Source organism: Ochotona princeps, chromosome 20 (assembly GCF_030435755.1).
Source record: "Ochotona princeps isolate mOchPri1 chromosome 20, mOchPri1.hap1, whole genome shotgun sequence".
In the NCBI taxonomy this organism is placed as follows: domain Eukaryota; kingdom Metazoa; phylum Chordata; class Mammalia; order Lagomorpha; family Ochotonidae; genus Ochotona; species Ochotona princeps.
This window is the reverse complement of record NC_080851.1, coordinates 17,289,814-17,578,171: the sequence shown is the minus strand read 5'-3', so window position 1 is coordinate 17,578,171 and position 288,358 is coordinate 17,289,814. Positions and strand designations below refer to the sequence as shown.

General features: G+C 40.7%; 2 protein-coding genes and 1 pseudogene across 2 annotated transcripts; 2 read left to right on the top strand and 1 right to left on the bottom strand.

Moving 5' to 3' along the window:
• Window positions 1–101,226: 101,226 nt before the first annotated feature.
• On the bottom strand, window positions 101,227–117,126 carry INHBA (inhibin subunit beta A). Its single transcript, XM_058678244.1, has 3 exons — window positions 116,948–117,126; window positions 111,698–112,246; window positions 101,227–102,621 (listed from the first exon to the last, which is right to left on the bottom strand). The coding sequence occupies exons 2-3, from the start codon at window positions 112,083–112,085 to the stop codon at window positions 101,735–101,737; spliced, it is 1,275 nt and encodes a 424-aa protein (XP_058534227.1). The 5' UTR covers window positions 112,086–112,246; window positions 116,948–117,126; the 3' UTR covers window positions 101,227–101,734.
• Window positions 117,127–141,245: 24,119 nt separating this feature from the next.
• LOC131482719 (large ribosomal subunit protein uL30m-like) lies at window positions 141,246–283,496 on the top strand (annotated as a pseudogene).
• Window positions 283,497–283,874: 378 nt separating this feature from the next.
• Window positions 283,875–284,540, top strand: LOC131482718 (uncharacterized). Its single transcript, XM_058677961.1, has one exon. The coding sequence runs from the start codon at window positions 283,875–283,877 to the stop codon at window positions 284,538–284,540; it is 666 nt and encodes a 221-aa protein (XP_058533944.1).
• Window positions 284,541–288,358: the final 3,818 nt, after the last annotated feature.

Sequence of the window (288,358 nt, the reverse complement as noted above, 5' to 3'; positions counted from 1 at the left end):
TCTCATGTGTTCTCATGCTCTGCCCTGTGAAGCAGAATACACCAGCTCAACTTCCCCAGCCTCTGACTTCCTAGTTGAAGGGGTGATCAGAAAGCAGCTGCAGGAGACAGAATGGTGGGAAGAGAGGGTGGTAGGGGGTACTTCTTCCTCCTGCTGCCTCTCTGCCTAGACATGATTTTGGCAGAGCTTGGATCCTTAGCAGCTGCAGTTGCCAGTGCAGTTCATCTGCAAGGGCTGCAGGCCCGAGGGAAGCAGCTTCCCACGGTAGCTAGGTCAAGCCCCATCCCTCAGTGAGTCCCTTGGCCCAGTCCAACCTGCAGAGGAGTAAGATGAGCTTTGGGCTAGTTCTGGACCCTTCTCAGGATCACACAGGTTCCAGGAGCTGAGACCAATCCACTCTTCTTATTCTGCAGTCTGTGTCCAAGCAACTTGACTTTGGAGGTTATTACATAATAGTAAATGTATGAAAAACTGTGAGACATTCATATTTCTATTTTTCTAACTCTAAGTAGAACTAGAAAAATAAAAATTGCAAGATCAAATAATTATAATTACCTTTCCACATGTGATCCTTTTGTTTTTTCTTGGTCAGAGCTGAATCTTTGCTTTCCACCAGGATTTTAATATGGAATTATCTATCAACATTTGGGATATAGCATTTAGAATATCATAGAGTATCGTAAATCCATGAGACATGCCAGAGAAGATCTGGAGGGCTAAGTAAGACCAGTTAAATGAAGCCTGCTCAACAGGTATCAGCAATTTTCTGCTTTCATTTTTATAAGCCAACTAGCACATTAATAAATCTTTTAAAAATAAGTACAAAGCATTGTGGCATAGTGCTTAAGCCCCCACTTTTTAATGCAGGCACCCAATAGGGCCGCTGGTTGGAGTCTTGGATGTTCTGCTTCCCACCTATCTCTCTGCTAATGTGTCCCAGAAGGCAACAGAAGTTATCCCAAGTGCTTGCATCCCTGCCAAAGATGTGAGAAACCCAGATGGGGTGTGAGGCACCTGACTTGTGTTTGAACTGACTCTGGCTATCACTACCATTTGTAGAGTGATCTAGCAGATGAAAGAGTCTCTGTGTTTTGTCTTTCTTTTTCTCTCTCCAGTTAACTGTCTTTCAAATAAAGAAATAATTTGAAAAACAAATAAATAAGGGTGTGGCACTATAACCAAACTAGCTAATCCTCCACCTCCAAGGACTAGAATCCCATTAGGGCACCAATTCATGTCCTGGCTGCTCCACTTCCATCCTGCTACCTGCTTGTGGCCTGGGAGAAAGTCAAGCATAACCAAAGCCTCAGGACCCTGCACCCACTTGGGAGACCTGGAGGAAGCTCCTGGCTCCTGACTTCAGATTGGTTCAGCTCTGGTCATTGCAGCCATTTGGGGATTGAATTAGCAGATGGAAGATCTTTCTCCCTGTCTCTCCTCTTAGTAAAACTTCTAAAATAATAAATGTAAATGTTACCAATACATACTAAGAATTGCAGTTTTTGTGTTTGGGGACATTTTTTTTTTTGATGGAGGATTTGGGTTTGATTGAGAGAAATAGCTTTGTTCTTTGACTAAAACCTTAGCTGGGTAGAAAATTGAAACTGATGGTAAACTGCCAGTACTCCTGGGCCTCACGTGTGTGTGTGTGTGTGTGTGTGTGTGTGTGTGTGTGTGGTTTCCTTCTGAAAGATGAACATAATTGATCTAGATTCTTCTCAGAGTTGAGGAAAATTGTCACTGTGACTCCAACTGCACTTACTGTACATGCATTAAAAATGGATGCCCACTACTCTTGGTTGGGGGACTGTGTCCTTTGATGTCATACATAGATATTGGGGTCTTGACAAAATCACATAAATCTTCCTCTGATTTTTAATACATGGGAAGTTGGACAGAAATAAATTACAATCTCTGTCCTTTTGATTAATTTAAAATAATCAACCAAACGCTGCTTTACAAGACAGACTTTGGATTCAGGAAGCCTGGTTGGGCTTTTGTTCTGTTAAAACCTTTAGACTATATTTTTTCATTATTATCATTATTTCAGTTTTTGGACCAAATAGTTGGCTAAGGCTAAAAGGCTAAACGTAACTCTAACTTCAAAGGATTGGAACTGTGCTTGAAACCCAGACACTTAGAAACATTTTCTCTCTTGTCTACATGGTACAGTCCACCCTTCATTATTATTATTATACTGTTACATCTTGGGCAGGGTGAGGCTGAAGTCTTTAATCAGCCCTTGCGGTGGGACTGGTTGCTGGGCTAAAACCCCTCCACTGAAGTTCATTCATGGTGTGGTTTGTGAGCTGAAGAACGAAGCTAAGAACCTCAGAAGTGAGAGCTAAGCCTGAGCATGTCATCAGGAGGCTTAGGCCTGGAACAATGATGTTTTTCTTTCTAAACATCATTGACAGAGGTGATTTCTTCTTTTATATCCTAAATCTCAATGAGCAGGGGTTAACCTTCAGTTTTTAAAATGCATCATTCTTTTCATCAAAGAAATGATTGGCAAAGCTCTCATCAACGGCTAGTGAGGGGCCTTCTTGGTAGTCCTTTTGCACCCCACAGCATTGAAAATCCTAGGCTCCCTCGAGCTTCGGCATGTACTCATCTTGCCGAGTGGCAGCCCATGCACTGCTTTGCACTTCCTCAGTTCAAATGGCACTTCTGCCCTCCAGCAGCCTTACAGTCTTCTTTCTGCTAGCTGTGCTCAATATACACCTCCTCCCCCATCACGGTTCACTATTCTCCCGCTTTTTCTTTCTTTCTCTCTCTCATCTGAAAGGTTGTATCTTTAAGATAAGGATTTAGTTTTTTCTTGTTTCCCTAATGTTTTTTAATATGTTCATCACTAAATATGAAAGCAATCTTTGAATGAGTCAATGATAAAAAAATAAAATCAAATTTACACCTTATACAGATAATTGCTTGTGTGTGTGAGAGAGAATCTCAGGTGTATACATAAAAATTTTGTAATATAACCCTCTCATTAAGATACAGCATGGGACCAATCACTTATCCATTGAATAGCATTTATTAAACATCTCCTCTCTCCCCCAACTCCATGTCAGACCTCAGCAAAGCTGTCCTTGCAAAGGCAGGTGTGACCCTTGACCCCCCAGGGACTGCAGTGTGGACCTCATTTTCCTGGGAAACATTACAGGGTTTGGAATTCCCAAGAAGAAACATTTCCTGCAGCTTCCTTTCGCCCATTCCATGACAGTTCAATTATAACTTTTATTGTTAGTCTTGATATAATGTTAACACTGTCTAGATTTTCCTGGCACCTGCATAGCATTGATATTTTCATGGCAAGAGAAGCATTCACCATCTGAGAGAAAGTGGAGGAGGATCTTAGCTGGCCATTAGCTAGACGATTGCTTCCAGAGCCTTTTTACTCTGTTGGCTCAGACTTGCATCTTCCCTCTTTCAAACCTCTGGGTCATCTTCTTCCAGTGTTGTTCTGAGCCATTTGGAGAAGGAAGCAAGTGCAAACACCAGTTCCCCAAATGTTACTTGGTTTCATTTCATGCAACTAATGAGACCAGGGAGTCACAAAATCGTAATGCAGAGATAGCCAAGTGAGAGGTGCCTGGTTTTTGGACACTGCAAGGTCCAACAGGTTATGAAATGGAACATTTCCTCTGTCTGAGAGTTTTAACTAAAGCCTCAAGCTTAGCCTAATGGCTTTTTAAGTACCACTGCATTCCAAAAGGAGGCACTAGATTAGATAGCCCTCCCAGGGCTTGCTAACTAGTATCTAAGGCCACTCTAAATCACCCCAGGTAGTCCATAAAAAGAAAACAGCAAGGTTTCACTGGAAAGGCAGAGAAGCCACTTCTTTGAAGTCAATCCAGAAGAATGCAGAGCACTCTCTCCTTCTGTTCCCCACCTCCCATCCAAGCAGTGGGTTCCTGGAAGCAAGAACATGGGCTGGTGTGCAAGAGGAAGGTTGTATCTCTTGCCAGCTGGTGCTTCAGACCAGTCCCAGCTAGAGTAAGAGAGATAGCTCATGGCCCCAGGGACTGCAGAAAGATGTGCAGATAAAAGCTGATGCTCTCTCCCTTTTCCAGGATCCCAAGAGTCGCTGGTGAGGTGAGGGATGCACACACCAAGTGGAAAACAGCAGGAGTAGCCTTGGAATGTCAGAACATGCTGGGGTGAAGGTACAGCAGACGCCCTCAGAGAGGCTGTAAGCTCCAGTTATCTTATACAATTCTCCAGAGGGTTTTCTCCTGTCACACAGGGAATAAAAATAGACATTTTGAAGAGACATGACTTCAGAACACTGGGTGTATGGGAAAAGTGGATGGGCAGTGCAGAGCGCCTAGCAAAGAACCCTTGCAGAAGAAGACATCACACAGACACGGTAATCAAAGGTGAAACAGGGAATCGGAGGGAAAACGAAGGTTTTCCGTCTTTTCCGTGGCACTCAGAAGCTTGAGAAGAGTGATACCCGGGTGTGAGCAAGGCTAAGAGAGCAAAAGGCAGATTTTGTCTCTCCTCCCTGTTGCTGATGAAGATGATCTTTGAGTAGGCCAGGATTATGAAGATGGATGGCATTTTAAAGTCAGCGGAAGTGACAGCATCTTCTGACTATGCTGTCAAGTCCATGTGGAGCAGGTATTGACAAAAGGGATTTGAAGGCAGGAACGGAAAAAAAAAATTAAAACCACTTTGAGATTTTACACTCCTCTATTCAGCGGTCTCCATAAATCAGTGACAGCCACATTAAGGGCTTGAAGTTAGAGCTCAAACTTGATCGTGGGTCGTTCTTCAGAAAACGGAGCAATAATGAGCACATGTCCTACAAGGCCAGTGGAATCTCAGCTGCTGAGAGTGACCTGCTCAAGTACTAAGCTTTAGCTACTTACTTCTATCCTTGAAGAGTATCTATTTTTCTGCAAAATACAAATCCTACCAGTGTCAGTAGGAGTTCAAAAGAGTTAATTTAAAAGACCAATGATGGAAAATGCGAGATGGGTCTCTGGTTAACCCCTCAGGGATTGCTCCAGTCAGATTTCTTCACTCTGTTCTGTAGAGAAGAAGAAATGTGTAGGGTTCTCACATTTGTTTTACCCCCCTGAATCTTCTTTTCCTAAAGTGAGCAAGCTATCACAGAGCAAATTTTGGAAAATCTGCACTAGGAGGGGTTTTAGTTTATAAAAGTTTAGTTTATAAAATAACTTAAATGAGGAGTTTCTAGAGAATATTAGATTTTCTGTTGTTTTGGAGGCCGAGAGAAAGTTTGGAATGAAGTTGCCAGGTGGCGGTGAGCGGTAAGGATACATAGCCTCATTCCTGGTGTTTCCCCACTGTGTCCTCGCATGACCAAAGGGGTGGGGCAGTTGTAGGATACTCTTTTATATAGATATTACTCTCAGGACAGTGTGCTGCAGGAGCTAGCCACACTCAGAAGCGTTCATCTTCTTTTTATTTTTTATTAAATATTTATTTATTTTATTGGAAAGGCAGATTTAGAGAGAAGGAGAAGATAGGCAGAAAGACCTTCCATCTACTGGTTCACTCCTCAAGTGGCTGCAACAGCTACAGTTGAGCTGATCTGAAGCCAGGAGCTTCTTCCAGGTCTCCATGTGGGTTCAGTGTTCCAAACTTAGGTTATCCTCAACTGCTTTCCCAGGCCACAAGCAGGGAGCTGGATGGGAAGTGGAGCAGCCAGGGCATGAACCAATGCGCATACGCAAAGCCCTCATCTTCTAACACCATCATCTTAGAGATTTGGGATTCAACACACAAATTTGGGCCAGAGGTGGCAGGCAAGAACCAAACCACTTATTCAGAAGGCCTTGGGGCTATTTCACTCAACTAAAAACCAGCTTGTACTTAGCGACATTGTAGTTACTTAAAAAGGAGCATGACATAAAATGATTGACGTAGTCCCTGAAGTGGGATAGTTGCATAATCATGAGTAGAACCCTGCCCCTGGATTCTTTCTCTTCATATATTGAGTGGCACTGACATTAGATGTTTTCAGATGTACATTCATGATCCTCATTTGTTTAAGTGAGTTAAATAAAAGAAAAAAAAAGTGCATGCAGGTGAAAGTGTGTGCTATGGTAGAAAGCCTAAAATCAAGCCCCCAAAGTAATGTTCTTTCTGATGAGCAACAGCTGCAGAGTTATATTTGACCTAATGGCAAATTTCCCTTCCCATTCTGTCCCTAAAGTATTATGGCCAAATGATGACCCTTGTTGGCCAACACCCAACAAGGGCACGACTCCTGTTTCACGCTGAGTCCCAATCAGTGGATTTCTGCTTCCTGCCAGGGCGTGGAATTCACCTAACAAGCCAATTACATCCTCCCATAGGAGCCACAGAGCACCTTGTCCTCTAGATACTCCAAAACTTGCTTCCCGCAAACCCTTGGTTGTTCTCTCAGTTCCCACGCACAACCCTGGGGCAGTCTTGCTTGCTGCGCAGGGTCTTCCTCTTCTGAGAGGTGAGTCTGCCCAGCACCAGTGTCAGGATTGTTACCATGCCTGTAACACTGGAGTGGGACTCCCTCCATTCCCAGCAAGGGGAAGACAGAAGTAGTTAAAGCATCTGGAAGCCACAGGCCTAGAACTTCATCCAGGTCCTCCTATGGATGCCAGAGTCCCCACCACTTAGGTCGTCGCCCACTGCTTTCACAGGAAAGGTAGCAGGGAGCTGGATTGGAAGTGAAGAAACTGAAATTTAAGCCAGTTCTTTAATATGCGTTGTGATGTCTTGATCACCTGTCACACAATACTCACTTCCAGATTTAGTATCTTCCCAGCATCTAAAATTGTGGAAATAAATGTGCTATTTAAGCCACATAGTTTATGACATTTTCATCATCACTGCCAAACTTAAGATACTACCCGCATCCCAGAGTTGTTATGAAAATAAATAAAGCCATATGAAGCACCCAGCAGGTAACTAGCACATAGTAAAGGCTCAATAAATGCTGGGATTTTTTTTTAAGATTTATATTTTTGTTATTGAAAATTCAGAATTACAGAGAGGAGAGACGGAGAGAAGGATCTTCCATCTCTTGGTTCACTCCCCAGGTAGCCACAATGGCTGGTGCTGAGCTGATCCAAAGCCAGGAGCTTTTTCTGGTCTCCCACGTGGGTACAGTAGTCCAAGGCTTTGGGCCATCCTTGACTGCTTTCCCAAACCATAATCATGGAGCTAGAGGGGAAGTGGAGCAGCTGGGACATGAAATGGCACCCATATAGGATCTCAGTGCATGCAAAGCAAAGACTTTAGCCAGTAGGCTACTGCGCCAGGTCCCTGTATTTTTTTTTTTAATAAAAATTTTCCTTTTAGAAAAGTAACTATCACTGTCAGAGGCAACCATGACCCTATTTGTTTTAAATCTGCATGTGAATTCGTTCCTAAAAGTCTCTCCATTAGGCAATAAACATGATGCTAAACATGAACTATTTTCAACTTACGAAAGAAGTGACGGATAAAGAGGAGGAATGCGTGCATGCACAGGAGCAGTCCACCTGGATAGTACGCACAGTACGTTCTGAGCAGAGTGGACGGTTTGGGTAAGATCTGATGAACCCCCACTATGGAAATTGCTAAATGATGACCTCACTGAAGTCTTCAGGGCAAAGGGGGACAGAGGAGTGGACATCAGTTCACTGTGCAAATGCCAACCGAGATGAAGATAAATGATAAGAAAGCACGCTTACGTACTTGCAGAAAGAGTTTGAGAAATTACATGCATAAAAAATGAGGGGCACTAATTAGAAATCTAGCTTCAACTAAAGCTTATGAAATTCCTGAACCTAGAGAATATGCTTAGGAAGCAGCGAGCTGTCAAGGGAAAGAGGAGCAAACATCACAAGAGCAGATGCAGGTGCTGTGAGATGGAGGTTGTGAGAAGACTTGAGCTTGTGAGAAGTTGAGCCAGCTTCAAAATGTGGAAAGAATCACCCAAAAAGAAGCCAGAGTAGTGAAAACTGCTTCTTTTTTTCAACCAGGGATTCCTATGCCGTGAAAATGGAAAGAATCTTTCTTCAGAAAGAAAACAACATTATTAGTTCTAAGAGAAGTAGAATATAAAATGTGAATGGTTGGGGAGAGTATTACTAACTCAAACTACTGTGAATTAATGAGAAAGTACGGATGGCATTATTTCCAGTGCTGGAATCCTACAAAGCTCAAGGTTGTTCGTTTCAAAGTCCTCTATTTGGGGCCCGGCACAATAACCTAGTGGCAAAAGTCCTTGCCTTGCACGCACCAGGATCCCATATGGGTGCCGGTTCTAACCCCAGCTTCTCCACTTCCCATCCAGCTCCCTGCTTGTTCCCTGGGAAAGCAGTGGAGGACAGCCTAAAACCTTAGGATGCTGCAACCACGTGGGAGACCTGGAAGAAGCTCCTGGCTCCTGACTTCGGAACAGCTCAGCTCCAGCTGTTGCAGACACTTGGGGAGTGGATCAATGAATGGAGGATCTTCATCTCTGTTTCTCCTCCTCTCTGTGTGTCTGGCTTTCCAATAAAAATAAGACAAATCTTTGAAGAAAAAAGAAAAAAAAGTTGCTTATCTGATATTCAGATATCTGGCTTGGTCAAGATGCTCTCCATTGAAGAGCTAACGATAGTATGAAATAAATAGAACTAACTAAATGTCAGTGGTCATCCTTAGTTTCTATCTTGCTCTAATATAAAAGAGGCATCTGGAAACAGCATGTCCATCACAATCACTCATGGGGGAAGCCAAACACTGTGCTTCTTAGCTGCTGATGCACTGCGCTGTCTGATGTTAACACTCTTCTGCACGGAGGCACGAGTTTGACTTCACCAGAAACGCCACTTGAACTCTGTGCGTTCTGTAACATCTTCGGAATAAGACAATGTGTACTACAGTGGTTTTGTTTAGGTCATTGACACACTACCATAATAAATGTTAAAGCTTCATAATTTCTCTTTCATCATTATATTAGCTCTTAAGTATTCTCTTGTGTGTTTCTGAAAATTGTGACTGTTGAAAATCAGCTATTTCTCTTTTTAAAACTTTTTATTTAAATAAAGGAAACATGTCATGTATTTCATATATGCGGTTTGAATAATATAATGATAATTCCCATTTTACACTCATGTCCAGTCCCCCTCCTCATCTTTTTCTTATCTTGATTTTAATTTTTACAATTATATACTTTAATTTACTTTAGAATCACAAGCTTAATCCTCCACTAAATAAAAAATTGAACAAATATAAGTAGAAAAACCACTGTTCTTCAAGATTATAGAAAAGGACTGTTAATAGTCAAATCTCAAAATGGCAATTTTTCTCATATACAGTATATTCTGTTGTATACTACTTATCAGTTAACACAAAAAATGGAAAACATATATATTTGTCTTTTTGGAGCCGGTGTATTTCTCTAAGCCTAATGGTCTTCACCTTCATTCATTTTGTAGCAAAAGACAGGATTTCATTCCTTTTGATGACTGAGGAATATTCCATTATTTCTGTGTAAAGATTTTCTTTATTTAGTCAATGGTTGAGTTGGTCTTCTGTAAACATGGGAGAAAAGATAACTGATTTCATTTCCCTTGGGTAAATTCCCAAGTGTGGAAAGGCTGGCTCCTATGATAATCTGTTTCAGAGGTCTGAGTAATCTTCATACTGCCTTTCGTAATGACTGCACTACCTTACATCCCAACTAACAATAGATTAAGGTACCTTCTTTCCTCCTTCTTCATCAGAATTTGTGGTTTTTGAACTTTGAGGTGGCAACCCTTCTAACTGGAGGAAGGTGAAAACTCCTGTAGTTATCATTTACATTTCCCTGAGTGTTTGTTGGCTGTTTGTATCCCATCCTTTGAGAAATGCTTGTTGATATTTTCTTATTGTTGATTTTCTTAAGCTCCTTATATATCCTGGATATGAATTCTTTATCAGTTGTAAAGTCTACAAATATTTTCTCCTATTTTGTCAGTTGTTCAAGCACATTACATACTTTTTTTTGCATTACATGCCTTTAAATTCCTTTGAATCTCAAACGTATCTCAAAATTCAGTGTGTTAAACACAATTTATTCATTCAATTTATACTACTTCTTGGAAATTATATGCTGTGAATTTAAAACTATGTCACAGGGCTTTCAACTTAAGCCCTGAGTTATGAGGTATTTTGTTAATAATTCACAGAGTGATGACTTGGGAGTGTTGGAGGAATTGATTTATCCTTCAAAACACAAAACTCTATCTGAACAGTAACTTGGCTATCACTTTACTTAATCTGAAAATCTATGATATGTGCTATGCCATGTATCCTCTCAGCTCCTTGGTTTCTCAGGGATTAGGTTGAGTAAGGAAATTAACCTAATTCCTCTTCCTACTTCATTTCTTCACTCAATAGACAGCTCTCAAATATCTACTCAGTGCTATGTGTTGGAATATGCATTAATGTCTCGGCATTTACGCCTGACAGATATATTCTTTGATCTGAGGAATTTACCATTTACTTGGGTATAAAAATACAGTGTGATGGAGTGTCCTGTTAGGAATCTGGAAGAAGGATTGAGTCCATCTATGTGGAAGAGCCTAGCGCGCCACTTTGACAGAATAGCAACTGATGGAAGGGGAAGAAATTCCCCCAGAGAAAAAAGGAAAAAGCACTTGCTTCTAGCAGAGAATTCCACAAGTGTAATGTCCCAGATAGGAAGATTCTTGCTTTTCAGAGTGGATGGGACACAAGGTGTTTGTGACAGAGAATAAGCTGGGAACTCTGGAAAAGAAAGTGGTGACTATATTGTAAAAGATTTGAATCCAATTTCCACCCAAGGACTTTAAGTAAGGAAGTAATGAGATTAGGCTTGTCTTTTGAAAAGATAATATTTGCAGGAAGTTGAAATACAGACTAACATAGTAGCAAGTAGAAACAGGAAGACAAAGGGGCTATTGCAATATTCTAGATAAAAGGTAGAAACATGTTGTTGAACTAATGCATAGGCAAGGGAATGGAGAGGAGGAAATGTATTTGATAGTTACAGGAAGCAAATTTATAGGTTCTAATGAGATATTAGATGTGGGGGTTGATGGAGGGATTATAACTTTGGCAGCTATGAGGATATGAATGCCCATAAGTACATAAATACCACAAGGATAGTAGATTTGGGGAGAGCCAAAAAAAGGCAAAGTGGGGAGAGTTTTATTGGACTTGTTGAGTTTCAAATGAGAAACATTCATGTACAGTAGATACATGTAATACATAGAAGATCCAGGGTTGGAGAGAAGTTGCACATATGTGCTGCTGTGATTGGAATGTTGTGTCCTCCGAAAACACCCATGGTTGAAATTCTCATCCTCAAGGTGATAGTGTCAGGAGGTAGGACACTGGGAAGATGAAGGAGATTTGTGCCATTTCCTAATGTGTCTCTTTAATAAAGACACTAAATTCATTCTTTCTCTGCTCTCAATCGGATTAATGTCATTGTGAAGTGACCCCAGAAATATTTTCTCCTTTTGCTCTGCTTAAGGCCCAGAGGAACGCACTTTCCATGAACCAGAAAGTAGATCCTCACCAGATTCCAAAACAGCTAGCATCTTCAAGCTCCAGCATTTTATTTAAAAAAAATTTCCATTGTTTCCAAGCTTACTATTGTGCAATATTTTGTTATAGCAGTCAAAATGGACTAAGACAAAGCCCTTGTAACTGATACAGGAGATGAGTCACCCCTCCAAAAATACACCTGTAAGATACTTGAAGAAGCAGCATATCAAGCATAAAGTCAAGACTAGAACTATAGTTAATCCAAATGATCTTTGCAAGTTTATTAAAGATTTAATTGTCTTCTTTTTATATAACAAAGTCTTGGTATCTTCTGACTAATTTGTTAATGGCAGAATTAGTGAAACCCAATCAGATGAATGTAGATGAAGCAGAAACAGGGAGCTAAGTTAACTAGACCTGTAAAATCCCTACATGAATATGACTCAGTACGTGTCTCCACAAGCAGTGTGTTTTCCAAGGACTGTCCTTACCTTTCAATCTTGAAACTTTTAATCCCATGAGAATACATTTAACACTTTCAGATAGCCTCTGGTTCATGCTTGCTTTGCTTTTTTAGCTTTGTTTACCCAGGGAGAGCAACTCATGATCTTGTCAGGATCTTTTCATTACAAATAGATGTAGGCTACATGGCAGCGCCATTCTGACGTGGTGAGCAGAGCACAGCTGTGGCAGAATTCCCAAGGGTATTGGAAGAATGAAACTTGGAAGACTTTCTCAACACCATTCTTCAGTTAGACAAAAATTGAGTTAATTCACGTCCCCTCAATCAGTTGTCCTGCAACTCCCATGAATTGGGCCATTTTGGATTATTTTATTGCTATGACCCTGAACTGAAAATGGACCAGATTCATTTTATACCTCTTCTGTCTTGGCCCTACAGAGTAGTACGAGTTCACGCAATAACATCTCCAAGCACAGAGCCTAGGCAGATGTATATATGAGCCGTCACATAAAATCCCTGCACATTTACACAGTGTATTTGGATAACATACACACATAATAAAGCTTTCCATAGATACTTTTTCATTCTACATTCTCACTTCTAAGTGAAATGAAAATCAACGCAAGAGATCATGAGAATGTTTCACCCAGATGACATTATTGTCATGTGTGCCATACCATAATTCATACATTAATATGTAAAAATGACGTTTTTTAATAAAATGTGTCACTTTAATTTAGAGCTGAAGGAGAAAACATAGGAAAATATTTTCCAATTCATTAGGCCAGAGGCCCAAAGAAATAAATCCTTCTGATGAATCCTGTCATCACATTGTAATTCCAACACTTCAATATTCTGAAATTAACCAGACCCATGCCACCCTCTACTTCATGATTTCAGCCTCAAATGCTTCCAGAAAGTTCCCAAGCACTAGCTGTGAAATTACATTGTATACTAATGGGAGTCACCAGGCAGGGGGTAAAGAGGGCTTTTTGCAGGATATGACCGATTTCAGATAGGCAGTGAGCTTATGTGTCAGGAAAATGACTTGTTTCCTTTTCATATTTTACAGGGTATAGCAACCAAGGTGATTTTTCAAACAAGAATTTTACTGCTGCTTTTCCTGCTAAAGCTGAGAATGTTATCTTAGGAGGGACTTTTCCATTGTGGTATCATCCACAAGGTTTTACAGAAGACTTTCATTCAGTCTCCATTGTAATAATAAAAACTAATAAGTAAATAATAAAATAATAATAAAAAAAATCAGTTGGTCATTTGACAGTCATTGTTCTATCTTCATTGCTCACCACTTCAGATTTCACCTGCAAGATGCCATAACACACTGTTGGGGTCATTGTCCTAGGCACTGATGTTTCAGAACCCACCTTTTAGCTAGCTCAAAAGACAGTCAGATCTTTAAAACCAAACCTCAACACTACCACATGTCCAAAACTGCTCACTACTATGGAAGGGACTTGTTGAGCAAATGAATACACTGATAAAACATTGCTTTCTAGAGAAAGTAAAAATCAGCAGAAAGATACTACCAGTCTCCAAATTCTCTCTCTCATGATCTCCCGATTGCATTCAGCAATGTTTATTGAACACCTACTCTGTTCTAGTACTTGAGAAACGTCTAGGAACAAAATGGAGGTCCTTGACCTGATAATTTTCCACGATCAAATGATGTGGAAAATCCTATGTCAGGACTCTTACAACTATTCTTCCGTATGGAGATTTATCAGAGCTGATCAGATGCTAAAAAGAATTGTGAAATTCTAATAAAGGGGGGGAAAAAACTAAAACTAAAACTCCTTAGCTTTTCCCATTTATTTTATTACAAAATCTCTTTCAGAACTGTGTTTTGAACTATACTGTTCCATGCTAATATTTCTCATTGCTCTGTATCTGTAGTAGATTCTGAGCATTTTAAACATGTTCATTTACTGACTATTCTAAATACGTTTTCATCAGCTCTGGGGCTAGGATGTTTTCTAATACTACTTTTTTCTTTAAGGATTTGATTCACTTATTTGAAGAGTTACAGAGAGAGAGAAAAAGAGAGGGAGAGAGATTATTCATCTGCTGGGTCACTCCCCAAATGGTCACCAGGGCTCAGGCTCAGCCAGTCTAAAGCCAGGAGTGAAGAGCTGCTTCTGGACCTCCCACGTGGGTGCAGGGACCATCTTCCACTATGTTCCCAAGCGTGTAAGAAGGGTGCTGGATTGGAAAGAGAGCAACCAGGCCTTGAACTGGCACTCACATAGGCCTGACAGGTGCTAGTTCAACCCACTCTGGCACAATGCCAGCCCCTACCATTTTATTTAAGAGATCTTACATGCGATGGACACTCCTTGAAAATTACATATCATAACACTGAAGTTGTCATAATTTTAATGATTCTAATATTATAAAAATAATAAGTAAGATGATATCAAGGACATATTACTATATGCATCAGTTCTGTGCTGAGCACTTCTTGTGGATTGCCAGATTCAAAATTTAAATCAACCAAGTGAGGCAGCATCTATTACTACCTTCGATTTTTTTTTTTTTTAGGTGAGGAAAGCAAGACACAAGTAAATCAATATGCCAAGACCACTTAGTTAATGCTCAGTGGAGCTGAGATTTTCCCACTGGCAGGTTGTCTCCATACCCAGGGTTCTGACTCCCAGTGTGGAAAAGTCACCTTTGGATTCATTGTATTTGCTTCTTATCTGAAACGATAGCAAAGTACCCTCCACTCTTACCCAATCTCCACAGTCGGTGACAGTAAATGCCACCCTTATACATTTCAAGCCCTGCAGTGGCCAGCTAAGCCACAGATACTATTCTTCCTATGTATGAAGTTGAACTTCTAAGTTGCATGCAGTAGGAGATTAACAACAGTAACTACAGATACAGTATGATAAACGTTACTTAAAACATATAAATTATTTAATTCTGAAAATTCCCACATATTTTCAGAGCATGATTAAGCATAGGTACCTGAAACCATAAAAAGTGAAGACAAGGGTAGAGGAAAAACTTTCACTTATTCTCATTTGTTCATTAAATAGTAGTTGTCATTTAGGAAACGCCTTACACTTGCTTAGATAATATAAATTTGTTGAATATGTAAACGGAAATTCTTTTTAAATTTCTATTAGTAGAAAGAGGACAGATTTAGTGTATTTCCCAGGAACAATTCTAAGAAGAGCGTTATGCTTCCTTCCCACTTTCCTCCAATCCTAAACTTTTCCTTCCTTTTTTTGTCTTTAATGCTTGCAATAATATCATTTCAATTTACTTTATACTCTCAGATTTAACACACATCTAAGCATAATGTTCAAGTAAAAACCACAAAGATAGTGAAGTGAAATTCTTCTGATTTGTTTCTAACCATTCATATCTATATTTATGTATATCTAATAAATGTCTTTCACTGAGGATGACAGTGGCAATTCACGATAGTCAAGAAAAGAAACTGCAAGAAATGAGGTTTGCCATGCAGCAGCAAGCAAAAAAAATAATAATGACAGGTTTCGAATGTAGATTGAATGTAAGAAAATAGGAGCTGTTGAAGTCTTTTGAACATAAATGTAGCTATATAAATGCAGTGATGCAAGAAACTAACCTAGCAATGCTGCACAGGACAGATCAGAATAACACTCTGAAGGTGTCTGTAGCCAGGGCCTGAGCTAGAACAATGAAAGGAAATAATACAGAAAAAGAATGAATTCAGGACATGTTCATTTCTCTTAATCTAAGAAAATAAACCAAAACCAGAAAAAAGCAAGAATGAAGCAAATTATTCCTGAACAATAAAGGGATCAAGGAAGGAAATTAAAAAATACTCCTGAATGAAAATGGAAACACAAAATACAAAAAATACATGGGGTACAGCAAAAGCAGTACTATGAGGGAAGTTCGTAGCAACCAACACCTGTATCAGAAGAGCAGAATGAACTCAAATAAACAACAAATAAACTAGGAACTAGGCAACAAGAGAAGTCAAGCCCCAAATCACTAGAAGGAAAGAAATAATAGCAGTTAGAGTAGAAATGAATGGCATTGGGATTTTGAAATGACAAAACAAAGAAGAGTTTCTTAGGAAAGATAAACAAATTTGGAAAATCCTTAGCGAGAATAACAAGGGAAAAAAACAGATGACTCAAGAACACAAGGAGCATCTGCAGAATAACTTGCTGAGCAGGAAAACAGGAGAATTAGTTAAAGGACAGTCCAAGATTTGAATCTAGATAAGTGGGGAGTGGTGTCCTCAGGAACTGAGATAGTTGGACAGTCCCTTCGAAGAGTCATGGGATTCTGTTTTTAATCATGTTAGTTTAAGCTGACAGAATGACGTTGAAATAAACAAGTACATCAGACAGTCACAGAAACAGGTATAGAACCCAAAGGAGGGGACACAATGAATTGCCTTAACCTCTCATCATCATCAAGGATGAGGGTTGGCTGCATAAAATGGTGGTGTAAAATTAAGGTGTGCTTTACTTCTTGAGTTTAAACAGCATGACCTTATTCCCACCTCCTCGCATCTGCAACTCCCCTTCACTTTGTTCATTCATATACACAGCTACCTTTATTTAAAATTTTTTTAATATTTATTTTCAATGATGTTTACATTGTTGATCAGGGTGGGGAAGACTTAGGGTTAAAAAAAAAGTGGTGTAATCGTTGCTTCCAAATTTTCTGTTTCTTCTTCCTGTATCTGGGGGAAGAAGAGAAGCCATACCCAGCCTCCCAACCATCTCAGCACCCAGGGGTGGGGAATGGCCTCCCGACATCAACCCCGGGACCCCATAGGGTGCATGCTCCGAGGGTTCTGGCCCATAGTTTTGAAATGCTGTCAATCTTGCCAATCAAAGGATGAAGGAACCCTTCCAAAGTCCATTGGCTAACACAATCAACCTTAGAGTCTCCATTCACCCAAATTTTTGCTGTCATTGTTTGGTTGAGGTAGTGGTACAATTTGCTCTGTTCTTCCTCTGCTATGGTACCAGATGTCCCCCACAGGCTCCAATGGACTGCCACACCTCCATGTGCAACAGAGTCTGCTGTCCACTATTCCACCTTTTTTACTTAGAAGGATGAGTTTTCACAGGAGGGCCCAAGGGCCCAGGCCAGGTGACCCGGGCCCTACCAGACCCCTGCCCCCAAGGCTTACCCACTGTACAGGCATACAAGGATACTTCTAGGCTTAGTATAAGTTTCTGTCATCTAATCTTTTCTTTACCCTCTTACTTTCCATTCAGCTGCCTTCCTGGCATAACATAGCTAGTGACCAGACCTTTCTATGACCCCAGGAAACTGGAACTATGAAACACTGAGCGTGACACAGACACAAATTTCCCAAGTGTTCTCCTATCCTTCCTGACCTCAATAAGTGGCTACATTAAGGACATGGGACGAACCCTGGTGAGTGGACTGGGAGAAACAGTAACAAGTGTCCCGGTCAATCAGGGCAGAATGTGTCTACTTTGTCCCTTTTGCCCCTTGCCACAAGCTTGGATGCCATGTGCTCCAAATAATATTGCTCCCATAAGGGGAGGCAAGCCTACCTAACCTATCTTGGCCTGCATATTAACAAGGAATAAACTATTAGTTGGGCCAAGACATTGAAGTATAGGGAGTAGTCTACTGTGGCAACTAGAATTATTTACACCAACTTACATTGCAACCTTAAGGGTCAATAATGAATGAGCCATTCAGTAGAAAACCAGGACAAAGCCTTCTTTGGGAAAGAGAATCTACTGCCTGTATCCCAAATTTGCCCCCTTAAAATCTGGATTGTCACCACCCTTATAACCATGAAGATTTGAAATAAACAAAGGCAATACCATCTGGAACATAATCTAAGGCCATCTATTTGGGAATGGAAGAATACTCATGCTCACGCAGTTAATCCTTTATTTAGTAAGAGTTCACAAGATATTTATTGTGGCACACAATATCCCTAAATACTCTACAATCAACATGTAACTCCATGGGATGAATTTTACCTGTGAACATGTTATACTTTAATTATACACCCCCACTTTATTATGGTCATTGAAGACTTCTCAGATAAAATTCAATTAATGATGTCATAGACAACTTCGTTGTAAGAACAACTTTCAGTTTCATGGGAAGTAATTTGTTTTAATTGTAACAGACATATAAAACTTGTACATTATTATGGGGTACTGTGTGACATTTCATCACTTGGGAAATTATTGATGGAGATGCTTCTACGCTTATGTGTGTTCCCCATAAAAACAGTTGTTTTTAGAGTGTAATTACTGAGAATAAGGAATCATTTTGAAGCTTTAAGCCGGATCTGCTTGGAGCTAATCAAATTTTCCTTCCCAACCCCTATAAATAGCTGAGATTGCATAAGTGATGTGTAGCATGATTAGGGTTACTGAGCACTAGGCATAAGATATTTACAAAAATTTGGCATGAAATATACTCTCAGCTAGCTATATATTTTCCCACACATATCTGGGGGAAATATCATCTGGTTCCTTGTTTTGTTTGTGCATGGGCACAAATCTATAGAATTCCTAGTACATTACAAGTCAAAATTTGAAACTGCAGCACAAAACAAGTTCAATTCCTTCCATATTTAAGTTTAATCATGACTCTATGTCCACAAAATCATACTGTTAGAATGGTTATGTTGGTTTTCCCATTCAGTTTGATCTAACAAAATCATCCTTGTGGTCTAGGTAGTTGAAAGAGCATCTGTGAGAGGAAAACAGAGGTTGATGAGAGCTGATGTACTCTCCAAAGATATTTAAGAAGAAACTTGGGATTTGGAATGCTGGTGAGTTCAACAAGATACAATAACTGGCTTGGTTTGGAGGAAAGCTACCAGAAATACCATGTTGCTCTAGAAAACAAGGGTTCTAAGACACAAGTCACATTTTAAAGTAAAAGGTTTAGTGGTTTAAAAGAATGTCCAGCAATTGTCAAAGTGGGGCATGGTTTGAATCTAACCCTTGATGACTATATAGTTTTTATTTAACTAGGCAAATATGTTGAAATATTTAGGTTCACACTTAACTGTTTCTTTGAGAGACAGAATATCAAAGGGAAGAAGAAACACAGGAAGAGAGAGACCTTGTATATGCTGCTTCATTCATCTAATAGCTACAGCAGCCGGCGATAGACCAGCATGAATCAAGGAGCCAAGATCTCTATCCTGGTCTCTATATACTTGCAGGGCCCAAGTACTTAGACCACCATGCAGGGTCTTCCCAGCTTCCTTAGCAGAAAGCAGAGCAGTGAAGACTTAAACCAGTACGTGGCAATGGTATGTCAAAATTGCAAGAAAGTAAAACACCAGAGCAACATTTTAGAACTCATTAAGAAATATTCATCGTAGGAACTGGGGGCCATGGTGCAGGAGGCTAAGCCTCTTCCTATGGCATTGTCATCCCATATGGTAGTGGTTGTAGTCCTGGCTGCTCCATTTCTGATCAATTCACTGCTAATGGCCTGGGAAAGCAGCAGATGATGGGTCAAGTCCTTGGGGTCCACTCATGATAGATAGATAGATAGATAGATAGATAGATAGATAGATAGATAGATTAGATAGATAATAGCAAATTTCTCTCTGTGTTTCTTCTCTGTATAATTCTTTCAAATAAAAATAAATAAATCTTTAACAAAAAAATTAACCCCAGCAGTAAAATGGATTTTGCTTTCTAAAATCCAATGGTAAAATACTGATCTGAAAAGCATGTCTCTGATAGACTCCAAGAGTTTACTGTTCAATAGAACATCATTTCAGCTATACTGTGTAACTTTTCAGAACCATATGAACCATATGTGTGTGTGTGTGTGTGTGTGTGTGTACACATACATACATACCAAGGTTAAGCTCCTTAGTTCTTGGGACAATATGCGTAGGGATATGAGTCGCATCATTGACTGAAGTCAAAATCACATAAGTAAATGTGTGTTGTTGGTAAGCATAGCAATGAAATGAAATTGATGCTAAGACACAGCATGTGCCAAGCAAAATGGGAAGTAGATCTTAGTTCCTTGCTTCACAAATTTTAATAATAATTGCCCCCTCCCTTTGAATCGATGATAATCTGCAAATTTCAGAGAATAACTTTTTTCTCAGTATCTTTCTTTTTTGTTAAGATTTAATTATTTTTATTGGTAAGGCAGATTTACAGAGAAAAGGAGAGACAGAGAGAAAATTCTTCCATCTGTTGGTTCACTCCTCAAATAGCCACAATAGCCTTAGATAAGCCGATCCAAAGCCAGGAGCTTCTTCTGGGTCTCAAATGGGGGTACAGGCTCCTAAGGCTTTTCACCATCTTCCACTACTTTCCTAGGCCACAAGCAGGGAGCTGGATGGGAAGTGAAGCAGCTGGGACATGAACCCGCACCCATAATGGGATACTGGCACTTGCTGGTGGAGGCTTAACTTGTTGAGCCATTATGGCAGCCCCTAACTTCCTCTTTAAGCTTAAAGTGGAGTGATGGGATGTGAGCCAAACCCACAAAGTTCCAAAACCTCCTAAGATGCTGGGCTTTCTGTCTTGTTCTGCTTCTGATTGCAGTTTCCTGCTAATACACATTCTGGGTGGCAGCAGGTGATGGTTGAAGTACTTGGGTTTCTTCCATCCTTGTAGAAGAACCAGATCCTACCCTGGACCATTTCAGCTGCATTTGTAAGTTTTGGTGGGGCAAACCTATGGAATGCTTTCTCCCTATCTCTCTTTGTGCTTGCCTATCTCTGCCTATCCAGTAAATAAGTAAATACTTTTTTAACCAAAGAAAACAAAGGAATAAAGAACAGCTTCATTTCTAAGTAGTTCCTCTATCAGTTGTAGTCATGAAAATCTGAGTGTCCTCAATAGGATTTCCTTCCTTCAATTTAGTTCCCGGACATTAACAATGCCCAAAATAATTCATGAGTTTAAAAATGAGCCCAGAGTACTTCAAGGCTGCCTTTATCAGAAACCATTCTAGCAGTGATTAAGTCAGCTGGCTCAGTTTCCAACCCAGTTTCCTGCTCGTGCCTACATTAGGAGAATGAAGATGTTGGATCTCTGCCACCCATGTGGGAGACCAGGATAGCTTCTGGCCCCTGGCTTCAGTTTGGTCCAACAGTGACTGTCAGGAGCATTGGGGGAATGAGCTTGCAAAAGGAAAACCACTCTCTGACTCCTTGCCTTCAATTAAAATAAAAAAGTGGAAGAAAGAAGCTGCCTTGGCAGCTGGGGTAATTCCTGTCAAGTGCACCCAGGGTCTGAAAGACAGGTTCCCATTTAATTTTGTCTCTCTTCTACTCATTGATTTTCTCAGAATGCCTCAATGTTGAGTTCACCACATTGTCTTCACTAACTTAGTACAGTAACAAATACTACCCAGGAGCAAGTCTGGAAACAGTCATGTGTTTTCAGTGATGAAAAATATACAAGGGTGCGGCTTATATTATGGGGAAGTCTGGCATCTTTACTATTTAGGCTGATGGAAAGAATAAAGAGGAGGGCTTTGATTTATTCAACCAAGATGTGCTACTTTGTAGATTGCCTCCAAAGAGCCACCAACAGTTTGTCCTATTTCCTCTCAGTAAGAAAGGACATCTATTTTCCCTCTACTTAAATGTAGATTGACTTTTTGTGTGTTTTGATTAGCAGACACTAGGCCAGTTTGGGAACCCAGTACATACCTCCTTATTATCTTGGAACCCTCAGCCATGATGCAAGAAGCTAACAAGTTTGTTGGAACTGTAAGAGTGGAAGAGTGACTAGTGGATGCAACCATCTTGAACCTTCTAGTCTCAGCTCAGCTCCTTGTTGTGTTCAATGTGACCATCAGCTCACATCAGATAGAGCAGAAAGATCACCTAACTGAACCTTGCCAAATCATGGAATGAGGGAAATGTTAAGTCCAAATTGCTTTGAACCACCAAGTCTTGAGGTGTTTTGAACATAGAAATGAATAACACAGACAAGTACATATCATGTCCCTTACATCCTACTAGCATTCTATATGTATTTATTTACATAAATAATGTCAAAAACATTGATGCCAATTGCTAAATCAAGGGCAAATACCCCTGAGAGAAGATCTACCAAATTCTTAATATTCTACTCCTGACTCCAGAGTAGTGGCTGAGAGGCAAACCAACTACTTCCATAACCAGTTATTTGCCTTCAAATATTCATAGAAATTCCCACAATAGCCTGGCAGGACTTGGATTTGTCAGTGACTGCAGCTGGTACTTAACATTCCTGCTTGTAAACATCATGGAGAAGTCCATAGATTTCAACAAAAAGGGCAAATATTTCCCTGAGAAGCTGTTATAAAAAGAAACCTTCAAGTAAGAGAACTGTACTTATTTTTGGAAAGACCAACCAGTATCTGTGTGTTTTAGTACATTTTTGTGCGTGGAAGGTCTTGGTTAAAAGGCACATTTCCCCTACTCTAGTTTGAGCTAACAAAAGTCTCGTGAGAGGAGCTTGAAGGGAGGCCTCAGTTTCAGGCCATAAGGAAGCTTTTGCATCAATTGCTAAGTCACTCCTCAGGATGTGATAATTTGATGGCCCAGGGAGTCCCTACAGATAGACAGCTGTTAACTGTCCCCAATCTCCTCCAGCTCCTGGAAGTCGAATGAAGATGAAGCTGTTTGCAGCTGCACTTGGCAGAGCTGCCATCTGCTTGGCTCCCTGGAAGCTGTGAGCCAAGGACTCTGTGTCTAACTGCCTCACAGCAGAGCAGGCAGTTTTCTGTAGGGAATTGGCTTGAAGGTCACCCTTTTCCATCTCCAGAAGGCATTTCCAGAAGGAAGCACATGGCAGCCCTGACCTTTTATAGTCTCTCTCAGCTCCTGAACTGAAACAGTTCCAAGGACAAAAGAGGAGATAGAAAATACAGGAGGGATCTTCCCCCACCCCCATCACAATTTTTATCTTTGGCTATTTGGCAGTGAAACCACTGACCCCCACCTGAAACCCTGTATCTCCTGAAGTGTGTCCATTCTCTGTTCTTCTCTTTGATGCCCTTTCCTTTAGGCAGCCAGACTTGCTTCACCAGCCCTGGAACTTCATAGCTCCACGGGCTGGAGACCTTCACACTCTGCTTTTCTTTGTCTAGCTTCTCCTTGCTTTGAGGTATACTCGCCACCACCTATTCACTGATGGTAGACCCCAAGCCAACATACCCATATTTCTGTCCCACATCTCCAACTTGCAACTGAATGCTGTCTACTAGAAATTTTGTATTTCCCAAACCAGCATTTCAAAAGCAAAATCCATTATCTTTCTATCCAAATAATTGTTAACTCCAAACTCCGCTATCTGCTGAGTCAAATTTTTGACACCCCAAAAGTTATTGAACTGTTTACCTCTCATATCCAATATTACTCTGTAAACTAAGGATTTGACTATCTAAAATTGAACACCTGAAATGGTTTCTAGTTCATTTTCCTGTTCCTATAATCTTGACCTCCAAAGCAACCTTACAAATTTCCAAAAGAATCACTCCAGCACAATTTTTATTTTGACCCTCTTTTTGGGAATCTATAACTGTTAAATATAAATTTGACATAAAAGGCCTTTTACAACACAGTCCCTACTTGCCTATCAGGTTTCATCAACAGCCCATGTCTCCTATTTATACACACATAACGGATATACAGAGCAGACTACAATGTTAAGCAATTCTGCAAGGCTTTGTATATGAGAACAACAGCTTGAACATTAGTTCACAATGTTGTGAACTGCAAGGAATCTCGTCTTAACATGCCCCATCCACTTTTTCCTCCACACCTTTGCCTCTTCCATCTCTTTGCCTACTCAGTATCCTCTTCCTTTCCACATTTCTCTTTGCTTCATTTTTCTCTCTGACTTCTCAGTTTCTGGCTTAGATCCTTTCCTCTGGCTCCAATATTTACCTTGATTCCTGGAGCAATTCATTGCCTAAATCAATCTTTTGAAACTTTCCCTCTACCAGGCAACTGTATTATTAATTTGATCGTGCGCAATACATTTCTTCATGTGCGCAATACATTTCTGGGTTGAGAATGAAATTTTCTAATTAGCAGGAGCTGCCTCTAAAATTAGGTGTAGCTTCAGACTTCATTGATAATGATGCTTACGGTGGCAGTTTAATTTTTTTTCACACATAGGCCACAATTTTAACTGAGAAAGTTGTTGTTGTATATTTGGACAGAAAGATCTGAAAAAAAAAAACAAAAAACAGAATGTATAGCTGTATTCCCCCAATACACAACCATTTCTTTTCTTTACACTTAATATCTCATTTTATATTTCAAAAAATGATTCATGTCCTTCATGATACAAATGTTAACATCAGCCAGTTACGATCTGGTATTTACCTTATGCAAAATACTGCCGATGGCATATGGTGTTGCTGGCCAGCTCTGTGTTGAAATTCTCTCCTCCTTTGGCACTGGCACTACGTCCTCCTGACTTCCTTTCCACCCGTACCCCCTAGCTCCTTGGTTGGGTAATTTTGTTGTTCTCACACTTTACCCTTAGACTTTTCCTCTTGGCCCTCTTCTCTCACTCCACTTGTCAAGCAGGATGATGCCCACACCTGCCTCCAGCAGTCACCCATTCCTGAGTGCCAAATATATTTTCTAGTGCCAGCTGGAAATATCCCTTTGAATGTTCTTCAGGCACTTGAAGCTCAACATCATCTACTTTCTCCCTCTTCATTCCTGTCTGTCTTGGTTAATAGCATTGTCATCCTCTCTGACTCAAAGCTCAGGGTCAACTTTGACTCCTTACTCCTTCCTGTCAACACTCACTGGCATCTCTTGTAATATTCATCCCTTAAATCTTTTTTTTTTAATTCCTTCCAAATCCTGCCATATGTCTTGGTTCATGTCCTTTCTTAGTCATCAGGATAATTCCCTTTAGCTGTAAAACTTGGAAATCTCAATGGTGGACTCTGATACCAGGTATTGATTGAAGGATCTCCAGAGTGGTGCCATGTGGTAACTCAGGATCTATTCTGCCTCCAACTTGCGACTTTCCTATCTCAGTACTTTCTCCTGTGAATTGCTGATGGCAGAACGAAAAGAGCACACAATAGGTGGCAGACCATCTCGTTACTTCTTCAGGTAGAAAATGACCTAGGAAGAAGTGGTAGCAGCAGCTGAAGTCTGGCTGCAACAAGTCACATGATCTAACCTCTCTGTGGGAAAGCTTGGGAAATACAGACACGTGGAATACATAATAGACACAAAGTATTTCCTAGGGTCTTTTTCAGTATCTCCTAGACTAATACCACTAATTCTAGTTTCCCTCATTTCAGCTCTCTGTTTTCATCATACTTATGTAACTGCATCAGGGAATTTCTATTTCTCATTAACTTTTTCTTGTGAGACATAAAGTTGATCATGTCATTCCTTAAGCAGAAGCCATCAATGAATTTCCGCTACTTGTGAAATATACAGTCTTGCAAAATCTATCTTCAATTTATTTGAGTCTTACATATCTGTAAACCCTCAGAAACATACAAGATGAAATATTCTAAACATTCAGTTCATTCTCTCTCTTGCATGACTTACTGCAATATGTATCTCTTCCTGCAGTATGTGGAAAATATAATTTAAGTGTTTTGACTATGCTCTGAATTGTTATGTTAATGTAAGCATTGAGTGTAGATCCATACAGAAACAGATAGGAGAAAATGAAGCCAATTTTTATTGTTTCCCTTATCGATGGAATGCAGTTCTTGAGCTTTGCTTACTTCTTTTCAATTTAAATTAAGAATGTGACCACAATTGGCTGTAATTCTTATTCTACGTGTATGCTAATCCCTCAAAAAGCCGTGGTGAATGATGCTGCTTTTTTGAAGACAGGTTCCAGATCTCTAATGAGACCATTAGAGGAAAATTTGGAGATACTTAACAGCTGATGAATTTCATATAAGAAGTGGAGTATTTCCTTTCTGGTCCAATCCATGACCACACTTGCAGGCTTTGTCTGCCAGGAATGACCCCTGGGATCAGGTTTGTATCTGGTTGTAAGGGAAGATGAGATCTTTGCTGCTGACAGCCTAAGCCACTTTGAGCTAAGATTATTCAAACACAAACTAAGGAAAGGTCCCTTGGGAAGCCAAGTTTCTTTAGCCACAGACCAAGGAATTAGTGGGAAGGCAGTGTAGCCTAGTGGAAGAAGTCAGGGGTCTGATGGCAGTTAAAACCAAGGTTGAGTTCTACCAAAAGGTTTTGTGAGCTCCGAGGGTTACTTAACTCCTCCTAAATCTAGGAACCCTCATGTACACCTTCTCCAAGAATGGCGTGGTGACGGCAATAAAGAAAACATGTAGGGCAGATTACTTTTGAGGTGTTGATTAGAATTTTCTCTCTCCATATCCTCCTATTCCCATACCCATATACTCAAAAGTAGTATAATCTTTGGATTTCCTTAAAGAAAAGTTTTCATGGCATGAAGAATTATTTGTCCTGGTGGAAACACACTCCCTATACTCATAGGAGCTATCACTGCAGGAAGAGAGAAAACACTGAGGTTTTTTCCAAGGTTCATCTTCAAGACAGGCAAGATTATGGAGATGGACACAAAGAACAGCGCACCTTTACTCTTGGCCCTGCCTCTTTCAGTTCTAGACCAGAAGTAGAAAAACCACAACTTACAGGTCAAATCTAGTCTAGTGACACGGTTGCAAATAAAGATCGTTAGAACCCAGCTGTGCTTATTTATTCGACTTTTGCCTATGGTCATTTTTGAACTACAATCAAAGAGTTTCATGATTGCCACAGAGACGTTATAGTCTTAAAAATGGGCCCAGTGTGATAGCCTAGTAGCTAAATCTTCTCCTTGTAGCTGCTGGAATCCCATATAGGTGCCAGTTCATGTCCCAGCTGTTCCATTTCCCATCCAGTTCCTTGCTTGTGGACTGGAAAAGCAGTGGAGGATGGCCCAAAGCCTTGGGACCGGGCACCCATATGGGAGACCTGGAAGAAGGTCCAGACTTCTGGCTTCAGATCTGCTCTGGCCATTGTGAATGCTTAGGGAGTGAACCAGCAGATGGAAGAACTTTCTCTCTGGCTCTCCTTCTCTCTATATCTGCCTTTCCAATAAAAATTAGTAAATCTTCTAAAAAAATCTTTAAAAATAAAAAAACAATTTGAAGGTATTTATCACCCGACCATTTCCTAAAAAAATATTTTTGACTCGTGTTCTAGATTACGAAGATGATGGGATTGGTCAAACAGATGGAACAAAGTGGCACCAGCAACTGTGGAAGAACATCATCATTGTGCCCGGCGGCATGGCCTAGCGGCTAAAGTCCTCTCCTTGAACATGCTGGGATCCCATATGGGCGCAGGTTCTAATCCCAGCAGCTCCACTTCCCATCCAGCTCCCTGCTTGTGGCCTGGGAAAGCAGTTGAGGACGGCCCAATGCATTGGGACACTGCACCCGCGTGGGAGACCCAGAAGAGGTTCCAGGTTCCCAGCTTCAGATCGGTGCAGCACCGGCCATTGCAGTCACTTGGGGAGTGCATCATCGGACGGAAGATCTTCCTCTCTGTCTCTCCTCCTCTCTGTATTTATGACTTTGTGATAAAAATGAATAAATCTTAAAAAAACAGAACATCATCATTTACCAGTTGTGAAGAATGAGAGGAATGTAGTAAGATCCTTCTGCATCCCTTTATATCATACTCGCCTCTAGATTCTACCTGACTAAGCTCATTTCTATGGAATCATCACACTTTCTTGCTCAATCCAACCAACGTTGCTGGAGTACACTCTGCAAACCAGATCCATTCAGATTCAGTTGATACTGAGATACACAAGGATCAGCGAGACCTGGCCTTCAAGGAGCTGGCAGAGCACAGATAAATATCGATGAGAAATGAAAGTGTGAGGCCCTAAGGACATGGACTCTATGCTTACAGGAACCTGGCATCCTGGAAGGTCTAGAATTAGTTACAGTTGGGAGCACCCTTAGAACACAGAGCTCCTCAACATGAGTTCAAAACTCTCTGTTGATAGAGATTATAGCAAGGAAGATAGTGCTCCAACCTCTTTTTTCATGTTCTTTCTCATATATGTCTTACTGTGAATAAATCTGCTGAAGCTCAATACTTGGAGTAAGTGGAGAATGCTTGAGGATTCACAATCATGGGCAAAAAGCCTTCTGTCTCTGACAGGCCCGTTGGACACTACACCTGTTATTCTAGCACAGTTATGTTTAAGAGTATCCTTTTTGGACTTCTCAAAGAGTTCCAGTTTGATATTAAATTAACAGTACTTTTACCTGTAACCCAAATCCTCAGGCTAGCCAAGAAGCTTTCAGTGTACTGTGTAGACACTGTGCATTAGAAACAGGGAGTCTTCTCCTTATCATTCCAGCATTTAGGTTATTCTTCAGCACCACCATTACTACCTGAAAATTCTTTCATTCCGAATGTTAAACTCTATTTCTTCCATTGATTATACTGCTTAATGGTGAAATGAATCCAAAAATTCCTAGATGGGTTTCTGGCATACTGTAATGATCCTATAAATTTCAAGACTATGAGGCTATTTAATGTTGTTTAATTGACAAAATAAAGACCTGCGGAAAACAGTCATTACATTAAGATACATAGTTAATAAATTTCCCCTGGGGAAACTACGCCTGGTCTTTTAAGTGCTATCTACTCCCTGGAACCTTTGCACATGAGTCATTTAGGATTTATCTTATTTTATTGGCTTACATATTTCTCATCTATCTCCACTGGGACAGCTTGCAGTTTTAGTTGACTGCAATATTCCCAGTACTTAACACAATGCCTCCCTCATGATAGGCTCTAGAGCAACTTTTTATAAAATATTTATTGTCTGTTGGTGAATTCTGATTATATAAAGCACAATAATATCTCAAAATGTGGCATTAAAAAGTATGATTATTGTTGTGACATTTTTATTCCTTTTTTTTTTCTCACCAACAACTCTGATTCTGTTGTAAGTAACCTCAACATTTGAAAAGAGCATTTGAATCATGACCTGAAAGAGCCAGCATCTGTATACTTTCTAGCCAGAAGAAGAATCACACTTGATTCCCTCCTGAAGGAAAAATAACATCAGCTCTCTGATCCTTAGTTACTAAGTGGACACGATGGTGCAGAACTCAATGTTAAAAGTACAATTACAAGTACTTGCTCCTAACACCTACCACCCGGGTCCCATTATCACATATTTTCCAAATAACGATCATGTAGGAGATAGGCTGTTGTCTGGGCATTTATCAAGGTCTTTTAGTAGCAGTATGAGACATGGACTGTCTCCTAAGAAGCAATTATTGGGAAAAACCTGGGACCCGGCTCATTTGCCTCAGAACATGTCATTTATTAAAGGGTCCTGCCACAAATTTGGCACATATCCTCCTGAAATCAGACAGCACAAAGAAAGGTTCAACATTCTTAATCAGAAAAATCTGTTGATGGAAGAGAATGTGGATGAAGAAGGAAGCAACACCTTTTGTGCAACAATCTTATAGAAAGTTGTAGAATAACCATGAATCTAGAGGACATACTAAAACCAAAAAGGCTTAAGTATGGTCATTTTCTATACTGACTGCCTCAGCAAAAACAACAAACAAACCATAAACAGGCGTGAAGTGAATGATTCCTTCCAGGCACATGAAATATTTACTGTATGTAAGACTATTACCCCTAGCTACAAAATTAGAGACATTTGTTGAATTAAAGAACAAAAAGTGGGAAAAAGGCCCACTTTTCAAAGGTCACAGATTTCAAACTAATTCTACTCATGAGGGCTGAGTGCAACAGAAATTAGGAAAAAAAAAAAAAAGGCAAGCTTCAACAAGTTAGAGAGATTTATCTTTCAATCGCATAGAACCGAGGCTGGTCCAAGAAGAATCCACAGCTGGATGGGCTCCTCTGCTCCACAATGTGTTCAGGGGTTAAAGATCCTTTCAGCTTATCCTGCTGCCATCTGTAATACATCCAGCTGGACACCAGAGCCACATTTCCAGCAGGGAGATGAGGAACAAGAAGTAGCAGATCAGCCATAGGTCACAATTCCATGTGTGACTTTCCAGTTCCAACTATAGCCAATTGCAAAGCTATACCTGTCAGGCCTCTCTCCTGAATGTCACCCTCCTCCTACCAGATTTGGTGCAAAATCAAATCACTTTAGTCCTCTGGAGACAAAGCTGCAGTGATGTCTCAGCCCCTCACCTCAGCTCCAGGCAGGTGAACCACACTTCACTTGCATGCTCATCCAGTATCTTCATTTCTTGCTTGGGGATCTCTCGTTTCATAGACGTCTCTCCCAAGGACTCAGTGGAGTCATTTCCCAGTCACCTCTGCCATGCCCTGCTCTTGGCTGCCTTGACTCTGGCCTTTTTCCCTGCAATAATTCAGTGCTTTTCAATCCCATAATCCCTTACCCTTTGCATTCATCTAGTCTCCCAGCTCCATAAATAGACAGAAATTATTTGCTAGTCGCACCATTTGTCCCATGTGCACTGCATGTCATCTGGCCCTTACCTGCCGCCATTCCTTTGTGAAAAATAGAACACTTGGGAAATTGTCCCCTTTGCTTTTTCCTCTTGCCTGGACTAATCTGTAAGTGAATAAAGCATTGATTGTCACCTTCAGCATAGCTTGTCATCCCAACTGAGCAACTCAACACGTCAACATCCATAGTCACATGCCAGATGTCTCTTCAACAAAAGTTCCCGAACAGCATGACATCAATTTTTCTTAATTCTAAAGACCAGAACTCAGTCATATGGCCATCATCAGCTACAAACGGGGTGAATAATGCATTCTAGTATTACTGCAATGAACAAAGAAAAGAAAAAATATAAAGTTAAGAGCCTTTGCCACATCTTATTGACTTACTGAGCAAATGGAATAAGGAAGTAGCATTTAAGGCTCTGCACTGGCTGATTAAGTCTCATCACTCTAGGAAGCTCTATGCTTCAGTTTCCAAAAACCAGACAGACTGGAGGACCTTAGCAACAACAGTAAATACTATACTTTTCTTTATTATTCTTACTTATAATATTTTAAAGACAAAAACTAAGATCCAACGATTTCCCATTCAAATCTCATTTACGAGGATAAGGGCTAGAAGTGTTTTCACCATGAAGGTATTTTACATCATCTTAGAAATATGTTTTTTTTATTTTTTACTTTCTGTCCAAGTTATTGGTCATTGAATTTACTCATTTGCCAACATAACGAAGAGTAACATTCATCTGCACTGAAGAGGAAGCAAAAGAGATTACCAGCACTTCTCTAATGGGTTGCAACTCCCATTGGGGAGCATAAGAACCAGAATTGGGGGCAGACCTGGCTAGACAGATAGTGGCATGGCACCCACCAATATGAGTGTGTGCTGGACGGTAGGGCCAGTTGAGCTGAGCTAGGCTCTAATGCACATTGATGTGTACAATGAGTGGGATATGGGACAGACTGGACCAGTCTGCTGCATATATAAGCAAGTGCAGGACCCAGGGCTATTTGCAGATCTGGTGGGAGTTGTTGATCACTTCAACTAGACTGCAGTTCCCACTGGTGTGTGTGAGGGCTGAGTATTTTGTAAGCAGGATTATGCTGGGCCACAGCTTTCATTGTTTTGCATATGAGATTGGGCTGGGGACAGAACTGATCAGTTGTCCACAGACATCAGTATTATTGTAGACTAATGTGGGTGATGGACTCACCCAGACCCCACACTGGCTGGCACATATAGGAGTCAGGTTGGAGTCACCTCTGGTTAGGTTTCTTTGGAGATCCCCCCAATTGAATCACTGGACTCAGAACTCCAGCCATCATGAAATTCACAGGATCATGGAGTACACGTATCAGAAAGGGGGCTCCATGGTTCCTAGGCCTGTGCCGTGAATGGCATGCCCAGGTGCCCATGGAGGACATGACAATCAGTTCATTGAGGCCTGCAGAGAACATCTAGTAGCATAGAGGGAAAAACAAATTGGACAGCTCTTCTAGTCAAGTTTTGACAGAGAGTATCTGGGCAAATGGAGACTCTAAGGTAGACAATGTCAGCAAATAGACCTAGAGGAAGGATTTCCTCAACCTTGGGGCAACAGAATCAACAGTATCTCAAAACTAGTGAAGCCACTTGAGCTGTACCCTCAGAACATGGTCCACACTTGGAACCCTGGGGTGACATCAGGTGGCCATACCCATTCCCAGGTACTGATGCTGTTAGGCTGCTGGGAGCAGTCCTCTCTCCTTCTCGCCTCACTTTCCCCAGATACAGGAAGAAAGGAGTTTGGAGACAGTTGTCTCACCCACTTTCCCCCATTCCTAGACCCTCCCCAACCTAATCAGTGGTTCACATGGGACACATCCTCCCAACTACATAAACATCATCAAAAACATTAGTTGTTTTTTAAAAAGGAGATTATCAAGCCTGAGTCTATCAGAGACAATATAATGTTAAAAACTAAGAAGATTGTAGTCTTCTTGTAGTTGCTTGTTGAGTATTTGTTATAAGGTAGAGTCCCTGTTTTACATTGTATTTAATGCTATTTTGGGTCTGGTGCAATAAAATAATGGCTAAATCCTTACCTTGCATCCACCGGGATCCAATTTGCATGCCAGTTCATATCCCAGTTGCTCCACTTCCCAGCCAGCTCCTTGCTTGTGGCCTAGGAAAGCATTAGAGGGTGCCCCAAAGCCTTGGGATCCTGCATCTGAATTGGAGACCTGGAAGAAGCTCCTGACTCCTGTCTTTGGATCGGCTCAGCTCCAGCTGTGGGGCCACTTGGGGAGTGAACCAGTAGATGGAAGATCTTTCTCTCTGTCTCTCTTTCTGTGTATTTGCCTTTCCAACAAAAATAAATAACATAAATCTTTTATAAAAATGTGTTTATAATGACAAATAAAAGGACTATTGTCCCTCCTTATTACTGAGACTACTTTTACTTTCTTGATATCCATTATCTTCCTTATTAACAGAATGTTAGTTTGTTTAGAAACAAGGAGGTAAAACTGGGATTTCCAGCCTTCCAAGTTCATTTGGGTCAAATGAACAAATTCCTGGTAAAAAAAACAATCTATTGAAACTTATTCAAGCAGAAATGAACTATCCGAATAGTGCAGAGTGAGTAAAGTTTTAAATCAAAACTGTCAGCAAAAAACAAAACCCACAAGCAAGGATGGCCTTTATATTTAATTAAATAAATCATTTAAGATATTAACATGAATTCTTTAAAAGCTACAAGAGGGGCCTAACATGATGTCTCAATTGGTTAATCCTCCCCTTGCAACCACTGGGATTCCATATGGACACTGCTTTGTGTCCCAGCTGCTCTAATTCCCAGCCAGCTCCCTGCTAGTGGCCTGGGAAAGTAGTCAAGGGGCCCTGCACCCATATGGAAGACCCACAAGAAGCTTCTGACTCCTGGCTTCAGATCAGCTCAAAGCTCTAGCTGTTGTGAACACTTGGGGAGTGAATAAGTGGATGGAAGAACATTTTGTCTGCCTCTCCTTCTCCCTGCCAATCCACCCTTTAAATAAAAATAAACAAAATGTTATATGCAAAAATAAAAACTGGAACAGGAGGAAATACTTCTCAATCAATTTTATGAAGGAAATATTATGACCATGATATCAAAGCCAAATAAAAAAGATAACAAGAAAACTGCAGGCCAACATATTTTATGAGTATGGATGCAAAAGTCTTCAAACACATTCTGCCAAACTGAATCTAACATCATATAAAAAGAATCATTTCTGATTACCAGGTGGAATTTATCCTTGGAATGCAAGATTCATTGAACACCTAGGTATCGTTTAAAGTAATGCATTAAACCCTTAGAAAAGGTGAAAAATCACACTGTTGTCTTGTTAAACACAGAGCATGTATTTGAAAAAGTCCAAACCATTTCTTGCTAGAAACACCAACAAAATAGGAAGAGAAGGGAGTATCCTCAAACCGACAAAAGGCACCTACAAAAACCCAAAAACTAACGTCATCCTGTATGACAAAATACTGGATGCTTTTCCTTAAAACCTGGAATGAAACAAGACACTTTCCCTTGACAATTCTGCTCAATAATATACTGACAGTCTAGCCACAACAATTAGGAAAGAAAAAGAAATCAAAGATATCCCAACTGGAATAAAAGAAACAAAGATACATTCATAGATGACATAATGTCACAAAGGAATCCAAAGGAACCCACCCAAAATTAACTGAATAAGCAAGTTCAACTAGTTCATACTATAAATGATCAATACATTGTATTTAAGTAAATTATGCAAGAAAGCATTAAGACTTATACTTCTTAGTATCAAATCTTACTACAAAGTAGTGGTTAGCTAGAAGATGTATATTGGCACGAGTAAGATCATAGGCCTGTGGAAATAATCATCATCCTAAATAAACTTAAACATCTATGGCTGATTGATTTCTAACAACCATATCAAGGCCATTCAATGAAGAATAGTGCTTTTTCAACAGCCAGTACTAGGGCAACTGGGTAGTTACGTGCCAAAGAGTGAGATGGACCTTACTTCTCTCATTCCAAACACGAAGATTAACTTAAAGTAGAAAACACCTAAGTATGGCAATTAAAATGGTCACATTTTTAGTAGAGAGTACATGGGGATAAATTTGTATGGATTAGATTTGGCTAAAACATTCTTAGCTACAACAGAAAGCCTGAGAAGCAAAGGGGAAAATAGCTATATCAAGAACCATGAAATAATAACCCAGATAGGACATGTTTTTCCCAAGGCACACAAGAAATACAGAACAAATCTCTGGGATTTCAACTCTGTGAAAGTGGCTATGCAATGGAATCTTCTAAATGCCAGATAGATGTCTTAAAGGAAAACTTGAAGAATCTGAGGGGTGTAGTTTCTGCGTGAGCATCAAACTGGAATGCATGGTTTTCCCTGATTATGAAATGGTTTAGGAGCAATTAAGAGAGTTACTGCAAGCTCCTGTGCTACATACCACTAAAAACCAAAACATTTAGTAATCTGAAATAAAAAATACAAATAAAAATTCTCCATTAACATCTTGCAACCCTCTGAAGCGCACATAGGAAATTTTTAAACTGTTTGGAGGATTTCCAAAAAACCAGAACTATTGATTTTAATGTCGAAATTCTTCTGAGTTTTGAGACATCCATTGTAAAAATGACATCTTTTATTCATTAGAAAACACAGCTAGCATGACACACACACAATCCACATCACATCTGTCACATACATACCTTGTCACTGCTTCTCAAGAGACTGATGCTCATTCCTGGATAATAGTGGCAATAACGGAAAGTGGGAATTACCAGAAAGCCCCAGAACTGCAGGAGCATGATTCAGCTTAGTACAGACCTATCCTATTTGTTGATATTAATTAAGTACTTAATATGGGCAATCCACTCAGTAGAATACAAAGGAAGTTTGAAGCAATGCACCCTATTCTGTATGAAAACACATTTGACTCTGAATTAAGGAGCCAGCATGCAGGAAAATCTCATAAACAGCTCTCCAGTATCCACTGCCTGCTCCAGACCACATGAGCAGGCCTTCCTGACATGTTGTTACCCATGAACATGAAACACACCTGATGCTCCATTCCGTCTATGTCACCTTACAGAAACCCCCTACAGTAGCTTTCAAAGACACAGGAAGAAACTTCTGGAAATTCCTGCAAAGTCCTCCAACCTTCATGACATAGAAGGGTTAAGGGTGTCTGGGAAAAATCTCTCCCTAACTCTGAGACATGAAGATGCACAAAGAAGGGCTGGTATTGTGGTGTGGTGAATTGAGCTGCTTGCCACAACAGTATTGCATTTCAGAATGCCAGCTGATCCAGCTCCTTGTTCATGTGCCTTGGAAGGCAGCAGAGGGTTGCCCAACTGCTGGGCCCTCCAACAGCCGTGTAGCAAATCTGGATGGAGTTGCTGCCTCGCTGCTTCTGCCTCAGCTCAAACTGATGAGACCAATTGGACGGTAGACCAGCAAATCAAAAATCTCTCTCCTCTATCTTCCCTCTCTCTCTCACCCTGTCTTCCAAAAAAAAAAAAAAAAAAAAAATACACAAAATAGTTTATACCACATGTGAAGCAAAAAGCCTGGGTGCTCAAAAGCAAAGTATTGGTTTATATCCTCTGAGGGAAATCACTAATTATTTATGCTCAAGTTAAATTTTGCATAGATTCAAAGTTGGCATTTATGCTGCCAGAACTGTAAGGATGCCAGGGCAGCCTTTTGGCTTTCATCACTTTTTAAAGAACCATCTTTACTTTTGTGGCGTTACAGTTCATTGAATTATTTTGTTGCTGAATGCAACATATATGTTCTTTCCTGGGACAATTTTGAAATGTTTGTTACACTTTTTTGGTCCTGATGTGTTTTACAATGATGTAAGCTTTGATATACTTTGTATTTTTTTTTTGAGGTTTTGTTTTTCTTGTAGTGGTATTTGCATCTGTGGTTTGATGTCTTTCATCAGTTTTGGAAAATTCTGGATCAGAATCTGTTTTAAAATGGCAGCATTCGGTTCTTCTGATTCTGAACTCTAAATTCACTTCAAAACAGACATTTGTACCAGGCTCCGTCTTAGTCTTGATTACATTGGTTGGGCTTGCTTCCCCTCCCCATATGATTATATGCTCTTTAATCTGTTTATCTGCTACTTCTTCACCTCCTGGTTTATTCACCCTCAGCTTATGTGAGACTGTTCTGCTCTTAATTTGTCTACAGGTTCTTAGTTGTTATCACTGCATTTTTTCTCATCAAGAATTCCCACCATAATCATTCTTTAAAGTGAATTGTCTACTTCTGTCATAATTTTCTTAAACGTAGAATAGCTATTAGATTAAATTACATATGTTTTCATCATAAAAGTTTTTTTGATTAATTATTTGTTTGTGAGGCAGAGACAGATACACAGGAAGACGGAAAGACACTTAGAGCATCCACCTGCTCGTCCACTCCCAAAAGCCCACAACACCTAAGGGGAGAAGACTGTGGCCAGTCAAAATCTAAGAACATAACCCAAACGTCTGCCTGTGTAAAAAAGACTCAGCCACTCAAGCCGTCACCATGGCCTCCGGTGATGCACATTGGCAGGAAGCTGGGTCAGAAGTCGAACCTGGTTATAGCTATTAATTCTAATACGTGAGTTAACCTTGGATTTTATGTTCTTATTTCTACTTTCCTTATACTTTTGGTCAATTTTTTGTCATGTGAAAGGCACATACTTTTTTGTGAGAAATTAAGCAATGTGATGAAGAATTAAAGAATTATAGTTTTCAAATATATATATATATATATATATATATATATATATATATATATATATACTTCAAATATGTTTTCAAGTGCTCTTAAAATGTAATTTCCTTTAACAAAAGTGATGTTTTCACTATTGCAGGATAATGAAGATTGTCTTTGTAGTCTGCTAAGAAGTTAACTTGAAAAGTGTCTTATTCAGGGCTTGGTGCAGTAGCCTAGTAGCTGAAGTCCTTGCCTTGCACTGGTGGGGATCTCATATGGGTGCCGATTCATGACCCAGCTGCTCCACTTCCCATCCAACTCCCTGCTTGTTGCCTGGGAAAGCAGTCGAGGACAGCCAAAAGCCTCCAGGCTCTGAACCTACTAGCGAGACCAGAAGAAGCTCCTGGCCTCAGATCAGCTCAGTTCCAGCTGTTATGGTTACGTGGGGGGTGAACCAGGGATGGAAGATCTTTCTTTCTCTCTCTCCTTTTCTCTGCAAACCTGACTTTTCAACAGAAATAAATAGTTTAAAAATAAATAAAGAAAAGTGCTTTATTCATTGTGAAGGCTAACCTTATCCCATCTGTTCATTCCTCCCAAATTATAGCTCTTTTCATATTCATTCCTCTGGCCATTGAGGAGTGAAACAGCTGATGCAAGATCTTTCCCTCTGTATCTTCGCCTTTCCAATAAAAAAAGATAAAATAAAAATAGAATACCTTTCTTCCACTGAAACACAATTCGTTTTCTATCTTCTTCAAAAATCCATTTTTCTTTCTCTAGTCATCATTAAATTATTTTACCTTACATTCTAACAGCACATCTGTTAGTATAAATTGAATGCAATTTCCCTAGATATGGCTACACAGATTTGTGTGAATATTCACTGGTGCATCCTACCATTCTATGAGTTTCTGCAATGTAAAAATCCCACAGCCTAATAGTCTCACAGAAGATGCTCAGTATGATAGGTGATGGATTCACTTAATGATTTGTATTGTGGACTCCTCATACTCTAGAACAATTCTTCAATGGGTCATGTAGCATGTATGTCAGTTTACAAATGAAGAAAGACACAATAAAAAATACATTGCATGGTTTTGTCTGACAGTATTTTATATTATTTCAAATTATTTTTACAACTTATCCAGCATGAGACAGTAATAGTGTTCTGTCAATTTCCTTTTTTCCTGTTATTGTTGATGGGAGGAGATCCATATCTGAGTTCCTTTTTAAATTTTTTTTGTTAGAATTCAGGTTTTAGTGAACTCAGGTCTACATAAAGAACAGTAATGGAGTGAGAAGAGAAGTCAAAGTGGCTTGATCGGGAAGATCAAGAACTGACCAATTATTTTCCCAAAGGAAGGTATATTTCAAGAACAGAACTAGAAGTAATAGAGAAGTGAACCGAGTAGGACAAGGGATGGAGTACATTCGTGACTTTATTAGGGTTCTCCAGAAATATGCAGCAAGCAGGATGCAAGTACAGAGATTGACTCAGTGAGGAAATTGTCTAGTGAGTACAGAATCTGCAGGATGGGCCAGCAGCCTGGAGACCCAGGAAAGCTGGTGCTGCATCCCTTAGTACAAAGGCAACTTGAGAAGCAGACATTTTTTCTTCCTCAGGGAGCCTCCTAATGCCTTCAACTGATTGGATTCACATTACAGGAAATGACATATTTTACTCAAAGTCTACTAATTTCAATGTTAATCATTTATGAAAATACCCTTGTAACAATATCTAAACAAATATTTGGTCAAACACTCCTGTGGCCTAGCCAAGTCAATGTGCAAAATGAGAATAGCCAAAGATTTATCCAACACTTCCATCTCTTACATTGTTTCACCCTTCTTCCACTTAATTGTGCTTATTCTCAAATCGCACTTTCCTAAAGAGAGTCCCACTAACTGGATTCCAAAAGTTCTCACCAACAATCTCAGGGATAGCTGAGAGCTCAACTGCTAACTCAGATTTTCTTAATACCTTGAACGAGGCTCAAAACATCCTATTTGCCCTTTTTAAAAATCTTTTCTTATTCTCTTCTTTTGATTTTGGAGAAAAAAGAATATGCTTTAATGTATCATTTTGGAATATAAGTTTTTTTTAAAAAATTGAGTGAAGAGCAATTGCATGAAGCAGCTAAGAAAGAATGAGAGACTAAAGTGGTGAGGTTGGATAGCTTGGACAGTGAAGAACAGACCAGAGATTCTGAAATGAGAATTTGAAATGCCCAAGAGAATCATATTCTATAATCATATGGGTAGACAACATTGACCATTAAATTAGCTTCTTTTCCTTTATGATTTAACAGTGAAATTTTAATGTCTCCTGGGATTTTGCTTCCCTGTGAATTTAACAACTCCAGTTTTACAATACCCAAAAAATAAAGAACCACAATAAGACAGTAATTTTTCAAAGTTTCCCAAAACATAAGATTCTTTATACTTTCATAGGATGGATTTTTATGGTTTATTGTCTAGTAGCTTGATATAATATGGTTGTTATAATCAAGACATAGACAGCCAAGGGTACTTTGAAAAGTTTATGGAAAGTATATATTGTGAAAAAAAAGTATGGATTTCAAAACTCTATTGAACCAAACTAAAAGTAGTTTATAATTCCATATTTCTATGAACTTATTGAAGTTCAAGCAAACTACACAACAAAATAATCTTGGTACTCCAAATAATGAATTAAAAACAAATCTGTTATAATTATTTCTTAACATAGTCCTTTAGCATAGCATCAAGAAGTACAAGGTAAAGAAACCTACATTTTCTTCCACTGTTTTAATAGATTTCTTAGTTATGATTTAATTACCCATTAATTAGGAGACACACTCTTAAACTAATTCATCTAAAATTTGGTCAGCTTCTACTGTACTGTCTCCTTTCTACTGAATTGTAATCTACCCCATCTACTCTCTGATCCTAGATCTACTCGTCAAAATCAACTGCAATAACTTAATAGTCTGACTCTTTAGTGCGCAAATAGTTGTAAAAAACCATCATTCCCCTCTTCAGTCTTAAACTGGTGCTGTGTCTTTTACAGAATAACCATCCTTAATATCTTTAATTGTGTTTTATTACTTGGTATCATACAAGTATCCTTTAATGGATTCTTCTCCTATAAAAAATTCAAAAGAAGTCAATTGTCTCCTGTGCTCTGACCAGCAGACAAGAGCAGAAAACACTTTGGAAAAGTTTAGTGCTTCTATTATTTCATTATCACATTCCTTTAAATTTTTGGTTTATTAAAAGTAATTTTATCCCACACAACTATGCCACATAACTTCCAACTGCATTTGGGCAGTTGGTTTTTGGACCCAAGTGTAGGATCTTATGTTAATCCCTGTTAACTTCTATCTTTTTAGAGCTTCATCCCATTGCTACAGACTGACAAGCTTTTTTTTGTTGTTGTTTCAATTCTGGTTCTGACATACAATGTGTTCATTCTCTTGCCAGGCTTCATGCCATCTACATATTTGATAAGCACGCCTTCTGTGGCTTCATACAATTCAATCTATAGGATTATACAGTCATAATTACATCTTTTGAGAACTTTCCAACCTTCTAAAGTTATATTTCCTCTCAAAACTTCATGTTATGGAGTAATGCAAACTTCACAGTAAACTTTTAGTTCTACTTTCTGAACTTCGTTGCATATTCTTCCTTTCTTTGAAGACCTTGCATTCTCACATGAGTCTTTCAGGTTCTCAAATCTTGTTCATTTAATTAATTTTTAAGCGTATTTCACAATCAGTGCCTATGCATAATTTTGTTTCTTTTGTAGTTAAGAATTTGTCTGAAACTCTACTTGTCGCCCATTGCTATTGTGACAAAGTACTGCATAGTTGGTGGTTTAAGGCAGCAGTAATTCACCACTATTCAGTTTGTGAGACCAAAAGTAACAATGGATCCTACTAGGCTAAATTCAAGGTGCTGATGGGCTATGTGCCTTCTGTTGGCTCATTTAGAAGATCTGTTCTTTTCCAGCTTGCAGAGCTGCCTAAGTGGCTTGATTTGTGGTCCTGTCCTCTATTTTTAAAGGCAGCAATGTACCATCTTCCCCTCATGACGGACTACATGATGTTTGTGATGACATGGGGGCTTATCTGTACAATCCAGGAGAATTCCCCTATTTTAAATTCAGTTCATTAACAACCTTAATTCCAACTGTTTTCTTAATCTCTATTGTTCTTGTCACGTAACATATTCACAGATTCTGAGCATTGGGACAGGGGCATTTTTAGGAATCATTATGCTGTCTACCACAAAAAATGCCAGTTATGACTTTTTGAATATTTGGAACACACACATAAAAACCACTAAACGTAATTGTAAATAGTAAGGAAAGGCATCGTGACTCAGCAATGAAGGTGCCACTTAGGACCCCGACATTCCATATCAGCATGCCAGGCTTCCTCCCAACTCTGCTTGCAATGCTAGCTTCCTGCTAATGTATACTCCGTGTGGCAGCAGGCAGTGATTGACGTATTCGGTTCTTTGCCACTTCTATGGGAGACCCAGATGGAGTTCTGGGATCCTGGCTTTGGATTGGTCCAGCACTTGTTATTTCAGACACTGAAGGACTGAACGAATTGGTTCATTGTTCTAGGATTACACAGCCCCTAATTAACTAATGACCTGAGGTGGACTTTTATAATACTATCATTTATTTCCCCTTTTTCCTGTCAGCCACGTAACTATGACTAAACACTTATGAACTTTCCTTAAGGATGCACATATTCTGAAGGGGTGTATTGTTCACCCTGGAGAACTGCTCTCTTAGCATTTGCCAGCCCTTGTTAGTCCTATCACACATTTATCCCATTTATAACAGATTGCTATAACTTATTATCTGAATAATATTAACACAATACTCAAATTGTAAAATCTATGAAAAGGACATCAGAGCAAAACAGAAGACACTGATCTAAAACAAGCTACTGGAGGCTTCTGAAGATAGGAGTTTACATTTAGAAAAGAAAAATAGAGCCTCCAGGTTATATTTACCACTGAAATGAAACTACTATCTTAGACCTTGTAAGATCATAAGAAAGATGGACTGATAAGTAAATCAGAGCTTATAAACCTAAGGAGGATAGTAGACAACTCATTTCATAGTATGAATATGTATGCATCCATGCATATTTCTGCCTCCAGTTGCTGATTTCAACATCCTATGGATGCAGTAACAGTTCACATATTTGAGTTCCTTCCACACACATGGAAGATCCAGACTGAGTCCTCTACCCTAGCTTCTGCCCCATCCCAACCTGGGCCATTGCAGGCATTTTAGAAATGAATCAGTAAGTGGAAAATCTCCCTCCTCTCTCTCTACAGGCGAATGTTTTCTTTCTGTCTTTCTGCCTTTCAAATAGATAAAAAAAATTTTAAAGAGTAATAGCTCAAAAGACTATATAAAACCATCCACTCATCCATTTAACAAATACTTATTAAGCACCTTCTTCATGCCAGAGTAGAATGCAGAAGTCAATGGACCCAAATACTCACTACCTGAAGCTTACACCCCAGTGGGTCGGGGCACAGGCAGTCAACCCATAAAAAGCTGCCATTTAAGAGCACAGTAGTACAGTACTGAAAGAGAGTGCTGTCCAAGGAAGTTGACAAGACCAAAGCGGGAAAAAGTTGCTTTGTATTAGGTGGTTGTGGAAGGTTCTGATGTCATATCATTTGAACAGAAACATGAATGAAGCAAAGGAGAAAGCTGGGAAGATATCTGAAAAGTCATTTCTCAATATCAGGAGAAGGAAGGGAAGATGAATCCAGGCCTTGATAGGGGCAAGTAGTCCAGGCACGCCACTTGGAGGATTCCAAAAAATAATGCATGGATAAGCAGATCTGGTCGGGAAAGAGAAGATTCATGAGGTAGGCCTTTGTAGGCCATTGCAAGGGCTTTAGTATCTATTTTGAATAAAGTGGGATGTCTTGGAACGGTTTTGAGTGGAAAATTTATTTGTATCTATTCAATAAATATTCATGGCATGATGACTTTGTGCTGTGTACTCTATTAGATGCTAGAACTGCAGTGGTAAATAAATTCCAGTCTCAAGCAGTTTATGTTCTAGCAAGATGTGTAGCAAACAAATAAATGAGCCAACTCTCCTGGCTATGGGTGCCAAAAGGTTCCATACAGAAAATAAAGCAGGCTGGAATAAAAACTATGTGGAAGGATTCACTAGAAGCCTAGTTTGACCTTGACAGTTGCGGATCACTGTTTCTGGTGAACAATCCACTGGGGCCTAAGGACAAGAGTAGAAGTGGGGCAACAAGAAAACTGTTTTAATATTTTGGAAGGACGGGCCCAGCATGATAGCCTAATACCGAAAATCCTCACCTTGAACATGTCAGGATCGCATGTAGGTGCCGTTTCTAATCCTGGCTGCTCCAGTTCCCATCCAGCTCCCTGCTTGTGGCCTGGGAAAGCAGTCGAGGATGTCCCAAAGCCTTGGGACCGTACACCCATGTGGGAGAACAGAAAAAACTCCTGGCACCTGGCTGCAGAGGCAAGGCCATTTCAGGTCAGATTTAGCCATAGTGTCCCACTTCTTTCTGGTCCTCTCCTATCCACTGGGGCATCGCTCTCCTTCGGCTACTGGCTCCCCTGTGGTTCAAAAATAGCAGCCAGCAGCCATAGTGACAGCAAGATTTTTTTGTTCACACAGCAACTAGGGAGAGGGCAAGCGGGTCGATTTCTTACAACCTGGGTTAAGTCTTTGCTTATATCCCCCTACTCCAAGCAGCCTGAAGCCTTATCATCCCTGTACCTGTGATCACAGGGCTTCCGCCAGCGATAGCAGCCCCAGGGGTTCACCCCAGAGGGAGGTGGGAAAGGACAGAAGAAGCATGTGGGGGAAACAGCACTACAGCAGAAGACCAGGGACCAAGGGTTCTACATAGCAAGACACCTCAGGGCAGCCAGGGAGAGTTTGTTATCCTTATTGTTTTCATTCCTTTTTATTTGAAAAGCAGAGTTATAGAGAAAAGGAAAGACAAAGGGAGATACGTTTCATCTGCTCATTTTCTCTCCCAAATAGCCATAGCGACCAGAGCCCAGCCGATCTGAAGCCAAGAACCAGGAGTTTCTTCCCGGTCACACACGTGGTCGCAGGGACCCGAGGCTTTGCGCCGTCCTCTACTGCCTTCCCAGGTCACAAACAGGGAACTGGATGGGAAGTGAAGCAGCGCCCATATGGGATGCTGACGCCAGAGTCCGGAAAGGGAGATGGCCCCAAGCTCTCAGAGCTCTTCCTTGAAAGCACCATTTCTACCCTAAGCGCAACCAGATCCGAGGCTTTGCTGCTCTGAACGTGTCTTTCTAATTCATTCCCACTTTCTACAACTGAAAGAAGCACCGGGAAAGCTTTGACCTACGTCATCCTGAGTCGGCTTCTTCAAGGTTTCATAGAAATCATTGTTCGGCTTTTCGATCTCCTCAGACTACAGATATATATCTATCTATAGATATATAGATATAGATATAGATATAGATATAGATATAGATATAGATATAGATATAGATATAGATATAGATCTCCCTGGTGCCACGGAGAAATGAAAGGAAGAGGAAGTGAGAGAAGAAGGGAAGTGGAAAGGAAATGAGGACTGGGTGTAGCCCTGAGAGAAATTCTCTGTGCTCGCTGAAAAGGATGAGCAGCCCAGGTCCAAGAGGGGAGTCAGCGGGATCTTCTTGCCTCCAGGCTTCCCTCAGCGGAGCTTCCAAGCAGTGTTTCTCCATCTGAGATGTCACTGCGATGGCAGCTGACGCGTCCTGACTAGGTTGAACCAAGGCATTTCTTACTCCTGTTTAAAGCCTAACTGCCTGAAACTCCCAGAGAGAATTCCTAGCCCCTCCTCAGGAAACCTCGTGGTGCTGAAACGTTGTCTGAAATGCCTCTGTGAACAGACAACTGAAGAGATGCTCAGACATTTGGGAAATTTCGCCAGGACAGAGAGCTACGTGAATGGGAACTTGTTGCAAATGCTTAACACAGGAAGCATTGTGGGCCCACCCTACTGGACAAAGAACACTTCCGTGTCTGTTACAAATTGATTTCAAATGGTTAAAATATATAATCATATTGAAGTGGGCAACGTTTTTCAGCGCTTTGAGGAATTTCAGACACACAACTTCTATTTATTTGTGGGTATGGGGTGATTCGCTTCCCTCCAACCCCTTTGAAAATGAGTCCCTGTGTGTTAGTATAAAGTTGAGATGGAGAGAATTCATAACAGACTTGATCATGTAACCAACCCACTTGGCACCACATAACATTGCCAGCAACAATGGAAAGTGCTCTCATCTTGCCCACCCTTCAGGATTTAGCTTATAGTTTGCTCTTCTAGAAAGTTCAAAAGCACTTCCCCACACCGTAATTTTCATTGCTGTAGTCTAAATCTCATCAAAATAAGACTTGCTTGTTTCCTCTTTCTCTTTTGAGGTTCTTTTCCTTTTTGTGGTCTTCTCCCTCTGTGGCCCTTGAATCTACTCCTTCCCTACCCTACTGGCTTGTGTCCCTTGTGGATGGCCACTCTCATTGAAGATTGGGCTGTCATTTCTTTTCTATGCCACTGAAGATTTTCTCCTTACCTCCTGACCCTGGGCACGTCTGTTGATTCTAGGACTGCGTGAAGCAGAATGTGTAAGCAGATTTCGCTCAAGAAGGGGGAAAAAAAGAAAGAAAAAGAAAAAGGAACAAAACAAAACCTGTTAACATCTGACTGACCAGGAGGCTGTGCCCAGAACACACGAAGAGGGATTTACTACAGTAGCAGTTTTAGGTGGTGATTTCAGATTTCCACTCTTCTCCACACTAACTGAATCAAGAAATAGAATTTATTTCTCCTTCAGTTAGCATTCTCCACATGTATGTTTAATTCTATTGTAGTACCTAAAGCTAATGACTAAACTTATTGCTCTATAGATTATTTTTCTTTTTCACAAATGGCAGAAACTGGCTATAGGCAGTCTCTTGTCAGGTATAATTTTTTACCATCCTAAAAAATAGGACGCAATGCCAGGCATACAGCAGATACCCAATAAATACCTTGAATTAGGGAAGATGTAACCAAGTACAACAAACACTGAGAAATTCTCTAATGACCTGCAGCTCAACAAGCTTCACTCTGACCTTAGGGCAGGCCTCCGAAACTCACTGACAACACTGGCTACAAGTCCTTCCTATAGGCCTCAGCTGTTTGGTTCACATGTAATATATATTGAGTTATACCTATAGGCAATATATCATGCACATAACTAAGCATAAAAAAGGTGAAATTATTAGATCCTTTCAGCAGGCAGCCCATGTACTTTGAAATTCCTAAAATGCTATTTTCTCCAGAGTCTCTGTTTCTTTTTAAGGAGACAAAACACTTTAATGTCCTCCATGAAAATACTTAACTTACCACTCAGTTGGATTCCCAGGGGCCTTTTGATCAGGGAAGAAGGAGTGGTAGCAGCACTTTTTCCAGCAGACCAAGCAAGAGGCGTCATGGAATTGCACCTACCAGGGAGGGGCCTTTTTGTTTCCAGATCTGCCCTTTCTCTTAGGGCAATCAAGGGAATTTCTTGGTTCACAGAAAAGTGAACAATCACATGCCTACTAACTGGTTTGTCTGTCTGTCTTGCTTCAGAGGCCTGAACACAGGGGCTTGGCTGGGAGTCCACTTCTCTGTCACCAGTGGCAAGCAGAAGAGGGAGAGGCCAGACACAGCCCAGGCTCAATCGCCAGCATAAGCTAGTCCAAGGCTGATCGGGGAGATGGTTTTGTAATTTTAGAAATGGTTCCTTTGATGGCACATCTTTAAAAGATAAAATAATGAATTAATACGTCCTCAGGGAGTCACTTGGCTAAGGATTAAGGACTGGCAAACAATTATTTGAAAAGTGAAAGTTTGAGTCAACCAATGGCTTTTGTGTTCACAGAACTCATTTTCTCATCCCCTTCTTCCTCTCTCCCTCTTTTTCTCTCATCACACCCACACCACGTAGGTCCTTAAGTGACCGAGAGTAACAGGATCACAGGTTCAACTTATTTGTCCTCATGCTCCAAGGCTCCAACATGACAACATCTCCACCCAATTTCCATAAGCCACCACACCATTGCCTTTGGAACCCCCGTCTCCACCCCTGCTTCTAACCAGAAACAGTGACAGGATTATCTTGAAGCCGAAGGAGCTGCCAGATCCTGTTAAAATTTCCAGACCTTGAGAAAAATGCATCTTCTGTCCAGATTGTGCATTCGGTTAACAGAAGCCTCCATGTGACCAGTTCCATGTGGTCCCTCAAGTTTTGAAACATCTGGATGAGGCCTGCAGCTTTTCAGTGCTAAGTGCCCATTTATGCATCGTAAAAACAATGTTGCCATGTTATAAACTGAAGACAGAGCTCTCCTTTATGGTCAGACCTGAGACAATGAATTAAAGGAATTACCTTTTCCCTCCCAGGAACAAGTTTGGGATCTGGTCTAAGAATCCGTTGTCCAGTGTCAACGTGAATTAAGTACTGCCAGGGAACTAAAAATTGTTCCTCCAAAGGAAAATCCACCAAGTTGATTCCAAGGTCAAAAATAAAGAGGTTGAGGCTTTGAAACATAGAAGAAAGCCAATTCCTGTTGCTTCCTGTAATAGGTTTCTTTTCCCTTGTGGAAAATGATGATTTCCAAACACAACACTTTTGTTAATCCCAGAACCTTGCTGAATATTTGTTCAACTGTTGTCTGAAAAGAGTTTGGCATTCACACATCACTTACCACCCATGGATTCAGGAGAGACTAAACAGGCGGCGCAGACATATTCTAAGTTGTGAATAAATTTCAACTTGGTGACTTTCAATTCATCTTCTACCGAATGTTGATATTCCACAAGTATCTTTCTAAAGGCAAGTCTTGAGACTGCAAAAGTTCACATTCAAAGACACCAACGGTCACACGACGATGTATGGTATTCTCAGCAACTAAAATATTCTTTAAAAAAAAAAAAGACTTGTAGTTTTATCCCCTGTACCATTTGCAACATGTTAGTTTCAGTACTATTTGAATATATCATGTGACATGTAAAAGTAAATATTGGGTCAGTATTGACGAAAGTCAATAACCACTTGGCAAGTGACTGTGACATTCACTCCTCATTCCGATATTTATTGTGAAAACTGAAACTTAAAGGAAAGGAGTAAACATTATTCCTCCCTTTTAAGAAAAAATTGTACATTTTTCTCCCTTGGCTAAGAAGAATCAAAATAGTACCAATTGTGAGAGACCAAACTACAAGGAAAAACGTTGCACAAGGGAGAACAAAATAAAATTAGTACAATTTTTCTTGGTAGAAAAATTCTAGCCAAGAAATGGATGACTTAGGCAAGAAGTATCACATGATACATAAACACTAAGGTAAAATTTTTTGTTGGGAGCTAAGATATTCAGAGATGGCATAGAATCATCCCACGAGCACTCCTGAGTCACCTACTGAGAAGAGGATCTTAGATGGAGTAAGGTTATCACTTGAACCAAGTTCTCAGATGTAGCAACATTACTAGAGTAGAAATCAGGAATGATACACCTAACACAGAACAGAAGTATATATGATGTCACCCTATTCTTGCAGATATATATTTATTTCATTTCTATCTAAACAAGACTTTATACACATCCAGTGTCTACCTCATTGGAAATACAAGGGACAGGTTAGCAAAATAAGAGGAAATAATCAAATTAAGCCCCAAATGTGAGAGAACTAGGCTGGTCCCACCAAAAGAACACAAGTTTGGAAGACCGAGATTTTAAAAATTTAAAGAATTAAAAGCATAATGAGATTCTCCTTCAAAAAATGCATATAAAAATGCAAGTACAATGGAGACAACTGAATATGGATACTGCCAGAAAACACTAGGCAACCATTGTTTATTCTCTTCAGCGTGATGTTGACATGGTGGCTATGTTAGAGGATATCTTTTGTTTGGGAGAGGCTGGACTATTCAAAGGGCAAGAAGTGACAATATCTTCAAGCTGCTTTCAAACAGGCAGTGTTAATCAGTTCATGATTTCTCAATCTCATCATTGTTGGCAATTTGAACTGGATAATTCTCCTGCACATTATAGGGTATTTAGCAAGATCCATGGTCTTTATCTTTCAGACATCAGTATTACAAATCACCTCTCCTCCAAATGTGATGATCAGGAATGTCTTTATCTATTTCTAAATATCCTTTGGAGGGGTGAAACTGCCACCAGATGAGATACACTGATTATAAAAAGCAAAAATGCATAGTTAAATATTTTAAATATGGCAAAATACTCAGTTGAATGGGTCTAGATGTGTGGGCGTGTGGGTGATTATTAAGAAATGCTATGAACGGGCCCGGCGGCGTGGCCTAGCGGTTAAAGTCCTCGCCTTGAACGCCCCGGGATCCCATATGGGCTCCAGTTCTAATCCCAGCTAATCCCGGCAGCTCCACTTCCCATCCAGCTCCCTGCTTGTGGCCTGGGAAAGCAGTCGAGGATGGCCCAATGCATTGGGACACTGCACCCGCGTGGGAGACCCGGAAGAGGTTCCAGGTTCCCGGCTTCAGATCGGTGCGCACCGGCCATTGCGGCTCACTTGGGGAGTGAATCATTGGATGGAAGATCTTCCTCTCTGTCTCCCCTCCTCTCTGTATATCTGACTTTGTAATAAAATAAATAAATCTTTTTAAAAGATGCTATGAACATGTGGATAATCAGCCTATTATTTTCACTTCTCTGCAGATTTGAAAAGATGTCTAACTCATGGAGAAGATATGATGTGTAGTACTCCCCACCATAGATTTTCAGTCAGCCCTGATGGGGCTGGCATTTATGTTTTGAAAGGTCTGCAGGTAATTCTATTATACAGGCAAGGTTAGGAGAAACCCTGGATTTAAATTATTTTCTAATATACCATCAGAGTTTTGATATGGCTGTAAGAAGTATAAGAGGATCAGAAAATGTAAGGTCATTTAGTTAATATCTCATTATTTTAAACAAATGAAATGCTTTTGCCAGTTGGTGTGCACAGAAGAATGTAAGGTTAAAAGCTATAGTGATGTGATCCAGGGAAATGCAGCATCAGTTTGAGGCTTGTTAAAGATGGAGAATTGGAGACTCCACCCCCAGACCTGAATCAGATTGAGAACAGAAATTTAGCAAAACCTCTTCCTAGGGTATTACAGCGTCTGTTTTGGAAAGAGAGTTAAGCTAGTTGTGACTTTCAGGACACACCATTGACAGTGAAAGTCACACCTAGATAATCAGTTAAAAAGTAAAAAATATTTAGTCAAATAATCATGCTACATAAGATATGATTTAACCAACTGACATTTTTATGAAGAATAGAATCCAGTCTCAAAACTGGCTTTCACTCTTTCTTTTCCTCTCCCTCTTCTTTCTCCTCTCGACGGTACTTCTCTCTTTAGGGAACCCTTATTTTGCGTCTGACGGTACTCTAATGCACTTCCATTCTCCAAATGTAAGAAATGTCGTGTCTTTATCTCCATAAACTATCTACAGTTAATAAAAATAAACAATTTCCTGCTTATTTTTCTAAAACTTGAGACACTAAAAAAAATCATGTGCGAAAGGAAACTAAGTAGCAGGAAAAAAAACTAGTACATTTGCTTTTCACTGCAGAAGATTTATCTCTACCAGTTCACATGCAAAGATTCTGATTTCTTGCAGTGGCGTGGCTCAGGATCTCTGGGTTTGCAAATGTCGTGGTATTTGCCATCAGGCTCTCCACCCTACTAGTTGGGGGAAAAATTTAAGGGCAGGAAGATGCATGATCTTCACTCTACGCACAAAATGCTTTAAGATCCACTTTCTATTCCTGCATCCTTTGCTCTGTTAAATGTTTCAAGAGATGAAATATTCATCGTATCCCTTTGACTACTGCTGAGCACAACAGGCTTCTCGTTAGGAAATATTTTTGGTAACTCTAACAAATTTTTTCCGTGTACAATTGCATCTAATTATCCTGTACTACAACCATTTAGAGTACCCAAGCCAACCCTTCTTCTCTGTTGCTACACCCTCCAAATATAGCTCTTGCAGTCAGCAGCAACTATCTCATCGTCTCTTAGTCATGGCCCAGGTGCCTAAGATGAGTAGAATGTAGCTGTCAAAACGAATCAACCTTAGAAACCCTGAGTGGGTGAAATACTCCTCTTTTCCTTTTACCTCCTACATCTCCTATGAAAGTTGAGGGGAAAGAATTATGTATCATTGCTCAAGGAGAACAGGAATTTACCTTTAAAATTGTTCTACAGCCATTCAGTGTCCAACCTTCTGAGCTACCTGAAGATTTTATCGTTGTTGTTAAAAGTCACATAATTTGCACCTGGACTTTATTCATGACCTCCGGCTTTCCAAGGATCTAAGGTTAGTAAGGTACTCCGTGGCTGCTAGCATTGAAAATCTGGCCATCTTACTTAGCTGAAAATGAATGTGTGTGGTGAAGGGTTGAACTGCTCATCTCTTGGAGATCTTCACTCTGTAATTTATTTTTCCAATTTTGTATATCTGTTTCTTCAGAAGGCTCTCCTCCTAGGCCTAGGGGGTTAATTTTCTGTTAGAATTGAAAGAAATGCAAATGACGCAAAGCAAACAGAAGTAAACATTTAAATCTTTGGGTTGGAAAAGGCTGTGCAGTTAATTAAAAAAAGAGGAAGCCACCACTGGTTTGCATGAGAATTTATGGGAAGGCTGCCCATTGTTAAATTAGGATCATCCATTCATTGCTGAATTTGATTTCACCACACTCCTTGCTTTAGTTCTTGGGTGGGAACTAAGCCAGCTTTGAGATTTACAGTCTTCTCCATCTGCCTGTACCAACACATGGACCCTGAGAAGGTGTTCCATGGTGTTTAAGATGTTTTCAATAAGAAAAACCTATCTGTGGGGTAAGTTCACTTTTTGTCCCCTCCTTTAAACTTTCATTTGACTATGAACTTGGCTTCTTTGTTCTTTCATGACTAATATTACCATCTGTGACATTACATATCAACATAGCAATGTAACATATTAAGCACAGGAAAACTCAGAATGCTTGAGTTCATCCAAGCATTTGTTATTTGAAGTTTCAGGCCTGCTTTCAGCCACCTGAAGCATTTCTCAAGTTCCTACCAACCTAACACAATTCATCAAAGCATTTTTGTTTCATTAGCAATCACAGCCACAAGACCGCTAGCACAGCGAGCGTTTGGTAAACTGTCTGCCTCACTGGCTATAGCCCTGAACTCATTTACTTCAGCAGGAAGGACTCCCCAGAGTTCTCAGGACTCTCCTGAGGTGCCCTGATTGCCTTTTACAAGCGAATGTAAGGTTCTATGTGATCATTATCAATCACATGTCAGCATCCATGACATCTCTCTGTATGGACCATGGGTACAAAACAGGTCTTGAGACAAGGCCAGGAGATGGAGGAAGAAAGACATAGTGGTTCAAAGTATAGACACTGAGCAATTACTACAATAGAAAGTTCAATATAGATAGTCTAAATTATTCTTGGCTATCCATCTACCTTTCTAAACAATGTCATGGTTTATGCTTATGTGATCGAAAGATGGATGAATTTCTTTTTCATACCATATATTTCTATCTGTGTAAACTGTGCTCTGAGTCCTGTTGGACTTGACAGAGCTGAGGCAGTGGCTTCAGGGAGGCTGCAGGGTGACTGAGTGACCCTCAGTGCTTCCACTGACCACTATCCAGGAGGCTACATTGTTACTGGGTGCTTCCATAAATGAGTGAAGTGATTTGAGTTTAGATTTTGATTTTCACTAGTAAATGAGACCACAATGGGAAAAGCTGGCTGCCCTCTTGGGGAATCCACAGGCAAAGAATTGCTGCGATTTCTTTTTTATTTTTTACAGCTTTATTTATTTTTATTAAAAGGCAGACATACAGAGAGAAGGAGAGACAGAGAAAAAAATCTTCCATCCGCTAATTCACTTTCCAAGTGGCCACAAAGGCTAGTGCTGAACCAATCCGAACCCAAGAGCCCGGAGCTTCTTCCAGATCTCCCATGCAGCTGCAGGGCCCTGAGACTTTGGGCTGTCCTCGACTGCTTTCCCAGGCCACAAGCAGGGAGCTGAATGGAAAGCAGGGCCACCGGGATTAGAACCAGTGCCCATATGGGAACCTGATACATGCATGAAAGGCGAGGACTTCAGCCACTTAGGCTACTGAGCCGGGCCCTGCAATTTCTTAACATATAAGCAGGTGAGTTGCACAGTGCTATAGTCAACTCAGGCTGCTATTACTGGACTGGGTAACTGCAACCACTCATGTTTAACTTACAATTCTGGGTGCTAGGGAGTGCAAGTTCATGGAGTCCACTGATGTGATTCTCTTTGTTGGCAGATGGCTGTTTTGCACTGTGTCTTCATATGGTGGGGAGAGTTCTCTGCTCTCTCCTCTCTTATTAAAAAAAAAAGCACTAATCACATCCTGGAGACCTCACTTTCAAACACTACCACCTTAGTGTTAGAGCCATATGAATGTGGGGAAGACACAAGCATTCATTTATAATGCACTCATGACAATACTGATGAAAGATGCTAGCTCTAGATAGAGATTAGCCTTCTAAAATTTACAGAGCCGCTGCAGAAAGGCCTATCTGAATGACAAATCTAACTATTTCACTCCTGTACCAAAAATCCTCTGAATTTCCATTCACAGGGGTAAACACATCACAAATAATACAGAGGTGAAACTCCAGTTCTTAGTTTTCTACTCCTCATGTGTCCCTGTGTCTGCATTCCAAGTGCCAACAACCTGCTCTGTTACCTTCAGTTATGAATGTCAACACAAAGCCTGAAACAACCAGAAAAGAGCCACCTGCCACTGTGTAATGCGTGAGTTAGATTAGTTTGAGAATGGTGTCTCACTGTCTCTCTGCTGTTTTGTCATCCACTGACTCAGAGGATAGATGCCAAAAGCAGGGTGGGATGGTGGCCCAAATAGTGCCCACTATGTATGGCCCAAAAGGTCCAGTTTCCAGGCTAACGCAGGCTGGAAATGAACCTCCAATCTTCTTGCCATGTTACGACTGGAAGAATCAATTTGCACCAATGAGAGGAAAGGATGCTTGGAAAAAAAGACCATTTTTCTAGTAGGAGCATCTTTTTCTAATTTGTACAAGGGTCTAGGGGTGTCATAGCTTGTCCACTCATTGTCTCTGAAGATCCAGCACATGAACACAGACTCAAGGGGGAGAAAAAAAGATTAGGAAATCCCGGATTGGTATATCCTGCAGTAAACAGGATGCAAAAGAGATAAATTGAGTTGTGCTGTAGAAAAAATAAAAGTTAAAAAATATTTTAACTTATGATGTTGTGGCCTTATAATTCTGTTACAACTACCAGAACCAAAAGAGAACTTTCAGTAACTCTGATCTTTCCATTTGCATCAAGGAAACCAGAAATCAAGAGATAAAAGTTGACTTGTTCAAAATAACAAACGTCTAACCCCTTTTTTCCCCTCTGACTCAGTCTTTTTTCCACCTTAATTTCAAGCTCTTGCGTACAATGATCCTATCATGATTCAGAATGCTCATTGGTGTCTGATTGTCTGATGACAATTTTTATTGCCAGATAAAGGTTAGTTGGAAGGTATGTGATAGAATAATTTAGCTAAGTTCACCAAGAAGCACCTAGCAATGGGTGCTTGTGTTGAGGTTTCTGATGGGGAAATCTAGAACAGGAGAAGGCTGCCGCGATGGCATGAAAGGCAGCTGTGTTCACAAGAGCAGCCAACCATTCAACTCTCCCCAAGCTGAGCCTATGTTATCAGATTGACTATGGTGTTGTTGGAACCCAGGAGTGGCCTAAGCATGCTAGGGAGGTGATCACATCTTCCTGCTAGGGTCTGAGTGACTGAAGAGGCCCATCATATGTCTAGAAAAGTTTAATATCCCAGTCAGCATATGGGCTAGGTGCAGTCAAGATCCCATGAGAACTTTTTATTCGATATACATGTGTAAAATCATTCTAAAATTCGTATAAAAAGTTTTCACCTTAGTGAGATTCACTAAGAACATTTTGCGAAAGCAGATGATGTAGGAAGTTTTCTCTAAAAACAATAAGATTTATTAGCAAGATAAAGCATAACTTATTAGGATGAAAGCTAACAAATCATTGAAAAATAATTGCTATCTCTAAATGAGCTATAGGGACATGAAAACTTGGTCACATACAGATGTATGTCCATACTGTGAAAAGCTCTCTTGGGGCCCAGCGCTGTGGCCTAGCAGCTAAAGTTCTTGCCTTGAATGTACCAGGATCCCATATCAGCGCCGGTTCTAATTCTGGCAGCCCCACTTCCCATCCAGCTTCCTGCTTGTGGCCTGGGAAAGCAGTCAAGGATGGCCCAAAGCCTTGGGACCCTGCACCCGCGTAGGAGACCCAGAAGAGGATCTGGGCTCTTGCCATCGGACTGGCGCAGCACTGGCCATTATGGTCACTTGGGGAGTGAATCATCGGAAGGAAGATAGTTCTCTCTGTCTCTCTTCCTCTCTGTATGTATCTGACTTTGCAATAAAAAATCAATAAATCTTAAAAAAAAAGCTCTCTTAACCAATAGTGAATAATCCAATATTCTCCACTCCCTCTACAAGGTAAAATGACCAGTTCCCAGAGCTCATAACACTCAGGAATTTAGCTAACTAAATGTGACTTTGAGTGTGCTTAAATTCTGCTCCACCAATGGTACTATTTGCTTCTCACGTGATTCCTCTCTCAGTAGTTTTTGTATTATAATAGCTACTACATCTCATTGTCATATGATCAACAAAACATATGTCTAAAGGAGAATTGGTTACTGAAAATTAAGTATTAAAATTTTTATTTGTGTATTTGAAAGGCAGAGAGACCAAGAGAGAGAGATAGCTCCCATCTGTTGGTTCACTCCTCCACTGCCTACAATGCCTACAACAGGCAGTCCAAACCCTGAGCTAGGAGCTAAACCCAGGCAGCATGGCTCCAGATACTTGAGCCCTCTCTGCTGCCTTCCAAGGTGCACGTGAGGAGAAAGCAAAATCAGAAGCAGAGCCAGGACCCCAGCCAGGCACTCTGACGTAGGGCACTGATGTCCCAAACAGTCAACAACTGCTCCAAACACCTGAAAATGCCTAAATACAAAAAATTATTTATGTATGCATGAGTGCACACACAGATCCTGGTCTTGCTGGTCTTGATTTGATTCTGCAAACTCTCTTCGAACATCAACTAAACGTATAGGGTGGATGCTTTGGTGCGGCCGATTAATCCTCTGTTTCGGTAACTCCAACCTAGCTTCCAGCTAGCACAGATTATTGGAGACAGCAGATGATGCCCCAAATACTTAGGTCTTTGCAACTCATCAGGGTTTGTTTAAAACCGCTGTTTTTACTACTGACCAGATTCCCTGCACAGCCATGTTTTCCAAACTCTGTTTAAGTTTTTATTTTTCCTGGACGGGCTGCTCTGACCCCAAGGATTCACATTTTCTTGCTTGCTAAAGTATATAAGCTTTCTTTGTCTGTTCACCAATTTAAGATGTATCTGCTCTCCATTTGTCAATATATGCCTTGGTAAATTGCAGAGCTCTCCAATCAACACTGCCTAGAATGGTCCATGAACTCTGCTACACTTCCAAGATATTAGGAACTGTTGAGGTGATATTATATTCATGATTACTCTAAGTTTCCATCCTCTACAATGTGATTCTCAATAATAATTATGTCTGTTAAAGTGGTATTGGTCCTATATTTTAATGTCTTATTTTCTAAGCTAAATATTTTCCTGAGACTTCTAGGTTCACAACACATTGTCAAAATAACTAAATTTCTCTATTGTTCAATAAACTGCATTAATGCTTTTAACAAGCAAAAATTGCTTTAAAGAAACTGTAAGTAAAGATTCTGCACATTATTTCAAAATTTTTTTTCTCTTAATTTGGAGGCATAAAGGACTCTTTGTGACGTGAACTGAAAGAACCAGTAAGTAGGAAAGAAAGTTATGGAGAATGTATTCTTAGTAAAGGATAGTTAAAAGAATATTTTGGGTTTGGCTTTCTGTTTTTGTTGCTGTTATTGTTTAACATTCCTTTTACCTTTATTTGAAAGGTAGAGATACACACACACAAACAGAGAGAGAGAGAGAGAGAGAGAGAGAGAGATCTTTCATTCACTAGCGTGCGCCTCAAATAGTCACAATGGCCAGAGCTGAGCTGATCTGAAGCCAGGGGTCAGGGACTTATTCCAGGTCTCCCACATGGGTGCAAGTGCCCAAGAACTTGAGTCATCCTCTGCTTCTTTCCCAGGTGATAATTAGGGAGCTAGCTAAGCAGTGGAGTAGCTGCGACAGGAACCCACAAACTGGAATACAATGGCATCCCAGCATTGCAGCTCCTAAGGAGCCTTCCCCAAAACAATGTTTTGATGGAAAGGATATCTTTGATAGATAAAGGAACCTAAAGCAATGAGCATGATGTAGAAGATCTGTGAAAGTTAAATGCTACGTGAGATCAGTTTGGATGAAATCAGAAGGAAATTGTTTTAAAGTTAGCTCTTCTAACTTAAAAGAAAGCAAGATTACAAAGCACAGTGGGCTTATGTTCTACTTCCTCCTCAGCTTTGGACTACTGCTGGGTCAGCACTGGGACAGGGAGCTGGTCACACCTCCCCAACCACATTTCCATCCTTGCTTACAATTCAGTACTATCCTCTTCTTAGACAACTAAAATCAGCTAAAAAAAAAAAAAAAAAAAAAAGAGAGAGAAGAAAGAAAAACAGGTTACACAGACACTTTTTGTCCTGCCTGAAATGGCCAGCCACTTTTTCTACTTAGAAAATTAACCCTCAGCTCCAAATAAAAGCCAGTACCATAATAAATAGATAGATGATACAATGTGACTGACATGTTTGATCCTGTTTAAAGGGATTAATAGCTCTTTTATGCAATATTTTGTCTTTAAGAAAACCCAACGAAGCCAGTCCAACTGCAAAATAGCAAGTCTTTGAGGCAGAAACCCAGGGCATCCAACCAACAGCTGCCCTGATGGAGGCTGGCTCTCATGGAAGCTCCACCCACCTTGCCAACAAACCAGGTCACTGCAAGTTGGAGTGTGCCAGGAGTGGAAGGACCCTTGGGTCAGAATCACAAAGTTCTTCATTCAGCCTGGCCTTGTCATTAAGGGGATGACCCAGGTATCCTTCTTGGTGTTACAGGTAGGACTGTTAGATTCTGTACCGTTCTGTTAATAGCTAGATATACATTAGCCTATGGCTGCAAGACTGGGAATTCTGGCCGTTAGCTTCCTCCCTCCCCCGCCCCCACCACCACCCGGCAAACCCAAGATACCAGACACAGCAAGTGAGCTACGGAAGAGGCCTTTATTTCACCGAAGGTAGTAGCCTGGGGCAGGGGAAAAGTGAAAGCGAAGCAGAGTGAGACCAAAGGGGAGAGGCATCTTTTATGGCCTTGGGGTAGAGGGTAGCAGAAGAATGCCTCAGGGAATTAGTGAAGCACACAATTGAAACCTGAAGGTCACTAAGCTTAATTAAGCAAGTGGGCCTTAAAAGGGTTGAGATCTAGGTTTACAGCCCTGCTGGATGTTACCAGGTATTCAAGAGCATTTAAGTAACACTAGGTAAGAGTCATTCAAGGCATTCAAGATGGCACTGAGTCCAGGATGTTGGGTTCATTCCTGGGAGTCCCTCCTTACACTGGATAGCTAAATGATCAAGCCTTGTTTTTGTTCATAACCTTGTCAAGGTGGAATCCAGTCCTCTTTGCTGGGGGCGACCCAAGGAAATCTCCTTCCGTCTGTACCATTATGAAGTCCTAGGAGGGATTTCAGGAATACCTCTACCCAACAGCATCCCACACAGGGAGAAAAAAGCAAAGTGAGGGGTCCATACATCCACCCCCTTAAAATATCTCTTAAGATCTCTTGCCATCAAAATGTCAATCCAGGGCCCAGCGTGGTAGCCTAGTGGCCTAAGTTCTCGCCTTGCACATGCCAGAATCCCATAGAGGCACCGGTTTGTGTCCTGGCTGCTCCAATTCCCGTTCAGCTTGTTGCCTGGGAAAACAGTTGAGGACGGCCCAAAGCCTTCGGACTCTGCACCCTTGTGGGAGACCCAAAAGAAGCTCCTGGCTCCTGACTTCAGCCTGGATCAGCTGTGGCTGTTGCAGACACTTGGGGAGTGAATCAGCGAATGGAAGATCTTCCTCTCTGTCTCTCTTTTTCTCTGCAAACCTGACTTTCCAATAAAAATAAATAAATCTTGGGGAAAAAAAAAACCTCAATCCCAAACCACTCCCATCTAGTTAGGGTGCGACTTACTGAATCACTTTAGCTACCGTAACTGCTAAACCAATTCATTGCTCCAGGCTAAAACTTGTCCTGGCCCAGGAAGAGTGCAAAGGCAAAACCCTAAGAAGTGGTTATTACAAACAGTGATACCTACATCTCTTCACTGTTAACTCCAGAAGACTCTGAAGAGATGACTGCTCACAAAATCCTGAGACCGCCCCCTCCCCTGTCTGATCTTGAACAATCCCGAGATGTCCAGACCCTCAAAAACCCTCTTAGGATTTGTTTGATCCAGTTGCTACTCACTGTGTACCAATGCTCTGAGTCAAGGTGTCACAAGGCCCCCTCCCAGGACAACATTCTGTCTGCTGAGCTAGGTAGAACAGTGATCAAGATCTTCACTGGTTGTTGTCTCGCCCCACTCTGCCCCCAGGCTGATGACCTGTCCTGCTCCCAAGCCTCCCCACATTTTCTGTGCATGACTTGACTCACCTCTCAGTTCTGTATAGGCTGTCCCTGTATAAATAAATCATTAGAAACAACCCAGCAATTCCCTGCATTTTTAAAGTTTAAGATTCTCTTTATTCATATTCACATTACTTTTTATGAACACAGCCTTATATACAGTAGGATCCCAGGTGCATTGAAGAAGCGTGTGTGTGTGTGTGTGTGTGTGTGTGTGTGTTTGTGTGTGTGTGTGTGTTGTGTGGATAAACAAGCAAAAAAAACTAATTAGCAAGAAATAAATCAAAATAACATTAACCCATCATCATAGTAGTTATAAAGAGTAATTTTTAAAACCATGGCTTCCAAAGTATGTAAATGTGATTACTAGTATCTATACATTATTTCATTAAAATGAAAATACATTCATCAAATGAGCAAAATCATAAAAATTGTTATGACACCTGTTGGAGATCATCAAATTCAGTAATGCTTTTCTATTATCATCATAGTTGTGTGGTGCACTATGCTCACTCAACTGTGGCAACAGAACCATAAGATTCACCCCTTTCATATCCAGGAAGCTAGGTGGGTTGCCCCATACATGGTCATTTCTAAAGTGGCACAAACAGGCCCATTCTTTTCACTGCTGTGACAGTGCTCCACCTTGCTCCACCCAAAGTGTTGTAGCAAAACCACAGTTCTCTTGTCATCTTTGCAATAAGCTGTGAATGACCTTCTCCAAGTTATTTAACCTCACTACAGATGAGGGTTAAATGTAGATTCTAGTGTCTCCTCTAAACAATGAGAACAGCCAGAGTACGTACTGTTGTTTCCCAAAGTCACAAAGAGTAAGAAGGAGATCCAACCCTGGATCTCTTCCACTTTGCCAGTTGTCTGCCCCATTCCCTTGGTCATTTGGATCACCTCCCTGGAAGTTCAGTCATTAGGTCACATACATGACATTTAAATAGTCCAGGGTACTACCCGAGTGGCCTCTTTTCTAGTGTTCAGTTGTGTTTCTTGGATCAATCCTGAATCAAGGGGGAAGTCCATTCTTTTTTGGATACCCAGAAGCATTTACTCTGAGACCTACTTTTCCAGGTGGGCAAAAATAAAATTAAGACTCTATTTCTGCATCCTGAAAATGTGAATTTCCTGTGTCAGCACCACATGGTGTCCCTCTGACATATAGAGTCAAATTTGAAAGCACACTGAGGTTTCAATTCATGAATCTCTGATGAGAAAAACAAATAAAACTCAATGTCATTCTTCACAGTTTATTACTGTGTATGTGCACAGGGTTGGGTGTGAGTGATAAAAGTAAGAATTTATTTTAGTTTGCTTTTTAGGTTTATTCATTGCCTAAGGACCAAAGGATCCTGGAGTAAATCATATCCTATGTTAAAAAGTCAAATGGCTTAGTTGATTACACACTACCAAGGATTTCTTCATTGACATTTTCCTGAAGTGCTCCTGGTTTGGGATCACAGGATATATTAAGCTCCTGGTGCTATAAGACAAATAGGCTCATGGGCCTCATAGTCTAGCTATGTAATAAATCTATTAGAATTTGTGGTGGGGGGGTCACATCCCCTCCCTTTGGGATGTACAAGTAACATTAATGTGGAGTGGTAACTGCTAGGAGAATTATGGTGAAGAAGCCGTAAAGAGTGATTTATGCCTTATTACCAAGCAGCTAGTAATTACATGGTTGAATGGGGCGGCTGAGAGGGACGATGATAAGGACAGAGTGAAAATAAGGTCAATGTGAGGCACAACATATTATTCATAAAATACAGGACTGTGAAACATTGTGCCTGATGGTGGGTATCCATTCATGAGGAGGTAATTGGTAGTGATAGTTGTGGGCAATCAGAGCATGTTGACTTAAGGGAAAGTGGCAAGAGGGCATTAAAAAATCTGAATAAGAGTGCATGCACCTCCCGTCCTTCCTACCCAGTAGAAACTGCTGTGGATGATAGTAGAGCATGTCTGCCAATGGGGAAGGGCTAGAGTTGGCTGTAACCCAGTGACTGGGCTGATGAGAACAGGGCTAGGTAAATCACTGTAGAGCCCATTGCTCACCACATAGGAATCTGTAGTCATGATGTACTGGTTGTACTCCTTCTTTACCGAAACCCATTTGTTCTTGAATTATAGGCTTGTTCTGGTTTTGTTTTTTGTTTTTTCTTATATGGAATGGGGATAGAGTGTGTGAAGCCTATACCCTACACACACACACACACACACACACACACATTTCTTTCACCTGTCTGCCTTAAGCAATTTCCTTCTCCATTTTTCCCTTAAGACTGCCACCCTGGGTAGAAGGCATCACTTTGGGAAATGATGAGGAAATCCTAACTGGTAGATCAGATTCTCTGATATCAAGGTCAAATCCAGGGGCCCAGGAAGTTGCATTATTTTCAAAACAGCAAGATGTTTTTTGTAGCATAAGTGATGGATAAATCTATTGGCAACTGAATTAAGGCAGTAACACAAGAATGGACCAGCACCTAGTCACACACAATTATATAACATATTAATATGTATATATCTGTTATATTTATATATTTCATATATACAAATTTGAAAGAGGCTGGGAAGAGTGGAGGGGAGGGTTTTGAGGTGCCTTGGATAACAGACATCAAAACATCAATTGTACGGAGTGTTTTTGAGTGTTTTCTACAGCATAGTGGAATGACTGTAGTTCACAACAACCTATTACGCACTTTATGAATGAGCAAAGAGAGAAGCTTGAAGTCTCCAAACATAATGTGATGATAATGAGATGGAAACACTAATCACCCTGATTTGATCAATATACATTTTTATATTTATCAAAATATCATGCTGTGCCTCATAAATATATATAATTATTAAGTGTTAATCAAATATTTTTAATGTTTAAGCAGATCAAAATGCTCAGTAGCCTAATTTGATCATTACACAAATGTGTCAAATTATCATACTATACCCCACACATATGTACAATAAAATAATAACAATGATGCAAGTCACTGATGTGGCACTCAAATGGTTCATTTTACTGCATCTTAATATTTGAGTGCATGTTTGCATCTCATGTGGGATGAAGTGGAACGTAAGCATGAAATCCTTTGCTGCTCAAGTACTACGGATGCTGTCTCAAGGAAAGTGCCTGGGGCACGGGGGCTAGTCAGGTGACATCCTAACCTCTGTGTCTATGGCCCTCCTTGGACCAGAGGTTTGTAAAGATCTGCAATATTCATGAATCAAATGATACATTATTAATTAAGTATGTCAAGAAAGTGTTTTAGAGCCCAAAACACAGGCTCGATTGTTTAATCTTTTCCCTTCATGTACCAGGATCCCATATGGACACTGGTTCAAGCGGGCATTGTTCCATTTCCCATCCAGCTCCCTGCTTGAGGCCTGGGAAAGCAGTTGAGGATGACCCAAAGCCTTGGGACCCTGCACCCATGTGGAGACCCAGAAGTAGCTCCTGGCTTTGGATCAACTCAGCTCCATTCATTGAGGCCACTTGGGAAGTGAACCAGAGGATGGAAGATCTTCCTCTCTGTATCTCTGTGTAAATCTGTGTTTCCAGTAAAAATATATAAATATTTTTTAAAAAGCTTTTCAGAAGGCCTATGGATTTTCAGAAGGCCTATGGATTTCTGCTTTTTTTCCTCATGTTTAATAGCATTTGTAATTGTACTGCTTTCTAATTTTTTTGCTATAACTGGTTTTAATCCAATTGCTGCTTTAATTTGCATCCTGCTGATTGTTACAGAGAATGAACATACCATCATCCAGATGCTAGCCATTCAGACTTCTCCTTTGGATTGCCTGCTTAAGTGGCATCCATTTCTCCATGAAATTTTCTCTTATTGATTTTCACTTTTCAGAAGAATCTTCAAAACTTCCATGAAAAACTTGATACAGATTTCCAATAAGCCTTTAACCACATTCTACAACATTTTGAAGTTCCCTTATTGCAATGTTAATCTTTATCGTGCTAATTATGCTTCCATTAGCCATTTGTTATCTTTGCTATAATTTTGCCTTTGAAGAATGGTTTTTACTTTTAAATATAGGGAAATTCTTCAATTTTTCTCTCTTTGGATCTGGGTTACAAATTTGCATCTTAGGTCATGAAAATATTCTTCAGTATTTTTTCCTGCTACATTTTTGCATGTTTGCCATTCACATTTAGCTTTTCGTGGTCTCAGATTTCACTACATGAACATCCACAATAAGAAAGCAGTGACAACAGCCATTATAGCTTCTACGTCCTACCTAAAAAAAAATACATGATGCTCACTAATTAAAATTAAGGAGTAGTCATTTTGGTTCAACAAGTTAGGGCATCTCTTGACCCTTCTTCGTCCTAAACCAGAAAGCCTAGGATAGAATGCTGGCTACTTCTAACTCAACTTCAATTCATTCTTGAAGGCAGCAGGAGATGGTTCCAGCGCTTGGGCACTTGCCAACCAAGTAGGAGCTTCAGATAGTTTCAGATTCATAGCGAAATTGAGCAGAAAGTACAATAATCAGTTCATGTATCCTCTGTGTCACCACTTCAGTCTGTAGACTTCCTGTTTTGTGCTCTATACTTTGCAGTAGAATCCACTTATGGTGCGGTACAGCCAACGGATTTAGAGAAACACACAGTATGTACCCACCAATGTGTTACCACACGGATTTCATGATGTGGAGAGTTTCATGTGGGAAACTACAAAGATGCAATCTACTCACCCTTGCCCTGCTTCCCTCATCCCTAAAGAAGTTCTCTTTATGGGCTTGGCAGCGTGGCCTAGTGGCTAAGGTCCTCGCCTTGATCCCACATGGCCGCTGGTTCTAATCCCAGCAGCTCCACTTCCTCTCTGTCTCTCCTCCTCTCAGTATATCTGGCTTTGTAATAAAAATAAAATAAATCTTTAAAAAAAAAAAGAAGTTCTCTTTATGTTCAGCTGAGAAAGTCAGCCTTTTCTTGTTGCACACAGTTGCCCCACAGCGGAAGGCTGCTGTGTCTCTCTGCTAGGCCCAGCAGCTGGAGCTGCCATCCTGCACCCTTGGAGGTAGGATGCCTGCTCCCTTAATCAACTTCTGCTGCTGTTTGCTATTTCTGTGCTCTTCTGTATTTGTCTCCCCATGAATTTTTCAGAATGTTTGAGATCTGAGAGCGATCAGTTCCTGTTCTGTTTTTGTTTCTTCTCCAGAGTTGGTTTTGGCACCAGCAGCCAGCAACTTATATCAGTTCTCTTCTTGTCAGCCAAAGTAGAGATTTAAACCTTGGTTTTGTTTGACTCCAAAGTCCATGCTCTATGATGTAAGAAATAGAAAGAGGACTCAGTGCATTAGAACAACTAGAATTCCAGATGCTATCTTGAAATAAGAAGCAAATAAGCAATTGACTTTCCTTGAGAAATTCAAGGGCACTTTTTTTATTTGGCCCAAATATAGAAAGATCTCAGTGGATAAAATTGTGAAATAAGTTATCATATATTATCAATAATCACTACTTAATTATGGCATATTTCCTTCAAGTTTATTTGTATAAAAAAATCAAGACATAAGGAAAAGCCATTTACATTTTTCCTCTTAAGAAAACAACATAAGAAAAAAGAAAAATTGTAGAATAGTTCAAAAAGACTCTAAGTCAACCTCAAACACAGAGCCATGTCCCGCGGAGATCTTGGCAAGGATAAAATCCAGCTCTTCAGAAGAGTCCTGTCTCACGCCAGTGATTGAAAAGGTCATTCAAGATCCACATTCTATGTCAGTTAAAAATTAATTTAAAAGAACCCCAAAAGTTTGGCTACTTTCAGAAGCATCTTTATTTTGGTCCTTGAGTTCTTGGGCTGTAGCAGTTTCACATCCACCATCCATTGCTGTGCATTTTGGAAATGATTTACCATCAGGACTGAATTCATCAATATAATTGTACCTCTCAACATTTGAGTTGGCTATTTCATGAATAAACTACCTTATAAATAGAAACAGTGACTGGAGAACTTTTCCATAATGTAAGAAAATATGATTCAGTATTTAATGAAAACATAAAATCAGCCACTATTGTGTGCTGGCTTTATATTATAGTCGCCACCTACACAAAAGTTCAAGGGAAAACTCTGGCTTCTTTCTAGGCCAGAGGGAATACTGACAATGAAAGACTGCTAATCACATGAAACTTCAAGGTGGATTATTATATATTACCCACAGTTTGATATGGTTTCATAGCAATGAGACTCCACAACCACCTCCACATACTGTGGCAGAACATAAAAAGGAAGCAAGGGAAAGTCACAGGAAAGAAAGGATATTGACCAGTGATTTTATAGGAGGTTAACTTGTGTTTTCTGACAAGTAAAATGACATCTTCTAGTGCCTGACATGAAAATCTGGGAGCATTACTCTCATGGGAAAATGAGTTTCCAGGGCTTCCAGGATGGAGCAAACCAACCTGTACACCCTGCTCACAGATCTCAGTCAGTGAGCTGAGAGTTGATTAATGAATCACCCAGAACAACTACCATTTCTTCCTTTTTCAATATTAAAGCTTTATGGAGATATAATTCACATCCTGTACAGTTTACCCATTCAAAGTGTCCAAGTCAGTGGTTTTTAGGAAATTCATGAGGTTGTGCATAAACATCACCTCAGTCAATCCTGGAATATTTCATTACCCTTGCACTTATCATCAGTCACTCACTTCTCTTTCCTTTCCAATCTTCCCTCCGCAAGCCAAGGAAACCACTCATTTACTTTCTGTCTTTGTAATTCTGCCTTTTCTAGACGCTTAATAAAAAAGGAACTGCATAATATGTAGCCTTTTGTGTCTAGCTTCTTTCATTTAATATAGTATTTTCAACGTTCATCCACTTTTTAGATTGTATCATTGCTTCACTTCGTTTACTACCAAATAGTACTCCATTGTGTGTGAATATCACACTTGAACTTCTTTATTCATCAGTTGTTCCCCTGTTTCACCTGCCATTAATAGTTGCAAGAGCATTGGGCACAGCCTCCTGTGAGGATGAGCGCTTCTCTAAGAACGCAACTGCTGAGTCATGTGGCAGCAACTCGGCATTGAAAAGGAATTTGCAGTGCTCCCATTTGTTGATCTAGAACATTCTTTTTAAAAAAGTTTGAATGTTATGGTACACTTCCTTAGGGTCTTGGATTTCCCTACCCTCTCCCCAAATTCCCATTCCCAAACTGTTTTGCCCCACATATTGTAGTAGTATAGTCCTACATAAGCAGTCATAAGTGCATCAGTCTATTATTTAAGTATGCCCTAGATCTAGTACAGTCTTCATCCTTCAAAAGACACTCAATGATGTCCCTACCCCACATCTAAGTTCACCTTCCTCATCTTCCCTCTCTTAATACCCTGATCTTCACAGAAGTTGGTATTGCTGCTTCCATAGTTACATGGATGTGGGTTTTGTGAAGGCAGAAAGAAGGTCTGTATAGTCACCACCATCTAAGGGTCAACACAGTGTCTGATTACTGGTAGGGACTCAGGAAATGCCTGTTGAATGAATAGGTGAATGATTGAAGGAAGGTGTGAGAGACTCACTATTTCCTCTAAGATTAAGGAGCTGCTATTCCAAGTAGTTTTATACAATAAGCGCATCTCTTCATTTGCTTTTTTCCAGTGTGAAATGCTCTAATAAGGACATTTTCTGACTTAATTGGCTTAATAATTTTAAGACATATTATCCAAGAATCCTTAGAATCACCACCCAGTAGAACCACATTACAGTGTGAGGAAGGTGAAGCAGCATAGAGTGTAAGCCTTTCAGAGAAAATGAAAGACTCAACTCTAGTCCTCGCTACACTCACAACCCCTGGCCCTGTAATACCTGTGTCTCCTTTTAGATGCAAGACAAATGAGCCAGTCCATTTCTTGAAGACACAAAGTGATACAGCACGTTGATTAGACATCATTGCCTTATATGTGCAGTTGGACATGTCAAAATTTATTAAATATTATTTGGTCGACTTCATAGCAGAGGCTTTCATTTTAAAAAGACAGTAGTCCCCTTACTTCTATTTGTATAGATCAGCACAATCCTCCGTTCCTGGAAGACAATCTGCCAAAATGCTTATTTTTCAAATATGCATACCTTTTGATCTGACAAATTTGCTTCTGAGATTTGATTTTGGGAGAGATAAACCAAGAAGTGGTGGAGGGTAACTGTAAAAGTTTCTAATTCTAAACTTCTGAAAGCCACATAACATTTTAAGAAAATTGTAGCTATAACAATTGTTTGTACACTAATTATACACGTTTATGGGTGCAGCATGGTATTTCTGTACTTGCACATGGTATTTAATAATCAGATCACAATAATGAGCATACTCATCTCCTTAAACACTTATCATTTCTACAAATTCTCCTCTTCTAGTTCTTATAAAGTAAGTAACAAATTACATAGAACAGTATTCACCCTACTGTGCTGTAGAACAGTATAATGTAGTCCTATATAATTGTATCTTAATATCATTATAAGCCTTCTTTTATCTGCCTTCTCCCTCTTACCCCTCCTAAACTCATCACTAGTGAACACTACTGTACTCTATTGTTGAGTTCTTTTGCTAACAGGAATTTCATGACTTCATTAACAGACGAAACGATGTGGACAGTAAGCATAAATTTTAAAGTACAACTATATGTTATTTCATACAAAGAATGTTTGAATCTTTTTTTTTAAGATTTATTCATTTTATTACAGCCAGATATACACAGAGGAGGAGAGACAGAGAGGAAGATCTTCCGTCCAATGATTCACTCCCCAAGTGAGCCGCAACGGGCCGATGCGCGCCGATCCGAAGCCGGGAACCTGGAATCTCTTCCAGGTCTCCCACGCGGGTGCAGGGTCCCAATGCATTGGGCCGTCCTCAACTGCTTTCCCAGGCCACAAGCAGGGAGCTGGATGGGAAGTGGAGCTGCCGGGATTAGAACCGGCGCCCATATGGGATCCCGGGGCTTTCAAGGCGAGGACTTTAGCCGCTAGGCCACGCCGCCGGGCCCAGAATGTTTGAATATTAAAGCATTTTTCTTTGCTGATTATATCAACAGATTTTGGGGAACAGCTAGAGATAAACAGAAAATTCATCATTTTTCCTTTCTATCAAAGCAATTATTTCTGAATATTGAAATACAAGAATCAAGACAGGTGTTATTAAGAGTGAAATAAGAAGTCTGTGCACTTTGATGATCTTAAAGTGCTTGAATCTTGAAGGAAAAGAATGCAAGTATGTTTTAATCACTCAGCTGAGACTTTCTGGCTGGCTGGCTGTCTAACTGTGAGTTATAGCACTGGAATAAGAGTCAAAGACTTTATTACAGTTCCAATTGTCCCCAACATTAACTGTCCCCATTGTGAGATGTGAAGTGGGATGACATGATTTTTGTTACCTGGAAGGGATGGGTGGAAAGCTCTGACTCTGATTTTAAGATCTGTGATCTGTTTGTAGAAAGTTGAGCGAACATATGTTATCACATCCTTCTGCTTGAAAGCAGAAAATTGGGTTGAAATAAATCAATGTATCATAATACTCTGTAAGTAATTAGAAAAAAATCGCATATTTGCACAAGTAGGCCCAGCCTGAGATCTCAGGTATACCTGGAGCCATCTGAAGGCCTCTGAAGTAGAGGTGCTTGGAAAATGGAAAACTTGCACTTCAACCATTGGCAAACAGCACCTGGGGACTCACTGATTTGAGATTAAGTTGCCATTTAAATGAACCCTTTACCCCCTAAGTTATCAGAATAATGCAGCCAACAAATTTGTCTGTGAGGGGGAAGCAGAGGAAATGTATTGGGTCATTTGAAATAAAATCCCTTGCAGCTGACCCATGAGAGGTACTGATGGCTTCCAGATGGAGCTTTGTCCAGTTCTCATTGGCCAGATGTTTGGGCCTGTCCAGCAGGTTTGTTTTGTATGTAGAGTAGGGAACCATGGAAATAGCATTAGGATTGACCAAGGGCTTACCCCAGAAATAAGAAAGTTCCAGGCAGAGGTGTGGTCTATAGCTTGAAGCTTATTCAACCTCCTGTCTATTCCATTAGAACACTCTACCTTTGGGTGGATTACAGAAACTTTGAGAACCAGTTACCTCATCTATAAGATGCAGATAGTGAGAGTATAGCCTGGGAGCACATCCTGAGGCATGCCAAAGATGATCCATGCATCATGTTGACTCACTGCTAACAAACGATAAGCATTGACATTCCTTTTCAATGATTTGCAATTTTCTATTGATCAAATTAACTGTGCTGTGCCTGAAACTGCACTGGGCAGTGAAAATACCAAAAGACACAGCACAAGGTCTCACCTTCAGGAACTTTAGTCAGATTTGGAAGGCATATAAATAGACAATGAGTTAGCCAAAGTGATTGAGACAATGGGGACAGATACATAGTGCTTCAGGAAGGAGTAAAGGAACATGACATTATGCTCCCCCAACATTGCTACAGGCAAGCTTCTGACTTGTCACTGCCATCCCAGCAAATTTACTACAGCTCAGTAACACAGTCACTGTTCTTCCCACTGAATGCTTGAGAAAACTGAGACAAAACGTATTTGCCCAAATTTACGTAACTGCTGGTTCACTCCCTGAAGTGGCAAAGCTGATCCAAAGCCAGGAGCCAGGAGCTTCCTCCATTTCTCCCACATTGAGTGCAGGGTCGCAAGGCTTTGGTCCATCCTCTACTGCTTTCCCAAGCCAGAAGCAGGGAGTTGGATGGAAAGTGAGCAGCCAGGGCATGAACTGGCCCCCAATTTGCATCCTGGTGCTTACAAGGTGAGGATTTAGCAATTGATACATCATTCTGGGCCCAGTTTTCCTCCTTGCAAGTTCCAGCACTCATGTGGGGACTCAGAAAAAGATCTTGGCTCCTAGCTTTAGATCAGCTCATCTCTGGCTGTTGCAGCCATTTAGGGAATGAACCAATAGATGGTAGATCTTTCTGTTTCTCCTTCTTCCTGTAAATCTGCCTTTCCAAAAAAAAAAAAAACATTAAATAAATAAATAAATAAATCATTTTTTTAAAAAAGGGAAGAATGAACAGTGATATAAGGAAGTCAGTAATGACTGGACCACAGAATAACCTTGTCAGGATTCAAGAATTTTGCATTTCTTTAGTGTGATCCATGTCTTCCTTCTAGTCATCACCTTGGTTGATCCTGAGCCCTGGGAAGATACTCAGCACTGCCTATTGTCTAGGAGAGAAAAGGGATGAGCTGAAGTTGCCAAGAATTATACAAACTTTAAGGTTTCTACCACCTCCGATTGCCCAGAGCAAAGGAAGATTGTTCAGTCTATGGCTTTGAATGCAGTTCTTCCAAAAATGGAATCAGTCCCACAAACTCATTAAGCACCTTCTTTGTGGCATGCAGGCCTTTAAAAATTCTCAAGCATATGAGGGGAACTTCAAAAAGCCTGTGGGAAAGTAATTAAAAGTTAGGTTCGTTTGGTGGAAAATAATTTTTGAAAATAGTGTATGGTTTTCCAAGGACGTTTTCTATGGACTTTTCACATTTCTTGTATGTATTGAATCAAAAATCATCTTGCCCCAAAATAAACTTACATTTTCATTTGGCACACTCACCTGTGTGTGAATAAAACAAAGTTTTGTCTTCATGGAGGTCATATCTTGATCAAGAGAAATAAATTCCCAATGTCATAATAAATAAACCGCTTCAGAAACTTCTAGGTATTGCAGAAAAAATAGGGTAGAGTAAGGGGTAGGGAGACAGGCTAAATGGTGGTCCACTACATTTTGAAATGGGATAGTCGAGAGAGACTTCACTCTAAAGAGATATTGCACAAAAATGTGAAGAATGTGAGGGAAACAGCCACATCTGTGAAAGATAATTTCAAGTCAAAACAGCTTTCATCAAGCATTGAGGCAAACACGCCTGACACAGTGGAGGCCAAGACAGGAAGTGCTCAAGTCTAGGCCAGAGCAAATGAAGACTCTTAGAGTTAGACTGATGTCTCGGGGATAAAGGCAGAGGCCATGGACAGGATCTGAGCAAGTGAGTGACATGATTTACTCAGATTTGAAACAGTTTCTCTTTGGTCTCAGTATTGGCAATGGACCTAAATTCAAAAATAAAAAGTAACAAAACTGGATACCCCCAAATTATCAGTTGAATCATCTGTTGAACAGCCAAGATTTTAAAAATCATGATGTATTGAAAAAAACAAAAAAAACATGCTTTAATAAAATAATTTATGTATTTATTTGAAAGGTAGTGTTAGAAGAATGAGGGAGAAACTGAGAGAGAGCATCCACCTGCTGGTTCACTCCTCCAATGACAGTAATGACCAGAGCTGGGCCAAAGCAGAGCCAGCAGTCAGAGCTCATCCTGGACCTTCCACGTGGATACAGGGGCCAAGTACTTGGGCTGTCTTCTGCTTTTCCATGCTCATTAGCAGGAAGCTGTACCAAAAATGGAGCATGTGGGACTCAGAACCAGTGCCCTCTTATGGAATGTCTGGTAAACAGGTGATATGGTTTTACTTGTTCTGCCACAACGCCGATACCTACGCACACTCATCACCAAAAGAAACTTAAAAACATCTCCTAGCTGCTCTTGCCACACAGGATGGACTCTGCTCTGTTGTCTTGCTAGTGTAACTTACTCTACTTCACTTTTGAAATAGTCTGGTAGTCAAGCAATATAATAATTTTAGAAGTGTGTCAGTTACAACCTACTTTTAAAAACACTCGAAAAAAGAATCTTAGGACAAAATGTTGCAGAAAGTGTACCAAGGTGGCCAGTAGCAATCTCAGTGACAAACACCATAGGGAGAGATGTAATCCACTGTTTCTGACATAACCGAAATCATGTTAAAATTGAGGCCAACATTCATGTGAAGGAGGCAAGTAATGGCCTTGCTTACCTCAAGATAATTGATAGAAACAGAGCTTGTAGTCATCTATTTTCTGTTACTATAATAAAATACTTGAGGCTGGATACTTTATAAATGAAATAGGTTTATTAGATCACAATCCTGGAAGCTCAGGTGCATGGTGTAAGCATTAGCTCACCATTGGGACAGACATCACAGCACATGGCATCCGTGGCAGGAGACTACACAAGAGCAGGAGATGAAGATGTGATGGGGCAGAAAGCCAGAGCATGACTGAGGCCTAGAGAAACTATGTGAATCTTCCTAGGGGTGGTGACCTCGGTGAAAGCCTTAAGCCCTTCGTTATCTTGGGCACCAAGTCTCCAATATATGAATTCAAACCACATCCAAAACATGACGAAGTCTTAAGCTATGGATTAAGCTCTCAAATGAGAAGTGCCAATGCTGAATATTAAGTGAGAAATAAAATACAACATATGTAAAATATTTTTACAGCGGAGAAGTCACTGCTTGAGGCACCAGCACTTAGTTCAGACTCCTCTGTTTCCGATTCAGCTTCTTACTACTGCACCTTCTGGGAAATAGCAGGTGATGGCTCAAGTACTTGATTCCTGCCACCCATCTGAGTGCCTAAATTGAGTTCCAGCCTTTTGGCTTCAGCCTCACTCAGCCCTTACTGTTGCAGGCATTTTAGAAGTAAACCACTAGATGCAAAACCTCTCTCTCTCTCTCTTTCTCTCTCTCCCTCTTCCTCTCCCTCTCCCTCTCTCTCTCTCTCTCTCCCTCTCTCTCTCTCTCTCTCTCCTTCTCTGTTTCCCCATCTCTATACATCCCCTCAAAAAGAGAAACAAAGTAAATCATTTGTGCGTATTAGAAATCCAATGTCAATAAGCTGAGTTTTCCTTTATTAAGGTAAAGCTAAGTATATATTTATACCCAACTGACTTCTAGTGGATGGTCCTTTTCTTTCATTGTAGAAGCATCATTTTCCAGCTTCCATGTGACCTTGGAGCACGTATATTAAAGTGAACATTGCACCTAGGACTGTACTACCAGGAGATATCCAGCTATGGGAAAAAGCTGGACTTAAGATCATTTCCTTTTCATTTATTCTAGGAAAATGTTATTTATGTAAGGTTGAGTGACCCTTTTGCACTCTCTTAGCCACCCTTTGAACCTTTGCCTGTGTAGATTATCAACCTTCAGCCGAAATGCTGAAATATTTGGAGGCAGAGTTTATAGCAGGGACTAGAGCAGGGGGTGTCAAAACACAACAAGAAAGGCTTTTTCTTGTTTGACTCCTGGCAGGAATCAGAGTGAACGTGATGGAAGGCTTGGGAAGAAGCCCAGTCCTGTCAGTTGCTCCAGCCAACTTGGCAGACTCCATAGGTTTAGAGAGTTCAGATGAGCTTTGTGTCCATAAACCTTTGAATTCTTGTAGGGGAACTAATCTTACTGTCTGTAATTTTCTGAGGTTCCACATATCTAATTGCTCTGGAGCCAAACTTGTAGCCATGACCAGGTCCTCCCTGCTCTCCCAAAACAACAGAAACAGGCATTGAGCGCTAATCAGATGCGCTGAGTCTAAACTCACAGAAAATGGCAGGAAAGTTGATAAGACAGAATGTGTGCTACACCATACCTGGATTATTAGCTATTCCTTGCTCTGTTTTATATCAGGCACACTTAAAGATCATAAGAGAGAGTTTACTTGTCTGGTTTTTTTTTTTTTACTTTATGTGTTTACAGCTAATAGAAATCTACAAACTGAAAAAAAATGGACTCTGTAATACGACTTTGTGAATGCAAACATTTTTACTTTCTCCATGGACAATTTAGGCTGGTTTTTGGATGTATTTTTAAATGACAAGAGAAATTATTCATTTTTATTTTATAAGTAATAAGTATTATAAAATAATTTATGATCTACATATAATCTAAAGCTATTTTGTAGTTAAAAATCCAGTATTCAAATTATTTTTGATATCCGTATTATCAATCATCCTGAATAAACCTTCAGCCAAAAAAAAATTTAAAAAAACAAAATTTGTCTGTGAAAATATGTTATTTAACATCATATGATCCTGAGTAAAGGAGGAGATGACCTAGGAAGGAATATGATCTCTTTACTAGCTTCATTGTTTTTGTGTTATATAGACCTTTAGCAATTCATCCCAGGGCTTTGTAGAGGTCTGTGCAAGACGCCACATAGATCTAAATTATCTCCAAAACACACATTTCCTTGAGAACATTCTTATTGAAACCACATTTCCAACCTTTAAGTCACTGGTGTTACTGTGCCTATGCTGTTGGCTCGTGACCAGGAATATGTCTCACATATTACTGCCACATTTCCTGAGTGAATTCAGAGTTCCAGTTGTAACTGGATTTACTCTGAACTGTGGATACATTCAAGAAAGGCTCTGTCTTATAATCAGAGACTAATAACGAGCATCCTATTATTCCAACAGGGTTAATTTTGGGAAGCATATTCTGTATGCTGAGTACTACCATCAAGTCCTCTGGGTTTAGATGGCTTCCAGTTTGGTAAACAGAGCCATTGATACTCATTCTCTGACCCATTTCAAATGTAGGAGCAGATTACCAGAATAACTTTTTATGTATAGAACCCCAATGCCTTAACCAAACAGATAAAAGTAAATAACTTACTGGAGTTTCTTCATCTTCTACATCCTGGGATCATCACCCAATATGCCTCGTTTATCTTCACATTGCAAATATTAATTGTGTGAAAAAATCTATAGAGCATTCAGTAGGACTGTAAAATGCCTGAAACACCAAATGAATCAAACCAAAAGATAAAAAAACAACTTGTGTTTCTGCAAATCTAGTTTTTGAACATTGTGTCATTGATTCAATAAAAAGAGAGCTCCATTTTACTCTAACTGCTCAGCATTTGCTTTTGTTTTGCTTGTTTCTGCTTTGCCTTTCTTGGGTTTACCAATTTTGAAAACACTCAAAACTCTGTACGAGCTCACATATTTTAATTTTAAATTTGAAATAAAATTGACCATATGAATCTAAATTTCAAAACTGCTCTTTCAAATCAGGATAGCTTCCATAATTGTTCATGGACTTTAGCGCACTCTGTACGTGGATAATTGTTAGAGTCAGTCACATTCATTGTATGACTACTCTGCAGCCTAACAAGAGAAGCAATGCTCTGCCTTACAGGATGTTTTATTTTTTAATCTGTACTTAACTTAATAAATTCATAATTCTTGCTAAAAAAAAAAAAAGAGCCTTCATTGAAATGCAGGAAATTTAAGTTAAATCTTCATTGCTGTTTGCTCTCCCTGAACTGAACAATCAATTCACCACATATTCACGTGTCTACATTGAACTGTGGAAAGGAGTTAACCTGCAGTGCTTGATAACTAAAAGTCTTCCAAGATCGAAGGAATTCGGCTCTAAGGGTGCCATTTCTGAAACTGGGGCAGGCAGTTGGGCAGCGAGGTTGGCAGCTGGCACATCTGCCTGCTGGAAAGGTCAGCTGTGCCTGTCCCCTGGCACAGCTGACCGTGGCTTTCTCCACCCCCAGCCCCACGCTGTGGAAGCAGAGCCAGTTCCTAGGAGTACACCAAGCTCTTAGTGAACAACTTCATTATTCTCTCAGGAGGGCACTAGCCACAAATTTAAGGAGTTTGGGCAAGAATTTTCCTTGGATCTATTTTAGTATTTTTCCTCTCTGGCTTCAATGTGTATCATCACACTGAAACACACAGCTCAAGCCACAGTGGGGGGAAAGCATTGTGGATTTTGTGCCCACAGGGGAGCACAAATTAAGGAAAGGCACTCACACAGGCAAAGGCAGTTCTGCCCAAGGATCAACATTCTGGGCTAAACACTTGGAGGTGACTGATTTCCCTACTGCTGGGACTGACTCAGCGACAGCATCAAACTCATAGTGCATAAGCGGACAAAAAAAACCACAATGGCAATTTTAAGTCCCCGGATATGTAAAATGAAGAAGATAAGACTGTGCAGAAGGAAAATCACGCTGGATTCTCTACAAGAAGGCAGGCTGTGTTATCTCCATTTGTGGAAATTGTTCTGCTAATGAGAGAAGCTACCATCCTATCCCAGGGTTCAGTTCTCATGAAGTCTGTCAGGGGTCTGTCGCAACACACACCTGCAATTCAGCCATGCTGAACATCGAGAGCTCGTATGCACACAGCAGAACATGCTAATGAAACATAGCCAAAACTCCTGCCCCTGAGAACTCAGCTTTCTGTGCAGATAGTGATGACCAACTTCCATGATACATTTTTTGTTTTGCTTTTTTCATTTTTTTTGTTGCAGAGAGTGGCTGGAAGCAAATGAGATAGCTGGAAGGAAACATTGGACATGCAAATTACCTATTAATATCTCACAGTGATTTGGGGTTAGGTTTCTCAACCACTCCTGACCTAGTTTTAACATATGAACTTGAATTTTGAAAAATTAAATATCAGTAGGTAAAAAATGGTCAAATTTCTTGCATCATATTCTATACACCAACCACTGGGGAGAAATGGGTGGGAGAGAGAAAAGAAAAAGGGATGAAATTCTAGAATACTTGGAATCAAAGAGAGAATGATTTTTCAATCCAAGTTTTCTTTCCACAGTGATACCATGAAGAAGTTAGAATGGCTAGGTATGTAGAGAATTCATATCCTGTTGCATGTACTCCATCAAGTCCCAGCATTCATTCATTTGAGCTGGTAGGCTGAGAGCCATCCTCTCCATCTGAGTATGAAGAACTACATGAGGACTCTTCCAGAGACCATTACTACCTTATTTATTTTATCTTATTTTAAAGATTTGCCCATTTTTATTGCAAAAGCAGATCCACAGAGAAAAATAGATACAGAGAGAAAGATCTTTTGTCCGCTGTTTCACTCCCCAAGTGACTTCAGTGGCAGGAACAGAGCTTATCTGAAGCCAGGAGCCAGGAGCTTCTTCTGGTTCTCCCACATGGATGCAGGTCCCAAGGTCTTGGGCCATCCTCGACTGCTTTCCCAGGCCACAAACAGGGAGCTGGATGGGATGTGGAGCAGCCAGGACATGAAACAGTGCCCATATGAGATCCTGGGCACTTGCAAGGTAAGGATTTAGCCACTAGGCTACTGCACTGGGCCCAGGAGAGTTACTGCTTTAGTAAATGTATGCAGGCGACCAAAGACATGCCAGGAAAACAGTGAGTTTAAACTTCAGTAAGATAAAGAGGAAAAACACTTCTTAAGTAAATGGATTAGAAATTCTTCACCTTCAAGGCAAAAAAAAGCAGGTTTTACAGAAAAAGAAATGAGGCTGAAGTGTTGTCAGTGGACTATGGAGCGAGTATTTGGATGAGGTGACTCTTTATAACAAACAGGAGGCTATTTCTCCCATTAGGCTGAGCTAACTTTAACAGCGCAGTTCCTGTGATTAGGTAATTTTGAGAAAAATGACACATCCAACTTATAAAACCAAAGAGGAGTGATAAGAAAAAAGGAAGACAGGACAGAGCAACAAGAAGGACAAAAAAAAGTGAGATATGAGTTCGTTTCCTGGATCTCAAGCAGCATTTACCCTGATCCTCACGGTAGATGAGTGACTTTTCAAACCCAAACAATGTGTCCAGGGCATTTAAAATGCTGCCTCAGGGGACCCTAATGGGGGTAGAACTTTCTTGAGGGGTGAGTGGAATGAGTTTCTATGTCTAGCGTTTTCTATACTTCTCACTGAACAGTTTCCACTATACACAAAAGGGTAGTTCCCATCAAATGATTTAGCTTTGAAAGCATTAAATAGTATGAAAACAACACTGTATATTGTGATACCTTATGGTAGATATTGAGCATCATCTTTGGATGATATGCTTGATAGGGTCTCATGATAGAGTTCTCCTTGGCATTCTTGCAAGTGAAAAAAATAGAAGGCTTAAAAATCATCTATCAATCTGTCTCTCTCCTTCCCTATAATACCCATTTACAAGAGCTATTAACCTAGGCAGCCGGCACAGTGTCAACTCCCTTGCTTATCTTGGAGAGACATTACTGTCAGGAAATTATTTTAGTTATGTCAGCTTTGCAGAAGAATACACAAGCACTGGCGACGGTTAACCCCTGGAGCTCTGTCTTTGTTTCAATCTTCAACTTGTTCCCTCAGGAGAAGGTCTGGGAATCTCTATAGATGCTGGTTCTAGTAGGAATTTCACTACCATCACCAATTTCTCACATTTACAACCTATTTGGAAGTTGCTTTGCCTGGTATCATAGAGCAGGTGTTTGTTGCCTAATTTCTTCATACAAAGAAATGTTCTAGGTGTCTTTTCGTTTTATACATTCATTGTAAAAACAAAACAAAACAAAAAAACCTAGACCTTGTAACATGGATTCAGTCACTAAATTTAGTGTAAATAAAAACATGTTCCACTGTAACTCAGACTTACACAGCAAAATGTAGAGAAAATACCAGTGGTAATATGGACTAGAATCAATTTGTATTAACACTGAAGGAAAATGTCATTTCTCCTACTTTCTGAAACTAAACATCTTGTTAGTTCCTTGTAGGATACCCTAATATAATACAGTTTAGTGTGGTTGAGATATCTCAAGTTTCTATGCATTTCGCCATTTCTAATTCTTAATAGTTTTATAACTTGTTTCTGTACTTTAATTAGAGCATTTTACTTCTAAATCAAAGCCATTCACCCATTTTCATGTCCGTGTACCAGAACTACATATAAGAGCAACTGTTACAAAACCCCTAGATCTTTGCTAATCACATTACTGAATTCTTCCTTGGTATCCTATCTTATTATGGCAGTGACATGTGTTTCTAATTTGGGGCATTCACAAGCTATTTCTTACATGTCTAAATGATGAGCATGTGTTAGCACACAGACATACCCATGAACATATTTTGAGTCAAAGTCTGCTATTAGGACCATAACCCATCTGGCAAACGAAAGTTATGGATGTGCATTTGAAGGCTGACTTTACTAATTCACACAATTAATAAATCTTGTTCAAAACGGGAAACTCACATTGCTATGTTTACTTATAGTGTCTTCATCTTAACTAATACAGACTTTCACTGCTCCTGAATTGAAGTCGTGATTGTCAATGCCTTGAAGTTTTCAGTTTGAATCAATTGAAATTTGTGGTCACTATGTCCATTCATGCTAGAGATATCATATGCCCTGGATTGAATGTTTCTTTGAAATAGTAAAGACATCCGAGCAGAAAATACTTCCAATAAAACTTCTGTGTTCATTTGGACACCTGTTCAAAGACAACCTTCTATACTCTACTAAACATTCAAGTGCTTACTGCTCTCCAAAAATTAGGAAATGTAAAATTATTACTATGCCTCTCTAATCAGGACTTGGAATGATTCTGAAATGAACTATACATATTGAGCACATTATATGTCCCTAGCTTATAATTTTACAATAAAGAAGGAGTATTCATGGGTAGTTTAAATGCAGGTGCTTAAAGTTAGAGTATTTTCACACCACTGCCACCTACATTGACACCAAATGAAGGCTTTTTCCTCCTGAAGTTCACACTGGCAATATAATTTTTACTAATCAACAGCTACTTTGGTAACAAAGACATCTAGCAAAGAACCAACCAACAGGCAACTGTTGTAACTTGAACTGTGGTCCCCCCCAAAACAGAGTCAAATCCTAGCCCTTTGAACTTGTAGCAAAGGCTTTTAGAAAAGGATAATTAAAATAGAATCAAATAAAAAATGTTGCCATAAATTCATACTGGATTATTTGGTTAGGCATAAATGCAAAAATGGAAAACCTCAGAAGAGATTTGCAGGTAATAACTTGAATCAGAAGAGAGGAAAACACAGACATAAAGTGGAAAACCCTGTGAAGATGGAAGCAAAGTTTGGATTGGTACACCACAAATCAGGGCAAGAGGCACCAAAGCTACACGAGATGAGACATGGGAGGTGGAACAACCCTGCTTACTCCCTGCATCAGGACTTCTGGCTTCTAGAATTGTAAGCTGCTTTAAGCCACCAAGTTTGTGGTAAATTGCTGTGACAGCTATAAGAAACTAATCCACCATGACCTTCTATCCCTTTGGAAGCATCAGATAAAAATACAAAACCATAGGGTTAATACAAGTTACCTTCAGTTTAGGAGAAGGAAAGCAAGCCTTAAATACATTTGTACGGCTGGAAAATTGAAATGCTTTGTTGAATGATATAGGAGTGGTGGTGTGGTAGGCTGTTCCATTTCAAGCTAAGAGGCAATGACATATAGATACCTGAAGACAAAAGCAAAAAGAAGGTAACTGACTTGGAAGGAAATGGAACATAATAAATCAGATGTATTGAGTCATCAGGTCAGAATGTTTTTATAGATTCATTGAGCTGTAACTCAAAAGACTGCATAGAGAAAAATCTTATAAAATCTCCAAAAAAAAAAGACTGAATAGATCGTAGAGCTCCAAGAAAATGTAAGAAGGGGTTAAGGGGCTTCCAATGTGTCTTGAGGTCATGCTCAACTGAAGTTTTCTGAGACGGATGTGCTAGCTCGCTGTAGGTTGATCCTACCGTCCATCTGCTGGCAGACTGCACTCTGGGTGGTCTCCCATTGCGGGTTCACATGCTAGGTCTCACAGGTAAATGATTGTTTGCCTTACTTCTGGTGATTTTTTAAAACACTGACTTTCAGTTGAAGCGATCATGTGTGTCTCATTAGTGTGAACTATGTCAGCTGTGTTCCTAATGGTACCAGTCTATGACAACTCACTAGAAAAGCAAAAACTTGCACTCCAACAGAGCGCTCCGATGAACCTGGCAATCCCAGCGCAAGCCAGGGCCACCTTCTTTAACAATCAGTAACAGTCCCATCCTGTTGTCAGTTTCATCCGAGTAGATATTTGACTTTGAATGTTTGTTCTGGTTCTTTTCATGATAGGCTCCTGGCAGATCACCTCTTGTGACCTTAGCCCTGCATTCTTTCAAGATGTTGCTGTATTATTAGTAGTAGTCATAGTAGTAGTATTTTGCGTTGTCCTAAGTTTCACCACCCTCTCATGCCTCAGTTTCCCACAGTGACTACAGAGACTGAGCTCCAATCTTTAGTAGATATGTGGGAATTTGGAAAATGAACAAAGGAAGGATTCCAACAGCAACTTGGGCCTGTAACTAGTTGGAGCTCCTGCACCAAGCAGGGTGACTCCAGGGCCTCACTCCTCCAAGTGAGATGTTCTCCTGAAGTTTAAGGTTAAAATCTAGGCTGTGAGATAATAAGAGGACTACTGTAAGAACGTTTCTCTGGCCCTCTGTGTCCCAGATTCACCTCTTTCTTGAAGGCAAAATTTTAAAATGTTTAAAGGAAGCGTAAAGTTTACTGAAAGTTAATCTCATTCTGTTACAATGTCATCTATCTTTTCAGGTTATAAATGCATGATCATCTCTGAATGCTTGATTTTTTTTTCTCAGAGCCCACATCTGATGCATTTACAAATTGTGTTCATTCTGTTTTCAATATGAATCCTGAACCGGAACTCTTCTCCTAACCTCCTGTTGCCACCTCCTCCAAACATTCATCAACTGTTGTCTGAATTAATGAAGGATCCTTCTAATTTGCCACCTTGCTGGTACATTCCGTTTTTCAATGTTAATATCATATTCTTGACGTAATGGTTAAAGGGATTCTGCAATTTAGGGATGCTTATTTCACAGTTCTGTTTAGAATCCTCTGATCTTTCATTAGTAGCAGTCCTGCTGCCCATGTCCTGGCCCACACATTTTCATAACCCTTCTCATACTCTCTGCTGGTTCACAGTTGTCATTTGGAACCAAGGGAACTAACCATAAAGAGCTCCTCTCTCCTCCTGCACCACATCTGATTATCCTGAACAGAAATTCTCTGACCAAATAGCCCCAATAGCACTTCTCCCTCTGTGGGAAACGTCTGTCTACTCTCTGGGATAAACAGTGTAAGACCAGTACAAGATGTGTTTAAATTGTTCTCGGAGAAACAAAAAAGGAAGGAGGGAAGGAAGGAAGGAAGGAAGGAAGGAAGGAAGGAAGGAAGGAAGGAAGGAAGGAAGGAAGGAAGGGAGGGTAGAAGAATATTATGAGGGTGCCAGCTCAGTGGCTCAGCAAACTAATGCTCCACCTTGCTCCTTGCAGTGCTGGTATATCATATGGGTGCCCGTTCTAGTCCCAGCTGCTACACTTCCTATGCAGCTCCCTGCTTATGGACTGGGAAAGCAGCAAAGGACGGCTCAAATCCTTGGACCCCTGCATGTGGGAAACCCAGAAGAAGCGCCTGGCTTTTGGGCTATGGGTTCAGATTAGTTCAGCTCTGGCTAGTGCGGCTCTTTGGAGAGTGAACCAACAAATGGAAGATAACTCTCTCTTTCCCTCCTCCTCTCTCTCTCTTTCTCCTTCTCTCTGTAAATCCACCTGACAAACAAAAATTAAGTAATTAAATAAATTAATAAATAAACCTTAAAAAGATTATTATGAATAAAGTACATGAATTTCAAAATATTCAACAACAAAATTGATTTATCTGTTACTTGCTCATGTGTATGCTTCAGCTCAAGAGATTGTGGGAAAGCAACTAGAAGTGGATCTGTATTTTTATTTTTCTCCCACAGTTTCCACAAAGTTTCTGTATTTATACTTCAGTTTATTTTTTAAATTATTTATTGTTGGCTTGTTTGAAAGGCAGTGTGACAGGCAGAGGATGAGACACAGAGGGACAGACAGTGAGACAGAGAAAGAGAGAGATGGAGAGAGAGACAGAAAGAGATTTCATCCACTGGTTTATTCCCTTCATGGTCATAGTGACAAGGATTGAGCCCAACTAATGCCAGGGCCAGGAATTCCATCCGAATGTTCCAAGCGGGTGGCAGGACCCAAGTACTTAAGCCACCACCTGTTGCTTTCCAGATGCATTGGCAAACAGCTGGATTGGAAGCACAGCATACATGACTTGAATCTGCACTTTGCTGTGGAATGCTGGCATCACAAAAGAAGGCTTAACCCACAGTGCTCCACTGTGGGTCTCAAGTGGTTGTTTTTAGTTTTCAGCTGATCCCCACTTACTACACTGTTAGCTGTTCCGAAGATAAGACAATGTCTCCCTTCTCCAAGACAATGTGACAACAAAACCGGTCTAGTTTTTAGACATCACGTTTTTCACCAGAAGGCCGTCTCAGTTTAATAACTTAGATGCCAGGTCAGACTTCTAGTGGATCTGTTTTTCTTGAGTTGCCTGTAGGGTATACCAGCTGTCTTTACAAATCTCATTAGTAACTATTTTTGAAAAGAAAGTAACAAGAAAACAAACAAACAAAATCCTCTTTCCAAAAGCTCATCCATGCTCCAGCAACCTCAGGAAGTTTTTCAAAAAAAAATTCCTGTGAGAAAAGGCCAAAGCAAATATTTCAAACAACTAAATTGTGTGTACTTTCATTGAATGCAACACATATAATTCCATCCAGTTACAATTAAAAGTCCAAATTTTCTAACTGAAATCTGGCACATTGATTTCAGCCTGAAAAAAAAAAATATGTACTGAAGACAGTATGTGGGAGGCAGGAAAACAAACAAATGTTTACTGAGTGTTTATTATGTTCCCAAACGTGTTAGCCATTTTCAAACACATGTTTAAATTTTGCAAGATTCCTGTGAGGTGGTTATCATCATCATCCCCCTCAATGTCATCACTACCTTTGTATATGAGGAAATAGAGGCTCAGGAGAACAACTATCTTGGCCAAGGTCACAGGGCTGAGGATTAACTTTGCCAGGATTCAGGGCCAGGTGTCTCCGGCTCCCAGTCTTTTTTTTTTCCACTGCTGTAGCAAACTACAACCCATGTTGTTTAACTCTCTTCTGTTTCATTTGTGCATCTCGAACTAGTAGCAGGGCTTAAAGTACTTCAGAAGGAAGAATTATAAAAGGAGGAGATTTAAAATATCTACTTTCAGAAACTGTGAGTATTCATTATATATGTGTAGAGATGAGATGCAGTCAACCTCCGATTAGAATTACAAAGACTTTGAGAGGGTGTCTCCATCAAAGATTACATGTCTGAAAATTTCTTTTTAAAAAGAGGTTCATCCCTCAAATGACTTCAACAGGCACCATGGGGTCAGGCCAAAGCCTAGGGTCAGAAAGTCCATGGTGGTCTCCCATGAGAGTGACTGGGACCTAAACATTGTCCCCTCGCCTGCTGCTCTCCCTGGTGCATGAGAAGTGCATGAGCAGGAAGCTGGGGGACAAGTGGAGCACATGGGACACGAGCCATCACTCTGGCAAAGGGTGCTGGTATCCCAAGCAGCCACCTAACTCACTGCATCACAACATTGGTCCCTTGACTTGGACTTTCCTTATGTTTTCTTGTTTGGTGAGGAGTTTTTTCCAGTATAATCTGTAATTCTAATGAATTTAACCCTCATAATACAGGATAAAAGTGTTTCTTGATTTGGTTCTCAGTAAAAATGTTCATTTGACTATGGGCGAGCGTTTTGTGTGTGCCATACCTTTTTTGCTTCAATGAGAGAGGAATGATTATGATTTTTTTCAACCTGGCCTCACTGGACAGTTGAAAAATGTAATGAGGTAGAAGATGAGGAAATATCTTCAAATACTTAACCAAAATTTATAAGGTTATATCACAGTAAAAAGTAGAAGGACACCACCATCACCACCACCACCAACAACAACAACAACAAAAACAGTGTTTTGAACTTGTTTTCCCTTTCCTGAGTAAAATAAGAGATATTAGAAAGCTCATAGAACTTGCATGCTATAAATAAACACTATGCTTGGATTTAAGAATTTTTGCATTAGGGTAGACTTACATTTTATCTCTATATTTTTAATATACTGATATATGCACTCCTGCCCAAAAGTTTTCCATGGCTAAAACTCTCATTAATGTTTCAACTAATCTCTATGAAACACCAGTAACTCACTATTATCCCTTTTTATAGGTAAGAGAACTAAAGGCCAGAAATTCCAAATGACTGTTTCAAGTTCACTTGGGTAAGATTTAATCTTATACCACGTAACTCTAAGTCATATGCCAGTAAGTTTTCGCATGCCGTATTCTGTAACTCTGGAGACTGCACTGGTTCATTGCATACATCTGTGCTTAGAAGGTCTCACTTAAATGTTAGGGTTCAGCAGCAATTCCAGTGAGGTAGAGCTCCTGAGGATGCCCAGGAAAGTAGTCTCTTTCCTTTTTAATAAAATAAATCTCAGGTTTCACACTTTGCTCAGATTGGTTTGTCTTATGTGCTGTTGCTCTCAACGGTCTCAAAAGAGAGAAAAGAACACATTTAGTTTACAATCAGCAAATTCAGAAAGACCAGAATTTGGAGGGATCCTTGAGCTTCACCGAGCTGTTATCCCAAGAGCTCATGTTCATTCCTGAAGCCTATGAGATTGTAATTGACAGATGAATTTATAGAACAACCAGTGAAAAAGCAAGATCCTGTACTTCAACACTAGGCTAGGAGGTTCTTAGTCTACACTTTGAGGAAACAAAGATGTGGTCTGGTTGAAGCGAATGTGCTCCCTTAGAGACAATACTCTTGTATCTTAACAACAAAACTAACCCACGGGCCTGGCGGCGTGGCCTAGCGGCTAAAGTCCTCGCCTTGAAAGCCCCGGGATCCCATATGGGCGCCGGTTCTAGTCCCAGCAGCTCCACTTCCCATCCAGCTCCCTGCTTGTGGCCTGGGAAGGCAGTTGAGGACGACCCAATGCATTGGGACACTGCACCCACGTGGGAGACCTGGAGGAGGTTCCAGGTTCCCGGCTTCGGATCGGCTTCGCATCGGCCCATTGCGGCTCACTTGGGGAGTGAATCATTGGACAGAAGATCTTCCTCTCTGTCTCTCCTCCTCTCTGTATATCTGGCTGTAATAAAATGAATAAATCTTTAAAAAAAAAAAACTAACCCACATGACTTGACAAGGCCAGGGCAAGTCTAAGCATTCTGGACTTGGTGAAGTATTATAAGACAGAAGAAAAGAGAGCTATGGGTTTGGGGAAGAAATTTTCCTTCCCTAGAAGAAGTCAAATTTTTTTAAAAAGGGAGATGTGAATACAAAGCAGGTATGGTCGTTTGAAAATATGGTTTTGTGTTCATGTTCCCAGATCCACTTTTTTTTTTCAAATAAATCTGAACATTTACACAATCCTAAACTAAGTCCTCCATTGTTTGTTCTGCCTGTCTTGATCTTGATTTAAGCTTCATTTTTTATTGTGTGAAAGAATATGGGAAGCTAGTGGTCTAAATACCTAAGTCTAATTTTTATAAATATTTATTGTCAACTAGTGTGTTCACATCTTTGAAGCCCTAGGCAGGGCTCACTGTAAGCCTGTATTTCTCTCCCAACATGTGGCAAACACCTACCTATTCCTCCTGCTCCCATCGGGAAAGGCTTGCCATAGTAATTTCTTTCTTAATTTACATCTCACGTCACTCAGCTTGTCTTTGTTATAAACTGAACAATGTGATGTGTGCTGTAACTGAATTAAAGCAGTGGTACCCACTGAGTTGATCTTTAATGGACTGCCCATGATTGTCCTAAGGAACCTACAGCATTCAAGAGAGAGAAGCAAGCAGCAGAAAACACTCAGAAAGGTAAACTTGCTTGGCTAGTGTTCAGTGGACAGGTGAAGCTGAGCAACAAAAATGTGGAAGTAGCAGTGAATTCTCCCCGTGAGAGTGGAGCGTCCTGTATGGGAAGATGGCTTGCCTACGCTTTTCCATTTTCCTTCCAGTAAATTAGACTGGGTGTTAAACATATCAATCAAGCATACTTTATTCTTATTGGTGGAAAGTAGACAGACCTATGGGAACTTCAGGAGAGGAAGATCAACACATAATGAGGTCCCTGGATCTTCTCTTGTGTATCTATATTGAAGAAACAATATACACAGAAAAAAAAAAGCTCAAAAACAAAGAAGCCTACTCATTCCAATCAAAGAGCAGAAAAGGCACATACTAGTAACCAAGAAACATTTAAGTCAGTGATGGTTCTACTCCACCCAGCAAAGCCCCACAGCAAAAAAAAAAAAAAAAAAAAAAGAAAAGAAAAAAAAACTATAGTTCTACCTACTCCAGTTTATACTGGGCCAAGTGGGAGAACCTAGGCTTTTACCTGCATGGGGCTTTTACAAGGTGTCTTAACATTATTAAAAGTATGAGACCACAGAAGGCTTGTTGCGATCCAGAACATTCTGTCTTACCAGCCTATTATGACTCCCTCCCCCAATTCTAGACTTGTAGGGTTGGTAGGTACCACTTGGAAAGTCTACACTTGTAGCTTCTCTTGATGGGAAGGAGACACCTAGTCACCTGGGAGCAGGAAGATTGTACGCTTCTTCTCCTGAAGAGGATCTCAATGGAAACCAGCCAAAGAGGATCTAAGGAAGTCCTAGTGTTTCATTACACAATATAAAAATGTCTAGGTTTTAATTGAAAAATCACTCATCAGAACAAGAATCAGAAAGATCTCAAACCGAATTTTAAAAAGACAACCAGTAGATGTCAAGATCAAAATGAGACAACAGGGATGCTATAATTATCTGACAAAGATTTCAAAGCAGCCATGTCAGATAAACATCTGACAAAATTCAACACTCATTCATCACACACACACACACACACACACACACACACACACACACAATCTCTGGTAAAAAAATAGGAATAGAAGCAAACTTCCTTAGCCTGATAGACTATGTTAAAAAAAAAATCTATTCATAATATTATAATTAATGGTGAAAATACAGAACACTTCTCCCCTAAAATTAAAAAAAAAAATACAAGGATGTTTACCCTTATTCAACCTTAATTCAATAGAGTTTCAAGCTCTGCCCAGAAAAGAAAGCATGAAAAGGAAATAAAAATATACAACTACAAAGGCAGAGATAAAACTCTATCTTTTTCCATATGGCAGGATTTTACATGTAGAAAATTCCAAATAACAATAATAATATACCAAAGTACTCCTAAAAGTATGTTCAATAAGGTCACAGGATATAAGAAAAACTTTCAGAAGTGAATCATATTTCTATACTCTACTGTATTAGTCAAATTGCCTTCACTATAACAAATGCCTGAGAAAAAATTACTTAGGAAGGAAGGAGGTTGATGGTGGTTCACAGTTTTAAAGCTCACAATCCAAGATCAGGCAGCCCCATTGGGCAGCCCTGAATGGGGGACAGGGTGCTGGTGGAAGCCATGCAAAGGAAAAAAAAAAACCTCTGAAAGCCAAGATTTATTATATAACTTCAGTAAATGAGATTATTTGATACTGATAGCTGGATGTAAGTCAAGGGAATATAATAGAAAACCCAAAAATACACCTGCAAAAGCATGCTAACTGACTGTCAACAAAACTATAAAAGAATTTAAGAGGATAAAGATGGTTTTTTTTTTAAATAAATAAATGGTTCTGGAGTAGACCCCTTGGTACTACTCACCATAACTCTCTCCACTTGTACAACGATTAACTCAAAACAGACTATGGGGACCAGTGAGGTGGCTTAGCATGGGAATTATCCTCCTACGGCATCAACATCCTGTCTGGGAGCCAGTTCCTGTCCTGGCTGCTCCACTTCCTATCCAGTTGCCTGCTTACCACTTGGGAAAACAATGGAGGATAGCTCAAGTTGTTGGACCCCGTACCCACATGGGAGACCTGGAAGAAGCTCCTGGCTTCTGGCTTCAGACTGGCTCATCTCTGGCTATTGTGGCTTTGATCTCTACATTTGGTTAATGCAATTTGTTACCCCAATGGGTTAATAAGCTAAAACGGGTAATTACAACAGAATTGCTCAAGACAGCGGTTTAGTCAAAAAACAACTCCCTGTGATTGATAACAAGGAGAATAAACAACATACTCCTAAAATGTCTTATGGGGGCTATTGTTAGATTTAGAGTCTTAGAATGCAAGAGCCTGAACTAGGACTGAGGGAGGAACTCCTGAAATCTTTAGAGGATGAAGCCAAGAGAAACTATAGATGTTTCCACCAGCAGTTCATGGAGAACGCACCAACTCAAACACTGAGCTCTGTATTCTAAATTTCTTTCATTGGAAAATTTCCAAACAGTCTTGCTGGATACTACCTTTGTCTCAAATTTGAGAAAATTTCTTTTAATGTAAATGATTTGTCCAACATCACAGAGTTGCTAAGTAGCCTACCTACAATGTGTGGTACTTAACCTGGAAATTATTTTCTTTAGTATTATGTCACATATTCTTTTTAAAAAAGATTTATTTTATTTTTATTGGAAAGTCAAATATACGGAAAGGAGAAGAGACAGAGAGGAAGATTTTCCATCTGATGATTCACTCCCCAAGTGGCTATAAAGACCAGAGCTGCACTGATCTGAAACCAGGAGCCCAGAGCCTCTTCTGGGTCTCCCACGTGGCAGCAGGGCCCCAAGGCTTTGGGCTGTCGTTGACTGCTTTCACAGGCCACAAGCAGGGACACCAGAATCAGAACAGGCACCCATATGGGATCCTGACAAGTGCAAGGCAAGGACCTCAGCCACTAGGCTACTGCACCAGGCCATATGTCACAAATTCTATGGTATTTACTTATTCTTTCTTTTCTCCTTAAGAAAAACAAGGGGAAAAAAAGAACCTGGGAAGCCAAATATTGCAGGGCATTGCTAACAGTAGCAAGCAGAAACATCTTCCAACAAGTTTCACTGCTGAGTTAAGTCAGCTACATTTGTTGTAATACCATATACCCTCTCTATATGTCAGAGAGGCTCTTCTGCCTTTTCCAATAGAAGAGTTTTCTGATTTATGTCACTAGGGGATATACTGTATGCAGTACCAGTGAGTTTCCATCAGAATGCTTTGTTAAATGTATGCCATATCAAGTCTACTTGAGGACTTTATGGGAAAACAGCTTTGAAGATTAAAAAAAAATTACTATCAGAAATACAACAACAGGTTCTGGAACATGATAATTATTTTTCTTTTAAAACCCTGTTCAGAAAGACTGATTTTTTTATCAAAATGTACTTCTTGATGGTGTATGGAGTGATTCAAGTATAATGTTTAAAAAAAGATGAGAAATAAATTAATGAGTTAGAGGAAACTTTATCAATTGGGTAAAGTTGATAAAGCTTATTGACTGATAAACTTAATCAATCCTCATCATTGGCTTGATTCTGAATCCTGAAATTAGTTGGATATGAGCTCATCCCAGCAACACCTGTGACAAACAAGCAAATTCGGAGTCAGTGGTTATACCATGCAGAGAATACATCTGAAATGGAAATAACTAGTTCAATGGTTACAACACTGAATTAAAGCAAGAGCCACAGAAGCCTAAAACGAAAGTACGTATGCATGTGTCCATGTGATAACAACTAAAATTGAGGCACATCTCATAAACCCAAACTTAGTGTGCTTTTGAAAAAAAGCAACATGGATCATCTTTAGCATGTCTTCTAGTCAACTGTGTTAAGTGGTTTTGGCAATTGTTTTTTTCCGTACAACCGATAGAGTCAAATATTTCACAGTTGGTTTTTATTGTTATGAAAAAGCATTAAGTGGGATGTGAAAATAGAGAAAATGTCAATTAAACACAGATCTTATGAGTAGGTATGTTCTCTGGGCAACATCTGTTAGAAAAAGAGGAGGCACAGGTACTCTAGCTAGGAGCTCTGTGTCTAAACCGGCATCTAAATTCTTTGGATTTTGGCATCTGATGGCTACAATGCATTTGAGAGATTCTAATTCAGACCCTTTTATGGAAATGAACACTAAAACCCAATAATGTAAATGCGACTTAATATGACAGAGTTATGTAGGGGCTGAAGCCGGATAAAGCTTGGATTTCCTGATTTATGATCCAGCGTTCTTTCTTGTCCAGTACCATAACTCCTCTCTGCAGATTACCAGTTAGATAAGTGATTGGTTCTATCAGTTAAAAATATGCAAACCATATGTAGAGACAGAAGGCAGTTGAGGGGTATCAACAGAATTCTGGAAGAGCAACAATCAAGCTCTTGGCATAAAGGCCGTAAAACGCATGTGGGGCTCTCCTGGGTTTGAACTTCAGCTCTCTTCCATCTTTCAACAACTTATTTATTCTCTACCTCAGTGTTTTTTCTAACCTGTAAAATGGTGGCTATGGTGCATTTTTAAAAAGCAGGAGCAGGATGGTAGATCTTTCTATATATCCTTCTCTCTGTTGATTTGCCTTTCCAATAAATAAATAAATCTTTAAAAAAAGAAAAACAGCAGGAGCATGAATTCAACATCAGACAGGTTTCTTCACATCTTTGCTTGGATTTGCTTAAATTTAAGACCGCTTGCTTGAATTTGAGTTCAATTACTATTTCCAGAAAAATACACCACTTTTCAATTTCACTGTGTGTGAATTTTAACGTACATAAATATCTTGATAAATCTATAAAGGCTAACAAGATATGCATCATGAAACGCAGCAAATTTTATTAGCTCTTGCCTTGGCTCTGTTTTGAGAAACAACATCCATTTGTTTGAATGTCAGAATTACAGCGAAAGAGGGACAGGTGGAGAATGATGTTTCATTCCCTAGTTCTTTCTCCAAGATGACTGAAACTGGCCAGGGGTTAGGCCAGGCCAAAGCCAGAAACCAGGCGCTTCTCACATGGTGGCGGGAGCCCAAGCATTTGGATCAGCTCCGGCTGCTTTTCCCAGACCATCAGCAAGGAGCTAGATTGGAAGTGGACAGCCTAGACAGGAAGTGGCTCCCTTGTGAGATGCAGGCATTTCAGCTGGCAGCTCAATCAGCTATGCCACAAGGCTGAACCTCTTGTCTCGCCTTCTCAGGGATAGACATTACTCCATTCTACATTCCATGGCCGAGTTTTTGCCTGTGACATCTGGTAATGGTGACTTACATCAGCCCAGTGTTCATGGGGATATATTGCAGGAATACCACTTCCAGAGGCCACTTCATGAATGTCAGTATTTGGTAAAGGTCCCTACTTCCTTGGCATCCAAAACCCTTGGCCTATTTTCTAGAGCACCCACGGTGCTGTTTTGTATGCAAAATCAGAGAATTAGTTCTTCTTTCTCAACTGCAAGTCCCCTGGTACCTACTTTTATTTCAGGAAAACAATGACAAGAAGCCTCAAGTAATTTAATTCCTAGAGGTCATCCCATACTTCATTATATCACTTCCTGACAAGTGCAAGTCAGACTGAGGCCAGAGATAAGCCCTGGGTCTGTAGATGTCCTGTGTTTCCTTCTCATTTTGAGCATCTGAATGAGGCTTGCTGGTCGTTACCTTCCATCAAATTTACTTCCAGCACTTCATGACTGCACTGTCAGTTCTGGGCTTACAACCTTGAAAATCGATCTTCCAGGTGGTAGAGGTATAATTTGTCAAGGAAACACGGACCGGGATGACATGTCCTGTTATTTAAAATGTCTACATCCCAAAGAAAAATAGGTTCACCCTCCCTCACACCCCTGTAGGACTAGGGGACGGGAACGCAATGGAATGGCCGGATGCTGGCATGAAATGGCTCTCTTAGGGAGAGATGTGATTCTTATTTATCTGTCCCTATTGATACTTTCTGACTGGGGACACTGAGGGAATCTGTAACCTTCACTGTACGTGCCTCTTTATTTTTATTGGAAAAGCAGATTGACAGAGACAGAGAATCCTCCATACATTGGTTCATTCCTCAAATGGTTGCACTAGCCAGAGTGGAGTTAATCTGAAGCCAGGAGCTTCTTCTGGGTCTCTGGCATAAGTGCAGGGGCCCAAGGACTTGAGCCATCTCTTGCAGCTTTCCCAGGCCATAATCAGGGAACTGGATTAGACATGAAGCACCCAGGACACAAAATGGCATTCATATGGGATGCCAACTTTGTAGGCGAAAGTTTGGCCTGTCAAGCCACCGCACCAGCCTCAGTACATGCCTCCATACGGGACTCACAGGGCTGTGCTATCCGCCAGGCAGCATCCTTCCCAGAGATGCCTCTTGGAGTCTCTGCTCCTATTATTTTCACATAATGGCCTATATCCACTTTTCAAAGTCTGAAAGAAAAGGGCTCTGTTCACCTCTGTGTTTTCAACCTGAGACCATTCATGATAACTTCATGGGAAATATGCGCTAGTCTATAATTTGACAGAGACTGTTTTGTTGTTGTTGTTGTTGTTATTGTTGTTGATGATGATGATGTTGTTGTTTTAAAGATTTATTTTTATTGGAAAGTCAGATACACAGAGAGGAAGAAAGACAAAGAGGAAGACCTTCTGTCCAGTGATTTACTCCTCAAGCAGCCGCAACTGCCAGAGCAATGCCAATCCGAAGCTAGGAGCCTGGAACATTTTCCGTGTCTCCAACCATGGTGCACGGTCCCAATACTTTTGGGCCATCCCTGTCTGCTTTCCCACGTCACAAGCAGGAAGCTGCCTAGGAAACTCCCATATAGGATCCCGGGGCATGCAAGGTGAGGACTTTAGCCATTAGGCTACTGCGCTGGGTCCAGACTGTTTTAAACTGCTTACATTAACAACACAGGCATTAGCTGATGCTAGAATTGTGAACACCACAGCATTTGGCATAGTAATGGTTACTAAATGTACGCTATTTCAATGACCCAAGCCTCTGACAGTTTGATGGTGTTTAGGACACAATTTCTCAGATGGAAAATTAGTTTTATCTTCTTTAAAAAATGTTCTATTTAATGACAACATAGTCTTTGAAGGATAAATAAATTGGCCATGAAATACAAACATTTGCTGTCGAGATCAATGGGGGGAAGTCTCCCTGGTTCCATTTAGTAGGGTTTGATGATCCTCTTCAAAGTGCTTGGAAGCTACAGCACAATAAACACTTTGAAGCACAGTGCTTTGTCACCCTCCTGCCTTAGGCCTCTCTGTTTCTGGCATAGATTAGCCATGTTTGTCTTTTTTTCTTTCTTTCTTTTTTTCTTTCTTTCTTTCACAATGCAAGTTTCCTCTTAATGACTTCCTTGGTCCCGTGAGGCTAACTAACCAAGCCTTTCAAATAGCTTAGGCCACGGTATTCCACTATGTAGAGACAACTTCATTAATGAAAGGCATATTCCATGGGATATTTTGTTGCCACATTATAGTAGTTGTGCTCGAACACTGTGTTCCGCACTTCACAGTGGTGCAGGCACAGCCACCACCGTGAGACAGTGAAGGATTACAACAGCCAGCTCATTCTGTGTCTAGGTGACTTCCATGTCCTGTTCGCTGATGCTGGTGGAGCCTTCTCACAGTCAGCCACCCCTCTGAGTGCTTCCTGGGGGAGAAACCAGCTTTAATAAAGGAACAGAGATTTCTTCCCCTTTTTTATTCAGTAGGTTGACCTCATAGTTCATAAAACCGACTAAGTTTGTTGCAATAAGAAAGTCTCTGGTGTCCACTGAGGGAACTTGAAGTCATGATGGAACTCTTGGGATCCTAAGTTCTTGACATGGGACGTCCTCCAGTGGTCTGAGTGTCCATTTTTAACAAGTCTTTAAAATACTCGTTTGATTCTTTGATTCTGGGTAAACAATTTGCCTTTCCTATTTTTCTTACTATAGACACTAATGACATGACAATTAGAGAAAGCCTGAAAGGACACGATGGAGGATTTCCAAGGAAGCCTGCCTTTTCATGGGCCAAAGAGAGGATGCAAAATTGCATCAAAACAGAAACACTAGAATTGTTTTAAAGGAGGTGTCACTTGATGCACAAAAACATCAAATTATTAAACTGCTCTCCTCCCTTTTGTCAGTTTAGCCATCTTCTCAATTGTTTTCTGAGAAACAGTTAAAGCTCTGTGTAAAATGGATTTAGATGTCAGTGTTGACATATTCTCCCACGTTGTTCCTATATGTCTATATATTTCAGAGCATTTCAAAAAGCTCATAAAAAATAAAACTGAAAGATGTTTATTTTGATGCAAATGTTTTTGAAATCCATGCAGTTTTTTGTGGCACACATTTTGTTGAACTCTTTCAAAACTCCTCATATATATAAGCATATGCATACATCTATTACATATATTATTTATAGACAGATATGTAGTACATATGTGTATATATATCAGTATGCATAGATATATGCTTACCTATGCATATTCACTTTGCTTTCCTGTATTTAACTTTAATTTTGGTTTCTTTGTTCTTTTTTTGATTACAGTAATAGCCACTTAATTTCATGACAATCTTATCCATTTAAAACTGAGAGGGATTTTTTTACTTAGTACCCAGTACTTGAGTACTTAGTACTCAATATGCATTCATATTTTCAACCTAGCAAGAAATGAAAGCTAATGCTTGTGCTGAAACGTGCACACATGTGTACACACAGAGAAATAGCACCAGGCTACAAAGTAGAGTACTTTGAACCAAAGTTTCCTCTAATAAAATAGAAAATAAGAATAGGAAAAAAATAAAAATGATTGAGAAGCAAAACAGTAACAATTCTCACTTTCCATTTTGAAAAATATCAAAACTTTTCTTTAAAACAGGATTTAGGAAAAAAATCTGCATGAATTTTCATTTTACTTGGAGATAAGTGCAAATGAACTAGACAGTGAGTATCAGGGGTGTGTGTTAAAGAGTTAAGGACGTTTGAAATCATCTTTCTCAGTTCATGGGAAAAGAAATTAGGGAAAAATCAAAAGTGAATTGACTTCTGACTTTACACCTGGGTTAGTCTACTTTCAATTTTTAGAACTCAGTTGTTCATCTGATTCATCTTTAAAAGAAAAGATAACATACTGTGCAAAGCTGAAGTGATTAAGACAATGAGGTGATGCCCAGGGGGCATTCTGGGTCCATATGGACATTTACAAAAGTCACTTTTTCCAACTTTAGATTCAGCACATGTACTAGAGAAAAGGTTAGGATGATCAATAAATCTTTGACTTTACTATTATGATTCCAAATTGGCTTGTGTTACTTGGACTAACTGTATTTTCTCCCATTTATAAAGTTCTCTAGCTTGAACTCTTCCTTGTATTTTCAATTTCCAAGCCAGAAACAATGGAGGAAGAGCAAAGAGAAGGATGAAGAAGGGAGGAAGGAAAAGAATGCCTTTTTATTTCTTAGAAGTGGTTGCCACTACACTCGCAGAAATAGAAAATTAACAAAATGAATAGAATATATATATTTCTGGTTCAAGCAGCCACAGCTTGTTACAAGTTTCTGGGGTGACAACCTGTCTCTGCGTGAGCCCTCGCTGCACCCTTCGGCCTCTCCCAGGCTCAGTCTGCTTTCATTCTCTTCCAGTTAATTACAGTGGAAATAATTATCACCCAGCAAAAGATGTGGTAATATGTGTGCAAAGTGGATCTTAGAAAACCAATAAGTAAGACATAAAATAAAAATAAAAAAAATACATCCCAAATAGGTCTTTTTATTTAACATAAGGCCAAAGAAGCTATCAGGCGTTGCTGAATACTGTCCACTAACTGTACAAAATATTGACTGCATGCCTCGCAAACACCAAAATATCCGCTGGAATGCCATAGAAATAAATAACTTCTGCTATAAACACATGAAAACATATCAAACTGTTATCTCTTTAAACATATTGTAAATAAAAAATTACCAGTACTTCTACACAATAAATATTAAGAAACCATTGACATAGTTGAAATGCACTCATATAAATTAACGACTTTAATTACATTAGCCAAACAGACATTGGTTAAAGAACTGCATATAGAATGCAAAAAAAAAAAACCACAAAATAAAAATAAAAACAAACAAACAAACAACATCAACCACAGAACATAAAAAGTTTTAAAACAAAACAGGCTTCAGATGCTCTTGGCTTTCATAATTGTATTTTTCTTTTAAAGAAAAATATCAACCCATTGTCAATGCACTGTTTTTTCAAAGCATTTAAATAGAGGGTAAAACCCATTGAAAATTAATACAGAAGAAATTATTCACTTTATGCATAAAAATAAATAATAATATAGCTGAGACATGTGGTTTGCTTCTGCTCTTGAAGATGTGAACAGCTTCTAAGCAGTCATTTTCTCTGATCCATACAATAGCTTCTCATTGATACGTGATTTAATTTAAACTCATTCAGTGTCCACTCCCAAACCTTCTGCCCACATCTCCATATTTACTATGTAGGTGTTCAGGGTGACTAAGTTTTTCTCTATATTGAGAAGGGGACTTGTCAAGAGGCCCCACGGGAAATCATTTTTTCAAGCGAATATGATCATTTGAATCTATGCTTCACACAAGTGAAAAAAATATTCGTTCTCTGCTTTTTTAGAGTCACCTCTTGAAGCCCAATCCCCAGGATGGAAAAAAAAAAAAAAAAAACAGTACTTGTTCCACTTTGAGCAGAATGCAGGGACTCTTTGAATAAACGGAGTGTGGAATCAATCTTAAATAAATATGAAATTGGCTAGTGTTTCAGGACAAGAAAATCGCAACTCAGTGTGCTAGAATTCACTTCCCTTGGGGGTGTAGGGCTGGGGGAAAGAAAGAAATTTCAAAATTGGTCTATAAAGTACTTATTGAAAAAAGGGGGGGTGTTAGGTCAAATACTTCTCAAAGTTTCTCAAACAGGTGTTGGCAGGTGTTTAACAGCCTAGAGATTAGCCCCAGGCAAAGGGTGGAGAGACAGTAAGATCTGATGGCGCCATCCTCATCTCAGGAAAGGGTACTATGAGGAACCCAACATGGTAGACTCCAAAAGCCTTCGGTTTTGCTTTGCTAGTGTTATGTAAAAGGAGAGGATGTTCACAAGGCTTTGTCTTCTGATGTTATTAAAGACTGCAGTATCCTTCAACATTCTTAGAAATGGTAGCAGTTTATAATTCCATTCCAAGGCCATGGAAATTTAATGAAACAAGGAGAGGGTTTCTTGGTGTGTGATCATTCAATTACATAATGTCCAGTTAAAAATATTGCCATATGAAATAGAATTTTCTCTGTTCCTAAATACTATGCTTTTTAATCAAACCTGATCTTCTCCCTGATTTGTCCAGGACTTAAAAGGCATAAAAAAACAGCCAGATGTATTTGAGATGAATGGACACTCCACACAGCCTTCAGCTGTCTGTGGATTTCTGCTTTTTCCATTGCCTTGACCATCTCTGTTATTGCACAGTGAATTGGAACATAGTTCTTTCCCCATCTGCATCGGTTCCGGGATCAGTTCCAGTACCAAAGAAGAAACCATTCAAAAGGCCCTCAGCATTTTTCTGAAAAATCTGTGAAATTGACCCCAGTCATCTATTGCTGTTCTCGCAACTTTCCTGTCCACACCCACTCTCCCACATGCATGGTGTCCGAACTCGAGGGGCCTCAATTAGATTCTGTTCTTGAGTTTCTCATGAAATTATGTTCCATTTTCTGCACAAGAAAAGGTGGGCCTCTACAATAGTATGGGTTATTTTGCCCAGCATGGAGATTAAAGCAATTTGCCTATATACAGCCTAGTGCTACAGTATACTGACTTAGTGTATTTATCAAGATGAACTAAACCACCTTTTGCAATATTTGGTTTCTCACTAATTTTTCATTTCCTTAAAATTGTCTTTTAAATCTACAAATTGATATAAGGTGAAAGCTTCAATAAATATTTCACAAAATACTGATGAATGTAGTTTTCCCAATGATTAGGTTTCTTCAATATTTAAAAATGTTGGCAGACTTCAAGCAAGTCAGTAAACATAGGCTCTATATTTTAAAAAGCACATAAACAAATAACTTATCAGCTGTTATAGGCAAGCCAAATACTAGAATAAATTAGATAGAAACTCAGCTTTAAGCATATACTTTGATATTTATAAAACAAAGTTTTTTTTTCCTTTTTACATCTGAATCAATACATACAAACTTTCATATTAAGAGTTTTGGCTGTAAATTAAATATTAGGCCATTTTACTGTCCTCATCCCTGTTTCCTCATAACTTTTCTCTTCCTTAATTCCACTCTCTTAACACTTTCCCAAAATTATTAACCTTTTAAGTAGTGACAATAATATCATTTAATCCAGCTGGTACAGGTAATATTTTTCAGAACCAGGCCTGAATCATAAAAAGAATGCACCTAACTTTTTCATTCTGGCCTAAAGATGAGATTTAAAAAGGAAAGAAAGAAAGAAAAGCTGATTTAAGATTGATTCCAATAGATAACAAAGTTGAAAAAAACAAAATCAGCCCAGAGTTTTGATTAACATTCTGTCTTCCCCACAGGGGATAACTTGTAGGGACTCGAAGGGATGGGGAGAAGAAAAAAGGAGGGAATTCGATCCCTGTACTTTTAAAGAGTGCCTTGCTAAATCATCACTGGACTTTCCAGGCATTTTCCCATCCAAATTTCTGAAATGTGCCCACCTAGTTTAGAGTAAAAGCAAAAACTATAGCCTATCCTTCTTAAAAATACTGTGTTTTGCACACAAACATTCATTGCTTTAAGAACATTTAAAAAATGACAGCCTGAAGTGCTTAAAATGTGTAGGACATGGTACAAGACATGTATATATACACACAGATATGCATATGCACAAGCAATGTATATATACACATACAAGCATGTAGTCTCATGAATTTGAACTTGAAATCCAACAGTGTACAACTACTGTACATCCAGTATGAAATGTCCTGTTTCATGGATGTAAGAGGAGTGAAAACCCAAACCTCTCAGGTCTTTGAAGCCCGAACACAATCCACCTTACTCAACCTTGAATCTCAGCTCCTGACTCACTGACGGTGAGTGGTACCAACCACAGACAGACTGTTTAAAGGCTCACACAAATGTCTTTGGTGTATGTGTCTATTTTTTAAGGTACAAAATAATAATAATAATTATAATTATAATAATAAAAATAGCTATTTTGTGTGCTGTAGCAGTTCTTTTATAGCTCACATTAAGTGCAGCTCTTAAACCCCACCCCCACCCTCACCCAAAGAAAATACTTGTTAAATAAGGATTAGACAGGTCAAACACCATTGTAGTGCAAATAGTAAACGATAAAAAAAAAACAACATTTACAAAATATAGAAATGTTTGGATCCAACAGATGGACAAACATATTCCTTTCAAGTATCTCTCCTTGAAGAAAATAAAAATTAATCAGGTTACTTCCAATACAAAAAAGTCTCTCTTTTTGTTCTGTCTCAGGTAAACAGTTTCAAACCTATTAGGTTGCATAGTTCTAAGATCATAAGCACCTTAACGAAATGTAACTTGGGATTTTTTTTCCTTGATCTTTCGCTCTTCTCTTTTCTGTTCTCAATTTTTTTTTAATGTTGGTTTTGTCTTGTTCTGAAAGTGGTGCAGAAAAAAGAAAGTGTGGCCACCTGCACACTATTGTCCTTTTACCAGTATGTGTGTGTGCGTGTGTGTAAATGCCTGTGCGTGCGTGTACACACACGCGCACACTGATAAATAGAGCTCGGCTCACACAGACATGCCTTATGACCTGGGTAATTGGTGGGAAAGTGCCTATGACCGGCCCTTTCAAACTCATGGCTTTCTGGATGATATTTGGGTCATGCTAGTCCCCGTTTCTGCAGACTAGACAAATCGACTTTGAGGCTCACAAGAGAACTGCAAGCAGGGAGAGGACAATACCCCATTTAAACCACTGGCACCAACAGTTTGATTTCCGAAGAAATGAAGGGTACACCATTCTCCCTTTCCTCCTCAATGCCTGTCTCCTTCACCGCTTCATCTCTGAGCCCTGGCTACGGATTTCTGCTTTTTTCCGCATCTTCCTTCATCTGTTTCATCAGGTTTTGTTTTTAGGTGTTTTTTTTTTTTTCTGGTTTTTAACTCAGAAACCTTAAGAACTGTCTTCACGTTGCCACTGTCTTTTCTGGCCACCTCTCTCCCTCCCCCCAACCCCTCCCCCCGGATGGGCAGCTCTATGAGCAGCCGCACTCCTCCACGATCATGTTCTGAATGTCTTTCTTGATGATGTTCTGGCCGTCGTCGTAGTAGAGCATGGACATGGGTCTCAGCTTGGTGGGCACACAGCACGATTTGAGGTTGGCGAAGGGGCTGTGACCCCGCATGCGGTAGTGGTTGATGACTGTTGAGTGGAAAGACAGCGAGGAGCCCGAGGTGCCTGCTATGTGGCTCGGGCACTCGCCCTCACAGTAGTTGGCATGATAGCCGGAGGGAGCGATGATCCAGTCATTCCAGCCAATGTCCTTGAAACTGACAAAGAACTGTTTCTTACAGCAAATGTTGACCTTGCCGTCACACTCCAAGCCCCGCCTGCGGCGGCGGTGAGGATGGTCTTCGGACTGCCGGGCTTGCAGCATGAGGAAAGGTCTGTGCGACTGCTCCTTCTCCTCGTCGGCCCCTCCTTCACCTCCGTCCTTCTTCTTCCCTTCCCCTTCCTCGTCTTTCTTCTTCCTCTTGCCCAGGAGCACCAGGCTGGCACCGCTTTCCGGGCACTGCTCACAGGCAATCCGAACGTCCAGGGAGCTCTTGCCTTGGTCCAGCAACCGCTGGATGCTGCTGGACACAGGAAAGATGTGCCAGGTGCTCTTTCGAGCATCCACCACCTTCTCCGAGAGCAGGAGTTCACTTCTCTCCCCCTTCAAGCCCACTTCCTCGGCCTCATCCCCGGCGTCCAGGATGCCCTGCGGGTGCTTCTGCTGCTGGAAGAGGCGGATGGTAACTTTGGACCTGGTCCTGTTGGCCTTGGGGACCTTCAGGAACAGCCAGACCTCAGCCCGCTCCACCACAGACAGGTCACTGCCTTCTTTGGAAATCTCGAAGTGCAGCGTCTTCCTGGCTGTGCCTGAATACAAAGGCAACACAAGAACACAAAGGGACACTGGTTAATTCATCAGTGTTTGTACTTCCTCATTTCAAACAGCCCTCTTTCCTTGATGGGCCATCTAGAACAACGGTCAGCATATTGTGGCTAAGACTGGCTTTCATATATTTATACAGGTGTAGAGAAAGAATATTTTTTGATGTGAAAATGATCTGAAAACTAAATGAATGCCCATCAGTGACTGCCTCGGGATACAGCTATGCTCACTTTTTTTATGTGTTGTCTCCAGTTGCTTTTGCACCACAGTATTCAAGGACCTGTGACAGACACGTTGTGGCCCCCAAACCTTGAAGTGTTTCCTCTCTGGCTCTAGAGAGGAAACCATTTTTGGACCCTTGCTCTAAAATGCAGAGAACCCAAGAGTCTGTGTGTTGAACAGCTGATTCATGTGTTTTGTCTTGCATACAATGGAAATAATGTCATGATATTTGACCTATTGTCTTGCAGTCTGGAAGGGTTAGATAAGATCACATTAATGAAAGTTCTGCCCCCACCGTGCCATGTAGGTCTACACTTGCCCACATGCAGGGACACCCTGAGCTAGCCATCCCCTAGTTCCTGGGTTGTCTTCCCTCTGGTTGCTTTGAAGCAAGACTCTTAATTCCACCTGCCTGACAGGTGCTTGACTCAAAGTGGAGCTGATCAATACTTCAGTAACTTTTTCAGTGGCCAAGGGTTCTTGCCTTCAGCTCCCTCTCCCTCATCCTGCCTCCTACTTCCTGTGATGCACTTATATGGTATTGTCTCTGATATACCGGAAATGACTACTGCTGGCCCTTGGGCCTAGAGAGTCACATACGTCCTTAAGGAATGTTTCAGACGCTGCCTTTTAGAAGCCTCCTCTCACATCTCCTCCACTGCCACCCTCTTGCCAGTCTAGCTGACCATTCCCACACCTGAGTTCCTAATTCACTGGCCAGTGTTGAACAGAAAGTAGGTAATTAGTTGACTATTTATTCATTAATGCAGGCATTTCCAGTGTCAAACTACATGGAATAATTGTTAGTGTCTACCTCAGAATATGGTATTTTTGCCCCGAGGTGGAGCTGAGTAAACACCAACAACATATTTCAGACAGCAATTGCTGCCAATATGGAGGAAATCCCGGCACGGTGAAGGTACTTGGATTCATCACTCACTACATTCTAACCTTACCTCTAAAATTAGAAATTCCTCTATTTCCTTCTCTTTTCATTAGCACTGCCCACTTATTCTTGTAAGGATGTTTGCCACAAGAAACAAAAGTAATCAGATGAGAACTTTCTGACTGCACAAACATTTGCCCAGCAATTCCATTTTGCAATATATAAAACCATGCCCTCTTGTACATGACCATCTGCCTATTTCAAACTGTGTGCTGCACACACAGTTCATATATGAATCTGGGAACAATCTGAAAGTTCATCTTAGAACTCTCAACTCTCTGGGAGGATCTCCCGGCCTGGATTTCTATAGCTAACGGAAATCCAGGCATACTTATCACTCCAGGCCCCGAGATGTTTACGGTACTATAAATTTTAGGCACAGTTTCAAGTTCTCTAGAGCAGACGGCCGGCGTTTCTGTGCGTTGCGCACTGTAGATTCTGTTCCTAATTTAACACACTCTGTACACTGTGATTATGATAGTGGTAAATTCACTGGGGCAGGGGCCAAGGAGGGCTACATATGGATAGGAAAGGTTTCCAGCATTTGGATCAGCTTGCCATGCTGAGGATGGCGGCAAGGGGAGTTCCTTTGCCCCGACCTCATGTCTCTGGCAGGAGTTGAAATGAGTAATAAAGCTGGCTCTGGGATTAGATAGGACACCAAAGCAGGCAACAGTTAGTGGGGGAAGCTGTCTTATTTTAGGAAACAGGGTAATTTTTTTTTCTAAAATGTTAATTCTATATTCCCTTTTGCTAAGAATTGGTGCTTTTCTTTTTTCAAGGAAACTGAAAGGGAAGATTCCAGGAAGCAGAGCTTAATGTTTTAAATCCAAAAAGGCAACCAGCAGCAGATTTTGAGGTACTAGGGTCTTGCCAAGAGCAAAGGAAAAGGCTGGGTGGGATCCTCCCAAACCTGGAGTACTGGCCTCCCAGGAGCTGCACACTCCCTGCTGTCATTGGGCCACTCACCCCACTCAACAGAAAATGTTGACAAACTACCTACTGTTTTCCCTTCTGCCTCTACGCAGGACTGCTTCTGAAATCCTACAGGGCGCCAGAGTGACACCCGAAGACAAAGAGGTAGTAGCTGCTAAATTAGAGAAGCTAGAGGGCACAAGGTTGTGTTCAGTTTTTCTAGGAAGGAGCCTGTGAAACCAAAGCATCTGACTGGTGCCTGGATGGGAAGGTTGGTGGTGTCAGGTAACTCATCTCCACAGGGCTCCTCTGTATCCACGTCCACTGAGACTGACAGGGGTGGGGACAAGGCCGAGGAGATGCCCTTGCTGGCCTGCCTGCCTGGGACTTCCCGTGAGTCAAGTCCACAGATGTCTCCAGATGCAAGGGAGTTGGGAGGAGGGGGACAAGGGAAGGGAGAATTATCTGCCAGAACCTGAACCAGGGATAGTCATGTGCAAATTGTTTCTGTAGGGCCTGGGAGGCCAAGGCCACTGGCTTGCAATCCCACAGCCTACAGAAGAGCTCCTGGTTTCTCAGAAGCAGGTTTCCAATGCTGGATAGAGCCCCACCCCTTCTTCACAGGCAGCTGTACTTGGAAGCAAATGATTTAGCGTCGCTGCGAGAGGATTGTACAAAGAGAGTCCTCATTAGAGGGGGCTCAGCCTGTCAGGTGCTGTTGCATTAGGTTCAGAGAGTCATCCTAAAATGACTTTCATGCTGGTCTCAGCTGATAATTAGCTGCATGGCATAGCTTGTGTGTTGTGTGGAGGCAGGATCACTGATTTACGTACCAGTTTAATGATGTGAACAGAAGCCTGCATTTGCTTCTACTGCCTGCATGCTTTCTCTCTCCCCCATATTTCTGACATTTGGATTTTCCCCCTACTAATTGACATGCTTGTCGCCTCCTTCTCCTGGTGTCCATTTCTGGAACTGCTATTTGTATATTGCATGATATTTTATCAGGGGGAAAAAAAATAAAACTGGGATCCAATTTCATGAAAATGCGGTGACCATAATGCTCAGAAACAGGGGGACGGGAGAGAATCGAGTCTTCCTCATGTCCACCTCAGACGCAGGTACATTTTACAAGTTCTATTGTTTTCTGACTTATGAAGCAGTGCATATTTTTTCTTTTACGTCAGCTTTCCTGGTAGAAGGGGGTTGGGAGAGTGATTCGGCTGGAAGCTGACATGGAATTAATGGTCATCAGTGTGGTAGGTGTCAGAAATAGAACCCTCAGATGTCTTAGGTCTGGAAAAATATAATAAATAACTAGTCAATGTGTGCTGTTCCCTTTATATTACCAGGGAAATTGCTATGCTACCGTGTCACTTTCAGCTTGCCCCAGGCTGCAAATCTCTCTGCCTAACAAACTGAAACATGGGGGAAAGGCTGCCAAAGGCTGAGATGTTTAGCTTCCCATCTCTAACATTTCAGGCTTGCTGCACACAGCCTGTGCGGTAAGACCCTGAAATGGAAGGCTTTCCCGTGCCGCTTCCTAAGCGGAGGAGGTGTGCTTCGGTTCCCTACACTGTGTGCTGGCTAACCAGACAGAGCTGCTGGCTTCATGAGCCTTTCATTAACCTGCTCTCTGCTAATATTCTCTCCTTCCTTCTGTGCTATCCACCCCATCCCCCCCGCCCTCCCGAGGCTAGTGAGCAAGGCTTGTATCGCAGCCTGAAATGCCTGACTAATTCACTGTGAAAGTCCCACGCAAACCCGTGTGGGTGATAGGATTTCATCCCTGAAGCCCCTCATAAGCCTGATGGATACACACACCCAAGCAGAGGACAAAGGTGCACAGGATGGCTGGTGGGGAGGTGCTGTCTTGTAGGGAATCCCTTTGACACACTGCCTGATGCAAGGCAAGGCTGCAAGATGGGGGCAGACACCTGGAAGGCATGTGAGCACGGTTTTCCTGTCTTTTAGAATGTCCCAAATGTTTTTAATAACTCCTTTCATGAGGGCACGCCAAGGGTTAAGCAGCCAAGCCCCTGGTCCTTCCCGTCCCTCACACTGGGATGTAAACTACTACCCAACCAAGAACCCAGCATCTCAGATGTGTGGGTAAATCAACATTTCCAATTAGATCAGCAACACACACACACACAGAGTGTTTCAGTTTGGTTCGAATGCCCTCCCCACGCAGGGTCCAGCTTCTAGTATCCCGTCCTGTTACATATGGGTAACAATTATGCCTCTAACACTGATGTGAAAAGCCTTGTTGTTGACAGAGCGAACTTTAACTCACTGACTACTATGATGGGATGGGGGAGGGGGAAATGAAAAAGCTTTGCAGTAAGAAGTGCCTGTGACTTTCATGTTTCCATTCTTCACCGTGGTTTCACTGTGCCTAGATAGGATGCAGCCAATGGCAGCAACATACAGAGCTGCTTTTACAGCATGTGTGTTCACTGTAGCACCAACCTTGCAATGTCTGGACTGCTTCCAGAAGTTTCTGCAGAAGGCAGCTAGCAAGGTCCTGAGGTTATTGCTCCTGTGATCCACACTGGAGGACTTGGCCCCCACAATCATGGACTGGATCATAAATTACGTTGATTACTTTTTTTTAGCCATAATATCTTTCCTTAAAATCCATTACTGAATTGTAAATACTCAGTCTCAAACATTCATCACCCATGCCTCTCGCATTTAAATGGTGATGAAAAAGGAGGTGAAATGGGGAGAAAGCGGTTTTAGGCTCCTAAGACAAGTAGGTAAGTTGTTAAGATTCAACTCACAGAATTGTGGGGATTCTTCCAAAGTTCCTGAGAACTTTTCACACTTTTGATTTTGGATCTAGGAACCAGTTAAACAGGCAGAATCTGAGCTGGAGTAAAAGATCATGCTCACATAGTTTTGAGCAGAAGAGAAGCCAAATCAAATACATGTTTTCACTCAAAGTGCCTGGGATGGTATTACTTCACTTCTCCAAATGCTAATACTGACTCAAATCCTGGCTTCTGTCTGCCCACTCTATCCCATTCCTGACCCCCCAAAACTCCACTACGACTCCTTCCCAGGCCGCAAACCACTATGAATCTTGTTCCACGCCTTTCCTTCACCAGCTCCCTCCACACCCTCAGTTCAGACAGCAAGGCATCCTCAGAAGCTGAACACCATGTTCCCAACAGGCGCTCAATAAACAGCCTCTTTTCTCCCTGTTCAAAGTTCCTTGTCATTTGTTGCTGCTGAAAAGCATTGGTGAGGCCAGCGAACTAGAACACAAAATCAGGGAAAATGGAAGGAGGTTTTTGTAAACCCAGTCGACCGTATTAGGGAGAGTCTTGTGAGCAAATCAGGATCGCTGATGATTCATGGTCACATTTCTCCATGCTCGGCTCTGTTTGCTTTTGAAATTTATCACTCCTCTGCCTTCCATGGAGTGCTGGAATGCTCACATGTATCACCAGAATTCCTGCGTCCGGGACTTCTGTCTCAGTTAATGTGTGTATCCTGCCCTATGAAGTCTTTGGTTCTGCTGGAGGAGCAGGCGATAACTGATAATCCTCAGGACTAGGGAGCTGCAGACACGGGGTTCCGGTAGGCGCAATTGCCATTGCCTGGATTAACTGACAAACAGCAAAAAGTCTTTGGAATGCGCCCTCTTGTGGTCGATGCTTTCCAGTTATTCAGAGAAGAACATGTGTGTAACCCCAACCTCCTAGGGAGGGCCAGGGAGGGAAGTTCACAGGAAAAGTTCAGGGCAGGGGGCGCTCAGAATTAACTCCACTTTCAGGTGGCTCCGTGGGGAGAGGGGAATTAGTCATCCACGCTAGCCTTCTTTCTTAGCCTTCTTGTTTGGAAGCGTGCATTTCTAACTCCAATGGGCTGTAAATGAAATCCTCCAAGAGGATACTTCTGTATTGGCTTGTAAAAGGACACAGGCTATGTGAGCACTACTCATTGCTTGGTGTTGTCTCTCTTCCCCTATCTTTCCTACAAGTGCTGTGAATTTCCAAGTCACACTGTCACCTTCTAATGTTTGCAGCATACAGACTAGTATGTCGTGTATTATCACTGCATACTAACAGACCAGTTAGTATGTCAGGAATCAAAGATAAAGTAAATAGTCAACCCAGAAAGATATGGGCTTTTACTCTTATGACCAATTATAGGGATAGTTGGCTTGGCTTTATTCTTCCCATGATGTTTTCTTTGAAGAGTTAAGGCCTTAAGGTAAACAGTAAAGATTTTGTACCAGCCACGGTGAGAAACATTGGGTGACAAACATAAAGAGGAAGTCGCTTTTATGTGTTGGAATGCATCTCAAAATGTCTTAGGATGGTTTCCATTGGTTGCACAACAACAACTAACATCAGCCTGACAAAGATGGGACTTTATCCCTGGTCACAGCTAGGCAAGTCCAATACAAGGCACCTTAGTGTCCGCAATGGCTCAACTGCTGTGCTTCTGAGCAGTGAGGGAAAAGGCGAAGATTAAACACAGAAATCTTGACATTGAAAGGGGCAACTATAACTATGAATTTATGGAATGTTCACGGGTGACATTAATGACTGGATTCTATACTGTACCGAAGTTTGTAAGAAAACAAAAATGTGTGCCCTTTTCTATTCTCTAAGAGTCTTGACATTTCTACATAGTTGGGGTGTTATTAAAGTTGAATTATTGCAAAAGCAACAAGACATAGATCTTTGTTATGCATTTTCATGCATTTGCTGCAACTATTCAGAGGATACTTTCCTGCAGGCAAAATCAGCAACAAAATGCTTGCATAGTATGCTACTTATGATTGTCCATAAATACAATCATTAAATTTGAAAAAATTAAATCAATTTGAGGTAACGGGTAGATTCTCTCAGAAGAGAAAAATGGAGCTGTTATAACAAACCTCTTCTAAGTATCCAAAGTCAAGAGGTAAGCTCAGCTAGGACAAGTTCCCCCTACATATCTTAAACTTCAGTCAGCATGTCAATCCAATGAAATGGCCCTCTAAAAAGTAGCTCTTTCAATTAAACACCTGCCAGGGAAGTAGAAGATGACAAGATCCCATATAACAGATTGAAGGTTTGGCACTGAGATGAAGGCCATAGGAAGGCATGTCAATGGTTAAATTCTTTCATTACCAAAACTCTAACTGCCAAGAGGATAATTTACTACACAAGTGCATTAATGTACTGCTAGCGTCAGTTGTAGGATTAGAAGTGGTCAGAGACTCAGCTATGTGTAAGTATAGGATGCTTTCTGGGCACATTCAGAGGTACGAGTAAGGCCATCAGCGCATGGAAGTTGCTTTACGGAATGGGCTATACAGATGGACTCCTTGGCACTAAACACGCCAAGCCCTCCAAACCCCTGGAATCCCTCTCCTGGGTGGGATGCAATGTCGGTGTTGGGGGCATTCCCTTCCATACTTTTCCTCAGGGAAAGTTTGAAGAAAATGTAGGCCACAAGTTCAAAACTCCAACCTGACTTCTGTCCTCAATCAGTTTCCAAGAAAACAAAGTTGTAAAGTAACAAGCATGCCTTTGGGGGCTACACCAAGAAAGAACTTTCAGGAAAGTTTCCCTACATGCAGCAGGCTGCTGCCAGGGCAAGGGCTAACCCAGGAAGCCTGTGGAACATGGGAACTTCTGCTTAGGGGAGAAGACAGAATCTGGCAGGCTCTCTGCTCCCCCAAAAATGATGCCCAGGTCTCACATGGCTTTCTTGAAAACAGAACATCTGAGTCAACAGGTTTTCAGGATTGGAAATTCTGAGTGTTGCCTTAATTGTTTATACTGCTGCAGCAAACTTTTAAACAAAATGCTGGGAGTCCCTGCACATACTTTACTGGCCATATGCTCTAGCAAACAAAACAATGGCATTCCTTTCACATAGATTTGGCAAGGGAGTTTTTTGCCTGGCATTACCAAGAAAGTAACACAGTATTAACACATCTGTGTGCCCGGCATGTGGGGGCTTGCAGACATGCAAAAGGATGTGTTTCTCACAACTGTAGGCAGAGCCTGGCTCCAGGTCCAGGGCCCGTCCTCTCCCCAGGCATTTTCCACTCAGCAACAAGTTACTGTGGGGGCCAATGGATGAAATCTAATTCTCAAAGTTCTTCCTCTTCAAGACTGAGTGAGTGGTCAGAGTGCTTTGTCAAGGCTGCATTCCTTGGCAAGAGAGCTGTTAGGAACTTCTCAGAGAGCAAACTCTTAGGGGGGAATGATCGTTCTTTTTATTTATTTTTTTGGTTCAGAGAGCAATAGTTCTTCAAAAGTAGCTATTGGTTCAATGTCCACTGCCCCCTCACTACCCTGCCACACACCCCATGCCCTAAGTAGCTTTCTGCTGCTTGTGCACTTACAGGTGGAGTTGCTAAAGGTAAAGATGACCACAGCTAATCAACATGCCCTACCTGTTGGCTGTGACCCCAGGGAAAAAGCTTTCTTTTAACACAATGGCTTCACCCGTGCGATTCCACCAGGATCACGGGGCACTCTCACCCGCGCCCCCCACCCCCGCCCCCAACAACGTCTTTGGATTGCTGGGGCAGAGGCGGAGAGGTGATGTCCCTAAACCCCCTGGCTCCTGCGAGCACACGAACCTGCCCAGAACTCTAGTCTGGCCGCTGGGCTCTGGGTTCGGAACCCTGGGCGAGGGAACTCCCTCTCAGAGAGACTTGCAAAGAGAGTCCTCCCCACGCACCCCGGCTGAGTTCAGCAAGTGGAAGCTACACTGGTGTCCAGGCACCACGCAACCGAGGAGTGCCTTTCCAAGAAGTCCTCCTCCCGCCCCCGGGCCCCTGCCTCCCGCTCCAGGCACTGCCACTACCCAACCCGGACACACGCACGCCCCCGAATAGAGCCCGAGACCCTTCCCGGGCAGCCGGTAGCTGAAAGCGGACATACGAAGTTGCTCCCGGGCCCATCCGAGCAGCCGGCCTTGTTCTCCCCCTCCCCTCCCCCCGCGCTGCCAGCACCCACCTGACTCGGCGAACGTGATGATCTCCGAGGTCTGCTCCATCAGCTCATTCATTTCCGCCCTCCTTCCAATATCGTCTTCAATCTCCACGAACCCGTTCTCCCCTACTTTGCCTACGTGCAGCTTGCGGATGGCGTTGAGAAGCGCCGCCTTGGGCACCGGCTGGGTGACCTCGGGTCTCTTCTTCAAATGCAGCATGTTTAGGATGTGCTTCTTGACGGCCTCCACCATCTCGGGCTGCGAGTTGGGTCCATCCTTGGGGAGGGTGGCCAGCGCACAGGACGGGCAGTCGGGGGCCGCGCTGTGCCCCTCGGAGCCCGGCGTGGGGGAACTCCTCCCTATAATCCAGCAACTCGCCAGGAGAACTCCTTGGAGCCACAGCAAGGGCATCCTGGCAGCCAACGCTGTTGTGATTGCCCTTTTAAAGGCCCTGCTTTTCCTCCACCCCCCTCACGCACAGGTTTTTTTTTTCCTTTTTTTTTTTTTTGGTAGTGGTGGTGGTGTACTTTTTTTTCCTTTTTTTCCCTCCTTTCTCCTCTTCAGCAAATTCTCTGGAACAAGAACAAAAAGTTTCCTGTGAAGTTTTGTTTGCAGGTTCCCACTCTGAATGCAGTCAGTGCTGTAGGTTTGTGGCTGTCAGGGAGGAGAGTTCTGTCTCGAGTAAGAGAGAAGGAGGGAGAGAGGGAGGGTGGGAGGGAGGGAAAGAGGGAGGGAGACACGGTGTGTGTGGGGGGGGAGACAGAGACACAGAGAGGATGGGAGGGAGAGACAGGGAGAGATGAGAGAGGGGGTGAGAAGAGAGAGGGAAAGGGGGGAAGGGAAGGAGAGAGAGGGAGAGAGGGAGAGTGAGGGAGAGGATAGGAGGGAGAGAGAGAGAGAGAGAGAGAGAGAGAGAGAGAAACGGATTGGCTCTAAGTGAGTGAGTGAATGGGAGCGGGAGGGGGCCGCGAGTAGAGGCTGTGATTAGGGAGGGAGGGACAAGCGTTTTCTTACAGGCTGCTTGCTCTCAGCTCCCGCTCGCTCACACACACCTCTCTTCCAATAGCACCATCCTCGGGGTCCTACTTTCCCTTCTAAAACAAATTCTCCTAATCTTGCTCACGCGCGCGCGAGTGTGTGTGTGTGTGTGTTTGTGTGTGTTTTCCTCTGCCCAATTCTCCCGGCCTCACCTTCTTCCTTTTTTGGAGGGAGATTAAAAAAAAAAAGCGCTAAGTCCGTCCTCTGAGAAGAAGTCCCCCTCCCCCCCAGGAACCCCCTTCCTTACCCACTCCTGACCTCAAGGTCCCCGGACCTGGCCGTAGCCCTGGAAGGCTACACGCCCACCTGGCCGTCAGGAGGGGCTGAGGGAGCCCGGAGGTCTGGCTGACAGGTGGAGGAAGTAGCGGGGAGAGGGGGGTCCCTGGGCAGAGGAACCCCCGGAGCCACTGGCTTTGCTGGCCCGAGAAAGTCGGACAGAGTCCTTCCCCGGCCCGGTGCATTCCTTACTGCAGTGTTGAGGGCCGCCCCCACCAGCCGGCGAATCGAGGGCGGTGAGATACAACTTGGGTTTGGGGGTCCGGGGATGCCCGGCACTTTCCCAAGTGCGCCCTGCCGCGGGGCCCCGAGGGAGCCCCGGGGCAGCCGGCGCTGGACACGCCCGCCGGGGCCACCTGAGGGGCTCTCCCCGCCCGGCTTCCGCCGCCCGCCCCGGCCCCGGCCCCGGCCCCGCTGGGGCGCGCCGCACCGCTCCAGCTACTGCCACCGTCCAGACTGCAACGCTAAAACGCGAAATTCCTATGCCCTTTTCCCACATTCTTTTTATATAAAGAGAGCGCGCTCCCCTGACTCCAGCAACTGGCCCGAGGGGAACAGAATCTCCGAAATATACTGGCAAATTGTTTTTCTCTGTCACGTGGTCGTTTGCTCAGCTCGCCCCTGGCCCATCCTGACCCGTGCGCCTGCAACCGTAGCCTCCGCCAGCGCTGCCCCTGGCCTCGGAGGAACGGCACGGGAAGAAGCCGGCGTGGAACTCAATGCTCACAGGAAAAAAAAAATGCGGATTTTTATACAATGCCTTTCTGGGGCTTTAAAAAAAAAAACTTCCCTCCTCCCCCTCCCCCGTTTTCATTTCCCATCTTATTGCTTTTATCTTGCAGAAGTGTCTTTAAGGGGGTCCATCTGTTAAAGCTTTCCTTCCCTTTCTGGTCCTTTCCCACACAGAAGCACTCCTGGTTTCTGGGGTTAGTGTCAGCTTCTATGTGACATCCCGAGTGCTCTTGGTGGGAGAGGCAAGCCAGGCAATCTTGGCAGAAAGCGTTAATGAACACCTTCACCGCCAGCTGAAGATCTGAGGACCAAGGGAAGAGGGGAGAAAGCTGACACTAAGTTAAAATTACAGTTTGCACAGGTAACCATGCTGCCCTGAACTGAACACACTGACCTCTTTTTCCCAAAGCAGTATTCGCCAGCCTTGCTCTGTTCCGAGCCATTTAACACCTTTGGGCTTTGGGCTCCAGGAACCATCCCCTACTTTGCTAGTATTGTTAAAACTTTGTCCACAGTTGCCTAAAAAGCCTCATTTTCTTTAGAGTGGGGGATGGGAAGGAGGGGATGAGTAGGGACACTGAGTATAATGGTCTTAATGTAACATCTCTGTACTGTCATACTCAATATCACCCACCTATATGGAGTCAAAAGAGACAGGACCCAAAGCATTTTGTAGTGCCATTAAGTTTTACAAGAGTCTGAAATAGAACTGAAAGTTTAATGACTCCAAACAACTCAAGAGACCTAATAGTAGCATTTTAGGTAAGTGTAACTTACCAATATTTGGATTCTGTCTGCGTGCCTGTGTGTGTGAGTATGTGTGTTCCCTGAAGTCACCGCCTGCGAATGTAACTGTAAAATAGCCTTCTCTCTGGCATATACACTTGTGTATAGGTGCTGAGTATAGGACCATTAAAACTATAGGACCATTAAAAACTATGTGAACCTGCACGAGCAATATAAAGATACAGAAATCACAGTGCCATGGAAGTGCCAGTCAGCTGTAAAATCCCTTTTAGCCACCCTGAGTGTGGAAAGCGCTCAGAAGGAAGTTAAAAAGGCATTACCTTTCCGGTTCCCTCTCTTTCGCCAGCCGGCTCCTGTATCCTGTGCTGAGAGCTGCCTGCGTCCCTCCTCATGGTGTTGGCACTGGGAAGTTTTATACTGTACTACTTATTTGTACATTCGTACATTGGTACCACTCAAACAGAGGAGGGCTGGGGCTTTGTGTGGGATTGGTTAGAATCAGCATGACATCAGCGGATGACTGGTTTTCCCAGTGTGAGACATTTCATAATTCATTATCTAATGGAAATCCCTCTTGGCTTCTCAGACACTATTGGGTGATGCACTGAGCCGGTGAACCTCTGGCTGTGAGTAGCCTATCTTCTACGAAAACACTGGAACCAAACAGATGTATCTCCAGGAGTGTTCGACTTTTCTTTTACTACTTGAACACACGACTCATTATATTCAAGTTCAGTTTTATGTCCTTACATAAAACATCTGTTACTTCGTCAAGTTGCCTCTATTTACACAATATTTTATTGTTTCTTACAGAGAAGAAATTTCCTAGTGTTCCTTACAGGGATTTTAATTTGGTTTTATTTTTAAGTAAGCTGTTCCACTGAAGGAAACAAAAAAATTAGGAAAATACATATACCCATATGCTGATGGTCTCCCTCCCTCCCTCACACTGCTATTTTATGTTTTGCCATTGACTGCCTGCTTCACAAATCATGTATCAGCAAGGAGAACAGAAGCAGTTATCTTCTGCTCGTGAACTTAGTAAACGGCCCAAGTCTTTCAAATCCCATCCTAACCTGCAAAACAAAACCACAAAACCTCCTGCATCCTTCCTCTTTAACAAAGCTTCAAGTCCTACAATTTCCAAATTGTCACAGATGTTGCATGAGGTTAATAAAAGAGAGGTGAACACTCCTTGAAACAGGGGTGAAGCTGGTCAGGTTATTTTGTTTAGTTGATTGGTTGGTTGGGCTTGGGGCGGGGGGTGGGGGGAAAGGGGTGTGGTGGGAGCCAAGCTGGCAAGTCTGGGAAATCCTACAGGCAGAATGAAGCCTGAGACAACAGTGAAAAAGCACTATCTGAGGGAGATGAGAGGGGCATAAGCTAGGCTCCCATGGCAAGTTGGATAAAATGTGCAAAATTGGGAGCTAATGAAAGCCACATGACCAGATATGTTGTTTTGTACGCAGGATTTAACATGCGAAACACAAACTTTTCACGGTGCCCACTAGCAAAAAAATAGAGGCTCTGTCCCCCTGCCTTGTGGCTTGAGCAGGTTCCTTTTAGCACAGCAGCAATTTTCTGTGTAAGAGAGGGTCTCTTCTTGGCTTGGTACAGAGAAAGTGTGGGTGCTGAACTGCGAGGGAAGAGGAGTATTCTAAGAACTGCATATGCAGAAGTGAGGTAGGAAATGAAATCATGAGGTTGTAGAGGAAGAGAGGGAATCTGAGTACAAAGACAGAAATAGGATCCTGGATGGTGAACTCCATCCCTGCCCCTCCATTTGGAATCCAGCTCAGCCTACTTCTAAGAAAGCAGCCCCTTCCCTCTTGGATGGGAACTGCTAGGAGAGCAATGGCCCTCTGGACATCCCACTATGTGAACCTCTGTGTCCTGCCAGTGGGACAGTCATGTTCCTGAAAGCGATGTGGTGGGGGCACAAAACCAACCCAGATCAGACCCTGGCTCCACTGTATATTCACCATGCAAAAGGCAGGATCACCATCCCCAAAATGGGACCCATCCCACATCAACTGCAGCTCAGGTGCAGCCCACCCAGAAAATCCAAGCAGCCTGAAGGCTGCTTTCGAAACATTTGCCACGGGATTCTGTGCAGCACCCTGACTTGGAGGGGCCACGCCGGCCATCTGCTGCCAGCCCCTTGCTACCTGGCAGCTTCTGGGCTCATTCCCTACCTGCACCCCCAAGCTCAGAGCCTTCTCAGTCTAGGGAAATTAACTAGGGGAGGCAGAGGGCACCGGCAGGTGAAAAACAGCTTCTTCAGAATACTCTGGACTGGGAACTGGCTCTTGCCTGCGAACTCCAGGTCCCAGGACTGAGCTGGTCAGCCCAGGTCCTGACAAGGATCTGCTTCTGCTTCCTCCGTTTGGTTTCTCTTTCACTTCCTGCCCCTCCCCCCACTCCCAGCGTCCCCACCCCCCAGGCCCTTCGGTCCCGGCTCCTCGGCCCTGCTACTGTACCTTGAGCAACACCTGCTGGCAGCTCCCAGAGATCACGCCGGAACGCGGCCGCGGCTCAAGCCCAGCGCGCGGGATGCCTGGAGTCAGGGCCAAGCCGTTCCAAGCGGCCGCCTCTATTTTTACCCTGAGCACCAGCAAGGGCAACTTCTTTTAAGAGCAGCTCTTGATTTTTCCCCCCTTTTGGCAGCTAAAGAATTCAGGAAGGGAAAAAAAAAATCAGTGTTCAGTGAGTGCCGCTGGGAATTTCTGATCCCAGCCCCTCGGTGCCAGGGACTAAAACCACAGCAACTGCCAGGGACCTAGGACCTGCAGTGGGGCCAGCGGGCTCCCCAGCGGACACAGGCGAGCCGGGGAACGCTCCCGCCCCGCACCCGCCGGCTGCCCCCTCTCGGCTCATAGAGTTGGGCCCCAGCAGCTACTGCACTGGCGGAGTGGCCCGCTGCCACCGCGTTAACCACCTAGCGGAGGCGGCCTGATTTACTGGCTACTTCACGCAGCTCCAACTCCGGGCTGGAGCCTTTGCAGGGCTCTGCGCGCGTCGAGGATGAGCAGCCACTAGCGAACCCGGCGGAGCAGCTTGCGGCGAGCAGGAGCCGGGAGGGAAACTGTGGTACCTTCTTGTACTGTAATTGCAAAAGGCACGATGTGCCAGAGATTTATATTTAGAAGTTGTATGTTTCTACTTTTATGTAAATGGAGCAATTAGGGCCTGTACTTGCTGCTGCTAACTCCACTGCTTGTGCATTTTCTGGGGGAGCTGGTGTTTTCAATCACAATTAGGGATCTGGTCAAAAAAAAAAAAAAAAAAAAAACCCACACAAACCACCAAGTTCGTTTAAGGATAAGGGCTTGATTGTGTTGAAGGGCCAGAAGAGCAAGGCTAGTGTGCGGCCCCCCCGCGGCTTGCGCGGCACCTCCATCAGGGCACCACTAACCCTATACCGTAGTGGTGTTTACCCGCGCAGCAGCTGGCCCCATACAAAGTTGGCAGCGAGCAGCAAGCAAGAATGTTCACTTTTCTTTTCAAGCAAACCGTATGTCCTTCGGCTTTCGTCCAGGCTATTAACTGGTCTCTTTCCTCACTACTTCTGGAACAAGCAGGCAGGCTAGAAAAGGGGACCATTTTTCACGGCGCTCTCTCTCTCTCTCTCTCTCTCTCAAGCTGGTTGCTCAGGGATTGCTGGGATTCGGTCAAAAAAAAAAAAAAAAAAAGGCCAGGAACCCTGCCCCTCCCCCACCGCGCCCCCAGCAGGTGACTGGGTGGCTGTCCCCTGTTGCAGCTGGATGACGGACGGGGGCGGGGGGCTTCAGGGCAAAGGCTGCCTTCCTATGGGGGGGCAGGGTTGGGTGGGATCTGTTTCCCAAAAAAGCATGATTTCTGGCTCCCCCGATCTGGGGGAATGGAACATAAAACGTGACTATGGAGAGAAATCCAAAGGACTGGCGAGGTGTTCTCAGCAGCTGACGTGTTATTCTGAGCTCACGCAGGAAAACCTGGCCCCGTGGGGGCGTGGTGACTCCCTTCACAGGCACGCTGGGGATCCAGAAAACGTGGGCAGACCCCAGAGTGGCATTTGCTGCGGTGAAGAATGCCCAGCCCGTGCTGGAAGGTCTCATCAAACTCCGCGGATGCAACCGGAGTTTGCATCCTGCTGGCTCCTGCGCAGACCCAGGGCCTGGTGGGAAGGCTGGGGCCAAGGGGGCTGGGAGGCTGTGTCGCTTTTATATGAAATCTGTGGATGAACCTAGAGGTCGCGGGGGGGGGGGGGATGCTGCCATTCCTCCAAAAATGCTTGGAGGACGGCAAGGTCAGAAAGAGTTAATCCACAACTCACATCCTGAAACCTCAAGTTTCTCTCAGAACCACCAGATTATCCCACAAGGCCTCATGCTATGTGCGAGCGCTCTGTTTTCAGAGTATTTGGAAATGCCATTGTCTGAACCGAGGAAACCCAGATGCTAGAACTAAAATAATTAGGGAAAGAAGAAAGAAAAAAAAAATGAAGCCCAGTAAATAAACTGTTTTTCTTCCTTCTAGAGAACACTGATTCTGCATTGGGCTCTCTTCTTTCTGGGAGGACGTTAGGCAAGCGTTTGAGGACATTTTCAGTTGTCACGTTCTTGGGAGGGAGGTACCAGTGGCGCCCAGTGGATGCAGAGCAGAGATACTACTGAATACCCTGCAGGATACAGGGTAGTGCCCTCCCACCACCACCAGGGAAATGAGCTAGTCCCAAATGTCTGTTGTTCTGCAGTTGAGAAACCTTGATTAAGAGCTGCAATTTTCAAGTTTCACTCAAGTCCCTTTTTATGTGTGCTTCAAGGGGACTTAGACACAAGAAAAGTATTAAAACTATGAACTATTAATAATTCAAAATAACTTGATTCCTTATGCAATTTGTTTGTCCTATTACTGGAGTTTCATGCTGGACTATCTAGCCCAGAAATGGTTGTCTTTGGGCGATATGATTGTTGCAACCATTGTTGTTGTGTCCAGTAGGGCATTTATCTGTTACCTGCTGCCTTCTTGTTTTGCCCCAAAGCAGAATCTTGGTGACCAGTAAAATAAAAATAAATAAATAAATAAATAAAAATTGGGGGGTTGAGCTGGCCCGCACCCGAGTTGTTAGGAGGCAAAGGACTCATGAAAAAAAAAAAGTAAATGAATAAAGAATTGAGTTGTTCATTTTTAGCAATTCAATACTAGATAAATCCTTACAACAGACAATTCCCTAAAGTGAAATTTACAAAAGTGAGATTACTATGGCTTCCCCTCAACCAACAATATGATGTGGCTTGATTTTATTTGTTTAATACCTTAGGGGAATGACACACAATCAATATCCGAAGAGATAAAACAGAGTGCTTTGCTAAATCCTAACACTGGTTCCAAGCCATGCTATCCTTTCTAAATTTCCTTTTTAAGAGGAAGTGGTATGGCTGTTACAGGAAGGCCATGCCCCTACAGGTGTTTCTTGTGAAAACTGGGGAAACTATTGTGAAGGGCTTCATATCACAGACAAGAAGAGTAATAACCCATGAATGTTAGTGAGACTCACAGAAGGACAATGACCCACATCAGTGCAGCGTGGCTGAGAAAAGCTGTTGTTCCAACCACGAAGGCCAACTTCCCAGGCTTGTGACTTAGCCCCTTAATGCCTTTAGGAAGGTGAGGGGAGGCGAGAGATCTTTGTGTGACAAGACAGCCCTGAGGGGAGCATCTCAGCTGCACAGTGTCATCTCCTCCATGACATGAATCCTAGCACACTCAAGGAAATGGTCATGTTAGAACCACAGGCCTCCATCAGCTTCTGAATGAGTCAGAGACGCTTGGATTTCTTTCCAATATGGAACCAGTTAACTAATGCAGATAAAATCCCAATAGGCACAAAAATAACCAGTTACAACCGCAATAGAAAAGTGTCCCATGCGGAAGCATGCAACTGAAAGATAAGTCTAGCTTGGTGCAAAAGAAAAAAAAATTCAAGTCCGTGCAGAGAATCCTCATAATATGCATTTTCCATGAACTTTTAAAGGACCATGTGTGTATTGAGAAATAAAAAAGAACACTGCCTAAACTGAATAAATATGCCCTCCTAGCTGTTCCTGACCCATGTTTCTAAATTCTTCATCATCACTCACTTTTTAACCCAATCAGGAAACATCTGCTACAGTCATTGATCTTTCTATTGTTCCAACAAATTATTGAGGAAGACTCCCCAAAAAACAGAGAACAGATAGCATAATCATTTTTCTCACCTGGATTCCCTCGGGTACTAAGCTCCATGGTATTGACGAGAGGACAGGGTTCAGCACATAGATCCCACTGGACTGATAAGAGAACAGAAATCTCGATTCTAATGCAGTCTTGTCCAGCCCGAAGATACATCTACCACCTGCTTCCAGACTGTAACCTCAAATGGGGAAACGCCACAGTCAGGGCTGGGGGGAAATCTTGCGTGTGTGTTTTTTACCGGTGGATCGTAGTCTCCCTCGTGTCCTGATACAGAGTCCAAAGGTCTGGCACCTTTATAGGAGCAGCTCCAAGGGACATGTCCATGGGCACGATGGCCTCTCATGGCCAGTGGCAATGGGCTCTGGCAGCGGTCAGCATGCCTAGTAAATATTTTCAGGTATCCCATTCTAATTTTAGAAAGGTCAACTTTGCAAGCAAGACTTCTGTCAATCTTTATCAGCTTGAAAAAGCAAACAGTAAGTAAGTGCAGTATCTTTGTGCAATTTAGCTAGAGTCACGGACTTCTATAACCTATCTCCAGCTGATAAAAATATTTAACTGTGGCCACAGCTGGCCCCTTTTTACAAAACTCGTTGAACTTCTCTTTAAAGATGAGCTAGAATGGCAAAAGAAAGAAAAATTGTTATGCTAATGAGAGAGAAAGAGAGAGAGAAGGAGGGAAGGAAGGAGAAAAAGAAAGGGAGAGAGGAAGGGAGGGAGGGAGGGAGGGAGGAAGGGAAGGGAAGGGAAGGGGGGGCTCTTGTAAGGGCCAGGAGTTCATTTGTGATCATATAAATGAAACAGGAATGAAAAGTCAGTATTGTCATCTTGGCCAACTCTAACATCATTTAGCTATGAAATAGAATCATTCGAATGGTGCTCCCTGTAGAAAAAAAGTTCACCCTCTAAGTTCCCCAACTTTGAAGGAGCTTTTGTTTTATTAGATGCTGTTAACTTCATGTTAGTCACAGGGAAAAAAAATGCCCACATACACACGCACTACTAAATGTAGTCCGTTTGCTCAGCTGCTGCTGATGTCACTGCTGCCCACTGGAAGTGAGTTACTGTAATAACCCCCCTTTATTAATCATAGGCTGGAGGAAGCGCAAAGTGGGTGACATCATTAGGCAAAGGACTGGCTAACTCATGCTCCAATTTACTCAGCTTTATTATAGCATTTCTCAAGTGTCATATGAAAGTGATTATCATTTCACACTTTCCCCCTCTGAGCAAGCATCCATAACCTTCAATTCAGACTCTCAGAGAAGAGCTGAGTGTTTCAGGTGGAGACACAGGGAAGCCAAATCTCATGGAGGAGTTTTGTCCCAGGAAGTAATGTCTTCCTCTGAGCAATCCCCTGGCCGGGGGATGGAGGCATTTTCTAGGATGATAGCATCCTGAATAAGTGACTCTCACTTCATGATGGGCCAGGGGGACAGCAACAGCGAACAGGATCCAGATGACATGAGTGGGCACAGCCACACATGGCTGCACAATAACCAAGCACATGATTTGCACACCAGAGCTCTGAAATGCGAAACCCTCACATGAAGACGTGGTGGCAGGTAATGGGGAAATAGGTGACTCCTGTAGTTACACTGCCTGAGTTCAAGTTCAGCTTTCACGGCTTTATTTTTAAAAGAATGACTTAGTTTTATTTATTTAAAATGTAGAGCAAGAGAGAGAGCGAGAGAGAGAGAGAATAAGAGACCATCCATCCACTGGTTCCCTTCCCAAATGCCCACCACAGGCAAGGCTGGGCCAGTCAGAGCTCCATTTGCAGAGGTGACCCCTGTGAGGGCACACGACTGAATTCATGCCACGCATGGAACAGGCCTGAAAGGAAGCAAAAAGTGCACAATCTAGCAGTATTTCTCTCTCCTTATAAATTTTTTCTGTTTTAACTGAACTTTGCGGAACTTTTTCTTTTGACGCTGCAGACTGTTGAGATGATCCAGTGTCCTGTGGCTAGGCAGCACGGTGACCCAGCTGTGCCCCGGCTCTGAGGTTCACTTGAACATTAAACGCCAGTCTACATCCCCGTGGTCGAGTTTCCACCCCGATCACCCTTGGTCCAGCAAGTAGATTCTGAAAATGACAAAGGGAAAGCGATGAAAATTGAAAGATGCTAACCCCAATATCCTCGGCAGCTCAGCTTACTATAACTGTTGTTTGAACACACTGTCAGGCTGTCCAGTGGTCATATATACAGCATACACTCACTCATACAGCAAATAAGCTTCCACAAATTCCTGGGGAAATGAAGAAAGGTTTATTTTATACACAGACACATATGTACGTACATACATGTATGCATACACATATGTATGTGACAAGGGAGCATCTCTATAATACTGCATGCATCAAGAAAAACAAATGTTTTCACCACAGGATGAGCTATACTTTATCCTCTTAAAGCAACAGGTTGGGGCCCTTGGCAGAGCCATTTTATAAGATGTTTTCACTCACTCCCTCATGGCAGGCCCGACCAGAGGGTAACTGAAGGAGTCAAAATAAAGCTTTCTTAGGCGTGTGTGAGAGACGGAATGATAGACCAAGAAAGCAGGCTGGGTTTTATGATATTTGGACAATGATGTGTAGGCCAGTAATTATATAGGAGAGTTTATTACATGGGTTCCCCTCTCCCAATATTGAACTGTAAGCACTCTTAGCTGCCCACGTGATGAACTGCAGCAGGAGAGACCTGCATACAGTCACAATGCATAGTCACTACACAGTCACTGGAAGCTTCCTTTACACAGTGCAGGATGCCAGGTGGCCTGCTGCCCTCTAACTGGCACCAGGCAGGACAGCACACACTCCTAACGTTCAGGTGCAGTGGGTGGCTGGGTCCACTCCTGAAGTTGCAGCTATAAAGCTGGCCTTCTCCGTGGAGCCCGTTGGTTGCTGATAACACAAGGCCAGAAGGTAGATTCTTGCTGTCTTGATCTTCCCCTGATAAAAAGGCACTCATGTTTTCGAACAAATGCCCTAGTGGAGCCAGAGCAAAGGGCTGACCAGACACAAATCGACGTAGACATCTAATAGTGTGATTCCAGGAAACACTCACAGGAAGACCCAGAAAAGAAACACGACCACCCGGGGAAAGTGCATCCATGCGGTCTTGGAGCATCCCAGCCTCACCAAGTGCTGGAGCTACTCTGCTGATGGGAAGAGACTGAGGCGCCCTCTTCTGGTGAATCTGTATAGAAAGAATTCCACAGCAGGTAGCAATAGGGACAAATTTCTGGTCTATCCCCTTTGACTACCTAACTCCGTGTTTTTTAAAAGCACCCTGATTTTAAAAGCAGCACATATTCTTCATATGACATGTAAAAGGCGTAAGTAACTATAAAAATGAATTGTGTGAGCTCATCAATGAAATGCTCATTACAATGCAATCATACCATAGTTTTTGGTTGTTATTCTCACTTAAATCACCATGTTATTTCCAACAGCCAAATTATTCTTTGGAATATTAATGACTTCGGAGTAATATAGCAAAAGGGCGTGTCTTTATCTTTAAGTCAATCTACTATTATTGTACTTGGAAGTCATTTTCAAATTTTGCAATTATAAATATTACTGAAGAGATCTATTTATATATTTAGTGAATATTTGATTACTTCCTTAAAGATAAATTCCTATAAATTGAGTTACTGGAGAGAGAGAGCATGGATATCTTTAATATCTTTGTTTTTGGTGCCATATTGTCTTCCTGGAAATATTCACTTGTTCATGTTTCAGCAGAGAACATGCCACGGATGTTGACCCAGTCTTCACCATGCCCCAAGCACATGTGCTTTGTTTTAATTCAGATTTTTAAATTAGTTATAACATTTTGTTGCATATTTGAGCGACTCTGAGTCCCTGTCCATGTTCTTTGCCCATTGGTTATTTCCTTTAAAGGAATTATTTTCATACTTTTGCATTTGGAGTAAGATTTAATCGCATATGAATTTATATGAAACAACCTTTCAAAAGCACATGGAAAATTAGAAGATGTTTGTATGCAAAGAATTTAATATCTATGGATAATTATTCCTAATAGGAGCTTTTCATTAACATTTTGAAGAACTTTTGCATATTAATATATATATTAATGAGAATGCTTTTTATTAAGGATCCTCACACTTCCAAGTTTTAGAATGACTTCTGAATTTTAGTCAGCATTGCCTGCTATACATCAATGTGTTTTCCCTCTTTTTATTATGCATTTTAATGTTATTTCTATGCTTCAGATTATATTATATGCAGATTATTACAGGAATCTTTTTCTTTGTGCTGCAACTTCTCCATCAACAAGTCAAGCAGATATTCACTCATATGTTCCTCTAAATATTTTTGGTAGATGACTCTTTAATCCCAAAACACTTGAAGTACAGTGTCTTATATGGAATAAGGACTAGCTCTAACATTTATAACTTTCCATAAATCTTGACAGAATATATATATTTTTTCCCTTATGGAATATCACTTTCATCAATTATTATTTTTTAAAGATTTATTTATTTTATTACAAAGTCAGATATACAGAGAGGAGGAGAGACAGAGAGGAAGATCTTCCGTCCAATGATTCACTCCCCAAGTGAGCCGCAACGGGCCGGTGCGCGCCAATCCGAAGCCGGGAACCTGGAACCTCTTCCAGGTCTCCCACGCGGGTGCAGGGTTCCAATGCATTGGGCCGTCCTCAACTGCTTTCCCAGGCCACAAGCAGGGAGCTGGATGGGAAGTGGAGCTGCTGGGATTAGAACCGGCGCCCATATGGGATCCCGGGGCTTTCAAGGCGAGGACTTTAGCCGCTAGGCCACGCCGCCGGGCCCCACTTTCATCAATTATTAAACATACAGTAGTACCTCAAAAAGTTCAGAGAATGTACATATTGTAAAAAACAAACTGTACGTTGATGTCATGACTTTTGCACAAAAAAACTTACTTTTTAACTTCACTTTTCATGAACTTTTTAATGTTTCCTTCTAGAAACACTGCATCTGTTCCATTGATCTGCACCTGCTGAGTTTCCCATCCTACTGGGTTCGTATTTTCTTCAGTTTTAATGTTGTTCTTTTAACTTTTGCTGCATCTCATCCTGGGCCTTATTGTGTATCTGACTCAACCTCACACCCAACTTATCTTAACTAATATATCATGTTCTAATGCCAGGACCTTAAAGCAATCAAAGATAATACCAAGGTTCTCTACCTGTGTGACTGTCATTTAATGACAGTATATCATCACACAGTTTTTGCTTTAAATTAAAATAGCTTTTTTTTTCCAGATTTTTAAAAATAACAGATGCTCATTTTAAACGTGCAAACACTAGAGGGGAAAATAAGGGAAGGAAGAAAGAGAGATAGTAAGCAAGAGAAAGAAAAGGAAGGGAAGGGAAGGGAAGGGGAGAGGAGGGGAGGGGAGAGGAGAGGAGGGGAGGGGAGGAGAGGGGAGAGGAGGGGAGGGGAGGGGAGAGGAGGGGAGGGGAGAGGAGGGGAGGGGAGGGGAGGAGAGGGGAGAGGAGGGGAGGGGAGGGGAGAGGAGGGGAGGGGAGAGGAAGGAACAGGGAGAAGAGCGAAGGGAAGGGGTAGGGAGTGAAACCTTCTAAAATGTAATCATCCAGAGAAAACCGGAAGCTGGTTTGTGTTTGGTTTGTGTTTGGTTTGTGTTTGGTTTGTGTTTGGTTTGTGTCCCATCAGAAATGGAAATCTCTCATATCAGGACCATTTTTCTTCTATTGAATTTTTGACAATTGTTTTTGTTTTGCTTCTGAGATTTTCCTGAATGTGTCAGTAAACTGCTGACTTAAACATTCTTTAATTTTTAAGCATGCATTTACATCTGCTTTGTAATTTTGTTTATATTTTCTTGTTAGTTGCAGACATTCTGCACACTTCTCATGTTATTGTTTTACTCTTTTCTAACTCATAAATAGGATAATACACAAATCTATTATTTATTCCAAAATAGTATCAGCGCATTCTCACCCATCCTTATCTTGACTTCCTTGGCCACCATTTCAATTCTGTGCTAGTTCTTCAATGGGAGGATTGGGTATTGATGGCCTCTGTTTAAGTAAAAAAAAAAAAAAAAATGAGGTCCTAGGCAGAAGTGTCAACTATCCTGTGGCCTGAGACTGTTCTGCTACCTGGGGAACACATTTCTCCTTATTGGAGAAAGGCCCTGTTGATCTCAGCTCCAGCCCTGGTTCTGGGATAATAGATTAAAGAAATATTGTCATTGGAAGTCCTTTTTGGTTCTGTACCAGTTCGTGTATTTTATCCATCTCCCATTACTACTGCCCTCTTCTCTTAATGTTTTTCTCACCTCTTAGAAACTTCCATTCTCATCCCTTGAGGTTAGCCCACACATGCCTCACTGACACTCTTGCCCGTGTCCTTCCCCTGTGGCTGCCATGAGGTGGGCCAGAGCCTGCCTTGTTCCTGTTGGCTTCTTGTTCAATAGGAGTTATAACCCAGTCCAAGCCTGTTGTTGGTTTACTGCTTCTGACCACCCTTGTTGCGATAAGTCTGCTACATAGGCATTCTCTGCTGGTGTCCACTCCTTTTGGCTGGCCTCTAGGGCAAACACAAGACAACCCCAGACTGCCCTATCTCACAAAGAGGCCATTTTTAGTCTAAGGGATATTCCCACATTTTGGCTAATGATTGGGGAAATTTTGTTTCTTCATAAGCATATAGATCCCTTTCTTCTTTCTTTCTCTCTTTCCATAGACCAATTTGTACATTTTTGGGCATGAGTCAGGGGAATGCATGGGACCGTAACTACAGGAATGCCTGGGTGAGCCTCTGATCTCTCACTGGAACTGAAGTAGGTTCACCTTGGCATGGAGGAGCAGGAGCAGTGGGACTCACACATGGCAGGTGCTTTTTCTGAAAGCATTGCAAGCAATGCCTTCCTTTTTCTGCGCCACCCACCTGAAACTGTTATTCTCTCAACACCTGTCAGGAATTTTAAGAATCATCAACCTGTGCTCAGAGATACACTTTAAAGATTCCTCTGCCGACATGTACATCACATTCTCTCTGGTACCGAATTCCAATTTTAAAACACCATCAGGGTAACTGCTTAGCCTAGTAGCTAAATCTCCTGCTAAGATACCTGCAAGCCCTATCAGAATACCAGGGTCACAGGCCCAGTTCCAGTCCCTGACTCCAGCTTTCTGTCATTGCAGACCCTGGAAAGCCTCCACTTCCAATTCAGTTCCATGAACAAACAAACCACTGTGAACAAACAGTACAGGGCATGGTCATGGGGATGGGATTCTTACATGCAATAAATGTAAAGGTCTCTGATGTTACATTCACAGGCCTGGCATTGGTATCAGGTACAACTAACAGGAAGCTAAACCCTCAGGGCTGTTTGTATAAGACGTTGGAAGTGCAATGAAGATGTTGTTATTGTGGATTATCAACTCTATTAGGCATCGCACAGACTGCTTGATATATATATATATGTGTGTGTGTATATATATATACATATATACATATATATACATATATATAAAACCTTCTCTAACCATTTGAGAAATCTTCTGAACTACTGTTTGTTGTCATTGCCATCTATAGATAAAGCCACAGATGCTTCAAATAAAAAAATATTTTTTTCGAACATATACACTGCACGTGTGATGGAGCTAGGATTTCAATCCAGACATTTGGACAATTTAGCACATGCAATTTCATGCTAAGTTGTAGAGTTAAGTTCTGGTAGAGCCTTCTCCTTTGGAATAACAGTGGGTGGAAATGAGAACACTCAGTGGTTTCCACTCACCTCCAACCTTACCCAGATCTGGGAATTGGAGATAATCTGCACACTTGACTGGAGAAAGAATGTCTGCAGAGGACAAGTGTCACGAAAGATCAGCTAGCTGGTGGGGCCGAACTTTGGAGTAAAAACCAAGAGTGACTGACAGCTCATTAGAGTGAAAAGGCAGGAATTAGAAGAGGTGCAGGAGGAGGAGGAAGGGTAGGGGCATAGGGGCAATTGAATGGAATCCCTAGAAATAGAAGATTCTCAGAAGTCCTTGATATTCTAAGGACTGTCAGGTGGTTAATACCTATTAGCCTGACACTTTCGCTTAGGAAACTCAATATATGTGCTTATACGGTACTCAGTTTTCACACAATGGAAAAACTTTTAAACATAATGGTTAAGGTACTAATAGATGTTAGAAGAGCACTGAAGATGAAGATTGCTAATGTTCAGAAGTGCCTGATTAATATAACAGCATTCAGATGGCTCTTGTAATACCTGTTGCCATGTTAAATTATACAGGATAAGAAACATCCAAATAAATCAACCTATGTAAACACTTGGCCCTAGGTAGGTAACTCACTTGATTTTTCCTATGATTTACATTAAATTTCTACCATGGCACTTCAGGCTTTTATATCTTAGGAAACAAACCTATATCACCCTCCATGATGTTTGCAATTTCTCACTTGCTGTACTCTGGAGTGCAAGGCAGTGGTACGAGATGAGAGTGCTCAACTTGTTTCAGCCCAATCTGGATGGGCTATGGAGCTGCAACTTTCTCATCGGTGTTCTCCAAGGAATAGTCCTTCCTGCCTGGCCTGCTCAGGTCCAACAATGTCATTCTTCATTCTTTTTAAACATTTATTTATCTTATTTGAAAAAGCGATGACACAGCTGGTGACCTCTGTGGTTTACTTTCCAAATACCGTCAAGGGCACTGGGCCAGGCCAAATCCCAGAAGCAAGGAAGGCAATCAATAGTCCCAGGTGGCTGCCAGGGACCCAGGGCCTTTGGCCATCACACCAATGCATCCCCGTGGGCACAGGCACCAACCCATGACCTGCTGGTATGCAACCACTACATCAGGTAGGCCTTTGTCACTCAGAATTCTGTATCTCGCTAGGACTTTGCCTCAGCAGTTTCAAAATTTACAAATTAATAAATAAGTACAGATTTTTTTTTTGGTAAAAGGAATAGATGCAAACTAAATTCACTTTGTACCTAACATCCAAAAAGTTTTTCTTGGACATGGCAACCTGGAAACAAGAAACTAAAACAGGGTTCTCTCAGCATGACCTCCTAACCACCAACCCAGCGTAAGGCAGGAGGACACACGAACAAGACAGGGAGGTACAGTCTGAGACTGGAAAGGAAAAAGGAAATTTTTAAGGGAGACAGTAGGAAAATCTTTTTTGACTGTGCAGTCAATCAGGCAATGGAATAAATTACTTGCAAAAACATTTCTGGCTCTCTAAATAGAGGTGTTCAGGAGAACATCGAGATGGAACATAGATTCTCATTGTCACTGAGCTACATTTAGAGTCTGTGGACAGGGCACAAGGTAGCTTTCCAAAGGCTGAGCTTCCACCCGCCACCCCCCATCCCCCACACACCCCTACTCCAGTCCCAGTTCCTGTGGAAAGGTGTAGGGAAGAGCTGTGCGCTGCACCAGAGCTCAGAATTCACAGAGACCCTGCTGGCAGTCGAGATCTGTGACTGTAGCACATTTATTCACTCAGAGACACCCCTCTCAGAAAACCTTGTCTCTGGCCAGTTGTGAACAAGAAAACATTGATTATTGCTGTTGTCATGATTGGTAATGACAATTCAGAATTCTGTGTATTGTTTGTTGTCATGTTGTCAAACATTGCTCACCAGGCACATCCATTCTCCTGGTGTTTGACAGAGAACACTGTGGTTGGGAAAGGCAGTTAAGTCATGCTGAGAGGGTCCTTACTTGGAATAGGGACTTGGGATGAACAGGGAATGGTGGGAACAAAGGAGATGGCACTGCAAGGGTATAACAAGATGGACAGAAAGGCAACCAGGGTCAAGAGGGGCCTCGGACCTGCCTGCAATTCTGTTGTACATGATGAGGAGGAAATCAGCTGATAAAAAGGCTGCACTCCCGGCGGTGTGGCCTAGCGACTAAAGTCCTCGCCTTGAAAGCCCCGGGATCCCATATGGGCGCCAGTTCTAATCCCGGCAGCTCCACTTCCCATCCAGCTCCCTGCTTGTGGCCTGGGAAAGCAGTTGAGGACGGCCCAATGCATTGGGACACTGCACCCGCGTGGGAGACCTGGAAGAGGTTCCAGGTTCCCAGCTTCGGATTGGCGCGCACCAGCCCGTTGCGGCTCACTTGGGGAGTAAATCATTGGATGGAAGATCTTCCTCTTTGTCTCTCCTCCTCTCTGTATATCTGGCTGTAATAAAATGAATAAATCTTTAAAAAAAAAAAAAGGCTGCACTAAGCAGCTTGCACAGAGATGTGTTCTGCCTTAGACCTATGTCACAGCTGCAAAATGATAACATATTACATTGTCCCTGGTTGATTACCTCCAATGCCAAGGGACAGTGCAACCAAGAATCTTAGGAACAGGCTCTCGAGACATTTTCTGATTTCCTGGAACCTGTCTAGTAAAACTCTGCAATGACTCAGAAAATCAAATGATACTTTTCACCAGAAAGAACAAAAGAAACTATTTCATCCTCCCCATTTTTAAAATGTGAGGCTAAGAGTAGATATCCATTCTTGACTGTGTAAGGAAGACTTTCCCAAGGGGCTGGAATATTGCTAGGTTTCTCTCTCCCCCATTTTCTGCTCATTTCACAGGTCTACATGAATCTTGGGACAAACATTTCCAGAAAACAAACATTTCCAGAAAATATGCTGACACGCTGAATCCCAGAAATGTTAACTAGCCCTTTAGTAATGGCCTCCCATAAGGTTAAAAATCAAAGTACCTCTACAAACACAGATCTCAGGAACTGCACATTTTCATGCTTACCAGTGGTACCAAAAATTACAGGATCAGCAGTCCTTAGAATGCTTGCCAGATCTGGGTAGTGACTCAGTAGCTTCCTTCCGGAAGTTTTATCAGATTACAGAAATCAGAAAACACAGCCAAAGAATCCATATTCTCTAATTGCCAGAATCCAATATGAAAGCTCTCACTGCAGCCAAAAACAGATGTAAGCAAAAGAAGCATAGGCCAACAGAAGCTGTGCCGTTGAAACAGAAGAGTGCACATGATAGTCTGCGTCATCGCTATAATTACCTGCTGGCAGTTGAGTATCCCATACTGCATGCCATATTGGAGTGCCTGAGTCTGACTCCTAACTCAGGTTCCTGACTCCGTTTTCCTGGTAATCTAGATCCCAGGGACAGCAGTGATGGTTCGTGTGCACGGGGTCTGCCATCCATGTGGAAGACCTAACTTGAGTGCATCTGTAGCTTTGGCCTTACCTTGTGGGGGTGAACCAGCAGACAGGACCATATACTCTGTTTCTGTTTCTCAGCTTCTGTACATATGTTCTTTTCAAAATTAAATTATGTATCAATAATGCAGTTTATAAATCTATAATAATGAAATAGTCTAAGAAAAAGTGCTCCGAAAAGCACATGCTTGATATGGAAGAAAATCGAGGAGGAAAAAGGGGCCAAGTGAGGCATAAAAGAAGTGAAAGGGATTAATATTGCAATTACAGGGTTAAAAAAAATCTGTATCAGCAGTTCCACATGAGAAGATGGATAAGGAATAAAATTCAGTACTGAAGAAAGTTACTGCAAGGGATGTTGACAGAAGAAGACATGGAGTTCATTAAATGGAAACCCAAAGTAGGAACTGTAAAGGAAATCACACTAATTGTAAGAAAACTTCCTGAAGCTGAAAGAGCGTTTGGATGGAAAAGTACAAAGCATGTTTCAGGATATGTTAATAAATTAAACCATATATCACCCCATCATGTTGAGTTTTTGAATTGTAAAAAAAAAAAAAAAAAAAAAGAACCAAGACAACCTTATGAATAAAACACCAGAAAAATGAGATTCAATCAGTGAACACACCCTCTGATATGTTCAAGTTAGCAAGGTGTGTAGTCACACATAGTTTTTAAAAAATTACTTGTAGACAGATTCTATGATAAAATTATGGATTTAAAAGTGAAGGTCGGTGATGAGTATTTCTAAAACATATTGCTTCTGAGGTGACCAAATAGTTGACACTTCCTTAAATTCCCACAGAAATCTGGGAAAGAAGCAGTTGATGAGATTTATAGGCTCTCTATCTTCAGACAACAGGATGTGGTGAGTTGAGAGATGGGTGCTAGGATTTCACTCACACACCTCGTTTTCTTCCTGGTGCAAAGGGTGATCAGCATTGCCTCTTTCTGTTCATTTCAGGAAGTTTCTGTAATAAAATTAAGATACACACAAAACAAAGAAAAATTTACTTGAAGGTTTGAACATTTTCCAAATAAATTCTCTTTTGTTTCCCCACCGCAGGACTATTGCCTTTGTCTCAGTAGAAACTTTCTTTAGATCTTCCTACCAATCTTGTCAGCCACACCAGGCAAAGGGCTTCAACAGCAAGGAGGTTTTACTGGAGGTTTCTTGGATTGTGCCCCACATACATGCTGTTGCAGGTGCCAGGGTTAAAGACACCGAGAACTAAATGTAACCAAACCACATGCTCAGTTTTTGCTATCGTAAGTTGGAAACTGATCTGTGAAGACTACAGCCAAGAGCATCTAACACGCCTCTGGCAGTGAACAGGCCAGTGAGGAGGATGGAGATACTCCATCTTGAACATGGAAAGGCAACCTCGGGTCATCCGGCATAAGGACTTTAGGTTGTGAAAGACAAACAGACCAAAAAACTAGTGATGTGGAACCAGAAGTATGTCATGGCACAGAGCATCTGATCTTCACTGAAAAGGTATCCTTGGAAATATTTTAGAAGGAAATTAAATGTAAAGACAGAAAGCAGAACAGAGAACAATATAAATGCTTTCTCGGAGTCAGAAATGCAGTCCAACAAGGTAAAAGAAAGGGTGGAAGGTAAAGTTGAAGATGTCTCTTACAGCACATATGGAAAATCTGAAAGAAAAAAGGCAATAGGAGCTTTAATCCAATGACCCAACAGCTGATTACTTAACAGTCACGGTCTGTGGTGCCACAATATGTTGCTATTGTTGGTGGTGGTGGCTGTTATTGTATATATATTCATAACAATGTAATAGCTAACATTTGTTGAGGATTTTCATTGTACTAGAACCTGGGCTAGAACTCACAAAATTGTATTTCATTTTCCTATTGTTTTTTAAAAGGAATGGAGATGCTAGACCAGGGAATTATTTAAAAGACAAACAGTGACAATGTGGTTACTGACAGTATTTGGTTTTGGGAAAGACAAAATAGTCCAGGGTTGACTTTTGGGTGATTGGATGACAATTATTAAGGTTAAAATTTAGAAGCAAAAGCTACTTTTGAGAGAAAAGGTGCATTTGGATTTGGCATATTTTAAGGAGATATGAACAGATTAAATCAACTCATGGTGTCTGTGTGAGTGTGAGGGTGAGAGAAAAAGTGGAGCCAGAGAGAGACTGAGGAATCACAAATCCCCTTGGTTAAAACAAGAGTGGGTGCAATCACTCAGAGGGAGTCTCCATAGACAAACAGAAGGCCAAGGACAGGGAGTCCAGAGCAGAGACTGGGAGGGAGAACTCTGTAACGAGACAGCCACAGGGTGAGAGAGAGCAAAAATGCAATTAGATGCACACCAGTTTCCCAGCTACAGCACTGCTGGTAATATTGATCAGACCAATTCCAATGGTATTCTGGAAACAAACCAGCTCATATTTGAATGACTGAAGAATTAGTTAATCAAGTTATTCTTCTGCTTTGTATGTAAATGGAGTAGAAATACCTAAGTGACTGTATATTGTAAGATTGAGACATGATCTTGCAGAGTATTCAGCAAAGTGCATGTCATATGCATATATATACCTCTAAATGTAAGCTCTACTAGTATATCAGAGTGACTGCGTGAATGGGTCTGGTTCCTGAACAAATTTAGTTTTGTAGTCTGGCTCTGCTACCATACAGAGGTATAAACTTGGAATTTATATGCCTTTTCTTCATCTGTAAAATGGGAATGAAAAAGTCTCTACTTTCTGAAAGCATTTATAGGTATTGTACATTTGTTCTGTTCTGAATGAGAAATTATTTTTTAATATTTCTTTTCTGTCATCAAGTAGAAGTTTCCTATTCGTTGTTAAATTCATCTAATCCGGGCCCGTTCTAGTGATACTTTGTAAATACAACTTGTTTTAATAGTGGTTTGCACTTCTCTCTCTCATTCTCTTTGCTGGTCTGAAAGACTTTGTGTGTAAAGACCTGGCGAACTTCCTAAATTTAGGAAAGCCAATAGTAGCTATCTGAGCAGAAGCAAATCAGAGTGTCATGCGTGGGGCAGGCCTGTGGAAGAGGAGAGGTGGTAGCGAGGCTGGCCATTTCCTCACAGGAGTAATGGGGGCTTGCAGGCAGGAGCCGGGGCTTGCAGGCAGGAGCCTGGGCAGCAGCCAGAGTGAAGCAGTTCTCTTAGACCTACCAAACCTCAGAATGGGTGGAGGGGAAAAAAGTCACAAAAGCTCGACTTGCCATTGTTCACTGATGTAAGAGCTAAAGAAATGAGTTTGAGGCACGTGAATTGTGCCCTGAAAATCACGGCTCCTACGTTACACTCATACCATGTACCAAGAAATAAACATCTTCTTGTCTTCCTTTTCCTGAACTAGAGTCAAAAACCATTTGTTTACCTTTGCTCTGACCTCAACAGCCCTTCCTTCCCTAGGTATTTGCTCCAGTAGCAGCTAACACAGGTTTCTGCTACGAAAAGACTTACTGTGGAAGGCTAAGTGATCTATTAACATGAACATAGTTCCAGCTTTAAAACGTACTGTGTTCTGATTGTGCTACATTAAGTCAGGTGATGGCTGCTAGGAACACTGCTCTGAGTATTGGAGGCAGCCTCCCTTTTCTTGAAGAAGAAGGCAGATACTCACAATACATTTTTAAAATACATTTTGTAGGTTTTTGTGGGATCAATGCTCACTGAAACAAGACGGCCAGGTTTTTTGTTTGTTTGTTTGTTTGTTTGTTTTTTGATTTTGTTGTTTTTTTAACCAAGTGCCCCAGGCCTGAAAATCAAAGAAGCAGGATTTTCTTTATTGCAACATCTTGAGGTCACAATAATAAATAATTTTAAAAAGCACCATGCATTGAATGTGATTAAAGCTTACAATTTTTCCAAAGCACTTTGAAAAAAAAAATAGCATCTAGGATGTGCTTGACACAAATTCCATTCACATGATTATTACCACGAAGCAAGTGGTTCAAAATCATTGTGTTCACTTCACACATGAGTAACCTAGACGAGGAACCTGCAGTGAATTACCCATGGCCATGCAACCATCCAAGTAAAAAAAAGAAGAACTCATAAGCTAGTATTCAAATTCTAAATCCAGGAATCTCTCTTGCTAGTACAGCCTTCCAAGGAATTGTCTGGGGAGCAGAGAAAATAAGAGACAATGACCTAACCTCAAATGTCCAATTTTGACAGTAGACTTCAGTGTTATTAATAAACGCAGAGCCTTTAAAGTGGTGTAGTGGGAGGGATCTGGACTTCTGAGTCAGAGCCAAGCTCAAATCCCAACTCTGTCATTGATTAGCTCTAATCTTGGGCAAATAATTTAACTCAACTGCAAGATGTGACTCCTTCCATGCCAGAAGGAAGATTTAATGAGCTAAGAGAAGGTAAAGCCAGCACTTAACGCCTTATAAGTTCTCAATAAATATATATCTCTATTCTTACTTAATGCAAGAGAATAAATAAAGGAAAACTGTTTATTTAATATCCAATAATAATAAAAATTCCCCTTACTGGAAGAAAAAGAAGAAAATAACTGACTCACCAGATGCAGAGAACACAGTAAGAAAAGGCAACTTAAATTGGGGAGCAGAAGTACAGCATCCATGGATGAATTCTTGCTTTCCCCTAAGACTTTGATAGAGCATCCTAGAAGAGTTCACGCCCATGACAGCAAAAAGGGACTTCAGAGAGTTTCATTTGGAATAACCATGAAGTTAAAAAAGAAGAGGAAGGGAAATTAGGCAAGCGGATGGGCTGCACGGAAGGAGAGATCTCTGTGTTCTTTGTCAGCCACTGTGATTTGCCCTCCTATGCCCTATGAACTATGTGTATAACATCATGGCTTCTCTTTTTGACTTACAAAGAGAGGAGAGCCACATTTGGGGCTCACCTGCAATATGTATTTATGTTAGCATGCAGTGCTAACATAAATCCTGGTCAAACTCTAATTTCAATTTATTTTTATTGCTATACATTCTTTGCTCCAATTTTAACTCATACCACTTTGTATTAATTTATGTACATCTGTAAGTCTCTTGACATCATTTTACGAAAAAATAGGCATAAACAAAGAAAAATAAGAATGCAAATAAGGAAATTATTAATTTTTCAAAATAGGTTTTTTTTTCATTACTGCTTGCCAGACCTCAGACTATTCCTTAAACAATCATGGAAGCACTAGACTTCTTCTAGTTTTTAAGGGATGTTAGGAAACACAAGGCAAACTTTCAGTTAAATAGGAGAACTCTATAGAAGTGATCAAGATAAAACAAACAAATAAAACATTGCCTTTAGTTTTGAATAGTTTCCCTGTGTTGGGCCTTTATTGTAGCAGAGTAGGGAATTCATTGTTGAGTTATTGTAAATTCATTCCTAGGCTTATTCCTCCTGGTTCATTCTGCCTATAAAGGCAGAAAAAAATAAACATTTTTGGTTATTCAGAATAAAAAATTCCCACATAACTCTGGCCATTGTTTCCTTATGAAAGAGGAGATGGTATCTGTAATTTTCTTTTCTCCCGCACTGACTAGGGGATGGTTGTTGCTTGGAAGGTCATCTTTGGATACTGTGAGCAATAGCCATCATGCGGGGAATGGAACTTCAGGAACAAAGGAAAACAATGTTCTTGTACCGTCTCTGAAAGTAGTTAACCAAGAGATCTAAGTCTCTAGCTGATTACATGAAGACAAGTCAAATTTTGCATCAGTTGACGTCAAAGGTTTTTGCAACTGCGGTAGAGAAAGATAGAGAAACATACACACATATCTTGGAAACCATCTGACTTTTCAATGCTGGTACATGTAACAAAACTACAGTTTCAATTGCTCTGCACAATGTAACTAAATTTTTATCAGAATCCAAACCAAATATTTGGCATCTTCGGACTATTTCTTTGAGATGTTCTGTAAAATGGTACACCTGAATCTATATTATTAACAAGGAGGCAGACAGAACAAATTCATCTCAACTCATTTTTCCTGAAGATGCAGTTAATTGCATGTGAACAATGACCCCAAGACTAGAAAGAATTTTGAATAACATAAGATTAATACGTAATAACAAGAAAGTTGACAGAAACTCAAGATTACTCTGAAAATAAATAGTTTTGGATTCCAAAGCAACCACTTCCAATTTTTTTTAAATGAAAAATGTTTTCTTATTTTCATCACTGCCATCCTCAAAACCCTAATAATTGGATGATGCAAACAATTTGGAAGACTATTTTTACTCAAACTGCTGATTAAGCGAAATTAAGTGGCTCGCATCAGTTGCACAGTTCCCCTTCTCCCTGTTGTCTTGATGGTGGTGTGCTTTTGCTCACACAGTCCTGGCCATGAACTTTTAGATACATTCCCCGACTGACATGTGCCCCTGCCCTGCTCCTTAGACTGTCGAGAACATCCTGATTCACCTTCTGGTATTTTGGGCCTTGGTTCTCTCCTAATATACAGACCCTGCTGGGTTTTTTTTAATTGTGAAAAATCTCATAGACCTACAAATTTCTATCCTAGCTCAACTGGACTATAAGGAAGAACTCTATCTCAGCCCAGAAGATTTTCTCTCCATTCCCAGGGAACGTTTTTGACAACCACAGAGAAGCCAGAAGTTAAAGAATGAAGAATAGGGGCCACATGACTTCTTTCCTGGTCAGAAATCATTTTGGTTTCACACATGCAAATTCCACATGAAGGGAGAGGAAGAGACAGCACCATGAAGGGTATGGGCAGACTCCTCTTGCGTTGAAGAGGCCCCTTGAAGTGGAAAGATGAAAATGTTTGGGGGACTTTTTTGAAGCATACTAACCACCCACAGGGACAACCAAACCCGATTATATGGAATTTATAATTTCATCATGCCGATATCAGAACCAATGTTAAGCTCTTTCTGCATCCTTACTATCAAGTGTCAGGGTCCAGCTGTAATGATAGGGCAACTTGCCCCGTAATGTGTATCATGAAATAGCATTTGTTATAGGGGAAAGGATTCAACTAAGTTAAAGCAGATTTAGAAGATCCTGCTAACAGAATTTAAGATGTGAGGCCTTCACTGTGCTCCTAGATGGAGTTTTGAAAAAAAAAAAAACTGCTGGTATGTTCCAAAATGGATACTTGTCAGACCATGTTCAACATAATAATTTCCAATTGTTTAAAAACATTTGTCACTTAGGGTATCAGAGAGTGAGTGAAGTATACTTGTTTACAAACAAATATAGACTGAGAGGGGTAAGCATTTTTAGTCACCTACCCAGCAGTGGCTTGCGTCCATCATCTTCTCACCTAATCCTGATTGTGCTCACACTCACCATGTTTCCCAGCACAGTGTGGAATTCTCTCCTGGTGCTAAAATGCTTATTGATCCAAGCTAACTGAGAATTCCAGCTCCTAGACCAATGATTGACCAAGGGGGTGGACATGTTGTACAATACTGACTGATGAGGAGTAACTTGGAATTTCTGGAAAAGTTTTCTTTGCTCTTTATGAAAATGAAAATAAGAAAAATATCTATTTTCCTGGCTTTGAGCATTGCTGTGTGCACCTGTGATGCCGACAATGGTCGTCTGATGACTTTGAAGACAGAAATGCAAAGATGATTTCAAAACACCCTAGATCACGGAGATAAGAATGAACTTCTCTGGAATTATACAGCACCCAGAATTCATTTTTAGATAACAGAATACACACCTTTATTTATGAGGCCACTTTCAGTTAGGTATTTTGGCGCTTGCTGCAGAATGTATCCTACAGGATCAAGAAGTCATCCCCAAAGGTACAGAATCTAGAGATGATTGGGTTGAGGTAGAGAAGGTGCAAAGAAATGGCATGCCCAACTTGTGGATGACAGACTTCTTGATTACTTCTTGATCAGATCATTTCCTACTCGTCATTCTATCATACTCTTATATTTGGAATTGCTTCTTAATTGTAAGGTCATTTGCAAGTGAGTATGCATTCCACCAACCAGGGTAATGGGAATTTTTTAGCCAAAGGATTAGAAACTAGACCCAACATTATATTTATTGCCTACAACCATAAATCAAACCACCGTCAGGAGGTTGAGAAACAGAATAAACAATGAGGTGGCTGCTGCCTGATCTTTCAACAGTATATGGCAAGATTAGACATGCTGAACAATTACACCAAGCTGTAAATATATATTCTATGTTTAACCTGCAATCTTAAAGTTGTTTGATTTTCATTATTAATGTTTGGACACGCTCATGGTCTTAAAGTCTAAATCCTTTATCTCGCTCTGCCATGTTATTAGATAAAAGGGTAAGTGCTTCTTAAAACATCGCATTTTGCATCCCAGACCTTGCATCTGAGTATGGGGAAGCTGGTGCCCCGATGATGTGACTGGCGGACCCCAGCACTAAGGCATTCCAGAGGTGACAGGGCTCTATTTATAAGTGTGAGAAGGGCTGTGGGTCTCCTGGGTGTGGGAGTTGTTTAAATTGTAAAGTTTCCGAGTCTTGCAACAAGTGCTTTAAAAAAAATTCTGTTATAAATAAGTCATAACATATTCTTTATAATGCCAGGGCCACCATCCTGCCAAAAAGGCTTTTTTTGGAGAGAATCCTACCCTCCCTTTAGCAGCCTGAACTCTACCTAAGAAGCTGATTCATATGATAGATCACCATCATTGAAGGCTGCTGGGCACCATTCCCATTGGCTCTTTGAAAATAATCGTTATTCTGACATAAGAGGTAAAGCCAAACTAAAGCGTCTTCTGTATTTGGAAAAGCTTCTGCATTTGGATCATGGCAGCCCTGACATGGCAAAGCTGAGAGCTGCAGAATCATTTGACCCCAGGACCTACCTCCTCTAGGAGAAACTTTGATGAGATGATGACAGCAATGTTACCACTGTTCACGTCTGCCACTGAAAGCCCGCCAAATTGGCAACCAAAGCCGCACAAAGCTAATCTTGTGCTTAGGAAACCGTCTTTCCTTAAGTACTAACAATGCTTGCATTCTCACAACTCTATAAACTACAGACTCTCCTTGAATCTTTCCTAAGAACTTCCTGTGGGCTCTTCACGTGGCAGCAGCCTCAGCATTGGCGACCTCATTTGTGTGCTGTATTGCGTTTGCCAGAGGGTGGCTTCTCCAGTCTTGAAGTCATTTCTTTCCTGTTGCCTATTCCACTGATTTTTTTTCCCCTTTGAAGGATGCTTATTTTGTAGCTCCTATGATTATTTCCAGTTTATTGAAAACCTCTCTTAAGGAAGCACAAATGAGCTTGAAAATGAAACCTGATGATCCATTGTCTGTAATAGACTTTGGTGTTTGAAAGCTCACCTTCCTTGCTAGACAAGAGAGTCTGCTTTCTACTTAGAGTGCGTAGAAGCAAGATGACAGCAGCATGGCTGGGTTAGTCACTTGTAAGATCTCATCTTGTTTTAGTGAAATTTGCATACATGGCTACTAATTAATTCTTATTCAATCTGAATTTAAAAATGAGTTTTAATTATATAAAACAATTGTTGCCCAAAAAAAGATTGTATGAATTTATTTGAGCTTTGAGTGCCCTCTACTGGAATAAGAAAAAGGTTGAAAACAAAAATCAACAGCCCAGAGATCTTGCTTGATGCTGTCATAATGAGGAAAATAACAGTAATAGCAGGAACTCAATGGCTCACTCACAGTGCCCTGAAAGTAGTATTTTTTCCTGAAAATTATTTTAAAACTTACCCAATGGTGCACATGTTGTAGATTTTATACTTCTTAGAAATCTTAATGATAATCCCCAGAATCATCTCTTCAGTTGGTTGGCCTATTCTTATTCCTGGGACTGCATGACTCCAAGCTGTTAGCTCTGCGTTTATAGCTTTGGCCTCTGGAGCAAGTCTGAACTTGGATTAGCTGCCATTCTTAAACCCTTTCCTTCGCAAACCACAGGTGATTTCAACTTCCATTTCAGCGAGGCCTTTCTTCCCCAGCTTGGATTCCCTCCAGTATCACCTCTTTCCTACTCTCTTTGCTTTAATTTCTTCTGCAGCCATTTCTTGGCCTCTCTACTCTAGCTCTGACCTCTCCGACCTGATCTCCAGATGCTCTCCACACCACAGTGCTCTACTCACTGTCTGCAAAACCCACCCTGATTCCCGCCCTCATCTCTGTTAACATAGGCTCTCAGTCCCTCATTTCAACTTATTTCCTAGTTTGTCTGGACTTCATGGTTTATCATTTCAACCGTATTGTCATCAGCTTTCTGTATTCCAACAACCCTTGGATCTGCTGGATAAACCTTGAAAATGGTTTATTTTGTAGCAGCCTAATGATATGTTCTGATTAATGCTAATTTGTGTGCCTCAGAGAACTGCTGGAAAAGGTCTTCCTGCTTTGTTTTCTGGCTAATGATGGATTCTCACAGCTACCTTGACAGGAAAGGTCAGCAATCACTCATTTGTTCATTGCTAACAGAATATGTCAAGCCTTGACTATTTTTTTTAAGTTTATTCATTTTTATTGGAAAGCCGGACATACAGAGAGGAGGAGAGACAGGGAGGAAGATCTTCCATCCGTTGTTTCACTCCCCAAGTGAGCCGCTGCGCCGATCCGATGCCGGGAACCAGGAACCTCCTCCAGGTCTCCCACGCGGGTGCAGGGTCCCAATACATTGGGCCGTCCTCAACTGCTTTCCCAGGCCACAAGCAGGGAGCTGGATGGGAAGTGGAGCTGCCGGGATTAGAACTGGCACCCATATGGGATCCTGGGGCTTTCAAGGTGAGGACTTTAGCTGCTAGGCCACGCCGCCGGGCCCTTGACTATTTTTTTGTTCATAAGATTTGGTTTGCTTCCCACATTTCACAAAGCAAAACAAAACAAAAAGCCACGGAGGCTCCTGGCTGTTAATTTCCTGCCTACAAACTTTTCATTTGGTCTTTATTTCTATATATTTGTGCCTTCATCCATGGGAGATGGAGTCTCTGCCCTACTTTCTTTTGAACTTTTTCTCTGCCAGTTCCTTCCTAGGGTTTGCTCCAACAATTTGCTGATATTTTCTTCTCTCCACAGTTCAATCCTTCTTGGATTCCTAGCAGATACATCCAGATGCTCCTCTGTTCTCTTCCCCATGCTCCTTCCAAAACAAGGCATGACCCCTTCCAATTTTACGTCTCCAACAAACCACAGTTCTGTGTCTCTTCTGTTTCATTGGGAAGGTTCCTGATCCTGGACTCTTTGCCTCTATGTTTCATAAACCACAACACTTCCACACCATGCATGCTTTTGTCACTAATCAGCAAATCATCTTACAAATGTAACCCAATGCCTCTCTTGCAAGAGGTTGCAAGATTATCTGCTCAGCCTTCCTTTGCTGGCAGAGCCTAGGACAGCTGTTAGCATTCCAACCCATGCTCTACCAAGAGGAAGAAGATAGTGATCAGTTGAAAGCCATCTTCATTGTATTTTGTTTTGTTAAGTAAAGGAACAAAAGATTTGCATTTTCAGATTTATTGCTTCATACACAACAGTATTCATTTGGGTTGTAATATTCTAGTAACACATCTCAGATACACTACTTAGAAAAAAACTTAAAAGAATCAACTAGAATATTATAAGAGCCAAAATGAGTTTGGCAATATGGTTGGTTCTGCTATTAGTGTGCATAGTGATGCTTCCTAAACCACAAGAACTGATTTGTTAAGTAGAATTCATTAAAAGTAGTATAAATACAAAATACTTTTATTTTTTCTTAACTTTTCCACAAACATTTACCTTCAATCAATCATACTGCAATATATTTCCATGTGTCCCTTTTAACAGTACTGTAGGAAAATTTCATAAAATTTTATTTATTGAAATGTATCTAGATTAAATATTTAGTCATAAACTTGATTTAAATGACTTTTCGCTTCCTCTTGACACAGGTTTGAGATCAGGCACTAAGGATCAGAAATGTGAAGTAAGACCTGGTCAGCTGTTTTAATTACACATTTCCCCTCCCTACCCTCTCCTCAAGTTGGATTCCTCCACCTTGTTGCAGTATTACAGTTCAGATCCAGTCATGGTTCCCTCGTTGCAAGCATGTACCATGCATACAGATCAGCATCTTATTGTCCAGACAAATTCAACAGTGTCTTGGGAGACCATCCCTGATCTGAAAGCAGAGCTGGCAGAATATCATCCCGTCCAATGAAAAGCCACAACATAATATCAACAAAAATTCACAACACCATGGAGTTAATTGACATGGTATTGAGCGACCAATATGTTAGAAAATGCAAGTTGTTAACCACATCCTGTGACTATTTCATTGACATTTCAATTTTAGTTTATACACAACCAGTTGCTATACACCTTAAAATGGCTATCCCTACTATTCAGCTGTCTATTTTCACTTTTATATTTAGCAGTTTACAGTATTAAAGCATAATTTTTACTGAACTTGGCAAATTTTAGGATAATTCAAACTGGCCTATAACTCTAACAAGGCATATGTCAACAGTTGAGGCTCAGAACAGTTTTAGGAGAGGTATGCAGAGAAATCTTCAATACCTTAGTGAGGAGTAACTAATCTTTGTGTCCTACCTAGTAAGGTATTTGTGAGTCCAAGCTGACCATTTCTTGTCTGGTTTTAAGCTTTCCTTATTGGTCTCTGTCTATCTAATCTAACTGGGGGGGGGGGGCTCTGGAGAGACCCTGATGATCATTGCAAGACAGGGTGGGGATCCAAAGTTGGAAATAAGTAAGGACCAGAGAAAACTCCCCTCCCGAGTCCCAAAGGGAGTTTACTGTTCTTCTGTTTCTGAGGTCCACTCAGGGCTCCCGGCTATTGTTCCGATGACATTAGATCCTGTGAGGAAGGATCTGGGCATCTTCCATCCCATGTGGGAGATACAGAAGGGCATGGATGACCTCAGAGTTCTTGGCCTACAAGGGCAGTCCAATTCCCTGTGGTCTCCTTGGAAGTTGGGATATGGCCCTTGGTGCCCATACTGATAGTCCTTGGTGAGGATCCGGGAGTCTCCAGGGCTGGGATACAAGCCTCCTCCTGTCCGCTTGTTCTACTCTGGGGTCCTCCCACCCCTCCCCCGCTTTGTGCATATGACCTCCTGTTAAGAGGTTGTCAGGATCACTCTTGATTCCCCCTGTATGTCTATAGTTTTGCTATTGTCTAATGCTGATCCGAGTCTGTTTCTATAAGTTACCTGTTATATTCTTGATAGGTTATACTTAACGTCTTCCTCACACATTCTAAGGAGGTGGAAGATTTCTCTGCTCTCCTGCCCCATTCCATATATTTATTTTAAATGTTTGATAAGAGACCATCACACAATGGTCTTCTTGGCATGAGATCCTGCTGAGACACAGTTTCCATAGGTGAACACACTGGGCAATGTTACCCTTTCTTCACATTGATTTGTATCAGGAGATTCATATAAAGGAATATTTAGAAAACAATGAATTGGGCCCGGCGGCGTGGCCTAGCAGCTAAAGTCCTAGCCTTGAAAGCCCCAGGATCCCATATGGGCACCGGTTCTAATCCCGGCAGCTCCACTTCCCATCCAGCTCCCTGCTTGTGGCCTGGGAAAGCAGTCGAGGACGGCCCAATGCATGGGGACACTGCACCCGCATGGGAGACCCGGAAGAGGTTCCTGGTTCCCGGCTTCGGATCGGCGCGCATCAGCCCGTTGCGGCTCACTTGGGGAGTGAATCATTGGACGGAAGATCTTCCTCTCTGTCTCTCCTCCTCTCTGTATATCTGGCTGTAATAAAATGAATAAATCTTTAAAAAACAATGAATCAAAGCTAGGTTATTAGAGGGGATCTGCTAGCTGCTGTTTCCTTGGATTGATCCAACAAAACATATGAGAAGCTTCCAGGAGAGCTGGATTCAGGATCACTGTCAGAGCTTGTGCTGAGGATAAGTAGAGTCATTTACGGCAATGCCAGTTCCACAGTTCCTGAGCCAATGTCTAGAAATCATGTGCATCCTAGCAGAGGCGTCTGAGGCACCTTGTACATGAGCACAAACTGACAGAAACATATCTTGGAATCTGAGCCTGGTTTGATCTGAAGTCACCTCCAGTGTGAACAGGCTTGAGAGGAGAGGCACTTCCCTCCATATCTCGATTCAGAGGTCGTGCCTGGGGTTTTGGCTTTGCCCTGGAATGACTGACTGCTGGTCTTGGTGACAATATCATGCCAGGGAAGCAGCACTAGAGAAGGAGTCTGCCTTGAGGAAAATGACCAGATTTTCCAGTTTCCACCTTTGCAAAGGGTAGTTACTACTGATCCTTCCAATGAGAATGTCTTTGTTAGGTATGTTCAGAGGAAGAGCCTTCTCTTGATCAGAGGGACAAAGACTTGGAGTCAATATGATTTGTGCTTCAGAATCAGTATCACCTCATTTTGCATCCTGAGATGAAAATCATATGGCTATCAGCATTTCTATATAACATTTGGAGAGTTCCTCTCAAGAAAGCTACTTTGTGAACCCAAAGAAAGAGCTATGGGAAGCAGAATGCAACTGAATCTCAAATCCAATATTCTGCTGCTCGACCGATGTCTTATTAAAAATGTGTGCTTGTGGCCAAGGAAGTAGGAGGTGCGCTCTCAGCTGTCAGGATGAGAAGAGAGTGCCGTGCCCTGGATCCATCTTTAAAGGCCTGCACACTAAGATCCCTGTCCATGAAGAGGGAGCCATTTACATCCTCTTCCCACATGACAATCAAAATCACACCACAGACTTCACTTTTCTCACTTCTCCTACACAAGGGCTCATGGTTGGGCATAAGATAATAAGGACAGGCTCTGTCACCCACAGCGTAGCAAGATAAGATGTAGCATAGTCAGAAAAAATTATTTTAGGGTCCCCTCCCCCAGAATTTTCACTGGTGACTCAATTCACCCTCTAAGTGGTGAAATGGGCGATATCAGATATGGGATCCTCAGATGCCCTAACTTTGAATTCTGGCTCTACTGCTGACTGCATTTCTGTAATAGACATGCTACTAAACGTCTCCATGCCTCTGTCTCTTTGAAGGGAAAATTCAGCTGTAGTTTATCTCACTAGATTGTAAGAAACACCACATTATTGTGAAATCTGTACAGTTCAGTTGATACTTGCATCATTTTCCACCTGTCCAGCACAAACTCCTATTAGATTTTATAAATAGTGATTCTCTGTAAATTAAGATTTCTGGAAAACATAGCTGCAGAATGCTGTTTAAATCTCTTAGTTTTTGTCATGTCAATTATCATGGCCACTACCATTGAATGACTTTAACAAGTAACAGGTTCCTTAACCTGGCCAGTAAAACCCATCTTATGCTCACATAGTTCTCTGTGTCTTTAATCCTGTCTCCAAGAAGATAACCATTAATTTCAAATATATTAAAGATATCTGGAAACAGAGACACACAATAAAGTGGAAATAAAGACAATGGAAAGTCTAATTCAAAAAACAGTGAATAGTGAATAAATGGTCCTGAGCAACTAATAAATGGTGATGAGGGGGAGTAAAAGAAGAATAAGACAAGAACAAGAAGTAGGAAAATAAAGAGGAAGAAATGACCAGTACACAATAAACAGAAACTCCTCAAGGATTTTGTAGGACATTTCCTTTCTTCCTAGGACTCAGTTTGTTCATCTGTTAAATAGGGATAACAGGCCACATCAAAGTCACTTTGTAGGAATATATCTGATTGCACACTTTACAAACATGGTAAATTTCGGATCACTAACCACACAATTATATATGACTGTTAGGGACTTGTAGATTATTCCCATTGAAAATAAAACATCTCCTTGATTCCTAAATGATTCAATATATATTCGATATACAGTTTAATCTATTTGAGGGTTGCATTTTGCATGTTTCTTGTGAAGTTAGAAGAATATATTGATTGTGGTAATGTCATATCTATAAAAATATTCTTATTGTATCATTTTATAGGAACACTGACTTCATAAATCTTTCACAAGTTAATGAGGAATTGGTTGTTAAATATTTAATACTTAAATATTAAAATCCCTTTCATAAAGCCACCAAATATTCCCAAAGAAATGGAAATACCTATAAAGCATTTAATTTTGGTTTTTGGCCTTCATTTGAAAAGAAAGAGGTGGTTTAAATATCCATTTAGTTACATTCCAAGAGAGGTTCTGTACAAATCAAATGACAATGGACTATTGACTGCTTTAAATTGCTCCCCAAAATGAATATTAATATAAGATCACGATTCCTGAACCACACCCAGTATGGGCAAGACTTCAGAATTTATCATACTTTTGGTTAGGCAATATGAGTATTTAATATGTATTGTTTCACACCCTACTGGGAGCTAGGAGAAGCACTCAAACTAAGTTCGCTAGAGAGCACTTAAATATCCATATTAAATATGAAAATTGTCTCACCTCTATTTAGATAATTTACAAACAAAAGAAAACAAAAGTAAATATTTGTCAATTTGTTTTGCCCTGTGCCCAAATTGGGAAGCAGTGATTGTGTGTGTGTCCACATTTAGGAAAATCTTGAGGATACTCTACAGTAACCTGTGGGAAAGCCTTTGAAAACTTAACAAATTCTCCTGGGAGGATGTAATATCAAATAGAAATAACAATTATCACTGTGGACTGGAATCTTCAGGAATTCATTAAATATATAAGCCAGGGAAATTTTCTGCCCACTAAATTTTCAGCCCTGAAAGTAAATGAATTATTTCTATTATTTTTAGAGTATTGCATGTAATGAGAAAAGCACATTGAGGACAGGACTTTGAAGATAATGATAAGAAGCCCACAAAGGAAGGAGAAAAGGTTTTCTGGGTGCTGGTGAATGTCCCTAAACAGAACAGCTGTTGCAGCATGGCAGGCTCTTGCACTTGGTCATTCAGAAGCACCCAGGACAACAGACTATGACACAGGTGTAGAGTCTCTTGTTTGTATGAACTGGATTCGCCAAACATTTACCAAGTTGAGGATACCAGACCAAGCATTTCAGCCTTCACCTGTAGATCATGAAAAATAGGGTGGAGATGCACAACACCCTCATAAACTTCATATTGTTAACAGAATTAAAAGTACAAGAAGACATCCATATTGGGAAAAAAGATACAATAAAGATGTTTGGATTACAAAAAGCACATACACCTCATGTTCACAAGAACATCTTTTCAGTGAATGCGAAACTAAAAGTGGTTAAACATTTACTAGGAATCAAGTCCATGCAGTTGCCACAGGGCCTTCCAGCGGAGGAGAACATATCCAACACTTGGCCTCAGGAGCAGTGGGGGGGGGGGGGGGTTGATGGTGCAGAGGCACCCAAAACCTGTGGAGCAGGGCATAATTAAGTCCAAATGCCAGAGCAACGTCAAGTTAAAAAACGCAAACTGTTTTCACATAACAATGGTGAGAATGTGTGTTCCCTAAAATATATTAAATACCAGTCACTTTCACAGACAAAAAAAAAGCAGAAGAAAGAAAAGGACCTGTCATTAAAATGACAGATGATCACATGAGAATATGCCACTTGCAATAAAAATCTTTAAAAAAAAAAAGGCATGTGTTCCATGACAGCCTAGTTTGCAATGGCACTGCATGTGCTGAGAACTGAAACATCCTACCCTGCCACCATTGGCAGCATGGATGGCTAAAGGGCAACCTCGGGGGCTCACGATGTTGGTCTTTGATAGGACCCTATGCTGAGAAGAATCCCCCTGTGCATGGCTGAGTTTCTACAAAATCCATAATCATAGTCAAACAAGGGCCCTCACATTTTTTATTTTGCACTAATTATGTAGCTGGCCTTGTCCACAGGCAGACCTATTGCTGGAATTGGGCCGAGGGCAATCTCTGTTCTCTCCTTTCATTAGAAGTACGAAGACAGGTTCGTACCTCAGTGCTGTGGTGGGTCTGGTAGGGAGGGGGAAGGACTGGATGACAGAAGCTCTGGGGCAGCCTGTGCTACCAGTTCCTCTCAGGTCACTTCCACGTGTAAGTGCTTTCTCAGACAGGTAAAGGATGCACAGTGACCTTCTACCGCTTCCACTTGGTCTAACCCATAGTGTCAAACAAGATGCACAGATCACTGGGACAGGAGGGAGATGGGGAACTTCCTGACAGCCAGTCTTTGACTCATGCAGCATTTGGTGGGTGCTTGGAAGATAGAATCTTCCCCCAAAGAGCCTGGACTGACAGTAATGACATTTTACAGTTGCTATACATTCAACAGTTTGCAAAACCTCATTCATAGGCATGGTTAGGCTTTACGGACTATTTTGCTCTTTAAATACACAAGTACAAATACATAGAGCACACATGCATGCACACACACATCCCACATATGCATACATTTTATTATGCTTGAAGCACAAACTTGAACCTTCTCCATCTTGGAGAAACCTTCCTTCCCCTTTTCCTTGCTAGCCATCACCCTGACTTCCCCTTTATACTATGGACCACTGGTGGACACTATGGCCACTTCTAGACTCTCCTTCACATACTCATGGACTGGTTTCTGTCCCTCTTATCACAAGCAAGGTGCTCACCATGGTGTCTACTGCTCCTCTTCTCAAATGAAATATTGCCTCTCCTTCCCTAGGTCTTCACAGTGTCAAGGAGATGCCCATTGGACACTTTCAGAATACTCTCTGTGGCCTTGCTGGCCAGTCCTTTGGTTGGGGAGGCGCTCTTCTTCCTTTGTTTCTATGCAGCTCCCTTAGTGGTTTCCTATTATTTTTCTTGTCTTGCTCTTTAGTCTACTTCATGAATTCTTCTTTCCACAATGGCTGGAGATCCCTAGGAAGTCCTCTACTCCCTGTATTATTTAGTCTACACATTATGTTGGGTTATTAGATCAGTATCTTCCTGTCATTTTGACAGTCACTTATATCAGTGTGGTTTAGTGCCATCGTCTGGAATGAAGGACATTAGGGCTGTATCCAGGCATTTCTACCAACTAGCACTAGGATATGGAGCAAGAGTGTATGTAACTCCCTCAAGCCTCAGTATTTGTGCCCATGATCTTTCCAGTTCTGCCACAGTTATCACAAAAAGACTTTTGTTGTTCACTACATTTTCTTAAGTGCATCTTATTGTCATATGGCGACTAAACACAATATGTAAAAAGCTTTGTCCCTGTGGCACTTCTACTATGGTATGAATAAACAGTGAACAGATGAGCAAATGAACCATTTCATGTGCAATAGTGATAGAAGATGAAGCAGAGTTTTAAAAACATGAATAACCCAATGAGTGTGAAAGAGTGAGCACAGTGTCCCACACAGTTAGAGTGCTCATTATAGTCTGACAGCACCACTCCCTCCACCTGCATCACCTGTAGTAGGGGTCCTCATTCTATGTCTAACCTATGTTACTTCTTCACCCATAGAGACCTCAAATTTAGTGTGCATAATGCCAAATTCATCCTATTGCCATTTATCAATCTTAACTCACATAAATCAGAGTCTGGTTAGATAATCAAAGTTAGAGTTTAATCAGAAAGTCAAAGTGAGAATTATAACCCAGACAGTCTCAATTGGCTGCTGCACATGTTTCCATTAGATTACAGATTTTATAGTTTCCTTACAGCATGGATGTGTGCATTGAGTCAGGTTTAAACTAGACAAGTTTACATCATGGTTATCAAACGTTCAAAATCAAAGAAGGATGGTAATGGTTGGGATAGGATAGTTACTAGGATGCTTAGAAATAGACATAGACTTGGTTATTGATGGAGTACACTATATTCCCACAACGGGGAGGACAATCAATGAGATTTTTCATCACTTTTTCTGTAATAGTCACAAGAAATGAAGCTGAAGCCTTATTATGGTGCAGCAGATGTTTTCTGTATCACGGCATCTGTTTGTTGAAAAGTCAAGCTGAATCTGTGGGACTGAGTGCAAGGTATCTTCACAGCACAGATAATGTCCTGCTGACTTGGGCCTCTCCAAACACCACTGTACTGTTAAATCCACACTCCCACTTTTACATATGTCTTTATATGTCCCACTTTTACATATGACACTTTGGCCAACAGTACCAACATCTCAACTGACCAGCAGTCTTTCTACCTTCTCTTCCAGGCCTGGAAGCCCTAAACTGAATCAGATCTTGAGCTTTTCTTGTCTGTCTATTGTAAGAACTTCATAAGTACCTCTCCTCTAGGCTAATCTTCCATTAGTCCTTTATACACTGGTTGGGATGCTGCATTTGTTCCTACCTAAAACTGGAAACCGAATTGTTATCATCCTTTGTGGGTGTGGCTCAAGATTGCGTAAGAAGGCAGACTCTACCTTACTATTCCTGCTCCGGCTTCCTCCCCACCTTCCCTTACACTTTAGATTCAGGGACATGGAATCATATAAGGCACATCATGATCACAGAGCTGTCTTGTGTTACCCCTTGAAATGCCTTCCACACACTCTTAAATCTCCATCAAAGTCTAAGGCCAACATAACATTGTGTAAGCTTTTTCCTGGTCCCTATATCTATCAAATTTCGTCCCAATGTTATACGCCATAAGGCTCCTACATGCCCTGCTAAAATCTTGATATTTTTACTTAATGTTTTTACCAGGTTCCTTTGCACATTATTTTTGTGACTGTTTCTGCCAGGTGGCCTCTTGAAAAAAAGGAAAAGTAGTGAACTTTATTTTCCCAGGATTCTCTCAGGAGAACACCCCTCCCCCAGTTTCATCCTATAGACTGTGTGCTTATGTGTCTTTCTAGGCTCACTGCAGTTCATTGTGAATGTGTGAAGTCTGGATTTGTTTATCCTACAAAATATAATGTGGGCAATGGTAAAGGTCCAGTCTCAACTGAAATTATTGGTAAATTCCTGCAACCCTTCAAGCCATAGTTCAGCCATGGAGATGCCCTGTTTAATCCATGATTAAAAAGGTCACTTAACACCTCATGCTTCAGGATCTGCTTTCTTTTTTAATGTAACTTAATATTGTTCTCCAAGCACAGTGGAGTAATTCTTGCCCTACTTCTATGTAACTGGAGGATACAATGTGAGTTTTACAAATCAAGAAGACTCCCTTATTGAGGAAACTATCAGAACCAAGAATGGAAATACAGTAATCTTTATTCACAGAGTATATTGTAACACCCCCAGCAGATGGATAGCTAAAACCAAGGCTAATACCAAGCTCCCTCTATAATTATCAATGATAAGTTTAAAGTACAAATTAGACACAAGCTGTCCCACATCAAAGTGCTTGGGTTCCACCTTCACTTCTGGCTTCTGATTTCATATTCCTGTTATGCAGCAGGCGATAGCTCTTGTCACTCATGTGGAAACCCAGATTGAATTCTCTGCTCCCAGCTCTGGCATGACTCCGCTCTGGCCATTGTGAGGAGTGAACTAGTGGATGAGAGATCTCTGTCTCTCAAGTAAAAAATTTTCTTGTACATCTTTAAATGAGCACTGTAAGTGACTTGTAATCGTAATAGTAATAAGTAGAACAATTACAAGAATATAGCTTATAGATGGTGCTGTAGTATAGTAGGCTGAGTCTCTTCCTGCAGGACCGTCATACCATAGGAGGGCCCATATGAGTCCTGGCTGCTCCACTTCTGATCTGCTTTCTGTTAATGTGTCTGGGAAAGCAACAGAAGATTGCCCAAGTGCTTGGGTTCTGGCACCCACATAGGAACCTGCAAGAGGCTCCAGGCTCCTGGCTTCTATCTCTGGCTGTTGCAGCCATCTGGGGAGTGAACCAGTGGATGGAAAATCTATCCTTCCTTTGCTATCTATAAATCTGCCTTTCCGATAAAAACAAACAATTCTTTTTTAAAAAAAGACTTCAATCACTACTCCGATTACCTTTAGCATCTTCACATTCTGTTATGTTTCAAAGTGACCTAACCATCATATCGAGCACCTACATCACCACCACCCATCTTTCACCTTCTCTTGAAATCACACTATGGCTGATGTATGGAAATTAATGCAGGTATGCCAAGTAAAAATCTTCCCAAATATCTTAATTATTTTCTGTCTTTCCCTCAGTACATGTAATCAGCCTTAGAATCTGCCACTTCACCCCAACTGTAGTGTTTGCCTCACTAGCACATCAAAAGACTATTGAATGTTTTTCGTATGTTTTCCTTTTTCATGGATTTCTAAACTCTCTTCTAAGCTACTCACATAGTTGTCCTATCGCAGTAATCTTCTTCCATTAGGAGCCCTTCAAATAATTTCCAAACCTCAAGGCAATTTGGACTTGAAAGTCTTCTGTATAGAGTCATCACCTAATGGGTAAATGGAAATCTAGCAGCATAAGGAGTCTCTGTCTCTGGCCCCTAAATGCATTTTCAAGTTCATCCTTTCTGTCCCCCAAGCACAGTCTCTATCATAACCCATCATGCCTTTCTCAATGCCACAATTCTCCATGCTTCCTCATGCCCCCCTTGCTACTTTTCCTTCTTTACATACTCCTTCTGCAGAGCTATTTTCTCATAACCCTGCTTGACTATCTCACAGGATAACTAGATGACTCCTTCCTTCCTGTGTTCCTAAGTCTCCAGTCTTTCAACAGAAGGCAACCTTGGTGTTCTAGAAAGACTTTCTGCTAATTATATTAATACATTATCTTTGGTACATACAATACCTATTACACTAGAAAATCCCAGGGTCTAGATGCATAGTCTGGCTTTGGTTGGACACTGTGAAGTTCAACCATCAGCATTAATGCCTGGCATAGATTAACACTCCAAAAATGCTTCCCAGTAAACAAAGGATAAAGTCCATGAGAGCCTGAAGAGCAAAGCATCAATCAATCCATCTAACATCCAGGAACATGTATTTATTTCAATAAAAAAGAAACGTGCAGTCTAAAGGTATTCAGGAGTATTAGTTTCTTATTGCCATGATGATCAGAAGCTTTTGAAAATGGCATTAACTTTTAATTCCTTACAGATTAGGGAAAGGGCACATTAACTGACAGAAGATGAGCTCAAAAAGAGATGTTTCACAGAGATCTTTTGAGAGTTGACAAAACTGCTGAGGTACGGAAAAGGCCAACTACAGAAAGCAGGAAGAGAGTGAGGGACTGAGGACTGAGTGATTATTTGGAATAAAATGTAAAGATTTCTGTCCCCTGGAAGGCATTGGTACGAAAAATGAGTCCCTGGCAATGAGAATAAGGGCAAGTGAGAAGCTAGAACCCCTATTATCACTTAGGAGATGTTTTATTTTGGGGTGCACTGTGAAGGGGATAGAGTAGTTCTTGCTTGAAGAACCACTCAGACACTGGGCTGTAGCAGTATCCAGGGCTGTTTAAAGAACTACAACATAACCACTTCTTCCCTATGTAATTACTGTAAGCCTTACCGTGACATCTCCAGTGTAGTAAGGGATCGTGTGAGCCCAGGCAGAACCATTTGTGTTCAAGCATATACTGAGTCACAGTGACTGAGGAAAGGATATCATAAAATAGGCTAATAGATTTTTTCCAAGTTCCTTGGTTTTCTCTGAGAGAGGTGTTTGAAAGCAGGGCAGGATTATTTGAACTACGATTTGTGTAGGTAAGGTTTTCATGAATTTGGAGAGAGTAGGAGCAAGTCCTGAGATATCAGTGAGCATGTTTGTCAGTCTGAATTGTTAGGAAAATGATATTTCTAAAGAACAGCTTTTGAGGTAGCCAAATTAAGACTCTCAGATAAATATAAAATGAACATGTGTCAAAGGCCTTTATTTGTCTCATTAATTAATGACAAAACCATTAGAAACTGGTTCAAAGCAGAATATGATTTACAGAGACGTTCTCTACTGGACAATACGTTTGTGAATAGCACTAAACATGAGCCATTTGCATTGCTGTACACAGATGCCATTTCTTTAAAATCAGCTTTCTTCTCTCCTACAAGAGTTGATCATAGTTCAGTATACATATCCCTCTAAAGTCAAAAAATTCCCAGAGGAGATTCTCCTTGGAAATGTCTGGCATTCCACTGAAGGAAACCCAGCAATCTCTTTTTCTCCTCCATTTCCAAGGGCTCAACATTTTTGTCCAGCACTCTGAAATCAGACATGAAAACTATTTCACACTCAATTCTCTTCAGCTTCTCCTGACACAGTGCATTGTCATTACTGCCAAGGGAATTTTTAGGCAGAAAAGTAGAAATCACTAAAATACACAATGAAATTAATGCAGAAAAAGCTTATGAAATGCTTTAAAATAAGCCAAGAAAATTACTAGAATCCTGTTTAACAGACTTACCCTCATTATCTATACTTTACACAGTCTGAATTTTTTTAAACTTTTGTAAATTATGGAGAAATGAAAACAAAGCAATTGACTTTTAACTATAAAATTGCAAGGTAAATCTACATAGTGGAATTAATTAATTAATTACAGCCCTGTGATGCACCTATTTTCTATTTGCAAATTCATTTTCATACTTCATATTTACCTGTGTGTGTATGTGTTTCAATGCGTTTGCATATGTATGTTTTAATATACTTTTGAATGGGTTAAGTTTTCTTAGTGGTTTGCCTACTAATTAATCAGTAAAATCACTGGATAGTGTTTATTTTACATCCATATCAGAGTCATGGTTTTACCTCCCCCCTTTTTAAATGAATTCATATACAAAAATAAAGAAGAAATAAACAAGAATTAAACTGGTACTGTTAACCCAGTGGAGACGGCTCAAAGCACACCATCTAACTTCTATATTAACAAACGATGCGAAGTTCGGTTTTCTGACTACATCAAAGGAGTGTTTACAGAGTGATCAGTTTAATGTCAGTCTCTGGATATAAACACTTTTTTTTCTTCATGTCATTAAAATAATTTTGGCTTTTGGTGAAGGGTTAGAGGATCTAATCTTTCATATTGTGCAGTTCCTAAGCCTCTTACTTTACTAAACAAATTTGGCATGAAGTAAACTGAAATAAAGCAGATATTTCTATTACTAGCAATGTCAAAAATAAGAGGACACAGAAACTTGAACCACTCTCACTACAAATTCTAGACAGAAGTATTCCCTCACTCCAAGATTGCCAGTCAATTCCCCAAACCACAGATAGTACTGAACCTTATAAATATATATCATGTAAGGATATAGACAATTATGATATATATATATATATTGCATATACATATATTGTTTTTCCTGTATATACATATCTATTATCAAATTTAATTCGTAAATTTGATATAGTACGACCCAACGAGGTAGTCCAGCAGCTACAGTTCTCACCTTGCATGTGTCAGGATCCCATATGAGTGCCAATTTGTGTCCTGGTGCCTTCCTTCCCATCCAGCTCCCTGCTTGTGGCCTGGGAAAGCAGTCAAGGATGACCCAAAGCCTTGCGACCCGTGTGAGAGACCCAGAAGACGTTCCTGGCTCCTGGCTTCAGATTGGCTCAGCATTGGCCATTGCGGTCACTTGGGGAATGAATCAGCATACAGAAGATCTTCCTCTTTGTTTCTCCTCTCCATATATCTGACTTTCCAATAAAAATTCTTTAAAAATTTTGATATAGTAAAAGATTAACAGCAAGTACTACATAAATAATAAAATAGCAATCAAATGGAATCATTAAAATAGTGTAATATAGTAAATCTAACACAAATGAGGTCTGTTGGAAGAATCAAGCCAAACACTATTTTCAAATCTCAGTTGGCCATAAATATAAACTACAAAAACTAAAACTGCACATCAGGGGCAACTACTGTGTTAAAAGAAAACTGGCATTACTGAATTGAGAAAACTGTGAACACAGCTCTAGGGTAAAAGCAAAACCAAGCAAAGCTCCCTCCCTAATTTGTAAATTGACTTTCAACTCTGAGGCACTCTGTCGAAGCCTGGGCTGTGACAGAAATGACTAGAGTTGTGCCTGAGTAGCACCGTCCCTGCCAAAAATTATGTGCAGTTCCTCTCTGGACAACAGAAAAGCCAATGTAGGACTCCAAAGTTTTCACAAGTTAACATCAGCCATCACTCAAGGGGAAACGTCAAGACAGAAAATCATCAGAACTATGTATGAACCCAAGAAGGCTAAATCATCATAGAATCTTGAATATAGGGCTTATAGGGAAAAGGCTATCAATTCTGCAAAATATTCAAGGGAATTAAAGAGAATTGTTGAACTGGAAAACAGATGTGAAGAAATTATTCAAAATGCAGCACACAGCCAGGGACGGAAGCTGTTAAGGAGTTTGGGAGAAGACAGACTGAGAGAAGGTCTAGAAAATGCGGTTAGAGTCCCAGAAGCAGAGAACGGAGAGAACTGTACAGAGTGAGAAATGTCCTAGGGAGTATGACGAAAGAATACACACTGAATAGTTTCACATGGAATCCGAAGCAATAAAAACAGAAAAGCAAACGTCTAGACAATACACAGTGAATTTTCAAAGACCAATAAGAACAATAATATTATTGCCTGAAACCAAGAGGAGAGATTGCGTTAGTTACAGGGTCCCACAAATTGTGAGATTTCTGTTCTACAATAATTGGAAGCAGAAGCCAGTGGCATAATATCTGCAAAGTACTCAGGAAACAGATAACTAGAATTGGGAAGTCAGAGTATCTTTCAACAACACCAAGCAGAGAACAAAGATACCAGCAATATGTGAGTCCCAACTCACATTCTCACCAGTACTTTTTGCTATCATTTTGTTTGCAGCTAATCCAGGGGATAGCATTTGGTTTCAACAGAGGTGATGTCTGTGTTCTTAGTTGACACTCCAAGAAAATAATAAATGAGGCACAATGAATGCGTGTGCTTGTTACAGCAAAATATTGCCTTTCCACACTAAGTCCCTTCAGCCCTCCAGCACCTATTCTGGGTTGGCTGAGAATTAGCAGGAAGACACCAAACATCAATCTCACTCTATTTTCTCTTGCAGATGTCCATTTTCCTCTTGGACTTTGGCTTAGAGTATTTATTTGATCTATAGCAACGATTTTAATGTTCTTTTTCAAATTTTGAAATATTTAACTGACATAAAATATACATGAGGTCAAAGAACACAGCATGATTTAATATACATATTTATTGTGTAATGATTACCCAATCAATGTAATGAATACATCTATCACTAGTCATCATTGCCTTCTCTGTGAGGGCATGTCTGTAGAGAACACATAAAAGTCTGCACTCTTTTCAAATTTCAAGAAACAACAGAGGATAACTAATAATAGTCACCATGCTATACAGTTGATCTCTAGAACTGATAGGTTTTTTAACTGAATCTTCGTATTCTTCACCTAGTATCTCTCATTCCCTCTACTTTCTACCCCTGCCAACTGTTTTTCTACTTTATGTTTCTATGAGATGAAATCTTTATCAAATACAAGCAAGGAATGCAGTATTTGTCTCTAAGTGTCATTTAACATAATGCTTTTCACATTTATCCCTATTGTGGCAAATAGCAGGATTTCCTTCTTTTTATGGCTGAATACACTTTTTAAAAAAGATTTATTTATTTTTATTGCGAAGTCAGATATACAGAAAGAAGTAGAGACAGAGAGGAATATCTTTATTTCAATGATTCACTCCCCAATCGGCCACAATGGCCAGAGCTGAGCCCATCCAAAGCCAGGAGCCAGGCATTTCCTCCAGGTCTCCCACATGGGTGCAGTGTCCCAAGGCTTTGGGCCATCCTCGACTAGCAGGGAGCTGGATGGGAAGTAAGGCTGCCGGGATTAGAACCAGCACCCATATGGGACGCCAGCTCATTCAAGGCAAGAACTTTAGCCACTAGGCCACCGCACCAGGCCCTATGGCTGAACACTACTTAATTGCATATACAAATACATATCATATTTTTATTAGCTGTCAGTGATTCCATATCTTGGCTATTGTGAATATTGCCACATTGAACATGAATCAAAATATTGATTTTGTTTATTTTGAATGTATGTTCAGTAGTGGGATTGTTGGATCAATTGGCAGTTCTGTTTTTAATTTTGGGGGATCATGCTGCCCTCATTCTGGTATTATCAGTTTACATCCTCACCCACCCACAATACACAAGGCTTCCCTTTTCTGATAATGGACATTGTTTACATAAACATCTGTTTTCCAAAAAGTTGAATTTCTCATTCAATGCATATAAAATAGTTTCAAAAAGGGAAAGTAAAAAAAAAAAGTGTTTGAGTTACATGGGAGATGTGGTATGTGTTACTGGTTGTAAAAGCACAAATACTGTGGGTTTTTAATGTAGCTTAGTATAGGTTTGGTGGTGATGTGTTAATGAACTGCATCAAATCCCAGGGGTAGATGAAGGTTTATTTTTCACTCATACTACACATCCAGGCCACGTGTGTAGGGCTCAGCCACAGCAAGTTCCCATCCTGGCCTCCAGCTGACAGAGACACCCCAGCTGGAACACTGCCCGACACATTGGTAGGTGACACCAAGGCATAGTTCAGCTCAAACTGGCTCCTGTTGGGCCAAATTTGATGCTCATATCTCACTGTCCAAAGCAAATCCAATAGCCATACCTAATTATAGCAGGTGAAGAAGAGATTCCTTCCATCCAGAAGTACAGAACCAGAACATCTGTAAACAGCTCTAATGACCCCCATAGGCCACATATGAAATTCTGCTAAAACAGGTATGGCCTCTGACAAACTCTTCCAAGTGTCCCCCATTCTGTTATACAGGGAGATTTTTCTTACACAACCAGGCTGAGAGATGATTTATTGCCCATAAATGGGAACAGATCTAATAGAGGTAATGATTCTCCAGGATTGGCTTAACCCTTCATCTGGTAGAGTAAATGAGTAAGAATAAAAATACGTGGGAAAAAATGAACTAATAAGCATTGTATTGTAATAAGGACAATCATAAATTCTTCTGAGTTGAGTCTCATTCTCAGCAAAATTACCAAGAGGATACAACATGGGAGTCCCCAGTGGACATGAAGGGGAATTACAGGCAATTTTGCCCCTGCGTGCCAGAGATTTTGGGGAGACACATGGAATAAAGTGCAGCCAAGGTGGGGGCTGGAAAACCAAGGGGGAAACTGAGGGAACACTGAATTTGTTCCCATTTTAATGAAACTGTGGGAGACAATCCATTCTGTCAAAAATCACCTTTCCCAAACCCTAAGGAGGTCCCATTAGAGTACATTGAAAATCCCACATGTCAGTGCCCCAGTATGATTCGTGTAGCCATGTATAGAGAGGGTCTAGAGGTCTTCTGTGGGTATTAGAAGGCTAGCAAAAGTTCTGCAGGGGCATTTCTGATGGGATTATGCCTGGTATAGCAGAACTCTTATTGGTTGGCTGGAGACTAGCTGGGGCAAGTGGCACATGGCACTTAGATAAGGCAAGCTGATGCTACATCAGTCCATGGTGCAGTCAGAGTTTGACTATACCAAGCATGGCCAAACCCTGTAACACCAGAGGCAGGCTTGGACTGCAAAGCACTAGGAAGACAAGATATCCAGAGGAACTAGTCACCCAGACAAGAGACACAGATGCCTTCATCCACCCAGACACTGTCTTAGGGAACTGAAAGAACAAAGGAGAAATCCCTAACAGTGGGCTGCTGGACAAAAGGAACTGAATTATTTAGAGAATGTATAGTATATTGGTCAGACTGAAATCACTGAGCAGAGTGTCTTGAGCAAGATGAGCTCACCTAGAGAGCAGTAGTTCTCAGGCCTGGTTGCACATGACCCATTAGAAACCCCTAGAAGCTTGCAAACAATACTATCATTATCCCCTACTCACACCATCACATTGAATGTGTTGGTTGAGGCCTTAGGGCTGGGTATACTTACATGCACAAAGAGGACACATACAAGTTCCCCAATGTTCATAACATACAAATATAAATTATCTAATCAAACATACGGAGCCTTAAAGGGTACATACCTTGGCAGACACTCAGAGGTTCTGGGACAACTACAAAACTGTTGCTACTGTTTTCCATTCTTCAGTGGGAAGTACTTAATACTTAACTTCCTGACTCAGGCCTTGGTTCCAGGTCATGGAGTCAGACTTCTTTCTCCCACTAGCTCTGTTTCTATGGACTTATAAGTAGCCATTCCTCCTCATTTCCAGCTTGAACCAGCCATGTCACCTTTCTCATCCAGAACAGACAGTCACAGCAGAAAGATCCTGATGGGTTTTTCTTCGGGAACAGAAATCACCTTCATAAGAATCAAGGCTATGTGGGCCCTGGTTAAGTTGTAAATGAGCATTCAATGTTCTAGTTGCTTCCTATTGTGGCACACGCTAAAATGTGAACCATAGATGTCAGATCTTTCATGGAAGGGAAGCCAGAATTATAACTCCTACCCCAAGCTTCCTGGTATTTAAAGATCAGCTGCTAATTCATTTCCATACCTTACATATGCTGAAAAACTGTACGGGGGCAAGCTTCCTGCATTATGATTGATATATCACTCAAGATGCCTGAATCTCATGTCAGAGTGCCTGGATCCAGTTCTTGGTTATGATTCCAGGTTCCTGCTAATGTGCACCGCAGAGACTTAAGCAGTTGGTTCCCACAAACTGGTTTGAGTTCCCAGGTCCTGACTTTCAGTTGGCCCAACCCATGCAATTGTGGATACTGGGCAAACAAACAGGCATATAAGACTTATCTCTTTCTCTCTCTTTCCTTCTTTTTGCCTTTCATGTAAAATAACTAATAAAGTAAATAATAACTGTAATCTATGAATGAGTCCCTGTCAAAGGGCGATGGAGAATAGCCCAGGGAAGCCTTCTGGAATCATAGGAATTTCTGGCAGAATCACCTGTTGAGGACAAGGTTCTGCTCAGTTCTCTGGTCAAGTGGGTCACAAAGAGACAGCTAATTGTTGGGACAGGCTGTGGCCACACTAAAAGCAATGTATCCCCAGGGACAGTTTTACAATAAAGATAGCAGGAACTAAGAATAGAAACCACAGTGATGATCATAACTTGACTTTGCATAACTGCTCTAAAGAGACCTTCAAAGCTTTACAGAATCCTTTAACCCTTTTACCATCTCTGTAGCAGGTGGAATGTGGCAAATAACACCCTTTTATAGCTGCAGAAAGCAAATATGAGACAAAGAGGTACTGACTAAAATTCTACATTTTTTTCTTCAAGGTGGAGAAATATTTGGACTACAGGACAGATTTTGCTTGTTGGTTTGAATACATTTAAGAATATGAAAAGTGACACATTTGCTCACATCGTCCCTTGAAATTCTCACATGCTCTCCACCCCTCCTCATTGTGTCCCTCTCCTTCTGGACCAAGTTTATGGTCAACTGTTCAATTGTCTGTGGAACCATGCCAGTCTGCTCCAAGATGAGAACGATTCATTTAACCATTAGTCATTTCCTGTCTCCAGAGAGAACTTACTGCCCTGTGTTTTATTTACGTTTATTAAATACTACCCAACTCCTAGTAACTTCTTGTGGGTTAGGATTTCATCCAACTATCTTTGGAGCCCACTTGTGATTTTGGTTAGAGTTGGCATCACAGCATATTTTTCTGATTGATTTCTCTTTCACAATGGTTTTCAGTTTTTTTTTTTTTTAAGAGCTAAGAAAGCAACTGAGTATAAATAAGCTCTTTAACCATATGTTTGATCATGGACACATCTTCAAATCATCTAAACTTTTCTTCATCTATGTGTTGGAAATTACCAGTCCCAACCACCCCCTCTCACAGCTACTATGAGGCTGATAAAATGTAATGAATGTAAAAATGCTAGAACATCACCCCAAATATTGTATTATCTAAATCTTAGCTCTTTTGCAATAATCAGTTTACCCACTATGCTGGCACATCAATGCTACCCAACGTCCATAGTTTATATTAGGGCTCATCCTTGGCACCATGAGAGAGTCAGACAGTATTTTGCACTGCCCTAAAATATCTGTGCACCACCTGTTTTTCCCTCCTTCCTATATAACCCCTCGAATCCTCTGAAATCTTAAATCTCTCCATATGTTTTCCTTTTTCGGAGCATCCTATGATTGGAATCACACAGTTTATAGCCCTTTTAGATCAGCTTTCTTCACTCAGTAATGAACTAGTCCATTCAAACCTTCAGTTTCACTTTCCATGATGTTGGTTGCCTATGGTCAACCTCAATCCAAAAACGGAAAATGGAAAATTCTAGAAGTAAATGACTCATCAGTTTTAAATAGTGTGCTGTTCCAAGTAGCATGAAATAATGTGCGATCCCGCCCTGTTCCACTGGGACCATAAGTCTTCCATTTGTCAGGCACATCCACACTGTATATGCTATCTGCCTGTTAGCCATTTAGTAATTGTATCAGTTATCAGATTGGCTGTTGTCTAATACAGTGCCTGTACTCAAATAGCCCTTATTTTACTTAATAATTTCACCAAGTGCAAGAGTACTTATGCTGGAAGTTTGGAAATTACACAGAGGAGGGAAATGAGGAAAGCACACACACACACACAAAAAAAATATATATATATATGACTACATATATATGTATTACAAATACATATATATGACTACAAATATATAATATATATACTATATATATGACTACAGGGGAGAACATTCATATTCTTTGTATTATAGGCTATTATAATTGCTCTGTTTTATTAGTGCTCTTAATTTTTTACTGTGCTAATTTATAAATTTAATTTTTCCACAGTTGTGGATATATAGGAAAACACATAGTACAAGTTGGATTTGGTATTATCTATGATTTTAAGCATTCCTTGAGGTTCCTGGGATGTAACCTCATCATAAATAAAAGAGATTATCATATGTTTATGCTTTTTTCTGTGTTTCTTCATACTTGGTAACTACTGTGTGTTGAATGATAGTCTTTTGTGTAGATATACAACTGCTAACCATTTACCTGCTAAAGGGCATCTTGACTGCTCCTACACTTTGGCAATTATAAATAAAGCTGCTACAAAGATCTGTATGAAGGCTTTTGCATGGGCATAAGCTTTCAGCTCCTCTGGGAAAATACCTAGGAGCTCTGCGGATGGATTTACAAGAGCAGAGTTAGTTTTGTAAGGAACTGCTGAACTGTCTTCCGATGTTGAACTCTCACCTGCAGTGATTTGAAGTTCCTGTTGCCCTATACTCTCATCAGCATTTAGTGTTAGGGTTTTGGATTTTGTCCATCCTAATACATTTGTGGCACTTTCTCATTCGAGTTTCCCTGATGACAAGTGATGTGGAACATCTCACATACTTGTTAGTCATCTGTCTGGTTTTGATGACATATATGTACAAGTCTTTGGTTCATTTTAAATCAGGTTGCTTGCTTATTGCTGAATTTAGGAGTTATTTATGTATTTTGGAAAACAGTTCTTTCTTAATACTGGATTTTTAATTTTTTTAAGGTAGAAGGTGATTTTTTTCCCTTCTATTTTAATTTTATGGTACAATTCCATAGGCTCTGGGATTTCCCTTTCCCCTTACCCCATCTCCCTTCCCCCAACTGACTTTCCTCATGTTATTACAATAGTATAGTCCTTCATAAGCAGTCATATGTCCATCAGTCTGTTATTTAAGTGTTTCCTGACATTGCAGGTACAGACAATGGCAGACAGTCCAGCATCCTATTGTCAAGATACATTCAACAGTCTCACTGGGAGTCCTTGCTTGACTTGGAAGCAGAGATGCTTACTGTACCATATCTTCACATCTGGATATGAAAGTCTCTATTGTGCAGTTACTATCCATTCCCTTAAATGAAAAGCCATAAAACAAAATCAACAACAAGAATAAAGTTTAAAAATTTATAACATCATGAAGTTAAATAACATGTTACCGAATAACCAATGTGTCGATGAAGAAATAAAACAAAAAAAGAATTCCTGGAAAAAATAGTGTTACTGTATGATCTATGAGTCGGTGAAGAATGTAATAAGAGGAAAGAAGCCATTTTGAAGAAATGAAAGCAAAAACAGAAACATCAAAGCCCATGGGTTGCAGCAAAAACAGTATTGAAAGGGTTATTGATCTTATTTGCATGAAAGTTGCCTTATATCAGAGAGAACATACGGTATTTGCCCTTTGGGGATTGATTTACTTTCACTGAGCACAATGGTCTCTAGTTGGGACCATTTGGTTGTGAATGGTAGAATTTCATTCTTTTTAATGGCTGAGTAGTATTCACGGAGTAGATTACAGTTCTCTATCAGATGTCTTTTGCAAGTATTTTCTCTCTGCCTTTGGCTTATCTTTTCGTTCTTTTGACCAAATCTTGCACAGAGCATACATTTTAAATTAAGTGAAATGAAGCTTATCAATTGTTCTGATTTTCAATGATTATAAATTATTACTACATTCACATAACAAGATATTTAAAATGGCCCTCATTAAAATTCAGGAGTAAATATCATTTTAGTTGACTCCCAAGTTAGTATTAAGAAAGTCTCATTTTATACATATTCTCTAGTTTTAGATGATTTTTATGAGGATGCATCAAAAAGTGTAAGGACAATGCAATTAAACAATACATTTGTTTCAGTAAAAAAAATAAATCATCTAGTTTTTTGTAAAATTCATTTTCATGCATTTTATGAAGACTACCTACATTCACCAATTGTTTAGAAAAAAATATGTAGCACCTACTATAGTCAAACATGTGAAAACCAAAATGAATAAAATGAGCAGGGCTCCTGGGCACACAAGTCATTTCCAGTCAGTTTTAAGGGATTATGAATATCAGATCAAAGGTCTTAATTATGAACTTTGTGAACGGAGAAATAGCAAGTGTCATGAAAAGCATAACAGAGATGCCTAATGTAACAGACGGTCATGGAAGACCTCATTTAAACTCCAAAAATCATCCAAAAACATTCCCTATGACAATAAATGACCATTTTGTATTAGTACAAAAACTCATCTTTGAAGAATGTGGCCTTCAGTGGCTAAAACAAATTGACCAAAATTAAAAACAATGGCAAATCCAGCAGATTTTTTCACTGTCTGGGAAGTTTAGATCAAGATAGAGAAAGAATTAATAAGATTCCAGCTACTAGCATCACACATGCCAACTTCCTCAGCCATGTTTTGGCTAATCAGTTCCTCAGAGGTGGCAGAAGTGTGATAACTATAATGTTGGCCTTATATAAAGACACTTTAAGAAGTTAATAGAGAAATGCAATTGGAAGACATTTATTTTGGTGTAAACATTTTAAATATCATGTCTTTTTAAACAAATAAAATTAAGTTTCCATCCACTGTATGAAGACTCCTTATATGCATGGATTTAAATTTTTGTTGGCACCAGAAGAAACAATTTTCTTTTTTAAACATTCTACTTTACATATACTTCATGAAGTAGCTTCTTTCTCTAGAAGACACTGCTAACCACTAGAATATCCAGAAATTCGCATTCTGTGTGTTACCTATCAGGATGTAGAGCATCTTATGTGTGACTGGGTGTCCACTGACAGATAGTTTCAGTAAGATTCTTAAGCTTAATTCCAACATACACTCTCATTATAGTCCTCTGGTCTCCTCTTTAGTTATTGCCAGGCAATCACAAGCCATGATAAAATTAAAATGAAATATCCATACAGTAGTAGAGAGAGGGAATCTCTGCTGGGTTGTCACCCAGAAATTAGGATAGAAGAGATTTCTACTCCAGATCCTGGGACCTGGAGTCCAGTGGCCTTCGGGCACATTACACATCCACCTTGGATATTTCATCATCATCTGGCTAATTGGTCCTGACACCTGGGACTGAATCCCAAACAAAACATATTTTGAGGTTACAAAACATTCCACTACCTTTTTCTGCTATATAACATTTCAAAATGTCAGCACTTTTCTAGCAAGACTTTGGCCTAGACACTGAAGTTCACACATGCTCAGGGAATGGCTGTTGGTTTAATAATTTCGGTCCTACTGGAAATACCGAGGTTGTTTGGGTCTAGTTCAAATCCTAATAATATATTGAGCTTGTTTTTGACATTTTGTGTGAGACTTTCCAAAAGTCCATGGAAAATAAGAACTCAATAAACCTCTCCATGCCCTTAGGAAGGAAAAGGAAGTTTGGAATTTTTCTTTCTCGGTTATAAATATTAAACTATATGCAGGAAAGAGAAAATAAATCATTGCTTCACCTAGCTCCCTGGTTGCTAGGAGATACAGGCCCACATGTATTTCTACCTGAAAATGGACAGTTAGACAGGGTTAGGACCCACCAGGCCTAATGGATTTTTGCTAACAATTTTGGTCTAAAAACAAGGGTGATCCATTTTAGCTTTACATTTCTATTTATTTACTGGAAAGGCAAAGAAACTCTTCCATTTGGGCTTTATTCCCCAAAAGGCCACTACAGTTAGGGCTGGGCCAGGCCTAAACCAGGCGTCTGGAATTCCATCCGGTCTCCCATGTGGGTGGCAGGGACACATGTACTTGAGCCATCACCTGCTGCCTCCCAGGGTGAATACTAGCAGAAAGCTGGACTCTGGAATGGAACCAGGACTTGAACTCAGGCACTCCCATATGGGATGTCCCAAAGGCAGCTTAACCCCCGTGCCAAACACCCGCTAAAAAAGGGATTTAAGCAGAGGTTTGGCAAGAGATAATACATTCAAAGTTCAGTCTAACTATTCACTGGGTTCTGTGAAGAAAAAGTTGAAGAGGGAGATTGAAAGCAAAACCAAGAGGGAGATAATTTCAGGAGCTTGGCTCTGATGACCAGGGCTGCAGCAAAGGTGGTAGATAGGGAGACAAGGGAGTAGATTTCACAAGAGAAATCCAAAGGGCCAGATGATGGATTGGTTTAGTGGAAAAGGAAGAAGGACATGTCAAAAATGACATTTAGTGGACAATAGAGGAAGGTGTGGCACTGAAAGTTCGGAGAAGTAGGAGATAGGCAACAGGCCAAAGAAACCCAAGGGTGGAAATGGACCATTTGCCCAGCAGGTCTGATAATGTTAAGCAGGTGACTACTCCTTGGATGTGGTGTGAATGAGGTGTGACCACTACACCCTACAATCACTCTACTGAATAGGGATAAGAACTCTGTTTTGATACTGATTAGGTGTCAGGCAGTATACAACTGATGCTTCCTTTGTGTCTTAACCAACTCTTCTAAAAGGAAACCACTTCTGTGGGTCAGGTTTGACTGCTTCCCACACTTTCAGAGAACAAACCTGAGACTTTAAGAGGGCATGCAAGCTACGGAAACCACTTCACAAAAGAGCCTGAATTCCAATCCAGATTTGGCTCCAAAGCCACAACATTTTGTTGCTTCTTAATAAAGAGTCTAAACATGAAATGCATTGGCATTTGACTGAAATAAATAATTTAGCATCACAGAGGAAAAGAGATATTATAAACTATATTTCCAAATCATCCTGAAACTTTACAAATACATGTTATTGGTCACTAGGGGTCTAGATGACATATCATGCCTGGATCAGCACAATATTGTCTGTTGTTTATTAGAAAAATAACTCACATCACCTTTCATGGAGTGGTGTTGCTGTAGCATGTGACTTATAAAAGACAGCACACAAATCTACGTTAGCAAATGGAAAAGCAATGATCTGCCTCATTGAGAGAGAACAACTTACTTTTTTTCTCCTACATGAAATGTTATTATTAGATTTTGAAGTGCATTAAGGCAAAGGAAATGCATCGAGGAAATGCTTTTTGCAGCCCCTACATGTGTGCAACATCTGAGCAATCCTCTCAGGTAGCCCAGCTCTCATTTGGGCCAGTTCCTAAGGAGAAGGTTCATTTAGGGGAAGATGAACTGCGTGGTGATTGTCTCTATACACAAAAGCAAACACATACATAAAGAACAAGGTAGGCAAGTACAAGTTAAACACTTTAACAAAAAGAAAAAGCAAATCAATTACTGAGGTTGCTACATGGGAGAGTGGGAATGAATCGCACAGTAGGGAAAAGTAGGTCTTTCTCAGTCTTTATCATCAGCACTTTAAATTTCATGTTGCTAAATGCAAACACAAGACATGAAGAGAAATCACTAGGCCCTGGTCTTAATAATTCATCCCTTCATTTATTTACAAGGTTAACATTTTTTGAAAGAGACAGGAAGAAAATGAAAGGACTCTACAGTCCCCAAACTGTTCAGTACTGAGCCTTTCCCAGACTTGCTTGAGCAGTGAACGGTGAGACTTCAGTAACAACAACTGTGATTTTGACTTGGATTTACAAAAAAAAAAAATTAAGATAGTGAAATCAACAGTAGAAGGTAGAAACGGAGCAGCGTGGTGAGAATACAGAGTTCCTACCAAAAGTTCATAGAAGCAAACAATGCTATTTGTTGCAAATATTTTTAAAGCCATTTTTTTTCATTTTGTGTTTTTTCCCTTGAGCTTTTTCAAGTACCCTTATGTAAGCCATTTTGTCTTAAAATGAATAAAGGAAATAACCCGGAAAATTAAAGAGGCACCTAAATCCACCCAATCCAAACTATTGAAATATATCTCCTTGCTGTTATTTTCATGAGTGCTATATTTTTAAAATTCTAATAGGACATTGTCCTCCTCATGTCATCCTCAGCGATGGAATGACTCTGTCTCCCACACAGTGGCATACTGGGGCGGAAGGGGGTGCTCACAGTGTCAAGTGTCCCATCTGGCAGAATCATTACAGCATGTTGCTTTCCCAGAAATAAACTTTACTAAGCAGGGGGCTTTAAAGAATCTGCTTATCTGGTTTTGTCTGTTCTGTACAATAGGATCTTGGCTGAGATAATCAGTGAATGTGTACTGATTCAGATATTCACATATAATAAAATGTAGAAAATAGGCCCTACATCCCATCATGAGAATTATAATCACTTCTTCATCAACTAGACACTTGTATATAATGGCATGTGCAAATTAGATGTATGTAAACTACATATTAAAGTTGAAGTAACACATAGTTTAGATATATTTTCTATATCATATATGGAAAAGTGAGGTAAGGAAAAATGGAAGGCTTTTCAAAAATATGAATGTAATAATTTCTGATACTTTTCTTTCTAAATATATATATAATATACTATATATATTATATATATATATATATAGTGTTTTTTCCTTTTCTTAACTCTTAAGTGAAATTCAGCAAGGAAAGCACCAACTGACAACACCGGGAGGATGACATATGAAAAGAAATTAAAGAAAAGTCAACAGTTCCCCTGAGAATGAACTCTCTTGGAAACACTGAAAGCGGTGCACACACTACACACTCCATAACCCAGGTCCATATTTCACCCCAGAGAAGGATGAGGGTAAGTTAGATGCTATGGCAAAGCCCAATAAAAGACCAGGCTGGCCTATCATTGCATAATTCCAAAGTTTCTTTAGTGAGAACTTCTAGCAACAGATGGAAACCAACAGCTAAATCCTTTTTGCTGGAATTATTTCTGTCTATATTGATTCTGTTCATAACTTGTTTCATCTATAGATAAGCTCTTCTTAATATTCAATGTTCCATTAAAAAGGTTGATGTGGCAAAATAAGGGACAGAAAATTTTTGGCAATCTATTTTTCTTATTTAAAAACTATGTTTTGGGGGTGGATGTTGTGATACGGAAGATTACGTCACTTCTTGAGACACATAATTCCCAGAGTGCTAGCTCAAGTCCTGTCTGCTTTCAATCAAGCCACATGATACTGTGCCTGTGAAGTACTGCTTGATGGCTCAAGTACGTGAGATCTTGCCAACCATGTTGAGGACCAGGATGGACTTCCTGGCTCATGGTTAAGACCAAGGCCTGGCTATTGAGATCATTTGGTGAGTGAACCAGTGCATGGAAGGTCTTTCTTCCTTCCTTCCTTTTCCTTCTTGATTTGTGTCACTCTCAATTTTTTTTTTAAAAAAATGTTTTATTTATTTTTACTGAATGCTAGATCTACAGAGAGAAGCAGACACTGAAAGATCTTCTATCTGTTGGTTCACTCCACAACTGCTTTCAGTGACTGGAACTGAGCCAATTTGAAGCAAGAAGATAAGCGCTTCTGGGTCTACGTTGTGGGTACAGGGTCTCAAGGCATTGGGCCATTTTTGACCACTTTCCCAAGCCAGAAGCAGGGAGCTGGAAGGGAAGTGGAGCAACCAGAGTACAAACTGTCTCCCATATGAGATCCTAGCACATGTAAGGTGAGGACTTTGGCCACTAAGCTATCACTAGACCCAATGTGTCACTCTCACTTTAAAACAAAACAAAACAAAATATTAAATATGGTTTCTTTGAATCTCACTCTTTTCTCAGGATTCTGACTTTCACATTTGTTAAGAGTTTTGTGGTTATAGTCAGTGCAATCTAATGGAGGTACGTTGGTTTCTCCAGTTCTTCTGCATTCAGGAACTGGTGCTGAAGATAAGAGATTAGAGGTGAGTTCTTATCTATTCTAGACACTGTGCACCTTCCATTATTTATGATCATCAGACCTGGTGTCCTGGGACATGCCCAAATTGCCTGGAATCTTTCTCAGTTGTTGACCTCCATTGTCCTCTGCGAATTTTACAGGTTTCATACAACTGACCTATGAGAGTTTTCTGACTTCTCTCCCTGGACTGGGAGTCCATCACATGATGGAAAAAGGCAATCACACATGACAGGCACATACAGTAACTTACTGCATGGAGTCTGAATTGTCAATGGATAATTTGTTGAACAGAAAAATAAAAGTAGCCAGACACCTTTTCAGTCACAATAAACAGCATTTCCACTTCCATTCTGTCAGTCAGTTTCTCTGTATATAATTACTTAATTATTTCATGCTTAACATGGAAACATACTTTCTAGTTTCATACAAAGACAGGACAAATGATAGGAAAGTTTCTCCTTGTTCACATGAGTTTACCAAGAACATATCACTGTGGATTTGGAGGATAAATGAGACTGATCTTCAAGCTTCTCTGAGTGGCATTCCTGGTAGGTTCACTATTTGCACAAGCAATCAGCTTTGAGCTGAAAATCACTTCTTGCAGTGATTTATAGCTCTTATATAAAAAACCATTCCTCTAGTTAAAGGTTGCAGTTCTTTCACGTTTTATGACAATCACACGCACAAAGGAGTTGGGTGTTTATGAATACACACCCTCACCCTTTCACATGTTTGTGCACAAACCCACAGCTCCAAACACTCTGTTTTCTGACTCTGAAAAAAGAATAGTGCTTAAGCCTCTTAAGATTGTTTAAAATCAGTTGAGATTAGTAGGCACATGACTTTAAGAACTGAACCCTTGGCATCCTCTTTGATAGCTAGCACCTGTTTCTGATGGCCATGCCCTTGATCAAAGCTTTGAATCATATGCTGCTGTATTCAACTTTTCATTCCTGATCTTGCTGATATCAATAACGTGGCAACCAATCATAATTCCAGCTATAAGCTGCAATCTCTCTAAATCATTAAACCAATTCCTGAATCGTGCCAGAATATCTGGTTTCGAGTATTCAGCCTTTGCCTGGCCTCGTTCCAATCCTCCTTCTAACACAGTGAGACTTTTCCCTGGTCCTATGGCCCTGTGATGAAGAGTTAACAGGCCAATCAGCAGGGACCTATTTGGCCTTGTTGTTATGATACTTACAGTAGTTAAAAAGAAATATATTCATCATGCTCAGGGACTAAGGCCTTTCAGACCCACCAGAGGCAGAGCTCCAGCCTCTAAATTGGTTTCTGGGTTGCTAGGCTGCAATTAGGTTTTGCTGCACCCTGCAGAAGAGCCAAGTATTTGATTAAAGTGCTCAGCAGGACGCTGAGAAGAGACACCACCAGCCAATTTCTCCAAGCAGAGTTCCAGAGACCTTAAACAGAAAATTCAGAGGCAAGACAATGTTACATAATGCAGACAAGCAAGGCACTGAAGGGGAGTTCACATTCTCACCCAGTGACATACATCGCTAAGGGACAGTGAGTTGCATTCTCTTTTGAGGAGTGCAATACTTACTGCAGAGTAGTGAATTTGGCCAATTAAACTAATTTATTTAAGTTGAGTGCTTGACACCAGCTGGCAGAAAATAATCAAGTAGGTTTGGCTTTGATTTGATAACTTGGGGTTTGATGTCACTATTTGCTAGTGACTTTACTACAATACCATCTTTTTGTCATCCTGTGCTGATGTACTCAGTTCACTGTTGAAAAAAACACTATGTTCCTCCCTCTCCTCATCTTTCTTTTTCTTTTACCTGGCTTAATCAGCACTCCAGACCAAAGGTAAGAAATATTCTCTGGTTAGTAACATCTCATTTGCTGACATTATCTTTACTTCTAACCTGGGATAAATGAGTTGATCTCTATACTCTTCATTATTTTTTTCTTCTGTATAGTTTACTTGGAAAGAAGAGAGGAACAAATAAAGAGGTTTATTGAGTTCTAATAGTACTAAAGTATTAAAATTTTCCTAAGACTTTACTAAAGCCCAGAAGTTGGCAGATCATATTGAACATCCAGGGCACTTGCATGAAAGGTCAGAAGAGATGAAATACTATTAGAAAAACCATAATTATTCATAATGTGTAAAATATATACTTATATTTGCGGGGATAAGTATCTTTACCACTCTCAATGATTCTGGGAGGCAACAAAACAATGAGAATCTAGTGTAGGTGTTAGCACTGGCAATTTTTGGACAACTCATTTTATTGTAACCACCTGCCATGACTCCTTCATTGACGAAGTGGGAAAACACATCCACACTCTTATTTATAGATATGTGACCCTATGCCATATTACAGTAGAACAACAATTGGTTATTTTTCATGTAAATGAAATTCTATAGTGCAACAGATTGACTTTGAAATGGAATTCATCCTTCATTTTGCTTGGTTCCATATCTCTAGCAGAATTACTCTTACATGAATAAAGATCCATTTGCAGGTTTGTGTGAGAGTAACACTTTCAGTTTGAGTTAAGGCAAAAAATCAAAAGATAATGGATCAAAAGTATAGCCACCAAAATATTGTTTGCAACTCAAGTGTCTCTTAAGTGTAAAACAGAGAACATGTGAGTGAAAAGACTAAAGATGGAATGTTACCCTGCATGGGGACACTCAGCATGAAGTTCAGGAAAGAGACCCCAAAGCACTAGAACTCGGCATTAGTGACATAGGAAAGAGGTATATGGGACTGTGGGTGCTGTGGAGTACAAAGAGAGGAGGCATCAGTGTATCCACGGTGCCTTGCTCGACAGGATGCTTTCATCTGCCTGGACACCCAACACAGACAAGCAGGGCAATGGGCTTGCTCAGTGACATCCAACATTTCACAGTTACACACCAGTATGCATATATGTATTTATAAATTAAATGTACTACTATGTATTTCTAATATCTCAGGGCACAATATGTTCTTAAATTCAGGTCGTCTTTATCAAGTTTTGTAAATGCCTACATTAAAACATTTTCTTAGTTATATATTTGAGTATGTGTGTGCATGTATATATATATATACATAAATATACACACACATTTCTTGGTTCAGAATATACTGTTATGTTTTAACTTCAATATGTGGCAGAAAGATTTGAGGAAAGGCAATTGCTGTTTTTTATCCATTTCATGTTGGCTTTCATTATTGGGAGTATTTTTGATACATTATTTCTTTCCAGGAATAATTTAAGACTTTTGTTCATTTTGCTTAGCATATACTGGATAATATAAGAAAATGTGGTAATATAAGATGACAACATTAGAGTTATGTAACATGTACATTCACTTGACACATAAACTGCAGTAAATCCCAAATGAAAACAAGCCTGAGGTTATGCCTGTCAACCTTCTGTCTTCATACCCAACATAGACAGGGTGACATGAGACTCTGAATTGCATACCCTGAGGTTATACATTATGTCACTAAAGCTTCATTTCTTTCTTATTATTACATGAAAATGGAAACAGATTTCCAAGATTGTATTTCTAGCACTCAGTTGGAAGTCTTGTATACTTGTCTGGAGGCACATATTTTAAGTAACAAACATTGCATATTGCAATAATCATAACGATAAATCTCCTACAGTTAATTTGTACATCCATACTAGGAAAGACATGCTGATCTAGAATTGCAAATGATTCTGAGAAACAGATAAAGAGGTCTCTTGCGATACAATAGCAAAAACAAATTATTATCAGATAGAGAGACAAAGGCAAATTTCTAGATACAAACACATGAGGGTCATGGTGTGGCAATCAAGGGTAGCCCCCTGTTGCCAACGGATGCCCCTGCAGCCCATTGGCTCATCATGTTCTACATTGCAACCAACTGGTTTGTCCTTTACATCTGCCAAGTGATGGACTCTTGCCTATTAACTGTGCAATGGAGACTATATAAAAACCACAGAGAACTTCATATTAGTTCCTTGTGATTGTTTATCTCTGATTAGCGCTTTGTAAGCATTTTTGGAGAAAGCTGTTAATATGGAAGACTTGGGTTTGCTTCTCATCAGATCAAGGCTGTTTCCTGAATTAGCTTGTATTACTGTTAATGTGTCTGAATGTACCACATTGACTCAGCACTCCCCCTCCCTGACCCCACCAGGCCCCTACTCACATGATTCACATCCCCAACTACTGGGCAACTAAAGGGCAATCAGAATTGCGAAGATTTTCCTTTATCTTATATAATAATTTCTCCTTTCTCCACACTTTTATAGTACCTTGTACCAAGTACAGATTTGTACTCTCTTAGTGAGTTTCTTTCTGCCTCAAAGGAAATTTCCTTGAATGCAATGATTATAGTTAATATTTTTCCAAGCATAAGATATAGTGCCCAGAAAAGCAAGCATTCAGTGTCTGCTTGTAGAAATATGTTAAATTGACCATCAAGCTTTGAGGTCCCTGGAATTCTTCTGTTGTCAATTTTTTCAGAGTATTAAGCAGCTAAAATTTGTGTTAATAATATAAGTAATCAAATAGCCAAATATCTGATAAATACATCCACCTATAGTCTAATAAATACGATGAGTTCTGTATGTTGATTTGGCTTAAAATTTAAATTCTATTCAGAATTTATTCAGTCTGATAACTGTAAAGAACAATTTTTAGAACATGCTTTTAATTGTCAATCAAAATGCTTTTGCATCAAAATAAATCTTGCAAAAACAGTTATTCTGCTGAAAGAAGTGTAAGCTAACCAGAACTACTTAATAACCTTTAAAATAACATATTCTTAAAAACTAAGGAGAAATATTTGCAATGTATATCACTTGTGAAAAAACTTAGTTCCAAAAGTGCCAGATGCCTTCCAGTCTAGCCAGTCCTCATTTCCTAAGCATTTCTTTTTTTATATACATTTTATTATTATTATTATTATTTTATAGTACAGTTTCATATTCCCTTATCCCCTCCCCAGTTCCCTCCCCCACCTCAGTTCCTCTATATCATTACTAACGTATAGTTCTTCATACTCAGTCATATGTCCATCATTGCGGGCCTGGACAATGGCAGAGAGTCCAGAATCCTATTGTCAAAATATAGTAAACAGTTTCATTGTAAGTCCATCTTTGTCTGGAAGCAGAAATGCATACCACACTACATCCTCACATCTGAATGTTAGTCTCCATGTCACAGCTACTGTACATCCCCTTAAATGAAAAGTCATGTTTCAAAATCAACAATAGAAAGAAAAGAGGAAATTTACAATGCCATGAAGTTAAATGACATGTTACTAGATATGTCAGTCTCCATTACACAACTACTGTACATCCCCTTAAACGAAAAGTCATGATACAAAATCAACACATAGAAATTTACAATGCCTGAAGTTAAATGACATGTTACTAGATATGACAGTCTCCATTACACAGCTACTATACATCCCCTTAAATGAAGACACAAAACAAAATCAACAACAGGAAGAAAAAAGAAATTTACAACACCAAGAAGTTAAATAACATGCTATTAAATGACTAATGTGTAGCTGAAGAAATGAAAATCAAGAACCTTCTTGAAGAAAATGATGCTGTCGTATGATCTACGAGTCATTGAATGATTTAATCCGAAGGAAGTGTTTTGAAGAGATGAAACTAACAGAGAATAACAAAACCCATGTGATATAGTTTCCGCTAATCTTTGTTGAAGTGTGTCTCCTCCAGACAATAAGCAGATGGGTTTTGTTTTTTAATCAAGTGTACTACTCTATGACGTTTGATTAAGCTTAAGCCATTTACATTCAGAGTTTAATATACATGGGTGTTACATTGATCCTGTCATTTTAGCAATGGGTTGTTCATTGGTTTAGTCTTCTGTTGTCATTTTACTGGGATGTTCTTCCCGTTTGCCTTTGGTTTTGGTAGGTGCTATTCCTCTTCTCTGCCCAGAGAACATCTTGAAGTATCATTTGTAGGGCAGGTTTGGAAGAGGCAAATCCTTTTAGCTTTTCTTTACTGTGGAAGAATTTTATTTCTGACATCTTCCACCACACACCACCATTTGGTATTATAGAAACAGTAGCTCCCCCATAAACAATATTGACACATGTTATGTCTGAATTGCATCATAACTGGTAGCCAGAAGAGGCCTAAGGCCCTGGCTGGGGATCTGGAACCTTCACAGGGCCTGATTCTGTGGATGATTCACCAAGAAATGCTGGACACAGAGCTTCCCTGGTGAGCTCTTTGCTGTATCCACTGCTCAAGGGACAGGACTAATCACTCCTGGAGGATTATGTGGGCCTGGCAGATGGACAGGAAAATATCGAGAAAGCTGTCTGAAATCTCCACTAGAAAAATGTGGTCAAATGATAATTATACACCAATAGAGTTTCCTGAGGAAATTACAGAAACAGGTAAAAGTTGTGCCATCAAGAAATACTATCCAATGCCAACAGGTACAAAATATAGTCTGTGTGAAAAACACAATGTCCATCTAGTTTTTACATTTGTAATATTTAAAAGTTTTACAGTCTAAGCACAATATATTTTTCCAAAGGAGATAATTAGGCATAAGAAACAATTCAATAAAGATTGTTTTGTGTATAATTTCTGAGCTTTCCCATCCTCAAGGTGAAAATTATTAACGAGAATAATCATGTCTAAATTTACCAATTTGTTTTGAGGTTTTTAGGACCAAGAAACCAGTATATCTGCAAAATACTTTGAAGAGAGAAATTTCCTTCATATTCCTCCCAGAGTGAATTACTGGTGGTCACTACCAAGGCTCTTATACTTGTACTGCACTCTCTTTGATCCAACTCTTTGATGTACTGATATAAATTATTTTTTTTCACTGAATCAGCATGTTTTACTTGTTGTACTCTTCTTTCCCAATTTTTTTTTCTGCACAAGTATGCTTATTTTGGCTAAATTCAACATGTCCCACCTTCTGCATGGCCTTGGTCAGTCCACTGGAACCTGGGAGCCATGATGGAATAGAGAAGAATCTGGCCCAAATTGATATCTGGCTGTTATTTTTGGAACTCTCAAGCAAATTACAGGAAAATGAATTTTCTTTAGTGACCTCCTGCACCTACTCAACCTCTTATGTTGCTCTAACTCGGTTTTATTTCCTTCTATATTTAGGGTTTTTGTATAAGTGCCATGGAAGATTAATAGAGTTGATGGAAATCGCATTGCCTAATTAGAGGGAGTTTTTGAAGCTCTTATAATGAAACTTCACTTCCTATCTAAAATCTGCAGATAAAGAGTATATTTCTTGCTGATGTAGTTTTGGATGTATTCACTTGTCACAAAGACTTGAATTACCTTATCCTGTTAAAAGAAGGGACGTCTTCCTACTTGTATCTGATCTTTAGGATTAATGTTCATATATTATTCTTGTTCCCAGCCTCTCTTTGGTATTTAGCCAAACTGGCCAACTACACTGTCTTTGTAATCCAAATGTATACCTTTAATGCATGACTTCAAAATCATGGTTGATCTTGATCTCTGATCTGCCTTTAAGCTATTTGCCCCCACTCATCAGGCACCACAATGTCATCTGGTGCATGGCTCAGAACCGGTTGTTTCCGCCACCCTTGCAGTAATCCTTGGGAAACTTCACATTGTAGAAGACCCACTTTATTTCAGAACTGGCCTTGGACATAAGCCCTATCCTCTCTTTAGAAATTTGTTCCAAGCTGGTAATATATTTTCCATTATATCCTCATGTCCCAACAGATGCTAAAATCCAATAATGAGTTACATTTTACTAGAAGCTCAAATATTAGGGAAAAAAAAGAGTTCAGCTTGGACCAGAAGTAGTGAGTTCCAGAACCACAGCCCCTGATCTAGCTTCAAAAACCAGGATAATAAGTGTGCATGCCTTGCCCAGTCTAGCTACCTGTTCATCCTTCTGGCCCTGAGTACTGTCATCCTAAACAGGGTGTCTGTTTCCCAGAATCCAGGCCTTTTTGTCCTTGGGACTTGCATGCCTTCCTACACTCAGGGTCCCATCTTCTTGATCCTCATGTTTTGAGGTTAAACATTAATTTATGCCCAAATAGGCTCAGAGTAAAAACATTCTTTTTCCTCAAAGGAAACCCCAAAAGAACAACTACATCACAAAAGAATAGTTAAACCTTCTTGTACAGTGGGTTATTTGATAAAAATAGCCCTGAGTGAGACATTCCGAGGGCCTCCCTGAGCCGCTGTTCCACAGATGCCCTTTTTTCAACAGTCCTGAGCTCAGATCTCAAGTTCTGGAAAGGAATTCCACAAAGAAAGCTGTAAACGAGGTAACAGCTTGAAGCAAAGTACTGTGAAAATCAGACCAGCCTAGAAGTGCGGGAACATACACCCCTCCCCCAATGACAGCTATGCCTCCTGGACAGAAGTTTGGCTCATTCTTCTTCCTAAATTTATGTTATCAAATAGAACACTTAACTTCTCAGTCTCAAACATCTGTGTTCGGGTTAATATTGACTTCACATTTCCCTCTAGAACAGTGGGTGAATATTTGATTTACATTTTTGTAAATAAATGGCAGACTCAAGTGATTTTCCCAGACCAAAAGCAACAATTTGCCTCTGAGGTAAATTTGCATCCCTACCCTTAGAGACTGGAAATTGCTTGCAGCTTTAAATGTTTTCCTTTTTTTCCCAGCTAGTAAAGATCAAGTTTCTAACAATATCTCATGGCCAGTGCCAGCCAGGGTAACCTACTGCCTGTCTATGGAATTATTAGAAGCACGGCTGTTTCGGGGTCTCTGCTGACTGTACAATCATATAACCAGTGGTTCTCAAGTGCAGGCTTCAGACAGACAGCCGCAGCTGGGAATCTGTAAGACATCTAAATTTCCAGGTTTCACCAAAATGTCGTATTAATCCCAAGGTGTCTATAGAGAATGTTCTGTGAAAAAACCACAAAGGGAGGGGAGTTGTTGACCCTAGAAATCCACGGAGGCTCCTGGGAAGACACAGCATTACAGTAGACATGTAGTTTACCCATCTGAACTTTGCTCCCAACTCAGGAGTCAGTTGGGAGTGCCTGTCCTTGCTTGACATAAAATAGGAAGCAGTGGAAGTAGCTTCAAAACCTCAGGGTCTTATCCTGCATCTTGGAATCTGTCTTAGTCTCCAGGGGGGCATTTGGCAAGGCCAGCCAAGAGTGAGAGCTCTGATCCTGACTTCCAATGTGGTGTGTGTGAGTCTCTGCTGGCAGAGAAAGAAAAGTATTCTTCTACACTATATTTGACATCAAACCTATCAACCAGAATGACCTTATCATGTGCAAAAGCCACCTCATAACCAAAAAAAATTCTTCAAAAACATCTCTTATAGCGCTGTTTAGGAGACTAAAATTGTATTCCCACACTTGAGGATCATAAACCAAATAAGCCAATTCAAAGGCCAGCAAATTGTGGCCCACCACCTGTTTTGTTCATAAAGTTTTATTGGAACATATCCACACCTATTCCTTTTAAAATACTGGAATTTGAAAGTTTCATGGTCTACCTAACCTGAAATATTTGCAGAATCTCACTCATCCAAGGTCAACCAATAAGCAAAATGAAAGATCTTCCACATCTTGACTCACCACACAGCAGTCTCTGCTCCAAACGGCTTCACTTTCCAGTTCAGGGTAGAAGATTTTATAGCTTCAGACAAACAAAAGCCAGAAATTGATGCAGAAGGGAGGCAACATTCGATGAAGTCCTGAAAGAAAAAAAAAAAAAAAGAATTCCCAACAGATAGTTTGAATGAAGAGATTTTAATGAAAAAGCCACTTCCAGAAGTAAGGACCAAGTTAAACAAATGGACAAAGGGTGATGGGGACATTCAAAGACAACCAACAGAGCAAAACTGCTACTATCCTTCAAATGATAAACGCAAGATGTTACTGGAACAAAGGAGGAAGGTCACCCTAAAGGGGCTGATGTCACAGAGGGGTACAGTCACTGACAGCGTCTGAGCTGGTGACAATGAAGGAAAACACCTCAAACTCCTCCACCCTCCCACATGCTCATGTCACTCCTGCTGCTGCCTGCCCATAACTAGAAGCCAGAGAGCACTGGAACAAGGTGGTAGTTAGTCCAGACTGGTTGGTCTTTTTGGGGCAGAGCAGGACAGGAATGAGATGGAGGGTTTGGGGTGGTAAGTCATCAGTACACCCTAAGCAATATGATGTGACACAAATTAAAGAATGTTAGCCTGTGTTGATTAGGATTTCTTCAAAGAGGTGCCGATACTGAAAAAATATATATTAATATACGTTACAGCAAGATCAGAGACTAACAGACTCTTGAGTGATACAGCAGGGGGGTTGTGTGTATGCGTGTGTATGTATTTTTATTTTAACTTAATTAGCATTTTACAGAATCGATGTGATTTGTAGATAAAATTCTAAGAAAACAAAGATATTCTCCTAGTAATTTGCATCTCTCTGCCCTACCCTCAACAAGGTCAACTTCGTTCAGAGGCTGTTTATCTGCAACAGTTTAGAAATCTTTTTTTTAAAGAAAGATTTATTTATTTTTATTTGAAAGGCAGGTTTGCAAAGAGATCTTCCATCTGCTGGTTCAGTCCTCAAATGACTGAAATGGCTGCAACTGGGCCAATCCAAAGCCAGGAGCTGAAGCTTCTGGGTTTCCCATGTGGTTGAAGGGTCCCAAGAAGTTGGGTAATCCTCTGCTGCCTTCCCAGGCACTTTAGCTAAGAGCTGGATCAAAAGTAGAATAACTGGGACTCAAACCAGTGCTCAAATGGGATAATGGCATAGGCAAAGGCTTTAATCTACTGTGCCATGGCAGCACCAACCCTCCCAAGAAGTCTTGCTTATTTGTTCACATTTGGGAGGGGAGGGGAGGGTAGAGATGTGGGGAGGTTGTTTGAGGTATTACCTCTCCAATCCCCCCAACATAGAAGCTGTGTTTGTCTATACCCTGTGACTATCATGCATATATACACACGTGTTTTTTTTTTCTTCCTTTCTCTTAGTTCCCTTAAGCTAACTTGAGCTTCATTGTCCCTGGAGAGGTTAGGGCTGGGAGTTCCAGAAACGGCCACTAGCCGGGGGGAATAAATTACTTGTTTAGACTAGTTGCCTGAACTATGGAATGCAATGGGATTTGAGTGTTGGGGAAGAGAGTGTGTCAACCAGAAAGTCTACTACATAAGGTATTATGGGCACTGTATTGTCTCCAGTCAGGGATGTTTCCTCTGTCTGCATTACATTTTCTTTTTCTTTTTCTTTTTTTTTTTTAAGATTTATTTGCCTTTATTGGAAAGGCAGATACACAGAAAGGAGGAGAGACAGAGACGAAGATCTTCCATCCGATGGTTCAATCCCCAAGTGGCCGCAATGGCTGGAGCTGAGCCAACCCAAAGCCAGGAGCCCAGAGCTTCTTCCGGGTCTCCCACATGGGTGCAGGGTCCCAGAGCTTTGGGCCATCCTCGACCGCTTTCCCAGGCCACAGGCAGGTAGCTGGATGGGAAGCGGGGCCAGCAGGATTAGAACTGGCGCCCATGTGGGATCTTGGTGCATTCAAGGTGAGGACTTTAACCACTACACCATCGCGCTGGACCCATGCATTACATTTTCAACAAATATCTCTTATGTAGGTCTTCCTCTGATAAATGAAGTTCTTCTGAAACTAAGACAGCTTATATATGTGGAATGTTGGCCCCTGCTCTTACTCAGATCTGGAATACACAATTCCTTACCAAAGCAGTTCATGCAAAACAAGAAAAAGATAATGTGGTAAAAGTAAGTTTCTATGTCTAGTCAAAGTCCTAATTAGGTTTTCTTCCAAGTCTTTAGCAAAGTACTGGTCCTTTGGTGGTTTGATGTTCTGCATATTTAAGATGATGCCTGCAACCCCACAGCAAGCAAAAATTACCTACTGTGGGCTCCAGGGGGTTAACAGGTAAAATTAATCTGAAGGTCTTTTTAAGAGCTGCTAGGTGTTTTTCACACTTTGCACCCAGTACATACTGAATGCCCTTGGTGAAATCTTGACTTGGTCTCCTATGAATATGGGTTGTATATAGGCATTGCAAAGGCAAGCTGAAAATTCCCATCACAGAAATTCCGCTTCATCATAGGCGCTATTGCCACTATCAAAATCCCCATCCTTCAAACTATCCAGAAATTGCCTGCAATTTTAATCTCTTATACAGAAAAACATTACATATATAATTTACTTATTGATCCCAGGATTGAGCCACTAAGCAGAGACTGCGATGTTGGCTGATAACTTACCAATGGCTTCCTGAACTAGTGACTGCTATAACGTTCCTTGTTATGCAACAGAATTTCCATTAACAATTTAATCAGCTAACTTTGGTAAAAACAGCATTGAAATTGAGAGGCCTTTTATTTTTCCTACATATTTCTAATACTTGGCTGGGCCAACAAAATTGTTGACCCTGACTGATGGACCGCAATACATTCCATTTTCACCTCAAGATTTTTGAAAACAAAATACCCCTAACAAGGACAGCATAGTGGCAAGAGTCTCAACAGGTGCTGGAATATCCATCTATAATAATGTTCGAAGCATATGAATAATTCTTAAGGCATCATAAACTTAAGTCCTTGCCAGAATATCTAAACCAGGACCTTAGCTCCTTTTAAATCCAAAATTCCCTTTGCTAAACCCAGGCACATGTTTATACTTCCAAGTCATTTTGCCTACAAAAAATTAATCTAACACTTTGACACAGCACAGTACTGTTACTTTATGAGTTTCCATGGAGGTTTCTATACTCAATGCTATAAATTTTCCTATGAAAATTATTATTATATTAATTAGCAGTGACTCACTTAAAATTATAGTTTGGGATCTCTTCTTTTTTAAAAGGTCTAATTTCATTTTTATCACTGCCCGAGTTTATTTTTTACTTAAAATTCACGTCACAATTCAGAATAGGAAATGCCACTGGAAAAGTTGTTTTTCAAAGCAAAAGTTTTGTTTCCAAAAAGAGAGAAAGAGAGAACAAATGAACATGATAATGCCAATGATTATGTGTTATGTGATTTTTATAACCACACAGTTTATTACAACTGCTTTTGTGGGTGGTACAAAAGAGCTGAACAGGTTTTCAAACCAGTTGGTGATTTATTAAATATTAGTGATTGTTATTACAGATTGAGTTTTATGATCTACCATTGATTTATTTGTATAGAAATTAGAAGGACACATACCAGGCTAGAGTTTTGCTTTGAAATTGCTACTCAGTACCTGAATCTCCTTTCAAGTGCTTAATAGTTTACTTTAGGGTTTCAAGAGAGACAAGTTGCTGAGAGAGAAAATAAGTTTCAAAGGACAAGGAAAGGAATTTGAATCTTTGTGATTTTAGCCATATGTCTATTGACAGTTAGAACATACCCAGCAAATTCATGAGAAAGCTCAGGTGATATATTTCTGGCAGGGGAGTATTTCCTAACTAACCATAAAAAACAGTTTGACTAAAAAATAACCATCTTAGATAACATATAATACTTTAAAAAGCCTAGAACCTAGAAATGGACGGACTCAGTAATTTTCCTCACCTCATTTAGTGATATTGACAGAAAAATAGATTGAATATTGAATCATATAATAGGCAAGATTGAATCTGTCATACTATTTATTTTAATGAACACTGGGGTTGTCACAATAAATAATGAAAAAAGATTTCCTGAGCAAGTCATCAAACGCTTAGCAAGTTTGGAATTTAGGAGAATATTTCCATGAACGTACTTAACAACATGAACTGGTTACTCACTTCCAATGGCCAATTATTTGAAAAAGAACTAACTGCACAATCATCTTTCACAGTCATCTTTGATAAAGAACAACTCTATCTTAAGCATATCCAGTCAATCTATTGTACATCCAGTGCACTGAAGATCAAGTTATGTATTCATCTTTCACTCAAAGATAAACGCTCTTCTCAGAGTCTGTAAGACCCATGAGGGCAGGAAACACAACTGTGACTGCCTTGCTTGGCAACATCTACACAAAACAGCTATTTAATAGCAGACTGGAGATACCCAGGAGTTCCCTCTCCTTCTCTCTCTTCTTACCTATAGAAGTTTTGGAACATTCATTAAAGCATCACTCCAGGGAAGCCTAGAGATGTGGTTTCCCTTCGAGGTAATAGTATATTATGATTCTAAGGCACCCAAGTCATTACTTGCATTTACAATGCTGCATTTGGAGCATATTTTTTGTGGGTACTTTTTCTAAAACAAACAAACAAATGAACAAACAAAATACGTAACTAAGCTTAATGACATCAAGCGTAAGAGTAGACTTGCGGTTCCTACAGTCAGCACTCATGGAGATGGCAATAAAATTCTTACGCAACTGTATTTCGATGTTGTGGAAACCCTCATTCAAATAAAATGATTCTTAAGCAGTAAAATTCACAATTACACTCTTCACACAGATTCTGCACTATGCTAACTTTCTTTTTAGCAATAGCAGTACAACAAATTTTCAACAGAAATGTATTTGATGGCTTTGTAATTAAATTTAACAGCATTCTGTTGTCTGGTTTGTGTGTCAAGCTTAAAAAGACACCTGCTTTGCCAGGATTAGTTGATAACTCAAATAACTTTCCAGTATTTGACATTTGCCCTACTTACATTTAATCTTGGATATACTTTGGACTAATATTTTTTATAGAAGGATAAGAATCCAACGTAAGTGGAAAAGATGTCCAGGCTGACTTATACAAAGCCCTGCCTATTTTCCTGCTCAACTATGATCTTTAACTATTTATTTGTTCTTTATTTAGTGGAGTGTTAATCCCTTGACTGCAGTGGACATTAAGAATTTATTTATATTATTTCAAAAATGATAAATAAAAGAATAAACTTTTAAAAAATCAAATGTAATATTTTCCCAAATAGCTACTCAAGGGCATCAATATTATTTAATTACAACATGATTTCTCACTGATTACAGTGACAGCTTCTTCACATATTAGCATATCTCCATATGTCTTTGTGCCAGCGTCTGGATGCTCAACATAAATCTATTGATCTATTTGCTGCTTTGTTGCCTCATATGATGTTTTCATAACTGTAGGCTGGAAAGGTAACACACGTCTTACATTAAAAAAAGCTTTCTGAAATAATGAAAGCTATTATTTATTCTGGCAGAATTTGGAAATTTGTTTCCTCTGTTATTTTCAATTTACGCATACCCTACTGAGGTATTATTCCAGGCTCTAAAATCAAACTTCTTATCTGACAGGTATTAAAATGCAAACCAGACCATTAATTCTACATGGTCAATCCTCAGCCTAGCTGCATCACAATCACAGAGAGAATTAAAAAGTAAAATTTAAATTACAGGGCCCCATTCATGAAATCATTGAGTTGGAATCTCAGCGTGGAATCAGGAATCTATTTTTCTGGTTTTCATATATTTGAGGTATTTAAATGCTAGTTTGACAAACACTGAGTTCAGCGGGTTCTTGGGCTTTTGTTCATTTAAACACAGAAGGTGAGTGCTTGCCTGAATTACACTTTAAAACCTACAATTTTGTGACTGAATTTATTTAAAACCTCACATTATAGTAAAGTGCGAGCATTTATGTCAAGAATTTGAACATTCCTAGCAGCACAGAAACTCCTGTCTATATAGCCCCAAACACAGTTCCTTGTTTCCAACAAATTACCATTAACCTAACTCTTGTGAATGCCACTTCATAATTTTCAGTACCTTTTTGCCAGCTACATATTAATCCCTGAACAAAGTTTACTTCTTAACTTAAAAACTGATATGTGTATGCATGTATGTATTTGAAAGTCAGCAAGACAAAGAGAGAGAGAGAGAGAGCGAGAGAGAAACAGAGAGAGAGAGAGAGAGAGACAGAGACAGAGAAAGAGAGAGAGCATCCAATCCACTTGTTCATCCTCAAATATTTTCTACAGCTGGGATTGAGCCAGACTGAATTCAAGATCCGAAAACTGACTGTGGATGACATCCATCATTCGATGGCTCCCAGAGAGTATATTAACAGGAGGTACAACATGCAGTATGGGCATCCCAGACAACATCTTAATTTTACTTGTTAATTTTGTATAAACTATTTTATGTTTATATGGCTCATCAAGTTGCGTAGCTACAGGACAATATTTTTCATTGCCATATAATATTACATTGTCTAAGCATACAATATTCATTCATCCAACCTACTTTTGTTAGACATTTAAAAGATTTCCAAGTTTTTGATGTTACCAGCAATATTACAGTTAGTGTGCTTATCCTGTGCCTTGGTGAATATATGCATGCTTTCTTTTAAATACATGAGAATACTTCAGAAGAGTCATGGAAAATAGGATCTGAAATTCAGTTTACTTTGGTGCATAAAGACAAAAGCTTCCTGATTTGCTGGTAAATATTGAATGTGTAATCTGGAAAATCATTGGTGGAACCACATGGCAGAGTCCTATGGGTATCTTGCACATCATAACACAAAGTTTCATGCACTTTTTGAGGCATCCTCATATGCACACTGTCTCACACCCAAGAAATCCTAACTAAAACCTGTGCTCATCCAAACCGTGTCCTCACCTTGCAGATTCCTTGATATTTTGCCATGATCACCTCAACCCATGGAACCTTGGAATGTGAGGAAACGTCTTCCATATGCAAAATCTTCAGTTAATATTGCATCATTCAGAGTGAAACCCGTGTGTGTGTAGAATTATGGGGTCTTAAGAACCCGTACCTATTCGTGTATTTCCAAGTCATTTTCCAAGGTGACTATGCTGGTTGAATTTTCTGTCAGAAGTGTATCAGAGTGGCCATCACTCCACATCCTAACCCATACTTGCTTTTGCCTTAGGCATGAGTGAGGGTAGGTGACTTGCACATTTACACTGGCTCTAGTGTTTCTCTCAGGTTAACTGTCAGCATATGTATTTTTTCTGTTTTCCTGTGAGGCTGTTCTTTTTCCTATTTACGGAAATTCTACTATATCCTGATATGCTTTGTGTAAATATGTGTTTTTCAAACATTTTTATGAATAGAAGTTCTAAATTTTAAATACAGTTAATTTCACCAATATTTTCTGTTGTAGTTACTGCTTTTGTAGTAAAGATTTTTCTTGGGACATTTATATCTTAAATTCATCTGAAGTTGATTTGTGTTAGTATTTTTTTTTTTTTGCCTATGGTAAGCATTATGGTCTATGCTGAAAATTCGCTTAAATAACTTCTAGAAAAATTTTAAACATCATTAAAGATTGGCCTAATTTTGCATGAAAATCAGGAGATAGCTCTATGTAGATAGCTGAAGATCTCTGAGTAATCAGATGCCATTCTCCAGGGACCAAGCCTCCCCACTAACTCAGGTAAGCTACTCAATATCGCTATCTTCATTGTTGTCATTTGTAACATCTGGCTAAGGATATCTACCACCAAGGGATGGTGAGATGATTAAATGAGTTAGCATGCATGAATTACTTAGTTCTGCACCTGGCAAGGATTCAGTGTATAATAATTGCTCCGAATGCCAACAGTTAAAAGCACAACTGGGACAACCCTCTCAGCCTGTCTTGGAATAACAATAAAATCTCCACCAGAACCACACAAGAGGGGAACTGGTTTCTGTGGTTGTCAATGCCACAAGTAATGGAAATAAGTTCTCTTTGATAGTGAATATTGCTGGAGTAATGTTACCACATCAAAAGCATTTCAAAGCATTTCAAAGAGAACACCCATCCTGGCTCACAGTTTGTGCTAAGGATGCGCAGTGTTTGAATCTGTGTTCTCTTGACTTCCACGATTCTATGCTGCATTCTGCCCTATAACAGGTAATGGGAAAGTCTTGATCATTTGGTGCCTCCACACCACTATTCCAATAATAATTCCCTGCCTCTTGCTGCTGCAATTTGTTTTGCATAATATTATTAAACCTCCTTAGTAATTTGACCTGTAAGTAGTTAACACACTAAGAGTTTCTTGAAAACACTTATTGACCTTTCCTAAAACTATACAGTTCACACTCTTAGATAAGTACTGAAAAGGATAAGTGGATAGCAATAGATATTTGTCCTTCAACGTTTGAGGAAGTCAGTCCTGCTATGGTGTTTTCTATTCTTGGTATGCTTGCATGTTAAGAAAAGTCCTTCCTATTGAGATTGTGGCTTGCATTTAATGTATGCCATGACTAAGTGATTTTACATTGAAGGCCAATCTTTGAAAAGTTCATGTCCAAGTTGTTTCTAATGAGGAACAGCAATTCCTCTTTGCTTCTCCACCATCTTTATTACGTTTTTTCATTTTATTTTAAGAACTCAATGGTTAGTTTGAGTCCCTACAGCAATCCAGTGGTCATGTTCAAAGCAGGCAGCATACTTTCACCCCTGCTCCCATAAAAGAACTACCAGACCACAGCAGCTTCCACTTCTCTTCCCAAGCAAATCTTTCACATCTTCTCATTGACTTCTTTAGAAACAGGTTTCCAGGAATGACTAGGCCAGATGGGGAAATCAGCTGGGAACTTTGTGCCTTGTGGACAGGAGAGAAGGGGTGGGGAAATCCTCCTGTCTGAAATGTGAACTCATTGCCTGTTGCGGTTGCTTAGGACTGTCATCAGGAAAGTTTCAACTGGCTGGTAAGGAAGTGGGATTTTTTTTTTCAGTTTTCATGCTTGTGCAATATGATTTCAGAAGAAATAAATGGAGAAAGCCTGCACATGGATGTATGTGTGTGTGCTAAATAGAAACAAAAGCTCATCTGGAAGTATATGGGTGTGTAATGAGAAGATGAGCAAGAGGAGAAAGTGTCTCAGCACTGTGATCAACATGAACCTGGACTGTTCCATTTTGTTTGTCTTCCATGGTCAGGAGTATCAGTTACAGCCCAGACTGACGCCAGAAGCCAACCAATGATGTCAGGAGGGGATGGTGGGATGTGGGTGAGGTAGCACCGCAGACACATTTAGAAGCACAAGTCTAAGAGAGGAAGGATCACAGTGAAGTGGAGGTGGAGGTAAAATGGATTTTTCTGAGCCCTCCCAATGACATGTGCTCACATGTACAAACAGAAACCAGAGTTGAGCAGAAGTGAGAGGTGATGACAGGCTCATCGGCTTCCATTTATTCAAAGTGGGAAGAAAAAGAGGCAGTCCTAGTCATGTATGGAATTCCCTGGATTAAAATGACTTGTCCCAGCCTTCCATGTGGCCTGGGACGTGTGCAGAGTGACGATCAGTCTGGACACTTCTGTGCTTTGGGACCACAGGACAGGCACAGACATGGTGAAATAATGAAGCAAATGAGCCCATGTGGGAAAGTGCTTAAGATCGCAGGGACCCAGCTCATTGCCTTCTGACTGAGTCCCTCCCCTATGTTCTCGCTCCTTTCTTTTCCCGCAGCCAGAATCTGAGGCAAGTGTTCTGCTAAAGTAAGATTGCTGCTGCACGTATTTTGCCCTTTCTCCACAAAATTCACAAAGACAATCCAAATGAAAAAGGGTGGGTGAGGTTTCTAAATGTGCTTGTCTGGAGACGCTGTTGCTCTAAGGTTTGCTCCTTAGAGCAACAACTGGAATGCCACCCGAGAGCTTGTGTACTATGTCAGGCTCCATCGCTGCCTGCTGAATGAAAATCTGTATTTCAACAAAATTCCTGTGTGATTCTTATGCACTCTAACATCTGTGAAGGCCCAGCCTAGAAAGCTTCCTCCCAGTAAGTACCTCAACGGATAATAACTAGCGAATGTAAGCCACACTTGCTTTTCTTCTCATCTCTTGGGCTCAGAAATCCTTATGGCGAGATACATAGCCAAATAAAGAAGGGATTAAGGAGAAAAAGAGAACTCAAACATCTCTTACTTCCTGGCTGCTGCAAGTACAGTCCACAGCAGCATTATCATCACTTGGGAGCTTACTGAAAAGTACAGTCTCAGATCCACCCAAACCCACTGAATCTGTACAGCAAGACTCTTCCCCAGCTGATATGTATGTACATTTCAGAAGCACAGAACACAATGAGATTCGATCATCCTATTACAGTTTATACCCCAGCTCTATAACATTTGAATATATTCTCTTTGAGAAAAACTGAGCAACATATATGAAGGCAGTTATGTTGTTCCAATTTATTTTTCCAGCTTACATTTTCTGGTCTTCAAAAGTGTAGAAGACAGTACTTTAGCTAACTAACAAGATCATCACTGCCACTCAGTCTGCTGTGGGTGGATAGAATGTTGTCCTAATCAGGGTTGCAATGCCAGTACTTTGCCACAGCCCAAGGGAGAAGCCAAAAATATATACATTTTCACCAAAATACCACATCACTTTGGAGGAAAAAAAACAGATTATCTGTGTTACTTGGCCTTCAGACTTACATTAGCCTATAGAATTATAAATGGTATTAAAAAGGTATCAAAGCAGGGATAGGCTTTACCACTTTTATCACAAAATATTCCTGTCTATGTGTTTTGCTTTCAAGCTTACTCACTCTGCTCCTATGTTCTGCAGTTTCCAGCAGGTCACTCGGACATGTCAAGCTACATTAATAACTGTCGTCTCAAAATAATACAGTTTTCACTGTGTTCTTCTGTGGTCAGTGCTTGAGGGAAGAACAGGGACACTCTCTCTGTAACTCAAGATCATTTTAAACCTGAATCAGAGGCCTCAGTTTGAGTGTCTCTGTGACACCCCATTAGGATTCAGACTTGCCAAGGAAGTTTTCATGGAGCTGGTAGCTGCTGTAACTCTTTACTAGGGAAAGGAAGTGCATGAGAAATTTATTTGCCATTAGAGGTGGGAGCTAACTTCCTCGGGTTTTACTTTGTAAAGACAATGATGACAAGTGATCATATGAGGGGAAATAGCCTTCCAAAGCCAAACCCTAAGGAGTAGGGTCAGGAAGGGGCTTACCCTGATTCTCTACCTGGAGCACAGCACGTGTTCTGGCAGGCGACCCTCATGAAGCATCTCTAGAAACAATGGAGATGAACAGAGTGGCTGAGCTTGGTAAAATATGTGACAACTGTTGGCTGGTTCACAAGAGACATCTCCAGGGACTTTCTGTAATAATTGGAGGAAACTTTGAAATGGGACGAAAGATTCTGTGTTGTGCAAGCTGGAGGAAACAGAACTAAGAAAATTAATAGGAAAGTATTGCAAACAAGAAGTCAACTAATTCAAGTGAACTGTTTCAAAGCAATCCAGTGCAACCTACACTCTCAGCCACCCAGGGCACCAACAACGTACCCTACATAAAAGAGGTAGGTGGACCCTCTGTCTCTGCAGTCTCTTAAAAATAGCTTGACTGTGCCTGCCTCCCAACAAATCATGAGAACAATTACCATTTTCATCATTGTTCACATGAGGAAAACAGAATAAAGACGTCACATAACTCACACTGTTCAGTCCACCCCACATCTTCCAGCCTTGCCTTAGATATTCATTTTAGGTGAAATAAATGCAGCTTAAATGGCCTCATCTTTGATTATGTAAACGTAGTTACGTATTTTTATCTTATTTCATTTTGAGTCACTGTCAAGAAAAAAGACAGCGTCATTCTCTTTTATGTTAGATGGAGGAAAAAATGTTCATGAAAATTATAATGGGGAGGGACAGTAAGCTCAGCAAGCTTACTCAAAAAAGAAAAGGTTTTGTTGTTTTTTTTTTTTTTTTTTTTTTTTGGTCTGAATTATCCATCTCTAGATTTCTAGTTTCTTAAATTACCCATCTATGCTGTAGTGAAATAGGAAATCTCATCTGTCCTGATGGAAATGGGACAGTTTCACACAGCATACTCAGGGAAGTTTGGCAAACTACCTCAGCAGCTCTCAAACTGAGACTGTGTTGCCTGATTATTCGTGACAGTCTTTTTTTATAAAGGGAAATTCCCATTCTTCCAGTTTTTCTCGAGGGGGCAATCGTAAGTTCTTAGTTTAATTGAATCAAAATATCCCCAGAAAGCAGGAACCCAATTTTTAATTAAGAGTTGAAAATTTTCCAAGTAAAAGAATTTGAATGGACGTACTTTAAAATTTTCTAGGAAAAGGAGTTATAAGACAAGTTTGTTTAGGTGCAGAATAATTTTGAAATCCACACAAACTGTCTTCAAAAAGTTCATGGAAAATGTGTATTGTGAAGAAATGTATGCCTTTTTGGCAGCAAAATAAGCATATTTTAAAAAATTTTCCATGAACTTTTTGAAATGCCCTCAAATGAGCCTTTTAAGTTCATGTCTACCTTTTAAAGAACTAAAGATTTCTTAAAATCTTGGGAGTATTGTGCACCTGCCAGCATATTTCATAAAAGATAAAAACAGTGTGATGGGGGCTGGTGTTGTGGTGCAGTGGTTAAAGCCTTTGGTAGGGACTAATGGAGTCTAATGCAGCTACACAGTCTTCACTTAGGAGTGACCATGTAGCCAGCAGACGTGGATAAGTCTTGATGTGCAAATGCTCTTTGAGTGAAGGCCTGAAAGTATAGTGGCAAGTTGAAGGATGTGTCAGGTCAAGAGAAAGGATGGAAAGAGCACAGCAGGCTGAAGACAGCCTAGAGGGAAGTTGCAGGCCTGGAGAGAGAACTGATCCTTGGAGCACTGTGGCTGTGGGTCCTGGAACGTCCTGACAAGCCCAGCTACGGGGCTTGAATTGCTTCTGGGACAGAACTGCAGAAATTCCAATCTCTCCCATATCTGCTTGTGTACTTTTCCTACTTAGGGGATCCAGCCAGTTTAGCCCAAATCATACCCATCAGAGAGTCACTCCATTAACAATCCAAAGTAACTCCATAACGCATGCCTCATCTGTAATCTCCCATAGGAAGGGAGTAGGTTAGGAGCAGGACAGACTCTTGCAGATCAACAGCCTTGCTTTGCATCTGGATTGCCATTGCAATTCGAATGCGGCACAGGCTTGTTGCCTGGACCCGGTTTCACGCTTACCTCCACTGCCTCCTCACTCTGAAACATACACAGCAAAGACAGGCATTGACTTAATCTCCAAGTCTCAACTTGATTTTTTTCACTATGAAAAATAAAACTTTCTTCACATATGAGAAATTTTCAGAGTTCATGCAGAATGCATATTATAAAACAATGCATGCAATAATTCAAGACATTTTTGTACCAAATTAAATTTAAAATTCTGCTTTCCCACAAGTTCTTTTGGATATTTTCTCATGAAGTACATTCAGCACAGTGTCTGCACTACAAAAAGGATTCAAGAAGTACAAAGATTATTGCTTAAATGCTGTATGATAGCTACATGATATATTTTGCCAAGTAACAGGCAAAAAGTGGAGTTCCTTTTGATACAATTTTTATGTTACACATGACTCCTCTTTACAAGCTGTGGTGTGTGCCATTGTTTTTTCACCCCGGCTACGAACTGCATTGTCACTGCTTTGCACCTGCATGTTATTGACCACTAATCTCACAAGGCTAGATACTTGTGGATGCTACTGACCACTAATCTCACAAGCCTAGACACTGATTTCATACTAGGGCTGCCTGAAGCTGCTCCTATTGCTCAGAGAAGAAGCTGCTTGGGACTCCCATGAAAAAGCATATCAACCTGGACATCTCCTATGGGGGGAGAGGATTTCCTGAGTGAGTGAGTGACATGGTGCCCAGGATACTGCACAGTATTCTTAATCTCAGGGTTCTAAACATAAAAATATATTATATTGAGGCATATAAAGACCCGTAAGAACCCTGAGAAGATTGTGTTTATTGTATACCATATATAAGTCAAACTATCAACAAGCATTAAGGAACCACATTAAATTTTTTGTTTTATTTCTATAATTATTTCAGTGTTCTTTTATTTTGTTGCAAAGTTCCTTTTTATGTCATTTGAAAGACAGAGTCATAGAGTTGTCCCACCGCCGAAGCGGGACAATGCTGAAACCAGGAGCCAGGAACTCCATCTGAGCTTCCCAAGTCTGTGGCAGGAACCCAAGCACTTCAGTCTTCAGCTGCCACCTCCAAGCCATTGTACTTTCTAAATCCCCATATCTCCTCATGAATAAGTTGGTTTATTTGTACTTACTGTAATTGTGGTTGATACATTTGGACTTATTTCTATCATCTTACTTTGTGTTCTTTTACCATGAGTTTTCCTTGTTCCTTTTTTCTCTTTTTCCACCTTCCAGTAGATTAACTAAGTTAACAACGTTTACTTTTTACCTTCTACAGCTCTAGAAATTATTGATTTCATTTCTAGTCCTTCAGTGGTTATTTGACATTAACTATCTGAACTTAGTATTCCCAAACCAGTATACTTCTGGCCAACTGGCTTCAATTTAGGAACCTCCACCCCCCACTCAGATTCTATTATTCACTGGAACGTCTCACAAAACTCAGAAAAACACTGCACACCCAACTACAGTGTCATTACAGCCTCCCTGATCCCAACCCTGCCTTGAGAAAGAGAGAGGGTGCAAATCAAGATGAGCTGAAACAAGAGAGCAAAGAACAAAGGTCGCGAAGTTGTCAAATATTAGACCTTTGTGTTATCAGCCTGATATGTTCCTAAGTGAGAGTGAACTGCCAAGCATATAAGCTCATTGATGCTTTGGTGTCCATGGATAGCATTGAAGTTTCACTACACAGGTATAATTCAGTGAATCGTGCGATTATATATCTAGCCCTCTTTTCTTTTCCAGACTGATTTGTTGTGACTTCAAGCTGTAACACTTCCTTCAGGCTATAACTCTGAAACACTCTAATCCAAGATGGGTTTTTCTGGCTTAGCCAACCCATCTTGAGCCATTTTCATCATAAACCCTCCAGGCATTCACACGAAGCTTCTCAGCATAGATTCCAGTGTGGTACAAGAGGTTCACTGTAACAGGTACTCCTATCACTTGGGAAACTCCAAGGTCCGGAGTCTCCCCTTCAGAAACCAGGAAGAAATTTTCACTATAACCATTGAAATTGTATCCAGCATGTTGGACTCAACAAGCTCTGGATGCAGTTATCGCCATATCTGTCTTTAGGAATTCTTTAACTCCATTTCCTGGCCTCACTTTTCATGTTAATATAACCCAAGTTGTTAGATCTTGTTTTTGCAACATATATCTTCTCTATTTTTCTTCCTACTGCATTTTGCATTTATTTTGGTAGGTTAGTTTTTCTAGATTACTGCTTCTCTCTTCAAAACTATCTAATCTAGGATTTAAATCAATCATTAAGATTTTCATTTACGTTAACATGGTTTCCTTTTGTCAAATTTGGGATTTTCTTTTTAAATCATTCTATTCTTTGTTAATACTGCCCTGTTCTTTCATTAGAATTTCTTTCCCTCATCTTCAAACTTTCAATTTTGAAAATATTTTCCTTTATTTAATTTTTATTATCAATTTAGGATGCCAGTTGTCTTATTTATTGTGTTGCATTGGTTATGTCTCCCGAATGGTGCTGTTTTTCCTTATGGGTTAGTGTTTTATTGGATCTTTTCTTTCATGAGGATTACAGTTCCTGTGAGAGTTCCATTGCCTTTGGTAATGTCCATATAAAATGACTGATTCAAGTGGGCTTCTGGAATTTTCCTAAATTTATTGGTTAGTCCTTTCCCATTGAGTCCCCATCATGGGAAGAATAAGTGTGGGCTCCTACTCCTAGCACAGTACTAAATTGTTAGACATAGCCACCCTTTGTACCTATCAGGTCCTGTCGGTATACTTGTTCTACCTCCTCTCTAGATATGGCACAGAAACCATTTGCTGGCTCTGACCTTGTGGGGAGATTTTCTTCTTTCCCTACTGGTCTGTTCTGTCCTTGGTCTCAAGGCTTAGACAGCAATCCGTCTAACCCGGGGGTTACTTTGCTTTTTTTTTTTTTTTGCCACTCAGAAATTTCACATCCATTTCTTAATGTGTCAATCCTTTTGGGGTGGAATATATTTTATTTAGCCTCCTGTTTACTAAGGGAATGGTCCATTTGACATCTGCCAGTCATTTCACCAACACCCTTTAAAGAAGGCTTTGTGCCATGCTCAAAGATAGCTTCAAGCACATGTAAATAGGCTTAATTTAGTCTAGTTTTCTAAAATCTATGAATTGTTTTGGCACAGCACAAATCAGCATATCTCAAGTAAGCTTAAGTTCTACACCTTTTAGAAGCATGTCTACCAACTGCTAATTTCTATTTAAATGATATACAGCTTCCTAAAGTCTCCCTCAATATTCAAGGTATATCAAAAAGTTCATGGAAAATACAATTAAAACTTAAGTAACTTTTGGTGCAAAAAAAAACACCCCTGAAATCTGTACATGGTTTTTTCATGACATGCATTTTTCATGAACTGTTTGACAACTCTTCATATGCATGCATTTCAAAATATTTTTTTCACCAAAATAAACTTATTTTTTAATTCCATTTTTCCATGAACTTTTTTAGGTGACTTCATATATGTAACAGTAAATCTTACAGGAATAGGTGTAAAGAAGTGGGACATATACAATAAACTGTATATTTGTAAATATAGGATTATATAAATATGTACATGCATGTATACATATACATATAGAAGCAATTCACTCTTGTTACTAGTAGATGTCATACTTGTAACCCTACCTGTGGCAATAAAATGTGTTTGAACTCCCCAATCACGACTCCCTGTGCTTTCATGGTCATTCACAGACCAATATAAAGTGGCAAAATATTTCAGTTGCCCCACGGCATGATTCCAGCTGAGACTGAGCAAAGCAGTGCTCTGCTTTTTTATTTTAGCTCTTAGATGGTAAACAAGGGTCCTTCTTGCTGTCAATCTAGTGTCATATTTTTCACATTTTTACACTTGTTCTTGGTGATTTTGCTATTTAAAATGTCCTCAAGTGCAGTACTGAAGTGCTGTCTCTTATCCTAAACACAAGGAGGCTGTGCTGTGCCTTATGGAGAAAATACATATGTGCGTTAGATAAGCTTCACGCAGGAATGTGTTATAGGGCTGTTGGCCATGAATCAATGTCAGAGAATCTACAGTGTATATTAGATAAGTTTCCTTTAAAGGGAAACATTCTTAGAATATACATTATACGTTGATCTGCTGACAAAAGTGCTGTGGCCACACACCCACAGGCCTTCACTCTATACTTCTCTCCAGAGCCCTGCCTCAACGCTTGCTGCTTCAATGTTTCTGGTGACTTAACATAGCTTAATTACTGCAGAGAACGAGAGCCAGCTGTGCACTCCTGCAAAGTGAAGAAGGGCAAGAATAACTGAAAGAATACAGGCACACATACACAATGGGCTTTTTTCTCTTCAATGTCCTAATTGTCTTAGGAAGGGGAACAAAAACCTTTTTCAAAGTTTAAAAAATGTCAAATCACCAATCAACACATTTTGATAATTCTACTTAGAAATGAACGTGAAGCCTCACACCTCTTATAGTTCAGAAGACGATCTTCAGCAACAGTCACAGATCCAACTTTCTGAAGGAATATACTACTGTAACAATATGGGGAAAAACAGCAGGGTGGGAAGTTGTTCATGGGAGAATTGAGGGCGGAATCCTTGTGTCTATGGAACTGTATCCTGAAAAATAGTAATTTTCAAAAAGAAGGTGGTCTTCACACCAGTCTCCATTCCCTTCTGTTGACAAAGACCTCCTTTAGGGGGCAGAAAGAGCACGATCTTCCAGACCAAATTGTAAAAACCTTGAGCTGCCTTCGTTGTAATCCATGCCTAGAGCGGTGGATGATTGAAGGATTTCTTTGATTTCCACAAAATTTAAAAAAAAAAAGTTTTACAAAACGTTTCCTGAAAGATGAATTAATGAGCTGTTTTAGTTGTAAAACAGCCCCTCTTTCATTAATGGCACTTAATGAGTTTCAAATTAAGTAATAGCTCATATTAGGACAACAATTAAGATTCGTGTTTAATAATCATTTTCGGTTAAGCTTCTGGGACTAACAGTGGAAAAAAGGAGGGAGAGAGAAAGAAACAGAGAGAATCAGAGAGAGAGAGAGATGAAGAAATAGAAGAAAGAGGAGAAAAGAACAGCACCACTCCCAGAACACACATTTAACCCAACCTTGGAACCTGCAAGGTTGTGAACAGTGTTCTATGTTTAGCTTACCAAACATTTTTGAGTAGTTCTGAAATTGGAAAGTAATGTTTTTCCACGAATTCTGTATAATAATTTTTTCCTAAGAAAGGTCTAACCAAAATACTCCCTTGTCATTTTGTTTTTCCAACTCTATAGAGAGCTGCAGAGTTCCTGCCTTAGAAGGGCGAAGATTGCCAAGCAGGGCAGCTCCAGTCTAGCCAAAGTCTAAGTTCCCTGGCCTGAATTCATGGTGTGTGCATGTGTACTATAGGTAATGCTCCCCTGCTGGGGAAGAGTAGTGAGCCATAACATTGCTCTCCCCTGAAATGTAGTGGGCTTCCAGAACTTCCAGGCCACGACATCACCACTGCTGAGCCTTTAGATCCCGTGTGACAAGTTTGGCCACAGCTATTAGCATTGCCTGAAAATCCATCCCCAAAAGAATCCACAACCATACATAAAAAGTTGCCTCTCAGATACAATTTTTTTTTAATTTTAGAAATCTGAATACTTACTCTGATAGTATCCTCAACAATAGTCTTGGAACTACAAGAATGCCAACAGGTGCTCTCGGCTCCCTAATATTCTGTGGTCTGAGAAATGTATGCCTCCAGGGACTCTGCTGTGAACTGCTGGTTTTAGCCCGTGGTGCCTAAGTACTCCATCCAGAGCTTGTCCCCATGACAGCCTGCCCATTCTGACCCTCCTACCACTACATAGTAGAACACAACAGGAAGGAGTCTGTATTTTTCATCATATGAAGAGACTGATGGGGGATAGCATAGGAACATTGATAAAGCTCACTACAAAGGTGATATCTACGAATTATTAGACATTTATCAATATCTAGTATAAAAGAGTACACTGTTGGGAGGGGAAGATCAACGATTTCAGCATTGTAGAGGAATTCATTAGGCAATCTTTAGTGTTGCTTAAATTCTGATTTAAATCGTATCATTTCCCCTAACCTACATATCTTTCCAGTTTGCACTTAGAAGAAAAGCTGAGCTTCCTACAGATCTCATCTCACTGTAAACTATAGCCCCATTTCTTCCAATATGTTCTCAAAACCTTCTTCCCTCTGTGGGACCTCAGAGCCTCCCCTGCAAACCCCCTGTGCCTACCATGAGTCTCACCACCCAGAATGCTTTCCTGGCGGCTCCCTGTAAGGCCGGATCCCACTTGTGTTTTGGGAGTGACATCTCTAATCATCTTAAATTACAGGCTTCCTCTGCTCTCGCTTTCACTGCTGACACCTTCTAATATCACTGCCTCACTAGCACTTGTCAAGGTCAAAAATTGTTTTATTTAGTTAGTTCATAAGTCTGATAAGAACTATCCCCATGCCCTGATAAGCAGTATAAAATCAATAAATATCTCTTGAATAAATGCATGATTAATAGGACATCAAAATGACATTAATTTCCTTCATAGGACTGGAATGATCTTGGAAAAGCAAGGATAAGCTCAATTTCTGAAATAAAAGCAATGGCCATCAGCTATTACTCAAGTATCAACAGTTGGGAATATTTGAGGAGGTATTCTATGGAATCTTAGAAACCCACAAAACTATCATCTTTTTAGTACTCATTCTGATACATCCCTTCCTAGATTTGAGTATCATTTTCTTTGAACATTGCATGTGAATGAAATAACTGTCAAACTCTCACTTTGAGCAATGAGGACCTTAGGACTATGAATCCCTCAGAGTGACCATGCTCCATGACACATGATAGTGCACGGATAAAAGCTCCACCTGCTCCAAGAAAGTGGCCTCACCCCTCTAAGAAGCCAGTGTCTCAGCTGCAACAGGTGAGCAAAAAGAAGAGTCTGTCTAGTAGCATGAATTCGCCCCTTCCTCGTCACCAAGCTTACAAAATTTTGGAAACGTCTGTCTTCTGACTATAGCATTTTAAAGAAAAGCCTTTAGAAAAATGTTTTCTTAGTAAAAAAAATAACAATTTAATCCTGACTTCTATTTATTTCTAAGTAAAAAAGGGTAAAATGTTTGGGCCCTCATGACAGGTCTCTGAAATTCTTTCCTTCACTTTAAACTATTTCAAAATAAAGATACTTTTAGCCACTCCAAGGCATTAAACAACAGGGACAATTCTAAAGTTTCTGCTAGCAGGTCATTTTGATTTTCAGAACAAAAATGTCAATGATATTCATGCAAATTATCACAGGATTGTATCACTGAAGTAAAGAAGATCTGAGAGTACAAATGGGTGTGGATATACATTAGAGCTAGAAAAATTCATTTCTAGGATCTGCATGATTGACACATGTCAAGTAATAAAGTATCTGACAATTCTACTAGCTTTATTCCAGGTCTCTGGGAGCAGTTAAAGTGAGTGGATTGGTTTTGTTTTTTAATTTACTAAAGAGTAATATTTACTTATAATTTATCAGCTGTTTATAATTTTCATCCAATAGCAATCAAATACCTTGAAAGTCCAATTAAATAATAAAGTCACTAAATATCTGAGAGGAAAATTTATCCTTCAAAGTTTATATAGCACAGGAGTTTCCCTGTGCAAGATTCAAATTTTTTATTTTGGCTTTCTAAAATGCAACTAGTCAAAACCCTTCACTGGGCATTTGTTTCCACCAATAGAACAAAAGAGAACCAGTGGATGGTGGATGTAATCTAATTTTACTTAGATTTCAGGAGCAGGGAAGAAATAGCTGCTTTTGCAGTCTCATCAGGAGATTCTTTCCAGAAAACAAACTTAAGGAGCTTTCCCACCACATGTTAGTCTCCATTATTAGGAACTTGGCTGAGATGTATTTAGCTTGGCTGCCTGCCAAGCAATGATCGCTGGGTCTCAGTGGTACTGAATTTGACAAAAATCCCAGCTGAGGAGAAGGTATCTTCAAATCATGATTTTCACATCAAAAATATAAAACCAAAAGTCTCTCTTGCAAAATGAAAACTTTACTATCCTTTCCTGCATGCATTCTTCTGTGATCACAAATCCAGGCATCCTGTTCTCTTCCATCTCCCAGACTTGGGTAGAGGTTAAGAAGAGTCTTTCTAGCGACCATAAAAAGGATTCCCGAACTTGAGGAAAGATTTAGTGCAAAATCAAAGGTTTGGGCACTAAAGAGTCAAGTGTTTCTATGTGGGGTGTCCTGTTTCTAACACAGGATATTTAGTCAGGTAAATGCATCCCCATCAACCCTGCTAAAACTGGAGTTAAAGTCTTGATGTCTTCAGCTTTTTGCTTGCATTTGAATTAAATCAAGAGCATTCTCTCCTCCACATATGAGACTAACTCCAAAAGTTCATGGAAAAACTTGCATTATAAAACAGCTTTTGAAACATTTTTGCACCAAAATAAAATTCAGGTTTTAATTCCATTTTTCTATGAACTGTTCAAGATAACTCTTAATGTTACCTTCCAGTTGGTAGCAAAGTTATGAATGTCTTCTTTAAAAAATAATGAGCTCAGCTAGGATTTCAATTTCTCTCCTCAATGTCCTTTTTAGATAAGTGTTTGTCAGCAGACAATTCTCTATTAGCCCTTCTGAGAACCCCGGGAAAAGAAGAAGAGGGTCCCCAAGGTGTGGCAACATCTCTGGTAAGTGGTCAAAGGATAGACACCTGCTTGATCATGGGTTCCTGAGACAAATTACAGCCATGGTATCCCCAGTACCTAAGCATTGCCCAGGACTTGAGAGGCACTAAATACACAGTTTATGAATTTAAGTAGTTGAACTGGAAAAAATAGATAATCAATTCCCTATGATTCAGATATAGATATTGACTTTTTTATTATTTATTATTTTTAATTCATTAATTACATTGTATTATGTGACACAGTTTCATAGGTACTTGGGTTCTCCCCACCCTCCCCATACCCTCCCACCATGGTGGATTCCTCCACCTTGTTGCATAACCACAGCTCAAGTTCAGTTGAGATTCCCCCATTGCAAGCGTATACCAAACATAGAGTCCAGCAATATAGATACTGACTTTTCGACTGTTGTTGCTCATAAACATTCACTCCTCTTTTTCCTGTATGAGGGTCACTTATCTCCAGTGCTGTCTCTGGGCTTACAGAGTAATGTGCTATGGGAACAGATACAAGATATCCCAGGGTTCCATCAGCTCTTTTGCCTGTTCCCATCTGTCATAAGGACATCCACCACATAGGGGTTGGATCTGGAGCATTAGCTCTAAAAGAAGTAGGTATGTAGAGGAAGCCGTGACAGTTCTTTCAGAGCTGTCTGTAATAGAAATAAGAAATCTGTATATCTTAAATACTGAGACTGTGGAGCGATCTATTATTGAGGCAAAATCAACCTTTACAGTTACTAAATCATGCAGGAGAGCATCCAAGAATATGAAAAAAAAAACCTTTAGGCTAATTAATAATCATAGTCTCAGGATCATGGAATAAGAAAAATTCAAAGATTGCAGGCTCTACAGTCACATGTGAATCTAAAGCCTACTGCCACTTACTAGTTCTGTGAAATTTGTTAAATGATTATTGAGTTCTCCTCACTGTGGTGCTCTTGGGAGTGTCTTGCTCCCAAAACAAGTGCACTTACTGAGATGAAAGATATAAAAAGCTCGCATCAGCATTTGTGGCAGAATAAGCACTAGTTAAATGACAGTATCATCATCAGTGATCAGGAGACTTACTGGGAACATCCTTGGGAACAGGAACCATTAGGCAGTGAGGGCAACAGGGCTGGACAGAAAAAGATGAACAGTAACGGAAATGTAACAGGATCTTTGATGACTTCACAGCCAATTCTGGAGCTGGTATGTCCCCTTAGAGATATCCCAAGCTGAGGCAAAGGGGGTGGGATTTGTTGTCACAGGCCACCAGTTATTGAACATAGGCTACTATGAGGGAAGGAGAAAGGCTCCCTAGGGGAACCTGCACTTTCTACAAGTGTGTTCCCGAAGACAGAATGCCAGCAGCTGAGCTACCATCAGTCAGTGACACATGCAGCTGTAGCAAACAGTGTCTGAATCCTGAAGACCCCATGCCTGCATGTGCATCCCAGCACCTGCTGAAGTCCAGTTCTATGCAAGATGCCCTTGAAAGAGGACTGAGTAAAGAAACCGTGGATTAGCTACTCTATGGAACAGTATTCAGCCATTAAAAAGAATGAAATTCTGCCAACTATAACAAAGTAGCCCCAACTGGAGACTACTAGGCTCAGTGAAATAAGCCAATCCCCCAAAAACAGCCATGGTATGTTCTCTGTGATATAAGACAACCTTCTTCTGGCTTACCCATTTAGGCCTCAAATTCAATGACAGGCATCCTTTTAGGAGGAATACAGAGAAAAGATGATGTGAGAACAAAGACTGGAGTATTATTTCTACAATCCAAGTAAAACCTATGATTGCTGGAGATGGTCAGAAGTCACAAGAGAAAGGGCTTTTGCCTCAGAGCCTCTGGGAGGCACTAATCCTGCCAACAACTGGACTTCAGGCTTCTGCCCCTTTGGACCATAGAGAAGGAATTCCTGCTCTTTAGCCACCCATTTGGCGATAATATATTATTGTGATCTTAGCAAGCAGATCCACCCAAGAAAAAAGTACATAGACACAGATGCTTGCAAGCAAATAGGAGAAAGGAAGGCAGGTAAACTGTAATGCATTTGTAACCTTGACACCAGTAGATCCCACAGGAAGCTTAAAGCTGATAAAGCCATTCAAAGATGACCTGAATTGAGGAAGGTACCAGAACTGCTCATTCTCTATGCTGATCTCTCATTCTCTATGTTGCATATAGACATTCTCAAGAAGATGCCACATCATAAGACAAGGTTTGAGGCAATTCCAGGGTTTAGACTTACTTCTGTGCAGTTAGCAGGCAAACTCCTTAGCAGATGAGACAATGAAAATCTTGATTCAAGACATGGCACCTGGCTGATCCATCACAGCAGCTACAAATAAAACCCATGATTATTATCTTTGGAATAAGAACCATCTCAAAGGTGGTGATATGCTGAATGGATCAACTCACTCAAATACCTTAGTGAGTTGCTTTTATAAAAGAAAGCCTTTTTACTAATGAATGCAAGATAAGATGCTAAGGGAAGCTGTAGAGGAGAAAAAGGCTACAAGTGACCCGAGAAAGAAGAATGAGATTGTAAAGAAAGGATGTAGCAGAGAGGTGACTTCAGTTCTCTCAGCCTTTGTAGGAGGAAGGATTGATATTCATCCATGGGATAATCTTTGGGCCACCCCCAGACCAACCAGAGGATCAAAGAGCCTTCTCTTACTAGCTGAGCAGCAGGGGCCACAGATAGCACACAGTAGACAGCTTCTTTTCTCATTAATGAAAAGTCATGTTCATACAACTCATACCATGGGTAATCAATAGGCCCATAAGCACATGAAAACACACTCAACATCTTTAGCCATCACGGACATGTGAAGAGAAATCACCATGAGATGCCAGTACATACACCTTAAGGATAGCTAGAGCCAAAAAGAGAAATGATAACAGGTGTTAGGGAAGATGTGCAGAACCTGGAATTTTCATACACTAATTACTGGTGGCAAAACCCTGCAACTGAAATGTCGCAACTATTCTGAGAGACTTTCAAAATAATGTAATACCTGTTGCAAACACCCCCCAGTTCCTTTCTCAGTTATTTACTAAAGAAAAACAAAATTGACAAAAAAAGATTGATTCTCAAATGTTTATAACAGCATTCTCTGTAACACACTCAATCTGGAACTAAATCAATCACCCATCAACAGGTAAATGGATAAACAAACTGAGATATATTTAAAGATACACTATTGAGTGACAAAAACGATGCTTCCAATATGTGCAGCTACATGGATGAACCGCAAAATCATTATGCCAAGTTAAACAAAACAGATATATCTTATGTGATTGCAACTATATACAATGTTAGAAATGACCACTTTAATTTATGATGATGAAAAGTGGATCAGAGGTTGTCTAAGGCTGAGAGTTACTTTGACGGTCTGCAAAGAAAATTTCGGGGTCAAAGAAAAAATTTAATATCTTGATTGTGATGATGGTTACAAGAGGTACATCTGATCAAAATTCTTCAAGCTGCATGCTTACAATGGATATAGTAAGATTAATAAATAAAAAAAAAAAACTATGTGGAAGGCTCTCTGCAATTTGTTCTGGAGAGACCTGGAGTGGGTAGTTGGGAGGCTGGTAGATGACTCTTCCCTTTGCTCACACAATGATTCCACAGTTACACATCAAAAGCTTTCTCCTGTTGCCACAAAGCAGATGACAGGGCTTTTGGCTACAATGACAGGAACTCCCGAGGCTAAAGAAGTCACTAAAGGTCACAAAAATAGTCAATTCCAAAACCATCATGTATTCATTCACCTAGGTGACTGCAGTGCTGCTCTGATAGTGTTACTTTTCCCACTGCTTCTTTCCTTTTAAAGTCATCCACAAAGACACCAAAAGGTCAAAAGTCTTACTCAGAGTTGGTGACAATGAGTCAACAATCGTCATTCCTCTGCTTCCCGGCCCACAGTCTGAGCCCTAGCCCACAGCTTGGCCCACGGACTGGGAGCACTATTTAGAATTCCCACCACCTCCAACAACTCCCCCACCTTCTTGCTCTTCCTTCTCTATATCCTGGCCCTATGACAGTATACTAAAGAACATCCTAAAATAAATGTATTAAGGAAAAGTCAGCAAGCATATTTTCATGCCATAAACAACCACCATGGTACTTAACTACAGGTTTGTGGTCTCAGGAGAGTCACTGAAATGCCATGTTTTATAAATGTTTAGCCCCCCAAACATTTATCTTCCTTATCAATTCACCCTAATAAATCTGATATAGTAAAAAATACCAGTAAAATCATCATGGGATCTTTATTCATCTCCAATTTGCATCTTCTGTACAAGTAGTAAGTATTTGGTAGTCATTAAATAGAAAGGCGAATCTACATGTCATGAGAAAAGATCTAATTCCATACGGAATAAATCAACTTAGTTGTCATTAAAAACATAACTAATTGACGATGTTAAATTGGTAATTTAGCAACAAGTGGCAGGCAAATGAAAGATTCTCTTACCCATGGGTTCACAAACACAGTTACACATGAAGAAAGTTTTAAAAAATATACAATCCTAGATTTTACTATGGAATTTCCATTTGGTTGAAACACAAGAATGTACATATTTTGCATGTTTCCCAGGGGGACTCTGATGTGCAGAAACGTTTGGTTCAGTACTGACTTTTCCCGGTTTTCTTCTTAAATCCTATCCCCAAAGGACCCCTGTCATATATCACAGTCTATAGACACGATACTCAGGAGTTTCAGGGTCTTCAATCCCAATCCCTGCACGTACAACTCAAATAAAAGTAGATTCATAGAATTGTAAACTTGAGCACAAATGTTTCATATTTCAAAATAACCCAGACTGAAATCCAGAAGAATTGATTCCTGAAGAGCAAGGCAGTACTTACTTCAAATGATCTTCAAATATATGCCACCTGCAACAAAAAGAACATGTGCAAAACACCTTTAAAGGCAATTTTATAGATCAGTATTTTTCAATGACATAACACATCATTGTCTTACAACATGTATCTCTGTCATATGGTATGGTATTCACTCTGAGTGAAATTAAGACGTTCTTACTGAAAATTTAACCAAGATAAGTTTTGGAATTTTTAATCATGTTCCTTAAAAAATTACTGTAATTTAAAAAATTAAGCCATGAAAAGGTAAGAAAGTTTAAAAAAAGTTTGTTGTATCCATTGAGGTGCATAGCCCTAAACCAATAAGATGAACATGAAACACAAAGTCTCATGAATGGATGCCGTTGTGTAGAGCTGGAGCAGTGCAGATCATCAACCCATCAGAGATGGAGTCTCAAAGCAAGTCTGGATATGAAGCAAGTTCCAGGAGGGCTAATGTTTACATTTATACCTCTTCAATATGTGTGTCCTTTAACTGGACCTTGTAACAAACACCAAAATTTGAACAATAACCCCTGACAATATCTTTTCTCATTCTAAAATTTCATTCATAGGAAAAAGTATAATGGGACTCACTAGCCTAGAACCAATTCTTTGTGCATAACACTGGGTACCCAGGTAGGCTCAGTCACACTAACGGATATATTTCATTGAAAGGAATGCTGTGGCCTCCCTCTGAGAGACTCTTGAGTCAATGCACACTGTTCCCTAGCTCCATTCTAAATTTCCTGCTGCATTTTCCCCTTTCTTTACCAAAATGCAATGACATTTTCAAAATAAACACTGCTGCCTTGCCACAGGTCTCTCTTCTATAAATAGTCTGGCAAGTACAAATGAGTCAAGATCTCCAAATATGCCCCACCCCAGACAAATCACTAGACCGTTTCCTTCCTTCTCTTCCTTTCTGTCTCTTTTTAAAATATCAATATTAATATAAAACAAGCAGATTTTATGCAGATCACAGATACAATTATAAGAAAATAATTATTTTTCCATTCCATTCCTTCTATTTTTATTATGTACTTTATAATCATAGGTTCAATCATACAGTAAGTAAAGAGTTTAACTAGTAAACACTAGAAAGACCACTGCTATCCAGGAGTATAGGCAAGAACTATAAACAATCATCCAATCCCAAGACGTCTATTCACTTATACACATGGGTATTTTTTTATGCTCTATGTATCGGCTACCACAAATCAGAGAAAACACTTCCATTCTTTTCTGTAGCTTTTATCTCAATCTATTTCCAGGTTTCTGACCGGTTATCAGTCACAATCTCTCTCCCTCTGGGTGCCTCCCTAGGTTTTCCCAGGAACTCCCTGGGCCCAACATTTCTGCTATCTTTCTCTTTCTGCCATCACTTTTCTTAGTGTCCCTCAGTTTTCGATAAACACAAACCACAGGAAAAGCAAACCAAGAAGAATAAAGCATTTGACTAGCACGTTTGGGTAGTGAAAACCTGGGGACGAAAATCAGATCCATTCTGTCCATGTCAGCTTTTTCTGTCACTGGAAATCTCTTGAACTGCTCTTACAGACTTGGGTTATTCTCCATGATATTTGCATTTTTAATACACATTGAAGACAAGTTCTTGGCATCCTTGCAAAAGCAATGTGTACTGTGTGGAAGATATGGTCTTTAACCTCAGGTTGAACTGAAAAGAACTGGAAATTTTAAGAGTTTGTCTTGACCTTTTGGGGTCACTCTGGATGGGGATGTGCCTGGCAGTTGTTAATGGCAATTTGATTGGGCTCCAATACTGTTTTTAAGTCTCTACTTAGAGTCTAGCCAAGTTAAACATACTTTCTTTTCATCTCTACTCTCCAATTCAGCCTTCAGCCTCAGGTCTTCAGTCATCCCTCGGTTCTTCTCTGGACTGTTTCCAAGTTGTTGACAAATCCTCCAACCTTCATTTAAAATTACTTAATTTCTTCCCGATAGTATCTCTCAATGTTTCCTCAGGATCAGCATTTTATCCTGATTCTGCCCACACATTGAGCTGAATGTAGGAGTAAGAGTATAGAGCAAACACCACATTGCTCCTTGGAAGTGACATGACTACAAACCAAGGGCAGGCCTCTCAGCAAAACAGCCACAGGTACATGCTATTCTGGGCTTGGAAGACTTTGCCTTTTCTGAAAAACAAAGCCCTTTTTTGTTTGTAAAATTCTATTGATGAAAACTTTTCATGAAAACTTTAAAAATACAGAGAAATAAATAGAAGAATTTAAAAAGTTATAGGCGATTCATATATCTTAAGATATTTACTATTAATATTTTTTATACTTTCCATGCTCTTTTTATGTAAATTTTTAAACAAATTTAAGCTTTTTGTTAAGGACATTTTCCAATGGGGCAATTTCACACATTCCTATTTCGTATTTGCAAACATCACATTGCCAAATCTCATTTCTTTTATTATTGTATTTTTTTTTAAGATTTATGTATTTGCTCGTAAGTCAGAGTTTTAGGAAAAGGGTTGGGACACGGAGAGAGCGAGCTTCCATCGCCTGCTTTAGTCCCCAGAGGACTATAATGGCAGTGGCTAAGTCAGGATCCAAGAGCTTGTTTTGGGTTCCCAAGTGGGTGGCAGGGACCCAAACAGTTGGACTATCTCCTTATGCTGCTCTCAGGCCATTAGCAAGGAGCTGGATTGTAAGTGGAGTAGCTGGAATGCAAACCTGAACCTGTATGTGACTCCACGACAAAGGCAGCAGCCTTATTTGCCTCACCACAACGCCAACCCTGGTATTGTCATTTTTAAAGCATGTTTAATTGGCTGGCTGAGAAAACCATCATTTATTCTTATTTTTCAAAATTTTACTGACAAAGGTTTATGGGTTTTTTTTTCCTTCTAGATGAATGTTTAGTTCCATTACTAGCTTTTCAAATAGAATTTCATGAAACACCAAAGTAAAAAAAAATTAATTAATAGATAAAAAGAAAAAAAAGAGCAGACATTTATAGTATTCTTAAATCCAAAAACACAGAAATATCTTTGTACATTTATTTTTTTTAAGTTTTGGAGTGCCATCTACTAGATCTTCAGATTTTGAAGTAAACTTTTCTAGTTTTTAAAAGTCATTGGCTAAATATGTAAATATATTAGTTGTATATTTCTTTGTATATGAATGTATATTGTGAATGTACATGTAGGCCTACATTTACTATCTTCTCCTTATCTATGAATATAAAAGCCACAACATTTGCCATTTTAACCATACAATTCTGTAACTTTAAGAACATTTACATTGTTCAACCATAACCAACACCCAACTCCAGAACTTTCTCATCTTCCCAATTTGAACATCTATACCAATTACAAATTAACTTCCCATCTGCCTTGCCCCATGGCAACCACTTTTAACTGTTGCTCTACTTTCTACCATTATGAATTTAACAATTCTAGTCACTTCATGTGAGTCACTTAATATTTTTTTCCTTTAATGAGTGGCCTCTTCACTTGACTAAGTATCTACCAGGTGTATCTCTGCTGTAGCATCTATCAGAAGTTCCTTTTCTAAGGGGAGATAAAACTCCATTGTATGCATATACCATGTTCCATGTATCTATGATCTGTGGATAGATAACTTGGATTGCTCCCATATTTAGTGATTGTGAATAATGCTACTATGAACAAAGATATACAAATGTCTGCTCAGTAGCAGTCTTCTCAGTATGTCTTTCAAGGTGAAATCTGTGAATCATAGTTATTTTATGTTTGATTTTTATCTTGAAAAACTTCAATACCATCTTCCATAGTGTCTGGGAGAAATGTAACGTTCCCATTAGCAATGTACATCATTGTGCAATAATGCTCTAATTTTTCTACATCCTATATACCACTTAGAATGTCAGGGTTTTTGGTGATAGCCATTCTAACAAGTGTAAAGTAGTTCTCATTTTGCAAGTAACTTGCATTTGCATAATGATCAGTCATGCTGCAAATCCTTTCCTATGTTTTTGGCCATTTTTAAACCTTATTTAAAGGAATAAATGGACACATATTGGAATAAATATTTCTATGGCTTCTTTCTTGGAACAGTTTTTGATTCACAGCTAGAGTGAGCAGGAAGTACAAGTGATTATTGTAGTTTTATACTTGAGATTTGAAGTAGGTTGTATCCCATCCCCAGCTTTGTTCTTCCATGTTCTGGTAGCTATTCTGTGTCTTCCTTCTCCACATAAACTGTCAGTGATTTCTAGCTTAATGTTGTTGCAGTCTGAGGGCATATATTGGGTGATTCCTACAGTCCAAAATTTGTTAAGATATGTGTTATGCTCCAGAATGTGCTCTGCTCTAGTGACTGTTCCTTGTGAGCTTGAGAAGAACTGTACTGTTTTTGAAAGAATGAGTCAATAGTTTTTAATTGCGCCCAGATAACGATGATGATACTAAATTCAGATATATGCTTACTGCTTTTCTGCCTGTTGGGATTATAAATACTGACGGGGGATGGTGAACTCTCGGGTTTTAATGGTGGTGTAATCCACAGTTCCTTGAAATTCTCTCAGTTTTTTTTCTGTACATATTTTCATGTATTGCCTTGCTGTTTTTGACAGCTTTGATTTGGATGACATTAAGATAACGTATCTTTCTTCATCTCTTTACTTTTCTTAACACTTGTTTGTATTTAACATGGATTTCTTGTGAACAACATATAGTTGGGTCTATCTTGGTCCACTCTAACAATGTCTGAGTAACAATGTTCTAACAATGTTCTAACTGTTGCTTAGACCATTGATACTTACAACAATCATTGATATAGCTTGGATTAATGCCTATCACATCTGCTACTGTTTCCTATTAATTACTCAGATTATTTGTCACTATTTTTGCATTCTAGGCATTTGTTACCATTTGTGACTTTTACTGAGCATTTTATAAGGTCACATTTTCTCATTGCTTAGCATATCAGTTATACTTCCTTTTTAATTTTTTTTATAATTGTGTTATATTTTCCACTTTACATTCACAACAAATCCTAGCATACTATCAACTAACAATGTACAACTTCATAGATAGAAGTACCTTATAATAGTAAAATAATGCTAATTCCTACCTCTCTTACCTTGATACATATACACACACACACATATAATATGAAAAGAAACATATATTTTTACAATCATTGATTTTTTTGGACAAGCTATGAACTTATGGATCAATTGACAGTATATAAAAGTTTTCATGTACTTTTACTTATGTCCTCTCCAATGCACTTCCATTTATAGATTCAAGTTTCTTTTTAATATCACTTCTTTTCTCTCTATGTTCCAGTAAAATATATATTTGTTTGAAAGGCAAAAAACAGTAATGAGGAGGAAGACAGACAAAGACAGAGGGACAGAGAGAGGTCTTTCATCCACTGGTTCGCTGCCCCCAAATGCCTGCAACCAAATGCCGGATTGTGCCAGGCAAAAGCCAGAAGTCTGGAACTTCATCTTGGTCTCCTACATGGGTGGCGGGAGCCTGAATACTTGGACCACCTTCTACTGCCTCCCCAGGTTCATTAGCAAGAAGCTGGATTGAATGTGTTAGTACTATTTTTGTCCAGTCCAGACTCCTTTAGTTGACCGGAGAATCTACATCCCATCTGCTATAATTCTTGGCTTTTTTTTTCTGAGTTAATTAATTAATTACTTTTAAATGTATTTGAGTCTATGGAGAGAATGAGAGAGATTCCTGTTTGCTGATTCACTGAGACAAAGTCCCACGAGAAGGGACTGGGCCAGGCTGAGGCCAGGAGCCTGGGAATCAATCTAGGTCCCCTGCATGGAGGCGGGAACTTGACTCCTTGAATCATCCTCAGCTGCTGCCTCCTGGGATGTGCACTGGCATGAAGCAGGCCTGGAACCTGAGTCAAGCGCTCTGATGTGGGATGTGAAATCTCAGCCAGCGTGTGACCACTGGCCCACACGCCTGCCTGGGAGTCTTGGCTGGTATGACTCAGGTTGCCTCCTGTGGAGAGGTCCTGGATCTGTGGTCTGGTATCTGTATTGTCAGTTGAGGCTGCCATAACAAAACTTCACAGATTGCGTGGCTTCAAAAACAGAAATTTACTTTTTCATTGTTTTGAAGATTCCAAGATCAAGGAGCTGTCAGAATCAGTTTCTGAAGAGGCATCTCTTCCTGTAGGGTGGACAACTGCCTCATCCATGTGTCCTCACATGGCCTGCTCTCAGAGAGAGACACAGGGGAGAGGGAGGAGAGGGAAGAGGAATAAAGTGGAGGGGGAGAGAGGGAGAGTAAGCGGAGAGAGGGAAGGGGAAAGAGGGAGGAAGAGGGAAGGAAAGGCAGGGAGGGAGAGAGGCGAGGGAGAGAAAGAGACCTTTTAAAAAGATGTATTTTATTTTTATTGCAAAGTCAAATATACAGAGAGGAGGAAAGAGAGGAAAATCTTCCGTCCAATAATTCACTCCCCAAGTGACAGCAACGGCCGGAGCTGAGCCAATCAGAAACCACAAGCCAGGAGTTTCTTCCAGGTCTCCCACATGGGTGCTGGGTCCCAAGGCCTTGGGCCATTCTCAGCTGCTTTCCCAGGCCCCAGGCATGGAGCTAGATAGGAAGTGAGGCTGCCAGACACAAACCGATGCCCATATAGGATCCTTGCGTGTTCAAGGCAAGGACTTTAGCCACGAGGCTACCGCGCTGGGCCCAAGAAAAGAGAATTTTTATTTCTTCCTTTTATATGAGAACAGTAATCGTATCTGATTAATGGCCAATCCTTGGGATCTCAGTTTATCTTCGTTAAGTTATTCGAAACATTTCTCCTACTGCATTTCTTTGGGGATTTCTTTGTGGGGGAAGGGAAACATAAATCGGCCCTTAACAGTGTCTGACATTAATCTGGAGAAATTCTCAGGCATTATTTTCTCAGATATTTCTTCTATTCCTTTTTTTCCTTTCTTCTGAGAGTAGTCTTATTATTTAACATCTTTGTGGTTGTCTTCCCATTCTTAGATAATCTGTTCAGTTTTCTCAAACTTTTTGATTTCTATTTTTGACGGTTTCCATAGAAATACTTCCAAGCTCTGAAATTGGTTCCTCAACTATTCCAGTCAGCTAATTATCCCATTAATGGTATTATTTTTTCCTATTAAATTTTTTTTTAGTTTCTATTTTTTTTTCCTTAGAATTTTCATTTCAGATCACATTACACAGCTGTACTTACATGTTGTCTACCTTGTCCATTGGAGCCTTTGGCGTATGGGTGGTAATTATTTAAAAGTCACTTGCTTTGTTTCTTTGAGCTGACTTTTAATTATGTGTCTTTTGTTGTTGTTATTGTGGTTGAAAGCCAGACCAGAGATTCAGGATAAAATAATGACAATAATAATAAGCAACAAAAACCAAACTCCAGTGAATAGCTGTTAAGTACTGAGTTGTAGAAGGAAAGGTTAGTTCCAAGTCTAGTTAGTGCCCCAAAGTTCTTCAAAGGTGGAAGAGTGTGTGTCACTGTTACAGTCACAGAAAACCTGGTCCTCGGTGTAGCCCAGGATTCCCTTCACGGAATCCTCCAAAGCCTGCTTCACCACGTCCTTGTTGTCATCATACTTAGCAGGTTTTTCCAGGTGACAGTTCAGGACCACTACCAACACGTGGAAGGCCATGCCAATGTCAAGCTTGCTTTCTTAACACTCAGTCTTCAACCCCTTTCTACTTTCAATCAGAATTTATAAATATTTATCAAGTCACTCCTTAAAAATTAAGGAAATTATTGTACACTGTTCCCATTCTTATTCCCTGTGTCCAGCCCTTCATTCATTCTATTCCTATTGGCACCGTACTTAATCTTCCCAATACTCATTGTTTCTAGGTAGGACAAAAACTGACTTTCAGGTGTTCCCAATTCCCTGAGTTTCTGTTTTCTTTGGAAGTCTACTCTGCCGATTGTGCAGGACAAGCTCAGAGCACCTAGTACCTCTAGGAGAGGTTCTGAACCAATGAGGAATTGGAGCTGTTGGGTAAATACTCTTCAGTTCCAATAATTGGATGGGACAGCCACCACCACACTCTACTCAGAGTTCCAAGACAAAACAGCCTCAATTCTTTGGCAGTAACCTGAGCATTTTTGCATCCTCTCTTGGCTTACTTCCCTGGCTTATTACTCCATTTTGCACTCCCCCTACCTCCACCAGAAACTACTTGCAACCAATCCTGGTCTCCAAGTCCACTTCTCAAGAACCTCAACTTAAGACATTTCCTCTCCATTTCCATTTAAGTTCAACAATTCATTTCCTGTCTCCGGAACAGTTGCAATAATATCTTTACTTTCTTTTCTCCACTTCTGTGTCTCCTTTCAGATCTTTTATTCTAGGAAACATTTATAATGCATAACTATAATCATATTCTTCACTGGCATGAAACTTTTTAGTGGTTCTTATTCTGCAGAATAAGCTTTGGCATGACTTATAAGCCTCTTGGTAATCTCAGGACCTTACCTTTGCTTTTCCATCCTCATTGCCCACTGCTTTCCACTACCGTGCTGTACTAAGTGCCTATAAAACTTTGCATACTCCTTCAGATGCACTAACCAATCTAATCCTCTTTTGGAGGAAGCCTGGCATGCCTTCCTCCTAGCCTATTATCCAACAAGTGAGCTCGCATTCACCCTCTGCTTCTGCCGCAGTGAAGGGTGCTCCTTCCCCACAGGAGAAGGAAGGTCTCCATCTTTGTTCTGGGCACAGTTTACTCTATTGCAATGTCCATTTCCCTCACGCTGCTAAGAGTTATTTGGTGATAGGTACTTGTCTTCTGCATCCAAATCCCCAGTTGCTCCCTCGTGTTCCACACAGAGCAGATGTTTTAGGAAAGTGGATCATAGCGGTAAGTGACAGAGCGCAAAAACGAGCAAAACCTAACAGCTGTCAGATCTGGAATTCTAATGGTGTATGCCATCCCAAACCTCTTCCCTTCATATTACAGTATCCTCTCCAGGGATGAAATCTGTCACAATGACACTTTGTTAATCTGACAAGTAGATTTTGTTGTACAGAAGTATTGGGATTTCCTTTGTCAAATATTTATAGATTCTTTCCATAATCAGGAGGAGAATGACAGAAACAGCAGAGCCTTTTCCTAGCAGTTCCATTGGGTTTATCTCCCCTTTGTCTTTAGGTCAAATATAAACCAGAAAACCAGAGCCCTTTCCACTGATGGTCCTAACCCTCCACCCTCCCTTATTCATTCTTTGTCCCTAAATAAAGTCACAAGAAAGGAGTGCCTAAGGAGAATTATCAGCAATATCATTCTGAAAAAAATACCGGAATCAAGCAACTCTCTGGAGATGATGGGACGTGCTGAGTGAGGCAGGAGGTTTGGAAGAAAGGTGGACTTATTTGCTGCCACTGTGAAAATCCAAGCGGGAGAAAGGAATCCAGAGGGTTTTTCACATGATTCATAAATAGTACATTTATATCTTAATAACTGCCTCATTTACTTGCTCTATGTTAAACTAAACTCATTATTAAAACTTGATCACATCATCAATTTGGAATTCAGACAATTCTTTCACTCTGAGTTTTTGGAAGGACTCCTTCACCAGTCTTCTGCATCTTGGGATTAGGGAAGGAGAAAGGAAGACAGATGGTCCAGGCTCAGCTAATGTTCATAGTGGTAATGAGAATACCACTGCTGCTCCCCCAGGCTTCGTCTTTACGTGAAAGCAATATGCTTTTGCTTTGCTGAGCTCTGTCTCCATAAATACCAAGATTCCCAAACTTGTTAGTTACCTAATTATATGGAGTACCCAAGGTAATCAAAGTTCCTCTTCAACAGGAGTTTTTAATCTTTCCACTGCCTCTCAAAACCCTTTCTCCATGTGACATTCCTTATCACTGTCTTATCTATTGCCAGGACATATTTAACTGCTGCTTGAAGGAACATACTGCAGTTAACACTAATATTACAAACACAATTTATTATTTTTTTATTTATTTATTATTTTTAATTCATTAATTACATTGTATTATGTGACACAGTTTCATAGGTACTTGGATTCTCCCCACCCCTCCCCAAACCCTCCCACCATGGGGATTCCTCCACCTTGTTGCATAACCACAGTTCAAGTTCAGTTATTATTATGACTATTTTTTATCTCTCACTATCTTATTAAAACTACTCAAAGAGGCCACTCCCCATTGTCCCTGAAAGAAAACTGTAGAAGATTCAAGAATTTTCTCTTCAACCCTGGCTAGACAAACAGGTAATATATGCTAGGTAACATTTCTTGATTCTGATGCCAAGAGCACAAGATTTCGTTAAAAACATCAATATTTATTTGATGTCAGATCTCCCCTCCTCACTTTGAGGGTGGAAGCCATAAGGAAGGCATGCGTTCTTTTTTTCTCTGTTGTTACTTTCCTCCACACGTTGCCTGTACTTGCCAGCTGTTTTCTGTTCCAGAAAGAGTTGGTGGAGGCTGCAGTGGCAAATATCTTGTTCCTTGTAAGCTTGATCAGAATTGAGAGCTACTAACGGCTGGCTTTGCATACTGTGCCTGTCAAATGAATGAGACCTATCCATTCTCTTTCATACATTTTCTTTGTTTTCTGGAGTTTTCATATCCCAGGATATCACCTGTGTTAGCTTGATTCTGGAAAATGTCCCATTTCAAGTATACAACTCTATAGAAAGTCTTCTTGTTATTGGACTTCTCGAGTTTCTTTCTTGCAAACAGCACTCAATTCAAGGGGACCACCAATCTGATTGTTCTCCCTTCAGATGCTTTCATGTCTGTCTGTTCCTCTTGTGAATGAAACAGACAAGCATCCTTTGATCCAGTAAGTTTTAAGACATTGGCAAGTTCCTTACAGCATCTTACAGCCTATTGCTACTGGCTGACTTTGCATTTTATGCTCTTTGTGCTTTTCACATGAAGAGGATACATCGCAAATTCATTGATAATTCTATTGAAGTCTCCCATGGAGTTTATGATCTTACACTGTGCCTCACACCTTCTGGGAGGGGAAACTCATGGCACCACCGATTGTTCTTTCCAAAAGACTCTTTTCCAAATCTTCCCTTTGTTTCTATTCTCAGGCTTTTAGTTGAAGTCAATGAGAACATTAAAAACAAAACCATTTTACAATCTTTATTGCAATTTTTGCTCACAACGAGCTGCCTCATATTCATTGGGTATATGATAACTTTCTCTTTTCATCAGGTCAAAATTGTGGTAGAAAGCAGTATGTTTTAACTTTACCCCGTCCCCTTCTCTTCCCTCTCTGCCTCTCTGTTTCCCCTCCCTCTTTGCAAATTACAAGACAGAGGCTTGGAGAAGCTAAGAAATTGCTGCAGTTCCTTCAGCCATCATCAGATTAAAGATCTTCTATCTGTCATGCAGGACTTTACAATTCCCATTCTGGTTCTTTTAACCTCTTGACTGTGATGGACACTATAAAATGCTTCCTTTCTGACCTTAAAAATTACAGGAACATTGACTTTCTTCAATATTACTGGAGTTCAACTGTGTTCCACAACCCATCAGACACTAGGGTTCACCTTCATCAGGTCTCTTTTTTCTGGAAGATGTCACCGAGTGTGCCATAGCTGAATGAACTACCGTTCTAGGGAGACCCAGTGAACCTTCTTACACACCTGCTTCTGGATAAACTAGAGCTACCTGGATATCAGCTACTCTTCAGACTCCTTACCACATCTGTTATTTTACCACATCAGGAAGCAGTGTTGACACAGAACTTGGTTAATCTGTCTTCGGATTATATCCCTCTCATAATTTATTTCCTCAAGCTAATATCCTCTGCTGCTTATCTGGAAAATTATAAACCCAATCTCTAGGTATAAGTAAATCTTCAACAAGCCAACTTACAGTGTACTGGAAGAGCAGAAAGATATTAGAAAAACAGGTTAGTCTGGGGAGTGAACCAGCAGATGGAAGATCTTTGTCTCTCATTCTCGCTGTAAAAATCTGCCTTTCCTATAAAATAATAAATTTTTTAAGTATAAAAAAGAAAACAGGCTGGCAAAATGAGCAATTTAATTTTTTCCTCTCACTTCATCATAAGCTGTCTGCCTCCCTCTTCCGCGACCTGCCCAATCTTGCATTCTTATGTTAGGAAATGGATACACACACTTCCTGAAATCATGTGCTCACTTACACAAATCAATTAATATTTAGGAAGCAGCTACTGAATACTCAGCTCTGTGACAGGAGTGATAAATTCAAACATGCATGTAAAAAGATTATTTAAGGAACACAGATCCTAAGTGAGACAGACAGACACATACAGAAATACTGTTTACTTAGGGTAAAATGAGATCTTGGTTACACCTTACAACAGACTGTGCTTTGAAAGCACTGCCACATGTTGTTAGTAGCTAGTAGTCGTCTTCTGTGAGCCTTCTACACTTCTGCTCATGTTGCCATCATGCCTAGAATCAGGGAGAACAGTCTCCAGGAGGCATGGAAATCTTCATGTGGTTGTGCAGTTCACAGTCTCTTCCACTGACCACAGAATGTTACTGACCACATCAGATGTCAATGGAAACACCAGAGAGAAGTCTCCGCAGTAGAAATGATGGTGAGGGCCACAAATACTTGGGAAATGTAATGTGGTACCTCATGAGAGAGGACAGGTGATGTGTTCTGATTATTTGAATCATGAACAATGCCTTCTAGCTTAGTAAAGAAGGAGAGGACAGCAGGCTGAGTGTTCAAAAACCGGTAGTGGCAACGAAAAGAGTGAAGGAAGTAGGACTGGGAAAAAGCATGGCGGCACGGCAATAAAGTCCTGAAGAAAGCCAGATGGATGGAGCAGAGGATGGGAATGTACCAAGGAGTAAGATGGAAGCCTGGTTCAGTAGAGATGTCACAGTTTCATTGCAGAAGCAATGGATGGGAGTAAGGATAGACCACAACATGGAAAGTCACAAGGAGAGGTCTGTGTTGCAGATAGATTGATTCAGTATGAAAACAAGGCTTCTAGAAAACACACAGGTTTAGCAACCTGATTTTGCACATTAGATTCCTTTTTCTCTGTCTTTTTTCTGCTTTTGATACCTTTTGCTTACTTCCCAAGATCATCTCAGAGACAAGAATTGTCTCTGAGATTGATCAAACCATCTTTGGAAAAATCAATTGACCTTCCTTTTTTTTCTTCATACCCACAACCCTTTTACATATTATCTTAAAGTTGTGTGTTTGTGTGTATGTTTGTCTTTTACAGAAATACGAGTTCTCATACTTGCCTTTTTCATTTTTGCATTTCCATTCCAGCTCAGGGTTGCACATAGCTTTGTTTGTTGAATAGATAGGTTAGAAGAGAAAGGACATAGAGACCCAATTGGAATATGATTGTAATAATGTATTAATGAAGTGAAAATTGTGGTGGAAGAATCAGATGAAATATACTTATTAATAGTTATATATATAAATCCATATATACCCTTTTCACTGCCAGTAAATTCTGAGGTTTATTTTATATTTTAATACATTTCCCTTTGCATTCCAAAGTTAACACCAAATGACTGAAGCCAAATACATTACACTTACCTAAGTCTGAACATATATGAAGTCTGACCTAACTAAAAAATCCTATGGGAGTAAAATATACTCTGGTGAATAGAAACCCACTTCTCACACCATGTCTGATGCACATTCACTATTGAATAAGGCTAATGGGGGGAGTTCAAATATGGAAATCTCAAATCCTAAAGTCCACTTTAATATCCACAAGTTCAATTAACCATAAATATTTTCTAGGCTAAAATTCCCAGTTGCCATGAATTACTCACTAACGGCATCTCTCCAAGGCCTCCTGGATTTTTGCAGCTCTCTGCTTCATTAGGACTGGGAACTTGTCTGATCCCAGAGAAAGCCTGAGTGGTGACGTTCAAGTAGAAAAAACTCTAAGTCTGACTTCTTGGAAAGCAGACTGGAGGTGACCTCATTTTTCAACATTCTTTCTCTGAAGGAAGTAAGAGGAATGATGCAGATTACAGAAACCTATGTCCTGTTTTCAAGCTGGGATGAAAATTACCAAGGGAATTTTAGTCTAACTAGTGTAGTGCAAAGAATGGGCTACACAATTATTGATGAACCCAAGGATCATCATAGAAACAGGTAAGTTGGTCTCTTAGGGCTGACTGAACAAGTCATTATGAAGTGAGTGGCTTCAGACAACAGAAATCTACTCTCTCACAGGTTAAAGGACAGAGCCTATTACCAAGGCATTAGTAGGGCCATGCTCTCTCTTTTCTCTGAAACTCCTAGGGAAGACTGTCCTTGTCTCTTCTGGTGGTTCCTAGCAGTCCCTGGCACTTTTTGACTGTGACTACATACATTGATCCCCCATCTCCATCTTATATGGTCGTCTTTTCTCTCTGTCAATACACATATTGAATTTAGGGCCCATACTAACAAGTAGGACCTCATTTCCAAATAAACCCTATTTATTTGGAAAGATCCTATTTCCAAATAAACTGACATCCACAAGTTGTGAGAGTCCATAAATTTGGGGAAAATCTTATTCATCCTGCTAAGATATTTGAGGGTGAATGTTGCTATCTGAGGAGGTTGACAGCCATCCTGGAGAGGTCTGGGACACAGCAGCTTGGGGATCCGGGGTCATGTGGTCATGTGGTCATGTGGTCATGTGCCAATGTCAAAGGAAAAACAAGAACTGAACGTGCTTCCTTAACTGGTGTCCTTGAATTCATTTCTTCACTCTCATGTATCAATGAAGCTGTGTCATCTCGTTCAAAAGGACTTAAAGTCAAAGAGGTTAGAAAGAGTCTCATATTATTCAATGAATATTAATTATTCACCAAGAAAACCACATCCACACATAGACACTATTTGATTTGCAGTTCTAGATGCTGTGCATAACTTATCTCACTGAATTCCCCTCTCAGTCATGACAAGTGGCAATCATTTTCTCAATAATACAGGTAAGAAAACTGAACCCAAACAAATGACTTCCTTTTTTGAAAGTTATTTGTGCATGCATTTATTCTTAAATAGAAGTAAATATAAAATTTTAGTTGAGTTCACTTGCACAATTCTAGGTAATATTACCTGACGTCAAGGTTCCTACTGATGAGAAATTGGTTACTCATGTTATTATTTAGTGAGTATAAAACTTGGTATAGAAATTCTGTCACAGTTTTTAGTGGCCTTCGTAAAATGTCAGTCCTCAGGGAAAATGCAGACAGCATCTAATGATAAAATTATATATTTCTTTTTATAAATCCTCAAATCAAAATTTACTCTCCAATCCCCCAAAAAGCTAAAAATCTCATTCAGATCCCACCAAAAAAAATCTGTTTCTGGTCCGAAATCTGCCACATGATAGTATGACTGTTTGGGAAACTTAGTTCTTTAATCCTCAACTCATTTGTTAAATCAAATTACAGCACTAATTTAGCACCAAAAAGCTTTTCATTTTATTGTCTTATGATTATAAGAATTTACAGGTCATAATATGTTTCTTTCACATCTATGCAAAAAGTCATAACTGGTTAGAAACACATTTCATTGCATTTTAAATACAAATTCTTATTTGACCACAGCCTGATTTCTTTCATATCCCTGTTATTTTGTGGTAATGGAAGTCATTTACTGAGAATAGATGAAATAGTTCTTTTCCCTCCGTGCTCTCTACCTACAGTGTATTTCTTTACTCCTTGATGTTCCTTTACTTCTGAGTATTGCCTTCCAAGTCAGTTCAAGTTGTTGAACCTGTATATACCTAAGATGCTTAAGTGTGTTCTTTGCTGCTTGAGGAGAATGTCATTGCCTTGGACTGCCAATTGAGATTCTTCCCTTTAGAGAAAAACAGTAAGCCCATGTGTTTGGCAGATGATTAAAGCAAACCCTATTTACAGGTTTTTGTTTTTTTTTAACCCATAAAATCAGAGAAAAGAGAAAATATATATTAGTGATTTTCCTCTCTGTAAGGATTTTGCTACCATAAGACCTCATAACTACTCAAACTGAGCACTTCAGGTTTACGTTGGCAGGAATGCTACGAAAGGATCTGATTTTAATTAGGCTCAAATACATCTGTTTCTTACATATAGAATGTGATTTTTATAAGGACTGGTGGTGTAAGGAATACATTGTAAGTAATGTCAGCATAATTTGGCTACCTGAAAATCCCAGGAAAAACTGTTGCATTTATAATGCATGGATTCCTTAAAAATTAATTTTTACTTTATTTTCTTTCTTTTTTCATAATTTTTTTAAAGATTTATTTATTTTTATTACTAAGTTAGATATACAGAGAGGAAGATCTTCCGTCCAATGATTCACTCTCCAAGTGGCCACAATGGCCGGAGCTGAGCCAGTCCGAAGCCAGGAACCCGGAGCTTCTTCTGGATCTCCAACACAGGTGCGGGGTCCCAAGGTTTTGGACCATCCTAGACTGTTTTCCCAGGCCACAAGCAGGGAGCTGGATGGGAAGTGGAGCAGCCGGGATTAGAACCGGCGCCAATATGGGATTCTGGCGCATTCAAGGTGAGGACTTTGGCTGCTAGGCCACGCCGCAGGACCCTAATTTTTACTTTATTTTCAAAGACAGAGAATTTCCATCCACTGGTTCATTCTTTGACTGGGTTATGCCAAAGATAGGAACCCAGAACTCAATATGGTTCCCTTCGTTGGATAGCACAGACTCAAGAACTTGAACCAGCCAACACCTGCTACCTCCCAAGGAGAATATCAGCAGGAAGCTGGGACTGGGGTCAGAGCCAGGACACAAAATCAGGCGTTTCAAGCTATGGATGCAGGCTTCTCAAGCAGCATCTTACTGCTGCACCAGGTATTCACCTCAAATGCACGAATTTAAAAAGCTCAAAATAAATTATAAATTTAATATCAGCAATTTGGGAATAGATTGTATTACTTTATTTAAATAAAAATTTATGACTTTAGTTATCTAAACTTTACATATGTTAGCTGTACGTACTGACCAGGTACTTTTCTAACTGTTTTGGTTTGCATACTAAAGACTCAAAAGAGGGAAATCAATTAATCTTTTTTAAATCAAGTTTCTCAGATCTTGGGAGGTGCTTAACACACACACACACACACATGCACACACACACGCATACACACACCAAAAAAGAAGTCAACAGTTTGGAAGAGGATTTAAAGGCACACATTGTGATACCCAGAGACCTGTTTCTCATGACCCGGTCAATTAATTATAAAAACTGCTTGTTACTTTGAGCAGCCCAAGTCTCAAAGGATGCATGGACAGATTGTGTGCAAAAGGTAAGTTTTCAATGGAAAGCTGTAAGTAATACTGAAATAGTCAACTCCACAAATAATCAATTGGTAGATGAAGGTGATGTTTAAAACCAAAGAAAATACAATCCACAATCACCATAGTGAGGAGAAAAGGAACAAAAGAACGGCTCAGAAAGTAGATATTTGGGAGGGCGATTACTTGGGGAATTACTAGTTCTTGAGAGTTGCTAGTTCTTTTAGTCACCATCTGGTTTCTACTAAATCTCTTCTGTGATTTGTCCAATTCACACACACACTGTTCTTCTAGCAGCTTCTTTTGTCAGTGTCCCTCTGGCCATTTATTTCATGTAGCCAGATTTTCCCTGTTTCCTTCAAATCTAAAGAAGACCTGGATATGCTTCCAACAGTTTTTAATAGGTCGCTAGAACTGATTTCCAATAATTGGGATAAAAAGCAATTCGCTAGGATAGTTAGCCATTGATGAGTTGCAGGAAGGGTTTGGGATGCGATGGTAATCACTCAAAGAATCCTAAGTGGATGCACCCTTCGGCCATTGCAGCAAGCAGCTTCCTCAAAGTGCTGGCTATTCATTTCTTTCTTTTTTTAAGATTTATTTATTTTTATTGCAAAGTCAGATACACAGAGAAGAGCAGAGACAGAGAGGAAGATCTTCCGTCCGATGTTTCACTCTTCAAGTGACCACAAAGGCCAGAACTGAGCTGATCCAAAGTCAGGAGCCAGGCACTTCCTCCAGGTCTCCCATGTGGGTGCAGAAACCCAAGGTTTTTGGGACATTCTCAACTGCTTTCCCAGGCCACAAGCAGGGAGCTGAATGGGAAGTGGAGTTCTGGGATTAGAACCGGCATATGGGATCCTGGTGCTTTCAAGGCAAGGACTTTAGCTGCTAGGCTACTGTGCCCTATTCACTTCCAGGAATAGACATCCATGCTTTAGAAAGCTGATTATACTCCAAAGGACTGACCAACCATGACGCCTGTTTACTGAAAAAATAAGCTGTCCTCAGTCGCCAAAGTGAGGTATACATGTTGCTCTTACCTAACCATTTACATTGATGCAGTACTCTTTTCTGAGGGCACTCAGCTCTCCATTTTGGTAACCACATTACGTATCTAATGGGCAGTTAAGATCAGTACCAGTTGGAATTTATTTGGAATTTATGGCTTCCCCCAACTCCTGTTTTCTGGATTCAGACTCAATTTATGGCTTGGAACACAGTCTTTCCTACAGGAAAAACTTTGAAATGTGCAGGAGAAAAAAGGGCTCTTGGAGAATATTAAATATCTCTTACAAAACACCATGCTGATGAGTAAATGAGAGTGTAAATGAATCCAGATAAAAAGTATTGTGTTTCCATTGAAATACTCAGGGGTTCAAGAGTTAAGGGAAAAAGTTTTGTGGGGAAATGTGTTTTAGGTTATGCCAAATGTAAAACGTGTGCAAAAGCGTTTGAGATGTTTTTCCTCGATTAAGATGCTGCCACATTATCCCTTCTTGGTAACTAGCAAATTAGACAAGCAAAATTAATGTGTAAAGTCAATGCAATTTATGAGCATGAATTAAAAATCTCAAACTATATGCTGCAACTAAATACAAAATATTCAAAGTTGCCCTGCAGTAAATTCCAGATTCTAAAGAAGTTGTGAATTAAGAAGAAAGAGAAAACGATGAGAGCATTGACTGGTGGATTTTGATTTTATGGTTAATGTGGTTTAAAAATATTTTAAATGTAATCATTTTAAGAATATGGAGAGTAGACTGAAGATGAATAAACTATTTTAAGTGGCATACAGGTCAAATTATCATTCTTTATAATTTGATGAAATTATGGATGTAGATAAAAGATACAGACATACATTAGATGATGCTGAATCATACTGACAGCTGGAATTGACTATACCTCTTCTCTGGCACACTAGAATACAATACATTCTTTGGTATCTAGTTTACTTATGTGTTTGTATTGCCACAGCTGGCCTCTTACTGCAGTGTAGAAAAGAAATTGACACCAAAGACAACTGTCAATTTTTATTTATCTTTTGGCAAGACTATTTTCTGTACAACAGACATAGTCCTGTCTACTGTGGATATGCAAAATACTCAGAAAGTTCAAAACAAGTTAATTTATCTGCAATTTTTTTTGAAATTCATGTATGTTCTTAACATGCATGTCCATGATTTTTAAAGACCCCTAATATGCACAAACTTCAAATTCTATTTGCCATATATTTTCTGAATCACTGTTGTATTAAAATAAGTGGTCAAGCTTCTAACCTACATTGGCTGATGATGTCAGACAATAGAAGACACAGAGTAAACAAATCTAGTAGCTGACTGCTCAGAGGTTTCCAAAATAAGAAAATAAAGAAGCAAATGCAGAAACAAACATTCATTGATCCTATTTCCTTAATGAACTTTTCTAATTGCAACCCACGTGCAGGATCTCCATTTTCTGGTCTGTTCTACTTAAATGCACTCTGTGAACTGGTCAGTGTCACAGACCACGTGCATGCCTTTTGCATCTACGTATCTTGGTACCAACCAAAGTTTCTTGGCCATAACATGAATTTCGAGTACTCTACTTCTTTGAATCCTCATTTATTGTTTGCACATCATAATGTGTAATAATGTGTAATAATTGCTAATTTTTAAGTAAAGCAAAAGACTATTGTGAAACATGTTCATTAACCCTTATAAATTGTTATTAAGTCAAATGCGTAATCTCTGGTGCAATAAATTTGCATTTCAAGCAGAGTATTGGGTAAAGTTTTCTCAGAGAAACATGGAAAAATTTGTTCCTAATGTGAAGTAAATTTGATTCTCATGGGTTTATAAACAGAATTATGCATGCTTTTATTTGGTTCATAAGGATTACTCCATTTCAAATGCTCAGAAAAATAGGGTGAATCTTCCTAAATGTCTTGGACATCTCTAGAAGGCCAATCTTAAATAAAAATCTTACTCCTCACATTTTCATTATGACAAACACAAACTATGGCCATGGTCTGCTTGTTGTGTTGCCAGGAAAGTTGCCATTCTATGAAGGAGTTGCAATACTTAAAGGCAGTTCTTCTAAGGCTTCATAGCTGGATCACTTTATTTTCAGTTTATATTATAAACATAATATAGTTATTTAGTCAAAGGATAGTAAGGTCAAAATCCACCAACTTTATTCTAATACCATCAACAAAAAGAAAGAGAAGCAGGAATATTGTGAGTGGCCAACTAAATAGCCTTAACAAATGGTTTGTCTGACAAATGGCTAATGTCCAAGAGAACAAGCATGCAGGAAGTGTCCAAACAGCAGCTCCAAAGCTCCTGATTCAGGGCTCTTTGAGATGCATTTTGGAATGCTGAGGCTGATACTAATTATAAAGTCTTGACTTTCAAGATCTGGCATAAGAGTAGAATGCCAACTGTTAGTACAAATGTTTAGGGGGCTGACAATATCCCAACAGTGCAAATTATGTAATGAGAAATACTCAAAAAGTTCATGGAAAATGCATATTATGAGCAAAATATGCATGAATTTTTTAAAAAAATAGATCACACTGCAACAATCCTATATTTTAATTCCATTGTTTCATGAACTTTTTGATGTACCACCATACTTCTCAGTATGCTACTGCTGGCAACGCTATGAATCATTGGCAAGAAGCTGCTTTGGAGTGGAAAAGTAAAGGATGACATTTCTTAAAACTTGACAATTCCTTTGAATGTATAATTCAGATTTTCACATGTGGAAACCAGTAATAGCTTTAGTTTTAATACATTCTTGGAGAATGATCACCACTTAGCACTTCAACACTTCTTCGCTCTTCCTTCATTCATAACTTTCATTCAACATTTATTGTGTATCATGTACATGGCAGATATGGTACTAGGTGATGGGAATGCAGAAGTAATGAAGATACATGCCTTGACATCAAGGAGCTTGCTCCCTAATGCAGGAGATAGAGTTTTCCTAAGATGAATATTCTTGAAAGATAACTTCTGGGGCCCCACGCAGTAGCTTAGTGGCTAAAGTCTTCACCTTGCACACACCAGAATCCCATATGGGCTTCAGTTCGCATCCTGGCAGCCCCACTTCCCATCCAGTTCCTTGATTGTGGCCTGGGAAAGCAGTTGAGGAAAGCCCAAAGTGTTGAGACACTGCACTTGTATGGGAGACCCAGAAGAGGCTCCGGGCTCCTGGCTTTGGATCGGTACATCTCCAGCCATGTGGCCACATGAGGAGTGAATTATCAGACAGAAGATCTTCCTCTCTGGCTCTCCTCCTCCCTGTATATCTGATTTTCCAATAAAAATAAAGAAAACTTTAAAAGAAAAAGATGACTTCTGCCAACCGGGGTTTCTCAATATCATGAATATTGATTTTTGAGACTGGACATTTCTTTGTTGTAAGGGTTTTCCTGTGCATTGTGAGATACTTGGGATATTCCTGGCTTCTACCCACTAAACATTTACTGCCATCTAAGGGAATCAGAAAAAAGTAATATTTCAGTTGAATTTCAAAGTTTATTTATCCAACAAATACACTAAGCAAAGTGCTAAGTTATGTGTGGAGGCAGAAAGGGTTTCCTGCGTGGAAGAGAGTGCATGTTTATGGAACTGCAAAGTGAGCACTTGATGTCTGTGACCTGGGCATGTCGAACGGGTGGCAAAAAAATAAAGTCACAGTGTTAAAGGCAAGACTCCCTGGGAAAAATCTTTGACCATTGGGTTTCACCCAGTGAGTGATGAGAGACAGCTGAAAGATTTTAAGCAAAGGTTTCTTATCCATGAACCACAGAGAGTACAGTTGGCGCAAAGAGTCTATGAAAAAGTCAAACATTTTGTCAACCGCTGCCTGCCCCATAACAAATGACCGTGGTGTCTGAGTCTCCTCACTGAATGAACCTCAGAGATGATCTCTCAGAGCTCAGCGCCCTTCTGTCTCCTTAAGGAGATTCTTTTTATGTGCCTTCCTCTGGAATAGTGCTGCCTTTACAATAGCTGGAGATACAGAAACCCTGCCTTCTGCAACAGAAGCACTGTCATCCACACTGGAAGAAAAAACACAGAGGAAGGAAAAACAGAAGCGGATGAAGTGCTTTGCAAACCTTGACTTTTCTTGATGCCCCAGTTTCCAACTTCTAGCATATAAATTTTTCTTTATAGAAAAAGGAAACTTTGCTATTTGCATCTAGGTGACTTGTGGCAGGCTGCCAGGCTCCCAGATGAAGTGAAAGTCGTTACAAAATGTTTTACACACATGGGAAGCACAGAGATTGTTTGGTGCTAGTTTGGCCCTCCAACATTAATTCTAATTATCTCAAAATGCAAACACACTCAAATTTCCAGCAGATGACATTATTTTCTTCTTGACATCAGACATAAAAGAGAGAAAAATAAACAGGACAGTGACAGCATTAAGCTGGTAGTCATTTTTCTTTAATATTTCAAATTCAATTCCAGACCAGATTCTCAGTTTTGCCCTACAGATTAGGCTAGTAAGATTGCTGTTTTGTGCTGATGAAAGCCTTGCCTTTCCAGTTAGCTTAATTAAGGGAAAGGGGGAGACAGCCAGGAGGAGAACAGTCTGGTTTAGATCAGGGTTAGAGTCTTGGTTTTTACAGACACACCACAGATTTTTGTTGTTTTATGTTTTCAACATTTTTCTGGTACTTGGTAGAAAGTTCAGTTCCGTTTTCGAAATGGGCTAACCCCATGGGTCCAGTGACTTGGCACTTTTGTTAAATGTGTGGTACTTCTGATGACATGAAACTAAAGTCATAAAGAGCCCGTAGGTTTCAACATGGTCCCAGAAACCTGGGAGATGATTTGCAGCTGCTACAGTAAACTTAGTGATGTGGCATCCCGGACTTCACAATCTTTAAGTGTAATCAGAATTAGACCATGTAAGGAGGCACTCTCACATCATTAAAATTTCTTGGTGTGTCAATTCTAGCTGCTCTTGTGATGTAGGCTATAGTGAATTCAAAACCTGGATCTCTAACATGTCAGCTTAATGCTCAGTCTTTTTACTTGTCCACTTAGATTTATTTTTATTTTTTTCTTAATTTTTATCACAAAGTCAGATATACAGAGAGGAGGAGAGACAAACAGGAAGATCGGCCGTCCATGAGTCACTCCCCAAGTGACTGCAGCTGGTGCTGCGTCGATCCAAAGGCTCCCAAGGCCTTGGGCCATCCTACACTGCTTTCTAGGCCACAAGCAGGGAGCTGGATGGGAAGTAAGCCCGCCAGGATTAGAACGGGCGCCCATATGGGATCCCGGAGCATTCAAGGCAAGGACTTTAGCCGCTAGGCCACCACGCCAGGGCCTACTTGTCAACTTCATGCTCAAGTCTCTTCACTCCCTCATTACTACATTATAGAGTTTCTTCTTTTCTGTTTCTTCTTAACATGTTATATATTCTTAGGGCGATTAATTTGTCCATTTTTGTTGGGGACTTTCTTGGTTTGCTTAATTTTTTGTGTTTAACATGGGACCCCTGGGAAACCAAAATAATTGTTTATTCCACTAAATGCTGCCTATTACAGTATATGAAGAGTATGGTAGTGGTACACAAGATGTACTAAAGTTCCTTCTCCAGAGTCAGATATAATTGCTATTCTACATTAGATATTAACAGTTATTTCATGTTTTTAAAAAGTGTCCCCTTTTGTACAAATTGTGAAACTTGAAACTGACATCACCCAGTCAATGTTAGCTTACATGAAAGATTCCATATACTGCTGGTAATAGCAGCAGATGGAACTCAAGGTAATCTTGCATTTCTGGTATGTTTCATTTTAAAATTTTATTTGTTAGCTTATTTTCACTTATTTGAAAAGCAGAGAGACAGAGACACACAGAGAGAAATCATTCATTTTCTGGTTCCCCTTCTGATTGCCACACTGCTGTGGGTAGACTAGGCCAAAGCCCAGAGCCAGGAACAGACCACCCACCTGAGTGGCAAGGCCACAACTACCAATCAGTTGCCTGCTGCCTTCCAGAATTGGCACTAGCAGGAATGTGAATCAGAAGCCTAGCAGTGGGGACTCAAGGCACTCTGACATGGGATGCAGGCTTCCCAAGCGGCATCTTCAGTGTAGTGCCAAATGCCTTCCTTGGTCATATGTTTCTTACTTGTCATTCCAATAAAATTGGAAAGTTTCTTCTGATTACTAACTTTTATTCATTCTATAAGCACATTTGGTGCACCTTGAGTAACGGATACCATCATGAGCACTGCATCAATGGCACTGACGTGGTGTATGTGTGAATATATGCTCTATATATTTGGTTTTTAAAACAGCTGACCGGGGCCCGGAGGCGTGGCCTAGCAGCTAAAGTCCTCGCCTTGAACGCACCGGGATCCCATATGGTCACCAGTTCTAATCCCGGCAGCTCCACTTCCCATCCAGCTCCCTGCTTGTGGCCTGAGAAAGCAGTTGAGGATGACCCAAAGCCTTGGGACTCTGCACACACACAGGAGACCTGGAGGAGGTTCCTGGCTCCTGGCTTCAGATTGGCACAGCACCGGCTGTTGCGGCTCACTTGAGGAGTGAATCATCGGACGGAGGATCTTCCTCTCTGTCTCTCCTCCTCTCTGTATATCTGACTTTGTAATAAAAATTAAAAAAGAGCTGACCAATCACTTTCTTCTCTTTTCCAATTTTTCATTTTTCCAAACAGTTCATAAGCAACTACTGCACACCTTTGCAGAAGAATAATGCTGGGGAAAGTAGAAAAAAGTTTTAAAATGTTAATGTCTCCATCAAGTGATCAGTTCACACTGCTTAATTATTGACAGTGTTGCTTAGAGGCACTGGAATTGAAAAAGTGCATTTATGCATTTTTATCCAAAGGAAACAATGATAAAATATTGCATGTAACAAGAACTAGAAACAAAAAGAAATTATAAAAACAAAACAAAACAAACAAACAAAAAAACCACACACAAAAAAACTAAACAAGGGCCCTTGAATGCGCCGGGATCCCATTTGGGTGCCGGTTCAAATTCCCAGCTGCCCAGCTTCCCCCATCGAGCTCCCTGTTTGTGGCCTGGGAAAGCAGTGGAGGACGGCCCAAGGCCTTGGAAGCCTGTACCCAGTGTGTGAGACCCAGAAGAGGCTCCGGGCTCCTGGCTTGGGATTGGCTTTGGCAGTTTTGGCCAGTTAGGGAATGAACCATCAGACAGAATACCTTCTCTGTCTCTCCTCCTCTTTGTTGTACATTTTACTTTCCAATGAAAATAAGGAAATCTTAAAAAAACAAAAACAACGTTAAAAATAGGAAACATGAGTGACTGTTATGATCATAACTGCTAAAGCCAAAATAGCTTCTCTTTTATATATGGTTGACATACTGAAAACAATTAAATGTAAAAAAGTAATTTCAAAAATAAATCTACTGTTGCATCAGTTTTTACACTTAAATTCACCTATTTTAATATGTAAGTTTTGATGAATTTATATGACATACAAGCACTGCCAAAATAAAGTTACACTGAATAGTTTCCATGATCTTAGAAAGCAACCATTCCTAGTCAGTTCCCCACTCTTCTATCCCTGCAGAAATCCCTGATCAGTTTCACACTACTAATGTTTAAATATCTCAGCTTGTAAAATAATTTTCTGAGTATGATTACTAAAGCAATCAATTCAGAAAGTAGAAAAATTCAATAAACCAGAAATCACAGAATAGATTTTAAAATCAGCAAACACTGTCACATGCTTCAAGTGACATAATTTCCTAGCCATGTGGAGTGTTGTATTGCACAGGCAGGCTGGGAGCCATTCTCAATCAACTTTCTTAAAGTAACAGCAAAATCTGCAAATTATATAAAAAATGAGTTGGGAACAGAGTGAAAGAGACTGGGATTAGCAACCAATTCCATTTGTCAAGTACATGCAAAAGTTCTAAATCAAATTTTATCTACTCCATTCGAACAGATTATTAAAATAGTAATTTCAGCACAATGGCTCAACTGGCTAATCTGCTACCTACGATTAGCAACCAATTCCATTTGTCAAGTACATGCAAAAGTTCTAAATCAAATTTTATCTACTCCATTCAAACAGATTATTAAAATAGTAATTTCAGCACAATGGCTCAACTGGCTAATCTGCTACCTACATGCACCAGCATCCTAGTTCATATCTCAGCTGCTCCACTTCCCATCCAGATCCCTGTTTGTGGTCTGGGAAAGCAGTTGAAGATGGCCCAAGGACTTGGGACCCTCCACCTGCATGGAAGAGGTTGCTTTGGATTGGCTCATCTCTGCCAGTTGCAGTCATTTGGGGAGTGAAACAGTGAAAGGAAGATTTTCTCCATCTTTTCTTCTCTTTGAAGATCTGCTTTTCAAAAAAAAAACCCTTTAAAAATAAAATAATAATGCAAAGTGGTCTTACAGACCTTAATTTCAGGAATGAAGGAATTGTTTATTATTAGGTAACCTATTAGCTTAGTATATATATCAATTTGTTCATTTCATCCCCCCTCAAATCTATAAACTTGATGAAATGTAAAAAAATATATAACTGAGCTATTTTTCTTAAAATTCAGCAAGTGAACTCTAAAATCAATCTGTAAGTACAAATTGGACAATTTTGAATGGAGAGTAAACAAACTATTGTGAGGGTAGGGATGAGGAAGACATTGTTCTATTAGGTATGGAGCTAAAATAATGAATAGATTTAGTGCCACACCAGAGAGATCAGTAGGACAAAATCAGATGCCCCAAAGGAGATGGTCACCTACAAGAATGATATTTTTCATATTCCTAGCATCTAAGAGAGCCCATGTGACAAGTTCTGGCCAAGACCTGATTAGCAGCATTTGCCAACTTCCATAATGCAAACATTCCCACTGTGTGGCTGACTTACGTCAAGCAATGGCAACACCAAAGTACACAGATAAGCACAATCAGTTCTCGTGAACCGAGAGACCAGCTCTAACGCACCACTGTATTCCCACCCCCACATTTCACTTTGCCTTCACTGAGGAATACACACGCTGGACTAAACCTCTAAAATTGGGGTTGTTTGTAATAGCAACTAGTTGGTGTTATCCTAATCCTGCTAATCCAATATTTAGAAACTGTGAGAAGTGATCTACTTCATCTTATCATAGCTATTTTCTTAAAATTTGATAATATAATAAGAAAAAAGTAAACATTCTTTGGTAAACATGGCCAAAAAATAACCATCTTACATACTTTGAAACAGTCGTAAAACCCAATTAATCAAAAATAATCAACAAATAAATATTTTTGTGAAAATTGGATTTATTATAAGAATGTAAAACAGGGTTAGAAACTCCATTTATAATTTGTCACAGAAGATTCAAGGAGAAAATCATATTAGCATTACACTAAGTCCCAGAAAGCAAAGCTCATTCTTCATAATAAAAGTCTATGCATAATAGTATTTACATAACAGCAGAAAGTATCTGAATGTTAGATCAATAGCCAATATCATATTTCATGCTGAAATATGGGGATTTAGCAACAAGATAAGAATGACCTTTTTTATTCTCTTGAACATTGCTCTGAAGTCTCAGCTATGCAAATTAGATAAGAAATGGAAATTAGCTTGTAACTTTTGGGAAAGAAGAAGAAAATCCCCAAAGTTACGGGAAAATCTATTTGGAAGAATCTGGTTCTTAAAAAAATAGCACAGATAGATGTAATATCTCGTCCACTGACTTTCAGACTTTGTTTAGAATGTGAGGATGCAAGATATTTAGACATGAGCCTGCCAACATTTATTTGGAGACCAGGATGATTACAGGAAGACATGCCTTTGATTGATTTGCTTCTCCCACTTACTATAGATAGGAAGATAATTGAATTGTATGTTCCTTTTAATTTTAGATAGTAATAGGAGTGACCTACATAATTATTTGCATTTGATTGGAAATGGTGTCAATATATAAAAGAAGTTAGTGTTGAAGCTCCATAAGGATGGCACTCGTTTATCAGATCATTTTCATGAGTGTGATACTGGGATGAAGCTTGGTGATGACACTCCGCAGTGACAAAGCAAACGGAGGTGTGGATCTGATTTGATGCAGAGAATACATGTCCTTAGCATTACAAAAGGATGGACACATGAGAGGGATGGACCAGGACCAGGCGCAGTATCAGAGAGGTCAGCAACACAGTGGAGAGCTGGGTTGAGAAAAAAAGGCTGCACAGCAACGCATTTGTAGCCCATTCATCTTTCAGAGATGACTGTTCTTGAAGGTTACCTACCCCAGTCTTCTCTTTCTCACCTCAAATAATTCTAGTAGAGTTAGCTCCCCAAAGACATGCTGATCCTGCCCTCGTCCATGCATATTTCCAAATCCAGTATTTACTGTCCTATCCTTTCATTTGATCTCTATGTGGCATCCAAGATAATAAACGCAATTGAAAATTCACCCTTTCCTGCCATCTTTTCTGGCTTGCCTTTTCTGCTTTTCCCTTTGTTTTACTGCATGTTGCCCCTTGGGTATACTTTACCCCATATGCTGAAAGCACGTAAAGTTATAGATACATTAAAGATTATATAAAATAATACATTTATTACGAAATGGCATTATAGATTGTGCACTTCAGGTAGTGTCTTAAAATTATCCTATACTTAAACTTGGACAAACTTCAAGTCTGGTGCAGTAGCCTAGCAGCTAAAGTCCTCGCCTTAAATGCGCTGGGATCCCATATGGGCGCCGGTTCTAATCCCGGCTGCCCCACGTCCCATCCAGCTCCCTGCTTGTGACCTGGGAAAACAGTCTAGGATGGTCTAAAACCTTGGGACCCCGCACCTGTGTTGGAGATCCAGAAGAAGCTCCGGGTTCCTGGCTTCGGACTGGCTCAGCTCCGGCCATTGTGGCCACTTGGAGAGTGAATCATTGGATGGAAGATCTTCCTCTCTGTATCTCTTCCTCTCTGTATATCTGACTTTGCAATTAAAATAAATAAATCTTAAAAAAAAGAATAGGCAAACTTCATTTTATAGAAACAGATATTTTAAGTAGAGCTTGATATAAATTATTGGGATTTTTAAAAAAGATTTATTTATTTATTTTTATTGGAAACTCAGATATACAGAGAGGAGGAGAGACAGAGAAGAAGATCCTCCGTTCAATGATTCACTCACCAAGTAAGCCGCAACGGCCATGCTATGCCGATCTGAAGCCAGGAGCCAGGAACCTCTTCCAGGTCTCCCATGTGGGTGCAGAGTCCCAAGGCCTTGGGCCATCCTTGACTGCTTTCCCAGGCCACAAGCAGGGAGCTGGATGGGAAGTGGAGCTGCCGGGATTAGAACCAGTGCTCATATGGGATTCTGGCCTGTGCAAGCAGAGGACTTTAGCCGCCAGGCCATGCCACCGTGCCCTGGGATTTTAATTAATAGTGTTCTTTATTGAGATGGCTTTTGCTTGTGTACTTGTGTGCTTGTATGTAGAATAAACAAACTGGGGACAGGGAGGATATCCAACAGCAACCATCTTGACCCTCAGTTGGGATAAAAGAAACCTCTGGGAGTGAATGGAAATTCCAGGCTGTGTCAGTATTGTCTGGACATACAACCAAAAGTTTGCTTTTGTTCTGCCACAGACTTTGCATTCTCATGATGCATAGGCCACACAGTTAAATATCCTCACCATCAAAAAATAACTTCTCCTAAGCAAGAACACTTTGAAATCCTTGATCCTGTTGTCACCTGGCATGTATCTTTTTCAATGCCTTATTCTGCCTAGCAATATTCAGCCAAAAATTCCCCCAAGAACTATCTAGTTTGACCACATGGAGTCGCTTTAGGGTTCAGGATGCTCGTGGAACCTCTGAAAAGTGTGGTTAATGAAGGAAAAACCAAAGCAATGCAGACTTAATCCCCATCTTGGAAAATGTAAGCATACAATTGAGGGTAACTGAATACACATCTATTTAAAAAAAAAAAGGTAGCATCATCAAACTTCAGACTTCAATTATGCAAGCAGAGAGATGAAAAGGGCATCACATAGACTGAGAGAACCCAGAGAAGCTTCCTGGGTAGGTGGGGCTTGAGTAGCACTTGTAAATGAGATGAAGAAGAAGGGTTCAGGTGACAGGCAACGGCTTTGGTCACACTGCCTCCTTAACCTGGAGGCGCCAACTCTGCAGGTGTCTTTATTATGCTGGCTACATGGAGAAACCTCTCTTCCCTGGGGAGGAGACCCATGTCCGACCACACCTGCTGAAGTAAGGATGGGTTAGTCTATGAGTGACCTGCAGATGGGCTGCTTACTGTAGCAACACGGGATCTCTCTTCTCTGTTACTTTGTATTTTTATATCCTACTCTCCCCAGGTAAGACTGGAGCCAAGGACTCTGTATAACACTGTTCTGGAAGAAGACACATGCTTTGTTCTGGGACCAATCAAAAGCACTTCGTGCTTGTCACTGGCCTGGAATGCCAACTACGCTCTCATAAACTGCGTGCAAGACAGGATTACAAATTGTAAATCAAAAGAGAAAACTACAAAATAATCCACCACTGACTGGATATGATAATAACCAAACAGACCCCAGCTGGCGATGAAGTATACTAGGATACGGCTCATACTTCAGACTTGTCATGTCAGAAACAGCCTTGTTTAAGTTTCTACTCGGATTCTACAAACCTCGAGCATTCAGTACTGACAGCTCCATCAGAGACTGAACAATTTTCTCAAAGAACACTCAGAAAGACACCATTACAATGTTTCCTCCTGTCACTAATTCCTTGTCTGCACCCTTCCAGTTAGTCTAGACATCTCAATATCCAGTTTATACTTACTTGGTGTGCAGTTTCCCCTGTCTAGCAAAGCAAGAGCTGCTAAAACTATTCTCACTTCTCTGGAAATGGAAACTCCAGCCCCTACATCAGTTCTCTACGTATCATTTTCACAGGCAGCTCTACTTAGAGTGGCTTCCACTCCCAAAGACTTCATTCCGTACTCATCTCCACTTTAGCCACCAACCAGTTCCTTTGGTATATTTCAAAAAGTTCATGGAAAATGTAATTTAACGACTTCTTTTGGGGTAAAAAAATTTTGAAATACATGTATAGAAGGGATATTCAAAAATTTATTAAACAATTTTTTGGGAAAAAAAACTATGCAACCTTCACTGATGTGCCTTAAAACTTTCTATTAAGATTTGGGATGGTTGGACCTCAGTTGAGAAATGACTGTGAAGGCTTAACTCCTAATGCTACGTCACTTATCTATCACTAGGGACACATGGTTAAGCTTTGCTTTCCCAGGTACAAGTCATCTTCCTTAATGCATATCTTCTGGTGGAGATGCAAACACTAAGTTACACAAAGAGCAGTTATTTAACAATGGCAGGGAAACACCTTTTAGCTCATCTAAGTCTTAAACTGAAATCGCACCATCATGTATAAGTTGGTTTACAACTGGCCAAAGCCTACTGTCAGGTTCTAGCAATACTGTTATTAAAAGCCCTGTGGAAAAAAAAAGTTCAAAAGCCTTCTTGAACATCAAATAAGTCTTACAACAAAATGTTCTGATGAGTTAATATAATTGCAAATGAACCAGGAACAGATGGATTAAATTTCCTCTTAAAAACAAAAGGGACTGAAAATTAAAGGGGAAAAAGTGGCTAGCAAATACAGTTTTGGGCTTGCCAAAGGTAAGTGGGTTATTTACAGTTGTAATACCTAGTGTGTGTCACGCTCAAATCGTGGTCGTGTCCGCTAGAAGGGTGCTCTAGGCAAGCCCTGTGTTGGGTGGTAGAAGCAGATGGGGCCGACAGCCGTAGCAAAAAAACATATGACGAAGCATGGGTGACGTACATGGGAGCCAAAAGGGAGGATGTAAAGAGAGCAGGGAAGCGCATTAGAAAAGGCACCGGATGAGGAACGAAGCAGCTGGAGAATAGCAACCCTCATCTCTCCCATCCCCCAGCACACTGACTTGTACCTGCCAAGTGTGAGAGTCACCTTGCTCCTTGAAAGGAACACTGGTCCCTACAGGCAAGCAGAGCCTCAGATATGTGTTCAACTGACAGAACTATATAAGAAGTATGAGGCAATTTGAACAGCACAGTGGATTTTTGAAAAGCTTGAGGAGAAACAGAATTAGGCAACTAAAAGTATAAAAACATGAACATCAGAGACACAATATATAAATATGTTTGGTTTTCAAACTTCTCTTCAAGCTTTCAAAAATGCAATTTGTTGGAAGCAAAGAGACATAGTAGGAGATGAAATAATTAGATTTGATGGACAAGACATTGGCAACAATCAGGTTAGCTCAAAAGAAAAACAAGCAGAAGCTCTTCCAACTCTAGGAGAGTATGGATTACAGTCCAAACCAAAATACTGCAGAGTTTGGAAGCAGGCAAAACTTGCATTTTCTTCTTTGTCATGCCTTCCCCCTCAACGCTGTATTAGCAAGAAATTCTGCTAAGGTCAGTCCATCTGCTGTCTCTTGGACTCTATTCTCTTAGCTTATTTTGCAAAAACTTCTTTAGAAATTCACAAAAAAGTGAACTAAATGATACGTTTATCAGATGCAAAAATATTTTAAAGTCATGTATGTGATCGCTCTTTCAAAAGTACATAGGAAATATATGCCATTAATAAAAACCCCCGAGAAATAACTTCAGGATTTTGCAGCAAAATAAACATCACTTATTTCTGTTTTTCACAAATTTACTTATGTTAGTTCGTACTACTCTCAACCCAGTATTTTGGCTTAAGAAATAATGCAATGATCTAGTGAGACCAAATATCTTGAACTATTTTGTATATTTTTTTATAAACATTACATAAGCCTTAGTATCAAAATGTCTATGCCATGATTATGTCCCCTCTCAATTCACCATCACCTTAAATATTCAATTGCACAGTGGACAACTAGAAGAAAATAAAAGAGTAATATAAACTATACTCAAATAAAAAGGATTAGAAGGGCCTGGCGGTGTGGCCTAGCTGCCAAAGTCCTCGCCTTGCACGCGCCAGGATCCCAAACGGGCGCGGTTCTAATCCCAGCAGCTCTACTTCCCATCCAGCTCCCTGCTTGTGGCCTGGGAAAGCAGTTGAGGACGGCCCAAAGCTTTGGGACCCTGCACCCGCGTGGGAGACCCGGAAGAGGTTCCAGTTCCCAGCTTCAGATCGGCGCGCACCGGCGCAGCACCTGCTCCCTTGGGGAGTGAATCATTGGACGGAAGATCTTCCTCTCTGTCTCTCCTCCTCTTTGTATATCTGACTTTGTAATAAAAATAAATATTTAAAAAAAGGATTGGCAAAAAAATGCAAATTTTTAAACATTCTTGAACATTACATATCTTGCAGTGCCTCTTTCTGTGATCTATTTTTGGCACAAATTTCAGAATCTTTAATGCCACTGTATTTAGATTATATTTTATAATGTCATAACCTTATAATTAACATATCAAATATGCCTGTTTTTTTTTCTCTTACTCTGCCTAGCAGCTGAGTTTGGACAAGGGAAAAAACAAATCACAAACTATTAATTATCTTCCAGAAAAAGAAAAAAAAAGTCACGTATATTTGGGGGCAAAATAGATCTTAACACATGAAACAGTTATAACTATTTTTGCATCAGATAAATAACCTCCTTTTTTATTCTCTAGAAGGCGTGGTGAGCTGCCATTTATCTTACACTCCCAGCCTGGGCTCTTGATTCTACTGTAACCCTTGTTGCTCACAAGAGCTGAAAGCAAGGTCAGAATTTTATGGAGCTGGAAAGTGGACTGTAGTTTTGTTGGAGTAACAGCCAATGTCCTTGAAAATACTTCCCAGTTGAAAAAAACATCTGGGTCATTATGATTCCCTGATGTTTGAAGTCTAGTATGAAGTCCAGATGGATAAAATTGTATTGGGGAAATTACTGTCTGTTTTACACTAATCCTCAGGTGGCTCCAAAATTCCATTCAACTGGTAGGCATTTCCAGGAGCGCTTGGAATCTCAAAGACTTGTCACCCTTGACTAGACCCAGCACATTCACTTGCACCCTGATCTCTGTAATTCTCTGGGCCTGGAACAAAGAGGCGTGAGAGACTCTCACCTATCTGACTCATTCCAGTGGTCTATGCATTAAGCATCCCCACTGAAACTCATGTTGAAATTGTTCCCCACTGGGAGATATTAAGGTCCTGGACCAGGTAGGATCTCCAAGAGGCTTTGCCTTTGTAAGCAGATTGATCCATTTATGGATCAAACAATGATGGAGGGACTGTCTCTACAATAAAAGTCAGCTCTCTCCACCTCTCTTACATTGTCTCAGCATGATGCCCTGTGTGGCCCCGGGACTCTGAGCAAAGTGCTCACCCACATGAAGGCTCTCACCAGCCTCTAGACGTCAATAAACACACATCTTAACCAAATTTCCTGACTGTGGTGTTCAGTTCCTTAAAGCAACAGAAAATGGAAAAGATAAATGGTGAGTTCTTCTTTGTTTTGAGAATAAATTGATGTCAGGGACTTTCTTGGGATCTAGTCTGAAAGAAGTCATATTGGTGGGGGAGGTCACATATTTGAGGAGCAGATTTATCAATGCCAATTTGCCTACTAGGTCTGAAAGAAGAGCAGCTTTTGTATTCATGACAAGACATACAGATGGGGTGGTAGAGTGGCTGATTAGATATGTGGAAGGAATAATAAAGGATCTAACTTTGGGGGATGCAAAGGAAACTGTTTTCACTGTTCCCCCCAAAAGTTAATCAGAGGAAAGCCCTGTAAAGTTGTCCAAGGGCATCCTTAAAGAATGACAGATTCAACATTTGCTTTCTTTGGCCTAGAAATTCCCCCAGAGTCTCCTTATATCTTTTTTGATACATAATATGTATTCTGAGGGCCAGGAAGAGGACTGTAACTTGGCCCTCTCTTTTTTCCTTGTAAATCCCTAAACTGAAGGCAAAGATTGGATGATACACACACAGAGAGAAGATGATGGGAAAAGAACTAAAGAGGGAATATCCTCTGTAAATTTTAATAAAACTCTGACAATTTAGTAGAGCAGTCCTGTGACTAATTAAAGCCCATACTAAACAACAAAAGGGAGCTCGCTTGACAAGGCTTTCAGTAACTGTTGTAAACCACGGTTGACTTTTGCTTTATCACCATGAATGTTTCTGTTTAATAATATCATCACGTGAAATCAAAGACTATCAGCAACTATACATACAGCTATCTTTGTTCTGCCACATGTTGGCTTAGACCTTTTGGTTCTAAACAGATATCAGTTTCTCATCAGATATCAGTTATTAAGAATGAAGAGAAAAATGAGACAACCTTGATAGATGAAGAATAAAATAACAAACAACTCTCTCCAGAATGTGTCACATGGCTCTAGCCTTGAATACAGGGGTAAAACGGGATGCCAGGAACCACAGCCTATGGATGGAGAAGGCAGAAGATGTCCCACATTGAGACCAGACAGCTGTTGCAGCAAGAGAATGCCTCAGGGCTAGATGAAGGGAACATCTGAGGCCAGGAAAAGGAAGAAAGCAACATCCAGAATCATCTTTTCTGCTGCAGAGCTTCAGGGCATGAACCAGTACAGGGGTGCACCCTGAACTCTTTTAAGAACCTGGATTCAGGATCTACTCCATGTCTAGCAAGGGCCGGGGCACTGGAGATAAGGGGCAGACTTCCCACTGACAGCTATGCTCTGGGTCTTGTAATCATACAAGCAAGACTCACAAAGGCCAGCAGTTGAAAAGACTTAAATATTTTCAGGCCACCCTAACTCAACCCTGGTCCTACCAGGTTTCTACGTCACCTGAATCACTTTTCTGCCTTAGTGTATTTTGAAGGACAAATTGTAACTCATCAAACACTTAAGTAGTTCATGTGGCCAAAAGAAATGAGGAGCAAACAGGAAGTTAGCCTGAATCCCAGCACTGCAAATTGTTGTATTTGTGGTGCACAGGATGAGAAAAAGAAGAGGGCAGAAGGGGCCAATTTATAAAGGGATGAAATTTAAGCAAAGGCTCAAATTACAAGGTTGTTATTTCTACTTTCAGATCATCCTGACTACAAGCAGGGGCAAAGCTCATGGCTGACATCAATTTTCTGGGTTCTGAAGATTATACAACCTAGGAAATTTTCTTTAAGCAAAAGAAATTAAAACCAAGAGTTTAATTCTATAAATTTAGGAATGAAGGGAACACTGAAAATGAGAAAGTAAATCTCAACAAATTGTAAATTTGAGAAAATCAAGAGTATTCCAAAAATTCATGGACAATGGAACTAAAGAACAGGTTTATTCTAGGGCAAAACAAATATTTGAAATTCAACCATACTTTTTTTTGTAATACACACATTTTCTATGAACTTTTAGAAAAACCTTTACAAATATCACAACCACAAGTTAAAACATGGAAATTCCAAGATTTCTCTGTCACAGAATTCTCAAGAGAAACATGTATGGCGTCTTTATAATTATATACTTTGTATGCTGCTTTATATTCCCAGAAGAAAAGAACTCCCATTTTTGACTCATTGGTATTAAAAACAAAGTTTGCTACTTAAAATTTTACATGTTTGACATTGGAAGTTCCCACAGATCAGCTTATAGCTGTGCACATTTTGAACTTTGCTTTACTTTGACGTTGCATGAATATCATGTATCAGATGTTACAGGATATACCTGCATTAGGAGCTGAGAACGGCTTCTGTACTTTGTGCCACAGAGCCAGGTTAATCCAATGTGGGGACTATAGTAAGAGTCGTCAAGACTTCTACTACAAGATGGGTAGGACCAACTTAACTGCATTCAGAAACAACTAGTAATCACAAAGTATCCCTTAAATATATTTCCAACTCCACATCCCTTTTGCTAGAGTGTCACTGTGTCTGTGACTATGGGAACACTTAACAATAACAACATGAAGAGGGTGTTGGAACAGAAAGAGAAAAGAACCTTAACCCAAGATAGCTAAATATATCTTACTTTTAATACATTTTGCAAAAACACACTAGCATGTGAACATACTGCCAAAGCTCCTCCCAGCTCTTGGGAGGGGCCTATGCAATTGAGAGTTCTGAAGCTAAAGCTTATCTGACTAGAAGCTACAAAGTGGATCACTCTCTGGATGAATACCCATATGGAGTATAAGATAGTTCCGGTGGCAATGGATCATGGAATATACCAGAAAAGGTACAGCTAAATGATCAATAGCCGGCACCATCAGGATGGTTTGCTAATCAATAGAGATAAGAGAAAAGGCACAGCACCACCTAGCCTGGCACTTGCTTCTCTTGACTTATCCAAAACAACCATCAACTGTCCATTGCACGTGACACGCCGACAGAAGTGTGTAACCAGATCTCTGGCTCATGTGAATGAGCTTGCTCTGGCTCCCTTCCCTGATGCTCAGCCATGGAGGTCTGCTCCTTGGCCTCTAGTTTAGCCTGGATCTTTCTCTTTATTCTCATGAATGAGAACACCTTGGAAGATGTCTGGGAATGGCTGGCTCCTGGGACACAACCCTCGGTTGGCTCTTTTTTTTTAAATCCCAGACACATTTTATGCCTATCATAGCCACAGTCCAGTCCCACATGGAGGTGAAAGGATGAACCTGGTTTCATTTGGGGGGAGGGCACATTGAGTGCAATTCAGTTTAATATTTTAAAATCACATTTTTTGGGCTTGATTTCCAATCCCCAAATCAATAGACACCACTTGAATGCAGACAGAAAAGAGAAAAACACACGAGCACCCTGTGGACATGACCCTGGTACCCTGAAGGGAAATGGGAAAGTACTTTTCCATCCTGGTGACTGCGCTACTGCAGGATGGATGCACTGAGAACATGAACGCCAACAATAAGGGAACCCCACTGAGAACTTGAGGTCTGCGGAATAGGGATTATGCTCCCACAGGCACTCAATCTTTGCACAAACCTTACAGCAAACACGCTCCTTTCCCAGGAAGTTTTTGCTGCTTTTCAAAGAATCCCAAAAGGAGAGTTGCTGGATGTCCCATAATGAATAAAACTGCTGATAGGAATGGAAAAAGTTTATGAAGGATTTGTAAACCCAAAATACCATATGTGGAGTCAGAACATTTTATTTATACCTCTGCCTGATACTTCGCCCACGCACACAGGATTATGGAAGAAATATATGGCTGCCTGCTGGCCCAGAATTCTCTCAGGTCTTACCCTGTCGGCCTGCAGGGAGCGCCGCTGACCCTGGGCCAAGTGTCTGTAGCACCAAAGTCCTTTCCAAGTTAAAAGGAAAAGCCACAGACAGTCGAATTTAAAATAGTAAACATAGTCCCGTATATTTTGTTTCTGTTTCTGTCTACAAATTAAAATGAGCCACAGTGGCCTCTTTTGGCATAAGATTCTAGGTTAAAAAATAAATCCACAAAGTATTATATAATAATAAGATAAGAATAATTAAGAACAATATATTTTCTTTTAAAACCCTGATGGATAACCTTTAAGATGCTTTGAGGGTTGTGTTCAGGCCACACATGATGGGCAATATTTTTCCTTCCTTTTTTGTTTTTTAACAAAAAAAACAAGAAAGCTAATTTAGCTTAAAATAGAAGGAGGTCTATGGGTCTTGCATTTATCGAATAAATAAGCATTTTTAATCACACAAAATTATCTCTAGCTATTTCAAGGAAAATGGAACAAAAGTCAAACGCGCAGCAGCATCTATGCACACTGACCAGGAATATTTGAGGACAGTAGGGGCCCTGTAGGTTCTTGGCTCTGGGCTTCAGTGACCCCACAGCCCATGTGGGACTAGAGTCTTCAGGGAGTAATAAACTCTGCTTCCATTTCCAGTTCAAATTTTACTGTTTTTGCTGAGAAATATGCAGATCTGACCTCAACCAATTCTCATTCCTTCCCCCCTTTTGGAATATCTAGGGGAAAAATAGAAGTTACATAGAGCACCCCTCCAGGAACAGGGAAAATGACTTCCTCCTCCTTCAGGAATATCTCGAAAAATATTTACAAAGTGTTGAGACCTCCTATCCTAGATTCTAGAAACCCAATTGGACCAAGGTCAGCAGCACTGGAGTGCTCCAAAGGAATGAGGACACGTTTACAAATGAGGATTAAGAAAGATTTCAGGGGAAAATAAATATTTAATGCAGTCTTGGAAGATAAGCTTGAATTAGCCTAATAAGAAACAGCATGATGTTTTGGGGCAGAGGGAACTGTGCATGTTAAGATCTGGAGGTGAGAGAGAGGGAGGAACAAGACATAGGCCAGTAAGCCTGCAGCAATGATGGCTCCAGGAAGAGAGGCAAGAGGAGTTGGGAGTGAGCAGAGCCTGTTCTCCTGCAGCCTGCTAAGGCCTGTTAAGAATCTGGACTTTGCCATGGTGACAGCAGGAAAACACAGAAGGGCTTTTTTGGTAGGATCCCAGCTACAGATGACCATGTCTGAGAGGGAGGCAAAGGTTGGGGGACCGGGTAGGAGATAGGGGACAGTGAGGATGGACTAGGTCTAACCTGGTGATTGGATTATGGGCATGACGATGAGGGGCAAGAGTCACAGAGGAGAAACAGTTTGAGGGATAAGCACAACTGATGATGTACAGGGGTTGGCCAAGTAGTTACATGTCACTTGGAACACTCACATCCCATATGAAGTGCCAGGGTTTCAGTATCAGTGCCACTTCTGATAATGCACATTCCGGAAGATGGCTAGGATGGCTCAAGAACTTGGGTCATTGTCACCCATGAGGGATACCTGGGATGCTCATGGTTTTGGCTTGGTACGAAAAAAGCTCTGGCTGTTGCAGAGAATAAGGAGAGAATCAGTGAATAGAAGATCTCTGTTACTCACTGCCTCCTCTCTCTCCCTACTCTCCTCCCCCATTTCCTCTCTCTTTCAAACAAACATAAATTATTTTTGAGAAAGAAAGATAGGGCCCAGCATGGTAGCCCAGTGGCTAAATCCTCAACTTGCACACACTGGGATTCCATATTGGCGCCAATTAGTGTTCTGGCTGTTCCACTTCCCTTCCAGCTCCCTGCTTGTGCCTGGGAAAGCAGTAGAGGATGGCCCAAAGCCATGAGACCCTGCATCCACGTGGGAGACTCAGAAGAAGCTCCTGGCTCCTGGCTTCAGATCAGCATGGCTCAGGTCGCTGTGGCCACTTGGGGAGTAAACCAGCAGACAGGTTTTTCTCTCGGTCTCTGCTTCTCTCTAACTCTTTCCAATTAAAACAAATACATCTTAATAAAAAATATAGTAAATGAAATCTGGGCTTGTCAGGGTAGAGATTGCTGTCTGACACTAGTAGAGACTGCTACAGGCATCCTTGTTTCCTCCTCATTCTTTTCTGCTCACTCTGTCTCTCAGCTTCCGGCCAGATGATCTATTGCCACTGATCTGGGAGGGCTTCCTCAACTCGGTTCTACATTCTGAGGCCTAATTTTCTCCCAGTTCAATGGAAGTGAATTCTTATCCCAAATCTTCAGTGTTTACATTTGCTAAGGATTTTTGCAGCCAGGCTTACCCATCATGCATGCCAGCATCCATGGGGTCTGGTTACTTCCGTTTGACCAAGATGTGTGCACTGTGCACACCCAGGCCCTTGCATCATGTGGCTGGAGACTTGGAATCTACATCCAGCTCCTGTAGCAAGGGTGCATGGAAGCCACCCAATCCAACTTTGGGGGCTCCTTGGCAGGTTAAGAAGAAATATTCCAGAACCTAACCCAACTGCGGGTCTCTCTTGGCTTGGCCCACCTCAAAGCAGCAAGTTTCTGGCCCTGGCTCACTCTGCCAGGAGTGGGCTACGTGATTTTGGCAAAGGTCAGGGGAAGCTGCTTCTGGTGCTATTTCTACTACAGCCACCAATGGCGCTAAGTGTGTGTGTTTAAAAACTAGCGCAGTGGAGTGGGTAGCATTAATAGACACCGAGAAAAAGCAAGATGGGACTAGCCTTGTGACATAGCAAGTAAAGCTTCCACCTGAAGCCCTGGCATTCTATACAGATATCAGTTCATTTCTGGCTGCCCCTCTCCAGACTCAGCGACCTGTTAATACACCTGAAAAAGCTGAAGATAGTCCAAGTGATTGAGCACCTGCACCCACATGGGAGACCGGGGAGAAAGCTCCTGACCGCCCTGATTGTTGCGGCCACTTGGAAAGTGAGCCAGCAGATAAAAGATCTGTCTCTGTAACTCTTCCTTTCAAATAAACAAAATAAATATTTTTAAAAGGGGTGGTAGATGGATGGAGAAGAGTGAAGTACAGAAAGAATCCCTCCTCTTGGCTCTCTACCCTCAGTCTTAGCATTGTAGTCACGGAGCTCCTAAGATGGGTAAAAAAGTATCTTTGTCTGATAACAAAACACTTAAAATAAAGCAGTTCATATTTTGCAAGTACAGATCCTTTAATTGCTCCTGAATTGTTTGCCTGCACTTTTAAGTGGGATCCTCATTCTCCGCATTTGTGAATGCATGACACAGCTTCTTTCAGCAACTAACCCAGGGATGGGCACATCACAGAACATGCAGCTCCATGGCTCTTGGCCCTCCACAATAGGGCTGTTTCAGAGAGCAGCCACTGGAAGGGTAACACACAGAGCTGCAGGCAGACGTGCCTGTAATGACTTCCTCACGGGCCCTGCAGTCTTCCTGCAGCCCTGGCCAGCTGTCTCTGTAAGAAGAACCAGATGGTTGTTAGTGGGCTGATGGCTCTTCTGCTTCAGGTCACTGAGCTGCAGACCACCTGCTGCAACCTCAGCAGCCCTACAGCCACTACTGCACCCCCTCCGCCCCAACACACTCTAGGGAACAAGGAAAATGCTTCCATTGTGGTAGAAAACTAGATGCTGTTACTTCCTCTGTTCTTTCTGTGGCTCAAAGTGTCATCCTTAAAACAGAAAGAAAGACGAGTTAGAGACCTAATGACGCACAATCTTTGTCAGCCAGGGATTTTTTTTTTTTTCAAGAGACAAGCCCTCCACCCTTGTGCTACCATCATGGGAGAATCTTCATGGTTCCTGATCTCCCTGTGGATGCTACAGGTCATGTGACCGATTTGTCTATCTGTTCACATGGTGCAGAGCCAACTGTTTGGCCCATCTCCAGCAAAGGCACTGGAAATTACATTATGCAGTTGATGCAATAGACTCACTTCTGGATTCATCTTTCATTTCTATTTATATCTTTGCCTTATTTATTCACTTGTTATAACTTAATTTTCTCTTGCTGCTTTGGGTCCTTTTTTGTTTCTGAAATCTTTTCAGCCTTCCAGTTAATCCATCCTCAGTGGGGTGTCCTGGCCTCCAGGCTTCCCAGCGCCTCTAGATGCCCTCCGGAGAACACAGCAAAATCAGGCTTCTCCCACCTCCCTTCTTGGTGCTTTGCCCTACATACCAAAGGAAACAGCCCAGGTTTCAAAAGGCACATTTTTGGCTTGAAACTAATTGAACTTGGGCCATCACTTTGAATTTGAAAGCTATATGGGGCAACTGTAGACCTATTCCGTCACTAACAGCTTCTGTTAACAAGCTGCTCACCTTTGGATCCCCAGTGTCTTCATCTGTAAAATGGAGCTACAAACACCAACAAATTCTCCAGCTGAATGTGAGAACTCACTTGTCTCCTGATTCGCCAGCAGCATCTGCATTACCTCTGCCTTTCAGGTCCATCTTTAACTCTGCTCTGACTGAGACTCAGCATCAAGCTTACACCCTACCTGCTTTTTACATCTTTCTCTAACCAAGAGTAAATCACAATTTCTACACGGGACTTTACAGTTTATGAAGTGCTTCATACACACCATATTTTCATCTTCTTTGGATCTCAATCGTTCCAGAGAGATGGACACATTTGAAATGTCTTCATGCTACTCAAGCATCCTATGCTAGATAGGCCCCATCCTTACAGCTTTCTATGGATGCCTCTCTTATCTATCCAACTACAGTGTGAACACTTTTTTTTTTTTTAGATAAAGAATCTACCATTTGTTATCTTCTCCATGGCATGACATCCTCATCTAGAAATGTCCTACACAAACACAACTGACCAGATCCTCACACTCAGCATAGAATACTCAGGCCAACTCTTGAGTTAACCCATGCTTCTGGTGGACAGTACAAGCCCCCGAGCACTGAAAGGGGAGAGTTGGACGGAAAGTCTGCAAGAAGCAATGACAAGTTTCCTTTATTCTCTTTCTGCAACCTGACACTGATGTCATAAGAGCAGCAATTAAATACACCAATACATTGATTCACTTGATGTCATTAGTAGCTAAACCAAGAAAATCCATGACAGTATTTTCTGGAAAGACAAATAATCCTCTCTCCTAAGGTTTCCCTCCTACTTTACAGCTTTTTTTTTTCCTTTGGAAAAAAAGTGGCAGAATATATTATTATTCTCAACTGAAAACATGAGAAGTGGTAAACAATCCCGAATGTCTAATGATTGGACAGGGACCAAAATTGTAGACGCCCAAATACAAGGAACTCCTTATGAAAACCATCTCCTGCTGTGTTGAAAAATTTACTCTTAGGGGGGAAAAATGAGCATATTTTCCCAGGTCAGTCGTGTGAGTTGGCTACTGTCTGAAGCTGACAGGTCTGAGAGATTCCTCTAACACAGACCACCGCTGTAGGACAAATAGGGTCCTGGAAGCAGAAGTGCAGAATGTTGTCCTCTTCTGGCTATAATGGGTTCCAGAAAATTCTGTGCACATCAGTATATATTATTCAGGCCCGTAAAGAGAAGCACTTGTGAACCAGCTAACCAAAAAAAACATCTTTTTACATGTATTTGTCAGACATATAGAAAGAGAGAGAAACTGTATATGCTGGTTCACTCCCCAAAATGCCCACAAGTAGCCAGGAGCCTCAAACTCAATCATTATCCCCAATGGGATGGGGTTGGAAAAGGGGCAGAAAAATCTTGTGAGTGATCTCCACTGCCTCCGGGGTCTGGAGGAAACTGGGGTCAAGAGCCATGCCTAAGAATCAAGCACAAGTGTTCCAGCTTAGTACGGTTTCATGTTCTTCCCTTCTACCTCCTGGTTCTTCCTAAGCCAGGTTTATGTGCAGTCAGAAGTGAACATTCAGTAATTTAAGAATTAGCTATAAAACCTGGGATCCTTCAATGGTACTTAGAGAAGAGCAGTAGCATTCTATCACTGTGGCTGAAACTAACAAAGTTTATTTTGGTGTAAAAAAATTGAAATCCAAGCATAGAGAAGCTTTCAGACGGTTAATGAAAAATATGTATAATGAATATGTATATGTGTAATATTTGGATTCCAAACATTATTTACTCCAGAATAAACTTAGTTTTAATTCCATTTTCCACAAACTTTCTGAAGTATCCCCATATACCATATTCTGAGCTTTGTATGAAAGTATTTAATCATTATAATAATGTTCTTAAGTATGTAATACTATTTTCGGTAATTTTCAGATGAAGCTGAGACATATAGGGTTTGAAGAAGTTGCTCCACACAAGAAGCTGAGGGAGCTGGGATTTGAATTTGAGGAGCCTGACAACCAGTTTCTGCTCTGTGGTAGACACTGCTGATGCCTGTAGCCATTCTTTCCCTTCTTACTAAGAGAACTCCTATTTTACTCAGTAATGTTGCCTCTTAGGATAAAGGACATTTCCCAGTCTTCTTGACTTCTAGATGTCTATATGAGTAAACTCCCTGCCTTCTGTCACATAAGTGACAGAGTTCTGGGAACTCTGAAGAGTTCCTTTAACAAGGAAAACATGTGTCCCACTTTTTTTTCCTTCTTCTTGGTGGAACTTGAGTGTGATGGCTGGAACTCTAGCCATTTTGGACTATGTGGCAAAACTGTAAACATCATACAAGAGAGTGAGAAAGAGCCTAGGTCATTGATGATATTGCAGATTTGCTTTTCTAGTCCTGATGAGTCTACTTTGTATGATATTAAAATTAATAGCATCATATTCAAATCCAGTTTGATAGATGAATGAATCTTTCCTACCTAATGAATTTTCTAATCAGAACTATACTGAGTTCTGTATCATCTTCAGTTTTACACAGGTTTCTTGGCCTTTGCTCTTTCCCAACTAAGGTTGATGAGCAGGTGTTAATGTTGCCACTCGGGGTCTTTTATCTCCAAAGCCATGGAGATGAACTACATCCTGCAAATCTAGCTTGACTATGTGGTTCTCAAACAGCTGTACCACCCCTAGTCCTCAGAACCAAGTGGGTGGAGAGAAACGGCACCAAACTGTACTTTCACCAACCTCATTTTGGAAAGCCAGGATTTTCGATGACTCTGAGATTTAGTTCTACTGTCATTTCCCACTGTCTCCTCCAGACTTCTTCCCTAACCCTTTGTAGGTTGGTCACACAAACTTTGAGCGGGACTTTCAAATCCGGACTTTTAGCTGTCTCGTGGTTGAACCACAAATCAACTTTCCATATTTGTTTCTTGTTCTCCTTAGTACACGAGATGATTTGCTCAGAGGTAACACCAAAAACTCTCTGTAGATCAATTCTACTTTTTCAAAATTGGAGAGACAGAGAGGGAAAGAGACACTCCCCAAATGTCTGCCATGCTCCTACAACCAACCACAGCTAGAGTCAATGCTGGAAGCCAGGAACCCAACTACATGAACACTTTCGGGTGGGTGTCCCTGTTGGTGGGAAGGTACCCAACCACTTAAAACATCACAATTGCCTCCAGGGTGTACACCGAAGAAAGCTACATTTAACGTTCTAACTAAAAGCACAAACAACAAATAAAACAAATTTAAGACACTAATTTAAGGGTCCAATGTTGTAGAATAGTAGTTTAAGCTACAGTCCACAATGATGGTATCCCATACAGGTACCAATCCCTACCCTATAAAAGCAGCAGAAAGAACACCCAAGTGCTTGGGGACTTGCCACTCATGTAGGAGACCACGATAAGGCTCCTGGCTTCACCTGGCCTAGCCTTGGCCATTGCAACCATCTGGGGAGTAAAGTAACAGCTAGAAAATCTCTTTGTAACTTTTTCTGTCTCCATCATTCTATCTTACAAATAGATACACGAATCATAAAAACACGTTAATGAGAGGCTCACATTGAATTAGGGGCATCTTTTTGATTTCACACTTCAAGGTTTCAAGCCACAGATGACATTTCTTCCCCCTTTTATGATTGTCAACCCCAGAACCTCAGCTGTAACTTGATGTGCTATGCCTGTTCTCAGGATCCAACTCCAAACAGCCTTGTACAAAGGTTTTAACTCACAACTGCTCTAATGTCAACCAGAAGGAGTGGTTCTTCAAAATTGAGTTTAAGCAAGTTACAGAAACCTTTAATTAAAATATTTGTCTCTCCATTGTAATGATATGAAGGATTTTTTTTTTTACAATTGTGCCAGAATGTCTGGGATCAGACAATTAGTGAGATAAAAGTCAAGTTACATAGTGATAGTGCAACTCAAAGGATAGTCGAAAAGCAATTTGCGAGCACAGCAAAACACCTGATTGTCTGAGGTCTAAAGTGTGAGTACTTTAAAAGGTGGCATGGGCTCCATCCAAATATGTATCAGAAGGCTGTGTCACCTCCTCAGGATTTCGCAGGAACATGACTGCAAACCTCGCCACAATTCAGCTTCCTATTTAAGATCATACATTGTCATTTCACCTCTGTCCTGTCAGACCTCAAGTTTAAAGTATCTTCTTCCCAGGAAAAATATTTATTTCTTCTCTCACTAAGCAGTATGTGGACCTGATCCTTCAACACTCATTTTGACCAGCTCTGTGGTTCAGAGAGAAGCAAGCCAGTTAGAGAGCCAAGTGCTCACAGCACAACAGAACCATATGCCTTTGCTCTCCTTTTTCAAGTTAGCGCTGAATTTTCATCATAGTCCTGTATTTCAAGTACTTTGGAAAATTTTCTTTTTCTTCTGGTGTTCACCAGAAGTTTAGCAAACAGTAGGAGATGACTTAGTGTGCTTGACAAGTGTAGAAAATAAAATGCTTTGTTATTTTCATGTTTGAATATAAAAACCCATTGAGGCTACATTTTCCAGACATCCTTGTTGATTGTCTTTATGCAAGAAAAATTATTATCTCTATTTCTCAGCCCAACCAAGATCAGCATGAGAGTGTTAAGCCAAAGCTTCTGAAAAGCTAGCAACAGTCACCAGAACACACTAGTTGGCAAGCGAATTAAGGAAGAAGCAGTAAAACATTCGAAATTTGAGATGTCAGTTTTGACAGGAAGCTGACGATCAAACAAACCATAATTGTTTTTCTTTTAAGTTCTCCCCCAAGGAATTCGCCTTTAAAGTACTGATTTTTTAAACTTAATGTCACACACTGCCCAATGATCCAAAATTTCTGTCCAGGATGAAACAAAGAAACTAGGGCTGTAGGGAATTTTCCTGTCCTGATTGGAGAGGGTTACTCATTATTACTTGACTATATCATCATACCAAGATTCAACGCAGGAAGAAATAGCTAGAAAACCCTGCAAACGGAAACAGCAAGAAAGCTCATACATAAGCCTCTTTTTTCAGCTAATCCATGCATCATGTTCATATTAATTTTTACTAAATTCATAATCATTCAAAAAGTGGAAGTGACAACCCTTCAAAAAAAAACATTTATAGAAAGTACAACCAATCTTCGACATTTCAGCAAAGGATGTTTGTGTACTCTCAATCTGTGCTTCCTTACTGCTATAGTAGTTTGCAAGATTTTGATGCTAGAAGAGAAGAAAAAAGGACAGAAGTATGGCCTCATGTTCAAGGACTCTCAGGGATAGATGGGGAAGGGGAAACCTGCCCTTCATGAAAACTTTAGTACTTTTCAGCTAAGAAATAATCATTTCTTAAATGTTTCATTACTTCTTCAAATCCTCTCTAGGAGTTGATAATGACTCATGAAAATAAGTTTACAGTTGTTTTCATTACCATATGAAATAAATGCAATGGAACTTGGATATTTTTAAAGTTCAATTTATTTCCTGTAAAAAGTATTACTTTATTCCTTAATCATGTAATTTCTATAGTCTAATAGTAAGATTTTTTAATAAGCCATGATGATAGATTATGGTAAGTTTTATTTTTTTTTAAGACTTATTTATTTTTATTACAAAGTCAGATGTACTGAGAGGAGGAGAGACAGAGAGGAAGATCTTCCATCTGATGATTCACTCCCCAAGTGAGCCGCAATGGCCGGTGCTGTGCCGATTTGAAGCTGGGAACCAGGAACCTCTTCCGGGTCTCCCACGTGGGTACAGGGTCCCAAAGCTTTGGACCATCATTGACTGCTTTCCCAGGCCACAAGCAGGGAGCTGGATGGGAAGTGGATCTGCCGGGATTAGAACCGGTGCTAAGGAGCCCTCATAGCCAAATCGCCTCCAGAATATTTTAGGGGTTAAGATTACAATTTATGAATTCTTAGGGATATCAACATTGAAATTATAGCATTGATTATTGGCAAAGATAGAGAAGAACCAGAATTTTCATGTATCATTGGGTGGAATATAAAAATATTACAGACACTTTGGAAACAACATGGCAACATCACATAAAATTAAGTATATACATACCACATGATCTAGCAATTTTATTGCTAGGCATTTACTCAAAAGAAATAAAAACACATGTCCACACCAAAGTTTGTATATAATTGTTAATAGCCACTTTATAAAACCAAAACCTGAAAATTATGGCTGTGGATTGAATATTTGTGTCCCCCATGATTTCATACCCTGAAATCTAAGCCCCAGTGAGATGGTGTTTGGAAGTGGGCCTTTGGGAAAAGATCAGATCATGAATGCAGAACCCTCATGGATTGGAATAGTACCATTATGAAAAGACTCCAGAGAGCTCCCCCTTCCCCCAACCCCGATCATGACAATGTAAGGACACAATAATTAGAAGACAGGCAACTGGAACTGAATAATATTCCAAGACTCATATTAAGCTGAATACCACTTATATTTTTGAATTGAATTGCATTCATACTTAACTGGAATAGAAGCCGATTAAACTACCATAAGTGTTCTCTCATCTGACTTCAATATAATTGGTTTGCACGCTTAATGCCACTCAACCTTCTATGTGTAGATTATGCTGATGGATTCCTGTGCAAGCCCCGGGTACAATGGTTACTGTCACTTCACTTCCTTAGACAACCGTTTACTTCCCTTTGCTTGACCACCATTTATGAAATGTGATGTTAAAGCATTATTTCCTCAAAATGATACCATGAGTTTCATTCAAGACAAAATGAATGGGGTTCAAAATGTTAATCAAGTCATTAATTTATGAGTAAAACAATATTAAAACAGTTCAAAGATTATTTGAGGAGCCTAGAAAAGCAATTTAATAACTACACTGCTAACATAAGATTGTTGGTTAAACACAAACTGATAATGTCCAACACAATAAAAAAATAAGCCTTGGAGTTAGTTTTTCTTTCAAACATAAAGAATTTGCTTCTCTGCCAGACAAAAATTCTTCAATTAACTTTTCTCCCTACATATCTCTAAAATAGCCCTGCTGATTAAAGTTGAATCTCAGTGCTACACTGGAAAATCACCTAGGAATCACTTTTGGCTATTTCCAAATCTCACAAAGCTTTTCCGATGGAGATAATCAGAATTTTTTCTGACAAGACTATTCAGAATTTTAAATCAGTATGCATGAGACAGGAATGCAGGTTCTGACACATGGACAGGCGATGGATAAACATCCGAGTGATAGTGGGAGCAGGAGCAGAAGACCAACCTAGCACTGTGCTATTGGTGCTCTCTGATCAGCAATTTCATTTCCAAAATTCCAGGGATTTTGTGACAAACCTGTTTTCCAGCTGTATGTATTAAGGCAGCTACTTGATTTCATTGCACGTTACCAAAAAAAAAAAAAAAAAAAAAAAAACTGATGAAATGAGGGGGTAACAGAGTTCTTTCTTTCTAAGGAAGTTAAGTTGAAAGATTTGATAACAACACATGACTAAAAATGTTGTTTAAAATCATAAGACAATTGTTAATGACTAGAGAGAAAATTCAAACTCTGGAAGCATTTCATGCTGCTTTCTTGCAAATGTTTTTAATTTCTTGTACCACTTTAAAGAAATCAAAGCTGGAAATCAATCATTGAAGTTCTGATCTGAGTTTGTTTTTTGTTGTTGTTATTTGTAAGGACCACGCTCAACAAAAAGGCCTTGGCTCTACTTCAAAACATCATATGCTTTCTGCCAAGATAAAATACTTAGGAAATTGCACATGTATGACAACTTGTTTTAACCAACTTTTTCAGTTAAATTATCAAAGATCAGTCACAGTTATGTTGGTACATACACTGGTACCGAAGCACAGAAAATAGGAAACAACCACATACAAGTGGAATGTAAGAGAGCTAAATCCTCATGTATAATAATTATTAGTAAACAGAAAATAACTCAAACTGGTAAACCAAGAAATAATAGTAAAGATGTATTTTTGAGAGTTACACAGGATGTTTGGGGGTTTGGGGTTAGCTTACTAAGGATCCAGCATGAGGACCTGCCTCTAGAGTAAGGACAAGTGACTTGGAAGGCTTGGAAACGGAATACTGTACAAGACATTAATATCGACTCATTATTTTAAGTATATATATGTACATTTTTTCAATAAAATACTTATTTGAAGTGATTGGGGAAGGTTGTAAAAATAATTCAGAAGACTATATCACATCCTGTGTTCAAATAATTAAAGATGTAATTCTTCCCTTGTTTCTATTAGATGGCTTAGTCTTCTGCTAATAACAGACTGTCCGTTTTAAATTAATTAATTTGATCATTAGAGAAACAGAGAAAGCAAGAAAGAGAAAGCGGGAGAAAAACACACAAAGATTGCTCCTGCTTGCAGGTTGACTTCCTAAATAACTACAATGGCCCAAGCTGGGCCAGGGCTGCAACCAGGAGTCAGGATCTCAAATCCAGGTTTCCCTCATGGGTGGCAGGAACAGTTATTTGAGCCATCACTGCTTCTTGCCAGGGTCTATGTTAAGTATAAACTACAATCAGGAGCCTGAAGCAAACCTAGGTACTCCAAATGTAGAACATGGCATCTTTAGGCCACATGCTTTGCTCAAAGCCATCTAGCTTCTGTTGACAGATCATGAAAGGTACTTCAGGTTTAATCTCACTCTGTCTCCTGAGTCATTCACCAGCTACCCATAGTTAGCTGACACAGACAGTCTGTTTGGAAGAACTGGGGACTCCTACATGAAGTGGACCACTGTATCATCATTCAAGTCTACAAGTGGTTGAAGCCCTGGAAAATGTCTTGATTGCAATCACAGGAAAAACCCTGGGCAAGATTTGACCAGCAAAACCACAGCCAAATTCATCCACAGACATTGTGATTCAATACATGTTTGATGTGCTAGGCCACTTACTTCTGTGGTAAGTTCTTACAAGACAGCAAATAACTAATACACCATGACAACAACATAGATCCGGTCCTTCCTCCACAAAGATTCCAGTTCCAAAGGCATTGATACTAAATACTTTTGATTAAAGAGAGATGCTTGAGAATTCCTCCCAGACTGAAATGAAGGGCATCAGAACAACAGGATTTATACAGAATTGGTACAAGCACTAAGAATATTTAACACTTATACAAGATTTAGTTTATTCAAGCCCCAGCATCTTTCCTCAAGTCATCTGCAAACTGAAATGTAACAGCTTAACTGCTAGTGTCTTTAAATTTTTCTCTCCCACAAAACTTTGATTTACTTGTTTATCTAATAGTCTAGTCATCGATAGATATTTCCTACACCTGGATCATTATTTCAAAACGAAATAACTAATATGAAGGAGTAGCAAAGCTACTACCCTCAGAACACGATGTTGGTATCATTTGAAAATTATGTTTTGTTATTTAAAAACCTAAGTTTTCCTCATAGAGATCTGAATATCAGAATGATACATAAGCTCCAAAAGATAAGTCATGGGGAAGAATTGATGAAGAGTAGAGCAAGGTACAAGAAAGTGACACAGAAGAGAAACAGAAAAGCCAGCCTATTCCCACACACCCCATGCATGGGTTATGATGGTCACCGCTACACTGAGCTCCACACAGGCTGCTTCAGAGACCCCATGTGACTCACTGCACCTTTGATTATCGTCTATCCCATATCATAAAGATTGTTTTGCTTGCCATTTCATATGGTCAGTTCATGGGGTATGATTCATTGTAACCCACCATTCATTGCAACGACTGTGGAATGACTCTTTTTCCTACCAGTCTCTTTCTCATAAGCCAAAACATTTTTATTGTATTTCCCAAAATGAATTAGCCTGTCTTTTCCTAAATCTAATACAGTTGTGTTTCTCTTGCATGTCTTCCCACAGATTATGTATTTAAAATCCTCTCTCTCTAGGATTTGCTGGTTATGTCTTTGATAAGCCATATACTAGCTGCATTAGTCAAAAGTCTTCAAAGTGATAGAAAAAAGTCTTCAAACTGATAGAAATCTGATCCAGCTCCATCAAGCTTAAAAAGACTTGATTTGCTAATATAACAAAGAAAGTCAGGGATATATGTGGGGACAAATGCAATGAGGTCTGTCACAGTCATGGTTCTGCCTCTCTGCTGTGGGCTTCATTCTCTCCCACTCTCTCAGGGTTATAGAGAAAAAAAGTTCACTTATTATGCAGCACAGATTTGCCAGCAGGACAAAAAGGATTTTTCTTCTCAAACCAGTGTATAAAAATTTCAGGGATCAGTGCTAAATCATGGTGTTATATGTATAATACACAGTATGTACATTATATATATATATATATGTTCGATAGTTAGATAAGGTAGATAAGACAGATTCACAGGAAATTTGGTCAATAACAATAAAGACTCACAAATTGGAAGAATATTTATAAAACATATATTGTTAAGAGTCTAGTATTCAAAATATACAGAGGACATTTTTCACATATTTTTAAAGGTTAATTTTACTTATTTGAAAAGCAGAGTTACAGAGGAAGGGGGAGCAATACAGTAACAATGCTATTTCATCCACTGTTCAGTCTCCAAAGCTTGGAATGGCTGGCATTGGGCCAGGCCAGAGCCAGGAGCTGGAATTCCATCCAGGTCTCCCACCTGAGTGGCAGGGAAACAAATACTTGTGCCATGTTTCATTGCTTTCCCAGGTACATTAGATGGGAGCTGTAGTGGAGTAGTCAGGCCTCAAACTGGCATTCGTATGGAATGCCAGTATTGCAAGCAGTAGGTTAAGTGACTGTGCCACCCAGCCAGTCCCATACATATATATTATTCTTATCTTCCCTACATGAGATAAACATACAGTATGTGCTTGTGGTGTCTCGTTTACTTCGCTTAACATAATACTCTCCAATTCAATCTATTTGTTGCAGATTTCAGAATTATTCTAATGGTTAAGTAACATTTCACTATGTATATATACCACATATTCTTTATCCATTCATCCACAGATAGATTTCAAGTTTGATTCCATACCTTTTCTTGTGAATAATGCGACAATAAACAGGAGAGTACAGGAATCCTTTTCACATGCTGGTTTCATTAAAGTAGATGTATTTCTAGTTTTTTTTGAGGATCCTTCGTAGCAGTCTGTATGATGATTATACTAATTTGCACTTCCACCAGTAGTATGTTAGAGTTCCCTTTTGTTGATAATTATGTCAATATGCTATTTTTGTCTTCCTGATAACATGCACTCTCACTGCAGTGAGATGATGCCTCCAGATGATTTTTACTTTCATTGTCCTGAAGGCTAGTGATTCTGAACATTGTTTTCCACATGCCTTTTGGCCATCTGTATTTCTTCATCTAAACAATACCTACTTAGAGTTTTTGTATATTTTAAAAATAGATTGGTCTACAAGGAAAAATAAAAATAGAAACAACTCAGTTTTTTTAAGTGAACAGGGGCAGATATTTGGTACAGCAATTAAGACATAGAATGTTTGAATTGGATTCAAGGCTCTGCTCTGGTTCCAGCTTTCTGTTAATGGCTCAGGTACCTGGGGCCCTACCACCCAAGAGTGAGACCAGGATTGAGTTCCAAGCTACTGACTTCAGGCTGGCCCTGCCCCTGCTATTAACATCTTTTTCTCTCTTTAATGAACAAAAAAAAAAAAATAGCATCATTTTCTCTCTAAATGAACAGAAAATTTAAAAGATAGAAACCTTTATGTTAAATGAAAGATGCCAGATGAAAAATACCACATGTTGTGTGGTTCCATTTACATAAAATGTCCAGACAAATTCACATAGAAAGGAAATAGCTGTCAGGGACTGGGGAAAGGAAGAACTGAGAAGATTGCGAAGGAATACTGGGTTTCTTTGGGGGAATCCTAAGAGTGTTGTAGAATTAGATAATGGGGGAGGTTGCACAAGCTTGTAAATACACTAAAAACCACCTTAGTATGCACTTTCAAACGGTTAATTGTATGTTATGTGAATAATATATCCATAAAATTAATTACACAGCTTTGTGTTCATTACAGCTATCATTTAGTCAGGGGGTTTTGGCATGATACTTTATGTCTGTCTGAATTTCAGGTCTCAGTAACAAATGAATTCATCAAATGCACATACATCAATTGACTTTTTTTCATACAAAAAGCAAAAAAAAATTCTTTAATAATAGTAATGTTAAAGAATATATATCCCTTAATGGTTTTTTTTCATTTGTTTGTTTTAAAGATTTATTTATTTTTATTGCAAAGCCAGATATACAGAGAGGAGGAGAGACAGAGAGGAAGATCTCCCACCCACTGATTCCAAGTGACCGCAATGGCCAGAGCTGAGCCAATCTGAAGCTAGGAGCCAGGAGCTTATTCCTGGTCTTCCATGTGGGTGCAGGGTCCCAAGGCTTTGGGCTATCCTCCTCAACTGCTTTCCCAGGCCACAAGCAGGGAGCTGGATGGGAAGTGGGGCTGCTGCGATTAGAACTGGCACCCATATAGGACCCTGGCTCATGCAAGGTGAGGACTTTAGCTACTAGGTTATTGTGCTGGACCCCCTTAATGGGTTTTCATTTAATGCATTCTGGGAGGAATTCTTGTTACTTCTCTTACAAGCTTCTTTAATCATCAATGGTCATGAACTCTGGGACAGTCTTTCAAATCATAATGACATTATTTCACCAAAAGGACTTTTCTTGTAATCATGTTAATATTACAAGGAGGGAGGGAGGGAGGCAAAGAGAGGGAGAGAGAGACTTAAATACCTTGAATCAACAAACATGATATTAGTGGAGAGGGAAGTAAAAATAACAAATCCTTCGAATCAGGCAGAATAGTAAGTGTTGTTGTATAGTTTGCTTTTTACTGTCTGGGATCAAGAGACAGTTAGAAACTCAAATACAAGGGAGAGAGGGAGGAATAATAACCTAGATATAAATTTTTTTTTCACAATAAGCTTGTCACTTTTGATTAAAAAGCATCAGCTATATTTTCTAAAGTTTAAACTATAATTTTAAAGTTGAAAATTTAAAAACTAACAAAATGTAAAAATCAAACTTAACAAATTAATTATATATATTACTTAAAATAGTGCTACCAGTGTGCAAAAGCAATGCAGACAGCTGTTTACACATTTCTCCCTTCCACTTTTTGGAATGGATGGTGGACAGGATGCTCCTAGTCTGGGACTCAAGCTAAAGACTCAAGTCCAAGTGCATCATGGAATAACTGTAGGGTTTGGAATCACTAAATCTTTGTGAATCTCAGTTTTCTTACCTATAAAGAAAGATCCTTCTCCCTCCATAAGCACATACAGTCCTTGAAGAGTTACCTAGCATTCTGGTCTCTTGTCAAAATGCCTCATGCTCAGACAGATCTTTCTTGACTTACCGCCACCCCTGCTCCATGCAAAATAGCCACTCAGATCATCTATTTGAATTCTCTGAAAAGCATTTGGAACTCTGGGTTGCCTTTTTTCCTATCTAACTCACTAGTCATTGTCTCTCACTGGTCATTGTTCCATTGTATGCCACCACTGGTAGATTATGTTTGCCAGTATGTTAACAGCACCCGGTACAAAATAGGCACTGCGTGAATACCTGAAGGATGAGTGAATGAATATGAAAAGGTTCTGCCAGGAGACTGTCAGTTTTGAAGGTGTCTTTTGAGAACCAGAAAGAAGAAACAGATGTGATCATGTCTTCTAACTGATGGAGCAGCGTGGAAATGGAACATATTATTACTCTAACAGTAGTTTCTTTTAAACATTTACCACAGTTTGGCCTAAAGTTGATCAATTATTTTCATAACTAATACATTCTACTCACAGAAAGCCAGTATCCTGAAATAATCACTCTCAGAAAAAGAAAAATTAAAACTCAGAAGTACCATTATGGCAGGGCCCGTGTCAGTCTACATTAGAGTTTGTTAGCAGGAGTTCATTCAGACATCCTTCCCTGGCTAAATGGAAGCTCAAGAATTAAGTGTTTTTTCCCACAGCATTCCAAGGAGGTCAGGAAAAGTGGGGAAGACAAAGACTAGCACGCTTGTGTGTGCGTGTGCATCCCAGCTGCTCCTGAAGTCTTCCCCAATAGTCTGTCCTCCTCAACTCGAGTAGCAACAGAGTAAGCGGTTAGACACAGGCCTAACCTAATGATGAAATTCTGGCATCTGTGGTCTTTTTCCAAGTTGATTATAGAAAGTCACATCTCTTAAGACTTCATCATTTACAGAAGACTATAGCATAAATATGAGGCTCAGGCTGGACCCTTGCTCAACATGCTGTCATTGCCTTAGCATGAATTCTTCAGTTGTTGAATCACTTGTTTTTCCTATGAGGGAATTGATGATTTGAAACACTTTGAGATGTCACTGTGGAATCTTTTAAATCCGCACAGCTTCCAGAACATGATGAAAATATGGTGGTTATGATGAAAAGCTTTGGAGTCAGCCAGACCTGAATCGGAAACTCAGTTTTCTCACTTTTGAACTTTGTGAATTTGCATGTCCTACATGCTCCTAGACTCTCATGGCAACAATCCTCCTGGTGACAGTGCTGCTTTTTCTGATAAGACAGGAAACTGGATAGAAGCAAACATCCAACTTCAAAAGTCACTTTGTAACATGGAACTACCTCTTTACCTCTGAGTCTCGACTTTCACTTTAATTGGCATGAGCATATCCACTAATATAGAGAATTGTTAACTGAGAAAACACACAAAGTCCTCACACAGCTCTTGGAATATCATGATTAGCTGTTGTTAACTGTTATAACACAGGCCAGAAAATACAGGACTATATACACTAAAATCATGGGTTTAGAGAAAAAGCAAACTCTTCTAAAATCTGATGTCTTGTATTTAAGATATGTGCAGAATTGAGAGCTGTTACTCAAATAAGAAGATTTTTTAAAGATTTATTTTATTTTTTATTGGAAAGGCAGATGTACAGAGAGTAGGAGAGACAGAGAGGAAGATCTTCCCTCCAATGATTCACTCCCCAAGTGGCTGCAACGGCCGGTGCTGTGCCGATCTAAAGCCAGGAGCCAGGAACTTCTTTCCAAGACTCCCACGTGGGTGCAGGGTCCCAAAGCTTTGGGCCATCCTCGACTGCTTTCCCAGGCCACAAGCAGGGAGCTGGATGGGAAGTGGGGCTGCTGGGATTAGAACCAGCGCCCATATGGGATCCTGGCACGTTCAAGGCGAGGACCTTAACCACTATGCTATCACACCGGGCCCAAAAGGGTTTTTTTTTTTAAAGTCTTTTCTCAAGTTTCTCAAGTATACATGTTTAATGCTTTGGTGAGTAAATACCAATCATATTATGAAAGGATTAAATTCTGGTACATATAATATACACACATATATTTATTTTATAACATACTGAGGGTCATAAGAAGTTGGTTATTTAACTCTGTCTCCCTTGGTCTATCCTTAAATAGCTCACTTAGCTTGTTAAAGGAGTAAGTCACTTTACTCTTTATACCATGTAGAGAGAATAGTTCTTTGATTGCCAAGATGAATGTATTAGATTAGTTTGTGGGGTTGATAAGTGGGTTACGAAACTTGGTTCTGTTCAGACAGCTAAAATCTTCACATCATTGCATTAGGCAACATATAGCTGAGAGTTGTGAGTGGACATGAGTTTCCGCAATGGAGTACGAGTGCCATTTATGTCACAGACACAACAGGGGAACCTGACTGGCCAAACAGGATAACCACATTTCAGGGATACATCCCCATGGGATGTGGAAAACAGGAGGTGACAATAAATGATGGTCAATAAATGAGAAATAAGAAACTGTCTGATGACAGGCTTGAGAAAGGTTTTTTCCTAGAACATTCAGTGATGGTGCCACATCTAGATTCCACTCAGAGCTTAAGAACGTAACTTTGGATATAGGTTTGTGACTTGAATACCCAGATTTCTGAAAGTGTTATCTAGGGAGGGTGAGGAGCTGGGAGGAAGAACGGTAAAGTGCTGTACATTCACACACGAGTCAGCTCCCGCTCCCACACTCCTGTGGGAACAATTCTCCTGGTGGCAATGCTGTCTTTTCTGATTTGACATGAAGCTGGAAAGAAGTGCACATCCGATGGTCCCCTTAATCATCATCATCACTCAGACAGGAAATGATTATTACCTCCACTTCACAGATGAGGAAAACTGTAGTTTCGAGATGTTCAGGAACTTGCCCAAGTTCACAATGCTAGTATGTGTAGACTTAAAATAGACTCGCTTATTCATGTTCTTTCTACATCCTGTTAATGATAAAATGATCCCTCAAGCACTATTGCAAAATTTACAAGTATATTTTAAATTTAGCACACAGAAATGAAAATAAAGAACAAGAGTTTTACCAGAAACGGATTCTGCTAAGTTTTTTCCAGAAGTTAACAAGTCCTTTCAAGTTCTACCTTAATAAAAAAAAATCTAATTTTCATTAAATCCCAAAATCTTTTGTAGAAACCAAGTGGCTGAAAATCAGTAACCCAGAGTGCTGAAGTATAAATAGATATTCACTTAGTACTGGTTGGCATAGAGGAATTGCTGAAACAAAGATAATAGAACACTGCTACTGGAATATCTGATAAATTTCCTCAGGAGCACATTTCCTTCCAATTAATAGAATTTTGCCTCTTTAAAGGAAGTATAGACTTCACTGCTAAAATGTTTCATTTTCCTCTATGCTTTACTCTTTAGCTGAATTAAATGTACTTCTTAGCGAAATACATTCAATAACAGGCACATGAGAAGCATATACTCTCAGGCTTATCCAAAAATATCTTTATTTCTCACTTACATTAAATCATGATATCATAGTGTACTGAATCTTAAAATGAGGGTGATTTTCCTCCGGCATTAAAGCAGACATTCTGATTAATGCATTTCAATTTCCTGATGAGAAGCTTCCTGTTAGTCTAACTTTTTTTCCTCCTTTCTGAATAATGTCATCACCCAAATTTCTGTTAGGATTTTTTTTCTCTCTTTGGTAATCCTATAGCTTTATTAAATACATGTTTGTAAAATTTTTTTCATCATAATTTCCCTTGGCTTACATTCTCAAATCTGTGGTTCTTCAACCTTGATATTTATATATGCCATCCATTGTTGAAGATTATCCATCATCATTTTCTCAAATGTGCCTCTCCCTTATTCAGCATACTACTTCCCTCCAGAATTCCTACTGGAGAAATGCTGCTGCTTTTCTGTACCTCTTAACTCTTATTTCTTCCTGTCTGTGTGATGCTTTCCAGGTGACTGTCCTGCTCTTTAACTTCATGAATTCTCCTCAAAGTCTCTATCATTTACCATTTTATTGAGGGCTCCATTTCAACGACCACTTCTCATTTCCGGTTCCTGATACATTACAATCTAGTTGTTAGTGTCTAATTTTAAAATTATATTTATATTTCCTCCTTTCGTTCTCTGATAATAGTAACTGGATTTGTGCATGAGCTATTTTCCTTACTTTGATTGGTGGGAGGGTAGGTTGGCTACAGGTCAGATGCTGTGAGAGATGTGAGTGCTTGGGACAAGTTAAGATATTTTAAGCTGGAAGCTATGAAAAAGTTCTGGTAACAAACTGGCAGTAATCGGGTATACGCTTCAGATAAAATTCACTAACAAAATGGTTGATAGGGTATCTCTGGGTAGGTAGAGGCTAGATTCCAGGAGATTCTTGCAATGTTTCAGAAAAGACCAACCTCTAGCCTTCTGAATGAGGCTAGGATGATGCAAAAGAACAGCGGAAAATGAACATTCAGTGTCCTGGTTAAGGCAGTCAAAATAGCTTCAAGATGTTTCCTAAGTTGCTTCTTGGATTTCGACAAGTTAAACACATTTTCAGCATCGTGTGATTGTTGTTTGTTTGTTCTTGTCATAATTTTACATCCATTTTTGTTTCCTCTTTACAAAACCCATTTTAAAGCATGTTTTGTTGCTTGAACTCAGAAAGTTCTGCCTCAGGTTTTACATGAGATTGCTCCAGTTGCTAATAAACAGGAAGTTCTTTATTTTGGCATTTCATCTCCTCTCTTTCCCTCCAGGCCAGTTCAACCTGGTGACAAGATAAAATTTGAGGTAAATTCCAATCAAGTCCTCATTTTGTTTAATAAGGAAAAAGAATCTTCCTGTGGCCAATGGAGCTTTGGACTTCAGTAGATTTGGGGGGAACATTTGCACTATGTGACTCCTAAGGCATTTCCAAGACCCACTTCCCGGTCAGTGTCCTGGCTGTCACCAGTCCACTTTGACTCAAACCCAGCAGCTTTGAGGGTTAGGAGGAGTTGCTGGTGTTCGGCTTGCTCAGTTGAGCCAGAGACAAATTAGATACGCACTGATTCCACAGCACAGAGAACTGGCCAAGATTAGGCCTAACATGAACTCTTGTGGGTTGAAGATTCCTATGCAAGAACAGTCCTTTTTGAAAATTGGGATAATTTGTTTTTGGCAAAACATTGTTTCTTTTTTTGAGAGTGAGAAGAAAAAGAGTGTGGGAAAAGCTTTGGAAATCTTTGTAAGACCTCTTGGACATGGACTATGTGTTACAAAACACATTTTTGACGAGTTAAGTGTTAACCAACCAAAAACAGACAGATTGTCTTTCCCATGTTGGCTTCAAAATGCATCAGGGCAAGTGCCACTGCTGAATATGGTTGAGAACTTGATGAACTCTGTCATTTGCAAAAGAGTGTCAAAGAATCCATGTAATGACAGGACAGAATGGAGTGTGTGTCCCTTTTTTTTTTTTTTTTTTTTTCAGAATGTGATTGCAACTTTTGGGGAGAAAAAAAAAAGTGAACAATACCAACTCAAAAGCAACTCCAACTGTCAGTGGACGGTGGTGCAGAATGAACATTTCAAAAGAGAAAGAGATTAGTTTTAAACCATAATGAGTTCTCATTGTCATTGGAAACTCATCCAAGAAAACATTTTATGACAGTTTTTGACAGGCAATGATCTGATGCTTGAAGTCTCCCTGGGGATATGAACTTGCAAGCAGATAATTACAATATTTCGTGATTTTATAACACTCATGGGAACAAGGAGGAAAGTGCTAACTCTGGTAAGACAGGGAAAGATCTTACAGAATTGTTGGTTTGAAGTGGGTCATCAAAGATGTTCAGACATCCCCAGAGAAGGAAATAACATACACTATGATTAGGACTCATGAAAGAACATGATGACCATACACTAAGAATGAAAGATTTGCCTACCTCAGGCTAGTTAGAAGAGAGATTTTGAATCTACTCACCATAAAAAAATAATGAAAGTTTGAGGCAATGAGCATGCTAATTACCCTTAGTTGATCAACACTTGATGTATGCATAGAACATTATAAAGTACCTTATAAACACTAGGCATAAATTAAAAGTTTTTTTAAAAGAAAGTGTAAGTTACAAATGATGTGGCTATGTTAGATTGATGGCCACCACTTAGTGATGAGTTACTGGATTTTTACTTAAAAAAAAAAGCAGAGAAAAAGACAGAAGGAGAGAAAAATAATGGTCAAAACAGATTTAGAGCAAGCCAATGTAAAAGCCAAGAATTCCATCTGGACTTCCACAGGGGTGAGAAGAACCCAATAATTTAAGTCATGTGTTGTTTTTCCAGTTACATTAGCAGGGAGCTAGACTGGAAGTAGAGTAGATGAATTGAATCTACTCATGAAAAGTGGTGGTTCAACTTTCTCAGCCACAATCGAAACTCTTAGTTGTTTCGTTAAATCATGGATCCCAACCTTCAGCTTAAGACTTCAGGTGTTCAGTGGGGCCATGAGGTTTATTTTCTTGTGAAAATTTTTAAATGGTAGTGCCATAACTACAAAGGAATAATAGCAAAGTTCTCTGCATGAGACACAAATTTAACAAAACAAAATTCAGCTGACAGACACTAAGGATGATTAAATACTAAAATACTGCACTTGCTTACAAGAAGTTCCATTAAGAATGGTAAAAGACAAGTCAGGCGCAGTAGTCTAGCAGCTAAAGTCCTCGCCTTGCACGTGCCAAGATCCCATATGGGTGCTAGTTCTAACCCCAATGGCCCTGCTTCCCATCCAGCTCCCTGCTTGTGGTCTGGGAAAGCAGTCCAGGGTAGCTCAAAGCTTTGGAACCCTGCACCCGTGTGGGAGACCTGGAAGAGGCTTTAGGCTCCTGGCTTTGGATCAGCTCAGCTCTGGCCATTGTGGCCACTTGGGAAGTGAATCAATGGACAGAAGATCTTCATCTCTGTCTCTCCTCCTCTTTGTATATCTGACTTTGCAATTAAAATAAAAATAAATCTTTTTTAAGAAAGAGAGAGAAATGTATATTAATGAAGAATAAAATGTCCTCCCATTGAAAATTAATTTCAGTGATTTTAAGAAGAGTGAATAAAGATGAATTAATACTCAGAATCATCATTGTCACTATAGCATATTAAACAAAACAAGAATAGATTAAGAGAAAAAATGAGAACTAGATAGCAGCCTCCTCAGAGACAGCTCAGAGCACAGCGGGAGCGGATGGGCACTGCTGCACAGTGAGCTGACACATCACCTGCTTTCCTGATTTGCATACTGGGCTGCCTGAGATGGACTCCCACCCCCACTTCCCATCCAGTTGCTGGGTTATGCTCACTCTGGAAGGCAGCATCAGGTGAGACAAAGATGGAATTCCTGGTTCCTAGCTGCAGTCTGGCTCTGCCTCAGCTGTGGTAGGAACTTTGGGAGCCATCCAGGAAATGAAAGATCAATAATTCAATCTGTCTCTCGCCCCTCGCCCCCTCACACCAATCAATCAATAAATCAATCAATCAAAGAATAAATACGTTTTTAAATGGAATAAAACAGACACCAACTTTCTACACAATTTAACTGCTCCTAAAAAATGAGGAAGAAACCAATGGTGTTTTTAAGTTTGTGAAAACTTCAGAAATAAACGATCCTCAAAGTACGCAAAAGATCAACCATGGAGGATGATTCTGAAAGAAGAAAAGCACAAATAAAGAAACTGGAATGAAACTCAACAAACAGTAGCAACTGCATTTTTTTTTCACTATTTCTCATTTTAAAATGTTTGTGTTTGCTACACTTTGTTATCTGTTTTTTTATTCTACTTTGGGATGCACATCAATTTATTATGGTTATAATATTTTAATTTTAAAAATTACTAATTTTTTATTGCATTTCATTTTATAACATTGTTTCATAGGCTCTGATGTTCCCCCTCCTCTCCCCGTGCCCTCCCCTCATGGTGGATTGCTCCACCTTATTGCAGTATTACAGTTCAAATCCAGTCTTGTTTCTTTCATTGCAAGCATGTGCCATGCATAGAGTCCAGCATCTTATTGTCCAGCTCAATTCAACAGTTTCTTGAGAAGACCAACTATGGTCTAAAGGCATAGCTGGCAGAATATCATTCCGACCAATTAAAAGCCATAACATAACATCAACAACAGTTTCCAACATTATGGGGTTAATTGACATTGTATTGAGTGACTGATATGTTAGAAAATGCGGGTTCTTAACCACATCCTGTGACTACTTCATTAACATTTCAATTTTAGTTTGTATACAACTGGATTCTATCTACCTTAAAATGGCTATAGGATACTATTCAGCTGTCTCGTGTCTATTTTCATTTAAAAATTATTAATTTTTAAACAGAAAAATTAAACTCCAAACAACTGCACTGGGTACTAGAAAGTGAACGTGTAACCATTTTAGCAACAGTTATAAAGGAAGAAAGAACCATATAATTTTCATTTTTTACTAGAAAAATTTATAGTTATGTTGATATATTAAAACTTTAAAGTCACCAATAAAAGGATAAAAGTATAGCCCCTAAATTCCAATACAACATGGGGGGGGAACAAAACATTTTTAGTCCAAAATTTAAAGGAGGAAAAAGTATAAAAATACAATATTCTGTGTTATATGAAATAATTCCAAATACATCATTGACTACAATAAATATACTTGGATTATAACTAGCAATTAAAGGGAAGAAATAGCATGTTAGGGGCCAACATTGTGGTGCATCGCATTAATCAACAACGTGCAGTGCTGACATCCCATGTGGACAGTGATTTGAGACCCAGATGCTTCAATTCTGATCCAGGTCCTTCTGATGAACCTGGGAAAGCAGAGGAGGATGCCCAAGTCTCTGGGTCTCTGCATCCATATGGGAGACCTGGATGAAGTTCTTGGCTCCTGGCTTCTGCCTGACCCAGCCCCAGCAACGTGGCCATTTGGGGAGTGAAATAGCAGATGTAAGATATCCCTCTCTCTCTCTCCGTCCAGCTCTTTCCATCTGTCTCTCTCCCTAACTGTACCCTTTAAATAGGAAATCTGCATGCTGGGTAAAACAAAATAGGATCCAAGATGTAACTTACAAAATAAGAATCTAAAGCTAATATTTCTAAACAGAAATATGAAACATAAAGGAGGAACAACAAATTCAATGTGATTAATAATCCAAAACAGAATGATGAGAGACACTAGGTACTGTCAGGGTGGTATGGCCATAAACAGAAAACAGACAGATGTATAGTATTAATACCATAGAAAATACGCATTAAGGCAGATCATCTTAATAAGGATAAGTTGGGGAACATAATATAGTCCTGATAATGTAATTATCATGCAGTTACCATAATTATCAAATATCTTCAAGACAAATTCTAAATTAACAATATTAATAAGAAAGATTAATAAGTTTAATGAAAGATTTAATGCAACTATAATAGAATTGATCGTTTAAACCTACAAATCACTAGGCCGGGAAGAAAATCTGAACAACTATATTAATAGTACCCAGAGGTCTAGTAGTAAGAATTTACCTAATATGGGGTGATAAATTCAAGAAATAGAGACTATACATTTTATTTCTCAACAATGCTTGGAACTTTCAAACGGCACATCTTTGAGCAAATGTTCATCAGGATATTTCATCTTTCGAGTATGTTTTCTCCTATTTTTCACTCTAATTTGCTCTTGATGACTTATGTCTTCCGTGTGTTCGCTGAAGAGTCATCACGCCAGGCACACAGTGTGCACTGTGGCTGTGGTCTGAGACTAATGTGTCTGCTGGGAGCTCCCCAACTTGACCAATGTCTTCCTCTTCAGCCTTTGAGGAGTCATTAGCAGAATATTTAGTCACATTGCTGTGAACTGAACTTAAACTTGTGGCCCTGAGTTCAGAGACATTCAAGCTCCCTGAAGAAAAAAAAAATTCCAAGTTTTCCATCTGGAACCCTGCCAGCCTTTGGAGTAAGGTGCACAAGTCCTCTGTGCTCTTGGACATTCTGGAGAGAGAGTGCAAAGAAGCTAGTGGGATAAGCCTAAAGATGATGCGCATTTGTTGGTGGTCTGTTATGTTGCCGCTGCCTCATATACTTCAGCCTTGTACGAACTTTCCCAAAAGGAACCGTTACGGGTCAGACTAGATGCTTCTTCTGATCCAAGCTCTCAACTCTCCAGGTTGCTATTACTGGGCTTGGAGGCTTCCTGCCTTTACTTTTCCAGTTGTTCAAAAGAACCAGCACACTTCCCTTCAGACTGCCGGTGATAGTATGGTCTTAGGCTAGCTTGGGCATTGACTGTGCTGTGATGAGCAGTGCCCCTGAACTCTAGCAATCACTTACATCCCCACCTCTTTTCAATTCAGTCCTTTCCTAAACTGGTATCAAAATCTTCTGATGTGGGTGAGGAGGTATTATTCTCTTTGGATGAGCAATTTGAGACTTACAGAATTAAGACTGACATCCTGAATTTCACATGGCTTTGTGATAAAAATATTAAAGCCTACATTTCATAACTCAAACATCATGGGCTGTCACATTCTGACCCCATGAGTAATTCTTGTAGTTTCTCATGGGAACTACCTGCCTTCTAGCCACCTGTGCTAACCTGCTACACTTCTCTTCTAATAGTCCTGCTTGATCACTGTTCTTTGCCACCTTTCCTCTCAGGCGTCATAAACGGACCTTGGCTATCAATTTTCTTATATTAAAACATGTCCATTGGGGCTGGAACAATAGCCTAATGAGAGACACTAGACTTCTTGCATGTGCAGGATCTCATATGGACACCAGTCTGTGTCCCAGTTGCTCTACTTCCCATCATCCACCTCTCTGCTTGTGGCTGGGAAAGCAGTCAAGGCTGGCCCAAGGCCTTGGGACCCTGCACCCCTGTGGGAGACTCAGAAGAAGCTCCTGTCTCCTGGCTTCAGATTGGCTCAGCTCCAGCCAATGTGGCCACTTGGGGAGTGAACCAGTGTATGGAAGATCTGTATCTCCTTCTCTGTATCTCCTTCTCTCTGTAAATCTGCCTTTGCAATAAAAATAAATACATCTTCTTTAAAAATGTTCATTTTCATTTTACTTAGAAGACATGGAGAGATTTTTCCATCTACTGTTTCACTCCCTAAATACATGAGCGAGGTCGAAATCAGGAGCCCAGAAATCCAGTCTGGGGTGGCTGGCAAGGACTCAGATATTTGAGTCATCACTGCTACCTTCCAGGCTACACATTAGCAAGAAGTTAGAATCCAAAGTAGAACTGGGACTCCAGCCTAGACACTCTGATAAGGAATGTAGACATTCCAAGCAGCATCTTAACTGCTGCACCAAACATCCATCCCAATGACTCAATTTTTGAGAGTTGACAATGATATCTTCATTTAAAAAAAAAAAAGAAGAGGGGGAAGAAGAAAAACAATACCTGGCAGACTTTATTAAAGCAAAACTTTTTCATGGCTTACTTTTACAGTGCTTCTAATGACATCAGTTACCTGACTCACTGATATTATGCACTGTCATATTTTTCTACATGCTGTGTCTAACCCAATACTATAACCACTATAATGGTGGACACTGGTAGCACAATATCCCACTTCAGGCTTTCTTAAAGCCAGGCAGCTGTTGGCAAAGATGAACAGCTTCACTTTGCCTTGTCTGAGCGCCTTCAGAGTCCGTTTGCATCCCAGTGTGTACTCTCTGCTTCTGCTAATAAGCTGGAGCATGGAGGTAATTGGCCATGGGGACCTCCTTGTATTCTTCGTAACCAGAATCTTTCTGTCTTGGATGTGAGATGGCCTCCAACCGAGGGCAGCAGCAAAGATAGCCAGGAAGTAAGCGGGATGATGTGATCCTTTTTGGATTCTGTAGGTTGAGAGTTTCTCTACCACTTCCTTGTTTATACTACATCCAAGAAATGCACCATTCCTGAGATGCAAATAACACTTTTCTTATATATCTGAGGATTACAACTATATATTTTTAAACACCAATTTCTATGGAAAATACAATCTATGGCTGGCAAATTCAAGTATGTTTCAATTAAACATCAACTTTTAGGCTAGTATTTTTTAAAGTAAACACATGGCGGGGCATGGAAGGCTATGACAAACATAGCAATCATATTTTCTTTGACCTGAAGGTCTGGGTGTATGCAGCTAAGTCTTCTGTTCAAACCAGAAAGTGGGAGATGATGCTACAATATAGCAGAATAACCCTTGTAATGCCAGTGTTCCATATCCGAGTGCCAGTTTGAGTCCTGGGTGCTCCACTCCTGATCCAGCTTCCTGCAAATATGCCTGAGAAAATGGCCCGTGGCAGCTCTAGTATTTGGGACCCTGCCACCCACATGGAAACCTAGTTGGAATTCCTGGTTTCTGACCAGCCTTCCCCAGTCCAAGCAGCCACAGTCATTTGGGGTATAAATGAGCAGATGAAAACTTAGTGTGCGTGGATGGTGGTCTTTGCTTTTCTAAATAACTAAATAAATCTTTTTGTTTTAATTGAACACTAAGTAGGCTTTATGGAGAATACTGTCTTTTCTCTCCACTTACATTTGACACTGAAATTTCCTTCATTTTCAACTTTTCAACTGCTCTGGTTGGCTTTATTTCTGTTAGGTAAATACCTGATCACATGAAAGGCATTTACCTTCCTTCTATATTTCCATATCAGCCTCTTGATAGATGAGAAATGGGTACAGAGAGAGAGATATAGATATAGCTCCCCGCCCTCTTCCAAATCCTCTATTTCCAAAAGGTTCGGGGCATCTGTGTCCACAACCTGATATTCCCATCCCTTGAGTTCCAACCTTGCCATCACAGGACTTTTGGATCCAAAGTTGAGCTCAGTGGTGTTTTGCAGGATGGCATACATTCTTTTTAGCTGTCAGTGTTATCATTCTGTCTGATGAGTTTATTAACAGCAGATTTCAGATGCTGAGCTAAAGTTTACATAATTGGAACACTCAACCGTCTAAAAATTAGACTGCAAAGTTCACTGGAATGGTAACCATCCTCCTCCCACTCACACAGGGACAGAACACACAGAGCCAGAAGATAACAGGGCGGGTGTCATAAAGATTCTGTGATTGGAGCCACCTCCTCTCACCCTGCATCCCTCAATATCAGCAGAACACCAGAGGCCTGCAAGTCTGCTGCAGGGGGCAGGAATGCCTTTGAATGAAACATGCTTTAGTTGTATCAGAATAACAGGAAGAGACAGATTCTCTTATCTAACTTAGACTGCTTTATTAGATCCTTCCCAGTTCGATAAGAGCTGAGAATATTTGCCCAGAAGAGGCCCAACAATGGAAAAAGTGACAGAGATCTTGCAGTGGGATGCAGAACACAAAATAGGGGCTGAGGAGCAGAGGTCCTGCAAGGGTCAGATTAAAGGAAGAAACCCCAAAAGGTCCAGCATGCCCCATGCCTTCCTCATCATCAATTCTGTAACAAGTTCTAGCCTCCATCAGGTAGTCCTGGCCTTCACCAAGCCCATCAACCTCTGAGTGTCTATATATTCATGGGTCAAACTGGAAATTGATAGCAAAGTCAATCTGCTTCCCAGCCCACCCACCCTATACGTCTTGCCCCTCATCCACCATCTCACCATCAGAACAATCCTGGCCCTCAACCACTCAAGAATCAACCCACTGTGTATCTTCAAGGACACCCTTCACCCACCTAGCCAGGAATTAACTTGCTTGTGTCATTTCAGATTGTTCATAACATTTCCCTTTTATAAAATGGGAATAATAACATCAGTTATTGAGTAAACAACAGCAAAATATCTATACGAAAAGCATTTGTTATAGTTATCCAATACTTACAGATCAGCTACTCTGATAGTTACACTAACTCTTACGTGCAACAGTAATTTCTTACATGTGAACTGTTATTAGCAATAGCACCTATACACATAGCTATGAAATTCAAATGAACTGATATCCGTAAAGTAGTTCCCTGACAAACCATAAACATTCAATAAATATTAGCCCCTACTGTGACCACTGTCTACAGAATGTTTTTAATGCTCTGAGTTTAATCTGTCAGATGGAGTAGCAGCAAGCAGATTCCTATTGGAATTGGCACCTTTGGTGCTGCTCGGAGCATCTACGTCGGTTCTGAGGCTCTCCACACACAGTCACTCCCACAAATCTCACCACGCGGAAGGATCCAAGTGGAAGTGGGGAACCATGTGGCTGACAAGGAGGAACGGGGAGACACCAGTCTATTTCAGGAAAACTCGTCTCTGACTTTCTTCAGCTCAACCAGAACTGTGAGTAAATTCTTCCTGGCTGGGAGAAAGCGCATACTCACAGACCAGAGCCAGACTGAAGAGGTGGGCAACTTCCTGTTTCCTTGGTGAATGCTTTAGAAAATATTTAGCTGGGAATTTTTTAAATTTCCACTTATTATCCCCTTCCAAAGCCCACTGTAGGATGGCTGGGGTGAGTCAGAAAGCTGGTTTGGGGGCAGCAGATGACGGGAGGCTCCAGACTCCTCCTGGCTTGCTCAGTGACTCACCAAGACAGTGAGCTGCACATGCTAGCTGCCTCTTGTCAGGAGAGTGGGATCCTGAAACTCACAGGCCTGGAGTCTCCGAAAATCACAAGGCATTTCCTCCAGGTCTATGACTGGATCATTCAGAGAAAGGGAGTGCCTATTTTCTCACAAAACTCTCTCCTCTGATAACATCTCCTCTGGTGGCTCATAACAGCGTCTAACTGTTAACTTAGTCCTGTCTTTCCTCCCCGATTGTGGCCTGAGCAGTGAGCTCCATCTTGAAACTGTTCCAGATCTTCAAGTCCTAACTGGCCTTTCTTAGTTTCTTTCCTGTTTTCTTCACCCTGGCTCCATAGTGTCTCTGTTACTTCCTTTACCAGCTACCCCAAAAATGTCTGCAGCTGCAGAATTTTACATTCAATTTTTTTTTGTCTTCTTCATGCAAACCAGTAGTTATTAACCATTCTTAGTAGCAGAACACTTTAAAGCACCTGATGAATTTTACGTACATTTTTCATTCAAAAGTTCGCACTCAGAGGTGACACACATACAGCTCAAGGAGTTACAAGCACTGAACCTTCCCCACAGATTCCATGTAAGAAAGGAAAACAGCATCTCTGAGCATCCAAAAAATCAGCTAATTCTTAGAGCAAAGCCTGCCAGGTCCCATAGGAAGGAATTGGTACTCTAACGCACAAGATCAACATTGCCAACTTCACCGGAAATCTGTCTGAACCCTGAGAAGGTGAGTCAAAATGGTGCCACTCTACCACCTTATTGAGGCACAGACAAAAACAAAATCACTTTGTAATGGACAAAACACTACACATCACCCTGTAAGCAAACGTGACTAACTTTTCTAATTACTTCTTTATCAATTACAACTGCACACTTGCTCTCCTCTTTCCTTTCTATGGAGAGAATTTATTTAGATATTCAGTCATAGGCTTGACCCTGCTTCTGACATTTTGTAACTTTATTGAGCTAAACTGTACATACCATATATACAAATAATTCATCTGTGCTCAGCGAAATGGTTGTTAGTACATACAGAAATGGGAAGCTAGGCCCAATCAGCCTCTAGAACTGAGGAAAGGTAAGCCTAGCAAAAGGTTCTTGTGTGATTCCACTATTTTTTGAGTGGCTTGGTGCACAGTATCAGGGAGAGCTACAGCTTCTATCAACATGTGCCAGCAGAAGCCAGGAAACTCACAGGTGTTGGGATCTCGAGGGTGTTGGATCAAGGGAAGTATAGGGTTTAGCAGGGAAGAGAGAAAACAGAGCAGGACTGGCATCTGGTGTGCTTCTTGCAAGCCACACACTAGGCAAACTACAAAGAAGAGAAATTCACTTCTCCCAGCTTTGGGGGCTGGGAGGCCTAATGGCAGGGCATGGGCAGCTGGTGAGTGGTGGGGTTCTTGTTGTTGCGTCCTCCAGATCAGATTGGAGGACCAGGCCCTCACAGGAGGGGCAGAAAGGCAACAGGGATGCACTCTCTTAGTAACCCCCCTTACGATGGCATTAACCCATTCATGTCAGCCCCACCCTCATGACTCAGATGTCTCCTCAGGGGCCAGACATCCCAACACTGTTGCATTAGGAACTAAGTATCCAACATGTGGGTCTGGGAGGGCATAGTCAGACCACAGCAACTAGTTAGCAGAAGTGCCTTTCTCTGGAGCTTTTGGATGGGAAGAGCAGGGTGAGAGAACATTCCAGAGGCATAGCTCGGGGTGTTTGTGGTCCTGCATGTATCACAGGCCCTGTTTTCCTCGGGAGGGAAAATCTGTGGTCCCCAGTATTGCTGGGAATCCATCCTGTGTGCCTGGACCTGCTTGCTCAGGTGAGATGAGAACCCTACGTGTTGAAGTGAGTGAGTGAACCCAGCCAATTCTGAACTTTAGGAGAAAAGAATCAAGTAGGAACTGGAAAGGCTGGTGACCTAGACTTGACCACACCGCTAATTATTAACCCCCATGCTTCTTTGTAAATCCCCATGCTTTCTCCAGACACAAATCCAGAAAGAAACACCATGAAGACACGGTGACTCCTTTCTTTCTTTTGGACAGCAGTGGGGGTACAGGATCTCAACATCCCTCTAGGAGCTTACTGAAAATGCACGTTCCTGGCTCGCTGCTGTTTGCAGAGGCCACGGCTGAGGAATCTGGCTTCTTGTTCCACAACCCAAAGGATTCTGGGGCAGGTGACCCTGAGCTCCTTTTAATAAGTACCAACTTAGTGTCTCCTTGAGCCCACCAGGCAACAGCCGGTGCCAAGCCTTCGCTGAAGCAGAGACAGGAGTTGGTGTCTCGTTTCTCAGGCCAGTCACACGTGTGCCACTGGAGCGGACAGGTACTGACCTGGTGGTGGCCGAGGTGTGTACCCTGCAGCCCTCAGTGGAGTGCCTGCGTTTGAAGCCTGGCTTTGGGTCCTGCTAATGTAGACCAGGGGAGGCGGGGGTGTTGACCAGGTGGCTGTGTTCCTGCCGCCCAGGGGCAGGAATGGATTGAGATTGAGGCTCCCAGCTGCGGTGCCTGGTGTGTTGTAGGTATTTGGGGAAGATACCGAGTGGATCCTCCCTTGCTTGCTTCGCTTTCTTGCTCACTTACGCTCGCTCTCTCTCTCTCTCTCTCTCTCTTTCCCTCCCTCCCTTCTTTTTAATGTTTATTTATTTTCATTGTAAAGTCAGATATACAGAGAGGAAGAGAAGCAGAGAGGAAGATCCTCCGTCCGACAAGTCACTCCGCAAGTGACCGCAACGGCTGCAGCTGAGCCAATCTGAAGCCAGGAGTCAGGAGTCTCCTCTGGGACTCCCACACACGAGCGCAGGGCCCCAAGGTCCCAGACCATCCTTGACCACCCTCCCAGGCCACAAGCAGGGAGCTGGAAGGGAAGCGGGGCCTCCAGGATTAGAACAAGCACCCATGTGGGTGGGATCCCAGCATGCTCAAGGCAAGGACTTTAGCCGCTAGGCTACTGCACCAGCCCCCCCTTCTTTTTTAAAGAACTAAATAAAACTACACTGTGCATTGGGTGGTTGTGAGCTAACAGGCAACTGTGCAACCACAACATAGCAGGTCGAAACTGAGACACGCTTTGAATGTGCAAACACATAGGCCTGGGAAGACACGGCAAGGACACCAGTGAAGGGGCTCATAAAGAACAGCTGATTGCACTCAGAGAGTATCTTGAATAGACTCAACTAGGAGTAAATAAAGCCTGCTGATGTTAACTTCACAGCTTGAAATCTCTTACAGTGATGCTACTAGAAGGACTGAAAATCGCACAAGTGGCTTGAGTTTGTGCTTCACACTGCACTTCCCCTGGACGGTGCATCGTGGGCAGCCCTTCGCACAGCTCTGCAACACCACGCCCAGCTCCTCCCAGGGACCAGCTGCTCCAATTGATAAGGACGTTCTGGACACCGAACGACCACCCCTTCCCGCTCCTTGTGTGGCAGATGCTACGCCAGCCATGTGACCCATGCCACCCACTTACCTTCACAACAACCTGATGGGACGGCGTTACAACCCCCAGTCCCAAGCCTGGCCACTGCTGTAGCTTTTCCCACATTCCTGTCAAAACGCCACCCCGAGGTTTTGTCCTGCAGCTGCCTGGGACCCTCTGGAGACCGGATCCACTTGTTGGGTCACTCAGACTCCCTGGCAAGCCTGGGAACACAGCTGGCCTGAGCAACATCTCACCTGTCCCACTGTAGCACTCACCGTCTACTCGCCCCATGCCCTCGTCCGCAGGTGTGGACACTGGATGACCCACACCCCACAGCACAGTCCTTGGGTCTGAGGGGCCCAGCTCCACTTGCAGTTCAGTTCCCTGCTCATGCATACCTTGTATGGCAGTATTTGGTGCTTTTCATACACGTGGGAGATCTGGACGTGGCTTCAGGCTTCTCACTTCAGCCTGGTCCAGCCCCAACTGCTGCTTGCAGGTAGCTGGGAGAACGAATCAGTAGGTGGAAGATGTCTCTCTCTCTCTCTCTCTCTGACCTTTAAAATGAAATAATCATTTAGCAAAAACACATTATGGGAATATGGTTGCCATTTAAAGCAAACAAAAATGGTATATGTTGCTAATCACCTCCCAATAGGATGAGGTGCGTGGAAGTGAGGGAGGGTAGAGAGAGCTGACCTCTCTTTTTCTGTCATTTTCTGCCTCTGATTAGTTGCATGAACGACACGTGTGTGGATCCGCCGGCAAGCCCCAAAACTCGCCCCCCTGATTGTTGGTTATCTCTCCTGGTACGGCAGAAAGCCCCACAAGGCGGTGTGTAAGGTCAGGAAACCAGCGCCCCTGGCGCCCGGCGAGGCAGTCGGGTGCAGTACACACCGACGGCCACCAGGGGGCGGTGTCCGACCGCCGTTCCTCTGCGGGCTCCCGGGGAAAGACGCTGGAACCCGGAGTTTTCTCGAACTGAGAGGCCCAAGCGCCAAGCGCCGCGGCGGCTGCAGCTGGGGCGGTTAGCAGCGTGGACCGCTGCTGGACAGGTACGAGTTCATCACGGACTTGAGCCCTGGCAGGGTCCTTCTAGTCTGCTCCTTTGCTGCTGTCCACCTCCACCAGGGCCCCTCTTAGGCCACGAGCCAGGCCACAGGAGCCCCGTCCCTCTCCCCGCGGGCGCCCACTCCCACTCAGGAGCTCGCTCTCGGCCGCCTGCCTGGGCCTCGCTCCCCTTCGGCCCTTGGGATTCCTCCTGGTTCCCTGGGCCTCCTGGATCCGCGGCCATCCTCAGCGCCGGGACAGGCACCGGCCCTGGCCTTGTGGCTCTGCGTGAGCAGCGGTGCACCCCTTCTAGAAAGAGGCCATGCCCATTTCACAGCTGAGGAAAAAAAGAGTCTCAGGATGTGCGGGAACTTGTGCGGGGTCCCCCGTTCTCCTCAGAGCAGGCGACGCCCAGGCCTCCTCGGGCCGGCCTGCCCTGCAACCGCGTGCGCCCCCCCAGACGGAGGCAAAGCTTCCCCTTGTGACAGGACTGTGCCAGGCGGACCCCGCCACCTGTCCCTGGCGCTTACGCTGAGGCCAAGCCTGGCTCGGGTCCACGCCCCGGCGGCGCCCGCGGCTCCAGAGGCGTCTCGTCCTCAGCCCCGCGAGCCGCTCTCGGGGTGCCTGGGGGGCTTCCTTCTCGGGCGCCCCAGGGCCCAGGTGGCCGCTCCCCGGCTCGGCCACGCGGGGGCAGCAGCGGCCCGGCAGGAAGCGGCCGGCGCGTCCCGCCCACCTGCACGCCCAGAGGGACGAGCCTGCCCGGCTCAGCCACCAGTTCGAGGCTGCCTGGGGTCTTCAAGACGATCGGCTGCTTTTGCCTCTGCACTTGTCCACCCCGTCTGGACACTGTCCTGCCCGTCCCTCGTCCCATCCCACCCTGCCGACCGCGGGGTCACCTGGTCCCCTCACTCTATGGTCTCTCCCTTCCCGTCCGCCTCCGGGGTCTCCCTGATGGCCGGGAGTGACCAGCTCCGGATCTGCCGCCACGGGGCGGTGTGCAGGACCAGCTGCCCCCTGCTCTCATGATGACCTGACAGCGAGCCTAGTTCATTTCTCAGTCAACTCCGAACCAGGCGGTTTGGCATTGCCTGCATGCAATCTGTGGAGGGCTGAAGTGTGAGGACTGGGTTGCCAAGGGGCCCAGGAGAGGACCGCTGCCCAGCGCTGTCCCGGGCACTCTGCGGCACAAGCAGCTAGGGGCACGCGCTGGGGGCTCCAGGAGCGGCCTCTGTCCTGTTTTCAGGAGTCCAGGGAGTCTTCAGTGTGCCAGCCTGCAGCCTGGCCAGGGAAAGCGTCAGCCAGCTGTGTCCCTTAACCAGGCATGGTGGACACTCGCCCAGCAGCCACCGTGCAAAATGCCTTCCACCCAGGGCTCACGATGGCACGTCTGACCTGCCTGAGCGTCCCTGCCCTTCCCCTAGGAATGACAGAACTGCAAAGAAGACACGGGGCTCGTCGGGTGGCTGGATCTGAACGGAGGCTGTGAGCTCTGCGCGCACAGCCAGGTGGCTGGGACAGCGTGTGGAAGTGGGCTGGGGCTCACAGCATACCCCCACCTTGCAGTGTGGCTTCCAGCTTCCTGAGAGAGCATGGCTGTGCTAAGGTCTAGGCTGAGCGCCGCCCCAGCACTGCGGCCCAAGATGAGTAATTCACTCAGCAGCAGGATAAATGACTATTTATCGGTTTAACAAAAAGGTATCAAAGACAAGCTGATGAGTTTCATTGACATAACTTTCTAGAAGATCCCAGTACCTGCAGTCTGTTTCCTACCAGGCTGGGGACTTCCTGTGTTTCTGCATCTGTTGTTGAATTCTGCTTCTTTCATTTCTCCGTCTGAAACCTCCCTAGAAATTTCACAGGTTGATTGTTGCAGGGGGAAGATTGGAGGGTGAACTTAGATTTGAATGAGCAAATTTTAAAAAGATTAATAGTATTGATTGGAGCAGAAATAGACAGTCTGGACGCAGAGTGTAATAAGTCAAGATGCGTTTTAAAGACTGTGTTTGTGAAATTTCTACCTGGTGAATTGAGGATAGCAGTGGCAATTTGGTGGATTTCCCAGCTTGAAGCTTTAATAGCCTAGACATTAGAGCCATGGTACTCCCTCCGAGCAGTGTGGGGTTGCAGGAAGCTGGTGGTCCTCCTGGGCACTCCACCGTGACTCCAGGCACAGCTGTCACGGGTCCAGGACCTGCAGATCTTCAAGTCACCCAGCTTCAGAACTGGTGTTTTCAGATCCTTCAGTGTACTTGAGACAAAAAGGCCCCAGGAAGTCACTGTTCTGCTCTCAGTGATGCCAAGTGAAAAAAGTAAGAATGAAAACAAGAACCATGAATTTGAAAGTCATGTATTGACGCGAAAGAGAAAGATCTTCACATTTTGATAAGATCCGACAAAAGGTGCAAGATGGCAGAATACAGTCCAGTGTTATAGTAGGACTGCAAAGACTGGACAAAACTAGAACCTACAACTTTGCAAGGGTATGTAATGGCTTCCTCTTGAAATTCAGAATTTCTGCTGTCATCATGTTGTTATCCGAGATGATCAGAGTGTTAGCACCGCAGGCTGATTGCGTTACGTGTGCCCTGCTTGTTTCCAGCTGGAGTCAAGTGAACCCCAGGACGTCAATGTGGGATTTGCCCTATTAACCACTAAGTGACAATACGGAATTCTCTGAATTAGTGAAGTGCAGTATTAGGTCAACTTGAAACCCGGCAAGTTATTCTGGTAACGCACAGAATCTTTGTTCCACAGATGGATTACTCACAATGTAAAGATAGAAACTTTTGTAATCTCTAGTCAATGCAGGCTGATAACTTAGGAAAATTTTCTGATTTTTAAAAAAGACTTATTTTTTTTTTATTGGAAAGACAGAAAGACCTTCTGTTCACTGATTCAAGCCCCAAGTGGCAGCAACGGCCAGAGCTGAGCTGGTCTAAAACCAGGAGCCAGGAGCTTTTTCTGGGTCTCCCACAATGGAGAAGGCTCCCGCGGCTTTAGGCCATCTTCCACTGCTTTCCCAAGCCACAAGCAGGAAGCTGGATGGGAAGCAGAGCAGCTAGGACCAGCACCCGTATCAGATCCCAATGCATGCAAGGCAAGGACTTGAGCCACTAGGCTACTGCATTGGGCCCAAAACTTTATAATTTTAACAGAGAGAAAACCAAACTCTATTTTTTGGATTATAGTACTATTAATTCTAAAGCCCATTTAAAAAACTTATAAACAAATCCATCTAAACTTAGCCAGTTTTAACCACACAAAATAAATTTTTTGGTTGCTGATCTTTGACATTCAGATATTTCTGTAGCCACTCTGAAGTTGGCAAAGGGCTTTGTTTCTTTGTAAGGGAGTCTTCAGTAACATTCATTGAGCCTCTGTCTCTTCTTTTGCTCTTGGTCATTGTGCTTCTGCTTATCAGAGTCTTCTCTTTGGGGCAGGTTTCTAAGCTGTGTCACCCACAGGTCTACAGTTTGATTTTACTTATTGCAGTCGGTACACAATTGTTCGTAGTCACTTGTGCCACTCCCTCCAGCAAGTTCCAGGTTTGGGTTCTTATGTTAGGTTTCCACCATGGTCTCCATAGCCCCAACTCCTGGCTCACCACTCTCCACCTCCTGTGATACCATGCTGAGGCTGCACCATTGTTTGTACAAACTTTCTCCCACTTCTGGTTAGAGCAGGTCCCAGGATTAGGGAGACATCAGGTGTCCTATATATATATGTTGCTATTGGTGGTGATCTTGCTGGAATCTGTTGGCAATTAGGTCTGAGGGCCACACAGACCTATTTTGACCTGTACAAAGCCATAGTCAGTATTATTGTGCTGTGGGAAAAATGCAGTCACAGAGCTCAGTGAGTTCTCACCAAGCTCAGTACATGCACAGCTCACTGTTATCCCTGCAGTCTTAAATTCTTTGTCACACTAAGAAATGGTGCCTGATGTGCCACTACTAGAGCTCTTGATCTGCTGGCTGTCAGGTCTGAGGGTTACCTGGACCTGTCTTGGGTGGAACCTGTAGGATGCCATGTTGTTGCAGTTCACTGAGCCAGAAATGAGATCACTCCCAGCTCCATGTAAGCACAGTCCTGCCCCATAGCCCTTGCCTCCTTAAACAAAATGGCACACGATACAGCTCTAGGGGGTGAACTGGGTTGTGAAATCCACCCTGTTCCTGCACCGCCCATCTGGGACCTGCCACTCTGTCTCTGCTCTTGGTCAAATCAAACCAGCAGGATGGGCAGTTTTTTGTCTGGGTTCACCTCTGGAGCTCCCGGCTAATGTCCCCTCCCACCTTGTTGCTGGTGGAGTTCTGACTGCCTGTGGAGTTCAGATCGCTGTTTGCTTAATGCTGCTGGGGTATCAGTCACTGCAACACCACACCATTGTTTCCACTGCATTCCTGTGTCTGTCAGTCTCCGGGTACCCCTCTGCTGTTGTTCTGTCCTCTGTTTACGGGAATGTACCCTCTTTGCTTCACACTGGCTAAACATTCTCTGTCTAAACGTGTCCTTACCCTATTCTGCCATCTTGATTGTCTGAGAGGTACTTTGTAAAGGAGGAAGACTGGAACCCTCACACCTCAGAAGAGCACAGGAAATGCAGCTTTCATAATCCAGTCACTTCCCAGAGTAACAGAAAAGACGGAAACCAAGTTGTCACAGGCACCAAAGGCATGGTAAGGAAAAGATGCCGATTTGGACAACCCCAAGGAATCTGGTGATGTCCGGCAGGACAATCACACCTCTAGTCTTGGGCCCACACCTCTAGAAGGGTGGCTAGCTGTAGATCCACATCCAAGATTCTTCATCTCTGTCGAATGAACAGGCTTTCAACACCCAAA

What these genes read in the sequence shown, in the direction of transcription:
- INHBA (XM_058678244.1), bottom strand. Translation starts at nt 112,085, where the DNA reads ATGCCCTTGCTGTGGCTCCAAGGAGTTCTCCTGGCGAGTTGCTGGATT. An exon ending in CATCACGTTCGCCGAGTCAG is followed by an intron (nt 102,622 to 111,697) that starts GTGGGTGCTGGC and finishes CTTTGTATTCAG; the next exon opens with GCACAGCCAGGAAGACGCTG.
- LOC131482718 (XM_058677961.1), top strand. Translation starts at nt 283,875, where the DNA reads ATGTGCGGGAACTTGTGCGGGGTCCCCCGTTCTCCTCAGAGCAGGCGA.